The sequence below is a fragment of the Mastigoproctus giganteus genome, chromosome 12 (genome assembly GCF_048544385.1).
Source record: "Mastigoproctus giganteus isolate SK-2022 chromosome 12, ASM4854438v1, whole genome shotgun sequence".
Lineage (NCBI taxonomy): Eukaryota > Metazoa > Arthropoda > Arachnida > Uropygi > Thelyphonidae > Mastigoproctus > Mastigoproctus giganteus.
The window spans coordinates 79,282,745-79,501,600 of NC_143586.1; the positions used below are offsets into that span (position 1 = coordinate 79,282,745).

The 218,856-nt window shown below is 37.5% G+C and overlaps 2 protein-coding genes across 3 annotated transcripts; one reads left to right on the top strand and one right to left on the bottom strand.

Annotated features, from left to right (window-relative positions):
* Positions 1 to 22,066: 22,066 nt before the first annotated feature.
* Positions 22,067 to 111,303, top strand: LOC150077216 (ras-related protein Rab-32-like). Of its 2 annotated transcripts, none has more exons than XM_090386555.1 (6): positions 22,067 to 22,332; positions 50,679 to 50,807; positions 66,596 to 66,674; positions 78,917 to 79,098; positions 99,485 to 99,628; positions 111,075 to 111,296. In XM_090386555.1, exons 1-6 carry the CDS (start codon positions 22,321 to 22,323, stop codon positions 111,180 to 111,182), a joined length of 654 nt encoding a protein of 217 aa, XP_090242681.1. In that variant the 5' UTR covers positions 22,067 to 22,320; the 3' UTR covers positions 111,183 to 111,296. The 2 variants fall into 2 exon arrangements, with proteins under 2 accessions (XP_090242681.1, XP_090242680.1); XM_090386554.1 differs by lacking the exon at positions 22,067 to 22,332 and adding an exon at positions 22,459 to 22,570 and having other exon boundaries at positions 111,075 to 111,303.
* A 486-nt stretch (positions 111,304 to 111,789) lies between these two features.
* On the bottom strand, positions 111,790 to 184,737 carry Spf30 (survival of motor neuron-related-splicing factor 30). Its single transcript, XM_090386556.1, has 7 exons — positions 184,577 to 184,737; positions 153,312 to 153,377; positions 148,580 to 148,731; positions 132,997 to 133,084; positions 124,806 to 124,873; positions 121,696 to 121,822; positions 111,790 to 112,206 (listed from the first exon to the last, which is right to left on the bottom strand). The coding sequence occupies exons 1-7, from the start codon at positions 184,631 to 184,633 to the stop codon at positions 112,033 to 112,035; spliced, it is 732 nt and encodes a 243-aa protein (XP_090242682.1). The 5' UTR covers positions 184,634 to 184,737; the 3' UTR covers positions 111,790 to 112,032.
* Positions 184,738 to 218,856: the final 34,119 nt, after the last annotated feature.

The following is a 218,856-nucleotide window of genomic DNA, read 5'->3' on the forward strand; positions in this document are numbered from 1 at the left end:
AGGAAGTTGTTGCCTTTGTAGAGTTTTAGGCGCATCTGCAACTAAGGCAACTGCTCCGTGTATATTGTCTGAAAATTTCGCATGTTCTGAGATCGATTTTCTGTTCTGCTGGACGAAGAACTCGAGTTTCCGGGAGAAAAACCATGCTCCCCTCTCCTCAGTTACCGACTAACTCAGCCACGTTGTGAAAAAGCCTCAAAAAAATTCCTCCTACCATCAACAGGATTCAAAGTCAAGTCTTTTCCACTGGGTGTGGGGAAGAGGGCGAATCTATCAACTCTGCTACCCACAAGTCCATAAAGGAAGTTCTCAGACTTATTCTACATCTTCCAAAAAAAAAGTGATCGTACAAATATACCTTATGAAATTAATTTGTACTTTATGTAATATCATATAAGTTGGCTATAAATCCAAGATAAACTAAATTTTCAGTTAGTGTCCATCATTAGGATATATACAGTATGAATACTGTACACTTCACCACTACCGAAAAGGGAAGAGTTTTTGATTTCGTAAAGGGGACTACAGTGGCCTCAGACAGTTTTGAAATTCTACACAGTGGGATTAAGAGATGATGTTACCAATCAACAGAAAATTCGAAATGGGACGCATTCAAGGAACTACACTTAGACGCTACTAGGATTTTCATACCAATTAAGAAATATTCTTCAAGCTTTAGGCCTAAATGGATGTCAGATGAATGAATGAGACTGTTGGTGGAGAAGAAACATACAAGGGATGCACATAAATTATCAGGTGACCCAGAAGCCTATGGTAGATATAAGCGGATCTGTAATCAAATCACAAAGGAGGTCAGGCAGGCGAAGGCAGATTACGAGAAATCTTTGGCAAAGGATGCAAAAAAAAAAAAAAAAAAGCAAGAATTTCTTTACTTATCAAAACTCTAAACGGAAGGGGATGAATCAGATTGGCCCACTTGACATCGACGATTCGACTGTTGATGATCCTGCTCACATAGCTGACTAACTCAATGAGTATTTGCTATTTACATATACACATTAAGGTTTATTCAAGAAGGGAAATGCCTGAAGATTTTCAAACTCCAACAGGGAGCAAAAAGATTTTGTGATAACTGAGGGCAAAATGGAGGAAAAATTGTTGAAGTTAAACATAATAAAAGCATCTGGGATGAAAGGGATCTATCCAGTTGTATTAAAGGAGGATGCAAAGGAAGTAAGCAAAGACTTAGCTATAATTATTGGAGTTTTCTTGGGCTCAGGAGAGTTCCCACGGACTGGTGATGTGCAAATTTGTCCACAATTCCAAAGGAGAATCAAAAGGTGACCCGAGTAATTACAAACCTGTCAGTTTAGCTTCTGTTTCAGGGAATATAATGGAGTCACTGGTTATATTAGTAATTCAGGATAATCTAGACAAGACTCCAGTTAGCGCTTGAACACAGCATGGGTGTAAAGTTTATTCTGGGGACGTTTTAACTGACCAATTTGATTGGATACTACGATGTGGCCACAAAGGAACTGGATGCAAAGAATAATTTTGATTTCATACACAATACTTGGATTTTAGAAAAGCTTTCGATACTGTTCTGTTGCACATGGAAGGCTACTGTCCAAATTAGAGCAGTTGCCATTAATGGCAAGAGCTCTAATTTGGCATTAAGGACAAGTTGCTACAATGGATAAAGTAATGGTAGAGTGGGAGAAAACATGAGAGTGGTAATCAGTGACACTGCTCTTCGTATGCTAATGTTATAAATGGAGTCCCCAGGTTTCAGTGCTAGGCCCATTGTTGTTTTCTGTATTTATTAATGATATTGGTATAGGTATATCAGGCTTAATGTCCGAGTTTGCAGACGATACGAAGGTTGACAGGGTTGTTAATGACAGTAACGACAGTACACTACTGCAACAGGATTTAGAAAAGTAGAACAGATGGACTGAGAGGTGGCAACTGAAGTTTAACATTGACAAATACACCGATGAGTCAAAACATTATGATCACCTACCTAATATGATGTTGGTCCTCCAGGTGCAGCCAAAACAGCTCGCACCCGGTGAGGCATGCACGCTACAAGGTTTCTAAATGTGCCTTGTGGTATCTGGTACCAACACGTAACCAGCAGATCGGAAAACTTGAGTCTGCTGACGAGGCCACTAGTGACGGTCGGGTTCCAAGCCGCTATGTGGATTTTTCTTATTTATTGATTTGAAATTATTGTTTTTCTAAAACTTTTGATTTAAATTTAGTAGTATAACATTATTTTGTGATTTTTTGATTAATTTGGTGTATTTATTCTTTACTCGGCCTTGTAAAAGTATCGGTAAGGGTTTCCACGTGTTCGTAACTACCGCTACCGTTAGTAACTTTCCCGCCACTGTGATACCGTACTAGATATACCGTAGGTTATATACCGTACTAGATAGCGTTAGTTGAATTTCGTTAGCAGTTAAATTGTACGTTTAAATAAATACATATAACGACTTAGATTACAAACGTAATATAAGTAATAACATAATTAATTAATAAATTAATAGAATCATGACTCAGACCAGAGCAACAAAGCAAAAGGCTAAAGCTAATGGAAGTGCTGTGGCTCAGAGCAGAACTGAGGGGGGCAGTTGACCTCTGACTCACAGCCTTATAAAATGCACTTTTTGCTTGATGTTTGCAGAGCAATCGGGTACGGACCATGATACTGCCAAGGGGGATGTCTTTGTGTGTGCGCGATGCAAGGAGTGTATCGATATCAGGCAACAACTCTGCGTTCTTATGGGCCTATATGAGAGCTTGAAGGACAGGGTGGATGCCCCCGAAGAAACTAAATTGAGGGGCCCATCAAGCTCTCAGCTGCCCACATCAACGCCAGAGCTTGCACTTGGGCATCGCGTGACACAGAGACAACCCCCAAGGCAGAATGCGCTGGTCCCGAAGGAACTAGTAGTTGTTGGTGACTCTATTGTCAGAGAAACGGGGAACATTCTTTGTAAAAAAGATAGGTGGAACAGGACCAGGGTATGTCTGCCAGGGGCAAAGGTTGATGACGTTGTAGAGCGAATATCATCTTTTAAGGGCACAAAAGGTGATATAGTTGTACACGTTGGCACTAATGATATTAAGAGTAGGAGACCGGCAGAATTACTTAACAAGTACAGGTCATTGTTGAACAAAAGCCGAGAATTAGGGTTGAATTTAAAAGTGTCTGCAATTCTGCCCAGACACGATAGGAGGGAGTATATGATGAGAGCCTTGTCGATCAATTCGGCCCTGGAAAGATTGTGCAAGGCTCAAGGGGTAGAATGTTTTTCAGCCTGGACTGTACTTGTTAACAGGAGAGATTGCTTCTACATTGATGGGATCCACTTAAATAGAAAGGGTGCAAGAATATTTGCTGATGCTATCGAGGCAGCGTTTCGTGTGTCGGAAAACTGCTAGCTTGGGGGGAGACAAAGACCAATAGATTGACAGTAGCCACTGGCAGAGGTGAAAGAGATTCTTGCACTGCTTCTATTAGAATGAACAGAAGCCTGAAAAACAAGATGCATGGTATTTCAGAGACTGCTGGGAGCCATTGCGGTACAAGTAAACACATGAGTTGTGTTAGGGTAGCTAAGAATAGAAAGAGGTGCAGGTATACTTGCGTGTACACCAATGCTAGGAGTTTAGTAAATAAATTTGATGAATTTGAGGTATTGCTCAAAACATCGAAGGCAGATATTGTTGGGATATCAGAGACGTGGTGTCACACAGATATAAGGGATGCGGAACTGCAATTTGGGGAGTACAACGTCTACAGAAAGGATAGACAGGATAGGAAGGGGGAGGTGTTATGCTATTAGTTAAGAAACACATAAAAACCAAGGAAGTGAAGCCAGTCGACATCGCTGGACAGTGCAGTATGGAGTCAGTTTGGTGTGACATAAGCATTGGGAGATCAGAATTGAGAGTAAGAGTGTGCTATAGGCCTAATGACTCTGATGAGTATAATAAGGAACTGTACAGGGAAATAGAGTGGGCCAGTAAATCAGAGTGTCTTATAATGGGAGATTTTAATTTTCCAGATATTGACTGGATTTTGGGGGCTGGTTACTCACACACTAGCAGGGCTTTTGTGGATTTATTAGATGATTGTTTTCTACATCAGCATGTTCGGGAGGCAACTAGAGGGAGTAATACTCTTGATTTGATTATCAGCAGTGATTCTTCATGCATTAAGAATCTGCAGATAAATGAACCACTAGGTGGTAGTGATCACAGAGTGCTGAAGTGGGATTTACTCAAAGAGGTAACTACCATTAGGGGTAAAGGGAAGGGTTATTGCTTCCGTAAAGGCGACTACGATGGACTGAGACAGTATTTAAATTCTATACAGTGGGACCAACTGATGATGTTACCAACAGCAAATTCAAAATGGGAAGCATTCAAAGAACTTATCTTGGAAGCTACTAGGCTTTACATACCAACTAAGAAATATTGTTCAAGGTTTAGGCCAAAATGGATGTCAGATGAACTAATGAGGCATATGGCAGAGAAGAAAAATGCATGGGATACATACAAATTAACACATGACACAGAAGCCTATGATAGATACAAGTTGATATGCAACCAAGTTACAAAGGAAGTTAGGCAGGCGAAGGCAGATTACGAGAAATCCTTGGCAAGGGATGCAAAGAAAAACAGCAAAGAGTTCTTTACTTATGTAAACTCTAGAAAGAAGGGGATGAATCAGATTGGTCCACTTGATATTGATGGGTCAAGTGTTGATGATCCTGCTCAGGTAGCTAACAAACTAAATGAACATTTTCCATCGACATTCACACATGAGGAGTTATTCAGCGAGGGGAATGCCAGACGTGTATTCAACTCTAGCAGTAAGCTACAGAATCTTGAAATAACTGGGAGTAAAGTGGAGGAGAAACTGTTGAAGATAAACACAAGAAAGGCACCCGGGGTGGATGGGATCTATCCAGTTATATTAAAGGAGGCAGCAAAGGAAGTAAGCAAACCCTTAGCCATAATTATGAGAGCTTCCTTGACCTCAGGGGAGGTACCCATAGACTGGAAATGTGCAAATGTGACCCCAATTCACAAAGGAGGATCAAAGGCTGACACAAGTAATTATAGACCTGTGAGCTTAACTTCTGTTCCAGGAAAATTAATGGAGGCACTGGTTAAAGAAGCACTGCAGGATCATTTAGACAAGACTTCAGTTATAGCTCAGACACAGCATGGTTTTGTTAAGGGGAAGTCTTGCCTGACCAACTTGATTGGATACTATGATGCAGTCACAAAAGAACTGGTTGCAGGGAATAACTTTGATATTATATACTTGGATCTTAGAAAGGCTTTTGATACTGTTGCACATGGAAGACTGCTACACAAATTGGAGCAGTGTGATATTGGAGGCAAATTGCTGCTATGGATAAAGGGGTGGTTGAGGGGGAGAAGACAGAGAGTGGTAATCAATGGACACTGCTCATCGTGGACTGATGTAATTAGTGGAGTCCCTCAGAGCTCAGTGTTGGGTCCATTATTGTTTTCTGTATTTATAAATGATATTGATGATGGTATATCGGGCTTAATGTCCAAGTTTGCAGACGATACAAAGGTTGGCAGGGTTGTCAAGAACACTACTGACACTATGCTGCTGCAACAGGATCTGGAAAGGTTGAGCAGATGGGCTGAGAGGTGGCAAATGAAGTTTAACATTGACAAATGTAAAGTACTACACATGGGAAACAGCAACCCCAGAGCAACGTATCAACTCTGTGGTACTACACTGACAGTGGTAGAGAATGAAAGGGACTTGGGGGTGATTGTGCAGGCAGATATGAGGTTCTCTGAGCAGTGCAGACGGGCTGCAAGAGTAGCTCATGGAGTATTGTCAATGATATACAGGAATTTTTCCAGCAGGGATAAGGAGGTGATTATTCCATTGTATAAGGCGATGGTCAGGCCACACCTAGAATACTGTATACAGGTCTGGAGGCCTCATTTCAAGAAGGATATAGAGCTGCTGGAACGAGTACAGAGAAGGGCAACAAGATTAGTGAATGGAACAAAGGGGTGCTCTTACGAAGAAAGCTTAAATTTTGCAAATTACAGTGTCTGGAGACTAGGCACCAGCGAGGTGAACTGATAGAGGTGTATAAAGCCTTGAATGGTTTAAGCATGCTCAATGCTGATAGGATTTTTCCTCTAGCTCAGAAAAATCACCTGAGAGGGCATAAATTCAAATTGAGGAAAGACAGATGTAGGATAGACGTTCGGAAATTTGCCTTTACCCAGCGGGTGGTTGGTTGGTGGAACAGACTTCCATACCTTGTGGTGGAGGTTGATAGTTTAAATAAGTTTAAGGCTCAGCTGGACAGGTATTTTGAACGAACAGAGGGGTGAAGCGGAAGTGTTTTTTTTTTTTGGCTGATGCTGCATAAGCTTGCTTTCTTGCATCAAATGCCTCTACTAATGCTAATGCTAATGCTAAAGATCCATCAGCGCCTGTAAGGTGCGTAGTTGAGACGTCGCAGATCGGGGTTGCTGTCCCAACACAAACCACAGATGCGCGATGGGATTGATAACTAGGGAATTTGTAACGATGTAATGAGTGCAAGGAAATCAGGCGACAACTCAGCGTTGTTATGGGCCTTTATGAGAGCTTGAAGGACAGGGTGGATGCCCTCGAAGGAAATAAATTGAGGGGCCCATCAAGCTCTCAGCTGCCCACATCAACGCCAGAGCTTGCACTTGGTCATCAGGCAACACAGAAGCAGCCCCCTAGGCAGAATGCGCTGGTCCCACAGGAACTAGTAGTTGTTGGTGACTCTATTGTCAGGGAAACGGGGAACATCCTTTGTAAAAAGGATAGGTGGAATAGGACCAGGGTATGTCTGCCAGGGGCAAAGGTTGATGACGATGTAGAGCGGATATCATCTTTTAAGGACACAAAAGGTGATATAGTTGTACACGTTGGCACTAATGATATTAAGAGTAGGAGACCGGCGGAATTACTTAGCAAGTACAGGTCACTGTTGAAAAAAAGCCGTGAATTAGGGTTGAACTTGAAAGTGTCTGCAATTCTGCCCAGACACGATAGGAGGGAGTATATGATGAGAGCCTTGTCGATCAATTCGGCCCTGGAGGGATTGTGCAAGGCTCAAGGGGTAGAATTTTTTTCAGCCTGGACTGTACTTGTTAACAGGAGAGATTGCTTCTACAGGGATGGGATACACTTAAATAGAAAGGGTGCAAGAATTTTTGCTGATGCTGTCGAAGCAGTGTTAGGTGGGTCGGAAAACTGCTAGTTGGGGGGGATACAAGGACTAATAGATTAACAGTAGCCAGTGGCAGAGGTGGAAGCGATTCTTGCACTGCTTCTATTGAAATGAGCAGAAGTCTGAAAAACAGGATGCAGGATATTTCAGAGACTGCTGGTAGTCATTGCGGTACAAGTAAACACATGGGTTGTGTTAGGGTAGCTAAGAATAGAAACAGGTGCATGTATACCTGCGTGTACACCAATGCTAGGAGTTTGGTAAATAAATTTGATGAATTTGAGGTATTGCTCAAAACATCAAAGGCAGATATTGTTGGGATATCAGAGACGTGGTGTCACACAGATATAAGTAATGCGGAACTGGAATTTGGGGAATACAATGTGTATAGAAAGGATAGACAGGACAGGAGGGGAGGAGGGGTTATGCTATTAATTAAGAAACACATAAAGTCCAAGGAAGTGAAGCCAGTCGACATCGATGGACAGGGCAGCGTCGAGTCAGTTTGGTGTGACATAAGCATAGGGAAATCAAAATTGAGAGTAGGAGTGTGCTATAGGCCTAATGACTCTGATGAGTATAATAAGATATTGTACAGGGAAATAGAGTGGGCCAGTAAATCAGAGAGTCTTATAATGGGGGACTTTAATTTCCCAGATATTGACTGGAATTTGTGGGTTGGTCACTCGCACACTAGCAAGGCTTTTGTGGATTTATTGGATGATTGTTTTCTACATCAGCATGTTCGTGAGGCAACAAGAGGGAGCAATACTCTTGATCTGATTATCAGTAGTGATTCTTCATGCATTAAGAACCTGCAGATAAATGAACCACTAGGTGGCAGTGATCACAGTGTGTTGAAGTGGGATTTACTCAAGGAGGTAACTACCATCAGAGGTAAAGGGAAGGGTTTTTGTTTTTGTAAAGGCGACTATGATGGTCTGAGACAGTATTTAAATTCTATACAGTGGGACCAACTGATGATGTTACCAACAGCAAACTCAAAATGGGAAGCATTCAAGGAACTAATCTTGGAGGCTACCAGGCTTTACATACCAACTAAGAAATATTGTTCAAGGTTTAGGCCTAAATGGTTGTCAGATGAACTAATGAGACATGTGGTAGAGAAGAAAAATGCATGGGATACATAAAAATTAATGGGTGACATGGAAGCCTATGATAGATATAAGTTGGTCTGTAACCAAGTCACAAAGGAGATTAGGCAGGCAAAGGCAGACTATGAAAAATCCTTGGCAAAGGATGCAAAGAAAAACAGAAAAGAGTTCTTTACATACTTGAACTCGAAAAGGAAAGGGATGAATCAGATTGGTCCACTGGATATTGATGGTTCAACAGTTGAGGATCCTGCTCAGGTGGCTAACAATCTAAACGAGTATTTTGCATCTACATTCACGCATGAGGAGTTATTCAGGAAGGAGAATGATGTAGGTAAAGTAAACATTGGCAGTGAGCTGGATGATTTTGTAATAACTGAGAGGAAAGTGGAGGAGAGATTGTTGAGGATAAACATAAAAAAGGCACCTGGGGTGGATGGGATCTATCCAGTTATATTAAAGGAGGCAGCAAAGGAAGTAAGCAAACCCTTAGCCATAATTATGAGAGCTTCCTTGGACTCAGGGGAGGTACCTATGGACTGGAGATGTGCAAATGTGACCCCAATTCACAAAGGAGGTTCAAAGGCTGACACAAGTAATTATAGACCTGTTAGTTTAACTTCTGTTCCAGGTAAATTAATGGAGGCACTGGTTAAAGAAGCACTGCAGGATCATCTAGACAAGAATTCAGTTATAGCTCAGACGCAGCATGGTTTTGTTAAGGGCAGGTCTTGCCTGACCAATTTGATTGGATACTATGATGTAGTCACAAAAGAACTGGATGCAGGGAATAACTTTGATATTATATACTTGGATCTTAGAAAGGCTTTTGATACTGTTGCACATGGAAGACTGCTGCACAAATTGGAGCAGTGTGGCATTGGAGGCAAATTGCTGCTATGGATAAGGGGATGGTTGAGTGGCAGAAGACAGAGAGTGGTAATCAATGGACACTGCTCAACGTGGACTAATGTTATTAGTGGAGTTCCTCAAGGTTCAGTGTTGGGTCCGTTGTTGTTTTTGGTGTTTATGAATGATATTGATGATGGGATATCAAGTTTAATGTCCACGTTTGCAGATGATACAAAGGTTGGCAGGGTCGTTAAGGACAATACTGACGCTATGCTTCTGCAACAGGATCTGGACAGGTTGAACAGATGGGCTGAGAGGTGGCAAATGAGGTTTAACATCGACAAATGTAAAGTGCTGCATATGGGAAACAGTAACCCCAGAGCAACGTATCAACTCTGCGGTACTACACTGACAGTGGTGGAGAATGAAAAGGACCTGGGGGTAATTGTGCAGGCAGATATGAAGTTCTCTGAGCAGTGCAGACGAGCTGCAAGAGTAGCTCATGGTGTCTTGTCAATGATATACAGGAATTTTTCTAGCAGGGATAAGGAGGTGATTATTCCCTTGTATAAGGCAATGGTAAGGCCACATCTTGAGTACTGTATACAGGTCTGGAGGCCTCATTTCAAGAAGGATGTAGAGCTGCTGGAACGGGTACAGAGAAGGGCAACAAGATTAGTAAATGGAACAAAGGGTTGCTCTTACGAAGAAAGGCTTAAGTTTTGCAAATTACAGAGTCTGGAGACTAGGCACCGGCGAGGTGATCTGATAGAGGTGTATAAGGCTTTGAATGGTTTGAGCATGCTCAATGCCAATGGGATTCTTCATCTTTCTCAGAATAATCACCTCAGAGGGCATAAATTCAAATTGAGGAAGGACGGATGTCGGATAGATGTGCGGAAATTTGCCTTTGGCCAGCGGGTGGTTGGTTGGTGGAACCGACTTCCATCACTGGTTGTTGAAGTTGATAGCCTAAACAAATTTAAAGCTCAACTGGACAGGTATTTCGAACGAACGGAGGGGTGAAATGGGAGTGGGTTTTTTTTTTTTTTTTTGTTTTTTTTGGCTGATGCTGAATAAGCTTGCTTTCTTGCATCATATGCCTCTGCTAATGCTAATGCTAATGCTAATGCTAATTTGTAGGCGATAGCAATGCCTGGAAGTCTTTCTCACGTTCTGCGAACCAGTCTCGAACAATCTGGGCGGGATTGCATGGCGCATTTTCCTGCTGAAAGATGGCACCGCCAGAGGGGAAGAACCTTGCCATTAAAGGGTGTACCTGGTCAGCAATGATCTTTAGTAAGTAGTAGACGTCAGAGTGCCCAGCATAGGGACCCAGCAGAACACCGATCAAAGCATGACATCGCCGCTACTTGCTGGTTTTCGTTTCACGGTGCATCCAGGTGCCATACTTTCCCCAGTTAAACGACGCACATGTACCCGGCCGTTCACATGGTGCAACAGGAAATGTGATTCTTCGGATCATATGACTTTCTTCCAATCACTCAAGGTCCAGTTTCGATGCTAACGTGCACACTGTAGGCGCTGTCGCCGGTGAACAGTGGTTAGCCATTGGCACTCGGAGTGGCCTGCGGCTACGCAGTTCCAATTTTCAGCAGGGTTCGATGTACTGTGCGTTGTGACACATTACTCCCGTCACCAGCATTCCATTTACCGGCGAGTTGCGTCACAGTCGCCCTTCTGTTGCCCACGTACTATCTGGGAGAGCCTTCGCTGACCTCGAGCATCAATAAGCCGTGGGCGTCCAATAGCTCGCCGGCGTTTCTTGGGTGTCCCCTCCTCGGACCACTTTCAGTAGGTACTAACCACGGCTGACCGTGAGCATCTCACCAGCCGTGACGTTTCGGATATGATCTGACCCAGTTGTCTAGCCATTACAATTTGGCATTTGTCAAACTCAATTAATTCCGCTGCCTTTCCCATCTGAAGAACAACAGTAACACTGATTAACGGGACTCAGAATCAGATGTTTTTTAAAACGTGTCCAGACCCGCGTACGCGTCGTAGTTCACCTGCAGTTGCTTCGATTTGCATAACGACTCACTGGTCATAATGTTTTGGCTCATCGGTGTATAAAGTACTGCATATGGATAGGAGTAATCCCAGATTAAGGCACCAACTGCGTTGTACTGCACTCAAGGTATTGGAGAATGAAAAAGACCTATGGGTAATTGTGTAGTCAATATGTAGTGGTCTGAGCACTACCGACAAGCTGCAAGAGTAGCTCATCGTGTCGTGGCAATGATAGACTGGAATTTTTCTAGCGGGAGCAGGGACAAGGAGGTGATTATCCCTTTGTATAAGGCAATGTTTCGGCCACACTTTAAATATGCATACACGTTTCGAGGCCTCATTTTAGGAAAGATGTAGGGCTGCTGGAGAGAGAGAGAGAGAGAGAGTACAGAGAAGGGCAACTAGATTTCTGAATGGAGCAAAGGATTGATCTTACAAAGAAAGTCAAAAATTCTGCAAATTGCAGTGACTGGAGACTAGGCATCTGAGAGGTGATCTGAGTGAGGTGTAGAAGGCTGTGAATGGTTTAACAAGCTCAGTGCTGATGGGATTGTTCCTCTTGCTCAGATTACTTGCTTGCTTGAGGGGACATAAATTGAGGGGACATTTTAAATAGAAAGGGTGCAAGAATTTTTGCTGATGCTGTAGAGGCAGAGTTAGGTGGGTCGTAAAACTGCTAGTTGGGGGGATACAAGGACTAATAGATTAACAGTATCCACTGGCAGAGGTGGAAGTGATTCTTGCACTGCTTCTATTGAAATGAGCAGAAGCCTGAAAAACAAGATGCAGGATATTTCAGAGACTGCTGGGAGTCATTGCGGTACAAGTAAACACATGGGTTGTGTTAGGGTAGCTAAGAATAGAAACAGGTGCATGCATACTAAATAAATAAATTTGATGAATTTGAGGTATTGCTCAAAACATCACAGGCAGATATTGTTGAGATATCAGAGACGTGGTGTCACACAGATATAAGGAATGCGGAACTGGAATTTGGGGAATACAATGTGTATAGAAAGGATAAACAGGACAGGAGGGGAGGAGGGGTTATGCTATTAGTTAAGAAACACATAAAAACCAAGGAAGTGAAGCCAGTCGACATCGATGGACAGGGCAGTGTCGAGTCAGTTTGGTGTGACATAAGCATAGGGAAATCAAAATTGAGAGTAGGAGTGTGCTATACGCCTAATGACTCTGGTGAGTAAAATAAGATATTGTACAGGGAAATGGAGTGGGCCAGTAAATCAGAGAGTCTTATAATGAGGGATTTTAATTTCCCAGATATTGAATTTTAATTTCCCAGATACTCACACACTAGCAGGGCTTTTGTGGATTTATTGGATGATTATTTTCTACATCAGCATGTTCGTGAGGCAACAAGAGGGAGCAATACTCTTGATCTGATTATCAGTTGTGATTCTTCATGCATTAAGAAGCTGTAGATAAATGAACCACTAGGTGGCAGTGATTACAGTGTGTTGAAGTGGGATTTACTGAAGGAGGTAACTACGATCAGAGGTAAAGGGAAGGGTTTTTTTTTTCGTAAAGGCGACTATGATGGTCTGAGACAGTATTTAAATTCTATACAGTGGGACCAACTGATGATGTTACCAACAGCAAACTCAAAATGGGAAGCATTCAAGGAACTAATCTTGGAAGCTACCAGGCTTTACATACCAACTAAGAAATATTGTTAAAGGTTTAGGCCTAAATGGTTGTGAGATGAACTAATGAGACATGTGGCAGAGAAGAAAAATGCATGGAATACATACAAATTAATGGTCGACATGGAAGCCTATGATAGATATAAGTTGGTCTGTAACCAAGTCACAAAGGAGATTAGGCAGGCAAAGGCAGACTACGAAATATCTTTGGCAAAGGATGCAAAGAAAAACAGAAAAGAGTTCTTTACCTATTTAAACTCAAGAAGGAAAGGGATGAATAAGATTGGTCCACTGGATATTGATGGTTCAACAGTTGAGGATCCTGCTCAGGTGGCTAACAATCTAAACGAGTATTTGCATCTACATTCACGCATGAGGAGTTATTCAGGAAGGAGAAATGACGTAGGTAAAGTAGACATTGGCAGTGAGCTAGATGATTTTGTAACTGAGGGGAAAGTGGAGGAGGGATTGTTGAGGATAAACATAAAAAAGGAACCTGGGGTGGATGGGATCTATCCAGTTATATTAAAGGAGGCAGCAAAGGAAGTAAGCATATCCCTAGCCATAATTATGAGAGCTTCTTTTCGGCTCAGGGGAGGTACCAATAGACTGGAGATGTGCAAATGTAGCCCCAATTCACAAAGGAGAATCAAAGGCTGACACAAGTAATTATAGACCTGTGAGTTTATGGAGGCACTGGTTAAAGAAGCACTGCAGGATCATCTAGACAAGAATTCAGTTATAGCTCAGACGCAGCATGGTTTTGTTAAGGGCAGGTCTTGCCTGACCAATTTGATTGCATACTATGATGTAGTCACAAAAGAACTGCATGCAGGGAATAACTTTGATATCATATATTTGGATCTTAGAAAGGCTTTTGATACTGTTGCACATGGAAGACTGCTGCACAAATTGGAGCAGTGTGGCATTGAAGGCAAATTGCTGCTATGGATAAGGGGATGGTTGAGTGGCAGAAGACAGAGAATGGTAATCAATGGACACTGCTCAATGTGGACTAATGTTATTAGTGGAGTTCCTCAGGGTTCAGTGTTGGGTCCGTTGTTGTTTTCGGTGTTTATGAATGATATTGATGATGGTATATCAAGTTTAATGTCCAAGTTTGCAGATGATACAAAGGTTGGCTGTGTTGTTAAGGACACTACTGACGCTATGCTGCTGCTACAGGATCTGGAAATGTTGAACAGATGGGCTGAGAGGTGGCAAATGAAGTTTAACATTGACAAATGTAAAGTACTACATATGGGAAACAGCAACCCCAGAGCAACGTATCAACTCTGCGGTACAACATTGACAGTGGTGGAGAATGAAAAGGACCTGGGGGTAATTGTGCAGGCAGATATGAATTCTCTGAGCAGTGCAGACGAGCTGCAAGAGTAGCTCATGGTGTCTTGTCAATGATATACAGGAATTTTTCTAGCAGGGATAAGGAGGTGATTATTCCCTTGTATAAGGCAATGGTTAGGCCACATCTTGAGTACTGTATACAGGTCTGGAAGCCTCATTTCAAGAAGGATGTAGAGCTGCTGGAACGAGTACAGAGAAGGGCAACAAGATTAGTGAATGGAACAAAGGGTTGCTCTTACGAACAAAGGCTTAAGTTTTGCAAATTACAGAGTCTGGAGACTAGGCATCGGCGAAGTGATCTGATAGAGGTGTATAAGGCTTTGAATGGTTTGAGCATGCTCAATGACAATGGGATTCTTCCTCTTGCTCAGAATAATCACCTCAGAGGGCATAAATTCAAATTGAGGAAGGACGGATGTCGGATAGATGTGCGGAAATTTGCCTTTGGCCAGCGGGTGGTTGGTTGGTGGAACCGACTTGCATCATTTGTTGTTGAAGTTGATAGCCTAAACAAATTTAAGGCTCAACTGGACAGGTATTTCGAGCCAACGGAGGGGTGAAATGGGAGTGGTGTGTTTTTTTTTTTTTTTTTGGCTGATGCTGAATAAGCTTGCTTTCTTGCATCATATGCCTCTACTAATGCTAATGCTAATTCAAATTGAGGAGAGTCTGTTGTAGAATAGATGCATGGAAATTTGTTTTTATCCAGCAGGTGGTTGATTGCTGGAACAAACTGCCATGTGTCGTTTTCGAAAATGACAGCTTAAATAAATTCAAAGCAGAACTAGACAATCATTTGGAGTGAATGGATGGGTGAAATGGGATCTTTTTTTTTTTTTTTTTTTGGCTGATGCTATATAAACTTGCTTTCTTGCATCATATGCCTCTACTTTTGCTAATATAGCCATTCTTCGTCAATTTCACTTTATGGAACGTCGTGTGTGTTTGTGCGTTCTTGCGTGTGTGTCTGTGTGTGTTTGTGCGTTCTTGCGTGTGTGTGTCTGTGTGTGTTTATGCGTGCCTCTACTAATGCTGATGCATCCACGTTCGTCAATTTCAGTTTATGCAACGTCTTTTGTTGTGTGTGTGTTAGCGGAGAATCTAGGACCCACGAGTCAGAAGTTGACGAGCTAGCGTGATTTGATTGAATCGTTGCCGAAAATTTAATTGGTTGAAAGAAAATTAAAAATTAACGACTTAAGCGCTTTGTAAAAATATAATAAGTGTTACGTTAGGATCATACGGAACGTTAGGTCAACTACCCAAGTGTATTGTGTTGGTGGTGAATTGTTTGTGTTCTCTGATCAATTTGCCTGTTTTTTTGACAAAAAAACCTGAGTTTTTGGATGAAAAAGATGCTATCAATCTCAGAGACCGACAGCCAAGGAATGTAAATAGCCCTTTAAAAGTCCGGGAATCATTTATGGGATTCGAAGCCGGGCCTTTTCCACTCGATTACTTGCCTGAGGGGACGTAAATTCAAATTGAGGAAAGTCTGTTGTGGAATAGATGCACGGATATTTGTTTTTATCCAGCATGTGGCTCCCTAGTTGTTGTTGTTGTAGCTTTTTAGTAGCATGAACGTTAAAGCCATATTGGTCCCTGTATATTGTCTGTAAATTGCGTATGAGGTCGATTTTCTGTTTTCTGGACAAAAAACCCAAGTTTCTGGGAGAAAACCCATGCTGCTCAGGCCCGAGACAGCCTAACCCAGCCACACTGTGAAAGGCATATAAAAATTACTCCCGACGTGGTGAGGACAGCGAATCCACTAATTCTACTGTCCACGAGGGCAGATCTGAGAAGGACGTTGGCCATGCTGCTGTGTTCGAGCATCTTGCAAAAACTATTACATTAGGGTCACCTGGAGAGTTAATTCTTATACTCAAGTGTATTTGGTCTGTAAATTGCATGTGTTCTCTGGTCGATTTGCCTGTTTTGCTGGACCAAAAATCCCCAGTTCGTGGGGGAAAAAACCTTGCTATCTACTTTTAAGACCGATTAGCTCAGCCACGGAGTGAAAAAAAGCGAATAAAAGTTCCTCGTTTCATCGACGGGATTTGGAACCTGTCCTTTTCAACTCCGTATGGACGGGACGGTGACGATACGATGCCAATATTAGATAACGGTCGCGTGTGATCACCACTGTGCTACTCGCACAGACCGAGCACCTTGCAAGCATGGTTGTAGTATGCAGCGGCGTGTTACCTTCTTGCTTGTTGACTTCTCGATACATATGCATCTAATACCCGAAATTTCAATCGACATGGTATTTGGATCTTCCTATATGTACAAAGAGTCGGCGCGTAGCACAGTGGTATCGTCACTGGGCTCCCTACGCCTGTTTGAAACGGCCTGGGTCGAATCCCGTCGATGACGCTAGGAAATCTTTTGGGTTTTTTAATTCCCTGGCTAAGTTTGTCTGCGTCGTGCATAGACAGGGCGGTTTTTCCTCTAGAAACTGGGGTTTTTCGTCCAGCAAAACTGGCAAGTCGACCAGAGAACATGCACAATTTACAGACACAGTACACATTGTATTGGATTAACTTTCTGGGTGATATTTGTAATTGTAATTGTTTTTATGTGGGAATAAATATTTTCTCAAAAGAAACATATGCTAAATCCATTACGATGCTTTGGCTAACAAGAGAAAATTCAGAATTGTGTGTGCGGTTAAAAGTAGCAAAATACGAATTAGATTTAATAAATCTCTCTAAAGAAATTTAGCATCAAGGGAGCCATTAAAAATTCTTAGGCTTCATTACTAAAAATTATATTTAAAAATATATCATTAAATATTATTACTACTGCATTTATATAAATAAATGTATTTAGAGTTAAATTTAAAAATAAAAGATTGGGGAATGATTTTTATATTTATTAATTACATGCTACATAATTTCCTACATCTACAGAACATAGTTTCCATTACCGATCGATTGTTTTGATCCACCAAAAAAATTCGAAAAGTGTGACCAGCCTAGAAAAAGGTTGGCCACCACTGCCTATTACAAAAACTAAAAATTGAATATGCAGAAATGAACAAAACGATAAACTATTAAAAGAAAGAGAGCATAAAAAAAATAAATAAATGCACTGAGCAAATACAACCGATAAAAATAAATAAATAAAAACTAGCTTTCGAAGCGGTGTGCATCTATGTCAACTTGAACTTTTCACAAGTTGTTATTATGTTAATAGTTAGTCATTATGTAACGCTGAGGCAGAGCGTTATGCACGCTCAAATATCAACCAGGTGCAGATTTTGGACGGCGAAAAAAAAAAAAAAAATGGGGGGAAGAAACAGTTAAGGAAAGGAGGAAGAGGATATTTAACCGTCAGACTCCGCGGTAACTGTGCGGCGCACATTAATCATATTGTTAACTCGCCATCTCTCTTCATGTTTCAAGATGATGGCCTCCAATAGGAAGTATTCCGGTGCCTGCAGCGTGATTAATGGTGGAACGCGCCATAGCTATATGGAGAGCCTCCAACCACTGAAGATGGCGAGAATCATGGACGCAATCTAATATTTCAACGTTGGGTGAAAAGCCACTCACACCAGTAATGCTGTGCATTAAAAACTTTCTGGAATTTTTTCGAGGATAAGTCTGTTATAGATTAATCTGGGTTTGAACAGAGAACCTTATAGGAATAGTGAATGGCTCTCCAGTTATCTTACTGAGCCATCGCATGATCCATTAATGACTTTTGAGGGATGTTGTCACGAAAGATGTCTAAAAATGGGTAATGCACATAGGTCTACAGGTGTAATGCATCATGAGATATAATCTTTTGCTAGTTTTGAGTCTTTAATTGCAGTTAGTTTAGTTAATCCACAATGATTTTGTTTCACCACAGATAGGGCATAAATTATTTATTTGTTGGCGGTCCCAGTCAATCTGTGACCACTTCTTCGTGTTATCTGTACTGATCGTTAAGCGTTCACAAAAGGAAAGCATTTAAAGTTTTTCAACGTAGTAATTTTTTCACTCTTTTGTGGGTCCTAGTAGGTGCGCGAGTGCACCGCATTCACTATATCCCCTCCTTTGCACGGCGCGTAAAGGGAAAGAGGTGTGACGTGATTAATTCTTTTCAGCCCATCGTAATTTATTATTTTTCTCAGGTTACTTTTTTTTTTTTTTTGACTTTAACTCAGGGCCATTATATGCGTATCATCCTACGGAAGAGTTTCACCACTTACACCATACGATGATTTTATATTGTTAGTGAGCAATTTTGTAATAGTAATAGTAATAGTAATCGTGGCATGTGATGCAGGAAAGCAAGCGTATGAACTTATGTAATATCAGCCAAAAAAAATTCACACAATCATTCCCTCTAAATGTTTGTCCAATTGCTCCTTAATTTATTTAACCCATCAACTTCTAAAACGACAGATGGAAGTTTGTTCCAGCAAATAACCACCCGCTAGCTAAAGGCAAATTTCCGCACATTTATTCTACAGCTGTCTTTCCTCAATTTGAATTCATTCTCCCTTAAGTTCGTAATCTGAACAAGTGGAAGAATCCCATCAGAATTCAGCGTCCTCAACACATTCAAGGCCCTATACACCTCAATGAGATCACTTCGCGGGTGCCTAGTCTCCAGCCGCTGCAATTTATTATTATTATTATTATTATTATTATTATTATTATTAATACTAGCCACATAGTGCAAGGAAGCCTGAGGCTTATGCTGCACCAGCCAAAAAAAAATTCCAAGTTACCATGAGAGAGAGAGAGAGAGAGAGAGAGAGAGAGAGTCAAAAGTAGAAGGGAATCACCAAAAAAGAGAAGAATGATGATATCCAGCTCAGGACCCTGGGTGTACCAAGCCCATACTCACCAGATGTGAGCACCACATCTGGTGAGTGTGGGCTTGCAGAACTTAAGCTTCTCTTGGTAAGAGGATCAATTCATCCCCGCACCAATCTTGTTGCCCTTCTCTGTACACGCTCAAGCAAATCTACATCCTTCCCAAAATGGGGTTCCCAGACCTGTACGCAGTACTCAAGGCGTGGCCTGGCCATTGCCTTAGAGAGAGAGACAATCACCTCGTTTACCCTACTAGCAAAATTCCTATATATCATTGACAAAACCCCATGACCTGCTCTTGCAGCCTGTCTGCATTGCTCAGAAAACTTCATATCTGACTGCACAATTACTCCCAGGTCTTTTTCATTTTCTACCACCCTAAGTGAAGTACCACACAATTGGTATGTTTCTCTGAGGTTACTTCTACCCATATGCAGTACTTTGCATTTGTCAATGTTAAACTTCAGTTGTTACTTCTCAGCCCATCTTCCCAAATTTTCTAGATCCTGTTGCAGTAGTACACTGCCATTATTGTCGTTAACAACCCTGTCATCCTTTGTATCATCTGCAAATTTCGACACTAAGCCTGATTTACCTTCATCAATATCATTGATAAATATACAAAACAACAGTGGACCCAACACTGAACCCTTTGGGACTCCACTAATAACATTAGTCCACGAACAGCAGTGCCCATTGATTACCACCCTCTGTCTTCTCCCACTCAACCGTCGTTTTATCAATTGTAGGAATTTACCCTTAATACCATTCTGCTCCAATTTGTACAGTAGTTTTCCATGCGCAACAATGTAAATAGCTTCCCTGAAATTCAAGTATGTGATATAAAAATTATTTTTTGCATCCAGTTGCTTTGTAACAAATCATAATATTCCATCAAATTTGTCAGGCAAGAATTTCACTTAACAGACGAAACCATGCTGTGTCTGAATTATTACTGTAGTCGTGTCTAGATGATCCTGCAATGTATCTTTAACCAATGATTCCATTATTTTACCAGGTACAGAAGTTAAACTAACTGGTGTGTAATTACTAGAATCACCCTTCGATCCCACTTTGTGAATTTGGGATACATTTGCACATCTCCAGTCCGTGGGGACCTTCCCCGAGTCCAACGATGCTCTCATAATTATGGCTAAGGGTTTGCTTACTTCCTTTGCCCCCTTCTGTAATATAACTGGATAGATCCCAACCAGCACAGGTGCCTTTCTTATGTTTTACTTCAACAATTTCTCCTCCACTTTGCTCTCAATTATTACAAAATTATTAAGCACCCTGCTACAATTTGATAACCTTCTGGCATTTTCAATCATTAATAACTCCTCATGTGTGAACGAGGAGTTATTAGAAGAAGATGCAAAATACTCATTCAGTTTGTTTGCTCTCTGAGCAGGATCATCAACAGTCGAACCATCGATATAAAGCGGACCAATCTGATTCATCCCCTTCATTTTAGAGTTTATATAAGAAAAGAAATCGTTGCTGTTTTTCTTAGCATCCTTTCCCAAATATATCTCGTAATCTGCCTTCACCTGCCTAATCTCCTTTGTGACTTGATTATAGATTAGCTTATATTTGCCTTAGGCTTCTTTGTCGCCTGATATTTTATATGCATCCCATGCATTTTTGTTCTCTGCTACGAGTCTCATTAGTTCATTTGACAACCATTTAGGCCTAAACCTTGAACAATATTTCTTAATAGGTATGAAATGTTTAGTAGCTTGCACGATTAATTCCTTGAACGCTTACCACTTAGAATTTGCTGTTGATAACATCATCAGTTGATCCCACTGTACAGAAATTAAAAACTGTCTGAGACCATTGTAGTCACCTTTGCGGAAGCAAAAACCCTTTCCTTTACCCCGGATGGTATTTATATCTTTAAGTAAGTTCCCTATCAGTGCACTGTGACCAATGCCACCTAGTGGTTACGTTTTCTGCAAATTCTTAATACACGAATGATCACTACTGATAACCAGATCAAGATTATTAACCTCCATGATTGCCTCTCGAACATGCTGATGCAGAAAACAATCACTAATAAATCCACAAAAGTCTTACTAGTGTGCGAGTGACCCACCACAAGTTCCAGTCAATATCTGGGAAGTTAAAATCCCCCACTATAAAACATTCTGATTTATTACCCCACTCTATTTTCTGTATAATTGTTCGTTGTATTCATTCGAGTCATTAGGCCTATAACAGACTCCTACTCTAATTTTTGCTTTCGCAGTGCTTATGTCACTCCAAGCTGACACAACAGTGCACTGCCCGTCGATATAAACTGGATGCACTTCTTTTGATTTTATGTTTTTCTTAATTAGCGGCATAACTCCTCCTCCCTTCCTATTCTGTCCGTACACATTGTACTCCCCGAATTCCAATTCTGCATTCGTAATATCAGTGTGACACCACGTCTCTGATATTTCAAGAATATCCGCCTTTGATGTCTTGACCAACACTTCAAATTCATCAAATTTATTTACTATACTTCTAGCATTGGTATACATTTGACTATGGTTTTATGTGACTGTGGTTGATAATCTTTTATATATGTTTCTTCTTTTTTATTATACATCTCGTAATCAATGAGATGCATAATGATAAGATGTATCAGGTAGATAATCAATAATAATGCAAAATAACGTGTCAATGGTAGACAGGAACAGCAAGAGTAGTAAATGAGCAATCAAACTTCATTGATGTAAAAAAGGCAACATCATTTATTACAACGGAAATTAAATAACTTTTAAGTTGTTTAATTACTGTTAATTGTTGTAATGAACCTGTTTTCCTCCTCAGCAATTGCATATCTTATATTTGCGGTACTGTATTTGTATATTGTCAGCTGGCAGATGTTGGGTGCGAATATGATGTTCTGAACTTCTTGCTAATTGATTCAGACACCGCCCTCTACAAATTTCTAGGCGTGCAACAGTGGGATCACGTTTAGAAACATGTAGTGGATATTTCTTTCAGTTTATATTGTGATTATTTTGTTTTCTGTTATTTTTTTTTTCACGAGAAGTCCGTGGCGAGACTTGGGGTACTAGTCACGTGACTCTGTGTCGCCTGCTCGGGGAAGGTGGTGTTATATGTATTTTCGGTTATAAAATTTCATTGAAGAGGTCAGGATTCGTAGTGTTGATAGGAATCTGGACGAAATGATCTCGTTTTTCTGTTGACTTGCGTAGTCTTGAGTAACATGGCACCAGTGGTAAGGAAATATAGCTAGTTGTCATACTTCAAAAAAAGTTTCGGGGAATTACTTTTAACGAAGAATTACTTTTGCACGTGGCCGTAATATATATAATAATATTTCATTGATTTATATCAGTGGTAGATTGGAATGACAAGAGCTTGGTGTAGTACTAAAAATTAATTTTAAAAGAAATTTAAGATTAATGATGAGTGTCAAAAAATCTAAAGCTGTGTATCGTAATAGTAGCAGAAGGGTAAGTTATGTTTGCTTAATATTTCTGATATTAAAAAGTAAAATTAGAAAATATTTCTGTTATTTTCTAATTTTACTTCTCTGGAAGATTACATAAAGTGCTTTCCAAATTCATGAACTGAAGTTTAGCGAAGCTAATGGATTTTTAATACATTATCCATTACGCTGCGAATTGGTTATAATGCAGTTTTCGAAAGTAGAACATACTAACTTTAAATATATAATTAAGAACTATATTATTGAATTAAAAAGGGGGGTGGGTGAGGTACTAAATAATTGCGATAATAACACATTGATATCATCATCATTCATTTTGTGCTATCATGAACTTCAGCGGACCTTGCGAGAGCAATTAAGATCTGAGCCGGAATGGAATTACTGTAGAAATTATTATACTGTTATATTTCCAAATATTTCGTTTTGTCCTTCAGAAAGGAAGGGGATATGAGTCACAGGTTCCTTGTAGAAAGTACATGTACATCTATAAATTCGAATTAGTCATTCAGTTGCATTGAGTGATAAAAAAAAATTAATGGGATAGTTTCTCTTAAATCTCAAATTCCTTACAGTAGCCCCCACTGATGCTGTATGCAAAAAAAAAATAAATAAATAAATAAAATAAAATAAAGTAACTATCCACCCACTCAAATATTGTCTCAATATCAATTTATAATATATATCGCATTCATATTGTGGCAAATAATGCTAAATGAATAAGAAAATAACATCTCAAAATATATCACCATTGATATATTTTAATAAATTATGCGAATTGATATGTGAATAAATTATGTGAAGACGGAATGGTAGTAAAATTTTTGTGGAATTTGTTTTAACTAATCCATTATGACGGCCCTTATTTTTCCAAGGGAAAAGGTTTTAATCATACATTAACATAAATTAACTTATTTTTATTTTTAATGATCAGGTGCATATATAAATTAGTAAAGACAAAATTTATATATTTGTTATTAAATTTATTTATTCATTATAATTAAATTTATATTTATTATTTATAATAATTTATATTTATATTATTTATTATAGTAACAAAAAAACTCCTTTTGGTAAAAAAAAAAGTCTACTATAATTTGATATAATAATAAAATTTAAGTTGCTTTTGGTAGCAGTGACTTCATGTATTGAATTTCCAACTATCATCCCATTGCACTTATCTCCGCTCTTTCCAAAGTAATAACAAAATCCATTGACTGGTAGCTCTTAAACTGTTTCAGCCTTGTCAGTATGGATTCAAACAGTGGCAACCACTGGTGATTTACTTGCATTGAACAAACCCAATGGAAAAGCTTGAAACTCAAGCAGTTGGTCTTGACATTTTCAAGGCTTTTGATCATGTTTGATCAAAAAAGCTCCCTTCTTACGGATTGCCATCTGATATTTGCAGTTGGTTAGCCAGTTTTCTCCCTGACTACTCATTGCATTACTGATAGTGCTGTTTATCTTCTAATGTCTGAAGTAATGCTGGTGTTTCCCAAGGTTTGGTTCTTCTCTCACGTTTCCACTTGTATATTAATGACCTGCCACTGACTGGAAGTCTTATCAATAATTTCACTGATGATAGCACACTACATTCCACCTTCCGGTTTGAGAAACCTTCCCTTGCATAAACACCTTCAGCTTCTCCAATATATTCACCACCCTTACATAAAATGGTGATCTTCAGGTAATTATTCAGTGAGTCTAAGAAAAGTTTTTAAGACTCAGTCCTGTCTTATTTCAAGCAAAAAAGAGTTGGCTGCTCTTATTCTCATCTTCAGAGATAGTCCGATTTCTGTACAAGATCACCTATCTATTGGATATCAGCTGATTTCTAATCTCTCTTGCTTAATCAAATCACAAATATTGCTTTCACTTCATCAAAAAACTGTCCTTGCTTTTATTTTTCTTCTAAACAGCTACTGACTGTACAAATCACAGATATGCCCTTTCATGGAATATTGTTCCACATCTGTGATGGTACACCCAAATCATCTTATGCTCTTTGAGGGTATTCAAAAGAGGGCAGTTACATTAGTTATTGGTTAATTATACTCATGTGAAGAAGTCATTTAGATTTTTGTGGAAAGTTTTTTGGTGAGCAAGTAAATTATTATAATTTACTCCACAGGTAGTTGAAGCTTGGGGAAATTAGATGTCAACTGGCTAGTTGCCTACATGACCTATGTGAAGAGGGAAGCACATTTTTATTTTTTATTTTTTTTTATGAAATCAAAAAACATGAATGGAATCAGAACATTTAGTACTGTGCATGGGTTGAAGATTGAGAAGACGGAAGATACTTGTTGACATTACACTTGAATTTTTGGAGAATGTGATTTTCAGCAAATCTTCAAGAGCAGTGTTTCCATTTAAAATAGGTTTTCTCACTTACAAGTACCTTTTTGGTAGGAATTTTTTTCCTGACATAAAGTGTGGTTGAAGGTGTCTTGGTCAGTTAAACCTTGGGCTGTCGCCGACCGGGCTAGCCGAGTGGGTAAAGTACCTGCCCAGCAACCCAAAGGTCGGGGTTCGATTCCCGCCTCGGGCTTGGATCAAAGTACTGCAAAAACCTTGGGAGGTGCAATATGGCCACAGAAGCCGATGCGCCAACAACTACCAAATCAAACCTTGGGCTGTCATGCACTCCTGTACTCCATCCATCCATGCCCTCCTAGGTTTTCCTCTTTTTTTCTGGAGGTATCCATTCCAGGGCTTTTGGATATCTGGTTTCTTGCATCTGTCTTACAAGTTCATACCATATTAAATGCTTTTCTTTGATAGTGTCAATAATAAATTTTCAGGAAATACATGTGAAAGAAGCTTGTTCCAGAAAGTTAGAGATAAATGAGGAAGAAGAAAAGTTGATTCTGGAAATTTGACATTAGCATTAGTAGAGGCATTTGATGTAAGAAAGCAAGCTTAATGCAGCATCAGCCAAAAAAAAAAAAAAAACCCACTTCCACTTCACCCCTCTGTTCGTTCAAAATACCTGTCCAGCTGAGCCTTAAACTTATTTAGGCTATCAACCTCCACCACAAGGGATGGAAGTCTGTTCCACCAACCAACCACCCGCTGGCTAAAGGCAAATTTCCGCACGTCTATCCTACATCTGTCTTTCCTCAATTTGAATTTATGCCCTCTCAGGTGATTTTTCTGAGCTAGAGGAAGAATCCCATCAGCATTGAGCATGCTTAAACCATTCAAGGCTTTATACACCTCTGTCAGATCACCTCGCTGGTGCCTAGTCTCCAGACACTGTAATTTGCAAAACTTAAGCCTTTCTTCGTAAGAGCGCCCCTTTGTTCCATTCACTAATCTTGTTGCCCTTCTCTGTACTCGTTCCAGCAGCTCTACATCCTTCTTGAAATGAGGTCTCCAGACCTGTATACAGTACTCTAGGTGTGGCCTGACCATCGCCTTATACAATGGAATAATCACCTCCTTATCCCTGCTGGAAAAATTCCTGTATATCATTGACAATACTCCATGAGCTACTCTTGCAGCCCGTCTGCACTGCTCAGAGAACTTCATATCTGCCTGCACAACCATCCCCAAGTCCCTTTCATTCTCTACCACTGTCAGTGTAGTACCACAGAGTTGATACGTTGCTCTGGGGTTGCTGTTTCCCATGTGTAGTACTTTACATTTATCAATGTTAAACTTCATTTGCGACCTCTCAGCCCATCTGCTCAACCTTTCCAGATCCTGTTGCAGCAGCATAGTGTCAGTAGTGTCCTTGACAACCCTGCCAACCTTTGTATCGTCTGCAAACTTGGACATTAAGCCCGATATACCATCATCAATATCATTTATAAATACAGAAAACAATAATGGACCCAACACTGAGCCCTGAGGGACTCCACTAATAACATCAGTCCACGATGAGCAGTGTCCATTGATTACCACTCTCTGTCTTCTCCCCCTCAACCACCCCTTTATCCATAGCAGCAATTTGCCTCCAATGTCACACTGCTCCAATTTGTGTAGCAGTCTTCCATGTGCAACAGTATCAAAAGCCTTTCTAAGATCCAAGTATATAATATCAAAGTTATTCCCTGCATCCAGTTCTTTTGTGACTGCATCATAGTATCCAATCAAGTTGGTCAGGCAAGACTTCCCCTTAACAAAACCATGCTGTGTCTGAGCTATAACTGAAGTCTTGTCTAAATGATCCTGCAGTGCTTCTTTAAAGTGCCTCCATTAATTTTCCTGGAACAGAAGTTAAGCTCACAGGTCTATAATTACTTGTGTCAGCCTTTGATCCTCCTTTGTGAATTGGGGTCACATTTGCACATTTCCAGTCTATGGGTACCTCCCCTGAGTCCAAGGAAGCTCTCATAATTATGGCTAAAGGTTTGCTTACTTCCTTTGCTGCCTCCTTTAATATAACTGGATAGATCCCATCCACCCCGGGTGCCTTTCTTGTGTTTATCTTCAACAGTTTCTCCTCCACTTTACTCCCAGTTATTTCAAGATTCTGTAGCTTACTGCTAGAGTTGAATACACCTCTGGCATTCCCCTCACTGAATAACTCCTCATGTGTGAATGTCGATGCAAAATATTCATTTAGTTTGTTAGCTACCTGAGCAGAATCATCAACACTTGACCAATCAATATTAAGTGGACCAATCTGATTCATCCCCTTCCTTCTAGAGTTTACATAAGTAAAGAACTCTTTGCTGTTTTTCTTTGCATCCCTTGCCAAGGATTTCTCGTAATCTGCCTTCGCCTGCCTAACCTCCTTTGTAACTTGGTTGCATTTCAACTTGTATCTATCATAGGCTTCTGTGTCATGTGTTAATTTGTATGTATCCCATGCATTTTTCTTCTCTGCCATATGCCTCATTAGTTCATCTGACATCCATTTTGGCCTAAACCTTGAACAATATTTCTTAGTTGGTATGTAAAGCCTAGTAGCCTTCCAAGATAAGTTCTTTGAATGCTTCCCATTTTGAATTTGCTGTTGGTAACATCATCACTTGGTCCCACTGTATAGAATTTTTAAATACTCTCTGTCCATCGTAGTCGCCTTTACGGAAGCAATAACCCTTCCCTTTACCCCTAATGGTAGTTACCTCTTTGAGTAAATCCCACTCAGCACACTGATCACTGCCACCTAGTGGTTCATTTATCTGCAGATTCTTAATGCATGAAGAATCACTGCTGATAATCAAATCAAGAGTATTACTCCCTCTAGTTGCCTCCCGAACATGCTGATGTAGAAAACAATCATCCAATAAATCCACAAAAGTCCTGCTAGTGTGTGAGTAACCAGCCCCCAAATTCCAGTCAATATCTGGGAAATTAAAATCTCCCATTATAAGACACTCTGATTTACTGGCCCACTCTATTTCCCTGTACAGTTCCTTATTATACTCATCAGAGTCATTAGGCCTATAGCACACTCTTACTCTCAATTTTGATCTCCCAATGTTTATGTCACACCAAACTGACTCCACACTGCACTGTCCAGCGATGTCGACTGGCTTCACTTCCTTGGTTTTTATGTGTTTCTTAACTAATAACATAACCCCTCCTCCCTTCCTATCCTGTCTATCCTTTCTGTAGACGTTGTACTCCCCAAATTGCAGTTCTGCATCCCTTATATCTGTGTGACACCACGTCTCTGATATCCCAACAATATCTGCCTTCGATGTTTTGAGCAATACCTCAAATTCATCAAATTTATTTACTAAACTCCTAGCATTGGTGTACACGCAAGTATACCTGCACCTGTTTCTATTCTTAGCTACCCTAACACAACCCATGTGTTTACTTGTACCGCAATGGCTCCCAGCAGTCTCTGAAATACCATGCATCTTGTTTTTCAGGCTTCTGCTCATTCTAATAGAAGCAGTGCAAGCATCTCTTTCACCTCTGCCAGTGGCTACTGTCAATCTATTGGTCTTTGTCTCCCCCCAAGCTAGCAGTTTTCCGACCCACCTAACACTGCCTCGATAGCATCAGCAAATATTCTTGCACCCTTTCTATTTAAGTGTATTCCATCCCTGTAGAAGCAATCTCTCCTGTTAACAAGTACAGTACAGGCTGAAAAAAATTCTACCCCTTGAGCCTTGCACAAATCTTTCCAGGGCCGAATTGATCGACAAGGCTCTCATCATATACTCCCTCCTATCGTGTCTGGGCAGAATTGCAGACACTTTCAAATTCAACCCTAATTCTCGGCTTTTGTTCAACAGTGACCTGTACTTGTTAAGTAATTCTGCCGGTCTCCTACTCTTAATATTATTAGTGCCAACGTGTACAACTATATCACCTTTTGTGCCCTTAAAAGATGATATTCGCTCTACAACGTCATCAACCTTTGCCCCTGGCAGACATACCCTGGTCCTGTTCCACCTATCTTTTTTACAAAGCATGTTCCCCGTTTCCCTGACAATAGAGTCACCAACAACTACTAGTTCCTTCGGGACCAGCGCATTCTGCCTTAGGGGTTGTCTCTGTGTCACGCGATGCCCAAGTGCAAGCTCTGGCGTTGATGTGGGCAGCTGAGAGCTTGATGGGCCCCTCAATTTAGTTTCTTCGAGGGCATCCACCCTGTCCTTCAAGCTCTCATATAGGCCCACAAGAACGCCGAGTTGTTGCCTGATATCGATACACTCCTTGCATCGCTCACACACAAAGACATCCCCCTTGGCAGTATCATGTCCCGTACCCGATTGCTCTGCAAACATCAAGCAAACAGTGGATTTTATAAGGCTGTGAGTCAGAGGACAACTGTCCCCCTCAGTTCTGCTCTGAGCCACAGCACTTCCATTAGCTTGAGCCTTTTGCTTTGCTGCTCTGGTCTGAGTCATGATTCTATTAATTTATTAATTATGTTATGTTATTAATTATATTACGTTTGTAATCTAAGTCGTTATATGTATTTATTTAAACGTACAATTTAACTGCTAACGAAGTTCAACTAACGCTATCTAGTACGGTATATAACCTACGGTATGCAATATGGCCTTAGTTGCTAATGCTCCTAAAAACCAAATAACCTACGGTATATCTAGTACGGTATCACAATGGCGGGAAAGTTACTAACGGTAACGGTAGTTACAAACACGTGGAAATCCTTACCGATACTTTTACAAGGCCGAGTAAAGAATAAATACACCAAATTAATCAAAAAATCACAAAATAATGTTATACTACTAAATTTAAATCAAAAGTTTTAGAAAAACAATTTCAAATCAATAAATAAGAAAAATCCACTTAGCGGCTTTGAACACGACCGTCACTAGTAGCCTCGTCAGCAGACTCCCACATGGACAGTAAATGGATGTTGAATGGTTGTGGTACATATTTAGACTGGTTTGGAAGAGACGGGGTGGGGGGGGGAATTATAGAAGCCAATTCAGAAGAACGGTGCTCTTGGAAGTATCTATAGAAAAACCATATAGCAGAGACACAACATCTATGAGACAGAATGCAGAGACTTTTGTTATTAATTAACCTGACTGCCATTCTTTTGAATGGGATCTTTGAAGTCTAAGAGAGGTTTTGGGGGAACCACCTCAGATGTGATAACAATATTCCATGGTAGGGCTGATTTCAGATTTGTGTAGGGTGAGTAGTTTTTTAGAAGAAAAGTAGCTCCAAGCGGGAAAACAGAAAACCCAGTTTTTTTTAGATGCAGAGGAAGCAATATTTGGTGTGTGCTTCTGCCAAGACTAATAATATTAAGAGTAGGAGACCGGCAGAATTACTTAACAAGTACAGGTCACTGTTGAACAAAAGCCGAGAATTAGGGTTGAATTTGAAAGTGTCTGTAATTCTGCCCAGACACGATAGGAGGGAGTATATGATGAGAGCCTTGTCGATCAATTCGGCCCTGGAAAGATTGTGCAAGGCTCAAGGGGTAGAATTTTTTTCAGCCTGGACTGTACTTGTTAACAGGAGAGATTGCTTCTACAGGGATGGGATACACTTAAATAGAAAGGGTGCAAGAATATTTGCTGATGCTATCGAGGCAGTGTTAGGTGGGTCGGAAAACTGCTAGCTTGGGGGGAGACAAAGACCAATAGATTGACAGTAGCCACTGGCAGAGGTGAAAGAGATTCGTGCACTGCTTCTATTAGAATGAGCAGAAGCCTTAAAAACAAGATGCATGGTATTTCAGAGACTGCTGGGAGCCATTGCGGTACAAGTAAACACATGGGTTGTGTTAGGGTAGCTAAGAATAGAAACAGGTGCAGGTATACTTGCGTGTACACCAATGCTAGGAGTTTAGTAAATAAATTTGAATTTGAGGTATTGCTCAAAACATCGAAGGCAGATATTGTTGGGATATCAGAGACGTGGTGTCACACAGATATAAGGGATGCAGAACTGCAATTTGGGGAGTACAACGTCTACAGAAAGGATAGGAAGGGGGGAGGGGTTATGCTATTAGTTAAGAAACACATAAAAACCAAGGAAGTGAAGCCAGTCGACATCGCTGGACAGTGCAGTGTGGAGTCAGTTTGGTGTGACATAAACATTGGGAGATCAAAATTGAGAGTAGGAGTGTGCTATAGGCCTAATGACTCTGATGAGTATAATAAGAAACTGATACAGGGAAATAGTGGGCCAGTAAATCAGAGTGTCTTATAATGGGAGATTTTAATTTCCCAGATATTGACTGGAATTTGGGGGCTGGTTACTCACACACTAGCAGGGCTTTTGTGGATTTATTGGATGATTGTTTTCTACATCAGCATGTTCGGGAGGCAAATAGAGGGAGTAATAATCTTGATTTGATTATCAGCAGTGATTCTTTATGCATTAAGAATCTGCAGATAAATGAACCACTAGGTGGCAGTGATCACAGTGTGCTGAAGTGGGATTTACTCAAAGAGGTAACTACCATTAGGGGTAAAGGGAAGGGTTGTTGCTTCCGTAAAGGCGACTACGATGGACTGAGACAGTATTTAAATTCTATACAGTGGGACCAACTGATGATGTTACCAACAGCAAATTCAAAATGGGAAGCATTCAAAGAACTTATCTTGGAAGCTATTAGGCTTTACATACCAACTAAGAAATATTGTTCATGGTTTAGGCCAAAATGGATGTCAGATGAACTAATGAGGCATATGGCAGAGAAGAAAAATGCATGGGATACATACAAATTAACACATGACACAGAAGCCTATGATAGATACAAGTTGATATGCAACCAAGTTACAAAGGAGGTTAGGCAGGCGAAGGCAGATTATGAGAAATCCTTGGCAACGGATGCAAAGAAAAACAGCAAAGAGTTCTTTACTTATGTAAACTCTAGAAGGAAGGGGATGAATCAGATTGGTCCACTTGATATTGATGGGTCAACTGTTGATGATCCTGCTCAGGTAGCTAACAAACTAAATGAATATTTTGCATCGACATTCACACATGAGGAGTTATTCAGCGAGGGGAATGCCAGAGGTGTATTCAACTCGAGCAGTAAGCTACAGAATCTTGAAATAACTGGGAGTAAAGTGGAGGAGAAATTGTTGAAGATAAACACAAGAAAGGCACCCGGGGTGGATGGGATCTATCCAGTTATATTAAAGGAGGCAGCAAAGGAAGTAAGCAAACCCTTAGCCATAATTATGAGAGCCTCCTTGGACTCAGGGGAGGTACCCATAGACTGGAAATGTGCAAATGTGACCCCAATTCAGAAAGGAAGATCAAAGGCTGACACAAGTAATTATAGACCTGTGAGCTTAACTTCTGTTCCAGGAAAATTAATGGAGGCACTGGTTAAAGAAGCACTGCAGGATCCTTTAGACAAGACTTCAGTTATAGCTCAGACACAGCATGGTTTTGTTAAGGGGAAGTCTTGCCTGACCAACTTGATTGGATACTGTGATGCAGTCACAAAAGAACTGGATGCAGGGAATAACTTTGATATTATATACTTGGATCTTAGAAAGGCTTTTGATACTGTTGCACATGGAAGACTGCTACACAAATTGGAGCAGTGTGACATTGGAGGCAAATTGCTGCTATGGATAAAGGGGTGGTTGAGGGGGAGAAGACAGAGAGTGGTAATCAATGGACACTGCTCATCGTGGACTGATGTTATTAGTGGAGTCCCTCAGGGCTCAGTGTTGGGTCCATTATTGTTTTCTGTATTTATAAATGGTATTGATGATGGTATATCGGGCTTAATGTCCAAGTTTGCAGACAATACAAAGGTTGGCAGGGTTGTCAAGGACACTACTGACACTATGCTGCTGCAACAGGATCTGGAAAGGTTGAGCAGATGGGCTGAGAGGTGGCAAATGAAGTTTAACATTGACAAATGTAAAGTACTACACATGGGGAAACAGCAACCCCAGAGCAACGTATCAACTCTGTGGTACTACACTGACAGTGGTAGAGAATGAAAGGGACTTGGGGGTGGTTGTGCAGGCAGATATGAAGTTCTCTGAGCAGTGCAGACGGGCTGCAAGAGTAGCTCATGGAGTATTGTCAATGATATACAGGAATTTTTCCAGCAGGGATAAGGAGGTGATTATTCCATTGTATAAGGCGATGGTCAGGCCACACCTAGAGTACTGCATACAGGTCTGGAGGCCTCATTTCAAGAAGGATGTAGAGCTGCTGGAACGAGTACAGAGAAGGGCAACAAGATTAGTGAATGGAACAAAGGGGTGCTCTTACGAAGAAAGGCTTAAGTTTTGCAAATTACAGTGTCTGGAGACTAGGCACCAGCGAGGCGATCTGATAGAGGTGTATAAAGCCTTGAATGGTTTAAGCATGCTCAATGCTGATGGGATTCTTCCTCTAGCTCAGAAAAATCACCTGAGAGGGCATAAATTCAAATTGAGGAAAGACAGATGTAGGATAGACGTGCGGAAATTTGCCTTTAGCCAGCGGGTGGTTGGTTGGTGGAACAGACTTCCAACCCTTGTGGTGGAGGTTGATAGCCTAAATAAGTTTAAGGCTCAGCTGGACAGGTATTTTGAACGAACAGAGGGGTGAAGTGGAAGTGGGTTTTTTTTTTTTTTTTTTGTCTGATGCTGCATAAGCTTGCTTTCTTGCATCATATGCCTCTGCTAATGCTAAAAAGACAAGTTAGAAGTCAGTGTAATCCTTAATAGAGATATGTGATCTTGCCTAGAAATCTGAGTTTCATTGAAGATAATCAAACTCCTGTTTAAAAGATATGACAGGACTGAATTTTAGAAGGATTGAAATTAAGTTATCTTTGTTCCATTAAAGAATTACCTGGAGATCAGCATTTAAGGAAATGGAGGTGGATATTTAAGAAGTTGCAGCAGGGCAAGGTTTCTGAAGTTAGAAGTTAGGAATGCAATGTGCTATCAGTAGAAGGTCATTAATATACAAAAGGAAAAGAGTGGGAGAAAGAATTGAACCTTTCGGAACACCAGCACTAGTAGAGAAGTTAGACATCCATCTACCATCACTTGCAGAGAACAAAAAAATAAAAATTGGATACCCAACTTCAAAAAACAGATATCCATAAGCTTGTTAAGAAGACCTTTATGCCAGACATGGTCAAGGATCTTAAAAATGTCAAGATTGATTGATACTTGGAGTTTCACCAAACTTTTCAATTGTTTTGTCTATTAAAACTTTATCTCCAACTACGCTATTCATAATCTCCTTTGTTTGTGACCATATAATAATGACTTGCATATATTCATTTATGTCAAATCCATCCATTCAGAATTAGGAGGTGCAACTGCACAGATAACAGTAAATAACAAGGAAATTACAAACATTTTCTGAAGTGAAATGCTCTATTCTTCCTATTCAAACATTCAGGTGATAAGTAATCTATATTCCACCTTTTGTGTGTGTAACATTGCATGTAAAGTTGATGTTTGAACAGTTAATGAATTGTTTCAATATTTAAAAAAAAAAAAAAAAAACCCCGAAGGAAATTGAAAAGGTTATGTATGTGAAGACAATGCACAATAAAAGGCTGTGTGATATAGAACAGGTACTTGATGTATGATTTACATTATTGCTGTTTCCTCATGAATATAGTATTGTTACAACAAAAATAACCTCTTGACATTTGCAGTTGTATGTGTGATGTGCCACTTGTATATTTCTATTGTGACATCTTGTATTGTCATGATGTTCAAACCTTCAAATGTTGGTAAATTTGTACAGGTTCTCATTTCCTTCAAGGTCAAAGGAATTTAGTCAGTTGAGGCTGTGATTATTTGATCTCAGTCAGTTACCCCTTTAGTTATTCTTGGTTTTACAGTCCACATAACATGCAAATTTGGATTTGAACAAACACTTGTATAGACAATGTGCAACAATGACCATTTGGACCAGTGGGCTGTGGACAAAGTCATTGCAGCACCAGTGAACTCCAAAAAAAACAATGTTAGAATTTGGCCCTTTTTATATATAATTGCACAAATATATGCTAGTTCTGGCACTTTTGAAGGCTGCTTGCATGCAATGTTATGCCTACAGATATTTTGTTTAACAGAATAAGCCATTGTTTTAGTTTTTTATAGCCACATTTATTAATATCTTAATATATTAACTATTAAGCTTTTATAACTTTATAATAAGTTGATAAAACTGATATTTAGGTTTGAAATATTAGATATCACCTTTGCAATTGAAAGGGAGAGGAGAGACTGACTTTCACAGACAGATTTGAAATAGATATAATTAAAAATCTGCTTGAAGGTAGATTGATGTGATAAAACTGATTTATGATTTTATCATAACTGTATTGGGAGTTTGTTGCACAACTTTTATAGCACATTTTTCACAGCAGTTAATTATGTTGATCTAATTTAGCTAAAATTATTTTTTAAATTTGAAGGTTAAAGTGCAAGATAAACTAAAATAGTCTGGTCGGTATATTTCTGAACAGATTTATTTTTTGTTTGCCAGTTATTAATAGGACATTATACTAATTGTTTGGCAAGTAAAATATTTATTTTGAAATGTGGAGATAAATTATCACAAATGCAGTGAGTAATTGTACTCAGCCATAGTAAAAAAATTATATAAAATCTAATTAATCTGTAGATTTCAGTGTTAATACCGACTGTTATTATATTTATCACTTAGCTATGTCGATTCTGTGTATTTTGAAAATAGATTAGAAAAGTCTTATCTAATCAGTTTTGTGATAGGTAGCATTCAGGATCTCATAAAAACAGGGAATTCTGAACTTTGCAACCTATTATCTTACTTACTCATCCACATCAAGCACCTATGGATATTTTATGGAGATTTTTCTTCATTCTTTTCCCTTTGATTGAGAAGTAAAGTAGTCTCTTGTGTTACATTCTATTTGTTTGCTTGGATATACAATCTGATAACTCATTTTAAGCTTATGGAAAAAATTTCATTTAGTAAAGATTACACAGACAGGGTAAGCCAATTAAGTTTACTTTATTTTCAAAGGAAAATATTTTATTTTAATGCAATGGTAATGTTCACTATTGTCATCCCTATTATCATTATAATCGAAGAAAACAAAACCATTATTTTTTTGTAATTCTAAATGTGATTATTAGATGTTTTTTGGAGATAGTTTATTTAAATTTTGTTTCATGGTGGGTTTGTTGAAATGCAGATATAATTAGTTGTTAAAATGCAGCTATGTATGTTACGAAACAAAATTTAAATTTTAGAACCAATTAACTTAAATTTAAAACAAAGGGGGTTTGGATTCTGGGATCATCATAAATGCTTTCTTCAGTATCTAACAATACCTTGATGGTTAAGCTAAGCAACAATGTAAAATGCTCAAGATACCCATTACTGTTATAAAGTACTCGAAACTGATTAAGTAGTATCTATCCTGTGCAAAGAAGGGCATATTTATTGTTGAAGCATACCTGCCAACTCTAGATTTGCAATGAATCAATCTATTTGATTCATTTTGACCTCTTCTGTATCTCACAGTTGTAGCAATTTTCTCAGGTCTTTTTTATCATAAAAAATAGTAAAACTACAGCTTTGCTGTTAAATTTTAAAATATTCTGTGAATTTGTGCCCATTTTTCATTAACAAATTAGTTATTTGCTGTTTCCACAAAATTCTATTTTCCTCCTACATACAATTACCAAATTTGCAGCTTTTTGAAAGTCAATGTGGCAGCAATGTTGGTTATTGTGGATCTTTTTTTATACCCTAGTGGGTTTGTGGTTTTCAGTCTTTTACAAAATTGTGTTAATGATGGCATTAAACAACGTTTGAATGCTTTTAGTACTGATGATGAGATAGATATTGGTCTTATGTCTTTTTACATTTTTGTACTGGATATTTCCAGACTTTCTTGCTAATGATTGAACACTGCTTTAAAGAATATGGAGGTCTTGAGAAAATGGGTTCGGTTTAACTTGCCAAAACAGCAAGTTCCTTTGATCATGAAGTATCTAATTTATAATTGCCAGATTTTACATGAGCCAGTGCATAAAATGTAACAATAGTCAGTGCCTACTTATAATTAGATATTAAATGCTACTGTTATATTTTACTGTTGTAGGGGATGCTGTGTTCCTTTTAGTGCTCATTTTAGAAACCATATTATTATCCAAAAAATCTAAGTTACTATTATTATTTTTAATTGAATAATATCCCCAGAAGAGGTGAAGTTTTTATTCATTAAAAACTGTAAGGCACCACTGATGCAAACAGTCTTACTATACTTTCATCATATAGCAGATGGCCTCCATATAATGCAGAGAAGTGTTTTTATATAATAATTTCAGCTCTAGAATGTGAAATAAAAACCTTGCTCCTTTACTATTAGTGCATTCTTCAGCACTAATGTATCAACAAATTCATAGGAGTTACATTCTTATAAACATGTAAGTATTAGCAGGCCTCTGTTTTGCCTTTGAAAATACTGCATATGCTATTTCTTTCTTTGAAATATTAACTAATTGAATAATAATTTATTATTGAGTGGTCAAAATGTTATGGCAGAAGACTTGGTAGAAGTAGTAGTGGCAAGAAAGCAAGCTTATATAGCATCAGCTAAACAAAAAAAAAAAAAAAAAAAAACCACTACCATTCATACCCTTCAAGAATTTGTATAGCTCTTCTTTGAATTTATTCAAACCATCCACTTCCACAACAGATGAAACCTTGTTCCAACAATCAACTGGCTGAAGACAAACTTCTGCAAATCTATCCTGCAACCATCCTTCCTCAGCTTAAATTTATGTCCCCTCATGTTTGTGGTCTCAGCAAGAGGAAGAATGTCATTCACGTTCAGCTTACTCAATCCTTTTGAAGGCCTTAAACACCTCAATTAGATCATCCTGCAGGTGCCTAGTCTCCAGAAGCTGCATTTTGCAGAACCGAAGCCGAACTTTTGCAGAAAGGGTGCTCTTGCCTAGAAAGGTAAGAGCACCCTTTTGTTCCCTTTGCCAATCTGGTTGCCCGTCTTTAGCATTAGTAGAGGCATTTGATGCAAGAAAGCAAGCTTATGCAGCATCAGCCAAAAAAAAAAAAAAAAAAAAACCCACTTCTACTTCACCCCTCTGTTCATTCAAAATACCTGTCCAGCTGAGCATTAAACTTATTTAGGCTATCAACTTCCACGACAAAGGATGGAAGTCTGTTCCACCAACCAACCACCGGCTGGCTAAAGGCAAATTTCCGCACGTCTATGCACCCATTCCAGCAGATCTACATCCTTCCTAAAGTGAGGCCTTAGAACTGTATATAATACTCAAGATGCAGCCTAACCATGGCCTTGTACAAAGGGATAATCACCTGCAATCAGAGTTTCTGTATATCATTGACAAAACGCCATGAGCTGTTCTGTCAGTATGCCTGCACTGCTCAGAGAATTTCATAACTGACTGTACAATTACCTCCCCCCCCCCCCCAAGGTCTTTTTCATTTTCCACTACCCTGAGTGTAGTACCACACAGTTGGTGAATGTGTATAGCTAACTTATGGGTTAGCGTGATTGCATTATATTTATATGTAGCCATCTACCAAAGTAGATAAATTGCATTGTTTTCATTATATCTCACATTGTGAATACCTTCACAATAAATTGCCATGTATTGCACTACTTGAATAAGTAACGCTTCACCAGTGGAGAAGAGTGGTGTTACTTATTCTCAGCAGATACCACCACTACCCAGATGGCACCATTTCGAGGCTTATTGGCCTCTGGTGGGTGGGCAGGTACCCTGGTGTTGCAATAGTGACAACCCAGTTATGAAGTATAACTCCACAATATGAGAGATGCCTGATGGTGTATAGTTAACAAATTAGTTATTTTGAAGGAAAAGCAAGAAATAAAATTTTATTCTTAATTGTTGACACTAGCTGAATAATAGGAAACGGTATCTTTTAGTAACAGTCCTTTTATCAAAAAAAAAAAAAAACTCGCCTTGAAGGCTTTTACTGTACTTAATATACTCTTATTCAGTCTTTTTGGCCTAACTAGATATTTTGTGACTGTCTTTTGCAGCCAAACTTACAGGTAATAAAGCAGGTAAAATCGAAATAATAAAACAAACTAGAAAAAAAAAACTTGTTATAAATTCATTGTCATTTATCATATGCTCTGTATAACAAAAATGGAATATTCCTTAAGATAACTGTGTATGTCACACTCTCATAATGAAAGCTGAATCTCTCTCTGGTTATTGAGCTGTTATTCTTCATTAACCAATAAGATTCATATGGTAATGCTGCTGCAGAGGTCAGCATTTAATTATTATTAGGCATTTGAAAAGATATCAAAGATGATGCAAATTATACATATTTCATTGTGTAACTACAGGAAATTTTTGGGATAGTAATCAGAAAATGCTAGGTGCAATCCTAAAAATTTTAGGTAGCTTGCCCTGGTTGTTAAATATTTTTATAATATTTGGAGAGATTGTGCAAGGCTCAGAGGGTAGAATTTTTTTCTGAGCCTGGTCTGTGCTTGTTAACAGGAGGGACTGCTTCTACAGGGATGGAATACACTTAAATAGAAAGGGTGTAAGAATATTTGCTGATGCTATCAAGGCAGAGTTAGGTGGGTTAGAAAAACTGCTAGCTTGGGAGGATACATGGCTAATAGATTAACAGTAGCTGCTGGCAGAGGTGAAAGTGATTCTTGCACTGCTTCTATTGAAATGTGCAGCAACCTGGAAAACAAGGTGCAGGAGAGTCCAGAGTCTGCTGGGAGTCATTGTGGAACAAGTAAATATATGGGCTGTATTAGGGTAGCTAAGAATAGAAACAGTTGCATGTATACCTGTGTGTACACCAATGCTACAAGTTTGGTAAATAAACTTGATGAATTTGAGGTGTTGGTCAAAAACTTCAAAGGCAGATATTGTTTGGATAACAGAAACGTGGTATCACACAGATATAAGGAATGCAGAACTGGAATTTGGGGAGTACTATGTGTATAGGAAGGATAGACTGGATAGGAGTTATGCTATTAGTTAAGAAACATAAAATCCAAGGAAGTATAGCCAGTCAACATGGCTGGACAGTGCAGTGTAGAGTCAGTTTGGGGTGACATAAGCACTGGGAAAGCAAATTTGAGCGTAGGAGTGTTATCTGAGTATAATAAACAGCCGTACAGAGAAATAGTGGGCCAGTAAATCGGTGTCTTTTTAATGGAGAAATTTTAATTTTCCCAGATATTGACTGGAATTTGTGGGTTGGTCACTCACATACTAGCAAGGCTTTTGAGGATTTATTGGATGATTGTTTTCTACAGCAGCATGTTTGGGAGGCAACTAGAGGGAGGGAGGGATACCCTTGATCTAATTATCAGTAGTGATTCTTCATGCATTAAGAATCTGCAGATAACAGAACCACTTGGTGGCAGTGAACACGGTGTGCTGAAGTGAGATTTACTCAGAGGCAACTACCATCAGGGGTAAAGGGAAGGGTTTTTGCTTTCGTAAAGGTGACTATGATGGTCAGAGACAGTATTTAAATTCTATATGGTGGGACCAATTGACAATGTTACCAGCAGCAAATTCAAAATGGGACTCATTGAAAGAATTAATCTTGGAAGCTACTAGGCTTTTCATACCAACTAAGAAATATTGTTAAAGATTTAGGCCTAAATGGATGTCAGATGAACTAATTAGACATATGGCAGAGAAGAAAAATGCATGGGATACATATAAATTAAGAGGTGACACAGAAGCCTATGATAGATATAAGCTGGTCTGTAACCAAGTCACAAAGGATGTTATGCAGGAAAAGGCAGATTATGAGAAATCTTTGGCAAAGGATGCAAAGAAAAACAGCAAAGAGTTCTTTACTTATGTAAACTCTAGAAGGAAGGGATGAATCAGATTGGTCCTTTTGATATCAATGGTTCAACTGTTGATGATCCTCTCAGGTAGCTAACAAACTAAATGAATATTTTGCATCTACATTCACACATGAGTTATTCAGGGAAGGGAATGCCAGAGGTATATTAAACTATGGCAGTAAGCTAGATAATCTTGTAGTAACAGAGAGCAAAGTGGAGGAGAAATTGTTGAAGATAAACATAAAAAAGGCACCCGGGGTGGATGGGATCTATCCATTTATATTAAAGGAGGTAAGCAACCCCTTAGCTGTAATTATGAGAGCTTCCTTGGACTCAGGGGAGGTACCCATGGACTGGAGATGTGCAAATGTGACTGTAATCCACTAAGGAGGATCAAAGGGAGGCACAGGTAAATACAGATCTGTTAGTTTAATACTGATCATGGTATATCAGGCTTAATGTCCAAGTTTGCAGATATGAAAGTGTAGCAGGGTTGTTAATGACACTGACAGTACACTGCTGCAACAGGATCTAGAAAAGTTGAGCAGGTAGCCCCTGAAGTTTAACATTGAAAAATGTAAAGTACTGCATATGGGAAGCAGTAACCCCATATTAACGTATCAACTGTGTGGTACTACACTAACAGTGGTAGAGAGTGAAAAGGACCTGGGGTTAATTGTGCAAGCAGATATGAAGTTTTCTGAGCAGTGCAGACGGTCTGCAAGAGTAGCTCATGGTGTCTTGTCAATGATATATAGGAATTTTTCTAGCAGGGATAAGGAGGTGATTATTCCCTTGTATAAGGCAATGGTCAGGCCACACCTTGAGTACTGTATACAGATCTTGAGGCCTCATTTTAAGAAAGATGTAGAGCTGTTGGAATGAGTACAGAGAAGGGCAACAAGATTAGTGAATGGGACACAGGGTTGCTCTTACGAAGAAAGGCTTAAGTTTTGCAAATGACAGTGTTTGGAGAATAGGCACCTGCAAGGTGATCTGATTGAGGTGTATAAAGTGTTGAATGGTTTGAGCATGCTTAATGCTGATAGGAATCTTTCTCTTGCACAGAATAATCACCTGAGAGGGTATAGATTGAAATTGAAGAAAGACAGTTGTAGGATAGATGTGTGGAAGTTTGGCTTTAATCCGTGGGTGGTTGATTGCTGGAACAAACTTCCATCTGTCGTTGTAGAAGTTGATAGTTTAAATAGATTCAAGGCAGATCTAGACAAACATTTGGAGCAAGTGGATGGGTGAAATGAGAAGGGTGTGTGTTTTTTTTTTTTTTTTTTGGCTGATGCTATATATGCTTGCTTTTTTGCATCACGTGCCTTTGGTAATGCTAATTTTTTTCCCTTTCTTGTCTTGAAATTGGGAATTTGTCATATTAGATATATTTGTTGGGTGCATCGTTGTGGAATGTATAAAAATACCTATGGAGAGAACTTTGTGCTAGTCCTGAATTTATAGTCTTAACTTGCCATGTCTAGCAGTTACTTAATTACTAATTAATTTAATAAGTTGGCAAGTTAATTAGTTATTTACTTTTTGCTTCTGTTAGTCACAGAAAGCAAATTCATTTAAACATGCTTGAAATGTTAATGCATTGCAAATTACCTAACTTCTTTCGGTATAACTACTTGTCTTGTATTCAGTGCACTTTTATTAATTGATGTGTACTGCTTTATATATGAAGTGTTAACACTGAAAATCCATTGTTACTGGAGCTTTTAATTAGCATTTGCATTTCTGATACAATCACCATAATTCTCTGCGCATGAGAATAATTCCAGACCACATGACAAACTTCATATTCACTTCAATGTTCCATGTTGAATTGCTGTGCTGATTATGTTTGAAGGTTTCGAATCACTAGTTTCTCAAACAGAAAATGGGTAACTAATGATTTTGTTGTTATTTGGTTTTTTAGGAGCATCAGCAACTAAGGCCATATTGCTCTGGGGATATGCAGTGGTCATTCCCTGACTGTTCCACATCCTCCACTGGCTCGAACTCCGGTCTGATCAAGAAGTGTGTGCTACACACTGCTGCTCCTGGCTACAGAGGCGCCATAATGATTTTGTAATTACAGAATACATATCCACCACCTTCACATTTTGCTATAAACTAAACATAATTATATATCAGTCCACTTAGATGAAAATCTGTGTTAATTCAATTTTCCTTTTTAAATAATCACAATTCAATTGGCCTTATTTTGTTTTTAGTTATTTTATAAGTTCACATTCTGGTAAATATTTTGTATTTGTATATGCTCAATAAAAGTCTTGGAAAGTTAGGAATAACCATGATAGATATTTTTAAGATGCTAAAACATTTTTCTCCTGGAGATTTCATTTCAACTTTTACTTTTGTGCACCTGCTTTTATGTCATAAGTAAACAATTGTGGCTTTGGAGAAAGTTACAGCCAGAAAGAAAAAGGGGGGGGAAAGCCCTGTATCTGTAATCAGAATACATTTGCAGGTGGAGTCATTGAAGCATAATTTTGAATAAATTGGGACAGAATTCTTGTAGTGATAGATCATTTTACTTGGGTATAAGATATCATATTGTGAAACTGCAAGCAGGAAATTGTCAAGGAGAGGTGGTGGTGGTGGGGCTGCTTTTTTTTTTTTTTTTTTTTGCCACTTCTGAAATTCTATAGTTAGTTGCAGATATCATGTGAGAGAACTAAATTTGAAGTTTTAATGAACTTATTCAGATTAAAGATAAGTTTAAAATTGCATTGTTTTAAAATGTCATTTTCTGTAATACGTATCTTATTACAAGTATTTAATGTGTAAGAGTTCTTTTTAAGAAGAATTGTCTTTCTATATAACAAATAACTTTATCATATGTAAACTGTATTCTGAAAATGTGGGATATAGGATGTCTTACATGTCGTGACAGTTCTTTGTAGCCACATTCCTTTCTAAATGGTGATGTGATGGAAAATTTTTTTTTTTTTTTTTCTGTTTATGATTTTAGGAAATTTATAGAGGTTTCAGAAAAAAGCTGAATTTTTTTGTTTTGGTAATGTTTAATTATTTATTGGTATCTCAACCACTACTGCTTATATACTGATGAGAAGTTAAGTCACAATCTTTTCACTATTCAGTTTTTCAATATTCCTTTTATCCCTTGCTATTGAAGTATTCATTCATATTTCCAAGCCATTTATTTGTGATGGAGAGAATTTTATGGTTAACCAAAATGCCAAGAAGTGTTCAGGGGGAAGACTAGGATATCTCTAAAATTGCTGTGCCAAAATGTCCCCAACTCCAGCTTTCATAATAATTCACCTTAGCAGTGAAACTACCATACATAGGTTCTCACCATTCAAAATCCAGAAAGAGCTCAAAAACCTTGTTGGGGGGGGGGGGGGGAATTCCCAAGTTCATAAAATGACTTTGATCAGAGGATATACTTATTGAAATCCTAACCCAAGTTACTGAGTTATTTTTGACTGTGTATTAATTAAACACTTTACTCTACTTTGTTTAGAAAAGTAGGTGAAAAACCATGAATTGTCTAAAGAGATAATTTGGAATAAAGTCTTGACCATGTGGAAGTGAATGGTGTAGAAGAAAAATTTAGTTCTAAAGAGCAAAATCTGGGTGAATTTTGCAGTTTGTGCCATACAGCTGACATAGAGTACAATTTATTTGTTCAAATTATTGTATAATGAGGAAGCTACATGTTGTGAAGTTGAAATACTCAATGTCAATAACATTATTGCATATGTTCTGGAAATGCAGTGCAGCATGGTCAGCTGCTGCCTGAAACATGTCAGAGTGTTGGCAAGCATACCTTGTGATGCTTTCCTTCAGATCAGTTGGAGACTGAATATTGTCTTGATAAACTCTTCTTGAAATATCACCAGAAGTAGTCAATCAGAAGAAGAGTCATTTGACATTGGCTCCTTTTATTTCATTTTACAAGGTCAAAAGAGACCTAAAAAAAAAAAAAAAAAAAAACCCAAACCTGATTTTTCTTCAATAATTAATGCATTTTCATAGAAAAGCTAGTAGAATTTACTAACTAAAAACTGTATTCCACAAAGATTTATAATGTAGATATAACTTTGTAATAGGGTTAGAAAGCCTCTTACTGTATAGTTTTGCATTAGAATACCTTTTATTAGATTTTTTAGGTTTTTTGTTTAACCCTAAATCATACTTGGCTAAACCATTTGTTTGAAAATTCATATTGTTACAATTACTCTTTGGATGAAGTCTGTTAATTTTCACAAAGTATATTTCTGCAAACGTTAATTTTAGTACAAGCTTCTCTCAAATTAGAGAGATAAACAGGTAACACACTTCAATTTCAAAATTGATAATTTATTTTCTTGTTTTGTTTGTTTTGGGATTTATTAGGCACATCAGCAACTATGGCCATAGTGTGCCATTTATTTTCTTTATTTCTCTCATTTTAGGTATGTTTGCATATTTATGTTAAGCACCTATTTCTTTACCATGTCAGTCTGTCCATCCACATGTAACAGAGGGACTCCCAGTGGATGGATTTTCATGAAATTTTATAAATATTTGAGCATTTCCAAATTTCATTAAATGAGACTAATAGAAATCTAGTAATTATTATTATTTTTTTTTTCATACAATTTTTGTATTAAAAATCAAATTCGTATAGATTAAATGTAGTTTTAATGCAGTATTGTTAGCTTTAGACAGTCAATGCAAAACTCATGAATATGATATCACTTGTGTGTGTACACACACACACACAGAGGAGAGTAATAAATATTATACAATTGTAATTAAACGAAATGGCTAAGTTTAGAGAACTTAAACCTAGAGTTTTTTTATTAAGTGTTCTATAAAGTTATCTTAGCAATTAATTGATAAGGAAATAACTTTACTTTTCATTTCTATTAATCACAGAAAATGAGGGGGGGGAATCTAACTTTCCCAAAATTTAATGAACTGTAATGCATATATTAGCTAACTTGTTTAGACATGAAAATAAACTTAAAAGTTGGGTTTGAAACATTATCGTTGTCAGAGTGGTGGAGTAAAGAGCCTATGTTATTTACTTAGTAGCTGTTAAGAATATTAGAAATTTTTCTAATAGAACTCAATTAAGCTGAAATATTATGTGATGTTTAAATTTCAGATACTTTCTAATTCTTGATTTGGTCATCTAAATTAATTTTTGTTCCAATTATCTTATCTCACTGTGCCCTTTTTTTTTTCATGTATTCATTTTTTTTTTTTCTCTTTATTATGGTTAGGGGCTTCAAAGCTGGATGTGGCTGGGCTTCTTTGGACTCAACCCCTAATTGGGCCTGACCACTCATCAGTTTCGGTTCAATGCAGCATAAAAATTATTCTGCATTAAAAAAAAAAAAAAAAGCACTGCATGTTTTGGGATTGCATGTTCAAACCTTCTCAAAGAAAAATGACCCGTGTGATTGTATGCCTAATGGAGTAAAGCATTTGAACATGGTTTAGCTTTAATATTCCCTGCAGTCCTATGTTATTATATTGCATGGGGCTAGCACAAGTTCCATTTAAATACATTTTTGTGTTTAAATAGAAGTTTTTTTTTTTTTTGTGGAAGTTTTCCTTTCATAGACTACTTGGCTGTACACTTAGACCTACAGTGTTGGATTAAAGTACAAGCTAGCAGGGCCCTTGCCCAGGGTGCCATTCTTTAAGGGGCACTAAATTTTACAAATCATGAAAAAAAAAAAAAAAAAAAATATATATATATATCCTTAGTAAAGGGGGACCCAAAAAATCTTTTTGCCCAGGGAGTGGAAATACCTTGGTCCAGGCCTGTTTAGACTAAATACAATTATTCACATGTTCAGCATAGATTCACCAATGGAAGCCATTCATAAATGCATAGCAAAAGATTTTCCTATTGGGTGATGCTATATAATTTAAAAAGCTAATAGCAACTTAGGCTGAACTGTGGATAACAGTATTTGTCTCTTAAGTTGGACAAGACCAAGCTTAACAGAGAGCTTTTGGCATCAGTTGTTGGAGGGAATACATTTCCCACGATCATATACCTAACTCAATAATGCACTTCAAAATCTGAATTTAATTTCTGCATTAATATTTTCCCACAATTTTATATTATTGTAAGAATAATCCAATTATGAAGTGTCCTGTGTACCCACACACAAAACAGTAACAAAACAGTAGGCTTTTGAGAGGAACTTCACTGATACTACATGGAGGCAGTGTTCCTTGTGCATTGCCACTTTGTGGGAAATGGACCACGATGGTCCATAAGATGTTCTGCCTGTTATCCACATCCATCATAGGAAATTATAACAGAAACCATATAATAAGTTGGTGTGTTGTTGAAGATCATAATTGGTGTAGTACATGGATTTTTTTTTAGGGAAACATTCAGGAGGGATCATAGCACTTTGCAGACTGTTGACCAAGGAATATCTAGCTTCTGCTACACCACTTTGACAATAGTAAATGCATGGGCATTTTGTTTGGAACTGTTGGCAGCAAGGATTTCAGCAGCAGTGGCTCTTTTAATTGAGTAGTCTTCTGCCCTGAGCTACTGATAAACAGAGCTAGAGCTCTGTGTCTTCAAATTTCTCATTTTGTCGATCTAATTTGGAAAAGGAGTACCTTAGTTTTTAAATGCCAGTACTCCTGAAGTGCAGCCAATGCATTACTGTTGTTTAGATAAAAGAGATTTACCAGCAATAGGTATTTATCTTTTGCTTGCATTACAGTGATCCTTGCTTGCTACTGTAGTTGCACCTGCTTTCATCATACCTGACATGGGAAGTACACAATCATTTCATCTTAAATTATAGGAGAAAACCTCCTACCTTTTTAGTAGGACTGTTAATCTCTCAACACTCAATCGCGAATGATTATAATATGAACCTACCACCTGTGCATAGTCATAAATAAATCAAATTAAAATAGCTATTAATTAAAATAATCATTCCTTCAACTCTCATATCATGTCAAATGAACTGGAAAGACGGCGGCCACCAACCTCCAAAAAACCAACCAACATCAAATGACACCATGAGAATTGAAAAAAAAATTGTCACAAAAACCTAAAAACTGATGAAACGAATAAATATCCATTAATTCATACATAAATTAAACTTTAAAACTTCTTTTCATTTTTTAACTTCTATTTAAGAGACCACCTTATTCGGTTTGTTACCGTGTTCATAAGAAGTACAAAGGGTTTTTGTACTTTTTTGTGAACAAGAAACACAAAAAGTACAGAAGACTTTTGTACTTCTTGTGAACACGGTAACAAACCGAATAAAGAGGTCTCTTAAAAGGAGTTAAAAAATGGTTGTAAAGTTTAATTTGTGTGAATTAATAGATATTTATTTGTTTTGTCGTTTTTAGTGGATATATTCACAGTGGATATTTGAGAAGTAGAAGCTGTCTATGCAGGGCAACGTTTCTTAAGCTGAAAGTTAGGAATGCAATATGCTATCATCAGCAAAACTGTGAATCAAATTTCCAGTCAGTGGAAGGTCATTAATATACAAGAGGAAAAGAGAGAAAGAACTGAACCTTGGGGATAGCCAGCATTAGTAGAGAAGTTGGAAGACAACCATCTACTATCACTTGAAGCAGTCAGAGAGAAAAACTAGATACCCAATTGCAAAAAACAGTGGCAATCCACAGGATGGAAACATTTTTTTTCTATTATTTGGAAAATCTTTATGCCAAACACTATCAGAACACTTTGAAATGTCAAGAGCAACTGCTTGAGTTTCACTAAACTTAACTTTTCAATTCAATTTGTCTGTAGATCTGTAACAGAAGCCAAAATATCACCAGTGGCTCGACACTGATGGAAACCATGTTTGCAATCATTGATCAGGTGGAAAGTTTAGGATATGGTGGTTAATGGATTTCTCCCTTTCTTTGGAAAGAGTAAAGTGAAATGGCATGATAATTGGAAGGGAGCAATCCCCCTTTTTAGGAACTGCTGGATGTGAGCAAATTTCCAATCTGAAAGAAAAATACCAGTGAAATAAAGTGTAAAAATATGACACAGGACAGGAGTAAGCTCAGAAGTACAGGTTTTGAGAACAAGTGGAGAAATACCAACATGAACTGGAGCTTTCTTCCCATCAAAATTGTTCTGATATTCTTTTTATGGAAGACCTATGGTAGGAGAAAACTGGAATGGTAGGAGATTGTTTACCTAAATCTTTAATGTAAGACTTAGAAAAAAAGTAGGATGCTAGTAAGTCAGTTTTATGTTTTGTTGAGGTGGCAATAGAACCATCAGGTTTTAACAGTCAATATAGATGAGCAAAAGTTGTAGCCAGTGGAGCTTTTGTAAGAGACCAGAATGCTTGATTATCGTTTGGACAAGAAAAATGTTTTTGAATAGAAACTAGATTTTGAACAGGCTTTTTGAAAGAGCCTGTTCAAAATCTGGTATGGACTAATTAATAATTTTTGCAAGTGTTGCAAGCTTAATGAAGGCAGAAAACGAACCTGGGGATTTGAATGAGATCCAATTGCGATATACGTGTTTTTTTTTTTTTTTTTATCTTGAATAGCCTTAGAAGCTTATTGAAAAGCTAAGGTATAGATAAAAAATGAGATTTTGATGTCAAGTGCAGAATAAAGGATTTAATCTCTACAAGAATAATTTCATTGACATCAGCCAAGATTTAAAATAGTAATCCAACCAAGGAAAAGAAAATAGAAAGCTAACAGAGCATTTTGTTTGACATTCTTGTAATGCCAAACAATAAGAGGCTGAGAACAGCTGCTAGAGAAAGGACCATTCATCTTGGCCATATACTTTGAAAGGTTGTTTGTAAGAAAAAGATCAACAGTATTGGGTGTGTAGTTAGAATTTTTTGGTATTCTGGTGGGTGAACGAACAATCTGGACGAGGTCATTAGTAATTGCAAAAGCCTCAGCTTTTCAACCAGCTGAATCCATCACTCTCTTTGCATCTGTTTTCTAGTCACATTTAAAATGTGACTAGAAAACAAAGCCAATGTGGAGTTGTGAATATTAAAATTAGGAAAGTTGGTCTGGAAAACTTTGTTTCAAAGGAAGGAAGGCAAAGAGTTCAGTGATTAGAAGAGTTTGGAGAAGAATAGAGGTAGCAGATGAATCCACAGAATGGGACATAGAAACTTAAGCCAGAGAAGATGGAAAAGAGGAAATTCCAAAGTAAGTCTTTGATAGGTAATATCAAGGCCAATGTATGCACAAGTACCACCTTTGAAGTTGAAAGGAATTGTTTAGTGAATAATTAGTACAACTGAGATGAGCAGTGGTTGAGGCAGCTGTTAATTGGGATTCTGCCATAAAGGTAAGTGGGGCTTTGTCAAACTGCAGGTGGAAATGGACATCATTGAGATTGATAGCATTATGGGTATTCCTTCATTCATCAAGAGAGTACTTAGATCATCTAGATACTTTTTCCATCGTGCTTACTTCTTTTTATGTAATCACAATTAGCATTACTCTTTGTATTCTTGAATTCTACTATTGCTCTGTACAGTTTATTTGAAATAGGATTTTGAAATTGTATGTATAACTTTAGTATCAAACAACAATAATTACAGAATTGCATTTTTTTTTTTTTTTTTTTTTTGAGAAACTTTATTTTACTTTATACAAATAACAATGCATATCTTGTCATAAAACTGTATTTCTGGTAGTTTACAAGTTAGCTTGGGCTGTAAGTACATTTCTGGTAAACCAAGAAAATTTTTTTCTTTTTGGTTAATTACAAAAATGTTAACTACAAAATCATTTTGTAGTTAACATTGTTTGACACTAAACCCTTGAACTATATGCAATTTTTAGATTGATATAACTCTTCATAATGTATATTTGCATAATAAAAAATTTTGCATATTTCTCTATTTAGGCAGATCCATTGCCAATAAAGCGAGAGCATCTATACAAAATACTAGTGATTGGTGAATTGGGCACAGGGAAAACTAGCATTATTAAACGTTATGTTCACCAGTTCTTCTCGCAGCATTATAGAGCAACAGTATCCTTTATGTATAAGAAAATAAAGTGTCTGTTATTTATTAGTTAACAGTATTTTTGCATTTCTCTATTTCCATGTTGGTAAATATACTTAAAAGTTGCCAGCATGAAAGTTGGAGGATAACGCTACATGTATAATTCATAAAAATTACAAATTATAGTGAAATTGAAATAAAGAAATTGTGCTAAGAATGTTTTGGTGTTGAAAATATGCAATATTTTAAAAGTTATTATTTTTATGTAGACTATTAACATTATTTATTAATATTAAATAAGTATTTTAATTCATGATATTTAATCAGACGAAAGCTGTATGGGCTAGGTAGTTAATATCTGTGTATATGTAATAGCATTTGGACTGTTTTGTTCTATTTAATACTTATGAAATCAACAGAATTTAAATTGCAGTAAATATTGCAGTGTCTTACTCTAAGTGGTGGCATTCTATATGGGGGATGATTGGGACTGATCATCCCAGTGAAAACCACATCATTCCAAACACTTCGAAGTCACAATAATTATTTTATATTATGAACAAGTTTGTTAAAGGTCAGAAATTTCTCCAGCACAAGATTAGAGCAATCCATTGAAAAACATACTTTTTGTATTTTGTCCAACAGTTATTTTTTACAGTCATGAATATTTAATTAATTTGATATTAACATCAAGCCAAAATATATTTGGTGCAGGCAAACAGCATTCCTTATTTCCTTAATCTCTTGTCTTGTTCCTGAACACCTGTCCTGTAATGTTTCAGGTTGTGCTTTTCTTTAGTAGTTTGTTTTACGCTACCTACAATTTTTGGTTTTAATATTGCCCTAACTAGATAATGAATTACAGTTGGGTGCTCTAAATGTTCTTGCATCCTTTATCATTTACCAACTTTGTTTAGGCTCTGGAATGATAAATTTGGTTTTCTATATTTTTGGAAGGCAATATCCATGTATACCTACAAATCAGTCTTATTGTTTGTGTTATGTGTGACAGAGTTGACAGTAGCAGGACATTAGGACACAGAAGATGATTGTGCATTTTCAATGCAAAGAGTGAGGAAATGAAATGTAAATTCAGCATTTTGATTAGAAAATCTTGAGTGCTTGTAAAAGTTGAGCTTAAATATTATTGTAAATTCCAAATTCTCCTTTTGCAACAAATAGTTTTATAAGGTCTATAATTCAGTGATATAGTATTTTAGAACCAGATTCCTAGCATTTAGATTAGAAATGTAAGAATACTTTTCAGTTAGCATATTAAAGTTTTTTTTTTTTTTTTTGTTTGGTCATTACTCTAAGGAAAAAATGAATCAATATTTCTTCATAGTATATTCTGTTGGTCCCTGGGAAGGTTTTGGGCAACTTCTGATTCTGTAGCCTCCTCCTCCTCCTACAGAAATCATCTGTATATAGTTTGAACCTCCAAACCTGGCAATCCATTATCCACACCATGGTTCATCTAAGCAGAGCACTGGGATTGATTGTGCAGGTTAGGGATTTCCCCTCAGAACCAAACATTTTTGCCCACTCCAACCATACTAGGAAAATATGTAAGATCATGAGGTTTTCTATTGTTATTCATGAACAAAGAACAAGGTTAATAACCAACTGATAACACTGGCCAAAATAATTTACCTCCACTGATATGTCAGTTAGCAATTAAGCTTAAAGCACAATTTCAAAAAATTCTTAATTTCACAATTTCTACGTATACAGGTATTTTGTGTTTACCCATAATATGTAAATCTTACAACAATTTAGGGAAGTAGATATGACACTGATCTTTTGTATTACCTGCAAATACGAGGAGATCATTTAATTCGCAGACTGGGGAGATCTTACCTTAATTGTTGTCATCGGAATTTTCTGTGAATTTCTCCTTCTTGAAATACTTTCCCTTGAACTTTACACACTTTTGCCATCGTACCCACACATTAAATGCTTCTTGCGAGCCATTTTTTGAAAGACTGCAAAGTGCTTCTGTTATGGCTCTGCGAGCATTGTAGTCAGACATGAAATGCTTGCCTTTCTGAGCTTTCTTCAGACGTGGAATCAGGAATAAATCGCATGAGGCTAAGTCCGGTGAATAAGGAGGGTGTGGCAAAACCTCTCCACCTATGGCAGTGATCATTGGCTGCACAATACTAGCTGTAAGCAGTGGGGCCTGGCATTGTCTGTATGGAGAAACCACACCAAACATTTCTTGACATGTCTCACAAATGGTGTGGCAAAGCTTGACTCTGAGAACCTCGGTATGTTTCCTTGCTCATTGTTGTTCCACAAGGCATAAAATGTGTAACAAGACTGCCTTTTACATCAGAAAACACAACCATTTTTTTGTCAGCTGAATGAGAAGCTTGAAATTTCTTAGGTCTTGATGAATCATAATGCTTCCACTCACTCAACTGTTATTTTGTTTTAGGATCATAGTGAAAAATCCAAATTTAATCACGTCACTACTTGATTTAACAAGTTTTGACCCTGTGTTTCAAAATGATCAGTAATTTCTTTGCACAAGTCTTCTCTGCTGCTTTTGTTCTGTAGTCAAATTGTGTGGAATCCAGGGGGCACAGATTCGTGACATTTTCAGGTATTTTTCACAATATCGTGAGCACTGCCATATGAAATGGACATTCTAACAACTAATTCACGAAGAGTAATTCTCCTGTCTTAATCAAAGATTTTCTGAGCTTTTGTGATTTTCTCAGGAGTTGAGGAGCAAGGCTGACCAGGTCTTAGGTCATCTGCAGCAGACGCACAGCCTTCACTGAATTGTTTGTGCCATTTAAATATGGCCATCCTACCAGTATACTAATTACCATCTCTTAATTGTTTCCAATGCATTTAAGCCCAGTCTGACACAGTAACAGATCACATATTGCTGTCCAGTCTGTATGTCCGACATGATACTTGCTTCAAAACAATCGTCAGTGACACAGGGCTAAAAAAACTCTTCATGCAATATTAGCTCAATAAGTACTGGCATGCACACAGTCTGCTCAGTAGCAATCAGAGAGAGCCTTTAGCAGCAGTTATGGAAAGTTTGCACGATAAACATAAAATCTTGCACCAGTGTCTTCAAATTAAATGATCATCCCTTGTAATATATTTGCATGTGTTTGTAGATGCCAGTAATGCTGCAGAGGGTTAACATGTACAACCTTGTTTGTCTGCCTCTTTCAGTAACAGCTAGACTTTTTTTTATTTATTTAGAGGCATATGATGCAAGAAAGCAAGCTTATGCAGCATCATCCAAAAAAAAAAAAAACCCTCCCATTTCATCTCTATTCATTCCAAATGCCTGTCCAGCTCAGCCTATAGCATCCACAACAAAAGATGGAAGCCTGTTCCACCAATCAACTACCCGCTGGCTAAAGGCAAATTTTTGCACATCCATTCTACAACTATCTTTCCTCAATTTGAAACTGTGCCCCCTCAGGTTCTTAGTCTGAGCAAGATGAAGAATCCCATCAGCATTCAGCTTGCTCAACCCATTCAAGGCCAAAGATTTTTAATAATCTACCTTTGCCTGCCTAACCTCCTTTTTGACTTGATTACAGACTAGTTTATACCTGCCCATGGCAGGTATAAACTAGTATTCTGTATTGTATTGTATTCTGTATTGCCTTTATATGCATCCCATACATTCTTCTCTGCCACTAGCCTCATTAATACATCTGATTCCATTTAGGCCTAAACAGTGAACAATATTTCTTAGTTGGAATGAAAAGCCTAGTAGCCTCCAAAATTAAGTCCCTGAAGGCTCTCCATTTAGAATTCACCGTTGGTAACATCATCAGTTGATCCCACTGTACAGAATTAAAAACTGTCTGAGACCCCTGTAGTCACATTTACGAAAGCAAGAGCCCTTACCTTGATGGTAGTTACTTTTTTTTTAAGTAATTTCCACATCAGTACATTGTGATCACTGTCGCCCAGTGGTTCCTTTATCTGCAAATTCGTAATGCACGAATAATCACTACTGATAATCAGATCAAGAGTATTACTCCCTCTGGTTGCCTCTCAAACATTTTGCTACAGAAAACAGTCATCCAATAGATCCACAAGTCTTGCTAGTGTGCGAGTGACCAACCCAAAAGTTCCAGTCAATATCTGGAAAGTTAAACTCCCATTATAAGACATTCTGATTTACTGGCCCACTATTTCTCTACACAACTGCTCATTATACTCATCAGATTCATTAGGCCTATAACACACACACACCTACTCATTTTTCCTTTCCCAGTGCTTATTTCACACCAAGCAGACTTAACACTGCATTATCCACCAACATCAAATGGATGCACTTCCTTAGATTTTGTTTAACAAACAGCATAACCCCTCTATCCTTCCTATACATATTGTACTCTGCAAATTCCAGTTCTGCACTGCTTATGTCTGTGTGACACCATGTCTCTGATATCCCAACAGTATCTGCCTTTTGATGTCTTGAGTAGCACTTCAAGCTCATCAAATTTATTAACTATAGTGCTAGCATTGTTGTACATGCAAGTATACATGCACCTGTTTCTACTCTTAGTTACTTTAACACAGCTCGTGTATTTACTTGTTCCACTGACTCTCAGCAGTCCTGGAAATTCCCATCGCCTTGCTTTCCAGGCTGCTGCTCAATTGCATTTCAACAGAAGTAGTGCAAGAATCACTTTTACCTCTGCCTGCAGCCACTGTTAACCTTTAAGTCTGTGTACCCCTCATGCTAGCAGTTTTCTGACCCACCTAACACTGCCTCAATAGCATTAGCAAATATTCTTGCACCCTTTCTATTTTAAGTGTCACCCATCCCTGTAGAAGCAGTCTCTCCTGTCAATAAGCACAGACCAGGCTGAAAAAAATTCTATCTCTTGAGCCTTGCACAATCTCTCCAGGGCCGAATTGATTGACAAGGCTCTCATCATATACTCCCTATCGTGTCTGGGCAGAATTACACACTTTCACATTGAACCCTAACTTCGAGACTTTTTTTCAACATTGACCTGTACTTGTTGAGTAAATCTGCAGATCTCTTAATGTCATTAGTTCCGACGTGTACAACAATATCACCCTTTGTGCCCTGAAAAGATATCTGATCTACAACATCGTCAACTTTTGCCCCTGGCAGACATAACCTGGTCCTGTTTCACCTATCCTTCTTACATAGTATATTCCCCGTCTCTCTGACAATAGAATCACCAACAATAACTAGTTCCTTTGGGACCAGTGCATTCTGCCTTGGAGGTTGCCTGATGCACAGGAGTGAGTTCTGTCGTTGAGCTGGGCAGCTGAGAGCCTGATGGGCCCCTCATATTAATTTCTTCAAGGGATTTCCCCTACTCCTCAAGCTCTCATAGACTCCCATCAGAATGCTGACTTGGCACCAATTTCTTGACATTCTAGACACCTAGCGCGCACACAAAAGCATCCTCCTCGGCTAGATCATGTCCTGTTTTAGAAAGGTCGGCAAACATTTCACATTTTGCGCTTTTTTTTGAGACTGTGATGCATTGGAGAATTGATCCCTTCGTTTCTCCCACAAGCCAGAGCACTCTTGCTAGTCTGTGATCTTTGCTTGGCAGCTCTAGTCTGGTCATGATTTCCACATTTAAATACAATTTAATTAATAATGAAATTTAATAAGATTAATATTTTTGATTAGTTGATAATACTATAATAAGCTAACAGATTCCTAATACAGTGCTTCGTATTATGCTATCTAATTTAACTTTATACCTTACGCTATCAGTTCAAGATATATATATATATATATATATATATGTTAAGCTATCTTATCGACTACGATATGGCGGCTAGTTCAATAATATTGGTGCCAACACTGGGAGTCCTAACTTCCAAAAATCGCTGATTAAATTCAAAATAAGAAGCTAATGAACATTACTAAACCTATTTAATATCTCCGTAAAACACAATTTACTATGTTAAATAACTAGATAGTATGAATCAGAGCTGAAATACTCAATATGTTCTACATTGATAATAATATTAGTAAATTAATAAGAGGAGTTTACCTCAATATAGTACGTGGAACACTTCCATATGATACCCTCCAGAAATTAAAATGGAAAAAACGAAAAAAATCGACAACTTACCGGTACTTTAAAGTAAAGTATAAATAATTAAATAATCAATTTAACACAATTCAAAACAATTAAAATTCAAATTAACGCAATTAAAAGAATCTAACGAAAATATTCAAAACGATTTTCCTTCCTGAAGCTGACAATGCTTTTCGACCGACTGTCATGATCACAGGAATGAAAATTACCGAATCAGGCTAAACCTGCAACTTAAATAGTGATTATATGTCTTTGCGCGTAAAGGTCCACGCATCGGAGATCAAATATGGCCGCCGAACATTAACAGAATTCTCGTGTAATTTAATTTCAACGGTTTCTGCAATTAATAGTCGCGTATAATTACGTTGAACGTTAAGTATTTTGGCCTCGTTAAATAAAAAAGTGTGTTTTTCGTTAATGGCATGAAAGGCTAATTCTGACGCTGCTGAACGAGAAGCACCAACTGAGGCTTCGTGTTGATTTACACGAATATTAAGAGAAAACCGCGTAGAACCCTGGTAAGACGAGTCGCAATCACCGCAAGAAATGTTGTATACTAGATCATTAATTTGTGTTGCGAACGTGGAAAGAACCGAGCGATTGTTCAGTATAGTGTGTAACTTCCGTATAGGCCTAGCTATAATTTTAAATTCGGTATCTTTAAAGAATCTGTTAAGCTGTTTGTGCCACTGTTCAACATATGGGACAGAAATAAAGTATTTTTTGCTATTGTTGATTGGTGTAGTATTTTTTTATCCTATCCTTAGCTTGTACCCTAATTCGATTTATTGTGTTAATGGGATAACCCCTGTTCAAGAATCTGCTAGTTAATATTTGTATTTCTGAGTCCAAAGCAGAATCCGTCGTTGAATATTTATAGGCATTTAGAAATTGATTAAAGATAATTGATCTTTTGTAGGTGAACGTTTTTTCCGTTTTAATTTCTGGAGGGTATCATACGGAAGTGTTCCACGTACTATATTGAGGTAAACTCCTCTTATTAATTTACTAATATGTTAAATAACGAAGAATATGTTAAGAATTAAAAAATACTTATCCCTTTACAGCAGCCAAAAATCCCCCATCCGTACTGTTCTGTGATCCCAGTTTATACTGAACAGATTAAGAATATAACAGACTAGTTTTACCCACTCCTATCTGCTCAGAGCTGATTCTCCATCTCGGTGCTCTGATTGTGAAACAGTGCTAACAATTCAACATATTCTACTTGATTGCCCTAACTTTACATGAGAACGTCAAATCACTTTTAAATCCTCCAAAGCAGGGATCACATTTTCATTACGGACAATATTGTCAGATCTAATATATCCAAAGTTTTCCAGTTTCTGAAACGTATAAATTACTATAATTTAATATAAAAATCATAACAAAAGACATCAGTGAATAAATCATAAGTTTTTATGCACTGTAGCCATAGAAGCTGATGTGCCAGTAAAATATCCAAACCACCAACTGATACCAGGTCCTCTGAAATCATGGGATAAAGGAAGCATTGATGAATATAGCAAGGATTCTTATGTTGCCAATTTTACTGGACCATCTACTTCAACAGGTTTGGATTATCAACCAGAAAATTATATCTTACTGCATTTAAGTAAGAAGGGTTGAAAGACAGTTCATGGTTTAAACTTATCTAAAGGGCTAGCAGAACTCCTTGGTTCTAGGTCACAGTGGAAGTTACCCGACACTGGAAATCTAAAATTCCATTATATTGAAATATCAGTGTTTTCAAATATTTTTCTATGGAAGACAGTTTCTGAATGAACTGTTCATTGAAAACCCTGGTGTTTTATTTGGTTGGCTCATGTTCTTAGAGTCAAAAGATGCAGGAAACAAGCTTACATAGCATAAAAAGAAAAAAAGCTATCCACCTCATTTGCTCATCCTTTTAACAACTTATCTAATTCTTCCTTAAAATGACTCACCTTTTACAACACCAGACTGAAGATTATTCCAACAATCAATCATTCTGTCCGAAACTAAATTTTCTTACATCTATCCTAAAACCATCTTTTTTTTTTTTTTTTTTCCTTTCAATTTAAATTTGTCTGTGTGTATTGTCTGGGCAAGAGTTAGGATGCCATCTACATTTATTTTACTCAATCCATTTAAGGCTTTAAATACATCTTAGGTCTCCCCCCCACCACCACCACAGTGGCTAGGTTCCAGATTCTGCATATCCTTAAAATGAGACTTTTATACCTTGTATGCAGTATCAGGGTGCAGCCTAACTATTGTCTTACAATGGGACAGCCACCTCTCTGTTCCTGCTGTCAAAATTCTTTTATATCATTGACCCCATGAGCTGTTCTAGCAGTCTGTCTACACTACTCAGAAAACTTATGTCAGACTGTACAATTACCCCAAGTCTCTTCTAGCTTCAGTGTGGTACCACCTATTTGTCAAAACCTCAGTTGCCACTTCTCAGCCATTTAGCTAAGTTTTCTAGGTCAGAAGTTATATACCTTGCTTGCTGTCATTAACCACCCTGCTAGCCTTCCACAAATTTGAATGTTAAACTTGATATGTCTTCATCAATAAATATTGCAAATGAGCCCAGCACTGAACTATGAAGGACTCCACTAATAATATTAATCCAAGAAGGGCAGTGCCCATTAATAACCACTCTGCCTTCTGCCACTCATCCATCAATTTATATGTAGCAGCAACTAACTTGCTCCTAATGCCACACTGTTCCAATTTGTGGAACAGTTTCAAAAGCTTTTCTGAAATTATTATTATGGTTGTTATATTATTTCTCCCTGATGAGTGGGTTCTCCAGTGACAAGTACTTGCACCATGTGCAGGTGCACAGGCTGGTTGTTATATCCAGCATTATTGTTGGTTGAGGAACTCTGACTAACTTGCAGGTGTTCAGGATTGCTACTTTCTGGAGTTCCTTGTAGGTGTTTTGTGGGAGACCTATTGCTACTAGGCTCTTGTGTAGTCTTTGGCAACATAACATACCAGCAGTTGACCTGATGATCAGGATGGTCATTACTCGTTGCATATGCCACATATCTTTGACCTCCTGTCTTAGGTCTTATTATTATAAAAAAAAAAAAAAAAAAAAAAAACACCTTTTCTCCTTTATGGGGTTTTTTCTTCCCCGAGACAGGTATTGGGACCAAATGCATGGGTTAGTTGGGTGTGTCTGGTTACTATTATTATTAACTCTCTCTTACAGGTGTTCAGGATTGCTGCTTTCTGGAGTTCTATGTAAGTGTTCTATGGGAGACTTATTGCTGCTAGGTTCTTATGGAGGCTCTTTGGCACTATGCCAGTGGTTGACACTGTGATTGGGATGGTCATTGCTTGTTCCATATGAAACATATCTTTGACTCCCTGTCTTAGGTCTGAGTACTTCTTGATCTTTTCATTATGTTTTCTGGAGATTGGCCACCACCATGTCAATCTGGTAGGTAGCCATTTCCTTCTTGTCGATGAGGGTCATGTCGAGTCTGTTGTATAGAATCACCTTGTCCGTTATTATGGCACTGTCCCACTATAGTGTGCGAGTAGAGGCCTCTAGTATGAACTGAGGCTTGTACTTGTAATACGGTAAACCTTCTCTGATCAGATGGTATTATTGCACTAGCTTCTGATGTATTATCCTGGATACCTGGTTGTGTCTGGGAGTATACTCCATCTGGGTGATCACCCTGCATTCTACAGTGATGTGCTGGATTGTTTCTAGGGCCAGGTGGTATCACTTACTTGTATAATTTGTTACTCTGCGGTTCTTGGCAAAGTAGTTACTGGTGTTGATTACCTGATCTTGGATAGCAAGCATGAATCCTTCGATCTCGGGGGAAGAGCTTTCCTTTCATGAGCCAAGATTTGGAAGCCATCTTATTGATGTAGTCTTGACAGAGGTTATTGTAGTGTTGACCATGGAATCTTTGTCTTTGTTTCTTTTGTGTTGAGGGTGGTCTCCTTGTTGAGTGTTGTGTGCTATTTGTCTGTCTTCTTATGGCTTGAGGCGCCTCTGTAGCCAGGTGGGAAGGAGCAGCAGTGCGTAGTGCACACTTCTTGATTAGACGGGGTTGAAACCCGGGGTTCAACCCCGGTCTAATCACCACCAAATATGGAGGATGCGGAAAGGTCAGGAAATGATCACCGCATATCTCGGAGCAATATGGCCTTAGTTGCTAATGCTCCTAAAAACCAAATAACAAACAAACAAATCTTATGGCTTGATAGATTGGTGCTGTGTTCTTAATTGCTTTCTTTTCTTGTTCAGTGAGGTCAGCCTCTTGATGACTGACTTGAGGTGGTGGTGGTGGTGTTCGCTCTTGGTTATTATTACCTGGTTGATCTCAATTTCCTCTAGTTTGGTGTTGGTCCAATCTGTCATCCTGAAGGAGTACTGGGACTGAGTAAGTTTATAGCTGTGACCTTGTTCCCACCATTCAGCTGTGATTTTAGTAGGCTTCTCATTCTTTGATGGTATTTCTCAGTCAGGCAGGCTTTCATCTCCTTGTGTTCTAACTGGTGGGCCGGTATCATCCCCAGATATGTGTATCTCTTTCTCTGTTGTGGCTTCAATCTCTTCACTGGTCTTCAACTGGTAGTTTAGATTGACTAGATGTCTTTGATGTAATCCATGGGTCTTACATTTGTCTAGGCCAAATTGCATACCAATGTCAGTGCTGAACTCTTTTGTGATCCAGAGTAGCTATTGATTCTCACTTGTGACATAAAGTTTGATCTATGTACATCAGGGGGAGGGAGAGAGGTTTCTTCCTCCCTTCTTTTAGGGTATATCTGTACTTGCTGTTATTGAGCATGGTGGACAATGGGTTGAGTGCTAGACAGAATCATAATGGGCTCAGGGCATCTCCCCGGAAGATTCCTCTTCTGATGGTATCAGTCTGGTCATGATGTTTTCAACTTGGTGGTGGTCCTCCATTTTGCCATTGTTGCTTCTAGGAAGTGTGTCAGTGTCAGGTTCACTTTGTAGATCTTCAGTGTATCTTTTTATCAGCGAACTTTGGGGTAGGGAGTTGAAGGCCTTGCAGTAGCCAATGTAGGCCATGTGCAGGTTGTAGTGCTTTTTGTAGACTTACTCCATATCTGCAGCATCAGTAGTCGATTGCTCCTTGTATCTTTGCACATCTGCTTACATCCCTTTTGCTGCTTAGCCGTGATGTTCTGGCTCTTCAAGTAGTCTGATATCTTAGTTATGCTGCAGCTGGTCAGGATCTTATACATTATTGGAAGATGGGTGATCATTCTGTACTTTGCACCAGGTTTGTGGTGTCTGTCTTTAGCCTTCAGATAGGCAATTCCTTGAGTCAGATACCCTGGGATTGTCAGGGTGTGTTATGTGAGTGAACTGCTTCACTATGTGCACAGCTGAACTTCTTGTACCAGTAGTTGTGGATGTTATCTATTCCTGGTGTTCACCAGTTGTGGGACTTTCTGATAGACTGATGTACTTCTTCTTCCAAGATTCCCATTCTGTCATATCTTGTACATCCTTGATTTTATTCCTTTCTACAATTATCCAGGGGGCATGGCCTTTATGGCTAACTTTGCTGCTCCACAGATTACCAGAGAACTTGAGTGCCTTCTTGTTGGGGTGGGGGTCTATTGCCTTCCTTCTCCTCTTGTACAATTTTCCTGTAGAAAGTGCTATGGTTTCAATCAAGTATCCTGTTGTCTGTTTTCTTCTGGGCACTTTCCCCTGTAATGGCAGTCTCTTTCTGAGTGCCAGGAGTTTCTGCTTGAGGGTATTAAGGTATTCTTTGAACTTTGATTATAGATATCATGTTTGCTGTGGATGTTGTCCTTTCTTGAGAATGTCTTTTACTTTTTCTATTCATCTTCTTACTTCTGTTACCCTGTTGGTACTAGTTCAGCTGGCTTATCTTCTCTGCTGATGGTTCCTTGTCATTATATTTTGTATTATGTTGTTCTGTAGTTTCCCTTCCATTCATACCCTGGCTGCTATAGCGGCACAGTACGTGGCTGTGCAGATGGTGTCTAGTTGTTACTTTGTTGTTGTTAAGATAATCTGGTATTATTTGCCAATTGAGGTTGATCTTGCCACAATTCTGTTGGGTCTCTGATTTGGTATGGTGTAGTTCTTTGTGTGAGGTCCATTCCCTTCAATTCTGCTAGGGCTTTCTTCCACTCTTCTATGATGGATATCAAGAGCTTGTCTGTTTCCACTCCAGCTTCTCTGGTTGTAATTCTTGTACTTCCTCTAGTTCTGTTTCTGTTGTGTCCATATTTATTGTTTGTAATTAGCTACTCACATTCTGCTTGATTTTTCTCCAAGATTGCAGGAGCTATCAGGTTCTTGATGATGTTGCATCTCTGGGCTGCTATTTGCTTTTTGGTGACCTGAACAATCAGGAACTGCCCCAACCACTTGGAGCAGTTCCTGATTGTTGACAACAAGCAGTTCCTGACAGACATGACAACCAACAACATCCTGTATGTTGGTTGTCATGTCTGTCTCTAGCTTTGTTACTTTGTAGTATGTTCGCATAATGAATGTATTCATTTCTGTGTCCCACTTCATGTATCGGCTTCTTCCTTCCTGGGTGGTCATTAGTTCAGTTGTGTAAGAAGCACTTCCAGTTGTCATGTCTGTCTCTAGCTTCGTTACTTTGTAGTATGTTCGCATGATGAATGAATTCATTTCTATGTCCCACTTCATGTGTTGGCTTCTTCCTTCTTGGGTGGTCACTAGTTTGGTTGCGTAAGCAGCACTTCCAGTTGTGGTAATCATATGGGAGACAGCACCACTCTCCCCACTGTTATTATTAATTTTAGTAGTGGTGGCAAATGATACAAGATTATGAAGCACCAACCAAAAAAAAAACCTTCCTACATCACCTGCCCATTTCCTCCAATAATTTGTGTAGTTATTTTAATTTATGCCCCTCTCCTCGTGTGCAGTCTGAGCAACAGAAGATTGTCATCAGCATTGAGTTTGCTCAGTCCATTCAAAGCCTTATACAGCTCAGTCAGATCATGTCACAGGTGCCTAGTCTCCATTTTCAGAACTGAAGCCTTTCTTGTTAAGACCACCCTTTTGTTCCCTTCACTGACCTTGTTACCCCTTCTCTGCACCTATTCCAGCAGATATACATCCTTTCCTAAAATGAGCCTCCAGACCTGTATTCAAAATGGCTTAACCATTTCCTTTGTACAATGGGATAATCACCTCCTTATCCCTCCTATTCATATCTGAGTGCACAGTTACTCCCCTGGGGGGTTTGGCCTTCAAAGGGTCCTGTGGCTAAGTGGCCGTAGCAACAACATACCAACACTACACTATGCAGACCACACAATAAACTTACTCTCTCTCTCTTTCTGGCCTTTACAGAATTTTGTTCTGTGACACATTGTATACTACACAAAACTAGGGGAGATTTCCAGTGCTGCATGTTGTGTAATGCTATAGATCATGTCCTTTCTGTACTGCGGAGTTTGGGAGGGAAGCCCCGATGCTGTTTGACTTGTAACTGTCTTTTCTGTACATATTGTACTCCTTATATTCAAACTTTGCATCCTCTTTGTCTAAATGACACCACGTCTCTTATCTTCACGATGTCTGCATTTGATGACTTAATCAGTACTTGAAATTCATCAAATTTGTTTACTGTATTAGTGTGAATACACCTGTACTTACTCTTAATTACCATAACACAGCCCATGTATTTACTTGTTCCAATGATAATGATCAATAACAGTGCTTTCCATGCTGCTGCATGTTTCAATAAAAGCAGTGCAAGAATCACTTTGATTTCCCACCTCTGTCTGCGGCTCTGTTAGTCTGTTATTCTACTGAAGCTATCAATTTTCGACCTACCTAACACTGCCTCAATAGCATCAGTGAATATTCTTGCAAAGTCTCTTCAGGGCTGAATTGATTGACAAAGTTCTCAACATGTACTTCCTCCTATCTTGTCTGGGCAGGATTGCAGACAAGTTTAGAATCTAAGTATACAATATCAGGATTATTTTTTGCATCCAGTTGCTTCGTTACTGTGTCATAGTGCCAATCATATTGGTCAGGCAAGATTTTCCCTTAATGAATCCATAGTGTTATTTGTCTTATATAACTCCATTCCTTTTCAAGAAGCCTCTGCATTACTTCTTTGATCACTGACTCCATTATTTTCCACTGGAACAGATATCAAGATTAAAGGCCTATAATTACTTGCTTCTCTCTTTGATTCCCCCTTAATTGAATAGCAGAGATATTTGCACATCTCCATAGGAACCTCTCTGAATCCAAGGATGTTCTCATAATTATGGTCTCTTATCCAGTGGTTCCTCATAATCAGCCTTGGCCTCCCAAACCTTATGTCTGGTACTATCACAGATCAATTTGTAGCTGTTTTTGACTTCATACTTTTCATTGCTATAACTTTCCCATACTCTTTTTCTGCTCTGTTAAGATGGCCAACTCATATTAATCCATCTTGGCATCCTCCTTGTGTTTATTTTCTTAATGATATCTATGCATTGATGGCTTCTGTGATTATTGTTTAAGAGTATTCCATAATTGTAATGTATTTTCCCCCACTTTGCACTCTATCTAATTAATAGAGGCTGTGGAGTCTCCTTTTCTGAAATTAAAACCCATGCTTTAACTATTACATCTTTCTTTGTCTTCCAACTAACTGTGTAATCACTACCTGCTAATGGTTCTGTACTTTAAGCCCTGCAATGTCATCTGATTCGTAAGTAATGATGAGGTCAAGAATATTTTTTTTATATTATATTTTTTTATTATATTATTTTATATTTTTGCTTCTAGTATTTTCATGTGCTGATGGAAGATTACTGCTGGTTTTTTAAGGAGGAAAGCAGAATGACTTATAAGAAACTTTGACTGACAAACATTTCTGAGGAAATAATGTATGCAGTACATCTTTTTTTTTTAAGTACTTTAAAATGAATGAATGACTCATTTTTACAATATCACATGTATTATTTGAAATTTGTTGTTCATTAAGTTACTAAAATTTCACTATCTTTCAATGGAGACATGAAAGACAATTTTGCCATTTTTGGAAATAGATCAATTTCCTTTAGAATCAGCAACATTTGCTCACGAGGTATGGGGGGGAAAACTTTTGTCGTTGTCTAGTGTAATTAATGGATTACTTGGAGTTCTTGGGTCTCATGTTTTGTACATGAAGCATTAGGCTGATGTAACTCATTCACTGAATACTAAACTTTTAGATTGTCATGTTTGTAAACATGATGACTTAACTTTCATTGATTTATATTTGCCCTTAAAGGTTCTACCTAAGAGCAAAGTAAATGGCCCAGAGAATTGCAGCATTCAAAACACAACCACAAGTTATCTGTTATTGAAAAGGCCATATTTTAAGAAACTCATTGAGACTTCTTTGAAGTCTCATTGAGTTTCTTAATATCCTTCATGTAAATGTTGTGTAGTGAAGCTTTGGTAAATACGTCTTAAATATAGTCAGCAATCTTTAACCCCTGAAGTATTTTATTTGATAACTGAATTGTATCTGAATGCAGGCATTTGTTAACTAACCTGTTTCAAGTTTAGTTCCAAGAAATCAACAACAGCTGCCTACAATAATATTCAATTTATGAAACTAGAATTCCATGACTAATCTGAATTTAAAAATGTAATTGGGAAAGGGATTAAATAACATTTTCAGTTCATATATTGTCTGTTATCTCTAACTCAAGTTGAACAGATTGGAGTAGATTTTGCACTTAAAGTTCTCAACTGGGATGAAAATACACTGATTAGGCTGCAGTTATGGGACATTGCAGGTAAGTATAATTTTGAGGTATTTATTAAAATGTTTGCAATTAGAACTCTTCAGTCATTAAAGAAAATTATTTGACACTTTGCATATGTGTATTGGGGGGGGGGGGGGTAGGCAAATTTTATTCTAATTCTGAGTAGCTGCTGAAAATTTTAAAATAGCAGTGTATCAGATGAGTTGTTCAATGGCATAGTTGGAGTTACACAGGTATCCAAGTAATGAGCAACTACACTACTACATGTGATAGCATTAGGTGGTTTATTATAGACTTATTTTCATTTATTTATTTTGACTCTGTATGTTTTTTTCCCATTGATTTTGTTTTTGAGGTGGAGATTTTCATCTCTTATGGGAAAACAAAATATTAGACTACTCTTGGATATCACCCAGAATATTGAAATTAAGACTAAATTCTGTCTTGTACAACAATGATCATTGCCATCTACGCACCAGTAGAAGGCAACATTAATGAAACTGCAGAATTTTATGATGAATTACAACAGATCATAGAACAAACTAACAAAAATGAATATCTCATACTAGCAGGAGATTTTAATGCAACAGTTGGTGCTCAATTAGTAGACAAATGTATAGGATCAGAAGGTGAACCTGTGGTCAACAATAATGGAAAATGCTTGATAGACTTCTGCATTTTTAATAAACTTAAAATTACAAATACTTTTTTTTTCAGACAAGAATATCCATAAATTCACATGGGAAGCAAGAAACTAATCTATAATAGAGTATATTCTCATTAATGAAAATTTAAATGATAAAATTAGAGACACTAGAGTATCCAGAGGCAGTGAAATTGACAGCGATCACTACCTAGTAGAAAGCACTTTCAAAATAAAAAGAAAATACCAACAAAACCTACTAAGAAATTAAAAATACATTTGTTGGAAGATGAAAGCACTAAATTCCTGTATGAAAGTGATAATTTTGAGGAAATCTGGTCAAACATGAAAAAATCAATTCTGGGAGCTGCTGAAGAAAGAAAGTCTTGGATATAAACCTATAAAAACTGGCTAAGAACTTGGAATGAAGAACTGAAACAAACAATCAATGAGAAAAAAAAAAAGACCTATAAATTGTTCCTACAAACTAAAGACCTACATCTACACATAAAATATAAAATGCTTAGAGCAGAAGTCAGAAAACTAACTAGAAGAATCTGACAAGATGACTGGGATAAATTTGTTAAATCTTTAGAATATGATATCATGGACCCACAGAGAAGGTTTTAAAATTTAAGAAATTACAACTAGACACAAATGATCAAATAAAAACCATCTCTCAAGCAGAATGGAAGCAACAGTATTCCAAACTATGGTATAACCCTGGCACTAGGGAATTGGAAGATGAATCTGTGGTAACCAAAGATGAAGAAAATTTAACAATGGAAGAACTAGAGTTAATATTACAAAAACCGAAAAAGCCCAGGCATAGACAATTTGAATGTAGAACTATTTAAATATGGTGGCACCTTACTAAAAAAATGCACTACTAAAATTATTTAACATCATATGGCATAAGCAACAGATATCCAAAGATTGGGAAACAGGAATACTAATCAATTTACACAAAAAAAGCTCCAGAAATAACCCTAACAACTACAGAGGGGTAACACTACTGTCAACTGCTTCAAAGCTATACTCTAATATACTAAAGAATAAACTTAATAAATACAGTGAACAGTTCTTAGAAGAAGAAAAATGTGGGTTCAGAAAAGGGAGAAGCACAATAGATGCCATTTTCTCATTACAACAAATTTTGGAGAAAAGAAGAGAATTCAATCTACCAACATTTCTGCTGTATATTGATTATGAAAAAGCATATGACAATGTAAACCGGGAAAAACTTTGGTAGATTCTACGTGAAGAAAATATCCCATTCCAACTCTGGAAAGCGATGCAAAGCTATATAAAAACTGTCTGCATAAAATATTCTAATGGTCAACTATCAGACCCAATTAACACCAATAAAGGAGTCAAACAAAGATGTGGACTATTGTCAAATTTATTTAGCATCTACATCAATAAAATTATTAAAGAATGGGAACAAACAATTAACATTTGTTTGTTTCCATTCAAACAATATGCAGAAAGACTTTGAATATGTGGGTTATAGAGTTTGGAAACTAGACACCTTATAGGAGATTTAATCGAGGTGTTTAAGGCTCTGAGAGACATCAGTAAAATGAATGAGGACAAAATTTTCAAGGTTATAAATGATGCTAGAACTAGGGGACATAAATTCAAGTTACAGGGGAAATGTTTAAATTGGACTGCAGGAAGTTTTATTTTAGCCAGCGAGTTATAAATTACTGGAATAAGTTGCCTACATGGGTGGTAGAGGCTGACAGTTTGGGGAAATGCAAAGGTCATCTGGATAGTACCTTCGGCTCAGGGAAGCGCATAGGATGATAGGTTTAATTTCCTTTTCTTTTACTAATTATTATTATTTATTTATTTTATTATTTTTTTTTTTTATCATTGTTTTTTTTTTTTTTTTTTTTTTTTTTTTTTTTTTTTTGGCCAGTGCAGCATAAGCCATGGGCTTTCTTGCACCGTGCGGCCATTACTAATACTAACAATGGAATACAGTTGAACAACAGGAATAAAATCCAAACTATATTATATGCTGATGATCAAGTTATAATTGCAAAATCCGAAGATGAACTACAGATAGCAGCAAATGAACTGAATAAAATAGGTAAAAAGTAAGAAATGAATCTCCACCTTAAAAACAAAATCAATGGGGTTATGTGGAAAAAACAAACAAATAGTCAAAATTGTTATTTATGACAAAATAATAGAACAAATATCTGACTTCACCTATTTGGGAAATTTAATATCAAATGAACGAAAAGACATCCATCATGCTAAACTACAAAAATATAATAAAATGAATGGAACTATTAAATGCCACTTTGGAAAACAAATGACAACTGAAACAAAATTACGACTGCACAACATTTCAAAATCAGCCCTCTTCTACAGCTGTGAAACTTGGGTCATAAATAAGAAAGATGCACACAACTAGAAGCAGCACAAATGAGATTTTTAAGACCATTATTAGGCTTTACAAGACTAGACCACCAAAGAAATTTAGATATCTGCGAGAAATTAAAAAGTAGATAACATAATAAATGACATAAAACGGTATCAGAAAAAATGGATCAGCCACAGAAAGAATGAACCCAGACCGGATCCCAAAGTTAGCCTTTAACTACAAACCTACAGGCAAGAGAGATGTGGGTTGACCAAGACAACGATGGCGAGATCAAGACCACCTCCAAGAGCTACAACAGAACAGGTCTTAAAAGATCTAAGCTGGACTAAGTTCATGATGATGATTTTCATTTACTTTTTTTTGTACAAAGGTAAAATAAAACAAATTCAAGATAAAACTGTTTCCAAAACTATTTTACCTTTCTCTGGGCTAAAAAATGAAAAAGAAAAAACAAACACTTAAAGGCTGAAATATTATGTTTAAAGATCTCAAGCAGGGTTGTCCAACTAGACGATTGTAGATTGCATGTAGCCATTGCTAATTTTTGTTTAATTTAAATAGGATTTTATACATCCTTTATAAGTCTAAGTCCTGTTCTAATACTTTGTAGATCTAATTATCAGAGGGCAGAAATTTGTATTGTATAGTAGGGGAAATTTTTTATTTTTTTTTTTAATGTGGCCCCCTTAGGGATTTGCAGGTGGACAACACTGATCTAAAATTCTTTGTAGACAGATCATTTTACATTTTTAAAAAATGTAAAATGTGATTTTCTGAGCAAGTGAAATGTTTCCAATATTGTATCCTTCATTTCTGACAGCGCTACAGTTGGATTTTTCTATTTTGTTATAGATAAGGCATTTGGATTGCTTGCTTTGTCTTTAGCTCTCTGTATATTGTTAATGGTAGAAATAAGTTTCTGTCACCTGCTTTTGAAGATTTGGCGATTTTCTCCCCCCCTCCTCAAGAGAATGGCCGAAATGCACTACCCATTGTAATGAGGCTGTTGCTACCCAGGCACCTATTATCATGCCTTTTGTAATGTTGCCTACCTTTCCAATTGTACATCTTTAATGACTTCACTGAGGTACATGTCTGTCATACCACATGACCTGTATGTCAAGGCTATCATTTGTCTGTGACACGAGGCATGACAATATCAGAATTGTTACAGCAGTACGTATGCCTCCACCTGCATTTAAAAAATACGTGGAGTAAGAACATTTCAACATTCAGTATTGTTTCAATATTCAACATATGGAACAAGCACATTTTCAACATCCAGTATTATGACCAAAACAAGGAAGGAAAAAAAGTACTTTCAGTAGAAAAAAATAATAATAATCCAAATAACTTTAAAATGTTATTGCATTTTGTAGAGACATGCATAACTTTGCTATTATGTTGTTATGATACAAATTGTTTTATTATTAATTTGAAGGAATGTTCGGGAACACTGAACAAGAATTGTCCATTATGCAGAATTTAACATTATTATATGGAAAATGAAGTTATCCAGCTGGGTAAAGTGCCTACCTGGTAACCCGAAGGTCGCGGGTTCGAATCCCACCTCAGGCTTGGATCAGAGTAAAATGCAAAAACTTTGGGAGGTGCATTATGGCCACAGAAGCCGATGCATCAACAACTAACCAAAAAAAAAAAAAAAAAAAAAAGTTTATCCAAAACATGCATACAGTAAACAAATTCTGTACAAGACTATAGTTTTTATTAATGGTATTGCTAATAATAGAATTTAGCCATGTCTATTGTAGTCACTTACACATAAATCTTCAAAATCTTGAATTTGCTTGTCTGTTATTTAAAGGCAATTTTTGTTCAGTACCATTTTATGCTTCACATCAAAGGCAGCCTGAGCATGACAAATGTATTCTCATATTCAGAACTTTCATGTACCAGCATAGAATCTGTGTTGCATGAGATAATTGGAAACAAAGGGAAATAAGAGTGGGACTATGCTACAAGCCAGAAGAGTACAACAGTCCCTCTGTATACAGAAGGAATGAACAAGCAAGTGACTACCTTTTGGTGATTTCATTTTGTCTCTTATTGATTAGAGAATTTCAGGATAATCTTTAAATAAACTATTATTTATATCAGCATGTTAGGGAAAGTATTAGGGGCAGGAATATTCTAGACATCTAGAACAATATCAAAGGACTAATGGTATGCAGGCAACTTTAACAGGAAGTGATCAAAGTTCTAAGTTGGTTCAGGAAGAGGTTTTGTTAAAGGTTAAGGAATGGGTTTTAATTTCGGAAAAAAACTAATGGTTTAAGGCAGTGGTCTCAAACTGGCGGCCCGCATCCGGCCTCCCGAAGCAATTTTACACGGCCCGCAAATGCATTTCAGTTATGTATTTGTTGTAAATACGGTGCTTATATTCACTCATTTTGTCAAAAAAATTCCGGCCTGTCAGTTGCTTTCAGATCGTGCATTCGGCCCGCATGCAATTTGAGTTTGAGACCACTGGTTTAAGGCATTACATGGTCCCTTAACTGGGCAGAGAATAGAAGAACAAATACAGGGAATTATGGATTACTTATTTAAAGCAGTAGTGTATACAGGGTGTCTCAAAAATATTGGTACAAATGTTTAGGGGAGGTAGGTAACATCTAAAGGAATGTGAATTGCATAGGAAACGTCACCATAAGTCAGTAGATGGCGCTGTTCATCAGTTTGCGAGAGGGAAAATTTCTGGTTTACTCATTCAAGCAGTAGTTGCCGTACGAAGAGCATGCATCGATATACAAACTGTGAGCTGGCAGATATGCACCTAGTGTATGGATTAGCAGAGGGCAATGGACAAGCTGCTTAACGAATTGATGGAGAACGCTTCCCAGACAGACATGTACCGGACCACCGTTTGTTTGCATGTGTGCATCAAAATTTGTGTGATTATGCATCATTTATAGGTAACAGGAGTAGTGTGGGCAGACCACATTCGACGCGAACTCCCACCATGGAAGAAAGTGTGTTGAATGCCGTCCAGAATAATCGTACTACCAGCACATGTGCCTCTGCCTTAGGAGTGTCTCGTTGCAGTGTACAGAGTGTCTGGCACGACAATTCCTTACGCCCTTTTCATCTCCAAAGGGTTCAGTTATTACAGATGAGGCTTATTTCACTTGGGAGGCCTTATTCAATCAGCACAATGCTCATGTGTGGGCTCATGACAACCCACACGGTGTGCAACCCTATGCAGCCCAACATCGCTTCGCAATAAATGTGCAGGCAGATATGGTCTGTGACTGCTTAGTCGGCCCATACCTTTTGCCATCCCACACGGACTCCGCTAAATATCGGATATTTCTTGAACAAGTTCTACCAGGGTTACTTGATGATCCAGGAAATGTGAGATGCAACATTTGTTTTCAACATGACGGGGTGCCTGTCCATTATGGAAGGTGTGTTCGTGACCATTTGAACAGGCGTTTTGGGTGTCGATGGATTGGCCGTGGTGGACCAGTTGCCTGGCCCCCCACGCTCACATGATTTATCAAGCCTTGATTTCTTTCTGTGGGGGGCCCTCAAATCTATCGTGTATGGATCGCCTGTGGAGACGGAAATGGATCTCGTGGCGAGACTCGTCTGCGCTGCTGCTACTGTCAAAGAAACTCCAGGTGTGTTCGACCGTGTCCGCCAATCCATGCTGCATCAGTGGGCACCTCCATAGCCAGGTGGGCAGGAGCAGCAGTGCGTAGCACACACTTCTTGATTAGACCGGGGGTTGAAGCCCGTGGCCACCAAATACGGAGGATGCGGAAAGGTCAGGTAATGACCACCGCATATCCCCAGAGAAATATGGCCTTAGTTGCTAATGCTCCTAAAAACCAAATAACAACAGCTGTGTCGGTGTCACGCATGCATCATGTCTCATGGTGGAACCTTCGAGCATCTGTTGTAACATCATGAAATGCATTCATCTCGTACTCCATTGTTAATATTATGTCAAATAAATGTTTGCCACTAATTACTGTCTTGTGTCATTTCTGCTTCTTGTGCCTCTGCTACTATTTTTCCCGTGACATTTTCGGTTATGGGTTCCAATGCGATTCACATTCCTTTAGATGTTACCTACCTCCCCTAAACGTTTCTACCAATATTTTTGAGACACCCTGTATATACTGTGCATCTTTATACAACCAAAGCTCCTTCACATTGAAGAGAAACTGCAAATGAAGCAGAATATGAAATTAGTATTGAAATTATAGAAGATTGTTTATTAGAAAAATTTTCAAGCCTAAAGGGAAATAAATTTCTTGTGGTTGATGGTATATTCCAATTAATTGAGGGAGGCAGTAAGAGAATGTATTGAACTATTAAGATTAATTATAAGGGCATCATTGAACTCGGGGCGTTTCTTTGGATTAGAAAAGTTCCAGTGAATGCAAATTCATAAATCAAGCTTTTCAGATTGGCTGTCCATGGACCAAATGCATGCTTCAAAAACTTGTAACATAGATAATACCCCAAGGTTGTCAACCTTCACAGGTTAGCAGTGTTAAATCTGTATGAAAATAATGGTTGGAGGAGCTACACTAATATAAAATTTATCAACTTTCGTAATTATTACTGACAGTGGGAAATACGTGAAAATCTTTAATATCTCATTTAATGCTACCCACAAGCTGCCCTGAGAACCATTAGTGCAGCTGGTCAGCACTCTAGTTTGATGTCCCTTAACCAGATAGTCTAAATTGTAATCTGAAAGAAATATAGCATGGTTTTATAAAGGAGAAAATCTTGTTTAATTAACCTGTAAAAGCTGTTTTTGATGAGTTGTTTGTGAGTTGGATGTAGGAAATAATTTTGACATTGACTTTCCTTTGCGAGTATAAGCTCAAATGTGTTGGTGTCACAACGAAGATACATAGGTGGATTGTGGGATGGCTGCAGAGTTGTGATTTAATTGATTTTCTCTGGCTTGGGCTAGTGTTTGGATTGGTGCTGAGACCATGGTTTCTGATTTTATTAAATACTGTCATAGGGATACAGATGTAAAGTTAAAATTTGCAGATGATATCATAAGTTGGTTAATGATCATATGTGGGCTATAGAGCTTGATAATTAGATACCTTAAAGATGATCTGAAGGTGTGGAAAGGGATAGTAAAATGAATGAAGGTGGAATTGTCAGTTATAAATGATACTAGCACTAGGCCCTATAAATTTAGGGGTGTTAGATTGGATTGTAGAAATTTTTCTTTTATCCAGTGAGTTGTTAATTACTATAAGTTACCTTCATGGGTAGTTGAGGTTCACATCTTGGAAAATTCAAAGATCTGCTGGATCTACACAGGAGGGGGGGGGGTCATCTCCCCCTTCCCTGCAGAAACTGGTGGCTTCCTTGAACCATATGGGGCTTATGCTAATTTCTTCCTGGAGTGCAGCTGGACTAACAGTGATCAGATAAGTAGATGCACATTCCCAGTCCTTTGGTGCAAGATTTTATATTTTTTCTGAAGTATACATCAGATATTGGGGGGGGGGGGAAATAACATCAACATTTACACTAAAACGTTCATTGCATTTGGTAGGTTGATTTGAACCTTTTCTGCTATTGCTACTTTATTCCTACCTGTGGCTGCTAAATATTACAGCATAAAATATGGACAAAGTTGCTAGGACACTTCTAAATAAGTTCTTTTTATTCTTAACCAAGCAATATGATCCCTTTTTAATATAAGATGCTTGAATGAAAGTGGTTTATGGAAACCGAAATAGAACTTCAAAATCTGCAAAATGGAAAAAAAATTAAAAACATTATGGAAGATTAGTTGCACAGGAGTGTTGTTTTTTTATGGAATTAAATTTTTTTTTTTGTTCTAGATATTGTTGGAAGGGGTGCTATATACAGAGTACTCAATTCATTTTCCATTATCCTCCATGCTACCTTTGCCTGGCCAAGCTCTGCTAATTCTTGAAGCTGTACTTCAAAAATCCTGAGTCTCTGACACTTGCTTTATGAAAGTTTCATTTGGAAAGGCTAAAGTTGAACCAGTTCAACTTCATTATCCTGACTAGATAAGACTTGAGGGAACAGGGTGCCTTGCCGCTTAACTGTGAAGTGCGAGAACCTCAACATCTGCTGCTTGCTATCGAATAGCACATTGATGAATTGGCCACCTCCATTGATGGATGACACAGCTAGTATTTGTGTTACATCAGTCGGGTGTTTCAAGTGACTGTGGTGAGCACTAAGGAATGTATTACACTACCATTTTTATAAAATGTAGCAGTTGCTGCTACAAGATTTACTGAAGTGATAGACCTTTTGAATGATTGAAGAACACTTTTTTTTTTTTTTTTTTTTATTAAATGTGGAAATGAGCATCCACTACTGCCATGCAACAGATAGTTTTTATACTTACCTATGAGAGGTATTCAATAAATTATATACCCAAGGTACTTCCCATAGTTATATTTCATTTGATTCATGATTTATCATGTTCCTACATGTCTCAACTTGAATCATACATAATTTTGATCCCACTATGTTTTTAGGTTGTGCTGCTGTAACAGAAGGAAGACACCTGTATCAAATTATGGATTTTCTAAAATTGGAGCATTGTTCAGTCAAGTTTCTCGCCAAAGAAGGAAATGGGCCAAAGGCCATTCATGAAAGGATGGTGGCTGTTTATGGCAACAGTGCACCTTCAGAGTACCAGTTGAAATTCTGGTGAAAACAATCAAGTGGGGTAGAGTCCATTTATGATCCATATCCAGGAAGGCCTGTGACAGCAACTGCTCCAGAAATGTGCCAAGCTGTGGAAACCCTTGTGCTGAATGATAGACATTTAAAGGTGTTCCAGATCTCTAGGGAATGTGACATGTTTCCCATGTTTCTGACCCCTGTGCAGAAGCAATTCAGTGTTGAGGAGAATTTAGGCCTTTTTGGAAGGGATCCTTAAACTTATCTTCATAATTGTTACAAGTGATGAAACATGATTTCTTCACTGGGATCCCGAGACCAAGCAAGAATCGATGCAATGGAAGCACAAGGGTTCTCCTCCACCCAAAAAATTTCGGACATAACCTTCCAACTGGCAAGATTATGACCATGTTTTGGGATGCTAATGTCACTTTGCTGATGATAATGAACCGAAGTTTGCTATTTCTGTATTCTTTGATGGACAGGACAAAATTTTATTTGTCTGGTATTTCCTCATTGCCAACAAAATGGAACAAGTATATTGAAGTTCAGAGGAGTTGCATTGAAAAATAAAACCAGATTTTTGCCTCTATCTCATTTCCTTCCTTCATAGGTAGGTAGATAATTTATTGAATGTGCCCTCGTACCTTGAGTCTGCTCTTCAGGCACAAAAAGTAAATGTGGTTTTGCTGCCTTGTCATTTGGACTATTTTTCCTGGAGAAAGTTTCTGCCACTAGTCTTGAAACCCTGTATGATGTAGCATAAAAGATATGTTAATCTTTTATGCTACATCATCATACCTAGCCTTCAGGAAAGGTGTTTGTTCAGTACTATAATATTTATGCAAAACACCACCCCATATTGTACATTTAGAAAAAAATATTTGTCAACCTTTGGCACAGACCATTTACTTACTAGACACTGTAAAAATGAATTCCTTCCCTGACCAGCCAGTTTTTGATCGAGGCTACCTCTAGTCTATACAGAAGTAATCTACTATCTCTGCCATATGTTGAGAAGTTTCAGCATATGTTTTCTGCTGTAATATCACACATATATGCTCAGTAATGGAATGTGGTGGTGGTGGACATATTAAGCTCTTGTAAATTTGTTATGAACCATGTCTCACTGACATCACGTTGTGCATCAGTCGTCCCCCCCCATCCCCACTGATATTTGAATTTTTTTTATTCCATAAAATTTCATAACTTAAAATACTTTGGTAAAAACTCTATTCCTCTGCAACCAATATTTCTCCTGCAACAAATTGTTTCTGCCAGACATCTGGAACAACCTTTATTTTAATTTTAAAAAAATCAAGTTTCATACTGCCATGACATCAAACTGAAGATCATGCATAATTCTTGGCCACTCTTTGTTGAGAGCATTCATCAACTGCTGGTTAAATACTTCATTTGGTTAGTAGTATCTTTCATAAATTCCCAATCAGATTAGTTAGGAGAGCTTAAATAACAAGTTTATACCATCAGTACCTTCCTCTTTCAGAATGTTGCCAACTAGTTATGCTCTATGAGGTAGTCACATTATGAAATGTGAAAAAATCAAATTGTAGCTTATTAAAAGCCTATTGGTCTCAGGATCTTTCTAATGAAATTTATATCACGATGTTGGGCTATGACTGCTGTTGCCTTTCAAGATTATCAATCTCGCTTGATGAACTTGATATGTTCATACATGAGGGGAGGGTTGTTGCAAGTTCTGCATTCATGCTAGTTAAGGATTTTCCAGCATGGAATTGCAAGCCGAACTAGTCCTTCTGTGCAGAAAATTTGGTCATTGGTAGAGTGAGTGTTTTTGAATATAGTCCTTGTGGACATTTCTGGTAAAGTACAGTTAGTAGAATGCAAAACCATTGTCAGGTATAAAATTCTCAGTTTAGTAAGGGGAATTTCTGGGTCTGAATTGATACATATCACTTCATGGCAGTAGACTTTGTTACGGTTGCATATCATTCATCTGTGGTTTTGATGAAGCCAAATAGTGGTCATATCTTGGCAAGGATGATGTGGATTTACTGTTTGTCTCTTGGAATGGATCCACATCTACTTCTGACACCTTGCAACTCTGAACACCAAAAATCAGCTAAATCAAGGTTAGGAGATATCATTTTGCAGTAAACTTTACAACTGACCATTTCTCACTTGATTTGAGAGAATGAGAGGGAGGAGCATTGTAAGGTGACCTGTCTTATTCTTTAAGAGTCATGCAGATGACATTTGCTTTGTTGTAGAGCTAGACTGGGTGTGGTCTATGTAGTAGAGTGGTTATTCACAGGGATGCACAATGCATTTTTTAAATTTGAACAATGCCAAAAAAAAAATTGTGTAGTACATTGATAATGGATTCTTGTATCATTTCCATCAGTGATGTTATCATTTGTATCCCAGAGTGTAAACAGTATTATATCTCTAATGGATATTGCAGTACCTCCTAATTACTTGTATTTTGTGCAATTCTTTGGTTGTATACAGTTAACTTTTCTAGTGTCTCATATATATGTAATCTGTTTTCATATATTAAAAAAAAAAAACTTGTAGGTCAGGAAAGATTTGGAAATATGACAAGGGTCTATTACAAAGAAGCAGTAGGAGCTTTCATTGTATTTGATGTGTCTCGTTCAGCCACTTTTGATGCAGTTCTTAGGTGGAAAAGTGATTTAGACAACAAAGTTCATCTTCCTGATGGGAGTAATGTTCCCTGTATACTTCTGGGAAACAAGGTAATGTTTTAATATTTAAATCTCATAAATTTTGTAATATGACCAGCTCTAAAACTATTTGTAATGGCATATAGTTCTGATTTATGAAAAAAAAAAAAAAAAAAAAATTGGCACATCCTGTTCCCCTCCCCAATGGAGGGACATGTAAGGCACCAGACATTAGCCAGCACTGTGACTATCTGCAGGTTTGCTTAATATGCCAGCTTTGATTCACACAGCTTCAGTAGCTTTAACCACACTAAAAAGAAGTGAAGCTTTTCTTGAAAGGAACATTTTGAAATTGAATTGAACCTCCCTGGTAAAAAGGAAGTGGATGTCAATAAGTAATTTGACATTGTGAAGTCTATCAGGTCATGGTAGGTAGTAAAATATCAATTGTGGAGATAACTTTGGAAATAGATCCTGGCATGGTTTGTGGATTTGCATGCTAGAAACATAAATTTGGTTATACAACATAAAGCAAGAAATTTTCTAACCTAAGGATAGATATTTTGAATCAAGTGGATCACTGTTCCATTTTTGATTAAAAAGTGAATTGTGTGTAAACGTAGTAGGTTTTAATTGTAATAAATAAGTATTTTGAAGGTTTTAATCACTTTTTGGGTGTGTGTAAGATATATATATATATATATATATATATATATATATATATATTCTATCTTTTGTATTTAGCTAAGGATATAACTAGTTTAACATTGATTGTTACAGTGTATCTCTAACTTGATAGCTAATGTTATAACATAAAACTATATAGCAGAATACTATTGCAGCATTAGCTTTGTATAGTAGAGTGAATTAATCAATTAAATTTATTAACCTTATTAATTTTCATTGTTAATTAATTACATGTGTTTAATTGGAAATCGTGCCCCAGACTAGAGCAGCGAAGCAAAGTGCACAACGTAGCGGGAGAACTGAAAGGGACAATTCTCCAACACATCGCAGCCTAAAAAAATGTGCAACTTGTGAAATGTTTGTGGATCTTTCTGGAACAGGACATGATCTAGCCAAAGAGGATGATTTTGTGTGCGCTAGGTGCAAAGTGTCAAGAAATTAGGTGCCAACTCAGCATTCTGATGGGTGTCTATGTGAGTTTGAAAAGTAGGGTAGATGCCCTCGAAGGAATTTAAATGGGGCCCATCAAACTCTCAGCTACCCAACTCAATGCCAGAGCTGAGCTCACTCTTGTGCATCAAACAACACAGCAGCAACCTTCAAGGCAGAATGCGCTGGTGCCACAGGAGCTAGTTATAGTCAGTGACTGTTGTCTGCGAGATGGAAAATATATATTGTGAAAAAGAATAGGTAGAATAGGACTGGGGTATGTCTGCAAGAGGAAAAAATTTGATGACTTAGAGCACATATCACCTTTTAAGGGCACAAAGGGTAATATAGTTGTACACGTTGGCACTAATGACATTAAGAGTAAGAGATCTGCAGACATAAAAGTCAATGATGAAAAAAAGTTGCGAGTTAAGGTTAAATTTGAAAATGTCTTCAATTGTGCCCAGACACAACAGGAGGGAGTATATGATGAGAGCCTTGTCAAGCAGTTCAGCCCTGGAGAGATTGTGCAAGGGTCATGGGGTAGAATTTTTCTCAGTGTGGCCTGTGCTTGTTAACAGGAGAGGATAGGATACACTTAAATAGAAAGGGTGCAAGAATATTTGCTGATGCTATCGATGCAGTGTTAGGTGGGTTGGAAAACTGCTAGCTTGGGGGAATTCACAGACTAATAGATTAACAGTAGCCTCAGGCAGAAGTGAAAGCGAGCCTTGCCCTGCTTCTATTGGAATGAGCAGCAGCCTGGAAAGTGAGTAACTAGCGCTTTCAAGGACTGCTGGGAGTCATGAACCAAGTAAATATATGGGTTGAGTTGGGGTAACTAAGAGTAAGAATAGGTGCATGTACACCAATGCTAGGAGTATAGTAAATAAATTTAATGAATTTTTGAGGTGCTGGTGAAGACATCAAAGGCTGATGTTGGGATATCAGAGACATGGTGTCACACAAAGATAAGGAACACAGAATTGGAATTTTGTGGCATACAGCGTGTACAGAAAGGATAGAGGGGGAGGAGGGACGATGCTGTTAGTTAAGAAACAGATAAAATCTGAAGAAGTGCATCTAGTTGACATGGGTGGACAGTGCAATATTGAATTTGTTTGTTGTAACATAAACACTGGGAAAGGGAAAATGAGAAGAGCATATGATAGGCCTAATGACTGAGTACAACGAACAATTGTGCAGAGAAATAGTGGGCCAGTAAATCAGAATGTCTTGTAATGGGGGATTTTAACTTTGCAGATATTGACTGGAACTTGTGCATTGGTCACTTGTACACTAGCAAGACTTTTGTTGATTTATTGGATGATTGTCTGAAAGGCAACCAGAAGTAATAATCTTGATCTGATTATTAGCAATCTTACTTCATGCATTAAGAATCTGCAGATAAAGGGACCACTAGGTGGCAGTGATCAGTGTACTGATGTGGGATTTACCTAAAGATGTAACTACCATCGGGTAAAGGGAAGGGTTTTTCTTTCGTAGTGGTGACTACAGTGGTTGTCTCAGATTTTTTTTAAATTCTATGCAGTTGGACCAACTGATGATATTACCAACAGCAAATTCTAAATGAGACATCCAAGGAGTTAATCTTGGAAGCTACTAGGCTTTTCATAGCAACTGAGAAATACAGTTCTTCAAGGTTTAGGCCTAAATGTATGTCAGATGAACTAATGAGACTTGTGGCAGAGAAGAAAAATGCATGGGATGGATATAAATTATCAGGAGACACAAATGGCTATGGTAGACATAAGTCTGTAATCAAGTCACAAAGGACATTTAGGCAAGCAAAGTCAGATTACAAGAAATCTTTGGCAAAGGATGTAAAGACTTCTTTACTTATGTAAACTATGGAAAGAAGAGGATGAATCAGATTGGTCCACCTGACATCGACAGTTTAATTGTTGATGAACCTGCTGACAAATGATAGTATTTTGCATCTACATTCACACAGGAGGAAGTCTGCAGGGTTGTGAAGGCCAAAAGCTTAAACTTTGGCAGGGAGCTAAATGATTTTGTAATAACTGAGAGCAAAGTGGAGGAGAAATTGTTGAAATTAAACATAAGAAAGGCACCTGGATTGGATTTGATCTATCCAGTTATATTAAAGAACGTAAGCAACCCCTTAGCCATAATTATGAAAGCTTCCTTGCACTTAGTACAAGGTCCCCATGGACTGAAGATGTCGAAATGTGTCCCCAATTCACAAAGGGGGAACAAAGGGTGATGCGAGTAACTACAGACCTGTTATTTTAACTATTGTTCCAGGAAAAATAATGGAGTTACTGGTTAAAGAAGCAATGCAGGATTATCTAGATAAGACTGCAGTTATAGTTCAGACACAGCATGGGCTTGTTAAGGGAAAGTCTTGTCTGATGAATTTGATTGGATAGTATGATGTAGTCATTAGTAGAGGCATATGATGCAAGAAAGCAAGCTTATTCAGCATCAGCCAGAAAAAAAAAACAAAAAAAAAACCAAAACCCTCCCATTTCACCCCTCCATTTGTGTCAAATGCCTGTCCAGCTCAGCCTTAAATTTATTTAGGCTAATAGCTGCCACAACAAAAGATGGAAGCCTGTTCCACCAATCAACTATCTGCTGGCTAAAGGCAAATTTCTGCACATCTATTCTACAACTATCTTCCCTCAATTTGAAACTGTGCCCCCTCAGGTTCTTAGTCTGAGGAAGAGGAAGAATCCCATCAGCATTCAGCTTGCTCAACCCATTCAAGGCCTTATACATCTCAATCAGATCACCTCACAGATGCCTACTCTTCAGGTGCTGCAATTTGCAGAATTTAAGCCTTTCTTGGTAAGAGCACCCCTTTGTTCCACTTGCCAATCTTGTTGCCCTTCTTTGTACTTGTTCTAGCAACTCTACATCCTTCCTAAAATCAGGCCTGCAGACCTGTACACAGTACTATAGGTGTGGCCTGACTATTGCTTTGTATAACAGGATAATCACCTCCCTGTCCCTGCTAGCAAAATTCCTATAGATCATTGGCAAGACTCCATGACCTGCCCTGGCAGCCCGTCTGCACTGCTCAAACTTCATATTTGACTTCACAATTACCCCCGAAGTCTTTTTCACTTTCTACTTCCCTGAGTGTAGTACCACACAGTTGGTATGTCTCTCTTTGGTTATTGCTCCCTATATGTAGTACTTTGCATTTGTCAATATTAAACTTCAGTTGCCACTTCTCAGCCCATTCTTCCAGCTTATCTAGATCCAGTTGGACTAGCATACTGTCTTTACTGTCGTTAACAACCCTGCCAACCTTTGTATCATCTCCAAACTTGGACATTAAACCTGATATACCTTCATTAATATCATTGATAAAAATATATTGTATGAATCAGAGCTGTAATACTCAATGTTCTATGTTGATAATAATATTAGTAAAATAATAAGAGGAGTTTACCTCAATATAGTACGTAGAACACTTCCGTATGATACCCTCCAGAAATTAAAACGGAAAAAATCGACAACTTACCGGTACATTAGAGTAAAATATAAATAATTATTTATATTGATTATGATGATTTAATTATTTATATTTATATTTTACTCTAATGTACTGGTAAGTTGTAGATTTTTTTTTCGTTTTTTCCCAATTTTAATTTCTGGAGGGTATCGTACGGAAGTGTTCTACATACTATATTGAGGTAAACTCCTCTTATTATTTTACTAACATTGATAAATATACAAAACAACAATGGGTCCAACATAGAACCCTGGAGAATTCCACTAATAACATTTGTCGGTGAAGAGCAGTGTCCATTGATTACCACTCTGTCGTCTTCCACTCAACCATCCCTTTATTCATTGTAGCAACTTACCCTTAATGCCATACCTCTCCAATTTGTACAGCAGTCTTCCATGTGCAACAGTATCAAAAGCTTTACTGAAATCCAAGCAAAAAAACTGCAGCCATTATCAATCCACTGCAGGATTGAAGCCTGCTCAACAATTAATTGAGCGAAATTGTCCATAATATGCCACACTGGTCCAGTGTGTGTGTTGGCAGTTTGACTATATTTAGCAGTCAGGTGCTTGAACCCCAGTCTACTCAAAAAGCGTGTGCTACTGCACTCCCACTACTGACCACTCGGTTATGGAGGCCTTGAAATCGAAGTATGTGATATCAAAATTATTTTTGCTGATGCTTTGTGACCACATCATAGTATCCAATCAAATTGGTCAGACAAGAACTCCCTTTAACAAACCCATGCTGTGTCTTAACTACTACTGCAGTCTTGTCTAGATGATCCTGCAATGCTTCTTTAACCAGTGATTACATTATTTTCCCTGGAACACAAGTTAAACTAACAGGTTTGTAGTTCCTTATGTCATCTTTTGAACCCCCTTTGTGAATTGGTGATACATTCCACACTTCCGGTCCATGGGGACCTGCCTTGAGTTCAAAGAAGCTCTCATAATTATGGCTAACGATTTGATAAGGAATCCAATCCAGGTGCCTTTCTTATGTTTTAATTTCAACAATTTCTCCTCCACTTTGTTCTCAGTTATTAAAAAATCACTTAGCTCCCTGTTAGCATTTGATAAACTTCTGGCATTCCCCTCATTGAATAACTCCATGTGTGAATGTAGATGCAAAATACTCATTCAGTTTATCAGCTGCCTGAGCATGATCATCAATAGTCAACCCATCTATGTTAAGTGGTCCAATCTGATTCATCCGTTTCCTTCTAGGGTTTACATAAGTAAAGAACTTGTTGCGACCTTTGCCAAAGATTTCTCGTAATCTGCCTTCTCCTGCCTAACCTCCTTTGTGACTTGATTACAGACTAGTTTATATCTGGCATAGGCTTCTGTGTCACCTGATACTTTATATGCATCCCATACATTTTTCTTCTCTGCCACGAGCCTCATTAATTCATCTGACATCCATTTAGGCCTAAACCTTGAACAGTATTTCTTAGTTGGAATGAAAAGCCTAGTAGCCTCCAAAATTAAGTCCCTGAAAGCTTTCCATTTAGAATTCAACGTTGGTAACATCATCAGTTGATCCCACTTTACAGAATTTTTAAAAACTGTCTAACTCTGTAGTCACCTTTACAAAAGCAAAAGCCCTTCCCTTTAGCCTTGATGGTAGTTACATCTTTAAGTAATTCCCACATCAGTACATCGTGATCACTGTTACCCAGTGGTTCCTTTATCTGCAAATTTTTAATGCACGAATAATCACTGCTGATGATCAGGTCACGAGTATTACTCCCCCTGGTTGCCTCTCGAACATGTTGCTGTAGAAAACAGCCATCCAATAAAAAAGTCTTGCTAGTGTGCGAGTGACCAATCCACAAGTTCCAGTCAATATCTGGAAGGTTAAAATTCCCCATTATAAGAAATTCTGATTTACTCGCCCACTATTTCTCTGCACTGTTGCTCATTATACTCATCAGATTCAGTAGGCCTGTAACACACACCTACTCATTTTTCATTTCCCAGTGCATATTTCACATCAAACAGACTGAACACTGCATTGTCCAACAACATCAATTGGATGCACTTCCTTAGATTTTGTTTCTTAACTAATAGCATAACCTCTCCTCCCTTCCTGTCCTGTCTATCCTTCCTGTAAACATTGTACTCCCCAAATTCCAATTCTGCACTGCTTATGTCTATGTGACACCACATCTCTGATATCCCAACAATATCTGCCTTTGATGTCTTGACTAGCACTTCAAGCCCATGTATTTACTTGTTCCACTATGACTCACAGCACTCCTGGAAATCTCCATTTCCTTGCTTTCCAGGTTGCTGCTCAATTGCATTTCAATAGAAGTAGTGCAAGAATCACTTACCTCTGCCAGCAGCTACTGTTAATCTGTTAGTCTGTGTATCCCTCCCCCCAAACTAGCAGTTCAACCCACCTAACTCTGCCTCGATAGCATCAGCAAATATTCTTGCACCCTTTCTATTTAAGTGTGCTTCTACCTGGATGGAATAAGTCTCTCCTGTCAACAAGCACAGACCAGGCTGAAAAAAATTCTACCCCTTGAGCCTTGCACAATCTCTCCAGGGCTGAATTGGTCGACAAGGCTCTCATCACATACTCCCTCCTATCGTGTCTGGGAAGAATTGCAGACACTTTCACATTCAACCCTAACTCACAACTTTTTTTTTTTTTCAACATTGACCTGTACTTGTTGAGTAAATGTGTAGATCTCTTACACTTAATGTCATTAGTTCCAACGTGTACAACATCACCTTTTGTGCCCTTAAAAGATGATATCTGCTCTACGACATTATCAACTTTTGTCTCTGGCAGACATACCTGGTCCTGTTCCTCCTGCTATCCTTGCATAGTATAGTATGTTTCCCCTGACAGGGAATATACTATGCAACAATAACTAGTTTCTTTGAGACTAGCACATTCTGCCTTGGAGATTGCCTCTGTTTTGCATGATGCACAGGAGCGAGCTCTGTTGTTGAGCTGGGCAGCTGAGAAATTGATGGGCCCCCCTCATTAATTTCTTCAAGGGCATTTACCCTACAGCTCAAGCTCTCATAGATGCCAATCAGAAAGCTGAGTTGGTGTCTAATTTCTAGACACCTAGCACACACACAAAGGCATCCTCCTTGGCTAGATCATGTCCTGTTTTAGAAAGGTCGGCAGACAATTTCACATTTCGCACATTTTTTGAGACTGATGCATCGGAGAATTGCCCCCCTTAATTTCTCCCCTGAGTCAGCACTCTCGCTAGTCTGTGATCTTTGCTTTGCAGCTCTAGTCTAGGTCATTATTTCTGTTTTAAATACAATTTAATTAACAATGGATTTTAATAAGATTAATATTATTTTTGATTAATTGATGATACTATAATCAGCTAACAGATTCCTAATACAGTGCTTCATGTTACGTTATCTAGTTTAACTTTATCTTATGCTATCAGTTAGATAGATATATACTTTAAGGTATTTCTTATCGACTACAATATGGCGGCTAGTTCAACAATATTAGTGCCAACACCGGGAGTCGTAACTTCCAAAAATCACTGGTTAAATTCAAAATAAGAAGCTAACGAACACTACTAAACCTATTTAATATCTCCATAAAACACAATTTACTATGTTAATTAACGAAGAATACGGTAAAAATTAAAAATACTTATCCCTTTACAGCAGCCAAAAATCCACTGACTGGTCTCTTACGCGACCCCAGCACCCTCCAACAAAGGAACTGGATGGAAAAAATAATTTTGATATCATGTACTTGGATATTCAGAAAGCTTTGATACTGTTGCACATGGAAGATTCCTGTACAAATTGGATCAGTATGGCATTAAGGGCAAGTTGCTACAATGGATAAAATGATGTTTGAGTGGGAGAATACAGAGTGGTAATCAGTGGACACTGCTTTGTTGTCTAGTGTTATTAGTGGAGTCCCCCAGGGTTTGGTGTTTAGCCCATTGTTGTTTTCTGTATTTATCAATGATATTGAGGTATACCTCAGGTAATGTCTGTTTGCAGATGATATGAAGGTTGGCAGGGTTGTTAATGAGAGTAATGATAGTACACTACTGCAAAAATTGAGCAGATGGGCTGAGAGGTGGAAAATGAAGTTTAACATTAACAAATGTAAAGTACTGCATATGGGTAGCAGTAACCCCAGAGTAATGATTTTGTACTCAGGGTAGTGGAGAATGAAAAGGACTTGGGAGTAATTGTGCAGTAAAATATGAAGTTTTCTAAGCAGTGAAGACAGGCTGCAAAGCACTGCTCATGGTGTCTTGTCAATGATATACAGGAATTTTGAATTTTGCTAGCATTGATAATGGGTGATTGCCCCTCTTGTATAAGGCAGTGGTCAGGCCATGCCTTGAGTACTGCGTACAGGTCTGGAGGCCTAATTTTAGGAAAGATGTAGAGCTGCTGGAACAAGTACAGAGAAGGGCAATGAAATTGGCGAGTGGAACAAAGGGTTGCTGTTACAAAGAAAAGCTTAAATTCTGCAAATTGCAGCATCTGTAGACTAGGCACCTGTGAGGTGATATAATCAAGATGTTTAAGGCCTTGAATGGTTTGAGTAAGCACAATGCTGATGGGGTTGTTCCTCATGCTCAGATTACTCACTTGACTGGACATAGATTCAAATTGGGGAAAGACAATTGTAGAATAGATGTGTGGAAATATGCCTTTAGCCAGTGGGTGGTTGAAGTTGGAACAAATTTCCATCTGTTATAGTAGAGGTCAACAACTTAAATAAGTTCGAGGCAGAACTAAACATCTTTTTTTTTGGCTGATGTTATATAAGCTTGCTTTTTTGCATCATATGCATCTGTTAATGTTAAACAAATCAGTTGTGTGAGATTGATAGTGCAAAAAAGCCTGCAACAAAAAATGACAGAAAATTAATTCTGAAAAATGATTTTAGAGTATGCTGCAAATGATATTTCATGTTGTTAAAACAACAATTTTCTATTCACTACTGTGCCACCAAGTTGCATGGTGGAATTCAAAAAAGCCTTCTAAAGCACATATTGATGCAGCTAGATAGGAGCAAGAAATTGGTTTCTGTATGTTCAAAGTAAGGTGCTTTAAAAAAATTACATGGATTGAAAAGCCCAGAAATCAAAGCAGTCACATTTTGGGAAATGCATCCCTCCGAAAATGTGTGCAGCTGCCTAGTAGAAACTTACATTCTCTAGTTTCCAATGTAAAGACCCAGTCACCCCTCTCTTATGCAGCAGTGTAATATACCACATAGCCTGCAAAGACTGTGACAGCTGCTACATAGTTGAGATCTCGAGACATCTTCAAGACCACCTTGCAGAACATGACAGAGTGATTCGCCTTGCTGAGACCAACCAGTCTGCAATCGCGGAACACTTCTGGTCCCCCCAAGACAACCTCAATCCCAAGCGTGACTACGAAGTAATTGACCACTCCTGACACTTTCGCCACCGCCTCTGGTTAGAGTCACTATGAACTATGAACCGCTGCAAAGGCATGAGACTACACCCCATCTTAGAGGGAACAGTTTTAAGTCCAGATGAGCACTGGAGGAAAAAAATATGCACGTCGATGCAGCCACAGTGAACACCAGTTTAATGATTGATTGGCCTACCTTGTGCAAAGGCACAAGGTAGGCCAATTAGAATAATGTGTCCATTAGAATAATTTTCTCTAAAGTTTCCATTTCTGTTGACAGAGAGGCACGTTCAGCCTTGAAAGTTACAAGTATCTATTTGTGATTAAAGATATTTTATTTTACTGGTTATACGCCTAATTATTTGTTAATTATGAATTTAGTTTCAACTCCCAGAATAACATAAGATTGTAACCAATTCCTGTAACATAAGAATAATAGCTACACCGATGAGCCAAAACATTATGCCCAGCGAGTCATTATGCAAATCAAAGCAACTGTGGGTGAATTTTGGCGCTTGCATGGGTCAGGACAAGTGTATAAAAAACACTTGATACCGAGCTTCGTTAATCAGTGTTAATCTTGTTCTTCAGAAGGGCAGCGGACTTATGCAAGTTTGACAAAGGCCAAATTATAATGGCCAGACGAATGGGTCAGAGCATATCCGGCATGGCATGGCTGGTGGGGTTGCTCATGGTCAGCCGTGGTTAGTACCTACCAAAAGTGGTCCGAGAAGGGGAAACCCATAAACTGCCGGCAAGGTGTTGGTCGACCACAGCTCATCAATGCTCGAGGTGAGAGAAGGCTCTTCCGGGTGGTATGTGGCAACAGAAAGGTGACTGTGGCGCAACTCGCCAGTAATTGGAATGCTAATGAAGGGAGTACTGTGTCACAACACATAGTACATGTAACCCTGCTGAAAATGGAGCTGCATAGCAGCAGGCCGCTCAGAGTGCCCTGTTAATTCCAGTTCACTGGCGACAGACCCAACAATGGGCATGCGAGCATCAAAACTGGACCTTGAGTGATCAGAAGGTCTTCGGGTCAGATGAATCATGTATCCTGTTGCACCATGTGTATGGCCAGGTACATGTGTCGCTTACCTGGAGAAGTAATGCGCCTGGATGCACTGTGGGACAAAAACAAGCCAATGTCATGCTTTGGCCGATGTTTTGCTGGGATACCCTGGGTCCAGTCATCCATGTGCCAGGCACTCTGACATCTACCACCTACCTAAACATCATTGTTGACCAGTTACACTTTCATGGCAATGGTCTTCCCCTCTGGTGCCGTCTTCCAGTAGGATAATGCGCCATGCCACACTGCCCGGATTTTTCGAGAATTCTTCATGGAACACGAGCAAGACTTCCGGGTATTGCCCTGGCCTCCATATTCCCCAGACATCAATCCCATCGAGCATCTGTGGTTTGTGTTGGAACAACTTCTATCTGCAGTGTCTCAACCACGAACCTTAGAGTTAAAGGATCTGCTGGTTACATATTGGTACCACAAGACACATTTAGAAATCTTGTAGCATCCATGCCTTGCTGGATATGAGCTGTTTTGACTGCATGTGGAGGACTATCATATTAGGTAGGTGGTCATAATGTTTTGGCTCTTCGGTGTAGGTAGTGTGTTGCATTGTGCATTTTTTGTCTTCTGTTATTGTCTTAGATCTGATTGAGTGTTTGAGCTCTGTGGACATTGGAAACTATCAATCAGATTCCATCGTCCCTGCCATGGTGGAATATAGTTATCCACTTCTACTGGGGCATCATGTAATGATATGCTGCATCCTTTATTTCTTAGAAGTCTTGTTTTGTTGGATGTTCAATAATTGCACAATTTTATTTAATTCATTATCACCTTTCTCATTATCATCATCACTGTTTAAAGAAGGAAAAAGTGTATGACCTTAAAGTTTTATGGCTAATCACTTAAGGATATACACACAACATTTAGGGATTGTAACTCCCCCTCTCTTTTTTGATCAGTCTAAATTTTTCAGTCATCTCATATGTCAATTGTCTATCATCCAAGACTTACATAAGTTGAATACAAAATAACCTGCATTCTACTTCAAACTTTATAAAGAAAGTGATATTCATTTAAAAGGCATTTTGTTTTTAATATCCAAGTCTTATGAAATATTCTTGTTAAGCTCTAGTTTTGTATGATATGTTTTGTATACATTCATTTTATTTTCTTAAAAATAATGCAAAATGAGCTACAGGCAAGCAAACTGTCAATCAGATTCCATCGTCCCTGCCATGATGGAATATATATAATAAGCATGGAAAGGTTTTCCTGTTTCAATTCACTCATAAGGAGGCAAATTTGCTTCCCATAAGGAGACAGATTGCCAAACCGAATGAGTGTTTTGCATCTACATTCATAAAAGATGAGTTATTCAGGGATGGAAAGGCCAGAAGTTTATCAAACTCTAACAGGGAGTTAAATGATTTTGTAATAACTGAGAGCAAAGTGGAGGAGAAATTGAAGTTAAACATAAGGGCACCTGGGGTTGGATGTGATCTATCCAGTTATATTAAAGGAAGTAAGCAAATCCTTAGCCATAATTATGAGAGCATCCTTGGACTCAGAAAAAGTCCCCACGGACTGGAGATGATGGGCAAATGCACCTCCAATTCACAAAAGGAGATCAAAGGGTGACTAGTAATTACAGACCTGTTGGTTTTACTTCTATTCCAGGGAAAATAATGGGGTCACTGGTTAAAGAAGCATTGCAGGATCATCTAGACAAGGCTGTGGTAATAATTCAGACAGCATGGGTTTAAGTTGAAGCCTTGTCTGACCAATTTGATTGGATACTATGACGTGGTACAAAGGAACTGGATGCAAAAAATAATTTTGATATCATATACTTGGATTTCAGGAAAGCTTTTGATACTGTTGCACATGGAAGACTGCTGTGCAAATTGGAGAGGTATGTCATTAAGGGCAAGTTGCTACAATGGATAAAAGGATGGTTGAGTGGAGGAAGACAGTGGTAATCACAGTGGATATTGTTGCACATGGAAGACTGCTGTACAAATTGGAGAGGTATGTCATTAAGGGCAAGTTGCTACAATGGATAAAAGGATGGTTGAGTGGAGGAAGACAGTGGTAATCAATTGGCACTGCTTTTCGTGGACTAACATTATTACTGGTGTCCTCCAGGGCTCGGTGTTGGGCCCATTGTTTTGTATATTTATCAATGATACTGATGAAGGTATATCAAGCTTAATGTCGAAGTTTGCTGATGATACAAAGGTTGGCAGGGTTATTAATGACAGTATACTGCTGCAACAGGATCTAGAAAAGTTTGGCAGGTGGGCTGAGAAGTGGCGACTGCAGTGTAACTTTGACAAATGCAAGTACTGCATATGGGTAGCAATAATCCCAGAGAAATGTACCAACTGTGTGGTGTTTCACTCAGTGTAGTGGAGAATGAAAGAGACCCGGGTGTAATTTTGTAGTCAGATATGAAGTTTTCTGTAAAAGTGCAGACAGGCTGCCAGAGAAGGTCATGGGGTTCTTGTCAATGACATACAGGAATTTTGCTAGCAGGGATAATGAGGTGATTGTCCCTGTTGTATAAGGCGATGGTCAGGATATGCCTTGAGTATTGTATACAGGTCTGGAGGCCCCATTTTAGGAAGGATGTAGAGTTGCTAGAATGAGTACTGAGAAGGGCAATGAGATTGAGGGGGAACAAAGGAGTGCTCTTACAAAGAAAGGATTAAGTTCTGCAAATTGCACCATCTGGAGACGAGGCACCTGTGAGGTGATCTGATTGAGGTGTATAAGGCCTTGAATGGATTGAGCAGGCTCAATGCCGATGGGTTCTTCCTCTTGCTCAGAATACAAACCTGAAGGGGCATAAATTGAAATTGAGAAAAGACAGTTGTCGAATAGATGTGCGGAAATTTGCATTTAGCCAGCATGTAGTTGATTGCTGGAACGAATTTTCGTATGTCGTTGTGGAAGTTAATAGCTTAAATAAATTCAAGGAAGTGGACAAACGTTTGGAGTGAATGGATGAAATGGGAATTTTTTTTTTTTTTTTTTTTTGGCTGATGCCCTATAAGCTTGCTTTCTTGAATCATATGCTTATATGATAATTTTAATTAGAGTGGATTGATTGAAAGGTATTTTCTCAAAGTAATCTTCAATCTCCTATACAATTAAATCCTGAACAACATGGAGTAGTTTCATTTTATTGATGGATGGTGAGGAAGCTGGCATACTTCAGTTGAAGATCTGTGCTTTAGTCCAAAAGCACAGATCTAATCAAGGAGCAGCAGTGCATAGCACTGCTGCTCCTTGATTAGACCAGGGTTCAAGCCCGTCACCACCAAATACGGAGGATGTGGAAAGGTCAGGGAATGACCACCGCATATCATGGAGCAAGATGGCCTTAGTTGCTAATGCTCCTAAAAACCAAATAACTATTCTATCTTTTTATACATTGCTTATGCCATGTGATTCTTGCTAATGAGCATATGTATACAGTAGCATTGCCATTATTTTCAACAACCCTTTTATTTGAAGAGTTGACTCTTAATGAAATACCTTCAAATAAACCAGCACTCTCAAAAGGAGTATACTGATACTTCTTTTTGGTAATATTGTTAACTTAGTAGTAACTTATCAGTATTAAGGGAAATTTCATAAATAAAAGTTCATTGCTGAGATAGAACTAAAATATTAGCATTAGTAGAGACATACGATGGAAGCTTATGCAGCATCAGCCAAAGGGGGGAAAAAAAAAAAAAAACACCCCCTCTCATTTCATTCTTCCATTCATTCCAAATGCCTGTCCAGCTCAGCCTTAAATTTATTTTAGGCTATTAGCTTCCATAACAAAAGATGGAAGCCTGTTCCACCAATCAACTACCCGCTGGCTAAAGGCAAATTTCCTCACATCTATTCTACAACTATCTTTCCTCAATTTGCAACTGTTCAGGTTCTTAGTCTGAGCAAGAAGAAGAATCCCATCAGCATTGAGCTTGCTCAACCCATTCAAGGCCTTATACACCTCAATCAGATCACCTCGCAGGTGCCTACTCTCCAGGCGCTGCAATTTGCAGAACTTAAGCCTTTCTTGGTAAGAGCACCCCTTTGTTCCCTTCACCAATTTTGTTGCCCTTCTTTGTACTCGTTCTAGCAACTCTACAACCTTCCTAAAATGAGGCCTCCAGACCTGTACACAGTACTCTAGGTGTGGCCTGACCCGTTGCTTTGTATAACTGGATTATCACCTCCCTGTCCCTGCTAGCAAAATTTCTATATATCATTGACAAGACTCCATGACCTGCCTTGGCTGCCCGTATGCACTGCTCAGCGAACTTCATATTTGGCTGCACAATTACCCCCAGGTCTTTTTTTAACTTTCCACTTCCCTGATTGTAGTACCACCCAGTTGGTATGTTTCTCTTTGGTTATTGCTACCCATATGCATTTGTCAATGTTAAACTCCAGTTGCCACTTCTCAGCCCATTTTCATTTGTATCATTAAAGGAGTAACCTATGTATCATCTGCAAACTTGGACATTAAACCTGATATACCTTCATCAACATCATTGATAAATATACAAAACAACAATGGGCCCACCACCGAACCCTGGGGAACTCCACTAATAACATTTGTCCACTAAGAGCAGTGTCCATTTATTACCACTCTGTTGTCTCCCACTCAACCATCCCTTTATCTATTGTACCAGCTTGCCCTTGTTGCCGTACCTCTCCAATTTATACAGCAGTCTTCCATGTGCAACAGTATCAAAAACTTTCCTGAAATCCAAGTAGATATCAAAATTATTTTTGGCATTCAGTTCCTTTGTGATCACATCATAGTAAGCAATGAAATTGGTCAGACGAGACCTCCCTTTGACAAACCCATGCTGTCTTAACTATTACTGCAGTCTTGTCTAGATGATCCTGCAATGCTTCTTTAACCAGTGATTCCATTATTTTCCCCAGAACACAAGTTAAACTAACAGGTCTGTAGTTACTTGTCACCTTTTGAACCTACTTTGTGAAGTGGTGATACATTTGCACAAATCCAGTGCATGGGGACCTCCATTGAGTCCAAGGAAATTCTCATAATTATGGCTAAGGGTTTGCTTACTTCCTTTGCTGCCTCCTTTAATATAACTGGATAGATCCCATCCACCACAGGTGCCTTCCTTATGTTTAACTTCAACAATCTCTCCTCCACTTTGCTCTCAGTTATTACAAAATCACTTAGCTCCCTGTTAGCATTTGATAAACTTCTGGCACTCCCCTCATTGAATAACTCCCCGTGTGAATGTAGATGCAAAATACTCAGTTTATCAGCTACTTGAGCATGATCATCAATAGTCAAACCATCATGTTGAGTGGTCCAATCTGATTCATCCCTTTCCTTCTAGAATTTACATAAGTAAAGAAATCCTTGCTGTTTTTCTTTGCATCCTTTGCCAAACATTTCTCATAATCTGCCTAAACCCCGTTGTGACTTGATTATAGACTAGTTTATATCTGCCACTGATACTTTATATGCATCCCATACATTTTTTTCCCTCTACCACTAGCCTCATTAATTCATCTGATGTCCATTTAGGCCTAAACCTTGGACAGTATTTCTTAGTTGGAATCAAAAGCCTAGTAGCCTCCAAAATTAAGGCTCTGAAGGCTTCCCATTTAGAATTCACTGTTGGTAACATCAGTTGATCCCACTGTACAGAATTTAAACTGTCTGAGACCTCTGTAGTCACCTTACTGAAAGCAAAAGCCCTTCCCTTTAGCCTTGATGGTAGTTACATCTTTAAATAATTCCCACATCAATACATTGTGATCACTGCCCCCCCCCTGTGGTTCCTTTATCTGCAGATTCTTAATGCATGAAGAATCACTACTGATAATCAGATCAAGAGTATTACTCCCTCTAGTTGCCTCTCGAACATGTTGCTGTAGAAAAGTCATCCAGTAAATCCACAAGTCTTGTGAGTGATCAACCTACAAGTTTCGGTCAATATCTGGAAAGTTAATCTCCCATTATAAGACATTCTGTACTGGCCCACTCTATTTCTCTGCACAGTTGCTCATTATATTAATCAGATTCGCTAGGCCTATAACACACACCTACTCATTTTATTTTTCCTTTCCCAGTGCTTATTTCACACCAAGCAGACTCAACACTGCATTGTCCACCAACATCAAATGGATGCACTTCCTTAGATTTTGTTTAACAAACAGCATAAACCCTCCCTCCCTCCATCCCTCCTTCCTATACACATTGTACTCCCCAAATTCCAGTTCTGCACTGCTTATGTCTGTGTGACACCATGTCTCTGATATCCCAACAATATCTGCCTTTGATGTCTTGAATAGCACTTCAAGCTCATGTTCATCAAATTTATTAACTATACGCCTAACATTGGTGTACATGCAAGTATACATGCACCTGTTCCTGCTTCTAGCCACCCTAATACAGCCCATGTATTTACTTGTTCCACTATGACTCCCAGCAGTCCTGGAAATCTCCATTACCTTGCTTTCCAGTCTGCTGCCCATTCTAATAGAAGCAGTGCAAGAATCACTTTTGCCTCTGCCTGCAGCCACTGCTAACCTTTTCAGTCTGTATCCCCCCCCCCACGCTAGCAGTTTTCCAACCCACCTAACACTGCCTCGATAACATCAGCAAATATTCTTGCACCCTTTCTATTTATGTGTATCCCATCCTTGTAGAAGGAGTCTTTCCTGTCAACAAGCACAAACCAGGCGGAAAAAAATTCTACCCTTTGAGCCTTGCACAATCTCTCCAGTGCCGAATTGATTGATAAGGCTCTCATCATATACAGGTGGGCCTCAATTAACGTGTCCTGCGAGCGCATCTCTCAAAACGGAAACGCTTTAATCGAATATAATAACCAATAGGAAAAATTGTAATTGGTCCTTGACTTTCTGGAATGTCCATAAAGAATTTTAAAAATACCTTTTTTTAAATAACTTTAACTGTATATAATGAAAATAATTATGGAATTTTATGTTTATTGCATAAATCAGCAGTTCTTAAACTGTGCGCCACAGAATATTTTAAATTTTTGAGGGAAACACAGCGATACTTGACATGTTGGACACCACGCAAACTACTAGCTCAAGGTAGTTCAGTTTCAGCATTTCTTATTAAGTTGTTTGGACCTAACTACTAAACGAAACTGTTAGGTATTTCTTTTGGTCTGGGTGTGCCTTGAAAAAATTACTGAGACATTAAAGGCGCCGTGAACCGAGAAACTTGGGGAACCTCTGACATAAAATACACAATGAAGAAATTACTGTTGCAGAAATATTTGAACAGTGACTTTCTCTTTTCATCAATCAATTTCCGATTGCCGACAACAATCTTCTCTGGGCCCTGGCGAAATAAATATCGCAGAGAACACCAAACCTTTTGTTTGAGGTTCTATGCGATAAGAAAGATTTCATCTAATTCTTTTACTGTTATCTCCTTTGCAGTAACATTTTCATCAGGCAAACGTTTATTGACCGTATGACTTGCAGTAAGCTTAATGCGCGATTCAAATCTTTTTCAACTATCGCATAAAAAAAAAAAGATCGTGTTAACTGGAAATTTGCATCGTGTAAAGTGGTATCATTTTTCAAATAGCGTTAACTGAATATTGCGTTATGCAAGGCCTAGCTGTACTCCCTCCTATCGTGTCTGGGCAGAATTGCAGACACTTTCACATTCAACCCTAACTTGCGACTTTTTTCAACACTGACCTGTATTTGTTGAGTAAATCTGCAGATATTTTACTCTTAATGTCATTAGTTCCAACGTGTACAACAATATCACCTTTTGTGCCCTGAAAAGATATCTGCTCTACAACGTCATCAATTTTTGCCCCTGGCAGACATACCCTGGTCCTGTTCCACCTATCCTTCTTACAAAGTACATTTCCTGTCTCCCTGTCAATAGACACCAACAATAACTAGTTCCTTTGGGACCAGTGCATTCTACCTTGGAGATTGCCTCTGTGTTGCCTGATGCACAGGGGTGAGCTCTCTCGTGGAGCTGGGCAGCTGAGAGCCTGATGGGCCCTCGTTAATTTCTTCAAGGGCATTTACCCTACACCTCAAGCTCTGACTCCCATCAGAATGCTCAGTTGGCACCTAATTTCTTTACACTCCAGACACCTAGCACACACACACTAGATCATTTCCTGTTTTAGAAAGGTCGGCAAACATTTCGCACATTTTTTGAGACTGATGCGTTGGAGAATTGTCCCCTTCATTTCTACCCCGAGCCACAGCACTCTCGCTAGTCTGATCTTTGCTTTGCAGCTGTAGTCTGGTCATGATTTCCGTTTAAATACAATTTAACTAAAAATGAAATTTAATAAGATTAATAATACGGTGGATTCCGGTTATTTGGGCCACCGGTTAATCGGGGGGCAAATCTTAAACAGAAACCAATCGAGAAAATAGCCAGGGTTTACTTTGCTTAATTGGGACAGCATGCTGTTGAATTGGAGCAGGAGACTGCAGCACTAGAGATTGTCTCCGACTGAATCACGTGGTTCAGTCGAATTCTGGTGGTCACAACCATAAAACAATTAGCAGTCACCTGTTTATTGGGCTTTTCTGTTAGTTTGATTTTATTGGCAAAAAACGACTGCGGTTATACTGTGCCTTTCTGTTAGTGAAATCTATCATAAACAGACAGTAAACTCGATCTTACTGAATTTGTGATAATACCGACAGCTGGAATTGTGGGTTATTATGGTGAAATGTGTTTACACTTCCATGAAATCTTCAGTCATATAAAAAAAATTTATTTTCAGATCTTCTCTTTATTTCCATTTTTAAAGCTTCGTAACTCATTACTTTGTTTTCACTTGCACATAAGTATTTTTGTGTCTTCAAATCAGTATTAATCAACTTTTGCAAACTGTGTGCTACTGACACACAGGCAGAGTAACATTCTTCAGTCTTTGTTGTCTGAACTGGATTTGTGTTTTCAATTTTTAAAGCAATATCCTGCTTAGAGTTTTAAACTCCCAAACACAAAAAAACTAGAAATTAAGTAATTGGCATGAGTTAAACAATTAAGTAATATCCTTTTACGAAGGGCTGGAACATTATTTTACCCATAGCTTAAGAAAAGTATTCTAACAGATGTACATACTTATTATTGCTCATAAGTATAGCTGTTGCAATTATATTACAATTAGCCATGCATATGTGCAATGTGGTAAAATGAACGTGTTGATATGCTCACTTTGCTGATTTGATTATATTTCATAGATAAATTAAGATTTGACTATTGAAGATTTTACTAGGAAGTTTTTTAATTTGTCTGCTATTATGTGATCCAAATATATAACAATTTATAACTTCCTTATTATTAAGAATTGGTGATTTTATTTTTTATTTCAGTGTGACATGCCTAAAGAAGGCACTGTGAATAATCCTGCAGCAATGCAACAATTCTGTTCAGAAAATGGCTTTGCTGGTTGGTTTGAGACATCAGCAAAAGACAATGTCAATATTGATGAGGCTGCACGTGCTCTTGTTACAAAGGTAATACTTTAAATGCCATTTGGTAGCTGTTCATTCTGTTGCTTGTATGCAAATTCAAATATCAAATTTTTCTTAAAAAAAAAAAAAATTTCTTAAAACTTGGACAAACTTATACTAGATTGACATTATTAGAGAATTGAACTTTTCGGTAACTGTAAGCAGAGGATTTTTTTTTTTTTTTTTTTTTTCCTTTTAGCCAGACAGGAAACAAGTTTTGTTTAAAATCAACACTGCACTAGAAATTAAATTTCACTAACAAAAATAAACATTTTATATTAAAATACAGTCATAGGATTGTTTGGCAGTACATTATGCTTTAAAAAATTAGCTAATTTAGGACTTTTCTGTGAATTTCCTTTTAGACATCAACTGATCATGACTGCTTTAAGAAAGATACTGTTGCCGACTTTGCCCTCTTTAGAAATATTGAGTCAATGTTTGTTTATAACAGTGGTTCTGCTGTCTCCAAAGCTTCAACAGAAAATAAAATAAATCTGGAGTGTCCCCCCTTTTTTTATTTACCCCTTCCACCTAGCTGAATATCCCCACACTTAAAGTTGCTATGAGAAATTGCAAAAATACCATGCATAACTTGCTATATTTCAAGTGCACTCATCAGTTTCCCATCCAAGGACTACATCCATTCTCTCAAAAAGCATTTGGTATGTTTATAGAACCGATGCTATAAACTATCTTTTTGCTTTTTCTGTTTCTTTATTTTTAACAACACCAAGATGTACAGAAACTTAGCCACACACAACTTCAAATTTATAAGAATATCATTTTTCATTGAGAACTTGTGCAATAATAAAATACTTCCTCGTTGAGCAAAATTGTCTCCTCTTGTTTTAGACACCATAATATTAGCAATAGATATGTCTGTGATTAAGTCAGAATCATCCTTTGGGTTTGGTCTGCTATGGTAATCAATTTACAAAATGGAAAGTTGAAACTGTAAAAAGTAAAAAATATTGTTGATATAACAAATTTGCATGTAGCATTCTTCAGTGTATCTAGGAGTAATTAGCTCAGGGGATGGATGTGACAGTGGATTGATGAGCTGTTTGGAATTTTAAATGTTGGCATACTTTAAAATAAAAAAGTAAATTGCTTTATTTAAGCCAGAAGAGAGAATGTAAACAGACTTCCTGCACAAGTGGGAATAATATGCATAAAGTAAACAGGAGTGCCACTCGCTTGATTGCTTATACTTTTGCATATGGTAACTCTGGAAGTGTTCACATGGCTTGTTTTACTACTGCTAACTCCTTTAACCACTCTTATCAGAGGTTTTGCCACTGTTCTACCAGTACAGTTAAACATTTCCATAAAAACAGGTAACATGTACACACATACTTAAGTGTTTTTTTTTTTTTTTTTTTAACTTTAGTGGCATGTATTAATTGAAACTGTTTAAATCTATTTTTCCTTTTATCACTTTTCTAGATAGTAGTAAACGTCTACTAAATATTCATCCACTTTCACAGGAAGGGATGTCAACCCCCTCATCACAGAACACAAATTAGCAAGATGACAAGGACAACCATTATTACCACCAAGTGCCCAATCTCTTCTTTTAATACTCTACTTACTACAGCTTTTAGGTTCTGCCATAACAGGGGTGTTTTTTAAAGGAATCCCACATGCTTTCAGACATTTTCAGAGGATGTCCAATGTTGTACCCTATTGAGTCACCTTCCAGAAGTGGCCCTGAGGACAAGCAGCTTTCAATTTGACTGAATAATGTGCCTGCATGATTAGAACATATAGGCACATTTTTTTTCAGATGAACATTCAGCACGTATGATAGCATCGTCTCTATCAAATGCTACATCTGTTTTTGCATTTCTTTCTATGTACTATATGTTTAATTGTTTGCAGATGTCTTGCATTTTGTTTCCTGTGCTCAGTTGAAAAGTAACATGTGTACATTACACAAAGTAAATGTTGCCTTTCCAGATTTTATAATACCTGGAAAATCTTGTATATTACACATATCCTGAAATTTTGACATTTTACTGAAAGACAATTACTTTTGCAACACAAGTATGATGAAACAATGTTAGTTCATTATATGTTAGTTCTTCCATGTTCATATTTTGCAATGGCAATGAAGACCAGTGCACCTCAATTCATTAACAAAAAATAAGCAGAAATTCACAATTTTTAAATGCCTAAAGTTATCAGCTTACTATTTTCCCCTCTTTGTGAACAGAAAAAGGCAGAGTAAAACTATTACAATAGCAAGGTGGAGGAGTTTTGGTGGACTGTTTTCTCTACCTTGCTATTGTAATAGCAAGGCAGAGCAGAGTCAAAAAAAGTAATGTGAAACCTGAATTGGATCTTGCAATTTGTGAATAGCTTGTCTGATTCAATAAGTTGCTGAAACTAACTATAGGTTGGTTTCAGCAACTTATTGAATCAATTATCTAATGAAACTAAAAGATTATTTTAAACGAGAATTGTGAAAATTCTGCAGTGTTAATAATGTTAAGTGACTTAAAAGTACTCTTAATTAGTTAATACTAATGGTATCTGAACTTGTACAGATAAATCAAAATGGACATATTTTGGTCCCTTGAACTTCAAATTAACCAGGTTTTACTGTATATCCACAGCTACCAACTCTCCATGTCTACAACACAGAATCATGAAATGTAATGCACTGTGTACATTAACCAACGTTTCAGCAGTGCATAAGCAGGTTTCTATTTTGGTTTGCTGTTTGAAACTAGATGCCTACCACTCCAATTATAAGCACTGTCCACACCGAACTTTTTTTTATAATTAATTTCCAAACCACATTTACAGTACAGTCAGTCCTCGTATAGCATGATAGTTGTGTTCCTAGAAACCCTCGTGCAATGCAAAATCGTGCAATATGAACAACAGGCCCTATGGGAAAAATAGGGTTAGATGCCGACCACCCAAGATTGAACACACATTTGTAACCGAAACATTTACCAAACACAATAAATAATGGTAATAAAATAGTGCTCATGCTTTTGCTTCTATCGTAAGTAAACTTGTTTTTTATTTGATTTTCTATCCAAACAGATGACAGTCGTTCCATCTCTTCCAGTTCTTTGTGTCTTAATCTAATGGATTCTAATTACACTTTGAGTTGTTCCTGCTATGAAAGTTGTTTTTATTTTCTCTGTATTCTTTGTAATTCTCGGTGTTGCCTCATTTAGGTCTGTAGCACATGCAAGTCTTTCATTTCGCTCAGTGTTTCACAATTTCATATTTTTTCTCTATCGACAGAGGCAGACTGGCCATAAGCCTCACCGGGGAAACCACGGTGGGCCGGAGGCTGGTGTGATTTTGGCCATAAACCATAGTATGAGGCCACTATAAGTTTTCCCGGGTAAGAATTTTTGACCCAATCTGCCTCTGTTTATAGATATTGCTTTTCTTTTTCTTTTTGAATCTGCAGTGCCTTCACCAGGATGCTTCCTTTTCACACATTTTAAGTATTTTACTCATTTTTAGGGAATAAAGCACAATTACAAAATGAGGAGGCACGCTTGATAAACATAAACAAAGCTGCGTGCGTGTAGCAACTGAATACACAACACTGTAAAGGCAGAGATACACTATTAACACCTCACATTTTACTAAAGCACATTTCTAGGGGTTACTACCATAAAACAATTTACAGTTGCGTTTCTGCTAGTGGAATCTGTTATAAACTGGTAGTAAACTCGATCTAATTGCATTTGCGATTATACCGATAGCTGGAATTGTGCAGGTTTTTACGTTATTATGGTGAAATGTGTTTCTACTTCACTGATAGAAAACACAAATACATTTTCAGAATCTTCTCTTCATTCCTATCGTGTTCCGTTCAGTTGGGGTGATTCCGCATTGGACTGCTATTTCTTGTAAACACAAAGGCGAATTGGGCATAAGCAAATTCGGTTCGTGTTATATAAGATATCGTTCCCCTATTTATAAATCGTGTATGATCGAATTCGTGTAGTGTAAATACGTGTTATACGAGGACTGACTGTACTTGTGTGGATGTTCATCTTAACACGTTGGCTGCTGCATTGGCTGTATATGTCTGACACCATTAAGTTTCTTGGATGCTGCATCAGGCATATTGCCAAGACCCTCTAGCGTGGCCTCTGGTGATACATGTGATGAAATTTGCATGGCGCTAAGAGAAAAAATAAGTGAGTAACTGCTCATCACTTAAATTCTTTATTATACGAATTTTACAATTACAAAATTATCTAGATTTATGGTGTTGTCCAAAACACTCTTAAACACATGAAAGGCTGATGAATATAGTCTGGGCAATAAGTAGAAAACTCTTCCCCTTTCTGCTAGCAACTGAACTCCCTCCAGACTCAATTTTGCATAACAAAAAATGCACATTCTTCTAGCTTTCTTGTTTGTGTCCAATTTTTTTATTTAGTATTTGAGTATTACCACATTTTGGCTTTTCACGTTTCTGCTTCCGTTCTATATTTAGCAAATCTGTAACTATCTCTTCCCGAAAGCTTACCTTTATATTTTTTTTGTGTGCCACTCTTGTACACCATGTATGCATTGACAAGTGATATACCAAGTATATACTTGATCGCTAATTTGCAGTACCATTTTATCCCCTTTCTTAGTGTTGCTTTTCACCTATGCTTGCTTTTCCCTTATTATATGCTAGAATAGGAAGTGGTTTTTGTTTGGCTTCTTTTCGTCTTTCTTTACTGGTGGAAGGTCTATCAATCATTTCTTGGGCATGCTTTGTTGTCAATAGTCTCGCATCTCACCGCCTTAGAACAATAATTCCATCCTTTTCTGTCTTGGCGATCATCTCCCCTTTATTTAGCCTTGAGTAAGACTTCTTTAGGCATAAATTTTTTTACTGGCTTTGTTTAACGTACCAACAACATAAGTTAAACAATTACGCCAGATGGTAGTTTGTATAAAAATTGTTTTCGTATAAGGTATGACCTTCATTTAGAAGTCCTTACGATAATTCTTTGCAGCTGAACCTATGGATTTTCTATAATTTTCAGATTTACCTGAATAAATCTTATTTGATCAGGTATATCCTTCAGTGGAATAGCTTGATTCTGTATCTGTGAGCTTTATTTGGTCTATATATTGTCAGAATAGCCTGCCCTCTCCAAGGAATACGTTTTGCCAAAACATCTATCAGGTGTTGTATCTTACTGAGTTTGTCCCCTGGAAGTGTCATTGTCAAAAAAGTGAATGAGGCATAATTCAAATCTGTTGCGAAACATTTTTGTTACTAAGTTATTTTTATAGATAGGTTTGGTTGATGCAGTATTGTTCAATCTTCCTAGTCCCATCCACATAGGAAGCCTGAAAAACTTCCTTAGCAGTTGTTGGAACCCAAAGCATGCCCCAGTCTTTTTTAGAAGACTGCTGCAAAGCTCTGGTACTCTGAATTTTCTGTTACAATAAGATGTATGACTTCATCAAAAAATTAATGAAAATGCCACAAGATGAGATATTCTTGATAAGTCTATTTTCAGTCCTGATTTGCCTGTAAAATTTTTTTTTTTTTTGTATTCACTCCATTCAATAACTTCATTTGTTTCAGTTGCTTCAATCTCAGGTTCTTCAGCCTTTTCAAATTGCTCAGCGTTTTCTTCTGCCATCCAGTCTTGAAGCACTTCAATATTTTCCAGTATTTTAGTATCTCCTTTTTCATTTGAAGAAATATCCCAATCAGGATCTTTCACCGAATCATTAGTCTATCTTCTTTTTCCTTCAGACTTAACACTAAGATTTTCAGCAATTTCTCTGTTTCTCTTCTTTTAGCCATTGCTTTTTGGAGTTTTTTTTTTTTTTTTTTTTTTACATACACCACTTGTGGAGAAACAACAAAATATAATGGATAATACAGTGCACCAATGAACTTGTTTCGACAAAATCTCTAACAATCTGACAAACTTATTGTGATGTTTGAGTTTATTTTATTGCAGTGTGCACAATAAACTAATCACAAATTACCTTCATATGTATGTGGCCGACATGGCTTCTCAAGAAATAAAGTAGCCTACTGGCCCACGTCGGCCACATATATGCAATATAAAAAATGACTATCTTGATATTTTAAGCAAAAAAAAAAAAAAAAACGACAACACTTGACAATGCAATATTTATTTTAGAATTACTAATCAAATTATTTACTAATTTTTTTTGGCCCTGGGGGAATTCTTTTCTTAAACTAGCTTGGCAGTCAATGTGTTAAAACAGTGCTTACTCTTAAATTATATGTACTGCCATCATCCACTTAAGAATGCATTGAGGTGAGGTTGTCAGACATTCTCTGATATGCCAGACAAGCTCTGCTTGCTACCTGGGAGCTGATGGAACTGATATTCAGGTGACATTCAAGTCAAGTGAATCCAACTTTGGCAAAGTCCGGATGGTCTGTGACAGCCAAATCCTCTGCTTGCACCTTCATGATGGTGGGACTGTTAGTAATCCTGGGTATAACCTCCATGCACAAGTACACTGTGGGTGACCACACCACATGGAGGAATGCTGCTCCTCTGTGTTACCAGGCAATACTAGGTGGTAGATGACTAATCAACCAGTGCAATATCACCACTTTGCTTATTGGAGGCTTGAAATGGTGGAACAGATTTTTAGTCTCCAGAGCTAAGTTCCGATCAACCCTTCCCTCATCATGCAGTATGACTGACTTTTGAGGTTATGATGAACATCATGGTGAGATTACATTGAGGGTACAGCTCTAAAACAGTGTTTGCAGGCCGGCCACTAGTTAGTACACTGGACCGAACCTATTGGTAACTCTTTAGGAGGCTTCCAGATCAGCTAGTGTATAATATTGCTACCTCTACTCTGCCACATAGTGACTGGAAGGAGTCAGAGTAGTGTTGTATGCAGGGGGCATTGTCGAGGCCACGTTATGTCAAGGATCTGGGTATATTCTTACCATGTGTATGCCATATCCAAAAATCTCATTACACAGCATGTCCCCCCACACACATTTTCTTACTATTGAATACACCATGAATTGTCAAACTAATAGAGTAAGCTTATCTGCAAAAATATCCAAACCTCCCAAACACTTCCTAGTTCATTTCACAAATATATGTGATCTCAACAGCGTTCATTTCCACTTGCAGTCTGCCAAACCCCCCATGTACTTTTTCTGACAGAATCTCAGTTATTGGTTGATTCAACTACTGCTCATCTCAATTACCCAAATTATTCACTGTATGATTCCTTTTGCATATGTCTGTTCTAATGTTCCCTGTCAGAGACTTGTTAATTTGGAATCTCCTCTGGCTTAAAATCTCTACCTCATTGTGTCAAGTTCATCTGTTGTCTCTACCGTTCTCCCAACTCCACTAATCACTTCAAGCTCTTTGACTTCCTTTCCTGCTGAGGCTTTTGCAATTACTAATGACCTTGCACAGATTGTTCATTTACCTTACTGGACATTCCTAACCATACAGCCAACACACTTGATATTTTTCTCACAAACAACCCTTCTAAGTACACGGTTGAAGTGAGCAATCCTTTAAGCACCTCAGATCACAACTTGGCGATTCTCTTCTCCAATGGAGCCTTTATCTCATGACTATTCCCAACCGCGTATTGTTTGGCATTACAAGAATGCAAAATGGGATGATCTGCGAGATTTCTTTTCCTTAGTTGGATTACTGTTTTCAAAACTTCTGATGTCAACATTTGCTCAGATCATGTCAGTGAAATTATTCTTGTAGGAATGGAATCCTTTATTCCATACTCCACTTAAAAATCTCGTCCTTTATCTAAACTTCGGTTTTCCAATAAATGTGCTAAGACTGTCCAAGAGAAGAACGTTGCATATCGTAATTGGCTTGTTACCAATTCTTTTTCATTTTCTGCCTACACCAAAGCTCGCAACAATTGTAAAGCAATTATTAATCAGTCTAAACTAGATTTTGAACAGGCTAAGGGTAGAAAACTTGCTTCTTGCCCTAATGGTAGCAGAGCATTCTGGTCTCTTGCCAAAGCTATTGGCCGCAACTTTTGCCCATCTCTGTCAAAACCAGATGGCTCTGTCACTTTAGCCATGGATAAAGCTGACCTGCTAGTATCCCATTTCCTTCCAACTCTCATATTAATGATCTTCGTAAAACACCTCCCACCATTCCTAGCATGCTCCATTCAATGCCTCCTATCGTCTTCTGTCAAAAAGATTGAAGAATCTTGATGCTAAGAAAGCAAGCTCCAGGTCCTGATGGTATTTCTCCACTTGTTCTCAAAACCTGTGCTCTGCTGCATTTTTTACACTTTCTTATTCCAAAAGTGTTTTTCCTTCTGCTTGGAAATTTGCTCATATCCAGCCAGTTCCTAAAAAGGGTGATAAATCCCTCTCATCCAATTATTATCACATTGCAATTACTTCTATTCTTTCTAAAGTAATGGAGAAATTAATTAACTGCCAACTTGTAAACTAGCTGGAAACCTTCCATCTGATCAACGATCGGCAGTATAGATTCTGTCTGTGTCAATCCACAGATGATATTCTGGCTTACGTTACTCATTTATGGACAAATTGAATGGAAAAGTTTGGTGAAACACAAGCAGTTCTTGACATCTCAAAGGCTTTTGATTGTGTTTGGCATAAAGGTCTTCTAAACAAGCTTCCATCTTATGGTTTGCCAACTGTTTTTTGTAATTGGTTATCCAGTTTTGCATACAGAAGAACAACTCTTTATTGCATACATAAGGCACATCCGTACACAATCCTTTCACGGCTACAAGCCAGGGCTTTTCTCTTTGAGGGTGAGGGTAGATGTCTCTGTCTTCTAACTTCTCGATAAATGCTGGTGTCCCCTAAGGTTCAGTTCTTTCCCCCACTCTTTTCCTCTTGTATATTAATGACCTTCCATTGACTGGAAATCCTATCCATAGTTTTGTCGATGATAGCACATTGCATTCCACTTTCCATTTTGAGAAACCTTGCCCTGCTCAATCAGCTACCAATTCCTTAAATGCCGATCTCCAGTGGGGCAAAGACAACTTAGTTGATTTTAATCCTTCTAAAACTGTCTTTTCTTATATCGAACAAAAAGGATTCTTCTGCTCCTATGCTTATCTTTGGTGACACTCAGACTTTTAGGTAAAATGATATCTCTTTTGGGGTTACCCTTACTTCTAATCTCTCTTGGCACAAGTACTTACAAATATTGCTTCTTCTGCATCTAAAAAAACTTGGTTTTCTCTTTCACTCTCAGTGTTACTTTTTTCCCAAATAGCTATTCACTCTGTACTACCACGGAATATTGTTCCCACATCTGGGGCAGTGCCTCCCAAAACCTCTCTCAGGTTTCTAGATTCCATTCAGACGAGGGCAGTTAGGTTAATTAATGACTCCTCTCTAACAGTCTCTCCACTGGCTGTCTCATTGACGTACTGCCTGCCGTAAACCAGCTATTACCCATTTATGGACTTTGTCACAAGCTCCAAACCAAATTTATAGTGGGGTGGGTATTCTTCTTGAAACATGGCCACTACTTTAATTATAAACATCACATACTTAGAACTTTGGTGTTTACAGACTGATACATCACTTCACTACTTGAGGACATCCTTATGCTGTAACGTAATGATGATGAACCCTTTTCAGCCTGTGTGCCATGGGGGGGGGGGAAACTAACTAAAATAAACTGGTTTTCAGCCTAGCACTGAATTTTTTTTTAATTTGTTAGCATATCCAAATGGATAATGTTTTTATTTGAACAAGATTTCAGTAAAAAAAAAAAAAAAACCTATTGGTACTATACAGAAGAGCTTCCGAAACTGTTCCATAGAACACTAGTGGTCTGTGAAAATTAATAATTAAAAAAAATATATAAGTTTTGCATATTGTAGCATGTATGATACAAGACATTGATTTGTAATTTTGTTCAAAACTATTTTGAACATCCCCCACCGGTTATTAATATACTGGTGCATAGACTAATAATCAGACTGCAGAACATTATTTTGGCAGGCTTTTGAATAGAGAAGCATGTATGGAGGTAATGACATCTACGAAAAAGTAGCAATGTAGTGATCTAATATGTCATTCATGTGCGATTTAGCCTGGAGTACACGGGTTGGAGAGGGGGAAAGCAAATCGATATAACTAAACTCACTTCCTTGTATAAATATCAGTATTTCGAAATATTATTAAAATAAATGACCATGGATTTGTGGTTGAAAAAAAAAAAACTAAAACAAGAAGCAACTACTTTTAGTAGTGCAACTGTGATTGATGAAAACAAACACAATATTGTCTCACTTCAAAGCGAGGATGAACAATTGCAGCCTTTTTTTTCTCCAAAAATCCAAGGTAAGAAAACAGGAGCCAACTAATAAAAGACCAAAACGAAAGTACGATGACAGTTATTTGAATTTCGGCTTTACATGTGTTGGAAATAAAGATGCTCCCGATGCACAATGCATTGTGTGTAATAAAATATTAGCAAACAGTTTTTTGGCTCCTGCTAAACTTGTGTTCCGTAATATATTGAGAGATGAAATATATTGAGAATAAATGTGTTCTGCAACTAAAAAAGTTTGGGAAATGCTGCTATACAGTATAATCTAAATGATTATGATAGCATTCACCATGAAGGGAATGGGGAGACCATACAACTTTTTTTCCTTTTCAATTATTATGGGTAAGAGCATTTTTATTTTTAACCTGGTTAGTAAATGAGATTTAGTTAATATCCATTAAGATTACACACACACACACACACACACACACACACACACACACACACACACACACACACACACACACACACACACACACACACAAATAAAACCAATCTTCTACCACGTAGATTGGAAATAATGATAAAGGTTTTCATCACTACTACATTATTTACAAGTGTATCAATGCCTAAATTGCTAGTTAGTAATGTTTTAGGATTCTTCTTAAATCCTCTCACGAGACCTAGGTGGAACTTATCAAGATTTCCCCCCCTCCCCACCTTTTTTTCAAAGGTCTTTTCATAACTTAGCAGCAGTGGTTTTCTGAAAGTGAGACTAAACTTTGTATTTGTTCCAGTATAGCAAAAAAATCTCAAAATGCCATAATCTAATAATTTAGTGCTGATAGTGTTTGTAAATTAGTATAATTATTATACTTACTGTGTGTGTGTGTGTGTATATATATATATATATATATATATATATATATATATATATATATATACAGTAAGACATAGTTAATCTCAGCATTATTGCTGAATATTACCCCACATTTCAAAGCCTCAATTCTATGCAAGTGGCATATAAGCAGGTAAAATATGGATGTGAAAAATTAGTTACAAATTGGATTTTTTTATATATATATATATTTCATGTGTGCCTTCTAGTGAGCATTCCTAAACTGTATAACCTTAATGTTTAAACTGTTATCTATAATTTAAATTGTTTGCTTCCCTTCCAGATACTTGCCAATCAGAATTCTTTAATCTTTGAAGAATCCATAGACACGGTACCATTAGAATATCGAGGAATGCCTGGAAAGCAGCAAAAAAAATCATCTTGTTGCTGATTTCAAATAATTTTGGTAACTGCATGGAGCTTACAGAACTTCCTGTAAAGAAACAGTGTGATGTATATTACTGCATTAAGGATTCTTGTGTGTAGATAAATTTGTCAATTTGATAAAACTATACACATTTTTGTTCATATGACCTACATGTTAAACTTGTATTTCAAATTTTATGAAGGTTGCATAATTTTTTGTATTACTTTTTTTTTTATAAATACATTTTTAAATGTCAACTTTTGCAACTCAGTGTACAGTGATATTTTTGTTATATGCACAACCTTGTAATGTTATTGAACCATTAGTGCCTTACTCCTTTTGTCTTCATAAACTGCAGTGTAAAAATATTATGTACAGTAAGCTTAATGAGATTTTATATACTCTTCTTACAATTAAAGCAATATAAAGATAGCAGATTAAGCCTTTCCAGGATTCATTAACTTTCTAGACTTATTTATTATGAGTTTTCTCTTGCAGTATTCTAAGCTGCCAAATCCTAAACTGCATTAACATTAGGCTAACATAACCAAACTAACACTGATGTTATGTGAAATGTATTTTTTTATGCTTCTACAAACTGTATGACATGAACAATTTAAAAATAATGATCAAAGTTATAAAAAGTTAATTTATTAAAGATCATGATATTTTTACAACAGTGTGGACAATAGTAATGCTCTTATTTTCAGCAATGAAACTACTACTTTCCACCTTACAGTTCATTATTAAAGTATATATACCATTTTTGTATACACTTTTGGGAAAATAAAATTTTGAAGATTTAACTAAAGAGGTGTAGACAGTTTCTGCACGCCATGTTCATTAAGGAAAAGTAATGAATAAAAATTATAACTTATGTAAAAGGATGTGGTGGTGCCATTGGCCTTCTCCACTTTTCCTGCTGTTGATATTCTGTCATTGGTTTTCCTCCAATTCCACACGTTCCTACTCCAACTCTTCCATTGATGTTGTCAGGAGAAGCAAATATGCTTCTTTTCACCTGTCCCTTCCGTGATTTGGAGAAAACCTATTGAGAGAATTAAGAAATGTAGTACAGCACCTAATTCAAACGAGGGATTGGGAAATTAAGAAATGTGAGTTAGGGAAGTCAGAACTCATCTATGGTCTTATATATAAAAATAAATGAGCCTTGTAAACCTGCAATACTCATAGAAATTTAATTTATAAGCTGTTCACTAAGAAAATAAGCAATGAATTGCTAGACTGAGACTTCTGTATGCCACTGTTTAAAACAATGTTTTTATGGCCTTTTTCTCAATGAGGCTGAACAAATTAGTCTCAGCTGAGGGCAACATGGGTTTTTGCCCAGCAAACAAATAAATCAAACCAGCACACAAGTTGCTGATGCACCTAAAAATCCTATTATAAAAAGCGTTTTTTGTTGTGTGTATTATGGAAGATAAAATAATAAAAATTAATTTCTACTCTAATTTCTGCCTTTAAGCTGTTCTCCAGTATGCATAATTGTATTTCCTGCACCTGTTCTTGCATTACATTAACGAGCTGCTAGGGTGTACTCTTTGGCAACTAGATTATTATGAGTTAAAAGTTAGATGAATTACAAAGAAAACAATGAACCTCAAGCTGCAAGCAAATTTAGACTATGTATATATTAAGTGCAATAGCATCATTAATACACAGCCATTTCTGAATAAACAGAATATTTATAAGGTGGCATCATTTTAAGTTATCTCATATTGTGGAATATCTTCACAAGTTGCCATGATATTGCACTACTTTGAATAAGTAACACTTCACCTAAGGAGATGACTAATGTTACTTATTCTCAGATAGGTACCACCACCACTCAGACAGTGCCGTTTCAGGGCTATTTGGCCCTTCTACACGGGTGGGTAGGTACCCAAGTGATGCAATGATGGCAAAACAGTTGTGGAGTTATACTTCACAATATGAGAGATGCCTGATGATATACATAGTCTAAATTTGCTCACAGCTTGAGGCTTTAGCCCTAAATGCATCTTAATCTAAATACATCATACACCATTAGGCATCTCTCATATTGTGGAGTTAACTTCATAACTGTTTTGCCCACCCACCGAAGAAGGGCCAAGTAGCCCCTAAACGGTGCCGGCTGGATGGGGGGGACCTCATTGCATTGCATTGTGGGTGCAGAAATGTTTGAAATGCATTTGTAAGATGGGATATATCTGTGAATGAAATCCACTAAAAAGACTCCACCTGATATACTTAATTGCCATATCTTCCCCATAATTAATGGAAATATGAGAAATTATGACAAAACTGAAATGACAAGTTAACATAATAGTATTATGTACTGTAAATCAGCAAAATAAGTCTTCAATTTTTTGCTGTTTCTCCTTGAGCTGCAATTACAGCCTTGCAACTATCTGGCATAGTGTTAATCAACGTCTGAATATATGATATGGTTTATCAATTTCCTGGTACTACACTCTTACAATGCTCTTCTGCAACCAACAATCTTACTTGTTGGCTTCTTCTAAGCAATTTTCAATAAGGTTCAAATCTGCACTGTTGCCAGCCAAACATTAATGCCAGCATTTGAGGTAGGACCACCTTAAGGGAGAAAAACGAGGGAAAACATTGGTGTATGTTTTAAGCCTTGTGAGACAAAACAACAAACTTATTAAACCTAAATAGCATAAAACTTGACAATTTTGCTGTGTGCAAGTGCTGAGCCCTGTTGAAAAATGCAGTTTTGGATGTCTGTGTGGTGATCCCTAATAACGGGTTTCAGGCACTCCTCCAAAATAGCAGTGTACGTTTATTCACTGATCTGTAAATAAACGTAATTCACCCCACCTCTTTGCTTGTTATGTATTCCCAGACCATCTGACCGGCAGGGAACTTTACAGTCAGGAAGGAATGTCTCTGATTTTCATCTTCTGACACATTGCTTCCCATCCTAGCCATGCAGATTGAATTTCAATTCATCAGAAAAGATGACTGTGTCCCATTGCTCTTTTGTCCATGTTGTACAAAGGCTTCTTGGGCCAATAAGAGACCACATTCCGAAAACAGTCATTATCGTGCACTTGTTTCAACACCAGAGGCCATCTCAAAATCTAGTTTCAGATCAGGAGCACAAGCATGGTGATTACGTTATGGCCATTTCAAATATCAATCTTCGGAAAGTGTAGTCATTCTTACGGCCTGGTCCAGGTCTTCACATCACCAGTTTCATGCTTTAATTTCAGCACCTGGTATACTGTTAGCCTATTTTATCAGCAAGAGCATGCATAGAAAGCCCTTCCTGGGCCAGAGCAACAACTTTTTTTTCTTCTTCTTTCTCTTTCTTGGTGTCAACTGAACATATGGACACATCTGCAAAACAGGATACTAATGAGCATGTATACTCTTCCAGTGCAGCCTTTTGTAGAAATGGCTGATGCAATACCTTTGCTTTGTGACAAACAAAATGACTGTAATCAAACAATATCTTATACATTTCACTACAAATGTTACTTTTTTTTAAGGTGATGTGGTTTTTTTTTGGTCTGCCACTGTATATGCCTCATCTGGCCATTTCTTCTAAACAATGTCTAATTATTCCTTAAATTTAATCAAACTACCCACTTCCACAGTACTACATGGAAGTTTGTACTAGCACTCAATTACTCTCTAGCTGAAAAAAAACTTCACACCTAATTCAACCCATTCTTTTACAATTTAAATTTGTCTAAGAACATAAAGGATTCACTCATCAACATTTAGTATTTATTTTGTTCAATACATTTAAAGCCTCACAAAACTTCAATCAGGTCTTCTTTCAGTCTAATTTCCAAGCACTGCAATTTGCAGAATTGAAACCTTTCATGAAGTCTTGTCTTTGACTAACCTTGTTGCTGTTCTGGGCATCCATTCCAACTATACCACATCCTTAAAGTAGAGCTCAGACTTTTGTAGTACTTAAGATGCAGCCTAACAACTGCCTTATACAAGAAGATAATTGCCTTGTCCCTGCTGGAAAAATTACTGTATATCACTGACAATACCATGAGCTGTCCTAGCAGCCTATCTGCAGTGCACAGAGAACTTCAAGTTGGACTGTAAAATCGCCTCTTGGTTTCTTTCATTCTCCACTATAATGGTGTGGTACCTTTGTGTTTAACAATGCTAACTTTAATTACCATTGTAAGGTGACAAGTAATTACAGACCAGTTAGTTTAACTTCTGTTCCAGGTAAAATAATGGAGTCACTGGTTAAAGATGCATTGCAGGATCATCTAGATAAGACTGCAGCAATAATTCAGACACAGCATGGGTTTGTTAAGGAAAAATCTTGTCTGACAAATTTAATTGGTTATTATGATGTGGTTACAAAGGAACTCAATGCAAAAAATAATTTTGATATCATATCTTTGGATTTCAGGAAAGCTTTTGACACTGTTATACAAATTGGAGCAGAATGGTATTAAGGGTAAGTTGCTACAATGGATAAAGGGATGGTTAAGTGGGAGAAGACAGAGGGTGGTAATCAATGGGTGCTGCTCTTTGTGGAGTAATGTTATTAGTGGAGTCCCACAGGGTTCGGTGTTGGGTCCACTGTTTTTGTACATTTATCAATGATATTGAAGAGTATATCAGGCTTAGTGTTGAATTTTGCAGATGATACAAAGGTTGGCAGGGTTGTTAATGACAATAATGGCAGTATGCTACTGCAACAGGATCTAGATAATTAATAGGGCTAAGAAGTGGCAACTGAAGTTTAACCATGACAAATGCAAAGTACTGCATATGGGTAGAAGTAACCCAAGAGAAAAGTACCAACTGTGTGGTACTACACTTAAGGTAGTAGAAAATGAAAAAGACCTGGGAGTAATTGTGCAGTCAGATATGAAGTTTTCTGAGCAGTGCTGCCAGGGCAAGTCATGGGGTTTTGTCAATGATATATAGGAATTTTGCTAGCAGGGAAAAGGAGGTGATTGTCCCTCTGTATAAGGCAATGGTCAGGCCACACCTTGAGTATTGCGTACAGGTCTGGAGGCCTCATTTTAGGAAGGATGTAGAGTTGCTTGAGCGTGTACAGAGAAGGGCAACAAGATTGGTGAGGGGAATGAAGGGATCCTCTTACCAACAGAGGCTTAAGTTCTGCAAATTGCAGTGGCTGGAGACTAGGCACCTGCACGGTGATCTGATTGAGGTGTATAAGACCTTGAATGGGTTCAGCACACTGAATTCTGACCATTAGCATTAGTAGAGGCATTTGATGCAAGAAAGCAAGCTTATGCAGCATCAGCCAAAAAAAGAAGAAAAAAAAAAAACCCACTTCCACTTCACCCCTCTGTTCGTTCAAAATACCTGTCCAGCTGAGCCTTAAACTTATTTAGGCTATCAACCTCCACCACAAGGGATGGCAGTCTGTTCCACCAACCAACCACCCGCTGGCTAAAGGAAAATTTCCGCACGTCTATCCTACATCTGTCTTTCCTCAATTTGAATTTATGCCCTCTCAGGTGATTTTTCTGAGCTAGAGGAAGAATCCCATCAGCATTGAGCATGCTTAAACCATTCAAGGCTTTATACACCTCTATCAGATCACCTCGCTGGTGCCTAGTCTCCAGACACTGTAATTTGCAAAACTTAAGCCTTTCTTCGTAAGAGCACCCCTTTGTTCCAATCACTAATCTTGTTGCCCTTCTCTGTACTCGTTCCAGCAGCTCTACATCCTTCTTGAAATGAGGCCTCCAGACCTGTATACAGTACTCTAGGTGTGGCCTGACCATTGCCTTATACAATGGAATAATCACCTCCTTATCCCTGCTGGAAAAATTCCTGTATATCATTGACAATACTCCATGAGCTACTCTTGCAGCCCGTCTGCACTGCTCAGAGAACTTCATATCTGCCTGCACAATCACCCCCAAGTCCCTTTCATTCTCTACCACTGTCAGTGTAGTACCACAGAGTTGATACGTTGCTCTGGGGTTGCTGTTTCCCATGTGTAGTACTTTACATTTGTCAATGTTAAACTTCATTTGCCACCTCTCAGCCCATCTGCTCAACCTTTCCAGATCCTGTTGCAGCAGTATAGTGTCAGTAGTGTCCTTGACAACCCTGCCAACCTTTGTATCATCTGCAAACTTGGACATTAAGCTTGATATACCATGATCAATATCATTTATAAATACAGAAAACAATAATGGACCCAACACTGAGCCCTGAGGGACTCCACTAATAACATTAGTCCACGATGAGCAGTGTCCATTGATTACCACTCTCTGTCTTCTCCCCCTCACCACCCCTTTATCCATAGCAGCAATTTGCCTCCAATGTCACACTGCTCCAATTTGTGTAGCAGTCTTCCATGTGCAACAGTATCAAAAGCCTTTCTAAGATCCAAGTATATAATATCAAAGTTATTCCCTGCATCCAGTTCTTTTGTGACTGCATCATAGTATCCAATCAAGTTGGTCAGGCAAGACTTCCCCTTAACAAAACCATGCTGTGTCTGAGCTATAACTGAAGTCTTGTCTAAATGATCCTGCAGTGCTTCTTTAACCAGTGCCTCCATTAATTTTCCTGGAACAGAAGTTAAGCTCACAGGTCTATAATTACTTGTGTCAGCCTTTGATCCTCCTTTGTGAATTGGGGTCACATTTGCACATTTCCAGTCTATGGGTACCTCCCTGAGTCCAAGGAAGCTCTCATAATTATGGCTAAGGGTTTGCTTACTTCCTTTGCTGCCTCCTTTAATATAACTGGATAGATCCCATCCACCCCGGGTGCCTTTCTTGTGTTTATCTTCAACAGTTTCTCCTCCACTTTACTCCCAGTTATTTCAAGATTCTGTAGCTTACTGCTAGAGTTGAATACACCTCTGGCATTCCCTTTGCTGAATAACTCCTCATGTGTGAATGTCGATGCAAAATATTCATTTAGTTTGTTAGCTACCTGAGCAGGATCATCAACAGTTGACCCATCAATATCAAGTGGACCAATCTGATTCATCCCCTTCCTTCTAGAGTTTATATAAGTAAAGAACTCTTTGCTGTTTTTCTTTGCATCCGTTGCCAAGGATTTCTCATAATCTGCCTTCGCCTGCCTAACCTCCTTTGTAACTTGGTTGCATATCAACTTGTATCTATCATAGGCTTCTGTGTCATGTGTTAATTTGTAAGTATCCCATGCATTTTTCTTCTCTGCCATATGCCTCATTAGTTCATCTGACATCCATTTTGGCCTAAACCTTGAACAATATTTCTTAGTTGGTATGTAAAGCCTAGTAGCTTCCAAGATAAGTTCTTTGAATGCTTCCCATTTTGAATTTGCTGTTGGTAACATCATAAGTTGGTCCCACTGTATAGAATTTAAATACTGTCTCAGTCCATCGTAGTCGCCTTTACGGAAGCAATAACCCTTCCCTTTACCCCTAATGGTAGTTACCTCTTTGAGTAAATCCCACTTCAGCACACTGTGATCACTGCCACCTAGTGGTTCATTTATCTGCAGATTCTTAATGTATGAAGAATCACTGCTGATAATCAAATCAAGAGTATTACTCCCTCTAGTTGCCTCCCGAACATGCTGATGTAGAAAACAATCATCCAATAATTCCACAAAAGCCCTGCTAGTGTGTGAGTAACCAGCCCCCAAATTCCAGTCAATATCTGGGAAATTAAAATCTCCCATTATAAGACGCTCTGATTTACTGGCCCACTCTATTTCCCTGTACAGTTCCTTATTATACTCATCAGAGTCATTAGGCCTATAGCACACTCCTACTCTCAATTTTGATCTCCCAATGCTTATGTCACACCAAACTGACTCAACACTGCACTGTCCTGCGATGTCGACTGGCTTCACTTCCTTGGTTTTTATGTGTTTCTTAACTAATAGCATAACCCCTCCCCCCTTCCTATCCTGTCTATCCTTTCTGTAGACGTTGTACTCCCCAAATTGCAGTTCTGCATCCCTTATATCTGTGTGACACCACGTCTCTGATATCCCAACAATATCTGCCTTTGATGTTTTAAGCAATACCTCAAATTCATCAAATTTATTTACTAAACTCCTAGCATTGGTGTACACGCAAGTATACCTGCACCTGTTTCTATTCTTAGCTACCCTAACACAACCCATGTGTTTACTTGTACCGCAATGGCTCCCAGCAGTCTCTGAAATACTATGCATCTTGTTTTTCAGGCTTCTGCTCATTCTAATAGTAGTGCAAGAATCTCTTTCACCTCTGCCAGTGGCTACTGTCAATCTATTGGTCTTTGTCTCCCCCCAAGCTAGCAGTTTTCCGACCCACCTAACACTGCCTCGATAGCATCAGCAAATATTCTTGCACCCTTTCTATTTAAGTGTATCCCATCCCTGTAGAAGCAATCTCTCCTGTTAACAAGTACAGTCCAGGCTGAAAAAAATTCTACCACTTGTTCAGATTACGAACCTAAGGGAGCATTAATTCAAATTAAGAAAAGACAGATGTAGAATAGATGTGGGGAAATTTGCTTTTAGCCAGCGGGTGGTTAATTGCTGGAACAAATTTCCATCTGTCATGGAAGTTGATAGGTTGAATAAATTTAAGGAGGAACTGGACAGGCGTTTGGAGGGAATGGTGTGTTTTTTTTTTTTTGGCTGATGCTGCATAAGCTCATACACTTGCTTTCTTGCATTGCATGCTTCTACTACCACTTCTTAGCCCATCTGCCTAATTATTTTAGGTCTTGTTGCAGTAGTGCACCTTGATTGCACTCTTTGACCACACTGCCATCCTTTGTATATGCTTTATGCCTCAATAGAAGAGCAAGAACTACTTAACCTCCACTTGCAGCCGCATTTAATATATTCTGTGTCTGTGTCTTCCCTTCCCCACTGCCTTGATAGCACCAGAAAACATTCTTGCACCTCTTCAAAGAATATCCCTGTAAAAGCAGTCTCCTGCTAATAAGCACATAACCATGTAGAAAAAAAAAAAAATTCTACTCTGAGCCTTGCACTGCCTCACCAGGGCCAGTGATTTACAAAACTCAAGTATTCCTTCCTGTCATGAATGGCCAAATTGCAGACACTTTCAAATTTAATCCTAATTTGCAAGTTTTTCCTGTAAATAACATTAATCTTTTCCCTGGTGGGCATACCCTTGATCTATTATATTTACACAATATTTTTCCCATTTCCTTGTTGCCTATGTCAATAACAGTCTGCTGTTGTTCATTTTGGTTATCCAATGCAAGGTAAACCCGCAGCATTGATTTGAGTGCTTGATAAGCCCCCTTGCTTTAATTCCTTCAAGGTCACTGACCCTGTTCTTCAAGCCCTTGTATAAGCCATCAAAACCCTGAAATTGTACTTTGTGCATAAAAAAATGCACACAAAGACATCCCCTTTGGTTGTATTGTGTCCCTCTACAGATAACAAGCACACACACTGTAAAGATCTGATTTGTAAGAATGCTGCCACCAATTATCTCAAGCCAAAGCATTTCCACTATTTCCAGCTTTTTTTCTCTGCTGGTCTATTTTCAGGAATGATTTTAGTGTAAATTTAATTTAAACTTACACTAAGCAATATAAAAGTATAATAATGCTACAATATTCCTAGGTCAAATGGCAGTATGTAATGTGCTATTATTATATTATAATAGATTTGTTTTGTTATAAATTTATAGATCAAATTCCTACACAGTTATCTTGTCTCGAGATTTTGTAAACTAAAAAAGGCAAATCTGTGCGAAAACTACAACAATCACTAATGTTTCTGCCCCACTTTTTACACCATATCCTTCCTGAAGTGGCCTAATCTTGAAACAGTGTGCTGTTCTAACAGCTTATCTGCTGAGAGAATTTCATGTTGGCTTCTACAATGTTTTTTTTCATTACTAATAATTTTTCCAGCCTGCAAATAATGCCTTAAAAGCTGTACCCCTGAAACATAAGGAAAATTGGGTCTCACTACTATGCCTGCCCCAACAAGATATGATGTTTACTGTATTTCAGAAAAGATAAAATGTCACAGCTTTGCTCTTCAGGTCAAATAGGATTTGGTCCCTGCATATGGATAATGTACCTAGGGTTGCTAACAGTCCTATCACCTTAAGATGCTGGCAGAGGAAGAGTTGTTGCAGAAACACACCTAACTGAAACCATACTCAACTCGTGCAAGACCTGACTATTAGCTCCATAACATTTTAGATTTCTAAGGTGTTGCCCCAGCTATCTGCACTATAAGAAATGTCCATAAATAACGAATAAAAAATTGATGATTCTATAAGTGTTTTTACACACAAATAAGCCGACCGGGCTAGCCGGGTGGGTAAACCCGGCTAGCCCGGGTTTACCCACCCGGGTAAACCCGGGCGGGTAAAAAGTTTACTTTCCTGGCAACCCAAAGGTCGTGGGTTCGAATCCCGCCTCGGGCTTGGATCAAAGTACTGCAAAAAAACCTTGGGAGGTGCACTATGACCACAGAAGCCGATGCACCAATAACTACCCCAAAAAAAAAAAAAAAAAAAAAAAACCACAAATAAAGTATAATAAAGCAAACCTACTTTGGAATTAAAGTGCTGCCATTTCACCTTTTCCTTTTCTCTTTCTTCTTCTATTTGCTTCATTCTCATTGCCTTTTTCTGAGCTTTTTTCTTTTTGTACTCCCTCTGAGCTTGTATCTTAAGTTTTCTAAGAGAGGGAGAAAAATAAATATTAAACCACAATAAATAAAGAATTTGAAAACAGGGAAGTATGTGGTAAAGAGTTGTACCATTAAATTCTTTGCTTTGAATTTTCAACTTCTATTTTATACATAGTTTTTAAAATGAATATGTGTAGCCCTGCCTCGGTACTTTTAGTAAGTTTAGCTAGAGACACTACAAAAAAATATATGAAATGTATACTGCACTGAGAAACAAGATTAATTCATAGCAGTTTGTATTTCTTTCATTTCTAGGATATATAGATAAACAGCTATTCTACCAAAAAAAATAGAGCATACTATGGAACTTTGGACTATAGATGTTCAAAATTAATAGGCTATTTACTTATATATTTTATTGGAATTAATATCGGGATATGGTCTATAGCATGCCAGTAACTTGCAATGAAGAATTAAAAAACTTGCTTCTGGGAGGGGTATTCTGTTCACTCTGAATAACTTAGTGCTGTCCCAATAATTTCTGTCAGTTTCTCTTAAAAATCTTAACAAGGGTAAAATTGCATTAGAAAGTTGGCAGTACTTTTTTTTATGTGATTTATGCACCTAGTAAGTCTGACTAGTTTCCCACAGTATCTTTCATCTTGTCACTAGGTTAACAGGTGCCACTACACCAATGAAATAACAATAATCATCCAAAATGGCATTATACTGATTTATTTTGTGTGACTCTCCTGTGTTCCTTGCTAACAATGAACAGACAAATGTGAAATGCAGCTAATTTGTAACTGTCCTAGACCAGTAGTGACATCAGTTATCAAATTTGGCATGGATTGTATTTTCGTGAAGTCTAGGAAGTTAAAGCTACGAACAATGATTTTTTTTTTTTTTGCTGAGTATGTTATCCAATATTCTTTAATGTTGCAGAAGAACTGAACCTTGGTTCAGAAGGCATGTATAAAAAAGATTCTTTAATCTCTCTCCCATTTTCAGAGTTCACTAATAAACTGATTTATGGAAGAGGAATGCAGTGACCAGTAATTTGCAGTTCAGTTGGATACTGAAAAGTTAACTACCTTGCTATATGCTGCTGGGAAAAAAATTTTTTCATGCATACCTTCAGAACTAAGCTGTACACTACAAGCAGGAAGTAGTCATATGGCATCACAAAATGTTGCTACCCTCATTTCAGTACAATAGGCTATATAGCAGATAATCATAACTTGCAAGGAAAAAAGCCCTCTCAACTGTTGCCATATCACTAACAGCCATCTTCGGCCAACTTACTGCATATTTTTTTTTTTCCAGTTGAATTTCAGCAGTACTGTTGTCAAGTTGCACAACCTTGAGCTTTTGTAACAATTTCTTCTGCTCAACGACACATTTAAATATAATTTAAAATTATAAGCACTAAACAAAATAAACATTATTCAAAACAACTTAGATAAAATACAATTACTAGAGCATCCATTTGGAGTGCCATTTGCACAAAATGTTCAAAGTGAAAGATAACATTTTGACCAGATGCTTTTTAGTGACATACAGGTGGGGACTAATGAACAAAGCAGCTTTATTAATGCAAAATGTCACACTAGTCATAACATGTACTAGACACTAGTTGTTCATGTGCAAAAAACCCTACACACACTTAGATTTAAACAATGAATGTAGCAACTGTGTGACAGACTCTGCATGGCTAATCTAGCAGTGTTAGTGGTGTCCAGTCACGATTTTCAGTTCTTGTGAACACATGCATGTATACCTAAAAGAATACTGACCCTAAGTCACTGGCATATGTTACCTGAAATAGGGGCAAGGGGCATTAGTTTTTGTGGATGCTTATTTTGGCATTTTGTTTCTGATCTGCACCTGAATACCAATTTGCAAGTATATATTGTATAGTGGCCATATACAATGATTGGAATGTCTCTGCCAGAAAACAAAATTGGTCTGATTCTGAATACCAGTATAAGTGCTTTTTTTCTGATGGAATGTGTCTCCATCATAGCATAGTAATGCCATAAGAACTTGCAATGAAGAAATAAAAAAACTTGCTTCTAGGGGAAGGGGAATTCTGTTCACTCTGGAATAATTTAGTGCTGTCTCAATCGTTTCACCACTTGTTGCTAGTTTCGAGAAATTTGGTTCAAATCGTGTAAAAAACTGGAGGAATTCTTAAAGGCCTCTTCAATTATGGCTGTAGTTAACCAATCTCAGGAGTAGGATTTTTATTTGTGAGTTACTCTGGATTTTTTGGCTGCCCAGCCTAAGATGCTAATGCACCATAAAATCATCACCACCTGATGGGGTTGACAGATTCTGAAATTGGTATTGTATTCTACACCATAGCCGAGTGGTCATAAGGAGTGCAGTAGCACATGCTCTTTGAGTAGACTGGGGTTCAAGCTCTTGACTGCTAAATATGGCCAATCTGCCATCCTATCTGGACAAATTATGGTCCATTTCCCTCAACATGAATTGTTGAGGAGGCTTCCATCCTGCAGTGGATTGATAATGGCTGCTGCTTGCTTACTTGTATTCTAAAATTTATGAAAAAAAGTGCCATAAATAAATTAACTGTTAGAAATACTAAATATTCATTCACCATTGATATAAATTGCTTTTGATTTAGATATAACACTAGTGTGTAGTTGATTTATATCTCCTGTTGATTCTAGAATGTATCTCTGATAAATTATTGATCTTGTACTATGTTTTTATTTTTTTTTTATGAAAATAACAAATGAAAAATCGGTTGTGTATATTAAACAGACTACAGAAAAATTTAATTCTAGTTTAGCCAGCTTTTCAATTACTCAACTTAATCCTGCCCAAATGGGATTGAGGACTAGATGAGTGGGAATCTATTACCCCCCCCCCCCTTAAGGCTGAATTATCATCACTCTTCATATAACAATAGGAATGATAGCATAAGCTTTTTTCCACTCCCACCTTACTGGCCTCCATACTAGGAGGCAAAGTAAAGTACTCCAGTACTTGCCTTACACTTACTTTGATTTTGATGTCTCTTCATTACCTTCTCCAGAAGAATCTTTGTCAAGTGGCTTAAGCTGTGAAAGCTATAAGGAAAAGAAATCAAAATATAGAAATTAGCAACCTGACATATGCTATTCCAAAGATTAAGGATATGGAACTAACATGTATAAAGATTTTTGGTCTAACAAAACAGTCAACATAGTTTTTGTGTGGAATCTGATTATAAAGTTGCATATCCCACAATATTTTACAAAAAAGAATACCTTGATATTTTTCATTTGATAATGTAAACATTAATTTACGTTAATAACACACACCCAAAAATTATGTAATATCATCAAGTCATGTAGAGCAATCTTTCCCAACCTGTGGTCTTTGAATTTATGAATGACAGTAGGCAGCAGGACTTGACAATAGAACAGCTTTTTTTGCAGTTGGCAAAAAATCTCATTAAGTGATGGGAGATACTAGTATGCCTATAACAATATGATGTATACTACATACATCAAGTATGAATACACATAATTTTATTTAAAAATGCTATTAATATATTTGCATGCATAGTTCTGTGATTTTCACTTCAAATACGAAAGTGTTCTGCATCTGTAAAAAGGTTTGGAAACTGGAATAGAGGATATGCAAACTAATGCTTGTCAAATGGGAACCTCTAAAAGGTAAAACAGCTCCCAAAAAAAAAATTTTTTTTTTTTTTTTAAACATTTTTCATTACTTTGCAAATGGGATAAACTCAATATGAACTAAATAGTTCTTCTCAACTGCCACTAGTTACGATCACTATTGTAACATTTGTTATTTTGACCACATTGCTTTTGTATTACAATATATCAAATAAACAGCACTTGCCTTGACAAAGAGGAGCAGTGTTTATTTGAAATAAGAGTACTTTTTAAGGTCTTGATATTGAATTAAATAAAAATAAAATTAACACTTCTTTATTGGGATGAAGCATTATTTAAAAAAATTAATGTTCATTTAAATAATGAGCGCTATGTTCTCCAGAATACATTGTTTCAGTAATGCACTATCTCTCTGCAGTGTGGGGAATGCTATTTGAAATAATGCAAAACAAACACTTGTGTAGGTGACAAGTGCACTGTCTAAGAAACCTACACTATTTATTTTCTAAAACAAGTCTTATATAAATCTGGAAACACTGGGAGTTAACCCTTACTGGATTTTTAAAACCAAATATTGTATGGCCCAACTGACAGTAAATAAAGACCTTCAACTACAGTAAAATTACACAATGCTCTCACCAGGTAGCAAAACTGTGGAAAAAGGACTATGACAAAAATCTCAGGGCTTGTATGTATGACTATCTCATTATGGGTGACAAACAATCTCTTATAGACTGGATTATGTAAACCACAACTACACTATATGGCAACAGTTGTAAAAACCTGTTACTTATCCCAGCATGCCAGAGGCAGCATAAGTGGATCTAATATCCTACAGAAACATCGCTGGAAGCTAAGATCACCAAGCTACGATTGATCTATTTCAGTCACGTAATGCAATCCAACTCATTGGAAAATTGATAATGCTAGGAAAGGTCAGCAAAGAACATGCTGGTTTGACGTGTGTGTGTGTGTGTGTGTGTGTGTGTGAGAGAGAGAGAGAGAGAGAGAGAGAGAGAGAGAGAGAGAGAGAGAGAGAGAGAGATGAGCATGAAGGGCTTAAAAGAAGCTGTTGAAGACTGGATAGTATGGAGGCGGCTCACCTATGAAGTCTCCAAAAGTCAGCTGCAACTCAATGGATGAAAATAAACAAAAGGAATAATATAACCTTTAATACTTTCTTTTAGTTTGTATAATCATAAAACATTAGTAAATAAAGTGTATTTATGTTAAAAAAATTTGGGAAAAAAAATGTTAAAAATATTTTTGGCTATAACAGGTATTAAAGTTGTTGCCTGACATCCACATGATATCAAAGTTACACTTTATTTGCATGCAGAGATATAGAGGTCACCGTTCCACTGTATTAGGCACTAATGAGGCTGCACTTTAAATACTATGGTTAAGTGTGGAAAAATCACATGGTGGGGAGAACACTAACAGTGAGCATCTGAAGGGCATCTGATTGAGGACTGTAAGGTCCTCAATTCAATTTACTATCTCCTGAGAGAGGATAATAAATTGAATGGGGGAGGGAAATACTCAGTTATAAATGATACTAAGTTTTTTTTTCAACTAGTGAGTTGTAAATCACTAGAATAAGTTGCTTCCACTGGTTGGTTAAAGTTCACAGCTTGACAAAATTCAAAGGATCAGAACCTATAAGAAAAATGGAACAGGTAATAAGATTATTATCATCATTATTATTATTATACTTGTGTTTATTTCTCCCTGATGGGGGACCCACGATGGGTACTTGTACCAAGTGCACAGGGTGTGTGTTATGCCCGGCTATAATTACTGTTGGTCGAGGAACCTTCCGATTTTCCTACAGGTGCTTTCAGGATTGTGACTTTCTGGAGTTCCTTGTAGGTGTTCTCTGGGAGACCCATTACTGCTAGGCTCTTATGTAGGGTCTTTGCCACCATACTGGTAGTTGACATGGTGATCTCCATTCACTGTGGGCTGATGTCCCTAGTATGGCCTGGAGTTCGTCCCTGTAATACGGCATACTTTCTTTGATCAACTGGTATTTTCTTGCTAGTTTCTTATGTATTATCCTGGTAATCTGGTTGTATCTGTGAGTGTATTCCGTTTGGGTGACCTTCATTCCACAGTGATGTGTCGGATCATTTCTGGTGGCAGGTGTCATCTGTCGTTCCAGGTTCCTTGGCAGTGTAATTTCCATAGTTTCTGGTGTTGATTACCTGGTCTTGGATGGCAAGCATAAATCCTTCAGTCTCGGGGAAGAGCATCCTACTTGTGAGCCATTTTATATGTGGTCTTGATGGAAGTCATTACAGTATCTGCCATGGAGTGTCTTCTTTGCCTTCCTAAGTATTTCATATTTTTTTAAATGAATTTTATTTTCTGAATTCATCTTGACTGGGTTACATGTTTTATGTTTTTACTCTACTCCAGTGTAATCCATAATTCTATAATCCACAATTCTATCTTGGCTGGTGGGTCTCCTCATTTAGGTTGAGTGGGGTATGCCTCTTGTCTATCTTCCCTATGGCCTGAAAGAGTGGTGCTGTTTATTTCTGGAAATAATCCTTTAGGTTCCCTATCGCTTTCTTTTGTTGATCGATGCGGTCTATCAAGTCCCTTCCTTCCTCCTTTCCAAGCTATGGTTAGCCGCTCTCTGGTTGACTTTTTGGGTGGCATTGCCGCCTCTTGGTCATCTCTGTTCTTGTCTTTCTCATGGTCTCCTCCAGCTCGGTGTTAGTTCACCCTCTGATTCCAAAGGAGTATGTTAGCAGCGGGATTGCACAGGCGTTTATGGCTTTAAATGTCTTTCCTCCATTCAGCTTTGCTTTGGGCAGGCTTCAGAGTCTCTGATTGTATTTTTCAGTCATACAGGCCTTGATCTCCCTGTGCTCCAACTGTTGAGCCTGTATCATCCCCAGGTATTTCCAGGTCTCTCCCTCTGTCATGGCCGACTAATTGTCCCTGTTGCAATCCATGGGTCTTGCATTTGTTTAGTCCAAATTCCATCCTGATGTCATTGCTGAATTCTTTGGTGATCCAGAGTAGCTGTTGAGTTTCTTCCACAGTTCCCACATAGAACTTGATATCATTCACATACATGAGGTAGAAGAGGGTGTACAGGTTTTTCCTTCCTTCTTTCAGGGTACATCCATACTTGTTATTGAGCATGTTTGATAGCGGGCTGAGTGCTAGACAGAACCACAGTGGGCTGGGGGCATTTCCCTGAAAGATTCCTCTCCTCATTGGGATCGATCTGCTTGTGATGTTGTCAAACTCGATGGTGGTACCCCATTTCGCCATGGTTGCTTCTAGGAAGTTTGTTACTGTCAGATTATTATTATTTAATTATTGTTTTTAGTGCAGCAAAAGCCTGGGAATTACATGCACCATACAGCAAATACTAATAGTAATACTAAACTACTTGGTTAATGCAATGCAGTTCCTCATAACAAAACAAATTTTGTCTCCACAAATAGCTGCTTTGATATTGTAGTACTTTAAAAAAAATGAAATTGCTAAAAGATTAATCTGCTATTCATTTAAATGATGAGACACTGCTGACTGTCTGTTTCAGGATATACTGGTCCCTCTTCAGATATCAAGCATGTTATATCAATGGAAGTGACCTTTTGCCTGTGCCAATTGTTTAAAAATAGCACAATGATAAGGCAATTCGTCGTGAAATTTAAGTTTGTTCTGCTTTTTGTGAGAGGACCATTGAATTATTTTGGTAATGAAATACTACAATGTATTATCACCATCACCTCTGCCTACGGCAGAGGTGAAGGTGATTCTTGCACAACTTCTATTAAAATAAGTAGCGACCTGGAGCGAGGGGTGTTGGGGGTTTCAGGGACGGGTGGCAGTCATCATGAAACAGGTGGGTATATGGGATGTGTTAGGGTAACTAGGAATAGGAGTAGGAGCATGTATACCAATGCTAGAAGTATAGTAAATAAATTTGATGAATTTGAAGTGTTGGTCAAGACATCAAAGGCGGATATTGTTGGGATATCAGAGACATGGTGTCACACTGATATAAGGAATGCCGAACTGGAATTTGGGGAGTACAATGTGTACAGAAAGGATAGACAGGATAGGAAGGGAGGAGGTGTTATGCTGTTAATTAAGAAAAACATAAAATCAAAAGAAGTGCATCCAGTTGATATAGATGAACAGTGCACTGTTGAGTCAGTTTGGTGTGACATAAGCACTGCGAAAGCAAAAATAAGAGTAGGAGTGTGTTATAGGCCTAATGACTCGAATGAGTACAATAAACAATTGTACAGAGAAATAGAGTGGGGGCTAGTAAATCGGAATGTCTTATAATGGGGGATTTTAACTTCCCAGATATTGACTGGAACTTGTGGGTTGGGCACTCACACACTAGTCAGACTTTTGTGGATTTATTGGATGATTGTTTTCTGCAGCAGCATGTTCGAGAGGCAACCAGAGAAAGTAATACTCTTAATCTGGTTATCAGCAGTGATCATTCATGTATTAGGAATTTGCAGATAAAAGAACTGCTAGGTGGCAGTGATCACAGTGTACTGACGTGGGATTTACTTAAATTCTGTACAGTGGGATCAACTGACGATGTTACCAACAGTAAATTCTAAGTGGGAAGCATTCAAGGAATTAATCGTGGATGCTACTAAAAGTTTCATACCTATTAAGAAATATTGTTCAAGGTTTAGGCCTAAATGGTTGTCAAATGAACTAATGAGACTCGTAACAGAGAAGAAAAATGCATGGGATGCATATAAATTATCAAGTGACTCAGAAGCCTATGGCAGATATAAGTTAATCTGTAATCAGGTCACAAAGGAGGTTCGGCAGGCAAAGGCAGATTATGAGAAATCCTTGGCAAAAGATGCTAATAAAAACAGCAAGGATTTCTTTATTTATATAAACTCTAAAAGGAAGGGGATGAATCTGATTGGTCCACTTGACATCGATGGTTCGACTGTTGATGATCCTGCTCAGATAGCAAACAAACTGAATGAGTATTTTGCATCTACATTCACACATGAGGAATTATTAAGGTTTGAAAATGGCAGAAGGTTATCAAATTGTAGCAGGATACTTAATGATTTTGTAATAACTGAGAGCAAAGTGGAAGAGAAACTGTTGAAGTTAAACGTAAGAAAAGCACCTGGGGTGGATGGGATCTATCCAGTTATATTAAAGGAGGCGGCAAAGCAACTAAGCAAACCCTTAGCCATAATTATGAGAGCATCCTTGGAGTCAGGGGAGGTTCCCATGGACTGGAGATGTGCAAATTTATCCCCAATTCACAAAGGGGGATCGAAGGGTGGCACGAGTAATTACAGACCAGTTAGTTTAACTTCTGTTCCGGGTAAAATAATGGAGTCACTGGTTAAAGATGCATTGCAGGATCATCTAGACAAGACTGCAGCAATAATTCAGACACAGCATGGGTTTGTTAAGGGAAAGTCTTGTCTGACAAATTTGATAGGATATTATGATGTGGTTACAAAGGAACTGGATGCAAAAAATAATTTTGATATCATATATTTTGATTTCAGGAAAGCTTTTGACACTGTTGCGCATGGAAGACTATTGTACAAATTGGAGCAGAATGGTATTAAGGGTAAGTTGCTACAATGGATAAAAGGATGGTTAAGTGCGAGAAGACAGAGGGTGGTAATCAATGGGTGCTGCTCTTCTTGGACTAATGTTATTAGTGGAGTCCCACAGGGTTCGGTGTTGGGTCCACTGTTGTTTTGTATATTTATCAATGATACTGATGAAGGTATATCAGGCTTAGTGTTGAAGTTTGCAGATGATACAAAGGTTGGCAGGGTTGTTAATGACAGTAATGGCAGTGTGCTACTGCAACAGGATCTAGATAATTTGGGCAGATGGGCTAAGAAGTGGCAACTGAAGTTTAACCTTGACAAATGCAAAGTACTGCATATGGGTAGAAGTAACCCCAGAGAAACGTACCAACTGTGTGGTACTACACTTAAGGTGGTAGAAAATGAAAAAGAACTGGGAGTAATTGTGCAGTCAGATATGAAGTTTTCTGAGCAATGCAGACAGGATGCCAGGGCAGGTCATGGGGTTTTGTCAATGATATATAGGAATTTTGCTAGCAGGGAAAAGGAAGTGATTATCCCTCTGTATAAGGCAATGGTCAGGCCACGCCTTGAGTACTGCGTACAGGTCTGGAGGCCTCATTTTAGGAAGGATGTAGATTTACTTGAGCGTGTACAGAGAAGGGCAACAAGATTGGTGAGGGGAATGAAGGGATCCTCTTATCAAGAGAGGCTTAAGTTCTGCAAATTGCAGTGGCTGGAGACTAGGCACCTGCACGGTGATCTGATTGAGGTGTATAAGGCCTTGAATGGGTTCAGCACGCTGAATTCTGATGGGATCCTTCCACTTGTTCAGATTACGAACCTAAGGGGACATAAATTCAAATTAAGAAAGGACAGATGTAGAATAGATGTGCGGAAATTTGCCTTTAGCCAGCGGGTGGTTAATTGCTGGAACAAACTTCCATCTGTCGTTGTGGAAGTTGATAGGTTGAATAAATTTAAGGAGGAACTGGACAGGTATTTGGAGAGAATGGTGTGATTTTTTTTTTTTTTTTTGGCTGATGCTGCATAAGCTCATACATTTGCTTTCTTGCATCACATGCCACTACTACTACTACTATTATGCAAACATAATTTACACTAATAAACAACTGTACATTAAAATATTCCAAATGTTTCTGAGTACTATTATAATTTTATAATAGTGCTAAAAAATAGTTAAAAAAAGCCTGTTTAGATATCTATATAATGCAAAATCTTCTGGTTAGATCTTGCCAGACACAAAGAGGTTAACTCTGTGTGTCTGGCAAGATGGAAACACTGCCAGCAAGGAAACTATCTCCTTGTTCTCTTTAGTATCTTGTCGTGGACTTGAAATTCTTGTTGATTTACAGGATATCATTTCCTGCATTTGGTCAGTAGGATAACACTGCAAGTCTCAGTAAAAACTTGTACTGTGTGATAATGCAATTATTCACAATGCAATGCAGCACAAGAACCATTTGCCAAAAGCTATGCCTTAATCCATTCCATTTGAAATGGGGGGGGGGGGGAGTAAACTGTATGAATTAGAGCAGGGACTCAATCTTTAAAAAATCCATCCCATTTGAAATGGGGGGGGGGAGTAAACTGTATGAATTAGAGCACCGACTCAATCTTTAAAAAATCTCAACCCCCCCCAACAATAAGCTTCTTTTTAATGATTTAATGCAATTTGTGCTGCTACTGTGCCATTTAATAAAAGGCTTTTAATAAATTTTATCTTCTGAATTCATCTACAATGGGTTGCATGTTTTATGTTATTTACTCTACTCTAGTGTAATCCAGTCACTTTTAACACTGTTTTTCGAAAAACCTTAAAAAAATCCTTTTTTGCAGGAAGCCACTGTAGAATTTATGACACACATCTCTGAATCACATTATATAATTATATAGCCAGAAAGACTGAAAAAATAAATAAATAATAATAATAATAATAAATAAATAAATAAAAAAAAATAAAAAAAAACTTACCAGCGCAACTTCTACATTTCCATACCCAGAAAAACTCACTGTACACTGTCCATCTTCTGTTATTTCATCAATAGTAGCTTCGTAGTATCTACAAATAATTTTAAACCATTTATGGTTAAGGGTTTTACATAAAACTTAATTTATATATTTCTTATTTATTGTTCTATCTTAATGCACTAATTATGAGGAGGTACTGATAAATTTTAAGGCTGCTCTATACCAGTAGTGGTCTCATCCCTCAGATATACAAAACTTAGTTCTGAAAACAGAATTCAATATGGAATTCAGAAATAGCTGCTTTTTAATTTGGATATTAGGAGTGATTAGAGCAATGTGTAATAATTTTATCCCTTTCCTTCTAACAAGCTAATTAAAACGATATTCAAGTGCTAAAGTGACATTTCTTCAAAAACATAGTAGTATACACATACAGTCAGTTCTGCTATAATGCAGTACATGTGTTCCTAAAAATAGCATTATGGTAGTTTGTATATTAAAAACAACAGGGCTTAAGGGGAAATAGGGATAGGGTAGAGCACTCAAAAAAAATGGCCAGTCTGTTAAGTAAAACACTAAAAAAAAGTTAGAAGCCCAAGTTTAAACATCTTAAATTTCTAAAAAATAAATAAATATTACAGTAAATAAGCACTTTACCTTGACAAGATATGAATGTTTGATTGATATTTCTGTTCATTGACATTTTTTTTTTTGGATTGGTAAATTTAAAACTAAAAGAAAAAAAAACCCAAGATAAGCACTCAATAACGACGACCATGCATGCACAAATTACACAAGTGAGATATGGAGTAACAAATTTACGAAGCTTAAAAATATAGGAATGAAGAGAAGATTCTTAAAATTTATGCTTTTTACACGAATGGAGATTTCATGGAAGGGGAAACATTTCACCATGATAATGTAAAAACCGACAGAATTCCATCTATCAGTATTAACACAAATGCAATAAGATCAAGTTTACTATCTGTTTATAATAGATTGCATTAACAGAAAAGTTCAATAAACCGGGAACTGCAAATTGTTTTTATTGTTTTATGGTAGTGACCTCCAGAAATGTGCTCCTCTGCTCACACTATCATCCTCACGAAATTTCTGTTAGAACAGAAAAGTGCGAGCTTCTGAAAACGTGAGTCATACTACAGTATCACCTGCTCTCTTGTGAATACAGCAAATAACAGTGTGTCTCCGACCAATACAACTACAGTAAATGGGAAATATAACTCTCACACATTTGATGTTTAACATTTTTTAAGCCCCATAAACTTGTATGTATTGCTGCACAGGTCGTTACATTCAGCTTGGTGCTGGTTTTTGAGTTTACCTAGTGTTATTCGCAGACGAAATCCGATGAGCCAACACGAAAATCGTATTACACTCGGCACTGTTCCCTAATATATCAATCGTGTTGGAGTAAATTCGCGTTATAGCAGAACTGACTGTAATATCTTTCTCTAACTCATTAGAATTTTCTTTCTTTTTTTTTTTTTTTTTTTTAATTTTTCCTTCAACTGATCTGAATGGAGAGTAATAATAATCCACAGTACCAGCTTACCATTTCCAGATAGTCTATCAATGTTTTATCTTAGCCAAAATTTTTTCTGTTCATGGAATTGGACTTTAGAAGGATACCCGATCTTCTCACCACTCTTTAGTGTTTTTTATGGTTCTTCAAAGCAATTTATACAGAATGAGTACTCATGTTTTAATGCCAATTTTAGGAATGAAGATTCCAAAGCCATTTTGTGATGCAGTCAAGCTCCTGGATATTCTGAATAGCAACATTCAGAATTATCATGATATAAAATATTCATGTGTACTTTACTGATATTCTCCAGATTTATAATGGAATGCAAAGAAAAACAGCAAAGAGTTCTTTACTTATGTAAACTATAGAAGGAAAGGGATGAATCAGATTGGTCCACTTGATATCGATGGTTCAACTCTTGTTGATCCTGCTCAGGTAGCTAACAAACAATGAATATTTTGCATCTACATTCACACATGAGGAGTTACTCAGGGAGGGGAATGCCAGAGGTGTATTAAATTCTGGCAGTAAGCTAGATAATCTTGTAATAACTGAGAGTAAAGTGGAGGAGAAATTGTTGAATATAAACATAAGAAAGACACCTGGGGTGGATGGAATCTATCCAGTTATATTAAAGGAGGCAGCAAAGGAAGTAAGCAAACCCTTAACCATAATTATGAGAGCTTCCTTGGACTCAGGGGAGGTACCCATGGACTGGAGATGTGCAAATGTGACCCCAATCCAAAAAGGAGGAATGAGAGGAGACATGGGTAATTACAGACCTGTTAGTTTAACTTCGGTTCCAGGGAAATTAATGGAGGCACTGGTTAAAGAAGCATTGCTGGTTAAAGTAATAATTCAGGATCATCTAGACAAGACTTCAGTTATAGCTCAGATACAGCATAGGTTTGTTAAGGGAAAGTCTTGTCTGACCTATTTGATTGGATCCTATGGTGTAGTCACAAAGGAACTGGAGGCAAAGAATAATTTTGATATCATATATTTGGATCTTACAAAGGCTTTTGATACTGTTGCACATGGAAGACTGCTGCACAAATTGGAGTAGTGTGGCATTGGAGGCAAATTGCTTCTATGGATATAGGGATGGTTGAGTGAGAGAAGACATAGTGGTAATCAATGGACACTGCTCTTCGTGGAGTCCCCCCAGGGCATCAGTGTTGGGTACATTGTTGTTTTCTGTATTCATCAATGATATGGTATATCAGGCTTAATGTCCAAGTTTGCAGACGATACCAAGGTCAGCAGGGTTATTAATGATAGTAAGCTCCTGCAAGAGGATCTAGAAAAGTTGAGCAGATGGGCCGAGAGGTGGTAACTGAAGTTTAATATTGACAAATGTAGAGTACTGCATACAGTTTTGTTTTGTTTTAGAATTTTATGGCACATTAGCATCCAAGGCTATAATGCGCCACTGCATATGGGAAGCAGTAATTCCAGAATAACGTATCAACTGTGTGGCACTACACTGACAGTGGTAGAGAGTGAAAAGGACCTGGGGGCAATTGTGCAGGTAGATATGAAGTTTACTGAGCAGTGCAGATGGTCTGCAAGATTAGCTCATGGTGTTTTGTCAATGATATACAGGAATTTTTCTAGCAGGGATAAGGAGATGATTATCCCCTTGTATAAGGCAATGGTCAGGCCACACCTTGAGTACTGTATACAGATCTGGAGACCTCATTTTAAGAAGGATGTAGAGCTGTTTGAACGAGTACAGAGAAGAGCAACAAGATTAGTGAATGGAACAAAGGGTTACTCTTACGAAGAAAGGCTTAAGTTTTGAAAATTACAGTGTCCGGAGACTAGGCACCTGCAAGGTGATATAACTGAGGTGTATAAAGTCTTGAATGGTTTGAGCATGCTCAATGCTGATGGGATTCTTCCTCTTGCCCAGAATAATTGTCTGAAAGGGCATAAATTCAAATTGAGGAAAGACAGTTGTAGGATAGATGTGCAGAAGTTTGCCTTTAGCCAGCGGGAGGTTGATTGCCGGAACAAACTTCCATCTGTCATTATAGAAGTTGATAGCTTAAAAAAATCAAGGCAGAACTAGACAAACATTTGGAGCAAGTGGATGGGTGAAATGAGAAGGGCCCGTGTTTTTTTTTTTTTTTTTTTTTGGCTGATGCTATAGAAGCTTGCTTTCTTGCATCATGTGCCCTGTTAATGCTATAGTGTGCCCTCCTGAATATCTTGCTCTGACCTTAATGTAAGCTAGCTAGATCTTTAGGAATAGGTAAGCCCTACATGGAACAGAACAGAGAATGTGACAATACCCACTTTATTCAATGGCAGCACCTCCACTGAATAGATTGGACACTGCAAGTCAGCATCTTGTCTGAACCAAAACTACAGGCAGTGAAAAATCACCTATAACAAAAATCCCCCCAATTAATCTAATCGGGAGGAAAGCAGAGATACTGACCAGGATTCTAGTCCTTGCACACTGTTCACAGTACAGTACAATGATTTACCACAGCAGATAGTTGAGGTGGATTAATTTGTTTGCCTCATCAGCATTTATCCTCAAAAAAGGGGTTTAATGAAACTTCCGCAGAGAAGAAGACGTCAATTCTGGTTCAAGTTTGCTGATAATCAGCAGGAGTTTTCCTCTGGGAATTTTTTTTTTTTTTTTTCCCTACTCTGAAGAATCAGCCCATAAATTTACAGTTGTCATCAATAGGATGCCTCATCTTTCTACTGACTCTTCCCATGGCTGTAACTGCTGCATAGTGTAGGCCTAGCAGCTTGAACTAGGAATGGCAAGTTAATTCCTGGTTCCCCTTGGACTGGAAAAGGTAAACCACAATACTACTACTACTTCTTGACTTTAACATAAGTCTTCGCTTCTGAAATGGGGACACCAATATTCGGCTAAGGTAAAGAAAGCCTGCACGAGAAGCACGCAAAAGTTCGATGAAATTTACCAGTAAAAGTACTTTGCCGTAACAACATTTGTATTGTTGCTCGCTCGGTAAACAGAGGTTGTTATCGGTTTGGAGTAGAAGTTGAATCCCACGGGAGCTTGAAACCAACCCAAAAGTGGACGGGGATGACCTGATCTTTTTCTTTAGAATCACGAACAGTCATATTTGAAGTTCTGGCTTCGTAAAAAATGTTCATTTATTTTTTTAACTGGTAAACTTTTTCAACGTTTGCCGTGCTTCTCGTATGGGCTTCCTTTGCCTTTTGTTTTTTGTTAATAAACAATTTATCCACCAGTGATTCTAAAGAAAAAAGGTCAGGTTACCCCCTCCACTTCGGGAGGGTTTCAATCTCCCATGGGACTCAATTTCTGCTCCTGACTGATAACACCCACTGTCTGTTTACCGAGCGAGCAACAATACAAATGCCTTTATGGCAAAGTACTTTTACCAGTAAATTTCATCGAACTTTTGCATGTTTCTCATGCTTGTTTTCACTGATGTTTATTTTAGTTTATTATTATCTGGCATGTATGTCAAAAAGTGGCAAATGCCTTTAAACAAATTATTTCTAATGCATGCAGGGCAGTGGTATATCTTTCATTCTCAGTATATCAGATAGGCTTTATATGTCATCTAAAAAGTTGACTGGCTACTAGTAGTGGATGTATGGAGGAACCAGCAGAATCACACCAACAGAGTATCATGCTCTGGCATACAACATCTGTTATAGGCTGGCCAGAAGTAGTGTTTTCTAATGGGTTGGAAGTTGTGATAGTTTCTTCTTTCTTACAACTGTAAGCAAGGCATTTTTTTCTATTTTTAACAAAACCATATCAATAATAATATATCATATAATAATAATCATGGCTTTGACCTCAAAAATCCCAACATCCTCAAACATAGTGAATCAAGAAAAAAATAAAATGCAACTTTATACAGGCATTTCATTAAAAAAAAGATAATAACAAAATAGCAAATAAGAACAGATGTAGAATTAACTTATTCTGTTCTAGTGTCATCCCACAAGACCACCTAACAACAGAAACAACTGCAAACATGAGTATTTCATTTCAGTGTTCTAGTATTACAGCTGTAGCTTCATGCATCTAGTCTTCAAACCAGGCAAGAAGATACCATCACAACTTCCTTGTGTCAGGAAACTACATTTGGCCAACATATTCTGAACTTCTGGTCCCAAGATGTTAAACCATACTTGTCGTGGTCAGATCAACAACTAAAAGCTCTCTCAATGCCATTATCTCTGATCCCTGAGAGTAATCTAGACATATAGGAGCCCTAGTCTAAAAGTGTCACGATCCACCCAAACAAGTCTGTCCCTTTAGTAACAAGTGACAGTATGCCCCCTCCAACTAGGAGGAACACCAATCCAACATCCTCCATCACAAGCAAGGCACCAACGCTTGTGCATCTAATGCTCAGAAAGTCTCTTCAATATATAACAGCACCTGAGGATCCCCACGCTAGCCAGCCAACATAAATCTCTACCAGCCTATAAAGGCAGGCTAACCCACTACAGAACTATTTTTACTGAATATGAACACAGCAGCCTTCTTGTGTTCCAATGACAGACACCATAGACAAGCATAAATTGGACACAGATAATGTCAGCTGCCCTTTCCACCACTATGTGTGTCAGTAAGGTACACAGCAACACCTATATGAACATTTGGACATCTTTGTCTCAGTTCAGTTATTCTTAACCTGTTAGATCATTATTTCTTGTTATTTCATTGTTAATATACACTTGCTGTCACTTTATTAGGTACACCCCTGCTGTGCACACAAATGTTAGTCCCACAACGTTGTAAGTCACATGACCACAGTTGGGGATATAAATGCAGCAGAACAACCTTTCTAGTATCAGTTAAATGGTGCAAACTGTAGCAAGAATGGGGAATAGGAGTGATCTAACGGACTTCGAACGTGGCATGGTAGTAGGCGTAAAACGTGCTGGACAAAATCTCTGAAGCAGCACTCCTCCTGAACTTTTCACACACCACAGTTTCATGGGTGTATTGAGAATGGTGCAATGAACAGAAAACATCCTCTCAATGGCACTCCTGTGGAAGAAAATTGCTTGTTGATGAGAGAGAGATCAGAGGAGGATGGCTGGAATTGTGCAAGCAAACAGATGGGCCATAATGTTGATCAACATTGTGGCCCATCATGGCAGAATACAACCTTGGTGCGCAGAACAAAATATTGCAATGGGCCACTAGTCGCACTTTGCCGTGAATGGGCTACAACAGCCGATGGACATGTCGCGTACCTTTGTTGTCAATGAAGAACAAGAGCATGCCTCTTGTGGGCACAGCAACACCAGCAATGGACTATCGAGGATTGGAAAACAGTTGCTTGGTCTGACGAGTCGAAGTTACTGGTGCATCACATCATGTTGATGGAAGGTTCAGAATTTGGCGAAAACAACATGAATCCATGGACCCGTCATGTCTGACGACTACTGTGCAAGGTGGTGGGGGGCAGTGTTATAGTGTGGGGAATGTTTTCTTGGCACACATTGGGTCCATTGATACCCACAGATTCATGTCTGAATGCCACATCGTACCTAAACATCATTGCTGACCAAGTGCATCTGTTCATGTTGACAGTTTATCCTTAGTCAGATGGTTGGTTACTTCCAGCAGGATAATGTGTTGGTGCACAAAGCCCGAATCACTATGGAATGGTTCCAGGAACATGACAATGATTTTTCTTTGCTGCAGTGGCCCAGCTTAGTCCCCGAATCTCAATCCTATTGAACAACTTTGGGATGAGCTGGAAAGGGCTGTTCACTGAAGGCCTACACCTCCGTCGAATCTCAAGGAACTGAGTGACACATTCACGTCTGCATGGTACTCCATTCCTGCAAATGTTTTCAGCATCTTGTTCAATCCATGCCTACACCTCCGTCAAATCTCAAGGAACTGCATGACACATTCATGTCTGCATGGTACTCCATTCCTGCAAATGTTTTTCAATCCATGCTTAGATGTTTTGAAGGCTAAAGGAGGCTCAACATGCTACTAGGTAGGTGTACCTAATAAAGTGGCAACACAATGTATGTTTTAATTACTTTAAAATACTGCATGTTACTATAGTGAAGAAAGCTGGAACAATTTATAGAAGAAATGTCTGCTTATGTATTTATAACTTGTTATCAGGTATACATAATTACAAGTACAGTAAAACCACACTAATTTGGACCACCACTTTTTTTTTATTTAACTTATGCAGAACAGAGATTTTCCTAAATGAGAATTTAATGATACAATTCCAAACTTTCTTCAGATAGCATTTGTTTATCCTTTGAAGGAATTTTATTAAGCAGGAATTCCACAGTCAAGTGTCTATTCTTGCCTTCCAATACCGCATGCTTCATATAACCTGTTGATCAGTGAAGCTGCATTCAGCTGTCATCATCATCATGAACTTTGTCTGGCTTAGGTCTTTTAAGACTTGTTCCATTCAGCTGTAAATATTTGTATGAAGGAAATAACTAAAAGGGTTTTTTTTTTTTTTTTTGCAATTTTGACAGTGAGCAGAACATATGAGGAGAAAAGATAGTGTCCAGTATTAAAAATAATAACATCAAATGTGCTATTTACAACCAAGCTCAAGTTAAAACGAAGTTAAAGCAAGTGCACAAAAAAGGCTATTTGATAATGGCAATTTCTTATTGATTGAGATAAAATCTAAGCTGAAGAGTATCAAAATGCATTGCACAATAGTAGTGAAAAGTACATTAATTTTGGAAAATGTAAGAATATGGCTAGAAACTGGATATCACATCACAAAGCTTTCTAGCAAAAACCAACAAACTGACTTAAAATAAATAAATAATATTTACATAAAATACTAAAACAGAGATAAAATATAAAATAAACAGTCAGTCCTCGTATAGCACGATAGTTGTGTTCCTAGAAACCCCTAGTGCAATGCAAAATCGTGCAATATAAACAACAGGCCCTATGGGAAAAATAGGGTTAGGTGCCGACCACCCAAGATTGAACATACATTTGTAACCAAAACAATACCAAACACAATAAATAAAATACTTACATAATAAAATATTGCTAATGCTTTTGCTTCTATCGTAAGCAAACTTGTTTTTTGTTTGATTTTCTATCCAAACAGATGACAGCCGTTCCATCTCTTCCAATTCTTTGTGTCTTAATTTAATGGATTTTAATTACACTTTGAGTTGTTCCTGCTATGAAAGTTGTTTTTATTTTCTCTGTATTCTTTGTAATTCTCGGTGTTGCCTCATTTAGGTCTGTAGCACATGCAAGTCTTTCATTTCGCTCAAAGTGTTTCACAATTTCATATTTTTTCTCTATCGACAGAGGCGGACTGGCCATAAGCCTCACCGGGGAAACCACGGTGGGCCAGAGGCCGGAGTGATTTTGGCCATAAACCATAGTATGAGGCCACTATAAATTTTTCCAGGTAAGAATTTTTGACCCAGTCCGCCTCTGTTTATCGATATTGCTTTTCTTTTTCTCTCTGAATCTGTAGTGTCTTCACCAGGATGCTTCCTTTTCACACCTTTTAAGTATTTTACTCATTCTTAGGGAATAAAGCAAAATTACAAAATGAGGAGGCACACTTGATACACATAAACAAAGCTACGCACGTGTAGCAACTGAATAAACAACACCGTAAAGGCAGAGGATACACTATTAACACCTCACATTTTACTAAAGCACATTTCTAGGGGTTACTACCATAAAACAATAAAAACAATTTCCAGTTGCGTTTCTGCAATTGGAATCTGTTATAAACTGGTAGTCAACTCGATCTAATTGCATTTGCAATAATACCGATAGCTGGAATTGTGTTGGTTTTTACGTTATTATGGTGAAATGTGTTTCCCCTTCACTGATATAAAAAACATAAATACATTTTCAGAATCTTCTCTTCATTCCTATCGTGTTGCATTCGGTTCGTGTTATATAAGATATCGTTTCCCTATTTATAAATAGTGTATGATCGAATTCATGTAGTGTAAACACGTGTTATACGAGGACTGACTGTAAGTGTTAAAATACAATAAAATATGGATAAAATCAATAAAATATACAATAGCTTTTGAGACGAAGTGCCTCTTCATCAGCTTAGGGTTTCCCGCGCGTGGATGCACTCTAATTCAATTGGAGATTTCCAAAATTAGGGCAGAGCTTTCAAATTGCAGTTATCCACCTCAGGTTCTAGATAGATGTGAGCACCAGGCTCACGAATTTGTTGCACAATCTAACCATCCTCACGTCAATGAATTTATTTCTACCACCTACATCCCCTATTAACAAGGTGTATTGGAACATCGTTAGGTTTTTGAGTCTCTACCATATACAATGTGTGCAACTTCTGTGGAGGAAATTACAGTCTATTTCTAAAGTTAAAACACCCAATCCTCCTCTCCTACGGAGTGATTCTGTATACTGCATTACATGTCCAGATTTTGGGAGGGGAGTGTTATGTAGATGAGTCCGGCGAAGATTGAAAGACTGAACATGAGGTGGCTCTTCAAACCGTTAATTTTGAATGCTCCGCGGTGGCCAAGCATTATAGGGTTGAGCAGCACAATCTTGATCCCCGATAGGATATCGAAATCGACGACTATTCACGTGATTACCGCCAGCACTCATGGCTTGAGGCACTGCACATAGCTAACAGTAATAGTAGCACGAATTGCACTAGGGGAGTGCACTTGCACCCCATTATGGAAGCTACTATTTTGTAGTGTGATCAGTGCTGGCAATCATCATGTACTTAATTCTGCTCTACCGACACCAGAATCATGATGCATGATCATGCTTAGCATTGGCATAGACATATGATACAAGAAAGCAAGCTTATGCAGCATCAGCCAAAAAAAAAAAAAAAAAAAAAAACCACTTCCATTTCACCCCTCTGTTGGTTCCAAATACCTGTCCAACTCAGCCTTACATTTATTTAAGCTATCAACTTCCACGACAAAAGATGGAAGTCTGTTCCACCAATCAACTACCCGCTGGCTAAAGGCAAACTTCCACACATCTATCCTACAACTGTCTTTCCTCAATTTGAGTTGAGCTTATGCCCTCTCAGGTGATTATTCAAGGCTTTATACATCTCAATCAGATCACCTCGCAGGTGCCTAGTCTCCAGACACTGTAATCTGCAAAAATTGAGCCTTTCTTCATAAGAACAACCCTTTGTTCCATTCACTAATCTTGTTGCCCTTCTCTGAATTCGTTCCAACAGCTCTACATTCTTCTTAAAATGAGGCCTCCAGACCTGTATACAGTACTCAAGGTGTGGCCTGACCAGTGCCTGATTCAAGCGAATAATCACCTCATTATCCCTGCTAGAAAAATTCCTGTGTATCGTTGACAAGACACTATGAACTACTCATGCAGACCATCTGCACTGCTCAGAAATATTCATATCTGCCTGCACAATTACCGCCAGGTCCTTTTCATTCTCTACCACTGTCAGCGTAGTACCACAGAGTTGATACGTTACTCTGGGGTTACTGCTTCCCATATGTAGTACCTTACATTTGTCAATGTTAAACTTCATTTGCCACCTCTCAGCCCATCTGCTCAACTTTTCTAGATCCTGTTGCAGCAGCATACTGTCATTAGTGTCCTTAACAACCCTGCCAACCTTCGTATTGCCTGCAAACTTGGACATTAAGCATCATCAATATCATTTATAAATACAGAAAACAACAATGGACCCAACACTCAACCCTGAGGGACTCCACTAATAACATTAGTCCAGAAAGAGCAGTGTGTCCATTGATTACCACTCTGTCTTCTACCATTCAACTATCCCTTTATCCATAGCAGCAATTTGCCTCCAATGCCACACGGCTCCAATTTGTGCAGCAGTCTTTCATGTGCAACAGTATCAAAAGCCTTTCTAAGATCCAAATATATGATATCAAAGTTATTCCCTGCATCCAGTTGCTTTGTGACCACATCATAGTATCCAATCAAATTGGTCAGACAAGACTTCCCCTTAACAAAACCATGCTGTGTCTGAGCTATGACTGAAATCTTGTCTAGATGATCATGCAGTGCTTTAACCAGTGCCTCCATTAATTTCCCATGTACAGAAGTTAAACTAACAGGTCTATAATTACTTTTGTTGCCCTTTGTTCCTCCTTTGTGAATTCAGGTCCATTTGCACATCTCCAGTCAATGGGTACCTCCCCCGAGTCCAAGGAAGCTCTCATGATTATGGATAAGGGTTTACTTACTTCTTTTGCTGCTTCCTTTCATATAACTGGATAGATCCCATCCACCCCGGGTGCCTTTTTTATGTTTATCTTCAACAATTTTTCCACCACTTTCCTCTCAGTTATTACAAAATCATCTAGCTCACTGCCAGAGTTTAATTCACCTCTGGCATTCCACTTCCTGAATAACTCCCCATGTATGAATGTAGATGCAAAATACTCATTTAGTTTGTTAGCCACCTGAGCAGGATCATCAACAGTTGAACCATCAATATCCAGTGGACCAATCTGATTCATCCCTTTCCTTCTAGAGTTTACATAGGTAAAGAACTCTTCACTGTTTTTCTTTGCATCCTTTGCCAAAGCTTTCTCATAATCTGCCTTTGCCTGCCTAATCTCCTTTGTGACTTGGTTACAGACCAGCTTATATCTATCATAGGCTTCCATGTCACCCATTAATTTATATGCATTTTTCTTCTCTGTCATGTCTCATTAGTTCATCTGACATCCATTTAGGCCAAAACCTTGAACAATATTTCTTAGTTGGTATGTAAAGCCTAGTATCTTCCAAGATTAATTCTTTGAATGCCTCCCATTTTGAATTTGTTGTTGGTAACATCATCAGCTGGTCCCACCGTATAGTATTTAAATACTGTCTCAAGCCACCGGAGTCACCTTTACGAAAGCAAAAACGTTTCCCTCTACCCCTGATGGTAGTTACCTCTTTCAGTAAATCCCACTTCAGCACACTATGATCACTGCCACTTAGCGGTTCCTTTATCTGCAGATTCTTAATGCATGAACAGTTGACTTTTGCTGTTGTAACAACATATATATACTGCAATACATCATTCACCGACTAAGCTGATGAAGAGGCACTTCATCTCAAAAGCTACTGTATATTTTATTACTTTTTTATCTTATTGTATTTAATGCTTTTATTTTATCTCTGTTTTAGTATTTTATGTAGATACTAGTTATACTCGGCATAACATACAGCATCTTTCTGATTATGGCTTAATAGTTTAATCTAGATCCTTCTGTCTTCATCATTCTTGTTTAGCGGTGATATAATCCTGCAGCAGTCACTTATAGGATATATGCATATGTCTCTATTTGCAGGTGGTATCCTGTTTTCTGCAGCAACCTCTGTTTTGGATGTAGGTGCATTATATCATCTCTTATCTAAGTTCAGGTCTTCTATAATTGCTATGCGCACATTCATTGTTGGATTAGCCTGGGTTATTTGATGCATTTGTTCATATGACTCAGAAAATGGGTTAACTTGTTGCAGCATCTTGTCTAATTGTTGCATTACTTCGGCCATACTCCCTTGGTTTGAATGTTTTTCAAGCTGTTTTATTGTTGCTTCAGCAGAATCGAAAATATAAAGTTGTCCATATCCTGGCCATATCTTTGGTCTCACTGCTATATCCAAATGAGGCTTATTTGCCTCGTTTGGATATAGCAGTGAGACCAAATGGTAAATCTGGCTGTGTATTCTAAAACAGTATGGACCATTTCCAGGCAGTGATTTAATTTCTGCACCCATTGATGTTGTTTGTTTGTTTGTTATTTGGTTTTTAGGAGCATTAGCAACTAAGGCCATATTGCTCCGGGGATATGCGGTGGTCATTCCCTGACCTTTCTGCATCCTCCGTATTTGGTGGTCATGGGCTCGAACCCAAGTCTAATCAAGAAGCGTGTGCTACGCACTGTTGCTCCTGCCCAAGTGGTCATGGAGGTGCCACCCCCCCCATCGATGTGAATGCCATTGCTGAGTTGTACTCTCGTATATGTTCTTTGTAGTTATTTGCTTCACGTGTATCCCCTGTAAGCAGCTCTCGTAATACAGTAGGTGTCTCAGACAGTGAGTCAAGTGAAACCTTTCCATCAAGCAGCATTTAGTGTATTTATTCGATGTGTTTAACTCATGTCCTCAATATCTTGCATTGCAATACTCACAGTTGTAACACATATTTGCTATGTCATGCTTTTCCACATTAATTACTTGTTGATTATTCGCATCCAGTACTTCTATTTGATTAGCCCTACGATGTTTTGCCCATCTTCTCATTTCCAATCTTGCTTATCTTTCTTCAATGTTTTATGTCCGTCTTCGTAGAGTCTCATTTCGGTCTCTTAGTCTACTAGATGTCTCCTCTAATGTTTCATTAGCATTTCTTCTACATTTAATCAAAGTTCTTACACACTGTTCAGCCATTTTTCCACTTCTTAAAACTTGGAACGGTTTATTAAAATTGAAGACAGATAAAATAAACATACATTGATAGCTTTCAGGCATAGGTCGCCTTTCTTCAGTCGAAAAAAGTTAGTACAAAAATGAATAAAGAATGCCCGGTATGGGTCATGCAAGATGAACTGCGTGAACATGTGCTAGCAACATACCTACGCGTTTATATATATAGATTATTTATTTATTTTAATAAATTTATTTTAAGTCAGTTTGTTGGTGATCGCTGGAAAGTTTTGTGATATGCAACCCGAAGCTCAAGGCCTGTATTCCAATGGATATCACATGGTGACAAAACAAACAGCGATTTGAGAGAAAAATCTTTAGCTGAAGTGGGAAGTGAGGAGGAGGGTTAAATTACATGAAGACAGAAGTTGCCTCGAAACTCTTATTAAATTTGTTAATTCTGACAAGGAATTTGAAAAAATATTTTTACGCTCTAAGAGAAATGGCAAACAACATTATGAAACAATAAAATAGGACCAAAACTCAAAAGAAAATTTCTAATTTCTTTAAATAAGACATTAATACAACTGAATAGAGATCATCTTTTTGATTAACACATCAGTTATTAGCTGATATGTTAATACACATCAGTTATGATGCATTAACACATCAGTTATTATTATCTTTTGAAGAGAAAGAACACCATGGTTAAGCTTGTGCTCTAGCATGCTGGAACACAAGCATAACCCAAGTTTGCAAGCTTTTGGCCCAAAACAAAGGAACTTATGTCTACTGTTGCATTTACCATCAACTTAAATATTAGATACAAAAAAAAAGGGGGGGGGGTGTTTTATTATTGTTTATTTATTTTATTATTTTTGGCATGTATATAGGGCACTGACTTCAATAAAAAATTTGGAAGGCACTGTTTTACCACATTAATTAAAGTTTGTTTTTTAAAAAACATGCATTACTTGTGTACTATTTGATTTGAATTTTTTGTATGCAGTTTTGTTTTGAATACAAACATTTTCATAAAATTTTCTTTTCTTTAGATTTGCTTCCTAATACCATGTAAATTAACATGCCATTCACTGTAAATAAATCTGCTTGTTTTTATAAACTACAACTTGAAAATATTTACTATATGATTATATTCTATAATTCAGATTCTACCCCTTCTTCCTATTAGTCCAAATTACTTAGGTTTCACTGTATATAAAATTCTTTGTTAAAGTAGACAGTTTAATTTAAGATAAATAAAACTGTTTCAAAATAAGTTTCAGAAATACAGACTTTGCCTTAATTAAATAATCATAAAATAATAAAGGCTAGAGGATGATTCTATTTAAATGACAATTTAAATCAAATTTGAATGCAGAGATGTACACAGTATATGATTAAAAAATAATCATAAAATAATTTTTTAATAAGATCTTATGATAGTGGTGAATTTCTTCTTCTGCTTTTTTGTTTTATAATGTGATGGTAGTACGGAACAAAGAGAGGAAATTTTGTAATTTTTCGTAAAAGTTTTGATAAATTTTATCTTACCATTGAGGCAGTTAATTCATTACATCATATGTACGTATAACAGTCTACATCATACAAAACAGAACTTTACTAATAAAATATAAGTTACTTACTGCCCATCTTCAGACCACAGTGCTAGACAATCATCGCCAGGTTTCCATTTACATGCAGCAACCTGATGTTTACCATTATTACTCGTCTCAGTAGTGTCTGAATTTTCCTGTGTACTGGCATTTAATAATTCTTTGGTGAGAGTTATTACATCCTATCAATCAAAAATACTTCAGTTAAAAAGATGGTCACATACAAATTACTTCAGAAAAGTATTTTTAAAATAATTTAGGACCTTTCTTAACTTTATATAAAATAAAGTTTAAAAAAAAAATCATATAATGAATAATATTAGTATTAATCATATAGTACAAGGAAGGCTTTTGCTGCACTGGCAAAAAAAAAAAAAAATAATAATAATAATTAATTTAAAAAAATAATAAAATTCAATAAGAATAATAATAATCAATAATAACAAAAAAATTAAATAAATAAATCAAAAAATAATAAAAATATAATGGAAGATATAAAAAAATAAGACATATAAAGAGTACATAAAAAACTAATGTATTTCTCTCCTCATGCAGGAAACTAAATATAACACGTTTACTACTGAAAAGAGGCACCTCCATAGCCAGGTGGGCAGAAGCAGCAGTGCGTAGCACACGCTTCTTGATTAGACCGGGGTTCGAGCCCGTGACCACCAAATACTAAGGAAGCGGAAAAGTCAGGGAATGACCATTGCATATCCCTGGAGCAATATGGCCTTAGTTGCTAATGCTCCTAAAAACCAATAACAACAACTAATGAAAAGATGCTAAATACAATTAATGTTTGTACTGATAATTCTGAGAGTGAAGAAACGAACAGGAGTTTTGCCTGTTAAACCTTCTTCCTCAGCATCTTCACATTTTGCCACTTCAATGAGGTATTCATTTATGAGCTTTCCATTGTGTACTTTTTTTTTTTTTTTTTTGGTAGTTGTTGGCGCATCGGCTTCTGTGGCCATAATGCACCTCCCAAGGTATTTTTTTTTTGCAGTACTTTGATCCAAGCCCGAGGTGGGATTCGAACCCGCGACCTTTGGGTTGCCAGGCAGGCACTTTACCCACCTGGCTAGCCCGGTCGGCATTGTGTACTTGAAGCAGATCAGTGGCATCAGTTGAAGAAACCTCAAGCTGCAATTGGTTAGCAACATTTACGACCACTTCGGTTTTATTTTGTACAATCTCTGCTGGTTCTTGAAATCCTGCAAAGTTATCAATAACCTGATCAGGGACTATTCCTAACACACTACTAGACAAACATTTGGTGCGGGGGGATGGGTGAAATTTGATTTTTTTTTGTGGCTGATGCTAGATAAGCTTACTTTCTTGCATCATGTGCCTTTACTAATGCTAATGCTTCTCTCTGTAATTTTGTCCCACACTCATTGTATTTTGATTGCATCTAAAATATGGAAATCTTCCAAGATCTTTATAGCTTGGACACAGCATGGGTTTGTTAAGGGGAAGTCTTGTCTGACTAATTTTATTGGATACTATGATGTAGTCACAAAGGAACTGCATGCGGGGGAATAACTTTGATATCGTATATTTGGATCTTAGAAAAGCCTTTGATACTGTTGCACATGGAAGACTGCTGCACAAATTGGAGCAGTGTGGCATTGGAGGCAAATTGCTGCTATGGATAAAGGGATGGTTGAGTGGGAGAAGAAAGACAGTGGTAATCAATGGACACTGCTCTTCGTGAACTAATGTTATTAGTGGAGTCCCTCAGGGTTCAGTGTTGGGTCCGTTGTTGTTTTCTGTATTCATTAATGATATTGATGATGGTATATCAGGCTTAATGTCCAAGTTTGCAGATACGAAGGTCAGCAGGGTTATTAAAGACACAAATGACGGTACGCTGCTGCAACAGGATCTAAAAAAGTTGAGCAGATGGGCTGAGTGAGAGGTGGCAAATGAAGTTTAACACTGACAAATGTAAAGTACTACATATGGGAAGCAGTAATCCCAGAGTAATGTATCAACTCTGTGGTACTACACTGACAGTGGTAGAGAATTAAAAGGACCTGGAAGTAATTGTGCAGGCAGATATGAAGTTTTCTGAGCAGTGCAGATGGTTTGCAAGAGTAGCTCATGGTGTCTTGTCAATGATATATAGGAATTTTTCTAGCAGGGATAAGGAGGTGATTATCCCCTTGTATAAGGCAATGGTCAAGCCAAACCTTAAGTACTATATACAGGTCTGGAGGTCTCATTTTAAGGATGTAGGGCTGTTGGAACGAAGAGAAGGGCAACAAGATTATTGAATGGAACAAAGGGTTGCTCTTATGAAAAAAAGGCTTAAGTTTTGCAAATTACAGTGTCTGGAGACTAGGCACCTACGGGATGATCTGTTTGAGATGTATAAAGCCTTGAATGGTTTGGGCATACTAAATGCTGATGGGATTCTTTGTCTTCCTCAGAATAATCACCTGAGAGGGCATAAATTCAAACTGAGGAAAGACGGATGTAGGATAGATGCTATAAAGTCTTGAATGGTTTGAGCATGCTGAATGCTGATGGGATTCTTCCTCTTGCTCAGAATAATCACCTGAGAGGGCATAAATTCAAATTGAGGAAAGACGGTTGTAGGATAGATGTGCAGAAATTTGCCTTTAGCCAGTGGGTGGTTGATTGCTGGAACAAACTTCCATCTGTCGTTGTAGAAGTTGATAGCTTAAATAGATTCAAGGCCGAACTTGACAAACATTTGGAGCGAGTGGATGGGTGAAATAAGGTTTTTTTTTTTTGGGCAGATGCTATATAGGCTTGCTTTCTTGCATCATGTGCCTTTACTAATGCTAATGCTAAGATTCCTTAAGAGTTGGACTTCCCTCTGTCTCTGCTTGAACAAACAAATGCACACACAGTAATACTGTGTATAATTACGCACGTGGTTTGAAATGCTTGTATTATGAATGTTTAGCATTTATTTCTTTACTGTAATTAATGTTCATATTTTCAATTTTGTTGATATTTGAAGGGAAAAAAAAAACCTCAAACAGGGCCACATTAACGCTATGGCCAAACTGGCCGTGGCCGAGGGCCTCACCCGAGGAGGGCGCTCTGGTCACAGAAGAGAACAGTCGGTGGATTTTTGGCTGCTGTAAAGGGATAGGTATTTTTAATTTTTACCGTAGTCTTCATTAATTAACATAGTACATTGTGTTTTACAGAGATATTAAATAGGTTTAGTAGTGTTCGTTAGCTTCTTGTTTTGAATTTAACCAGTGATTTTTGGAAGTTACAACTCTGGGTGTTGGCACTAATATTGTCGAACTAGGCGCCATATTGTAGTCGATAAGAAATAGCGTAACGTATATATATCTCGAACTGATAACATAAGATATAAAGTTAAACTAGATAGCGTAATATGAAGCACTCAATTACGAATCCGTTAGCTTATTATAGTATTATCAATTAATCAAAAATATTATTATTTATCTTATTAAACTTCATTGTTGATTAAACTGTATTTAAACGGAAATCATGACCCAGACTATATTTGCCACGCAAGAGATCACAGACTAGCACGCGAGTGATGTGACTCACGGGAGAAAGGAAGGGGACGATTCTCTAATGCATCACAGTCTCAAAAAATGTGCGAAACGTTTGCCAACCTTTCTAAAACAGGACACGACATACCCAAGGAGGATGCCTTTGTGTGTGCTAGGTGTCTAGTGTCAAGAAATAAGGTGCCAACTCAGCATTCTGATGGGCGTCTGTGAGAGCTTGATGTGTACAGTAAATGCAAGAAATTAATACGAGGGGGCTCATCAAGCTCTCAGCTGCCCAGCTCAATGACAGAGCTCACTCCTGTGCATCAGGCAACACAAAAGCAATCTCCAAGGCAGAATGTGCTGGTCACAAAGGAATTGGTTATTGTTATTTTTTGGTTATTGGTTATATGACTGACTTTTGCTGTCCTCTCCCACCTTTATTTAGGGTGCTCTACCACCTGCTCGCCTTGAAACCTCCCTTCCTCGAGGTCCCAGCCTTTCCTTTCCTCTTTCTTCCCTATGTCCCTTTTCATTTCTTGAGTCCTCTCCTTCCTTGCTCTGTTGGGGGAATGGACTCCAACAGGCATTCCTCTCTCTACTGACTTCGTCTGACTCCTCGTGCTGTAGATGGATGCTGGAATCCTCTTCCTGGTGACAGGGCCTTCCAGTAACTGAGAGGACTGACGAACAACATGAACACGACAAGCGACAACACTATCCATGATACCAACATTACTCACACGCTCATCTGGCCTTGGCAGAGTTTGCTTCTTCATAGTGACACTTCACGGTTTTGTGGGGAACAACAGGCACCACTGACAGATACACACTATGTCCACTAAATGAAAGATGAGCAAAGTTTAATGAGCCCCTAATATCTTTTACATTTGATTTTTATAAAAAATACTGATTTTATTACTTATTATATTTCAGTGTACTAAAGTTTAAATTCCATATCATATATTTTTTAAAATATTTTCAAGGTATAGCATAGCAAATTACAACTCTTTAAAAAAAGAAACCTGACAGAAAAATCAAGTGGTTTGCCAACACTCAAAACTTTATGTATGTAGCCTGGGGAGGAGGAATGGAAATCATTGCTGTTATAGGGGGTACTGCTGAAAATACATACATAAAATAAAAATGTTAAACTCTAGACCATCACCACTGGTTGCTGGAACTCAACTATTTTATACACATAATGCATAGTTATACTTGCTGTGTTTAATTAATAATTTGAAATTTACCTCAAGGTCTTTCTTTAATTTCAGCAGTTCTCCGCTTTCTGGATCTGTTGTAAGTGCAGCTTCTACCTGATTATTAAGTAAAAACAAACAAACAAAAAAATCAATACCATTACGAAATACCATTAATGAAAAGACCAAGTTTTGAACACTTGTTTTTATTAAGAATAACTGTTAGCAAATGGACAGGAAAGAAAATTTTAATGCCTATTACATATATGCATTCTAATTAAATGATTTTAGTAACAGTTATGGCATCAATAATTCCATCACTTTTAACTCAAATATTTAACACAAAAGAGTCATTTCAATATCATATCGTAGGACCATTCTTTGATTTATATTTTCATACCAAGTTATGAACACACACACACACGCACGTACACACCTTGCTAATCGAGGGATTTCCCAATCATAAATTTGTTGACTCTCCACTAAAATGAGCCATATCTTACCAATTGAGCACTAGGCACTTGAAAATGAAAAAAAAAAAAAAAAAAACCCATACAAAGGTGCTGTTAATTGTATGATTATTACATATATAATTATATATGTTTTATGTAAAGTATATTATATATTCTTTTATTTTAGACTAAAATACATATCCTATGGAAAGTTACCATATAATTTGATTCAAATGCTGAATAATAAATGGAAATTTACGATATTACTTATCGACAGTTATATGACTAGTATAAATTGAAACGATTATGAAATAATAAATATAAGCTATCTGGCAGACAGAAATCCAGAAATTAAGAGTTCTTATTACTTTACTTTTAGGATGGATCATCGTTCTATTTTCTTGGTCTTCCTCTGCTTCATTTGCTCATGGGTTTCCAGTTGTTCTTTAATATATTTATACCTTAGTTCTCTATCCTATCTATATGTTTTCCCATTCTTATTATGTATTTACTCATTAACAGATTGTATTCTATACTGATTTCTCATTACTCACTTTTAGCTTTCATCTCTTAATATTTTATTAGTTATTTTTCTTAATGTTTTCATTTTTGTAGTTTCATATGTTTTTTATTTTTACTGTTGTACCTCATAAATCTCAGATGTATATAACTTGGAAATGATGCTATATGGAGATTATCCATATGTTAATTTTTGAAATGACCCACTCTTATACCGTGTGGATAATGCAAAATTAGTTTATTAATTAAGTGCTGTAACCTCAGTCTTAAACTTATTACAAAGGTGAACTTTTGGGATCCTTGCTTGACCCCAAAGAGGATCATCCCATACAGGACTAAAATAAGGGTAACATAAGAAATTTTTAAAATTTTCCTATTTCCTATTTATTTAATTTTGCTATAGGAAAATTATTGTAAAAATGTTCAAGAATGTAAATTTAAATTTGATTTTAAAACTTGTTAAAGATGTAAATTTAAAATTTTCCTATGCTCCCCTTATTTTAGTCTCATATGATCTGATGATGGGATCTGATAAGGATCCTGAAATGTCACCTTTGTAATAAGTTTAGGAATTAGGTCAAAGCACTTAATAAATTAATTTCACATTATTAATTACTTGGTATACAAGTGGTTCATTTCAAAAATCAATCAGCTGCATATGTTATTATAGGTCATACTATAATTTTATACACACTACTTTCCAAAAAGTATCTGGATATACATCAGTTTACCATTAATATTACTGCCACTCACTTTAACAGTATGATGCCCACCCATCAGCTGCTATGCCACATTCCACCCTCCTGGATAGTAGTAGAGGCACGTGATGCAAGAAAGCAAGTGTATGAGCTTATGTAGCATCAGTCAAAAAAAAAAAAAAATTTCACACATCCACTCCATTTAAATGTTTGTCTGGTTTCTCCTTGAATTTATTTTAAGCTATCAACTTCCACAACTTTGTTCCAGCAATCAACTACCCACTGGCTAAAGGCAAATTTCCGCACACCTATTCTACAACTGTCTTTCCTCAGGTTGATAATCTGAGCAAGTGGAAGAATTCCATTCCCATCAGAATTCAGCGTGCTCAACCCAATCTACATCTCAATCAGATCATCTCACAAGTGCCTAGTCTCCAGCCACCGCAATTTGCAGAACCTAAGCCTTTCTTGGTAAGAGGACCCATTCGTTGCCCTCACCAATTTTGTTGAACTTCCTGTACATGCTCAAGCTTTACATCCTTCCTAAAATGAGGCCTCCGGACCTGTATGCAGTACTCAAGGCATGGCCTGACCATTGTCTTATACAAAGGGATAATCAACTCCGTTTCCCTACTAGCAAAATTCCTGTATATCATTGACAATACCCCATGATCTGCTCTGGCAGCCTGTCTGCACTGCTCAGAAAATTTCATATCTGACTGCACAATTACTCCCAGGTATTTTTTAATTTTCTACCACCCTAAGTGTAGTACCACACATTGACAAATGCAGTACTTTGCATTTGTCAATGTTAAACTTCAGCTGCCACTTCTCAGCCCAATCTGTCCAACTTTTTTTAGATCCTTTTGCAGTAGCAAACTGCCATTACTATCATTAACAACCCTGGCGACTTTTGTATCATCTGCATACTTGGACATTAAGCCTGATATACCTTCATCAATATCATTGATAAATATACAAAACAACGGTGGGCCCAACACAGAACCCTGGGGGACTCCACTAATAAACATTAATCCACAAAGAGCAGTGCCCATTGATTACCACTCTCTGTCATCTCCCACTCAACCATCCTTTTATCTATTGTAGCAACTTGTCCTTAATACCTTTGTCCTTACTTCCCTAAAGAATTCCTTATGTGTGAATGTAGATGCAAAATACTCATTCAGTTTGTCAGCTGTCTGAGCAGCATCATAAACAGTCAAACCATCGATATCAAGGGGACCAATCTGATTCATCCCCTTCCTTCTAGAGTTTATATAAGTAAAGAAGTCTCTGATGTTTTTCTTAGCATCCTTTGCCAAAAATTTCTCATAATCTGCCTTCGCTTGCCTAATCTCCTTTGTGACTTGATTACAAATACAGAATAGCTTTTATCTACCACAGGCTTCTATGTCACCTGATAATTTATATGCATCTCATGCATTTGTCTTCTCTGCCATGAGTCTCATTAGTTCATCTGACATCCATTTAGGCCTAAACCTTGAACAGTATTTCTTTGTTGGTATTATTATTATTATTAGCTACATGGTGGAGAGAGAGAGAGAGAGAGAGAGAGAGAGAGAGAGAGAGAGAGAGAAAAGTAGAAGGGAATCACATAGAAAGAGAAGAATGATGATATCCAGCTCAGGACCCTGGGTGTGCCAAGCACATACCAGATGTGAGCCCCTGGGGTTAAATATGAAAAGCCTAGTAGCTTTCATGATTAATTCCTTGAATGCTTCCCATTTAGAATTTGCTGTTGGTAACATCATCAGTTGGTCCCACTGTACAGAATCTAAAAACTGTCTGAGACCACTGTAAGCTTTCCACTAGCAAACCCACTAGAAACTAGCATAACCCCACCTCTTTTTCACTGTCCGCAAAAATGCAATTCGGAAGCAGATGTTCTACAGGCATCCTCCACACCTTCCCATCTGACGGGAGGAATGTGGTGTAGCAAAATTCTTTTCAGAGTGACGAATTTTGCTACATCACTTATTGTCGGATGGGATGGTGTAATGGATGACTGTAGAACATCTACATATTGATCATATTGGTCCATAAAGCAGTGGATTTCCACTGCTCTATGGACCAATTACAATATTCACTGCACCATACGAAGTGAGACTACTGATTGCAGTTGGTGATTTTTGGCTTATGTAATACCACTCTCCTATGAAAGCTACTGAGCTTCGTACAAAGTGAGTTTATATAGACCTCAATCATGATGTCTTAAATTGCTGGTTGATGATGTTTTGCAGGGATGTCTGATGAGACCGTCATATTGCCCTTCCGAGTATACCTCGTGGTTACATGGAGTGACCTTCCTATGCAGTGCTGGATGTGCAATCAACTATCAGTGATGTTATTGTGAAGTGGAATTGCAGTGCCTATGCACTACAATTCCACTTCACAATAACATCACTGATAGTTGACTGGATGGTGTAGGCTGTCAGCAACTGCATAAATGGGCAAGCTAGACTATGACATCTGACACAAAACTCTTCTTAAAATCAGTCAGCTCAGCTCTACATGCTATGACTAGCTAGTGTAACCCATTTACCTGCCTTATATATTGAAATGAGTCATGTTTATCTGGAAAGGTCCAATGGACTGTAAAACCAGGTATATCCATATACATTTTTGAAGGAGAGTGCATTTTAATCCTAACTTTCTGATTAATATTTGAATTGTTCCAAATTGTATTATTTAACCCTCCTAATATTCTACTTGTTTTTCTACTACTTGAGTTATTCCTAAACTATTTATTTGTACTTCAAGTTAATCTTCAACGTTCATTCTATTGTCTTCCCCTCTCTTTCTAATTCACACCTTAATGATTATTTTGCTAGTTTTCACATCCTACCCATTACATTAAAATTATGTAACATCCATCGTAAATCGTTTTCTGCCTTTAACCCTGAGTCATCTGCATAGATTTTTTTCCAATTCCTTTATTTACTTCTTTAATTTAATAATATATAAAATTAATATTGGTTAAACAGCAAAGAGGTGTGAATTTCTCAATGTCATTAAAAACTAAAAACCCTTAGGAATATACAACTACGTCAATACATGATGACTACACAAATGTATATTGGTACCATAGTAACGTTAGGAATATACAATTGAATTACCTGTACATTTCTATACTAGCTGTATGCCTGACAATCAATGCCTGCCCAAATATAAATATATATAACTTATACAAAATATAAAGAGAGAGGTCAAAACTTAAATCCTTATAGACTACACTTGCTGATCATGGAGATATTCAGGAACATAATCCCTGCAATCAGCAAGGTTCTACAGTAAATTTTAAAAAATAAGATGCCATTAATATATTATCTTTATATCAGCTACTGTTGTAGATGATAAAGGTACAATGATACGTTAAGTACATAACCTAAATGTATACTTTATGTATTACTGTACATCAATACATGATGATTACACAAATAGATATTGGTACCACAGTAATTTGAACTTCATCAAACATAGGTTAAGTTTTGTTATTCTCGGCTGACAGTTTCTTAAAGTTTGAAAAATTAGTTTAAAATTCCATTTTATTCCACTAAGTTATTAACAATAAACATTAAAAATGCCAAGTGAGAGGCAGTGACATTTAAAGTGTACTGTAATTAAATCAGATTGTAAAATATACAATTTTACAATTACTATCTTTAATATGGACCGTATAAAACTATTATATGGATAAATACTTATACTGAGAAGGTAAACTTCATGGATTAATAAATATTTACATTTTACAATTAAATGAAGACCTAAGTGTATATTAAGTAAAACAAAGCATTATTTTATAAATTTATAGAATGTTACTGTTTTTTTGTTTTTTTTATACAAAACAAGCCGGTGGTATTTTATAGAGTTGGTAGTTTTGCCATTTAATTTATTTCTTTTCAATTAAAATAAAACAAATTTGCACTGATAAATTTATGATTTCTAAAATTAGAATAGTTTTTCAAAATTTCAACTCATCATTATGAAGTTGTGCAAACCTGCTAAATCAGATCTTCCCTTCCACATATACTTGCTCTCCTGATGGGAATACTTCTGGAAAACTTAAGAAAACATTCATGATAAAATTACAATACACATGAATAACTACCTTAAAGTTTAACTACCATATTAGCTACCTGTTTCAAAACAACTTAGCTAGTTTAACAATCATATGTAATCTATAACAACATGCCCTATAAAGAATCTGCCAAGCTTCAGGAGTTGATTCCTTGGGTGTTTTTTAACCAAAAAGTTGATATCAAAGATTCTACCACTGAAAATTGCAGTACTGCCTGACTATACACACTGCATGGTCCAGTTACATATTTAGTTCGTGCAAGCTTTCTTGGAGCATGTAAATAGCATTTGGTGTGTGTTATTAGGTTAATTGCATTTAACAGTGTGCTTTTATCAAAAAAGATGACAGCTAAGTTTTCAAATGTAAAGTAAGCTGAAATTCATATAATTTATGGTTTTAGTAACAGTAACATAAACCATAAATGTATCATTATAGTTTATAATGAATAGCAACAGCAATTTCCTAACTCTAATGTCCCTAAATGGCAAGTTTTTATTAATAAACATTGATATCTATGGGAAACTGGATCGTCTGAGCATAGTGTTAATCACAGAATTCAAATAGCATGAAACAGCACAAATGAACTCCTGGAACTCAGTGAATATCCATACCATTTAGCAAGTACAGCATCATAAACAGGCAGATTATGAGCAGCAAGTTAATTTTTCTCATTGCCTGTTCCTGATGTGTGAGGCACACTTTATTCATCGATGATACAAATTTTACTTGAGATGGAGTTAATAACAACTACAAATGCGCTGGTGACAATCCTCACACAACAGATGAGAACATTCCAATGCTGGTTTTCGATAAAGGTATGGTGTAGAGTTGTTCAGCCTTTTGGAAAATGTTCTTTCATTGACATGATGCTGTATATATTTCCACTGCAATGGTCTACATTTTTTCCAATGGTTTTTTGGTTACCGGAGCCATTGCTATCAACTTACTGGATTGATTGAGGCCATCCTTATCCTTGGCCAGCTAGTTCACCTGACCTTAATCCTTTAGACTATTGCATCTGGGGTCACATGAAAGCATTAGCATATGTGAAAAAGGTTAATGATAGTGATGCACTGTCAGAGAATTCTGGATGTTGCAGACTACATTCAAATAAAAAATTATTTTGATGATACATTATGATGCATATATCCAAGTAGAAAGCAGACATTTTCAGCAATGATTATGAGGGTCTTCTATAAAATAATGGGCAAAGCAATAAACTTGTCATACTAAACAAACTAAAGAAACAGTGAAATGAAATTTAATAAATGATATATGAAAGTTGATTGACTATAAAAGTTATTCAAAAATGAATAACTTTTTTTAATATTCATTTCTTAGAATAATTGATTTTCCGGCGAAGATAACGAAAACCTGCACGAGAAGCATGCAAAAGTCCAATGAAATTTACCAGTAAGAGTACTTTGCCGTAACGGCATTTGTATTGTTGCTCGCTCGGTTTGTTTGTTATTTGGTTTTTAGGAGCATTAGCAACTAAGGCCATACTGCTCCATGAATATGCGGTGGTCATTCCTGACTTTTCCGCATCCTCCGTATTTGGTGGTGACGGGCTCGAACCCTGGTCTAATCAAGAAGCGTGCGCTATGCACTGCTGCTCCTTCCCACCTGGCTACAGAGGTGCCACTCGCTCAGTAAACAGACGGTGGGTGTTATCGGTCAGGAGCAGAAATTGAATCCCATGGGAGATTGAAACCCTCCCGAAGTGGAGGGGGTAACCTGACCTTTTTTTTCCTTCTAGAATCACTGGTGGATAAATTGTTTATTAAGAAAAAAAAAAAAAAAAAAACACGAGAAGCAGGGCAATTTTCGAAAAAAGTTTACCGGTGAAACTATGTTATGGACATTTTTTATGACGCCAGAACTTCCAATATGACTCTGTTCATGATTCAATTAGTGATTCTAAAGAAAAAAGGTCAGGTTACCTCCCCTCCACTTCGGGAGGGTTTCAAGCTCCCGTGGGATTCAACTTCTACTCCAGACCAATAACACCCACCGTCTGTTTACCGAGCGAGCAACAATACAAATACCGTTACAGCAAAGTACTTTTAGCGGTAAATTTCATCAAACTTTTGCGTGCTTCTCGTGCAGGCTTTCTTTACCTTAGCCAATTTTCCAAGTTGAGTAACTTTTAATATCGTTTTAAAATATTTTGGAACTTCTAATTCTAAAATAAACATTTTAACATGGTATTCTAGTTTTTTTTTTCTTACAATTGCCACATTTCTATACTGGCTTGAAATTGGATCAATGTGGAAATGAACTTTTTTTTTCTTAAAATCACTCAAGAAATCAACTCCTGAAATTTGGAAAGATTCTTCCTGGGACACTGTATATGAATATTCGGTAGTTGTTAAAACAGAACAATGAAACCACTTTTATGATTTATAAAATAATACATTTTTTCAGAGTTCCATTTCTTTCAAAGTGACAAAGAACTTGTTTCAAATATCTGAGGAAACTGTTTAAGTAAACTGCTGACTTAACCTGTTCTGAACAAAACACCATAAATCTTAAGAATGTTATTTTTTTAAACAATGCAAACAACACAATTCACACAATTCAAAAGTATTAAAATGCTCTCTTTCTCATCAAAAATGCTAGGTCTCTTATAAAATAATAGGAAGAGCAATAAACTTGTCATACCAAACCAAAAAAGAGACTGAAATGAAATTTAATAAATGACATGCAAAGGTTGACCTATACTATAAAATAGTTATTCAAAAATGATACAATTATGATAAAAGTTTCAGAATGGAATTTGAAGTACATAGTTACAAAATTATATCATTTTTAAATTTTGAATTATTATGATTAAAAAGAAACTAAACCATCCAACCTAAAACGTAATTAATATTGCCAAACAGGATAGAAATTTGCTTCATACAGAACTGGATTTAGGAAGCCATTGAATGTGGACACCTTAGACCAATGTTTGCTCCATGTGCAACAGTATCAAAGACAAATTCAAATTGAGGAAAGTCAATTGTAGAATAGATGAGCAGAAATTTGCCTTTAGTAAGCGGATGGTTGACAGATCGAACAAACTTCCATCTGTTGCAGTGGAGGTCGAAAACTTAACTCAGCTCAAAGCAGAACTAGACAAGCACTTGGAGTGATGAACGGGTGAAATGGCAATTTCTTTTGTTTTTTTTTGGCTGATGCTATATAAGCTTGTGTTCTGCATCATATGCCTGTACTAATGCTAATACTGTGACTAAACATGTCTGTTTCATCCCAATTAGGGAAAAAATCTCATAATCTGACAATCCAATCAGTGAAATATGGCTTCTTGCACATATGCTTCATAGTTCTAGTCACACTCCTAGGTTTATTTTGAATTTAGATAGCGATTTTGAAAATTCTTACTTACTGTCTGTAGATTTTACCATTCGTAACTTTTCGCCATTCTAACAGTATATACAGTGAAACTTCTCCTAACCGACACCTCTCGTTAACGGACATCTCTCTACAAAGGACATTTTCAAATTCCTCAACTCACCTCTATTGGTTTTAACGTGTTTGCAGCTTCTGTCTAGCGGACATTCTCTGTAACGGGTGCGGACAGGCAATCTGCACTGTTTCGTTTAGATTAGCACTTAATTTGATCTCCCCATAACGGACAGCGGGCGAGCTCACAGCCTTTTTTCTAGGAACTTTTCTTCCACGTATTGCCTCAATCGTTTATTTTCTATTTCCGATTCTCTGAATTTTATCAAGGTTTACGTCGCGGTTCTAAACCCTTTTTCAAGAATTTTAAGGCACGGGTGAAACTTCTGATGAATTCGGTGTGTGCAGGGGGGGGGGGATTTGGTCGGCCTTTCGTCTTTTCAGTTTCAGTTTTGTTCAGTGTCGTGTGAAGTGCACAATGTCTTCTCATAAACATTTAACTTTAAAAGATAAAGTCGAACTCATTAATGCGTATGATCGTCAAAAAAATAGTGTTCGCACTCTCGCTGCAAAATTCAAAATCGGGAAGACGCAGGTAAGCGACATCCTAAAGAAAAAAAATGAACTGCTCAAACAATTTTGGCAACACGGAAATGATCAGGTTCAAAAATCATTCCCGAAAACTGTTGGACTTCAAATTGACAATGCTACGTACGTGTGGTTTTGTCGCGCACGTGCTAAAAAAAATTCCCATTAATGGGCCTATTATTAGGGAAAAGGCTTTGGAGGTTGCGAAATCTATGGGAGTAAATGAGTTCAAAGCTTCTGTGGGATGGCTAGACAAGTTCAAAACTCGGCATAAAATTTCTTGGAAAACCGTAAGTGGTGAAGGTGGATCTGTTGATACTGGGGTGGTATCAGAGTGGACCGTCAAATTGGAAGATTTATGTCGTGATTTTGAAGCTAAGGATATTTACAACTGTGACGAAACAGGGTTGTTTTTTAAAGTTCTTCCTGAAAAAACAATAAGTCTAAAAAACGGAAAGTGCCAGGGCGGAAAAATTTCTAAGGAACGCTTGACTGTACTATTGTGTACAAATATGCTGGGAGACTTTGAACAACCTCTTGTTATAGGAAACCACAAAATCCTCGTTGTTTCAAGGGCATAAAGTTGAATCTTGAATGTTGATTGGAAGTCTAATAAAAAAGCGTGGATGACACGAGATATTATGAACGAATGGATAAGTCACCTTAACCAAAACATGATTCGTCAAAACAGAAAAATTATTCTTTTCATGGATAATGCTGCATCTCACCCGCACATTGAATTGTCCAACATTCAAATCATTTTTCTGCCACCAAACACATCTGCAGAGTGTCAGCCCTTGGATCAAGGGATAATAAAAAATTTTAAACTTCAGTACAGAAAACGTGTTTTAAGACATCTCATTGCAAACATGAACAATGTAACATGTGCGAGTGACCTTGCAAAGAAAATCAGTATCCTAGATGCGATTCAATGGATTTCCTCTTCAGTAAACGCAATTAGAAAACAAACTGTCGTGAACTGTTTTGTAAAGTCTGGCTTCTCAAACGCAAAAATTGAAGTTGTGAACAGCAATGTGGAGCACCAAGAAGAACAAGAACTTCATCTATTGATAATGTATGATACTTCAGCTACAAGTGACCCTGGCTACAAAGATATAGACTCAAACCTCACTACAGAAGATGGTGCTATAGATATCAACGACATTATCATCGATATTTTTCAAGAAGTTCCTCATGAGGATGAAGAAATGGAAAGAGGTCATTATGTCGAAAAACATATTAACGACGAACCACCGATGAAAATAGAAGAAACGTTCATACAAATCAATCGTTTAAAAATGTTTTTCGCCACTGAAAGTATCTTACTGAAGGACTTTCGATGGTTTCTTCACTCCAAACAAATGTTGAAAACAAAATTATCAGCCGGAAGAAGGTGTAGAAGAAAATAAGTGATTACTGTATGTATTTTTCATAAGATAGTCATAATATGCATAGCACAATTGTATGTATATTATTTACAAAAATATTGTGCAAAATGTGTATATAATTTAATTTAATTTTACATTAAACGTTTAACGATTTTTCTTTATCTCTTGTGTATGTAATTGTATATTATTTACAAAAATATTGTTCAAAATCTGTACATATATTTTAATTTAATTTTACATTAAACGTTTAACGATTTTTCTTTCTCTTTTTTTTTTTTGTCCCGCAGACTTCTTGTTAGCGGACACTTCTCTCTAACGGACACATTTTCGTTCCCCATGGCTGTCCGTTAAAGGGAAGTTTCACTGTAATATCGATACAGAATAGTGTAATGTATATCATGAACCTGATAGCGTAAGGTTTAACGTAAAACTAGATAGCGTAATATGTAGCACTGTCTTAGAAATCTTTTAGCTTAGTATAGTATTATCAATTAATCAGTAAAATTTATTAATTGTATTAAATTGCATTGTTAATTAAATTGTGCTTAAATGAAATCATGACCCAGACTAGAGCAGCAAAGCAACAAGCACAAAGTAGCGGGGGGTGCTGTGGCTCGCAGGAGAACGACAGTGGAGATTCTCCAAAGCATCAGTCTAAAAAAATGTGCGAAATGTGAAATGTTTGCGAACCTATATAGAAAAGGACATGATCTAGCCATGGAGGATGTCTTTGTGTGTGCTAGATGCAGAGAGTGTGTAGAAATTAGGCATCAATAGCATTCTGATTTATGCATTAGCAAGGGCACATGATGCAAGATAGCAAGCTTATATAGCATCAGCCAAAAACACACACACACCCTTCTCATTTCACCCACCCACTTGCTCTAAATGTTTGTCTAGTTCTGCCTTGAATCTGTTTAAGCTATCAATGACAGATGGACGTTTGTTCCTTCTACAATGACATATGGAAGTTTGTTCCAGCAATCAACCACCCTCTGACTAAAGGCAAACTTCTGCACATCTATCCTACAACTGTCTTTCCACAATTTGAATTTATGCCCTCTCAGGCGATTATTCTGAGCAAAAGGAAGAATCCCATTAGCATTGAGCATGCTCAAACCATTCAAGGCTTTATACACCTCAATTAGATCACCTCGCAGATGCTTAGTCCCAGACACTGTAATTTGCAAAACTTAAGCCTTTCTTTATAAGAGCATCCCTTTGTTCCATTCACTAACCTTGTTGCCCTTCTCTGTACTTGTTCCAACAGCTCTACATCTTTCTTAAAATGAGGCCTCTAGACCTGTATACAGTACTCAAGGTGTGGTGTGACCATTGCCTTATACAAGGGAATAATCACCTCCTTATCCCTGCTAGAAAAATTCCTGTATATCATTGACAAGACACCATGAGCTACTCTTACAGACCATCTGCATTGCTCAGAAAACTTCATACCTGCCTGCACAATTACCCCCCAGTCCTTTTCAGTCTCTACCACTGTCAGTGTAGTACCACACAGTTAATACGTTACTCTGGGGTTACTGCTTCCCATATGCAGTACTTTACATTTGTCAATGTTAAACTTCATTTGCCACCTCTCAGCCCATCTGCTCAACCTGTTGCAGCAGTGTACCATCATTTGTGTCATTAACAACCCTGCCGACCTTCATATTATCTGCAAACTTGGACATTAAGCCTGATATACCATCAATATCATTAACAAATACAGAAAACAACAATGGACCCAACACTGAACCCTGGTGGACTCCACTAATAATATAACATTAGTCCACGAAGAGCAGCATCCATTGATTACCACTCTCTGTCTTCTCCCACTCAACCATCCCTTTATCCATAGCAGCAATCTGCCTCCAATGCCACACTGCTCCAATTTGTGCAGCAGTCTTCCATGTGCAACAGTATCAAAAGCCTTTCTAAGATCCAAATATATGATATTAAAATTATTCTTTGCATCCAGTTAATTTGTGACTACATCATAGTATCCAATCAAATTGGTCAGACAAGACTTCCCCTTAACAAACCCATGCTGTGTCTGACCTATAACTGAAGTCTTGTCAAGATGATCCTGCAATGCTTCTTTAACCAGTGCCTCCATTAATTTTCCTGGAACAGAAGTTAAACTAACAGGTCCGTAATTACCTGTCTCTCTCTTTGATCCTCCTTTGTAGATTGGGGTCACATTTGCACATTTCCAGTCCATGGGTACCTCCCCTGAGTCCAAGGAAGCTCTCATAATTATGGCTAAGGGTTTGCTTACTTCCTTTGCTGCCTCCTTTAATATAACTGGATAGATTCTATCCACCCCCAGGTGCCTTTCTTATGGTTAACTTCAACAATTTCTCCTCCACTTTACTCTCAGTTATTACAAGATTATCTAGCTTACTGCCAGAATTTAATACACCTCTGGCATTCCTCTCCCTGAATAACTCCTCATGTGTGAATGTAGATGCATCTATGAGAGTTTGAAGAGTAGGGTAGATGCCCACGAAGAAATTAATGAGGGGCCCACAAAGCTCTGAGATATGCAACTCAACACTAGAGCTCACTCCTGTGCATCAAGCAATACAGCGGCAATCTCCAAGACAGAATGCACTGTTCCCACAAGTGCTAGTTATTGCAGGTGACCCTATTGTCAGGGAGGTATGAAATATGTTATGCAAAAAGGATAAGTGGAACAGGACCAGAGTATGCCTGCCAGGTGCAAAAGTTGATGACACCATAGAGCAGATATCTTTTAAGGGCCCAAACAGTGATATTGTTGTACACATTGGCACTAATTACATTAAGAGTAAGAAATCTACAGATTTATTTAACAAGTACAAATTAATGTTGAAAAAAAGTTGTGAGTTAAGGTTAAATTTGAAAGTGTGTGCAATTTTGTCCAAATGTGATAGGAGGAAGTATATGATGAGAGCCTTGTCAATCAATTCGGCCCTAGAACGATTGTGCAAGGCTCATGGGGTAGAATTTTTTTTCAGCGTGGTCTGTGCTTGCTAATAGGAGAGACTGCTTCTACAGGGATGGGAGACACTTAAATAGAAAGGGTGCAAGCATATTTGCTGATCCTATCGACAACATTAGGTGGGTCGGAAAACTGCTAACATGTGGGGGGGGGATTCACAGACTAAAAGATCAACAGCAGCCACAGGCAGAGGCGAAAGTGATTCTTGCACTGCTTCTACTGGAATCAGCAGCAGCCTAGAGAGAAATTTGCTGGGGATTTCAAGAACTGCTGGGAGTCAGCATGGAACAAGTAAATACATGGGTTGTGTTAGGGTAACAAAGAGAAAGAACAGGTGCGTGTATACTTGCATGTACACCAATGCCAGAAGTACAGTAAATAAATTTGATTTGAAGTGCTGGTCAAGACATCAAAGGCAGATAATGTTCAGTTATCAGACATGGTCACACAGATAAGCATTGCAGAATTGGAATTTGGGAAGTACAATATGTAGAGAAAGGACAGCCAGGGTTGGAAGGGAGGAAGAGTTATGCTGTTCATTAAGAAACACACAAAATCCAAGGAAGGACATACTGGGAAAGGGAAAATGGGAGTAGGAGTGTGTTATAGGCCCAATGACTCTGATGAGTACAACGAGCAATTCTGCTGACAATTATAGAGTGGGCCAGTAAATCAGAACACCTTATAATGTGGAATTTAACTTTACAGATATTGACTGAAACTGGTAGGTTGGTCACTTGTACATTAGCAAGACTTTTGTGTATTTACTGGAGAATTGTTTTCTTCAGCAACATGTTCGAGGGGCAACCAGAGGGAGTAATACTCTTGATCTGATTATCAGCAGTGATTATTCTTGCATTAAGAATTTGCAGATAAAGGAACCACTAGGTGACAATGATAATTGTGTACTGATGTGGAATTTACTTAAAGATGTAACTGCTATCAAGGGGTTTTTGATTTCGTAAAGGTGACTACAGTGGTCTCAGACAAAATTCTGTACAGTGGGATAAACAGATGTTAAAAACAGCGAATTCTAAATCGGAAGCCTTTAAGGAATTAATCTTGGAAGCTACCAGGCTCTTCATACCAACTAAGAAATACTGTTGAAGATTCAGAACTAAATGGATGTCAGATGAACTAATGAGGCTTGTGGCAGAGAAGAAAACACGTGGAATGCATATAAATTATCAGGTGACGCAGAAGACTATGGCAGATATAAGCTAGTCTGTAATCAAGTTGGCACCTCCGTAGCCAGGTGGGCAGGAGCAGCAGTGCGTAGCACACGCTCCTTGAGTAGACCGGGTTTCGAGCCCACGATCACCAAAACGGAGGATGTGGAAAGGTCAGGGAATGACCACCGCATATCCCCAGAGCAATATGGCCTTAGTTGCTAATGCTCCTAAAAACCAAATAACAACAATATAATCAAGTCACAAAGGAGGTTAGGCAAGCAAAAGCTGATTATGAGAAATCCTTGGCGAAGGATGCAAAGAAAAACAACAAAGACTTCTTTACTTATATAAACTGTAGAAGGAAGGGGATGAATCAGATTGGTCCGCTTGATATTGATGGTTTGACTGTTTATCCTGCTCAGATAGCTGACAAACTCAAAAATGAGTATTTTGCATCTACATTCAGGCATGAGGAATTCTGTAAAGAAGGAGAGGACAGAAGGTTACTGAACTCTAACAGGGAGCAAAATGATTTTGTAATAACGCAGAGCAAAGTGGAGGAGAAATTGTTCAAGTTAAACATAAAAAAAGCACCTGGGGTGGAGGGAATCTATCCAGTTGTACTGAATGAGGCAGTGAGGGAAGTAAGCAAATCCTCAGCTATAATTATGAGAGCATCCTTAGGTTCGGGGGAGGTCACCATGGGCTGTAGATGTGCAAATGTATCCCCAATTCACAAAGGGGGTTCAAAGGGTGACACAAATAATAATAGACCTGTTAGTTTTAACTTCTATTCCAGGGAAAGTAATGGAGCCACTGGTTAAGGAAGCATTGCAGGATCATCTAGGCAAGACTGCAGTAATAGTTTAGACACAGTATGGGTGTGTTAAGGGAGGTCTTGTCTGACCAAATTGATTGGATACTATGATGTGGCCACAAAGGAACTGGATGCAAAAAATAATTTTGATATCATATACTTGGATTTCAGGAAAGCTTTTGATACTGTTGCAGATGGAAGACTGCTGTACAAATTGGAGCAGTATGCCATTAAGGGCAAGTTGCTACAATGGTTAAATGGGAGACTGCAGCGGGTGGTAATAAATAGACACTGCACTACGTGTACTAATGTTATTAGTGGAGTCGTCCAGGATTTGGTGCTGGGTGCATTGTTGTTTTGTGTATTTATCAAAGATATCGAGGAAGGTTTAATGTTCAAGTCTGCAGATGATACAAAGGTTGAGAAGGTTGTTAATGCCGGTAAAGACAGTATGCTACTGCAACAAGATCTAGAAAAGTTGAGCAAATGGGCTGAGGAGTGGTAACTGAAGTTTAACATTAACAAATGCAAAGTACTGCATATGAGTAGCAGTAACCAAAGAGAAACGTACCAACTATGTGGTACTACACTCAAGGAAGTGGAGAATGAAAAAGACCCTGGGGGTAATTGTGCAGTCAGATATGAAGGAGGTCATGGAGTCTTATCAATGATATATAGAAATTTTGCTAGCAGGGACAAGGAGGTGATTATCCTCTTGTATAAGGCAATGGTCAGGCCACTTACCTTGGGTACTGTATACAGTTCTCGATGCCTCATTTCAGGAAGGATGTAGAGTTGCTTGAGCGTGTACAGAGAAGGGCAACAAGACTGGTGAGGGGAATAAAGGGGTGCTCTTACGAAGAAAGGCTTAAGTTCTGCAAATTACAGCTTCTGGAGGCTAGGTACATGTGAGGCGATCTGATTGAAGTGTACAAGGCCTTGAATGGTTTGTGCAGACTCAATGCTGATGGGATTCTTGCACTTGCTCAGATTAAGAACCTGAGGGGGCATAGATTCAAATTGAGAAAGGTAGTTGTAGAATAGATATGTATAAGTTTGCTTTTGGCCAGCGGGTAGTTGATTGCTGGAACAGATTTCCATCTGTTGTTGTGGAAGTTGATAGCTTAAATAAATTTTAGACTGAACTAGACAAAAATTTGGAGTGACCGGATGGGTGAAATGGGAAGGTTTTTATTTTTATTTTTTCCCTGGTGCTGTATAAGCTTTCTTTCTTGCATCATATGCCTCAACTAATGCTAATATTTCAATAAACAGTTAATTAAACAGGCATGCTTAAGGCATCATGGATGTGTAGCATATTTTATTCTAAATTAGGCAATATTTATTTATTGAAAGAATCTAAATACAGAGATAATAAAGATGGAAGTCCTAGTAAAATATTTAAAACACTAAAGGATCATAAAAAGGGTAGCCATACAAATATGCTCTTTAAATTTAAGAATTTTTTCTTAAATTCAATGTGAAAATGTTATGAATTGACACAAGAAACAATTTTAGACATTTAAAATATTAGAAAAAAAAAAATAGGTCATATAAATTTTTAAAAAAATAAAAATAAATAAATAAATAGCCCATGCTCTTATATCATATTTCACATCAGGCAACAGAATGTCTAGCTTGGTATAATATGCGAAATACTGTGTTATGCCGTACCCCTTTTGGGAGAGTTATTGTAATCATACAGAAATCCCTATATTGATCCAAAGCAGTTTAAAAGCATATATTGTATGTTTTCAGGGTCATTTCAACATAGTGTCAATAAATTATATCTGCGTATATAGACTATTTTGAAACTCTAAAGGGATGTGGTGCCATCTAATCTAACTGAATGTTTAATAAACACGCTGATGAATATACTAACTGAAATGAGTACTGTATACTGAGGAGGTCAGAATTTTAAATGCGAGGAAAGAAACAGGAAGGAAGGGCTAAGGGCACATCAATTAATTCTGGTCTCAATGATCAATTAGATAGCGTATCATATTCTGAAGATAAACCCAAAAAGGTGCATCTTGTCTCCATATTTTTTTATAAATTTCTTTTTTTTCACAAACCTTCATTTTCAAGAAAATGAGTAAAATGTGGCACAAGATGTGTTTTATATTATACCAAGCTAGACATTCTGTTGCCTGATGTGAAATATGATATAAGAGCATAGCCTATTTATGTGTGTGTGTGTGGGGGGGGGGGGGTACAGCCTGATAAATATGTTACTCCTTATGTTATGATATAACATCAATCACGGGAATTCCATACCAAAAATACCTACAAACCAGAAATCTGTGAATGACAAGATAAGGGCCCATGGAAAAGAAAGTTGGGTTCTTGGCTCCCAAGATATCTCGTCATCATCAGCCATTTTCAATCCACTGCAGGATGAAGGCCTCTCCAGCAACTTTCCAGTTCCTTCTGTTTTGAGCACTGACCATCCATTTACTACCCACAAACTCATGAATTTCATCTATCCATCTCCGCCTTTGTCTTCCAGGTTTTCTTCTAGCTCCTCTTGGGTACAATTCTGTTATTTTTTTAGTCCATCTGTCATCATGCCTTCAAGCTATGTGTCCTGCCCAAGACCATTTTAGTTCTTTAGTTTTGATAAGAATGTCCTTTACTTGAGTTTGCTGCCTAATCCATGTGTTTCTCTTCTTATCTAACAGTCTGATTCCCAATATAATTGGTTCCATTCTTCGCTGTGTAGTTCTCAGCTTCTCTTCCATTCTTTTGGTGAGTGCCCAAGTTTCACTTCCATAAGTCATGGTGGGGAGTATACATTGGTTCATTATTTTACGTTTCAGACAAACTGGAATATTGCTCTTCAGTATGTGACTATATTTCCTGAATGCTATCCATCCAAAAATTTATTCTTCTCTTGACTTCCAGCCATTTATCATTATTACAGCTAATAACTTGTCCCAGATAAGTATATGACTCCACCTTTTCAATTACTGCTCCATCAATCATTATTTCCCTTTCTGTGGCATACTTGTTCATCATTACTTTTGTTTTAGCCATATTCATCTTTAGTCCTAAATCCTTACTAACTGTGCATAACTGATTAAGATTTTCCTCTAATTCTTTGGGATCGGGGCTTATGACCATAATGTCATCTGCAAATCGTAAATGGTTTAGGTACTCTCTGTTCACATTGACTCCTTTCTGCGACCAGTCTAATCTTCTGAAAGATTCCTCAAGGGCAGCAGTAAACAGCTTCGGAGATATTGTGTCTCCTTGTTGAACTCCTTTCTCGATTTTAAATTTCCCACTGTCTTTGTCTAGTCTAGTCTAATAAAGAAGGTAGCACTCTCATATATTTTCTTCAAAATCATAATATGTGGGGTATCTATGCCTTGTCTTTCTAGTGCCCGAAACATTGCCTTATGCTGTATGGAGTTTATGTCTTTTCATAATCCACAAATGCCAGGCATAATGGTGTTTTATATTCATTTGCTTTCTCCATTAGCTGTGATATTACGTGAAGGTGATCCATAGTTGAGAATCCTGTCCTAAAGCCAGCTTGCTCTTTCGGTTGATTCTCATCAAGTACTCTTTCTAATCTGTTAGTAATGGCCCTTGTGAACAACTTGTTGATGTGGGATAACAAGCTAATTGGTCTATAATTTCCAATTTCTGATTTATTTCCTTTCTTATGCAGCAAAACTACGATTGCATTATTCCACTGCTTAGGTGTCACACCTTTTCGAATGCACTTTGTGAAGAGCCTTGCCAGTTTTTGTGTTATGTCTCTTCCTCCCAATTTTAACAACTCTACAGTAACTTCATCTTCACCCGGGGCTTTCTGATTCTTCATTTTCTTCAATGCATGTTCTATCTCATCAGGAAGAATATCGGATATGTCGTATGTGTTGCTACTTTGCAATCCATCTTCCTCACTGCTGGCATCATTCCCTCGCTCCTTGTATAGTTCTCTATAGTAGTCTTCTGCTATTTGAATTATGCCCTCTCTGATGTTTATAAGTACACCATTGCTATTCTTCAGTTTCAGTATCATTTGTCTTTCTGTATTACTGCTCAAGGCTGCTTGATTTAAATCCTTTGTTTTCCCTTAATGCTTGTTCTACTTTTCTTGTGTTAAATCTTCTTATGTCCTCTCTAAGTCTCTTTCTAATGGCTTTGCATAACTCCATATACTCAATTTTCTCCCTGTCAGTGTTTTTCTTGCTCTTCATTTGTCGTCTTCGGTTCATCATGACAAGTGTTTCTTGACTAATTTTTTCTTCATTGGATTTCTTTTTTCCTATAGGTTTCTTGGGCTTTATCACTTTCAGAAAGTTGTAATATTCCTCGTCGATATCTTGGTCCTGAGCAGACTGCAGAAGCTCAAACTTGTTCTTAAGTTCCAGTACATACTGCTTTTTCTCCTCTTCTGTTATCTCAAAGACCTTTGCATTATTTACTCGAGTCAGTTTTTTCCTTTCGTTTCTTACATCTATATCAAGTGTGCATCTTACCAATCTGTGATCACTTCCAACATTTACCTTGTTCAGGACGGTCATGTCATTCACGATATATCTTCTGTTAGTGAGGATGAAATCGATTTCATTAGTTGTTAATCTATTTGGACTCTTCCATGTCCACTTTCTGTTCACCCTTTTCTTGAAAAAAGTGTTCATTACTGACAGTCCTTGAGATTCTTCAAATTCCACAAGTCTTTCACCTCTTTCATTTCTTTCACCAATTCCAAAATTTCCTATACTTCCCCTTCCTGCACTGTTTTGTCTTTTTCCAACCTTAGCATTGAAGTCCCCCATAATAATAGTGTAGTGGGTTTTCTGCACATCTAGAAGAGTCAATATCGGTGTACATTTCTTCAACCTCTTCATCATCATGGCTCGATGTTGGTGCATAAATCATTATAACCATTAGCTTGTATCTCTTAAAAATCTTGAGTATTAGTCTTGACACCCTTGGTGATGTGCTTTTGAATTCCAAAATGTTGTTTTTAAAATCTTTATGGACCAGAAACCCAACTCCACCTTCAGTCCTTTCACTGTTTCCATTGGTGTACAGCAGATTTCCACTTGATAAATTTATAAGTGATTCATTTCTTCTTCTTGTTTCAGCCAAACCGAGGATATTCCAATTCACATTTTCTAATTCCTTTTCCAGCTCTAATATCCTGTCTTCACCGATGAGTGATCTTACGTTATAACAGGCCAAGTTCAGTTTCCATGCATGGCAGCCTGGTCGTACCCAGAAATTCTTAGCACCCTCTGCTTCCACTCTGATCCTCTCGCTGCCATAAGAGGGAGAGTGAAAGCTGCTGGGGACTGAGGGCCATTTGTTTTGTTGTGCTGTCATATGCTGGAACGTTTGGTCTTTTCCTCTTCACGCTGACCAGGCGTCTTGAAGAGAACCACTCTACGTGCCCCGGGGCTCAGATCTTGAGTATGGGTTTGCCAAGCCCAGGGTCCTGAGCTGGATATCATCATTCTTCTCTTTCTTGATGATTCCTTTATACCCCTCTCTCTCTCTCTCTCTCAGGGGGTAACTCGGGGAATTTTTTTTTTTTTTTTTGGCTGGTGCAGCATAAGCCTTAGGCTTCCTTGTACCATATGGCTAATAATAATAATAATAATAACATGTTCGTTGCCACCTAAGTGACGTAAGTGGGCTTACCATCGAGAAGGTATGCATGAGTGGATTTTAAGGAGGCAGGCCAACCGGACTTCTCCTAAAACTTCTGTAATAGAGAGATATTGGATCCATCAGTGTTTTAGGCTGAGTGTCTGATAACACACAGGATACCTGTTCCCCTCAAAGCCCCCCCCCAGTATTGATATCTCAGAATTGTATTAATGATTTATATATATATATTTTAGAGTGGTCATTACTTCTGTCAGGCCTACACTCAGAGGAAATCTGTAATTACTTAATTTGCGGTATTGATTAAAATGTGCACTCAAAAACTCAACGGCAATGAAAGTTAAGGCACACATTAGCAATAGTAGAGGCATATGATGCAAGAAAGCAAGCTTATGCAGCATCAGCCAAAAAAAAAAAAAAAAACCTCCCATTTAACCCCTCCATTCGTTCTAAATGCCTGTCCAGCTCAGCCTTAAATTTAAGCTATCAACCTCCACAACTAAAGACAGAAGTCTGTTCCACCAATCAACTACCCACTGGCTAAAGGCAAATTTCCACACATCTATTCTACAACTATCTTTAATCAATTTGAAACTGTGCCCCTCAGGTTCTTAATCTGAGCAAGAGGAAGAATCCCATCAGCATTCAGTTTCACCCCAGGGACTCACATCTGGTCAGTATGAGCTTGGCACATCCAGGATCCTAAGCTGGATATCATCATTCTTCTCTTTCTTGATGATTCCTTTCTACTTCTCTCTCTCAGGGTAACTCGGAAATTTTTTTTTTTGGCTGGTGTAGCATAAGCCTCAGGCTTCTTTGCACCATATGGCTAATAATAATAATAATAATAATAATAATAATAAGCCCTATACACCTCAATCAGATCCCCTCGTAGGTGCCTACTCTCAACGTGTTGCAATTTGCAGAACTTAATCCTTTCTTGGTAAGAGCACTCCTTTGTTTCCCTCACCAATCGTGTTGCCCTTCTTTGTACTTGTTCTAGCAACTCTACATCCTTCCTAAAATCAGGCCTCTAGACCTGTACACAGTACTCTAGGTGTGGCATGACCATTGCCTTGTATAACAGTATAATCACCTCCCTGTGCCTGCTAGCAAAATTCCTAAATATTACTGACAAAACTCCATGACCTGCCTTGGCAGCCTGTCTGCACTACTCAGTGAACTTTATATTTGACTGCACGATTACCCCCAGGTCTTTTTCACATTCTGCTTCCCTGAGTGTAGTACCACACAGCTGGTATGTTTCTCTTTGGTTATTGCCGCCACCAATAGGCAGTACTTTGTTAAATTTCAGTTGCCACTTCTCAACCCATTTGACCAAATTATCTAGATCCAGTTGGAATCTCTGGGCAGTGCAGACGGGCTGCAAGAGTAGCTCATGGAGTGTTGTCAATGATATACAGGAATTTTTCCAGCAGAGATAAGGAGGTGATTATTCCCTTGTATAAGGCAATGGTCAGGCCACACCTAGAGTACTGTATAAGTTCAGAAAAATCACCTGAGAGGGCATAAATTCAAATTGAGGAAAGACAGATGTAGGATAGACGTGCGGAAATTTGCCTTTAGCCAGCGGGTGGTTGGTTGGTGGAACAGACTTCCATCCCTTGTAGTGGAGGTTGATAGCCTAAATAAGTTTAAGGCTCAGCTGGACAGGTATTTTGAACGAACAGAGGCGTGAAGTGGAAATGGTTTTTTTTTTTTTTTTTTTTTTTTTTTTTTGGCTGATGCTGCATAAGCTTGCTTTCTTGCATCAAATGCCTCTACTAATGCTAATGCTAAGTCAATTTCCAATCCTTCAAATAGGCCTCTGGGGTTGGGAATGTTCTGATTCATAATAACTGCAATATATTATGCCAACTGTATATACGGTTGGTGTATTATATTGCAGTTATTATGAAGTTCTATTTTAGCCAGCGAGTTATAAATTACTGGAATAAGTTGCCTTCATGGGTGGTAGAGGCCGACAGTTTGGGAAAATTCAAAGGTCATCTGGATAGTACTTTCGGGTAAGGGAAGCGCATAGGATGATAGGTTTAATTTCCTTTTTATTTATTTTTTATTTTATTTTTTTTCTTATTTATTAATTATTATTATTTAGTTATTTATTTTATTTTTTTTTTTGGCTGGCGCAGCATAAGCCATAGGCTTTCTTGCACCATGCGGCCGTTACTAATACTAAATACTAATAGCATACTGTCTTTACTGTCGTTAACAACACTACCCACCTTTGTATCATCTCCAAACGTGGACATTAAACCTGATATACCTTCAGTAATATCACTGATAAATATACAAAACAACAATGGGCCCAACATCGAACCCTAGAGAGCTCAACTAATAAAATTTGTCCAAGAAGAGCAGTGTCCATTGATTACCACTCTCTGTCATCTCCCACTGAACCATCCCTTTATCCATTGTAGCAACTTACCCTTAATGCCATACCTCTCCAATTTGTACAGCAGTCTTCCATTGCAACAGCATCAAAAGCTTTCCTGAAATCCAAGTATATGATATCAAAACTATTTTTGGCATTCAGTTCCTTTGTGACCACATCATAGCATCCAATCAAATTGGTCAGACAAGACCTCCCTTTAACAAATCCATGCTGTTTCTTAACTATTACTGCAGTCTTGTCTAGATGATCCTGCAATGCTTCTTTAACCAGTAATTCCATTATTTTCCCCAGAACACAAGTTAAACTAACAGGTCTATAGTTATTTTTGGCAATTATTAAACCCCCCTTTGTGAATTGGTGATACATTTGCACACCTCCAGTCCATGGGGACCTCCCCTGAGTCCAAAGAAGCTCTCATAATTATGGCTAAGGGTTTGCTTACTTCCTTTCCTGCCTTCCTTTAATATAACTGTATAGATCCCGTACACCCCGGGTGTCTTTTTAATGTTTAACTTCAACAATTTCTCCTCCACTTTGGTCTCAGTTATTACAAAATAACTTAGCTCCTTGTTAGAGTTTGATAAACCTCTGGCACTCTCCTCATTGAATAACTCCTCAGGTGTGAATGTAGATGCAAAATACTCATTCAGTTTATCAGCTACCTGAACATGATCATCTATAGTCAACCCATCTATGTTCAGTGGTCCAATCTGATTCATCACTTTCCTTCTAAAGTTTACATAAGTAAAGAACTCTTTGCTGGTTTTCTTTGCATCCTTCGCTAAAGATTTCTCAGCAGCAGGAGATTTAGCCATTTTGTTCCAAATTTTGAACAAGACAGAGGACATAAGGGGAAAAAGGAAGCACTTATCCCCCTTTGCCAATCATCTGGTAACACTAGGTCAGAGGAACTCAATGACAATGAAAGTTAAGATACACATGCTCAGCGGCAGGAGAGTTAGCCATTTGGTTTCAAATTTTGACGATGATAGGAAAAAGGAAGCACTTATCCTTCTTTGCCAGTCATCTTGTAACACTAGATCAGAGGAACAGTCAAAAGTGGAACAGTGAGGATTATGCTACACCAGCCAAAAAAAAAAAAAAAAAAAAAAAATTTCTGAGTTACTCTGAGAGAGTGTGTCAAAAGTAGAAGGGAATCACCAAGAAAGAGAAGAATGATTATATCCAGCTCAGGACCCTGGGTGTGCCAAGCCCAAGCTCACCAGATGAGAGCCCCTGGGATTAATAAGTCATGTAGAGATAATCACACAACTGAGGACCATAAGCTGCTTGAGTGTTTCACAAAAATGGCAGTGCAGAAATAAATACTCAATGAGTAACTGTTCATTTACATTACATTTTAATGTAATGTTTATTTGTGATGTAAAATTTACATTACATTTTAATGTAAACTTACTGTTCATTTACAGTACATTTTCATTCATTTACATTTATTACATTTTGGGGATAACGGTATAGTAAACACTCAATTTTATAGGCCTCAATTTAATGGGCACAAAAATTTCACTGGCAACAGTGTATCTTGAATGTGTCCATGACATAGAGACCCCCCCCATGCCCCCCAAGAAAACTGGTAAAAAGAGAAGGCACATGCATCTGAATGTTGCTCAGAAATTAAAGCTGTTATAGAAATTAGACTGGTGAGGCTGTTTACCTGTATCTGTGAGAAATACAGCATTAAAAAAAAAGTCAGTGTAAAAATCAAGGCAAATTTAAGGAGTTTGAAGATTCACCAGTATCTCAACTTTGGCTTCTCAGCTCTGTGAGTCAAGTTTTTCCAGACGCTGATATATGATCATGATAAATAAAAGCTTGTTTTATAATTATGCAACATTTTTCCATATTTATAATAAAAGTATTTAAATTATCAATTATGTGGCATATAAATGGTCTTGAAAAAGAACTTTTGATTTGAGACATCTGGCAATAACGAACTCCTTATTTCGCTATTTATCATTGGTACTTTCTTATTACCTTATAAAACCTTACATTTACCAGTATTACCAACTAGATAAATAAAATTGTCTAGAGCTTGTTAAAGCAGCATACCTTGCTTACAATAATTAACAATGTTCCCAACCTTTTTATCATCAGCAAACTTTGACATCAAACTCATATCTTCATCAACACCATTATCAAATATCAGAGACAATAAGAAATTTAACATTGAATTCTGTAGGACCCACACTTCTGACCTCAGTCCATTACTAAAGCCTAAATATCTTCTATTTCTTCTAGCCATAATCCTAGATGGACCACTAGGACATTACACAGAGAGTACTGTTGATAAACCTCTTCAAGTGACTGTCTGCACAGGTATCAATAAGAGTTCTTGATGATGGCACTGTCCATCAAGCTAATTCAGTATCCCTCGCCACTTTGATCATGAATTATGTCCTTCATATGTTTTTTAGGTAGTCTGTCTATTCCATTCTAACATGTCCAAACCGCCTAAGCTGTGTTCTAATTTCTGTCAATATGTTTGACCTTTTGTCGGATACATATAAGAGATTCTCAAAATTTTTCTACAATATTTCATCAAGTGCAAAATCCATCACTCAACCATATAACAGTGGTGGATTATTTGAAGATAATAAAGCACTCAAAACCTATGTTGGTAATATTGTGTTTATTTCCAAATTGGTGCATTTTAGCCTGATAAAGTGGCTGCCCCAACAATAACAGGTGACACAGAAGCCTATGATAGATATAAGCTAGTCTGTAACCAAGTCACAAAGAAGGTTAGGCAGGCAAAGGCAGATTACGAGAAATCTTTGGCAAAGAATGCAAAGAAAAACAGCAAAGAGTTCTTTACTTATGTAAACTCTAGAAGGAAGGGGGTGAATCAGATTGGTCCACTTCATATCAATGGTTGGACTGTTGATGATCCTGCTCAGGTAGCTAACAAACTAAATGAATATTTTGCATCTACATTCACACATGAGGAGTTATTCAGGGAGGGGAATGCCAGAGGAGTATTAAACTCTGGCAGTAAGTTAGATAATCTGGTAATAACTGGGAGTAAAGTGAAGGAGAAATTGTTGAAGATAAACATAACAAAGCACCTGGGGTGGATGGAATCTATCCAGTTATATTAAAGGAGGCGGCAAAGGAAGTAAGCAAACCCTTAGCCATAATTATGAGAGCCTCCCTGGACTCAGGGGAGGTACCCATGGACTGGAGATGTGCAAATGTGACCTCAATCCACAAAGGAGGATCAAAGGGAGACAGGTAATTACAGCCCTGTTAGTTTAACTTCTGTTCCAGGGAAATTAATGGAGGCACTGGTTAAAGAAGCAATGCAGATCATCTAGAGAAGACTTCAGCTATAGATCGGACACAGCATGGGTTTGTTAAGGGGTAGTCTTGTCTGACCAATTTGATTGGATACTATGATGTAGTCACAAAGGAACTGGATGCAAAGAATAATTTTGATATCATATATTTGGATCTTAGAAAAGCCTTTGATACTGTTGCACATGGAAGACTGCTGCACAAATTGGAGCAGTGTGGTATTGCAGGCAAATTGCTGCTATGGATAGTTGAGTGTTAATCAATGGACACTGCTCTTTGTGGACTAATGTTATTGTTGGAGCCCCCCAGGGTTCAGTGTTGGGTCCATTGTTGTTTTCTGTATTCATTAATGATATTGAGTTTGCAGATGATACGAAGGTCAGCAGGGTTATTAAAGACACAAATGATGGTACGCTGCTGCAACAGGATCTAAAAAAGTTGAGCAGATGGGCTGAGAGGTGGCAACTGAAGTTTAACATTGACAAATGTAAAGTACTGCATATGGGAAGCAGTAACCCCAGAGTAACGTATCAACTGTGTAGCACTACACTGACAGTGGTAGAGACTGAAAAGGAACTGGGGATAATTGAGTAGACAGATATGAAGTTTTATGAGCAGTGCAGATGGTCTGCAAGAGTAGCTCATGGTGTTTTGTCAATGATATACAGGAATTTTTCTAGCAGGGATAAGGAGGTGATTTTTCCCTTGTATATGGCAATGGTCAGGCCACACCTTGAGTACTGTATACAGGTCTGGAGGGCTCATTTTAAGAAGGATGTAGAGCTGTTGGAATGAGTACAGAGAAGTGTAACAAGATTAGTGAATGGAACAAAGGGTTGCTCTTACGAAGGAAGGCTTAAGTTTTTCAAATTACAGTGTGTCTGGAGACTAGGCACCTGCGGGGTGATCTGACTGAGATGTATAAAGCCTTAAATGGTTTGGGCATACTCAATGCTGATGGGATTCTTTGTCTTGCTCAGAATAATCGCCTGAGAGGGCATAAATTCAAATTGAGGAAAGTCAGTTGTAGGATAGATATGGGGAAGTTTGCATTTAGCCAGCGGGTGGTTGATTGCTGGAATAAACTTCCATCTGTTGTTGTGGAAGTTGATAGCTTAAACAGATTCAAGGCAGAACTGAACAAACATTTGGAGGGAGCGAATGGGTAAAATGAGAAGTGTTTGTGTTTTTTTTTTTTTTTTTGGCTGATGCTATATAAGCGTGCTTTCTTGCATCATGTGCGCTTGCTAATGCTATGCGAAGTTTCACGTAAATAGTTAAAAATACAGTATCAATTGTAATGATTGATTCTCTGTACGATCCAACCACAATGAACTGAAATCAACTGAAATCCAACCACAATAGGATTAAAATTCAATTCACAAACGTGATCACAATGACCGGCACTTACTGCATATCGTATGGTGAATGGTACTTTACTATACGATATGCAGTAAGTGCCGGTCATTGTGATCACGTTTGTGAATTGAATTTTAATCCTATTAAACAGCGATTCTAATAAGCGAAAATATGAGGAATATTATCCACAGGCTATAAAAGTAAAAATATAATAACCACATATTTACACTATTACCTTACCAATTAAAAAATTAAATGATATGTGAAAATTGGAAGAATATTTTCCACAGGTTACCAAAATAAAAATAAATTTACTCTTACGTGTATAGCTTAATTAATACGTACTGTAATATGTACATACTAACTAGTTGATATTTCTGCTCACTGACATTTTGGTGGGGGATTACAATTTAAAACAGTAAAAAAGATAAATCAATAACAAAGAACACAGCATATGCAAACTGCAACTAACATGATATGTGCAAGTGAGATAAGGAATAACAAGTTAAGAAGCTTAAAAAATAGCAATGATGAGAAGATTCTGAAAATTTGTTTTTTTTATGATTGAAGATTTCATGGAAGGGGAAACATAATTCACCATAATAATGTAAAAACCCACAGAATTCCAGCTGTTGGTATTATCGCAAATTGAATAAGACCAAGTTTACTATCCATTTATAATAGATTGCACTAACAGAAAAGTCCAATAAACTGGAAACTGCTAATTGTTTTATGGTTGTGACCTTCAGAAATCCAACCACAAAATGTGGTAAGGTCGGAGACAACTGTAGGGTAATCTCGATCTCCTGCCCCGATTAAATGGCATGTTGTCCCAATTAAGCAAAGAAAATCCTGGCTATTTTTTCGATTTGGTTCTGAGTGCTTTATAAGACCTTCAAATAAATGGCTGCCCTGGTTAACCAGTGTCCAAACAACCGAATAATCGGAATCCACTGTATTTGCATATATAGGTGAATAATAAGGGAAAAAAGCAACCTGCCAGGTTACTTTTTTCCCTTATTATGCACTCAAGTAGATGCAGTCTCAATTTGCTGCACTCACTCAGGAAAAGTGACTGTCATGCTCCTCTAACAAATTCATATAAGGATTGTGTTTCCCTTCAATGACTTTCATTGCCAAAATCCTCATGGAAGCAGGCTCAGGCTCCTGTTTTCTTAAAAGAAACATGAAGATCTAACTTCAGTTCATCACTGGTAAGGGACTCATAGTGAAAGGTTAGCAACTCCTACATCATCTTTACTGGCTCTCTCAATTCTTGCAGCAGTTGCCAAGTAGTTGGTATCTTCAACTACCTTGAGTAACTCATCTTCAAAATCAGGGTAGCCCTGTGTGATTTCTGGGTAGTCACTGACATATATTCTTCTTAAGACACGGACACTTCATTCCAGGCTTCACTGTTGTTACTAATTGCCTTTAAGTGGAAACTTTTTCACCAGTCCCACATGCTTTGTCTATCTAGGCTAGTAGTAATTCTTCATGCTGCTTCCCTTAATCTTGTGGTATGTTGGTAATCGTATATGGTAACATATTTACTCCTGAGATTTAGATTTATCTAAATTGGAGGAAGAAGGGATTTTGTTGCTAGCTGGCAATTATTTTGGGGAACCCTACATTTTTGAGAAAGATAGGGTTGCATTGTGGTATGGGGAGGAGGAATTTGTATTTGGGAGCATGGTGTGTTTTTTTTGCAGATCTGCTCAATAACTGTTTTGTATACCTAATGTATCACCTCACTGTGATTTATACTGCTTTGGATTGAATTCGTATAACTTCTTGCTACAGCTTTTTTTTAGTATATTTGTGTCTAATATGGGCAGTTTTGTCAAAATCCCATTTGTGTTAACCCAACGTGGAGTTCAAATTAGGTAGGGATTTTTAAAAAGCTATAGCTCACTGATTTTACCAGTGAGGTCGACAGATTTCCTCAGCATAACATCCCCCCCCCCAAAAAAAAATTATACCCGATCAGGGCATTGGAAACTGCTAACATCCTGACTTAAATCTGCAAATATACATTCCACATAAAGAAATCAATGGCTTTAAAAACGACAAAAGAAAATTATGGCAAACGTATAAACTATTTCCAAAATTGTAATCCTGATCATTAAATGACTTGTTTCACGTTAGAAGAACAAAACAACAAGGTGTTATGCATATTGTAATCCAGATCATTAAATGACTTGTTTTACGTTAAAAGAACAAAACAACAAAGTGCTATGCATATTATGCAAAGTGTGGATGACAATTGATAACAGAATTATGAATATACATTAATTCCGTATGGTGTGGCAACATCTGTTATAGCTTATATTTCGATACGCATGAAATTTTTTCCAATAGACATTTTAGAGATCTAGGATGAGAACGTTGCCATGATTTGCAGACACAGAGAGAACATACTGAACAACCCATACATCTTACTACTGTACTTTGGAAAAATTAAGGAATTTTACCTGTTGTAACTGTATTTTGTAGTTTTGCAAATTAGTAGCCACATCTGTTTCAGCCATTTGAAATTAATTAATAATGAAGAAATTCACACAAAAATCGGGCTCTAAACACTTTAACGAATAGTTTATATTTTGCTATTCGCTTGGTTACTTAGCCACAAATACAGACCAATATTCGACGTAGAGCGCGCCCCAATGAAAGAAAGAAAGAAATTGAGAGTATACAACACCGAAACTATTTTGTATTAAATTTTCGAAACCTTCCTTGTGTGTGTATTTACAAGGGCTGTAAATGCACATTTCATATAGGTATTTTATAAATACTCATTATTTTAAATACTCATATAAAATAATTAACAGTAAATGGCTAAATCACTGTCTATTTCCGTATATAATGAGTGCATATGCACCAAAGCAACAAGGCTATGAGGAGTCAGTTTAATTGCGCTTGCAAAGTGAGTGCATTGTATATTAACTCCGGGGGTCACATCTGGTGAGTATGGGCTTGGCACACCCAGGATCCTGAGCTGGATATCATCATTCTTCTCTTTCTTGGTGATTCCCTTCTACTTCTCTCTCTCAGGGTAACTCGGGAATTTTTTTTTTTTTTTTTTTTTTTTTGGCTGTTGCAGCATAAGCCTCAGGCTTCCTTGCACCATATAGCCAATGATAATGATAATAATAGATTTTCTGTTTATCCTCCAGAACAACCACACAGTCACAGGAGTCCAGATGATACAGGAAAATACTTATTTAGTAATCACAAGATAACCCAATGCAGTGTATTTATGTTATGACCACTCGGCCACGTGGTAAGTTTTGCTTATTTTCCGGACGGAAAGCACTAGTTTCTGGAAAATAACATTCACAGATTAATCTATGGATAATAAAATGCTCCTTTTAAAAGAATCGTTTTAAAATAAAGTTTCATAGTACAGAAACAGAATAGAATAAAATGAAACACAAAGTATTCATTTCTTAGAAATAGAAATATAATAGAATAATCATTCACAAAGTACCATCCATAAAGCTTTACGGGTAAGTTTGTATAAATTTCAATATCATATTCAACATCTCCAAAAGTTGAAACCACTGAATTAATAAATGAGTTCTGATCATATACGCTGGATGATTGAAAAGGGTACTCAAGATTAAATTGGTTATCGACCATCTTGTGGACGGATTAAACTCACTTTCGCGATAGAATACAGACACCAAACTGGCGGCTTATCGAGGTTAGCTCAAGCCAAGAAGCACTGGATGTCTGCCTCAGGTGACTGTGGAGGCGGTTGCAAGGATTTTTTATGGACTATTTTCACAATGGAAAGAAACTATAAAAATTGTTCAGTCGGTCTCAAACAAGAACTGCAAGGTTTTCCCTAGAAATTCGGGTCTTTCGTTCAGCAAACATTAAACTGACAGGAGAAAACACGTAGTTATTACACACACAATATATTGACGCCCATGGACTCAGTTGCTTTAGTGCTTGACACACACCTAGCCTCAGCAGGAGATGAAAGGAGGAGAGAGGACTATATTACATGATATGATATGTAATGACGTGTATAGTATCTTATGTAGAGCAGCTCCAAAAATGCTAGTTCATCTCCGCTGTGATGATACAGGAGTTGATCTGATTGAGGTGTATAAGCCCTTGAATGGTTTGAGCAAATGCTGATGAAATTCTTCCTCTTGCCCAGATTAATCGCCTGATGGGACATAAATTCAAATTTTGAGAAAAGACAGTTGTACAATAGATGTGCAGAAATTTGCCATTAGCCAGCGGGTGGTTGATTGCTGGAACGAACTTCCATCTGTCGTTGTAGAATTGAGAGCTTAACAAATTCAAGGCAGAAATAGACAAACATTTTGAGCGAATGGATGGGTGAAATGGGAAGGTTTTTTTTTTTTTTTTTGTTTGTCTGATGCTGTATAAGCTTGGTTTCATGCATCATATGCCTCTACTAATGCTAACCTTGCATAAAGGACAGAAATGTATGTAGCGCAATGTTTGTGCTGTGTATGTGTTGTTGTGTTGTTACGTTGTTTAGTTGTTCCTTGCCACTTTGCTACCAGGAAGGTGCGTTCTTCTCTAAGTCACAAAGTCAGTTGTGGTCTGCCACAACTGAGTGCAACCTGCAGCAAACCACGTACAGAATGTCCAAACCACTCAAAAACAAAGAGTAAATAAATCGGTCAATGAAGGGTCCGTAGTCACGAATGGCCGTTAGTGTTGTATCTCAAATAGAGAGCTTTATGGTAACTGAAAAAAGTTTCTAGTACTCCGGCTTGGCCTAAAACTGTGGAAATAACGAAAAAGTTGTCTATTTGAGTCTTTCCAGTCGTTGTGAATGACAAGGGTGGGACAAGCGACTCCGACTTCCTTCTGGAGAAGCGAATAAAGTCTTGGGGGAGAAGCAACTGGCAGGTGAGGGGCGTGCAAGACTCCGCGCGGGGGCCTTCCCACCACCGCCGCCTCAACACTGGCGTTTTGAGTAGTTCCTTGCCTGGAAAACTCCAGGTTTGAAAATTGTTAAAAAATAATTCTCGTCGCAAAATTTATAAATGACCTTTATAGAATTATTAACTAACTATTTAGTTACCTTTTTGTCACCAAAAGGAAGTGTATCGAAAGGCAATCAAAAATTAATTTTTAATTAAGATTTATTTAATTAAGATTTTTAATTTTAACATAAAAAGTAAATGATAGATTTCAATCGGAATAGTTTTCCCTTGACAAGCATCGAATAACGCATTGCTAACGTGATTTTTAAATTTTTAGCTCCATTAACGACGTAAATAGATGGGGGGAATAGATGGACACGAAAATTACTCACATTTTCCTGTCTGGCGTCGCCATTTTCAATTTTTTTGAAAATATTTTAAAATTATATTTTAAACCTAATCATTGAGCTCTTTCCAACGGTGTATAATAAGCTATAGGTCGTCGACAACATTTTGTTCCCCACATTTTACCCCCCATTTCTCGGACATGGCGTTATGTTGGCCCAAATGACGTACAAATCCATGCAAAATTCAAGTCAATAGGTTCAGTGGTTCCAGAGATACAATGCTGTGACAGACAGAAAACTGAGTGACATTATAAGGGTCCTTCGTTAGACTACGGACCCTAAAAATAGTAATAATAAGATAATAAAAATAACAAAAATAAAAAAATTATTAAAAATAAGATTAAACATTTTTTAAAATAATAAAAAAAATTGATAGATATGAAAACTACCAACGAATCCTACACCAGCACAGGGCAACCACAATAGAGGAATGAATAACAGAAAAAGAAGAGGTAGAATAAAGAGTAATAAATAAACACCTGAGAGACAGACAAAAGGAAAAAACAAAAAATAAAAGGAAATATAGGAAAGAGATATAGATTGCACATATATTAGGTAGCCTGTGCCAGCGGAAGGTCCCATCTCAGGACCAGCTAAGGCCAGCAGTAGATATAACACAGTGTTTTCGTTCAATATTCTAAGAGTGTGATTAGGAACCGTCCAAGTCGAAGGTGATGGTGAAGCTGGTTACTTGAACTAAAGACAGTGATAGTGGTGATGGTATTACGAACTGGAGGCGACGGAAGTAATGGCCTGGACTGAAGATGGAGCCAGAATAGGAGTAGTTCCAGGAACTGAAGTCCTAGTGATGAGTGAGTTGTCCAAGTCTGGTGAAAGCTTTATTTGGAAATTTTGCATAAGATTAAACTTTTCTTTGGAGTCCAAGAGGGAAAATGGTTGAAGCACATCAGAAACTAAAACAAAAAAATCAAAATTATTGTATTAGGGTCAACTGGAAAGTAACTTTCTACTACTCACGTGTATTGTGTCTGTAAATTGTGTGTGTTCTCTGGTCGATTTGTCTGCTTTAACAGACGAACCCCTCCCCCAAAAAAAGCGAACTGTTATATTTAGGCCACCCGAATAATTAAATTCATTTGCCGTGCTGTGTGTCTTATGTCTGTTAATTGCGTATGTTCTATGGTCGATTTGTCTGTTTTCTGTGCTGGACGAAAAACCACAGTTTCTGGGGGAAAAAACCTTGCTATCTCCGCCTGAGATGACTAACTCAGAAACGGAGTGAAAAAAGCTCATTAAAGTTCATCGCGTCATCGACGGGATTCGAACTCGGGCCTTTCCCATCTAGTATGAAGAGGACGGTGACGATATCATTGTATTACATGAACAAACAAGTAATAAGGACAAAAACAAGACTATTACATTAGGGTCACCAAAAAATTATTTCATATACCCATAAATGTATTATGTCTGTAAATTTCCTGTGCTTTCTGGTCAATTTGCCTGTTTTTGTTGAACAAAAATTCTTTCTATCTACGCCTGAGATCGAATAACAGCCACGGAGTGAAAAAAAGCCCATAAAAGTTCCTAGCATCATCGACGGGATTCGAACACAGGCCTTTTCCACCCGGTGTGGAGAGGACGGTGACAATACCACTGCGCTACTAGAGGAAGACTTGGTATAATAAGAAGGCTGCTGTCCAAGTGAATCTCCTTTCCATCCAAAGATGCATGCCCTTAATGATTAGTCATTCCTGCCTTACTGTCTCTGCAGCTGTGCTACAGGTTTTAAATAGTTGCCTACCTTTGAAACTCCAAATTGCTTATCGATGTTATTCTTCTATCTTAAACAAGCAATTCCGTTAACTCTTTATGCCTAAATCTTAATATCCACTGCAATTCTAAAACTGAAACGACTCGTTGCAGGAACCACCTAGTCCAATTCTGGCCAAATCGGTGGTCTTCTTCCATAGGTAGTATGGACACAAGAAGCTTAAACCCACTGTGACATTTGCTTTAAAAACGTCTGTTCTAAAATTGTTCTCGCCAAGTCTCCAAATTCTTTTTCTTCTAACTGGCCATGGTTTCCTTCATGCTAAACTTGCTATGCATAATCTGTCTGATTCTCCCCTCAGTAACTGTAGCAACTCAGCAGACTGGCAGCATGTTCTTTTCACTTGTCCATATTACTGACTGCGCGGTAGCACAGTGGTATCATTACCGTCCTCCCCACACTGGTCGGAAAAAGCCCGGGCATGAATCCCGTGGATGACGCGAGGAACTTTTATGGGCTTTTTTTTTTTTTACTCTGTGGTTGAGTTACTCGTTCTCAGGCGTCGATAGCAAGGTTTTTCCTCCCTGAAACGGGTTTTGCGTTCTGCAAAAACAGGCAAATCGACCGGAGAACACATTTGCAGCCATAATACATATATGGATATATGAAAAAACTTTCCAGGTGACCCTAATGTAATAGTTTTGTTTTTGTGGAACTTTTGGGTTGGCCATTCAGAGACTACAATGATTTTCATGGATTTATTGGATAACTGTTTTCTAGAGCATCATATCAGAGAGTCAACAAGCGGGAGTAATATTATTGATCTGGTTACCACCAGTGTTTATTCATGCATTAAGAATTTGCAGATAAAAGAACCACTAAGAGGTAGATCACAGTGTATTGATTTGGGATTTACTTAAAGATCTAACTACCTTTAAAGGTAAAGGGACGTGTTTTACTTTCGTAAAGGTGACTGCAGTGGTGTCGGATAGTTTTTAAATTCAATATACTAGGACTACTTGATGATGTAACCATCAGCGAATTCAAAATGGGAAGCTTTCAGGGAATTGATTGTAGAAACTACTAAGCTTGTCATACCAACTAAGAAATACTCTTCAAGGTATATGTCTAAATGGATGTCAGATGAACTGATGAAACTCGTGGCCGAGAAGCAAAGAGTAAGGGAAGCGTATAAATTATCGGGCGACACAGCAGCCTATAGCGTATAGAGTTATATCCTATGTTAGACATTAACTAGTCTGCAATCAACTCGCAAAGAAGGTCAGGCAAGCAAAAACAGATTATGAGAAATCTTTGGCGAAGATGCAAAGAAAAACAGTAAAGACATCTTTATTATGTAAACTGTAGAAGGAAATGGATGAATCAATTTGACCCAATGGATATTAATGGTTAAACTGTTGATGATCTTGCCCAGGTTGCTGACAAATTGAACGAGGATTTTGCATCTAAATTCACACATGAGGAATTCTTTAGGGAAGGGGATACCAGAAGTTTATCTAACAGGGTACTAAATGATTTTGATGAAAGGAAAAATGGAAAGTGGGAGAGAAATTTTTCAAGTTAAACATAAGAAAGGCACCTGGGTGTGGGTGGGATCTATCCAGATATATTACCAGCATAGAAAGTAAGCAAATCCCTAGAGATCATCCTTGGATTCAGGGGAGGCCTCGCGGATTGAAGAAGTGTTTTTTTTTTTTTTTTTTTTATGTGAACCCCACACACGAGAGGTATTAGAACTTATAGTACTTAGTACCGTGCTTGGGTTAAGTGTGAATGTATCCCTAATTCACAAAGGGGATCAAACTATGCCACCAGGAATATTCAAGGGCGGGCAGAAGGGGAATAAGCCCCTTAACCAAAAATTTGAAATTAAAGAAAAAGAACGAAGGAGACGTTCTAAAAAAAAAACTCAAAATCATGGTCGCCAGGGCCCCCCCCCTTACGATGATACCTCGATACGCCACTGTATGCCACTATGCCCTAATTCACCGAGAGGATCAAAGGGTGTCACGAGTAACTACAGGCCTGTTAGTATAACATCTGTTCCAGGGGAAAGTAACGGAATCACTGATCACTCGTAAAAGAAGTAATGCAGGATCATCTAGAGAAGGCCTCAATTACACTTCAAACACAGCCTGAGGTTGTTAAGGGGAAATCTTGTGTGACCAATTTGATCGGTTACAATGATGTGGTTATAAAGGTACTGAATGCAAAAAATAAGTTTTGATATCATATACTTGGATTTTAGGAAAGATTTTGATACTCTTGGACATAAAAGTCGGCTGTACAAATTGGAGCAGTGTGGCATTATCGGCAGTGCTTCTATTTTGAAAGGGAGAAAGAAAGTGGTAATCAACAAACATTGCTCTTCATGGACTAATAGGCGCCTCCGTAGCCAGGTGGGCAGGAGTGGCAGTGCCTGTTCTTGATTAGACCGGGTTTCTAGCCCGTGAGCCACCAAATACGGAGGATGCGGTAAGGTCAGGGAATGACCACCGCATATCCCCGGAGCAATATGGCCTTAGTTGCTAATGCTCCTAAAAACCAAATAACAACAACAACAACATGGACTAATGTTATTAGTGAATCAATGATATCAGTGATATTGACAAAGGCATATCAGACTTAATGTCCAAGTTGCAAATGGTACAAAAGTTGACAGTGTTCAATGACAGTATGCTACTGCAACAGGATCCAGAAAAGTTGGAAGTTGGGCAGATAGGCTGAGAAATGGCAATTGAAGTTTAACATTGATAAACACAAAGTACTGCATACGGGCAGTAGACATTCCAGAGTAACGTATCAAGTGTGTGGTGGTACTACATTCGGGGTAGTGGAAAATGAAAAAGACCGGGGGGGGGGGGGTAATTGTGCAGAGAAATACGAAGTTCTCTGAGAAGTGCAGACAGGCTGCCAGGACAGTTCATGGGGTTTTGTCAATGATATACAGGAATTTTGTTAACAGGGATAAGGGGTTGATTGACCCATTGTATAAGGCAATGGTCAGGTCATATCTTGAGTACTGCATACTGGTCTGGAGGCCTCATTTTAGGAAGGATATGGAACTGTTGGAACGAGTACAGAGAAGGACAACGAGATTGTTGAGCGGGATACTCTTTGTTCTGCTCATCCATCTCGAAGGGCTTCAGTTGTGCAAATTGCAGAACTGAAGTTGAGTTGGTGAACGGAACAAAGAAAGGCTTCATGGTCTGCAAATTGAAGCGTCTGGAGACTAGGCACCTGTGACACCTCGAGGTGATCTGACTGAGGTGTCTAAGGCTTCGAATGGATTGAGCAAGCTTAATGCCGTTGGGAATCTGTCGCTTCTCCTTGAATTTCTGCTCCACATAGTCGGGGCAGAAATTCAAATTGCAGAATGATTGCAGAATAGATGTGCGGAAGTTTGCCTTTAGCCAACGGGTTGTTGATTGTTGGAACAAATTTCCATCGGTTGTGGAAGTTGTTCGTTTAAATAAATTCACGGAAGAACTAGACAAACTATTGTAGGGAACGAATTGGTGAAAAGGTCGTTTTTTTTTTTTTTTTTTCCGTTTTGGCTGTGCAGTATAAGCTTGCTATTTTGCATCATTTGTCACTGTTAATGCTGCTAATTCAACATCAACCAGTCTATCTAAGTCTTTTTCTCACACTAAGTCTTTTACTCACAAATAAAGGAAAATGTTGCGCGCAGCTAATTATTTTATCAAGAAGATTATCGTTAATCGTATTTAGTAAACTTGTGGCTCGAACAACGGTTAGCTGAAACCTGTACTATGGATCTCCAGAGCTGACCATTCGCCTATACAACACGACCCAAGTTTTAAATCACGCTGAAGATTAACAGAAAAAGAATAACAATGTACGTTAATCGTATTTAGTAAACTTGTGGCTCGAACAACGGTTAGCTGAAACCTGTACTATGGATCTCCAGAGCTGACCATTCGCCTATACAACACGACCCAAGTTTTAAATCACGCTGAAGATTAACAGAAAAAGAATAACAATGTACTTGTTTATCAAAGAACTTATAAAGAAAATGCCAATGTAAAAATTGCTATCCGTTTGCAGCGAAGTGATAGAGACGACAATTATGATATAAAATAAAAATTAAAAGCAAATTCACACCATTTTGAGATTTGAAGTGTGAATAAACGGTTGCACCTACGCCATTTCAATACATGAGTATGTTTTATCTTTAAAGTTATGTGTATGTTTATATAGCATAGATATTTGACTTTGATAAAGTGTTTTGTGTTCTTTGTCAATTTTATTTGGTATTTAAGATAAAGAGACCATGTTCACTGACATATTGAGTAATTGGAAAGACAATAAGCTATTATAATAAAGTAGTGTTATCAAATATCTCATAGAATTGGTTTCTATAATTTTCGACTATAAAATCATATCTTTTTTTCGGTCGTTGGTGTTATAACTGCATTAGTATTACATTGGCTAAATGATGTAAAAAAAAAAAAAATAAATAAATAAAAAAAATATATATTTATATATATATAATCTATTATGAAATAATGAATGAATGTAAAAGGTATATCAGATCAGATTAATGCCATCAATTATAGTAGATTAAGCATTACATCAGGTGGTAGATGGCTTTCATCAACCGGTGAAATACCACCACTTTGCTTATTGGAGGCTTGAAGTGGTGAAACCCATGTTTAGTCTCTAGAGCAAAGTTTCCGGCATCCTCCTTCCCCATACTTCTCCTTCAACCCATGCACGGTACTAAGTACTATAGGTTTTGATACCTTTCGTGTTTGGGGTTTTTCATAAAAAAAAAAAAAAAAGTCAGTAATCTAATTATTACTGTAAGAGTGTAATTGCCATCGTACCATATAGTATTCAAATAGTATATGTTACCATATTGGTATTCAAAGTGCGTTAAAACTTTAGCATAAAAGTACTAAGCGGGCCATTGGGCCAAAAGAATCTAAAAAGACTAAGTTAGCCTGTGCTGGATTACTTCGTTATACCCTAGAAATAAACATAAAATTAGCAATAAAATAAAAAATATATATAAAATAGAATAAAATAAACAAATAATTGGGTGGCTAATTATTGATAATTGTATACATTGAATGACACTTTTTCGAGGGCTAACACCATTCAATATATCCCATCAATACTTAGTATCTATTTCTGATTGTTATCAACTTGTTTAACTAGGTCCAAATAATAAACATTAAGGCAATCTATGCATAAATTTAAATTTAACAGCAAACAGACAAGATAACAGCTAGTCGAACAAATAGTTTTGAAACAAATAATACTGAAAATAATACAGAAAATGAGTGCCAATCATAATTTTCACTTGAGTTGTGGTGTTTTTTTTATTTAAATTTATACATTTACTTTACTTATTAGGCGCCTCCGTAGCCAGGTGGGCAGGAGCACCAGTGCGTAACACACGCTTCTTGATTAGACCGGGGCTCGAGCCCGTGACCACCAGATGCGGTAAGGTCAGGGAATAATCCCTGGACCAATATGGCCTTAGTTGCTAATGTTCCTAAAAACAAACTTTACTTATTCTTACCTCCTTTCTCCTTATGTCAGCATAAGCTCTCTTTTGCCCATGTATAAATTTAAATAAAAAACACCACAACTCAAGTAAAATTATGCCTGGAACTCATTTTCTGTATTATTTTCAGTATTATTTGTTTCAAAGCTATCTGTCGGGCTAGCTGTTATCTTGCTTGCTTGCTGTTAAATTTATGTATAGATTGCCTTAATGTTATTATTTGGACCTAGTTAAACAGGTTGATAACAATCAGAAACAGATAGCCTTGCTAAGTATTGATGGGATATGTTGGGTGTTAGCCCTCGAAAAAGTGCCATTCAATGTACCAATTATCAATAATTAGCCACACAATCATTATTTTATTTTATTTTATTCTATTTTCATTTATTTTATTTATTGCTAGTGGGCAGGAGCGGGAGTGCAGTAGCACACGCTCTTTGAGTAGACCGGGGTTCAAGCCCCTGACTGCTGAATACGGTCGATCTGCCAACCCGCACTGGACCAGCGTGGCAGATTATGGTCCATTTCCCTCAGCATGAATTGTTGAGGAGGCTTCCATCCTGCAGTGGGTTGATAATGGCTGCACTTTACTTTTTTTTCTAGGGTATAAAGAAGTAAACCAGCACAGGCTATCTTAGTCTTTATAGATTATTTTGGCCCAATAGCCCGCCTAGTACTTTTATGCTAAAGTTTTAACACACTTTGAATACCTATATGGTACCAATTACACTCTTACATATGTATATATATATATTTCATGCGTACCTTCCCAGTTATCGAAAAGTGGCTATCCAATTCCGCTTTGATCCTTACCAAACTATCCGTCTCGACGACTGTGGTGGGCAGTTCATTCCAGTAATCTACTATATACTGCCTGAAAGTAAATTTCATGAAATCTGACCCTCTGTAACGCTCCAAAATTTGCATTTGTGCGCCCTAGTTGGAGTTTTAATTAGATTTCTGTTTCTCCAGGTACAAAACTTTACGTTTCAGAACATTTTCAACCGAACTAAGCAGGGGAGGACTGGCTATAAGACTTACCGGGGAAACCCCGGTGGGCTGGAAACCGAGGACGGTGTGATTTTGGCTATAAACAATATGGCCATAAACACTAGTATGAGGCCGCTACAATTTTTCCCCGGTAAGAATTTTTGACCCAGTCCGCCTCTGGAACTAAGTCATTTTGATGCAAAATGGCCCTAGTTCTTGTCGTTAACCGCTCTTCCTACCTCCAAATAGTCAGCAAACTTTGATAACCCCAGGGGCTCACATCTGGTGAGTGTGGGCTTGGCGCACGCAGGGTCCTGAGCTGGATATCATCATTCTTCTCTTTCTTGGTGGTTCCCTTCTACTTTTGACTCTCTCTCAGGGTAGCTCGGGACTTTTTTTTTTTTTTTGGCTGGTGCAGCATAAGCCTCAGGCTTCCTTGCACCATATAGCTACTACTACTACTACTAATAATAATAATAATAAACTCCCCTGCACTCTTTAATCAGTGTTAATAAGAAAGTTAAGAAAAAGTTGTCTGTTAATGCATACTGTATTTAAAAATAACAAAAGGGCTTTCTTTTGATGTATCTTTGGTACGATTATGTTAGGAAGTACATGTATATGAATGAAGCTATGAATTTTATTTTTATGTATATTACAAAAGGACACTAGTGAGTATTTTATTACATGGATAGCCATCTTTGATGTCAGCCAATTTTATAAATTCTGATAATGCATAGTCATGGCCGTATCAAGACTTTTAAACATCTAGATGCAAACAAGGAAATACCACCCCTCCCTATGAAAAGGTTACTATAATGATATAATGAAATATTCAGTTTTTTTGCAATTTTTTCCACCACTGCAAAAGAAGATTCCATTACCACTGTAATAATTTTTCAGCTCCTGAGATCAGAAACCCTGATGCGGTTGTTTTCAGGCTTCTATGAAAATAAAACTCTTGGATTTCTGTTTCCCTAGGTACAAAACTCGATGCATGGCCCTCATTCAACGTAATCCTAATAAGAATATATTCTTTCTATAACCATTCAAAGCTTCGTTGTTCGAGACTTGCTCATTTTAACATCAAACAGTAATCAGTTATTATTAAAGTGACCATAGGTACAGATTTTACACAACAGTACCGACCGGTTTCAGAGCGCATTTACAGTGTCCCGAAAGGTTAAGTAAAACTTCATATTTGTACTGATTTTGTCATATTATGATGCAATCACTCAAAGAACAGAAATTTGGCCAACAATATAGACTAATACATCAGACGGCACTTGTACCTTTGTATTGTACACTTATACTTAATGAAATCTTTATTACTTATAAGTACACAATAAAATACGTGTAGGTGTTATTGAATAAATTAAGGTATACAATAAAAGGAAAGCAGACCCAACCTACCTTGTGCAAGTCAATATAATGGACTTCTAAACCGTTTTGAGAAGTTTTGGTCAGAGTCCCTTGATGATGGGAGCAATTTATAAAGGTTTCTTCAATCGAAGCTGTAGTTAGTCGATCTAAGGGGGAGGGAGTAGTGTGACTCCCTTAGAATTTTCCGGACTTTTCAGCCCGCACAATATGCAAATCGGCCTGGGAATTTACATTTGTACAGACATGATATACAATGTGGTCTAAGTCACTAATGCTCGTAAAACTCAACAAAAACAACATAATGTGGCACAGCTCATTCTCACTGTCCACTAATCAGTTGGCTAATTTAATAAACTTACAGTTTGTGAGGTTATAAATAACTTAAAGGAATTCTAAATTCAGTACTGATTTACAAAAACGTTCGGCTTTATTAAGAAAATTAGACTTAAAGATAAACATTAAGTACAGTGTGATATTTGTGAAATGAAATTTCTAATGCTCATGGCGGCTGGTCTGATATTGATCAAACAACTGGTGAATTCAATATAACCCTATCTACTATCAAGAACTGATGACATTATTCTCCTTTCTCAGACTACACACATGAGGGGTCATAAATTCAAATTGAGCAAGGATAGTTGCAGGATAGATGTGCGGAAGTTTGCCTTCAGCCAGCGGGTGGTTGATTGTTGGAACAAACTTCCATCTGTTGTTGTGGAAGCGGGTGGTTTGAATAAATACAAAGAAGAAGTAGAAAAATGATTAGAGGAGATGGACAGGTGAAGTGACAGTTCCTTTTTTTTTCCCTGATGTTTTATAAGCTTGCTTTTTTGCGTCATTTGCCACTACTAATATTAAGAGACACTTAGACCATATTGTGCCATTTTATATTATCCATGTACAAGTGTGCGTGTGTAAACACGTACATTTTTACATAGATAATATGAAATGGCACAAAGCGATAAAGGTTAACGAAGTTGTAAAGTTTCTTTTTGAACGTTTTTTCGTTTTTTTCTCACCACTTTTCGAGTCGTGCTTTTTCATTCGTAATCAGATATATCATTATAATGCTAACTATGCGTCCGCATTAAACTGATATAACCGATATAGCGAGGCGTAGTAGTTTAGATTACAGAAAATTTTTTCACTTTATTTATTATGGATTTCAGAGTTCAGAGTTCAGAGTCCAAGAGTTCAGAGGGTTAGAGTACAAAGAGAACTTGGGATTACCAGTTCTCCTTTCCAGAATGAGGGGGCTCCCACCTCTTGATTTGGATTCTGAGGCCCATTTCAATTGGGAGCCTGGAGGCGTTACACTCCTCTAAGGATCGACTTCAATCACGAATATTGCGTGATATCGTAATTAAACTTAAAATTAATGAATATGAGTTTTAGGAGGAATATCCAAATGTTAAGCCAAATAAACATAAATTCCAAAAAAAAAAGTAAACCAAACATTCTCTACCCAGATTTGCTTAGTTGTTGTATCACATTTGTTCTTCCATCTTTTTACAGTATCAGCTTTAGTTGACTTTGAAAAGTTCAAACAGATTACTTCAGCACTGATTCATATAGATATCCGTGGTACTCAATACACACTTTTGAAATTGCTACTTTGCACTTGGCCATTGTATTTACTTCGCTGGTGTTGGTGAATTTTCCGAAACCTCCTTTATCCCTAGCTACATCTCAATGATGTAGCTAGGGATAAAGGAGGTCATAATAAAATTTCACTGATGGGTCCTCTCTCCAACGAATATATAAAGTTAGATGCAAAGGGGAAGGGAATTTTTCCACCAATGCCACCATGTTATAACACCTTTTAAGAAAAGTGTATTGTGGAAACTGCATTTCTTGTTTTTATTCTGGAGGAGAAACTGAAAAACATAGGAACAACGGGATATACGCTATTCGCACACTCTTAATATATGATGATTTTTTAATTCGACATACCATTTTATTCATCTAAAGAATGTAAAATATCGTTTAAAAACAGAAATTAATACTTGAGCTATATTTAGAAGTGTTGGGAAATTCATTCCACAACATGTTCAATGTGTCGACATTTATCAATAATATGTCGCAGTCGGAGTAAGAACTTGAGAAGGACATGCTCCAACGTTTCCTCTGACAGATAAAAAATTGCGTCTTCAATCACTTTCTTCAGCACAAGAACGATTCTCGGATTCTTCTCAAATACTCTGACTTTGAGATAACGCTAAAGATAAAAATCATGTGGGTTTAAATCAGCTGATTTTTGGGGTCATGTCAGATGTGGGATTTACTTAAAGAAGCAATTACTATCAGGGGTAAAGGGAAGGGTCTTTGCTTTCGTAGAGGCGACTGCAGTGGTCTCAGTTTTTAAATTCTATACGGTGGGACCAACTGATGATGTTACCAACAGAAAATTCTAAATGGGAAGCATTCAAGTTCTAGTTTTGTTGTTTAGGAGCATTAGCAACTAAGGCCATATTGCTCCGGGGATATGCGGTGGTCATTCCCTGACATTTCCGCATCCTCTGTATTTGGTGGTCACGGGCTCGATCCCCAGTCTAATCCAGAAGCGTGTGCTACGCACTGTGCTCCTGCGCACCTGGCTACGGACGCGCCTAAGCATTCAAGGAAGTAATCGTGGAAGCTACTAGGCTTTTCATACCGATTAAGAAATACCGTTCATGGTTTAGGCCTAAGTGGATGTCAGATGAAATAATGAGACTCGTGGCAGAGAAGAAACACGCATGGGATGCATATAAATCATCAGGCGACACAGAAGACTGGTAGATATAAGCTACTCTGTAATCAAATCATAAAGGAGGTTAGGCAAGTGAAGGCAGATTATGAGAAATTTTTGGAAAAGGATGCTAAAAAAACAGCAAGAACTTCTTTAGTTATATAAATTCTAGAAGGAAGGAGATGAATCAGATTGGTCCACTTGATATCGATGGTTCGACTGTTGATGCTTCTGCTCTGATAACTGACCATCGGAATGAGTATTTTGCATCTACATTCACACTACATTGTATCTACATGAGGAGTTATTAAGGGATGAGAATGCCGGAAGTTTATTAAACTGCAACAGGGTGCTTAATGATTTTGTAATACCTGAGAGCAAAGTGGACGAAATATTGTTGAAGGTAAACATAAGAAAGGCATGGATGGGATCTATTAACTGGATAGATCCCATCCTGGGGTGGATGGGATCTATCCAGTTAAATTAAAGAAGGCGGCAAAGGAATTAAGCATACACTTAGCCATAATTATGAGAGTTTCCTTGGACTCAGAGGAGGTCCCCATCAACTGGATATGTGCAAATGTATCCCCAATTCACAAAGGGAGATCTAAGTGTGACACGAATAATTACAGACCAGATAGTTTAATTTCTGTTCAGGGGAAAATAATGGAGTCATTGGTTAAAGATGCATTGCAGGATCATCTAGACAAGCTGCAGTAATAATTCAGACACAGCACGGGTTTGTTAAGGGAAAGTCTTGTCTGACAAATTTGATTGGATACTATGATGTGGTTACAAAGGAACTGGATGCAAAAAATAATTCTGATATCATATACTTGTATTTCAGGAAAGCTTTAGACACTGTTGCGCATGGAAGATTACTGTACAAATTGGAGCAGTATGGTATTAAGGGCAAGTTGCTACAATGGGTAAAAGGGTGGTTGAGTGGAAGAAGACAGAGTGTGGTAATCAATGGACGCTGCTCTTAGTGGATTAATGTTATTAGTGGAGTCCCCTAGGGTTCGGTGTTTGGCCCACTGTTGTTTTGTATATTTATCAATGATATTGTTGAAGGTATATCAGGCTTAATGTCGAAGTTTGCAGATGATACAAAGGTTGGCAGGATTATTAATGACAATAATGGCAGTGTGGTACTGCAACAGGATCTAGAAAAGTTGAGTAGATGGGCTGAGAAGTGGCAACTGAAGTTTAACATTGATAAATGCAAAGCACTGCAAATGCAAATGGGTAGAATTAACCCCAGAGAAACGTACCAACTGTGTGGTTCTACATTTAGGGTGGTAGAAAATGAAAACGACCTGGGTGTAATTGTGCAGTCAGATATGAAATTTTCAGAGCAGGTCATGGGGTATTGTTAATGATATACAGGAATTTTGCTAATAGTGAAAAGGAGATGATTATCCCTTTGTATAAGGGAATAGTCAAGCCACGCCTCGAGTACTGCACACAGGTCTGGGGCCTCATTTTAGGAAGAATGTAAAGTTGCTTGGAGAGAGAGAAGGGCAAAAAGATTGGTAAGGGGAACGAAGAGGTGGTCTTATCAAGAAAGGCTTTTAAATTCTGTAAGTTGCAGCGTCTGGAGACTACGCACCTGCCAGTTGATCTGACTGAGAGGTATAACACCTTGAATGGGTTGGGCAGACTCCATTCTGATGGGATTCTTCCTCTTGCTCAGATTACGAACCTGAGGGGGTATAAATTCGAATTTCGGAAAGACATTTATAGAATAGATGTGCGGAAATTTGCCATTAGCCAGCATTTAGTTGATTGCTGGAAGAAACTTCCATCTGTTATTGTGGTAGTTCACAGCTTAAATAAACTCAAGGAAGAACTGGACAAACGTTTAGAGGGAATGATGTGTGAATTTTTTTTTTTTTTTTGCTGATGTTATAAGTTTGCTTCCTTGCACCACATGCAACTTCTATTACTGCTACTACCTTTGCCGTACACCAGAGCGTACTAGTTAAAAGCCACCCTGTTTTCAAAAAATTCATCCAGGAACTCCAGGACAACTGCTGAAGTATTCAATTTTGTCAATCAAATTTTCAAACCTTTTCCTACAGAATAATGTTGTTGGAAAGAAAATTTGAAGTATGCGAAACTGCAAAGCAAAGAAAAGAAAGAAAAGAATTAGTATGGTGAATAAAAAATTATACTGTAGTCCGAGCGTTAATTTTATAAAGATCATTCTTGTGTCTTAGTTCAACTTTGCTAATTATAAGTAAGTTTCCTTGCTGGGAATTTACTTGCTGAAAAGGCTTTCCTTTCAGTAAGTCTTTTCGGCAAGCTGTAATGTTTTAGACCACTATAAAATGTTGTACTTACTAAATACAGTGAATACTGTATGCCTGTACAACATGGATTATTATTATTATTATCATTATTAGCATATGGTGCAAGGAAGCCTGAGGCTTATGCTGCACCGGCCAAACAAAAAAAATATCCGCATTACCCTGAGAGAGAGAGAGAGAGAGAGAGAGAGAGAGAGAGAGAGAGAGAGAGAGAGAGAGAGAGAGAGAGAGAGAAGTAGAAGGGAATCACCAAGAAAGAGAAGGATATAAAGTTTCTAGAGAGATACAAAAATTTGCCGATGTCATTATATTGACACTAATATATTTCTTGTCGTCATCGTTCATAAAAGCGAAATTATATCTATTTATAGAGACAATGCTGTGCTACATGCATTCTTCACCTGGCTCAGAAATATAATTATAACCTGGAGAAAATCGTCTCCTGATTCTTTGAGTGACTGGAATTTTAAATTTAATTCAGTATTTTAAATAAGAAAATGTTTTTCTACGTAATGTAGTTTTAGCCTTTTTTCCTTAGCTTTTAATCGGTTTAAAGCAGTTTTTAATATCTCTTTTTATTCTCTTTGAACATTTTATTAGTTTATTATTTATTACCAGATAACTATGATCTTTATAGAACAGCGGATAAGGCCTGATGGTTTCCATGCTATGCAAATCTATTTTTTTTCCCGAATTTTTAATTCAGTCTTTTAAAATGCACTGAAAGTGGAAGCGAAACAGTTGTACTGCATATTAATTGTACAACAATAGTACCGATTTTACATTCGCATTTTTGGTTGTCTTGTCTTTTCTAGGTATTAACATTTTGTTGAAAATAATGTAGTTTATAACGTCGAACTTTTACAAAATAAATGTTTTAGGACAGTTCATTTGAAATTTCAAATAAGCTATTTTCCACGTGAAGTATTTTTTTAGTTTATTGTTACAATTAACTTAATTGTAACAATTAAATTAAATTACTGGGAAAGCAAAAATGAGAGTTGGAGTGTGTTATAGGCCTAATGACTGTGATGAGTATGTGGGGGTGGGGTGGTTTATATATGTCTTTTTCTTGTTTCTATATTTCTTTATTTACTATATTATTATTTATATATTTACTATATCCCACTTTACATCTGCCTTGTGTGTATCTCACAGAAGAATTCAGGTTCTGAGGGAGTTTCTATATTAGTGCACTCCTTTGGATTTTGCTGTGTGTTCAGAAATGACCAAACCCCATTTGCATTAAGTTAAATTCAATTAGTTTATTATACATATTTACAAATAAAAAAATGAAATCTAACAAATCACTACACATTATTCACTTGATATTAGTACATGGCATGGACTACGATTCTGGTAATTAGGCTCTTCTATACATCATCTTCTTGCCGTTGGGCCAGTATCACTCTCTTGCGTTCATATATATATTTTTTTAATTAAAGTTCATTAAAACAATCACATTTATTTCTACAGTTATTACACACATCTTTCCTTTAATCCTTCGCTAATACAATTCTCTTCTTCTTAGGCTAACTGTCCAACTGATAAGTTTCTCTAGATCAGTCTCACCTTAACATTAATAAAGCTACCATTTAAATTGTTCATCTTAGGATTTTCAAGGAAAATAAATAGATAAATAAATCTCGGCTATCTGCGGCTAGCAGCGCTGCTCCTCTACTTCTTGGTGAGGGGAACGTAGTGGTGGTCTTACTAAGAAAGGCTTAAATTCTGAAAATTGCAGCGTCTGGAGACTACGCACCTGCGAGGTGATCTGATTGAGGTGTATAAGGCTTGAATGGGTAAAGCAGGCTCAATTCTGATGGGATTCTTCCTCTTGCTCAGATTACGAACCTGAGGGGCCATAAATTCAAATTGAGGAAAGAATTATAGAATAGATGTGCGGAAATTTGTGTTTAGTTAGCGGGTTGTTGATTACTGTAACAAACTGCCATCTGTCGTTGTGGAAGTTGATAGATTAAATAAATTCAAGGAGGAACTGGAGAAACGTTTAGAGGGAATGGATGTGTGAAATAATGTTTTTTTTTTCTTTCTTGCTAATGCTACCTAAGCTTGCTTTCTTGCATCATATGCCTCTACTAATGCTAATGCTAATTAGACCCCCAAATGATTCCAACATTTAAATAAAATTGGCTACGTTTTAGATTTCAATATCGGAATCAGCCTTCGGTCCTCGGTTTATATGTTGAAATCTGAAATGTGGCCACTTTTAATTAGTTGTTGAGATTATTTGCATGATGTGCATTGGGATCTGAAATGGACATGTTATTTAGAGTTAGACTAATGTATTAGGGCTTAAAGCCTCTAGCTGCGAAAGAGATTAGACTATGTGTATTTTGGTGCAATTGCATCATTTATACACAGCTAAATATAGATTAGCAAATTTGCAATATTCACAATATGAGATATAACTTAAACGATGCCGCTATTGCAAATTTGCTAATCTATATTTAGCTGTGTATAAATGATGCAATTGCACTAAAATACACTTAGAGTTAGATTTTAACATTGGTACATTGTTGAACATTAAATCTTTGTATGAGGTATTATACTGTTTGTGTGATATTTTAACTCATTCTCTCCATTCTCCAAACCTGCATCTTAATCTGATTAAGATGAAGATTTAGAATATTGCCCAAGGTTGGCAGAGACCGCCTAGTACAATAAATAAATAAACAAAATGTTGGAATTAGGGTATAATTGTGCCAATGATCCTTTGCATACCAGTAAACGTGAAATTAAAATACTTCACTTGGAAAAGCGTTTTATTTTATAACTTACTTAGTAGTACTTCACATAATGTCCTACTCGAGGTTAATCAAGAACAGTGGATTTATTTACATTAGTCAGGTGGAGTTTTAATTGCATCACACATTCTGGGATACAAATAATCACAAAATCATCTAGCCTCAGTAAAACTTAAACGACCAGCTTTCATTACTAGACTCAATTGAAATTTTATAGCGACATATGAGTGAAGTGATGCTGGCATGATTCGGCTGCGACAATTGCATAATCCATTGAAGAATAAAAGTTCTATATCTGTTAGTGTTGCAATTTATCACACGTGGGGAGGAAGTGAATTGTAACAGGGTCATGTTTTCAATAGACACTTTAGGCATTGTGCCTAGGACCAACGAAAAAATAATAATAATAATAATAATAAATAAATAAATAACAAACGAAAAAATATAATTCATTTGAATTAAACAATTTTATTCCAACAATAAAATTTTACAAACTAATTTTTAAACACAGGTTTCAAGATGAATTCTTCCTTTGACTTTTTCTGTTAATTAAACCAAAGGATAGCGTAAATAACTTCAAAAACTAAATCAGCATTAGCATTAACATTAGTTGAGGCATATGATGCAAGGAAGCAAGCTTATACAGCTTCAGCATAAAAAAAAAAAACTTCACATTTCACCCATCCGATCACTCCAAATGTTTGTCTAGTCCAGCCTAAATTTCTTTAAGCTATCAATTTCGACAACAACAGATGGTAGTCTTTTCCAGCAATCAACTATCCGCTGGCTAAAGATAAAATTCCGCACATCTATTCTACAACTGCCTTTCTTCAATTTGAATCTATGCCCATTCAGATTTTTAATCTGAGCAAGCAGAAGTATCCCATCAGCATTGGGCCTGCTCAAACTATTCAAGGCCTTATATACCTCAATCAGATCATCTTGCAGGTGGTCTATGTTTCTTGGTAACAGCACCTCTTTGTTCACCTCACCAATCTTATTGCCCTTCTCTGTACTCGTTCTAGCAACTCTACATCCTTCCTAAAATGAGGCCTCCAGACCTGTACGCAGTATTCACGGTGTGGTCTGACCTTATACGAAAGGAATAATGACCTCCTTTACCCTACTAGCGAAATTCCTATATATCATTGACCTGCTTTGGCAGCCCGTCTGCACTGATAAGAGAACTTCATATCTGACTGCACAAAATTTATAAATATGCTTTCGATTTTTTTAAAATTAAATTTAACACGGGGGGGGGGGGGATTTTAATATGTTTGATATAATATAGTGAAGCCTCCGAAAGAAGCAATCATAACAATGCGTTTTTGTGGAAATATTTACAAAATACAATTGAAATGAAATGCTAAATTTCGTTTTAAAGATATGGATACGCTTACAAAATAATTACCTTTCTTCTAAATTTTGTTGTCACTTCATTATAATGAAACGTAGCTGAGTGGTCATGAGTGAGTGCGGAAGGGAGCAGGAAACCCAGAAAAGACGTTTGAGTGGACAGCGGTTCTGGTATAGCGTTCTAGAACCACTGTCCACATGTCCACTTAAATTGTATTGTAGAACGCATTAACTGGAAACTGATCTTAAATTAATAGTCATGCCAAAGTATAAACAGAACATACTTAAATTGGCAAGTGTGAATGTAATAAGAATTTCCAATACGCTTGTGAAATATATTACACTTGACCTCGCTCTTTCTCTATTTTGTATGTAGTCAACGATGCGTGCAACATTACATCTACTATGCCATTGTTGATGTAGTTGGTACGTGATACTTTATTTTAATAAAGGCAGTTATTGTTTTGGATTATCGCCAAGATAACACAGGACATGAGGCATCATTGTATAGTATCTGCAATAATTAACATCCTTTTATTTCCACAAGTGGGCACCTCGTAACGGCCTGCTCGGCTAGAAGGGTGTACATTATGAATATTCGAGCTGCATTGAATGAATTAACGAGAATGAATAACACATTGTATTTACAAATTAGTTAATAAAAACAATGAAGATACAGAACTGGGAAAGAGGTACAGTGAAAAAAGAAAGAAAAAACAAACAAACAAACTCCAGTGAAACAAGGTTAGCCTCGGTGTGGAAATCCTTCTACGCAATGGTTATTGTTCATGTTTATACACGTCTTTCAGTGTCCTGTCTATAGCGCTTCGAGCTGCAGAAAGAGGAGGCATCAATTCCAAGGGTCCGAACGTATTCGCCGGAAACACTGATCGAAGGTATTGCAAGTCTTGTAGGGGAGATCTAAGACAAGGTGTTGCACTGCACTGGGTTCGTTCAGTGGTCCGAGGGTTTGTAGTAACTGCCCAGCTGTCAGGCGAATCCAGGCTCTAGTGCTCATTTATTCGTTTACTGATAAACAACTCAGAAATAATTGTGAAAAAATTCTACAACTTTGACTCAGATTGGCTAACTGAACTTCTCTTGCCAAGTGTTACTCAATACGTTTTTCTCGTGTCACTATTAAAATGGAAATAGGAGCCCTTATAATGGATGACAAGCGACATAGCCATAGAGGCCAGAGGAGGATTTAAAGGTATGCGCAGTGCGCTCAAAAGTACGGTCCCGAGTGATCAAGTGGCCCAAAATTCTAAGAACGCAAACACACACAAAAAATATATATTTATTTTGTGTTTTTCTTTTTTTTTTTTGACGATTTAAAATCTGAATCTCGCGCCTGTAGCGCTGTCTACCGTTAAGTTTTCCAATGCAAGGGACAGGTTTATCCTAAACTTACTGTTGGCGATACTTTTGTTCGACATGTTGAGGTTAAGTCCTTTAGCGTTAACCTGATTCAAACAGTTCTGTGACTTTCCAACTTGCTGCAAATAAGTGTTGATATTGATACTTGTGTTGTCATTTGTGTAGTTTTGTTTTCTGAAAATTACTTTTATTTTGATTTATGACATATTTTGACTTAATAATTATTGAATAAGGATTAATTGTGAGTTATTTAAACAATGTAATTGCGTTAATAGTGGATATGAAATGTCATTATGTATAAGGAATCGAAAAAAGGAAAAGAAAGAGAGAGAGAGAGAGAGAGAGAGAGAGAGAGAGAGAGAGAGAGAGAGAGAGAGAGAACAATCAAAAAAGCAAAAAGATACTTTACTCTGTTTTTTTTTTTTTTTTTTTAAACATACGTGTGCGACTTGGAAATCCGTGGCGTTGGAAGAAAATGGAGATGAAGCAGTGTTTACTAGTACATTAGATCAAGAAGCAAAAACAAGGGAAACAATGGACAGTAATCTTCGACTTCGCACAAATGATATAACTGATTTAGCAACTTGAAGGTTTAAAACATACAATTAAGTATGATGAAAATCATACTTAAGTAAAGGCAGATTACGAGAAATCTTTGGCAAAGGATGCAAAGAAAAACAGTAAAGACTTCCTTACTTATGTAAGCTCTGGGAGGAAGAAGATGAATCAGATTGGTCCACTTAATATCAATGGTTCGCTTGTTGAGGATTCTGCTCAGGTAGCTGACAAACTGAATGAATATTTTGCATCTACATTGACACATGAGGAATTCTGCAGGGAAGCGGAGGCCAGATGCTTATCAAACTCTAACAGGGAGTTAAATGATTTCGTAATAAGTGAGAGCAAAGTGGAGGAGAAATTTCTGAAGTTCGACATAAGCAATGCACGAGGGGCGAATGGGATCTATCCAGTTATATTAAATCAGGCAGCAAAGGAAGTAAGCAGGCCCTTAACCATGATTATGAGAGCATCCTTGGAATCAGGGGAGGTTACCACGTACTGCAGATATACAAATATATCCCCATTTCACAAAGGGGATTGAAAGGTGACACGAGTAATTACATACCTGTTAGTTTAACTTCTGTTCCAGGAAAGATAATGGAGTCACTGGTTAAAAAGCACTGCAGGGTTATCTAGACAAGACTACAGTTATAGTTCAGACACAGCATGGATTTGTTAAGGGGAAGTCTTGTCTGACCAATTTGATTGGATACTATGATGTGGTCATATGTGTACCAATACAGTGAGCAAAGTAAGAACAGTGGTGGGGTTCACGGCGAGCTTCGAAATAACATCAGGTTTGAGGCAAGGAGGCATCCTGTCACCACTACTGTTCATAGCTGTTATGAATGATGTGCAATGTAGAGTGGTGGAACAGCTTGGACAGGGAAGATTGAAGTCATGCTCTTCACAGATGACCTCTGCATATGGAGAGAGAGAGAGAGCAGGGAACAAGTGAGGGGCAAGTTGATATATGGGCTAGTATGGCCAATGAATTTGGACTGGTTTTCATTCAGGAGAAGAGTAAAGTAATGTAATGGTTCTAAAGAGGAGTGGCGAGCTTGACGGATACATTACAATGGAAAGGAAACAGCTAAAAATGATTAACAACTTCAAGTATCTAGGGAGCACCATTACAAAGACTGGAGTAATAGACGAAGAAATAAGTAGAAGGATACAAGCGGGTGGGAATTTCTATAGGCGGACAAGAGATCTGATCTGGAACAGGAACATACCACTGAAGTGTGAGAAGGCTATATATCAGGCCTATTACGTATCAATTCTGACATATGCATCTCAAACTTGGACTATGAGGAAAAAGGATGAAAGGAGAATTCAGAAATTTGTGAGGAGCATAGCCAGAAAGTCAAGAAACGACAAAATTAGGAATGATGTAATTAGGGAGAGAATTAGAATTCAGGTTGAAAAACTCCAGAATAGGATTGAAAGGTCCCGTTTGAAATGGTTTCGACATGTCAAGAGGATGAAAGAGAGGCGTTTGCCAAGAAGAATGTTTGATTTACAATTAAGGGACAAAAGACCAAGGGTGAGACCAAGAATGAGATGGCAGTAAGTGATAAAGACCGATGTCATTAAGAGAGGAGGAAACTGGAGTGAAATCAACGACGGAGAGAAGTACACGGACAGGGCATGGTGGCGAGGCTTCATACGTCGACCCGTGGAACAGCGGAACGATGATAGATGATGATGATGACTATGATATGGTCACAAAGGAACTGGATGCAAAAAATAATTTTGATATCATATACTTTAGCATTAGCATTAGCATTAGTAGAGACATTTGATGCAAGAAAGCAAGCTTATGCAGCATCAGCCAAAGAAAAAAAAAAAAAAAAACCACTTCCACTTCACCCCTTTGTTCGTTCAAAATACCTGTCCAGCTGAGCCTTAAACTTATTTAGGCTATCAACTTCCACGACAAGGGATGGAAGTCTGTTCCACCAACCAACCACTCGCTGGCTAAAGGCAAATTTCCGCACGGCTATCCTACATCTGTCTTTCCTCAATTTGAATTTATGCCCTCTCAGGTGATTATTCTGAGCGAGAGGAAGAATCCCATCAGCATTGAGCATGCTCAAACCATTCAGTGCTTTATACTTGGATTATAGGAAAACTTCTGATACTGTTGCACGTGAAAGACTACTGTACAAGTTGGAGCAGTACGCCATTAAGGGCAAGTTGTTACAATGAATAAAAGGATCTGTGAGTGGGAGAAGACACAGAGTGGTAATCGATGGATCCGTGTTGGGTCCATTGTTGTTTTCTGTATTTATCATTTATATTGATGAAGGTATATCAGGATTAACATCTAAGTTTGCAGACGATATGAAGGTTTGTAGGGCTCTCAGCCCATCTGCTCAACTTTTCTAAATCCTGTAACAACAGGATTTAGAAAAGTTGAGCAGATGGGCTGAGAGGTGGCAACTGAAGTTTAATACAAACTATACATATGTTTAATTACTTTGTGTGCTTTTTTTTTTTTCAACTGATTTCAAATGAAGATGAGATTTTTTTAAATCTGGTAAGTACCTACTTTATTATCATTTTTAAAATACATATTATATTAAAATCTGTTTATATAATCAAAAGGGCCCCAAAGAAGAGCTGAGAGCAGAGCCCAAACCACAAATCAGCCATTGATAGAGGCTGTTCTAAGTCCATTACTTTATTATGAAGAAGTTCAATAGAAACATAAGCACTGTGTTTTACGTTCAGTAGAGGGAAGGGGGAGACTGTAGCCTGAAAAATATACAATAAAATACAGTTACAACGAATACCAATTTGCGAAAATTTAACAATAGCGAAAATATACTAACTTGTAATTAATTGTACAGTCAGGTATGAGTTTTATTTTATGATTTCAACAAAACAAAACAAAACAAAAAAAAAAAAAAAAAAAAAAAAAACCAACGCGCACACACCTAAAAACATGAAACTTTCTTTGTCCAATGGCTTTTGTCAACTTAGTCCTTATTATTTTTTTTTTGGTTTAACCAGAGATTTGTATCTGTAAATATCATTTGGTCAATACCTTTAGATGTATCGACCCACGATTTGTGGGTCGATACATCTATAAGGCATGCATTGAATGCATTGGTCACGTGGCTGTGTTCTGTCATGCAGAGATTTATTTATATAAGTACCAGCAGGTTTCTTTCTCAGACCTTCAGCAAAATGATAAGCCTACTTTTGTTTCGTTTCTGTAACTCGTATAGAAGTGCCGATACATGGAAGCAGATGTAAACGTAGCACCACAGTTATTCACATATCTGTACACATAGAACAGTTACTATTCTATTCACATAGATAAAGCTTGAGTGACGTCAAAACGTCAAAAAATGAAGACTTCATCATTTTTTTATTCATGACTGGAATCAAATATTGTAATCTTTTAGAGAGTGCATCTGTGTTACGAAGTGAACAATTATTTAATTTTGCATTATTGCTTAATGTAGCCAAGCGTGACTGCAGAGTGAGACTGCAGCTGCATACGCACTTTGAGTAGCAGACGTGGCTCAAGCTCACAGATTCATGAATATTAATCTTTGGCTCAAGCCTGCATGACTGCTAAATACGATAAAGGATTAAGCAGGCTAATCAAATAAATGCTTGTACTTAGTAGAATAAGTTTATAACTCTTTCTATATTTGATTTATGATTAGCACTTGGAAACAGTTCCAACTGTGCTGTACTACACTTAGGGTGGTAGAGAACGAAAAAGACCTGAGGATAATTGTACAGTCAGATATGAAGTTTTCTGAACAGTGCAGACAGGCTGCCAGAACAGGTCATGGGGTCTTGTCAATGATATACAGGAATTTTGCTAACAGGGTTAAAGAGGTGTTATGCCTTTGTATAAGGTAATGGTCAAGCCACACCTTAAATACTGCGTACAGGTCTGGAGGCCTCATTTTAGGAAGGATGTAGAGTGCTAGAACGAGTACAGAGAGGGGAAACAAGATTGGTGAGGGGAACGAAGAGGCACTCTTACCAAGAAAGCTTTAAGTTCTGCAAATTGCAGCGTCTGGAGACTAGGTACCTGCGAGGTGATCTGATTGAGGTGTATAAGGCCTTGAATGGGTTGAGCAGGCTCAATGCTTGCTGATGGGATTCTTCCTCTTGTCAAGGTTACAAACCTGAGGGAGCATAAATTCAAATTGAGGAAAGACAGTTGCAGAATAAATGTGCGTAGATTTGCCTTTAGCCAGCGGGTAGTTGATTGCTGGAACAAACTTCCATCTGTCGTTGTGGTAGTTGATAGCTTAAATAAATTTAAGGAACAACTGGATAAACTTTTAGAGCAAATGGATGTGTGAAATGGGATTTTTTTTTTTTTATTGGCTGATACTGTATAAGCTTGCTTTCTTGCATCATATGTCTCTGTTAATCTTCACGTTATTATCCCAAATTAGTTCGAAGTCTTCATTATTTAATAATATTTATTTTAAGAAAATAGTTTTACTTTGAGAATTAATTTAAAATAATATTCAGTTTTAGTTTAAAGTTTTAAAATTTGTTCCAATCAATCAAATCTTTTTGGATTCATATTTCAAAAACCTACTTTAATTTTGATTTTGTATAATTAACTTTGTATATCTCTTTGTAAAAACACTCTTAAAATTTTTATATTTTTTGATCTCTTTGTATATAGTTAGCTTCTTTTTGTATATATTATCGAACCACAAATCCAGGCCCGAAGACGGATTTCAGCACAGAAATCCGAAACGGCCAATTTATTTGGTTTTTGGGACTGTTTGTATCTATTTTAATAATCGTCCTCTCATTCTAATAAATTAATTAAACACTTCATGTGGTAAAGTGTCTTTACTAAATCTACTTAGTAGTAATTCCACGTAATGTCCTCAAGCTTAATTACGATCAACGATTGTATTGAAAACTATTCTGATCTGGTGGTCATGCCAGAGTATAAACAAAAACATTCATTCATAAAAATACGTTTTGCATAATAAAAGTTTATATAACAAAAGTATAATGACTTTTTATAGCTTTATGCTTCTGCTCTAAATTTAATTATTTAATTTTGTTAATTTTTGTATTAAAAGTCCAAATTATTTTATTTTTCAAAAAAAAAAAAAAGTAAGGTTATGAGTACGGTTAAGTTTTTAGGCTTAAACTTAAATCATTGTCCATGAAAACTTTGTCCATCACACATTTTCGCGATTGCTGTCTTTCATTTTATATTTTGAAAATATAATACTTAAATTTATAATTGCATATATAAAAAAATGAAGACCGTGCCTTTCGTATTATTATAAAGTGCTCATTAACGATTGTATTGAAAGCAAAAGACCAAAATTATATAAAAAAAATTAAAAAATGGACATACTAACTTCTCGCTTCGTGTGTCCATTTATATACCAATACAAACAGTTATATTTTTTATATAGTTTTAGTCTCCTGCTATCTGGAAAGGTTGTTTTTAGTAATAAAAATAGAAAGGTACGGCCTTTATGTTTTTTTATCTTGACTTATAGTAAATTTATGTTCATCCCAATCATATTAATAATTGTTCTTAATGTTCTTGTTCATATCATATACCAAATATCATTTTATTGTTTTGCTGATATTAAATGCTATTGTGGACTTAGGCAGCACTTTCAAACGTTGTACTCGAAACGGGTTGTGTGGAATATACCCTAAACAAGGAAACTAACGAACAATTACTTTAACAATCTGAGTTTGTGAGAATCTAGTGAATGATGAAAGTTGTCATTTGTTTCTCTGACAACGTATGCATGTAGTCAGTTGACCGATAAATCTATTGATCGAATGAATTTAGTGTGCTACTTCTCCGTATTATCGCGTATTTTCTATGTCCTTGTTAATAGCCAACTTTGGTTTTACAGTCCATTAAAGGAGATACGGTATTTTCAGCCGCACATTTCAAGTTAGGACTGTATTTTTATGTTCTTTAGATAATTTTCTATTGATCCCACATTGTTATCCAGTTTTATGTGGAAGATATGTTACATCAGAATTTACTTCTCTTTGTTTCCGAAACAAACTTGAGTATGATAGCATAAAATGCATTGGTCACGTGTCTGTGTTCTGTCATGCAGAGATTTATTTATTTAAGTACCAGCAGGTTTCTTTCTCAGACCTTGAGCGAAATGATAAGCTTACTTTTGTTTCGTTGATCTGTAACTAGTGGCTTAGTGATAATTCATAAGTCACGGGAAACGAAAGGATCGATTATTTGGCAAGGTCTTCTCGGAAGGGTAAGTAAAAGGTCCGATATCATTTTTAAATCCGCAGTATATTTGATCTCATTGATAGTGTATAATAATTATTAGTTAGTGCCACATTGTATAATACGCATTGTAAATGTATAATGCCAGTGCAATAGCAATGAATAGGTTTGGTAAGGAAGAGTTGAGTCAGTTTGGTTTGGTATAAGTACCGAGAAAACTAAAATGAGAGTAGCAGTCTGCTATAGGACATATAATTGTGACGAGTATAATGAATAATTATACAGACAGAGTGGTAGTGATCATTATATTATTATTATTATTAGCTATATGGTGCAAGGAAGCCTAAGGCTTATGCTGCACCAGCCAAAAAAGAAAAAAAAAATTCACGAGTTACTCTGAGAGAGAGAGAGAGAGAGAGAGAGAGAGAGAGAGAGAGAGAGAGAGAGAGAGAGAGAGAGAGAGAGAGAGAGAGAGAGAGAGAGAGAGAGAGAAGTAGAAAGGAATCACCAAGAAAGAGAAGAATGATGATATCCAGCTCAGGACCCTGGATGTCCCATCAGGGACTCACCAGATGCGAGCTCCTGATGGGATGTATTTGAAAACATAACTACTGTCAAGGGTGAGGGAAAGGGATTTTGCTTTCGTAAATGCGACCACAGTGGTCTTAAACAATTTTTAAATTTATTTTATTGTGACCAAACGATGATATTACCAACTGCAAATTCTAAATGCAAAGCATTCAGGGAAGTAATCATAGAAGCCACTAAGCTTTCTATACCAACTAAGAGATATAATTCACGGTTTAGTCCCAAATGGATGTCAGATGAACTGAGAAGACTAGTGGAGGAGAATATTAAAATGCCTGGGATGATTATAGATTAGCAGAAGACTTGGAATCCTGTAGCAAATACAAACTAGTCTTCAATCAAGTCACGAAGGGGGAGTATTAGGCGAGTTAAGGCAGATTATGAGATGTTCTTGGCTAAGAATGCAAAGAAAAGTAACAAAGAATTCTTTGCTTATGTTAATTAATACTAGAGGGAAAGGAATGAACAACATTAGTGCACTACATATGAATGGCATAACTGCTGGTAACAAAACTACATAAATATTTTGCATGTACGTTCACGCGTGAAGAAATTTTTAGGGATGAGAACACTAGAAGTACACTAAGTTATATTTGTGAGCTAAATTATTTCTTTTATAATTGAGAAGTGGAAGAAAAATTGTTGAAGCTAAAAGTATATAAGACACCTGAGGCTGGTGGGATCTGTCTAGTTATATTAAAGAGGACCAGAGAGTCGAAGCGTTGGTGGTACGAGCAGCGCCCCCCAAAAGCCGGCAAGGGGCGTCGTTTTTCGCATTTTTTTGTTTTTGGTTTGCCTATTTGATTTTTTGTACCAGGCGCCGTATTGCTTGGGACTCCGTTTCGATTAAAAATTTTATTTTTGGAGCGCCTATTTTAATTTTCGCACCAAACCCGCGAAAATTCTCCAATTCATTTGTGATCAGCAATTAACATCTTCCTTACCAAACCTATTCATTGCTATTCGCATTTTCCTAACGTTGCCTGTCTCTGTGGCTAGCGCGGAAAGGAGTTTATCGAAACTGAAATTTATTAAAACTCATTTGAGAACAGCTATGAGTCAGGAAAGATTAGACAGTTGAACAATATTATCAATTGAACGAGATATTTTAAAAGAACTTGATTTGGAAGGATTGATAACAAATTTTGCTACAGTAAAATCCAGAAAAGTTTTAATTTAGTAAAAAAATTGTTTTTTGCTACGATTTTCAATAATTATTCCTATACTTTATAGACACAGCTTATATACTTTATTTAAGAAGATTTTTTTTTGCTTTGTTTTTGCAAAATTATTACATTTATTATTATTATACACCTATTTTATAAGTATAATTTTAAATATTTTATTCAAGAATTTTTTGTTTAGTTTTCGAATAATTTATTGTTGTTATATACCTTTTGTAAATAAAAGTTTGTAAATTTAATTTTATGTAAGATTTTTTAAATATTTTCTATTACGACATGCCCCTTTTGTAAAATTTATAAAGCTTAAAAATTAAAAAAAAAAAAAAATGATCAGGTGCTGAAAACCAAATTGGCCTAGGGGCGCCTCATATACCCTCGAGCCGGCCCTGCTACTATGGATAAAGGAATGGATGAGTAGCAGAAGACAGAGAGTATCTATAATGGGCGCTGCTCTTTTTGGACTAAGGTTATTAGTGGAGTTCCTCAGGGCTAGTTCTGGGCCTCTTACTGTTTAAAGTAAGTATTACGTAGTCAAGTGGTCAGGAGCGGGAGTGCAGTAGCACACGCTCTTTGAGTAGACCGGGGTTCAAGCCCCTTACTGCTGAATATGGTCGATCTGCCAACCCGCACTGGACCAGCGTGGCAGATTATGGTCCATTTCCCTCAGCATGAATTGTTGAGGAGGCTTCCATCCTGCAGTGGGTTGATAATGGCTGCACTTTACTTTTTTTATTAACTATATTGATGAATGCGTATCAAGCTTATTATCTAAGTTTGGAGATGAAGTTGGCAGGGTAGTTAATGACAAGCATAACACTGCAGCAAAACCTAGATAAATTAGGCAGATGGGCTGAGAAGTGGCAATTGAGGTTTAACACCGATATATGCAAGCACTGTATATGGACAACAGCAATCCCAGAATAACATACAATTAGATGGTGCCACACTCAGATTGGTGGGACCCGGGGATAATTGTACAATCGGACATGAAGTTCTCTGATTAGTGCAGATGGGTTGCTAAACAGTTCATGGAGTCAATGATATACACGAATTTTACAAGCAAGGATAAGGAGGTTAGGCCAAACCTTGAATACTGCATACAGGTCTGGACGCCTCATTTTAATGAAGATGTCGATCTCTTAGAAAGGATGCAGAGAAGAGCAACTAGATTAGTCAAGAACAAAAAGGGGTACTCTTACCACAAGTAACTTCGGTTCTGCAAATTGCACCGCCTGGAAAATAGATACTTGTGAAGAGAGCTGATTGAAATGTTTAAGGCATTGAGTAAACTTAAGATCATGCTATTCTAGCTATTTCTCAGACAACGCACTCAAAGGAACACAAATTGAAAAAGTATGACTGCATGATAGATGTGAGAAAATCTGATTTGAAAATCTGAAAATAATTGATTGTTGAAACAAAATACCATATGGTGTTGCGGAAGTGGGTAGTTTGAATAAATCTAAGGAAGAATTATACCTATTATTAGAGGAGATAGACAGATGAGTTGGAGTAGTTTTTTTTTTACTACTACAGCTACTACTTCTACTAATAATAATAATTGAAGTATATACAGGTTGAAGTTATACCCTGGATATTCTAAAAATTTTTTCGTTACGTTTGCACATATATCCACTATTCTTCATAGTGATACGTGAAACAATGATTTCAGAACCTGAGGGGAACCTTAAATATGGCTTCCTTTCTACTTGCTCTGATTATTATTTACAGGAAAAAATGCACTCCTTAAAACTTGCGCTTGATTAATTTACCCATTATTTCTAATATTTCTGCACTCTTGGATATGCTCGTATCACACACCATGATGTTTAGGAATTTATACACTTATAGCAGCGAACTATAGACAATCCATTTATTTTACTTGTTTAGAATATGTAATACTTTTATATTTTTCAAATTGAAATTTTAAGATGAAGATTACCGAAAATTAGTTCTACATTGTCCTAGCAAAAGTCATGGGAAATAAGGTGCAAGAATCGTTTCTACAAAAAATTCACATGCAGGGCGCATAGCGTCTCCAGCGTCTCCAGACATCCGCATAGGATGTACCTTTCGTGGATCCTTGCATTACGACCAATAAACCTAATAACTCAATACATGTCATGAGAAACATTCTCAAACTACGGTACCTCTTCCTCTTTTCAACTTCATAATTGGGACAACATACTAAAAACAAATGTACGTAAAATTTTAGTATGTAAAGATATACTGAAAACAAAGAAATTCCCACCATTATTTATTTTTATTTATTTATTAGATGGTGAGAATTTGTTTTTATTATAAAAAGCTGCTGTTAGGCGAAAATTCATCGCAATGCAGCTCAAACTTGGATTCTTTAGGACAGGGGCATCCCACCTTTTCTGGTTAGGAGGTCACAATAAAATGCTGAAAGTTGTGGGCAGCTTGAGTTCTTGCTGGCAGAATGTCGCGGGCCACAAGAATAGTTCCTTGTTACTAACAATGCATTTTTGAAAACAGGATTTAATTTTGTATGATAAATGTTTATTTACACTTTTTATTACATATTTTACACTTTAAATTACTTGAAACTTTTTTTTACATTTCGTTAATTATATTAATAATTAATAATTTTACACTTTTATAATTAATAATTGATTTTTTACACTTTAATAATT

Coding starts and splice junctions, on each gene's coding strand:
- LOC150077216 (XM_090386554.1), top strand. CDS start 22,520: ATGATGAGTGTCAAAAAATCTAAAGCTGTGTATCGTAATAGTAGCAGA. Junction 50,808..66,595: donor CGCAGCATTATAGAGCAACA/GTATCCTTTATG, acceptor CAAGTTGAACAG/ATTGGAGTAGATTTTGCACT. Junction 99,629..111,074: donor CACGTGCTCTTGTTACAAAG/GTAATACTTTAA, acceptor CTTCCCTTCCAG/ATACTTGCCAATCAGAATTC.
- Spf30 (XM_090386556.1), bottom strand. CDS start 184,633: ATGGCTGAAACAGATGTGGCTACTAATTTGCAAAACTACAAAATACAG. Junction 153,378..184,576: donor ACAAAATACAGTTACAACAG/GTAAAATTCCTT, acceptor CTTAATAATCAG/GTAGAAGCTGCACTTACAAC. Junction 112,207..121,695: donor GGCAGCACTTTAATTCCAAA/GTAGGTTTGCTT, acceptor TTCTCTCAATAG/GTTTTCTCCAAATCACGGAA.